Source organism: Engystomops pustulosus, chromosome 5, assembly GCF_040894005.1.
Source record: "Engystomops pustulosus chromosome 5, aEngPut4.maternal, whole genome shotgun sequence".
Taxonomy (NCBI): domain Eukaryota; kingdom Metazoa; phylum Chordata; class Amphibia; order Anura; family Leptodactylidae; genus Engystomops; species Engystomops pustulosus.
The window spans coordinates 137,373,577-137,661,934 of NC_092415.1; the positions used below are offsets into that span (position 1 = coordinate 137,373,577).

Consider the following 288,358-nt stretch of genomic DNA (forward strand, 5'->3'; position numbering starts at 1 on the left):
TAATACAAGTAGTACATGAGGTATTCTCATAATTAGAGGGCAACCTTAATAACATAGAAAAAAAAATATGTGACTCACCCCCCCAGCAGTATAGTATACAAGGGCCGGGGTTCTAGGCGTTTCTGTCACAACCCGTTTTTCTGATGTCATGTTGGTAGAAGAAAATGGTGTAGCAGCTGGAGATGACAGCAGCAACTCTCCATAGTGCTATGGGCCTTTTAAATCTGCTGCCAAGTTGGAAGGGACGTGGCCTTGCGGCACATCCGGACAGAATAATATGCTCTACTATATAACTATATTTAACCTCAGGGGTAGAAATAGGCCTAAAGCCCTCCTGAAAATGTTAATCTAATGATAAAAATAAACTTGGATCAGCAAAATACCTGCCCGCCGGCCTGCCGCGCAGACCGGTAGTCACCCATTCCCTACTTCCGGAAACGCATTGCCTAGCATTCTCATTCTAACCGCTGCTCTGCTTAGTCAATCTGACACCGGAAATAGTCATTGATCCAGTCACTCCAGAGGGTAAGAGAAGCACCCTAAGGACTTACTAGTACAGGTTCCCTTTCAGGGACAGGAAGCCACTGATGCAGGAGAGGAGAAGGCTCTTTTTATACGCGGGTTTCCTGTCCCTGGGGGGTGGTGGATCCCTCTCTCTCTGGTTGGTGCAGTCGTGGTGAAGGGGAAAAAAAGGAATTTAGGGCTCAAATTCCCTTTAATATGCCCTATATACTCTGTGCTGCCAACTGTCAGTGAACAATATCCCTGAGTGACACCATAAGCTGTGTTATTACCTCCATAGTCATCCTCCAAGCGTCACCACATTATCTGTTACCTCACTGACACTACCTCCTCCATCACGTCAGTGTCACAACCATCTCAGTGTCATGTCAGTGTCGTTACCGCCAGTGTCACCTGTAATATCAGAATCAAAAGTCCTGTGTCACAGTCACCTGTCACTCCGGTATCACCATCACCGTTTATGTCAGTGTCGATCTCAGTGTCCCCTATTACATCAGTGTCACTACCTTTGGTGTCACTGCCACCTGTAATATTAAAATGAAAAAAAATTGTGTGTCACTGTCATCTGTAATCTCAGAGTTGGGTCTCACATCACTTACACCCGTCACATCGGCATCAAAACAAGCTCAGCATTACTAGGTCACCTGTCACTTAAATGTCACAACCATCACAGTTTCAGTCTCTCACCTGTAATATCAGAATTAAAAGTCCTCAGTGCTCAGCCTCCGTGCTTTCAGAGACTTGAAAGATCCGTTATATACTACACACACATATTATACATACATACATACATACATACATACAGCTTTTAAAAAAAGGGAACACAACCAACACAATATAACTTAGTAAATCAAACTTCTTTGAAATCAAATTGTCCACTTAGGAAGCAACACTGATTGTCAATCAATTTCGCAGGCAATTAGAAAAAGGCACTCAATAAAAGAGTGCTTCTGCAGGTGGGGACCACAGACCACTTCCCACTTCTCAATACCAATGCTTTTTGGCTGACGTTTTTGAATGTTGGTGGTGCTTTCACACTTGTGGTAGCAAGATTCTATAACCGACACAAGTTGCGCAGATAGTGCAGCTCATCCAGGATGGCACATCAATGCAAGCTGTGGCAAGAAGGTTTGCCATGTCTGGTAGTGTCCAGAGCCTGGAGGTGCTACCAGAAGACCAGTCCGAGCCATATGAGGGCGACAACCCAGCAGCAGGACCGCCATCTCCAACTTTGTGGAGGAACAGGAGGAGCACTGCCAGAGCCCTGCAAAGTGACATGCAGCAGGCCACAAATGCACACAAATTGTTAGAAACCAACTCAATGAGGACCCAATGTCCAAAGATGGGGTTGTGCTCACAGCCCAACACAGAGCAGGATGCTTGGCATTTTCCAGAGAACACCCGGATTGGCAAAATTTGCCACTGGCGCCCTGTGCTCTTCACAAATAAAGATGACCAGAGTTTCTCCTAATGTAGGAAAATAGTAGATCTCACGTGGCAGGAGTGGATCAGCTATGAACTGGTCTGCTCATTCCCCACATCTGAATCCGATTGAGCACATCTGGGACATCATGTCTCACTCCATCAACCAACGTCATGTTGCACCACATACTGTCCATGAGTTGTCAGATGCTTCAGTCCAGGTCTGGAAGGAAATCCTTCAGGAGACCATCTGCAACATCAACAGGAGGGAAATCATACAGACACGTAGAGGTGACACACAATGCGGAGCCTCATTTTGACTGGTTTAAGGACATTAGATCAATGTTGGATCAGCATGTAGTATACAGAACAACAGTATTCAATGAGAATATTTAATTCATTCCGATCCAGGATGTGTTATTTGAGCTTTTCCTTATTTAGTTTTTTTACCGCAACACCCATGAAACCAAACATCAAGAGAAAAACAACACCAGGGTGGGAATATGCCAGGTGCTGTTGTGGTTTGAGAAAACATCATTTCTGGTAAGTAACTACTATTTTCCCCTTCACCACGACAGCACAACCAGAGAGATTTTCTGAGAGAAATACATCTAGGGACGGAGCACCTTCCTCACAAAAGAGGATTCTGAAGAACCCTCCAGATTCAACTGATCATGTTTATAGAAAGTGTGCGGGGTAGACCAAGAAGCAGCCTGATAGATTTTCTCAATTCTGCTCAAAATGTTGCCAGTGCCTTGGCAGAATGTAAATAACATTAAAGGGAACCTGTCACCAGGAGACCCATTTTTAGCACTCTCCCAGTCCCCACAGAGCATAGTACATACACTGCCAAAGTGTTTTTGTATTAAAAATTGGTTTTACAGAAAAAAAGATAAGTTATATTGTACCTTTCATCAGCATGTGCTGTGTGACTAGGCAGTTGCCTTTTGGGAGGGGCTGGAAAGGAGCAGTTCCCCCCCCACCCTTGGGGAACAGCTTCTCCATGTGACCTTTTCAAATATATGAAAACACCCATCACTAGGCTTAGCGATGCCCCCTGCTCCTCTACAGCCAATCCCGAGTGTGGGGAGTTATTCATATATTTGAAAAGGTCACATGTTTCCCAAGGGTGGGGGGGGGCTGCTCCTTTCCAGCCCCTCCCAATTGGCAACTGCCTAGTCACACAGCAGATGCTAATGTAAGGTACAATATAAAATTTTTTTTCCTGTAAAACCTATTTTTTATACAAAAACACTTTGGCAGTATATGTACTATGCTCTGTGGGGACTGGGGGAGTGCTAAAAATGGGTCTCCTGGTGACAGGTTCCCTTTAAGTTCTCTCTTCTAAAGTTAAGAATTACCCTTTCAATAGCCATTCCTCAAGGTGAAGATTCCTCACCTCCAAATGCCAAAGAGGCCCCCTGGATAGTATGTTTTCCACTTCTGGAAGTGCCCAGAGTTCTGTTATTAATAGGTCTCTGTGGGTTGAAAACTAAGCACAGCATGGTCAGAACAGGGCTGGGAATGAGGATCATTGGGGGGAAAAGCATACAAAAGGTGTTGACCCCAAGACAATTAATGCATCTATTTCTAGAGGTTGATCTGTTGAATTGATAGAGCAAAACCTTTCCATTTGGTGATTTTCCCTGTTGACAAAAAGGTCTGTAATTGGGCTTCCCCACAGTCTGATTATCCTGTGAAACACAGATTTGTTTAGGGACCACTCTTTTTGATGTAGGGACTTATGACTTACAAAGTCTGCCTGTATGTTGTCTTTACATCTTACGTGTACTACTGTTCATGGGGAAAGATGTCTACTGAAAATGAAAAATAGCATTAGCATAAGGTTATTAGCATGAGTTGAGGATATCAAGCAAGTCCTTGTTCATTTACATATAGCTTTTGTATTGTCCGACCTGACTGATATGCCCTTTTTTCTGAGGAGCGGCAGGGCCGCTTGCATTTCTTTTAGGAAAGCTAGAAATTCTCTGCAGTTGGAAGAGGTGTATTTAGAACTTGTCCTATGATCCCTGGAAACGTGGTCTAGAACGTATGCTTCCGACCTTTGAGAGATGGAGTCTGTGGTAATGATACTGGGGAGCCCAGGAAAGACCCTTTTCTAATTTTTTTTGTTATCAACCAATACCTCTGTGGGAATTTGAATAGCACTGTCTAAGGACTTTTGCCATCTGGCCCAAGCTAGAAGTAAAAAAAAATTTTGCAGGTTTCTTGATGAAACTGGACCCGAGGAACTGCAGGGATCGCTGCAGTCAGCAGAGCCAGAAGGGACATTGCTGTTCTGATGGATATGTAGAGGGGCCTTTTTATTTCTATTAAACTGGATATTATCTTCCTTATTTTCTCCTGAGGAAGGAATGATTTCTGGCATTGGGAATCCAGATAGATACCTATGGTAGAAACAGTTTTGTCTGGGTGGGAATCGGAGGATTTAGAAAAACCTTTTAAATCTGTTCCCTTACTGCCCAATGTGAAGGACCTACTAACTAAAAGAAAGTGTCCAGATATGGGATCAAGAACTGCTGACTTTCCCAGATGTATGCTGCCTTCTCTGAAATTATTTTGGAAAATACCCTTGGTGTATTAAAAAAAAAAAAAAAAAAGAATTTCTTTGTCGATCCGAATCTCTATTCTTATTGTTTCTTAATAGTCTGAATGAACAACTATGCTGGATCTATTGATGCCATGTAGCAGTTGGGAAATAGAAGGTTTATTGTAGATTTTAGCGTTTCCATCTTGAAACCCAGAACTTTTCAATATTTGTCAGGCTTAGAGGTTGTGGATCCTCTGGACCACTGCGGACGATGGCACAAGCCATTACCTGGGACCGGAGTCTAAGTGGCACCCGGTTTTCACCAGAGCCCGCCGCAAAGCAGGTTGGACTTGCTGCGGCGTGGTACCACCAGGCCGTTCCACAGGCGTGACTTATCCGCAGTGGCCGCCAAGGTCGAGGTACAGAAACGGCAGGCAATCTCGTAGTCGGGGACAGGCAGGAGGTCAGGACAGGCAGCACAGGATCGGAGTCAGAGTCGTAGCAACAGGTCAGGGTAGGCGTCAAAGGAGCGAAGTCAGAAACGGAACCAGGGTCACAACGGGAAATCTCAATAACAGCACAAGGCATCAAATACAGCTTTCTCTAGGGCGCAAGGCACGAAGATCCGGCATGGGTAACAGGAAGAAGCAGGGTTAAATAGATTAAGGGGGAAAGGCCAGCGCCAATTAGCGGCGCGCTGGCCCTTTAAATTTGCAGAAGCTGCCGCGCGCACGCCCTAGGTGTCGGGGACGCGCGCACACAGCCGAGGAGGACGGAGCAGCAGCAGCCGAAGCAGACGCTCCAGTAGCCGTGGCGTTTGCGGCACGCTGGCGGGGGACAGAAGGCACGGGTGAGCCTGCGACATGGGTCGCGGGACCACCCATGACAATATTTATTTAGGGTTTTCAGATTTTAAATTTCTGATGGTTCTAAAGAACCTTTTTTTTTTTTTTTGGTTACCCAAAATAGGGTTGAGCAAACCAAAAGGTTGATTTAACAGGTAAGCATTAAGTTTGAAGGCAGCTGTTACAGATTCCCGATGTTTCTTTGCCTGTTTGTCTTCAAAGGGAAGGGAAGCCCCACGGGAAATTTTTGTGATAGAACCATCTACTTTTGGAGGTGCAGCTCAGGAGGAAGTGGATTCTGTGTCAAACTGATATTTCGATTTGCCTACCCTAAGAATAAATTAGTTTTTTTCTGGACTTTTCCATTCCTTAGAGATAAAGGTAGACATGGTATCATGTATAGGGAAGATGGGTTTCCTTTTTTCTGCTAACCGCTCGAACATGAGATCCTGGATAGATTTAGGTTCTGTCTTTTCCTCAATATCCGAAGTTGTACTGACCATCTTTAATAAATGTTCAGTGTCTTCAATAGCAAACAACGGACGACCTGCAAGTTCGTCTTCTGAGATTACTAATGATCCCCTCATCTTCAAAGACAATTCTGTCTCTTCATAGTCTAATTAAACATTATTAATAGGGGCAGAGGAACAGGGACCCGGGAGGTCTGAATTTATCATAACCGGTCTTTGACTATGGGTACCCCTTGTAGATCTTTGTACTTCTTCCCTGATAATACCCTAAAGAGAATCAAGCCATGAAGAAAATTCCTAGGTTACAATTTTACCAATTGGAGGGTAATTTACGACCATAAATTTTACACGCTCATCAATGAGTTTTATGAGTAGCTTTTTTAGGTGCCTCTTCCCACTAAAACAGTATAAGGCTACATTCACATATGGTGGGGCGTATATACAGCGTATATACAGCGCACGGCACCCTATGGGAGTGGGACATGTCCTATCTTTCTCCGGAACACGGCACTGTGCGCAAAGTTTCTCTATGGAGAGGGGTGGGGGTAAGCACTCACCCCCTCATGCCACCGGCGCCGATGTGTGCCAGTTGTACTACTATGGAGGATTCTACCAATCGTGCTGAAGCAGAAAAGCAGTGAAGGTGGTGGGAGTGGGAAAATGTTGCAATTTCCTGGCTATGTGCTAGGTATTGAGACTTTTTTCATGCCTTGTATGAGAGAAAACTGGTATACAAGGTAGGAGAAATGCCCCTCAATGTGTATAGGAAATGCACTTTACTGGCAATCTCTCACCTCTCAGAAAAGGCAATCCAGTTAGACAATGCCCAAGGCCAAGACGCAACTGCTTGTAGGAGATCTCTTCAGGCAGAATGTAACACAAGAAGCACAATAATATATCCCCCAACTGACCCAAACAATGTCTACCACTTTATGGTAAGTCTCGTATCCCTGATAGCACCTGGTGCCAGTTTGTAGGCCTGAAAGCTCTAGATACATAAAGATTAATAAAATGTGTGGGCTACCTTTGGCCTCAATATTGTGCACAGCATACATCATGGTGCCTGGATCTATGAGTAAGTGCCCCCGCTTATAATGCTTGATTCGGATGGTAGATTTCCTTTAATAATATACTATCTGCATGGAATGTGGTGTATACACCAAAACAAAAGTCCTTGGTCTGTCATCAAATGCACTGCTTCTAGACCATATGGGAACTCAGATAATGGCAATGCCTATATTTTGTAATTTTGAATGATAGCTGATATTTTGGGGTCTCGGCACCAGTGCTAAATTCTTAATTAGTTGGTTCCTTGTGTCTGTTCCCTGGTGGGTGCTGCTGCTTACTGCTGGTCTCTTTCCTTCCTTTGTGGGGCTGTTTTTTGTAAAAAAAAATAAAATGTATGTTTGTATGTTTTAATAAAAATTCCCAGATTAAAAAAGGATTATTATTATTTTATAGTAATATAAAAAAACAAACAATAAAACTTACTTATTCTGCCGACAAAACGTTGAACAAGTTGGAAAATCGCCCTTGGGACAATGCAAACTCCAGGATCCATTTTCTTGAAGATTAGGTGAGCTATAATTGAAGCATCCAATGTACCAGAGATCTAAAAAAAAAAAAATAAAATTACTTATAAACCTCTTGTAATTGGAATGGAGCCGATGTACACATTTACAAATGCTAGGTATCAATGAGCCATTTATGAGCAAATGAGTAATTTGTCTAGTTAAAGTGCTTTATCCTCTTTGGACCTAGAGGCCATTTTTTTTACATTTTGAGTTTATATGACTTTTCAAAAAGCTAATGAGGTTATATATTTTATTAACTTTTATCCTGCACTGTTAAACCAGAGTAAGGGGAAATGGTACAGAGCAGGATCAGCCGAGTATAGTAATAAACAATTAACAGATGTTTACTTTCAGCAAATAATTGATATGTTTTGTGGAAGGAAAAGTTCCAATAATTCAAAAATATTTGGTATATCGCTCCTACCATGAAACAATAATACTTTGAAAACTTCTGAGTCCCTAAAAGTTGTGAAGCTAAAACGTACAAGAAAAAAAATTTGGAAGAGAAACTCCCCCTGCCTTAAGCAGTCTACAATTTAACTCGTACACATTTTCTGCCACAAATTAAATGGATTGATCAGTGTGTCAAGGACATAGAAAACGTATCAATCCATATCGGACAAGCATTTAGAATATACAATATTTGCTGTAGGGGAGTCATCTTGATAAGCGATATTCTGTTTAATGTGGAGAGGGGGATATTTGGCCATGTATTTATCTTTCTCTAGGTTTTCTTAATAACTGGGTCAGGTTTAAATCAGCAAATTTCCTAATCTCCTGTCCAACCATAATACCCAAATATTTAAAGGATTGATTAGGAGGCAGAGTTCCAATTCCCACATCCAGTTGCAAGTCACATTCCTCAACAGGAAGAAAAATGGACCAATAATTTTCTAAACCCAACAATTTACAAAATTTGTCTCCTATTCCCATAGCTGCAGGAGTCAGACAAACACAGTAGGATATCATCGGCGTATAGCAAGACTTTATTCACCTCATCAGCACATACAAATCTCTTTAAGTTAATATCACGCCTAATTGCTACCACCAGTGGTTCAATAATAAGGACAAAAAGAACAGGGGAGAGGGGACAGTCCTGCCAGGTTCCCCTAGTGAGCGAGAGGGACTTAGTGAGTTTTTGATTAATAATGAGCCAGGGTACAAAATTCTCACCAAGTCCAAAGGATTTGAAAACCTTCCAAAGGAAAGCCCGATACCGCGGTTTTAACACTAACGAAACTAAGCACCGGCACCAGCTCACCCTGAGCTGGTGCTCGGTGTTTACAGCTTACACCTACCATTTGAAATGGTAGGTTTCCTTTAAGACCGCCAATAGCTTCAAAAAGGAGGCCATGCGAGCCAGGCAGTGAATTGCCTGGAAAGGACATAACAGCTTCCTGAATATCCTTTGTGGCAAGTCCAACCTCTCCATTTGAACTCCCTCTATCTTTGGAATATGTAATTCATCCAAAAAGGCCACAATCACAAGTCTATTTCCTCTATTATAAATTCTCTCTTAGTTAAAAAATGTTATGAAGAAACAGGCTCCTGACGAATTACACATATCCCATTCTACACTCAGATTAACCGAGCATTTGTTCCTGGACCAAAAACCTTTAAATTCAATCATTAAAAAATCCATCTCTCTGAAAATACAAAGCCAGTGAGGGTTAAGAAGAAAAGTAGTATAAGCCGACCAGAGTATAAGCCAAGACAGCCAATTTTACCACCAAAAATCCGGAAAACCTATTGACTTGAGAATAAGCCTAGGGTGGGAAAGGCATTAGTCACAGCAATCCAAGCATATAGCCAGCTAGCTCAGTGCCAGCCAGCCCCTAGTATGCCCAGCATATAAAAAAATTTAACTGGGGAGGGCCTGTATTAACTCCCTGAGGAGCTGGAGCTCTGAATGGATTGTGCCTCTATATGCATTGTGGGAGGAGGGGGGAGACATCCGGGGCTTAAAGACTGCTCTGACTCTTGTCAGAGGCTTGTAAGGAGCATAGGTCCTCATGTGGGGCAGATATCGTACTGGCCTCCTTTTCCCTGCTGGATTCGCTGGGAGCGTGTCTAGTGGTGGGAACGGGCTCCATATAAGAATCAGGCGTGCGGGTATGACTCCTCCTGCTGCCAGTGCTTGCGTCCCTCAGCCGGCTCCAGTAGCCTTGGAGAGCGAGGGCCCTCATGAGGGACAAGTGTTCAGTGGCTCTGGTCCGTGCCAAATTTCTTCCCCTTCTTCCCGACATGTCAGGAGACAGGGGACAATCCTGCTGGGCGAGTGAAGGCGCCTGATCCTAACCTTTGGGTGCCATCTATGGCACCTTGTACCCAAATGCTGAATATCCTCCTGTTCTTGCCCTACCTCAGCTCTGGATCAGCTTTTTGTTCTGACAGCCGGTGTCCCCGCATGGCCAAGACAGCAAGCAGAGCATGTTTTAAACACCAATGGGTGCTCGATAGGTCATGGCTGCAATTCTTGCATCGCTCGTCTCATACCCCGAGAGGGAGGAGAGACGTGCAGCAGTCCCTCACCTGGAGCTGCTCACAGACATTCTCCGACAATGGGGTACAGAAAAGTTCCTAAACTTTCCAATATACTTTCTGTATCAATTCCTTATGGTTGTCTAGATCTCAGCCTGCGGTCCTGCTTTAGAAAGTGTATATGTTAAGATTGGTACACAAAAGACAGGGGATAGTGTGCCCTGAGCTTGCCCCAACCTCTGTCCCTTCCTATAGCCCCCCCACGCTAAACCGTGGGGCGACTACTTGAAGACTCGAGATACGCTGGATAAGTGAGGGAAGGGAAACACAAACAGACTGACAAACATAAAACACGAAAGAATCGTAAACAAGCCGGAGTCACAACGAGAGGGTACGTCAAGAGCAAAATCAGTAAGCAAAGAGTCAAAGTCAAAAACTAGCCGAGGTAACAACAATACAGATACAGATACTGAGCAATACAACCTAGTAGCAGCGAGTGGAGAAAGGGATTTTCAAACACTGGCACAGGTGACTAGTGAAGCTGCAATTTATGCAGCCAGAGCTCCACCTCCAGAACCTGATAGGAGCTGGACAGCATCTGGGAATTAACCCCTCATGGTGCAGAACAACCAGGCACCAAGCAGAGGTTCAAAGTCCCAGCCACTCCTAGACAGTGCGAGATCTTAGCAGCCGCTGCCCAGGACGAGAGGTGGAGTTTGCGCGGATATGCGCCGGGGTTCGGAGAACGCTGCTGGTACCACCAGAAGAACCAGAAGTCCCAGCAATCTCCCTAGCGAACCTGACAGTATATGTTTACTTAAAGTGGATAGAGATCTGTCCGTGGCCTTGTGATGGACATGCAGGGGCATGACGTGTTAGTATCACACGCCTCGGATTACTCTCTGTGATACCAAACTGCTTGTGCACCTGCCTGTCCATCATAAGACCATGGAAAGGTTTCTATCCACTGGAGGCAAGCATAGAAGCTTTCAATAGCAGGACAGCAAGCAGAGATCTTGAAAACCATGAGGAATAGATGCAGAAAGTATACATGAAAGTTGTATAACTTTACCTTCCACAAACCATATCAAATTATTTGCTAAATAACCCCCTTCAATTGTTTACGAATATACTCAGCTAATCCTGAAAGTAGACAACCCTTTTAAGTATTTTAAAAAAATGAAAAATAAAATTTTTATTTATTCAATTCTACCTAGAGTTTCCTGTATTTGTGTTTATGTAAAGATAGTCTTAAATTAAAAATCCCAAACTTCTCAGCATAGACCAAGAAGCTATAGATATCTGCTCAACTCTGCATGGAATCAGGTTCAAACAAAGCTAATTATCCATATCATTATTAATTAAAGTGTTGTAAACTCAGTGATAATCTCCAGCAAACACATTTTTCTCCCCCTACACCTCGACACTGTTTAACTTGGTTTTCCGCCTGATGATTAGTTTTCTATTAGTTTGGGAATGCATCTCCTAGGAGAACATCCAACCTACCAAAATGCTTCATGATCTCAAAGGATCTTGATTAACTAAAACAGGTCACAACTAGTAGACATCAATTTATAATCATTCATCATAAAGATAGAGGATTGTTGACCAATGAAAAACCACTGATCTGCATCTTATGATCATCCAATTACTATGATGTATATTTCCAATGAGAATTGTTATTGTGTAAAATGCCAATACACATACTCAGAATAAAGAGTCTAGAGCAGGGGTCAGGAACCTTTTTGGCTGAGAAAGCCATAAGCGCCACATATTTTAAAATACAATTCTGCGAGAGCCATACAATGGGGCTTATTTACTGAGGGTCCCGAGGCCACATTTTTGTCGGGGATCACGCCACCCCCCGCAGAACATCCCAATACACACGCCACCCCCCGCAGAACATCCCAATACACACGCCACCCCCCGCAGAACATCCCAATACACACGCCACCCCCCGCAGAACATCCCAATACACACGCCACCCCCCGCAGAACATCCCAATACACACGCCACCCCCCGCAGAACATCCCAATACACACGCCACCCCCCGCAGAACATCCCAATACACACGCCACCCCCCGCAGAACATCCCAATACACACGCCACCCCCCGCAGAACATCCCAATACACACGCCACCCCCCGCAGAACATCCCAATACACACGCCACCCCCCGCAGAACATCCCAATACACATTTGTTAAAGTGTCTGCGCCAGTTTTATGTGGCGGCTGCTCTGTGTCCCACAAGACTGCTAGACTGTTGTTACTGCTAAGCCGGACCATGTGCCACATTTATTACTGACGTGCACCACAATTTTGTCTTAGGTCCAAGCTATTTTGTATCTCAGCTGCTGCAGAACCTCACATTAATGTAGAAATGCAGTGGTGGGGAATGATATGAGGGGATGACGCAGAGGGGTCTGTAAGGGACACTTAGGAGCTTCATAGCTGCATACAGGACACTAAGGGGTTAGTGCAGAGTGTGAGGAGACATAATGCTATTCTCCAATAAAACATTTCTTTTATGGAGACTAATTTATTGCACAAAAATTGCTAAAGCAGGACACAAAGCAAAATGAGAAAAGGGCTTGGTCTTTGAGAAATGATGGGTTGAAAACCCCAATATTTGGGATTTTTATCAGGAATTTAAAGGGGTTGCACGCTTTACCTCATTTTTTTTAATGTGTGTGTAAAAGACTTCACATGACCCTCAATCTTTGGCCATTTTATGGTCAGGCTAATGAGGTAAAAAACAGGAGGCTTCACTTTACATGGCAAGAAAGTGGTTCAGAACTTTTAATATATGTATATTGGTAAATTACCAAATATCCTGCCGCCACACATAAAAAGAGCATGAGGTCAAGTGACCAACCCCTTTCAGTTACATTTTTACAGCAGTTTTTGCTTAACCCATTAAAAGACTGCCATATTAGCTTTACATGGTTGAGAGAAATTCTTCTGATATGTTGCATTTCTATGGTGGAGCTTCCAAAGAATACAGGAATTTAGGTCCTGCGGCTCAGCTCTGCCATCCCGGTGGCTTCAGAGGCAGGAGGCTCCCTCTGTAGTTATCACTACCCCACAGCAGAAATTGTGGCACAGGAGCAAGGGCTCCATTGGAGGAGTTTTCCATTAGGCCATGCCAAAGGCATGGTTTAGTAGCATGCCTGTCAGTAAGACAATATAAATCACAGCATTATGGAAAGTTTTAGTGTAGAAAGTTTTAAGTGAACAAGGAATTGCAAGTCAGTGTTCTAGTTGCTCAAGGAAACCAATTAGAGCTCAGTTTTCATTTTTGAAACTGTTGTGGGAAAATATCAGTTGAGCTCTGATTGGTTACATGAGTAACTGGAACAGTTTTGCTTGGACACACTATTTATAAATATCCCCATGTGTACCCGTGTGTGACAGGGCAAATACATACAGTATAATGGAAAAAATATATATTTAAAAAGCTGTCACTTTTTGGTAGTTCCAAATCAAGCTAGACAAATACAAATGAATAATAAGCATAGGCACACACCATTCCTTCCAGAAATTATAGTGCTCGAGTCTGGTACCGCCACCTTATCAATATTCAACAACTCCAACAACTTCAGACAGATAAGATCACAATTGACATTTCGGTCTTATAGACCTTCAACAGATATGGATCGCTGGTGTGTAAAAAGGAAAGAAAAAGTATATTAGAGGATAAGCCGGCCCATGGCTCTTGTAGTGTTAAAGGAATATGTGGTGCACTAACATTTCACTGACTGCACTCACTTGTGGGCATACAGAAAAAAGAAATACTGTTCAATGCAGAGGAATATGGACAACGGTCTTGTACAGGACTTTATTTATCACAAGTCAGTTTTTAGGCACTTCAGACTATTCAGACAAAAAGGGCATAAACTAAAAGGGAGCAAAGCTGTGGGATAAACCTGGTTGCCAAAAATATATCCAGATACTACAGAATTTTAGTGCAATTTTGTGGCAGAAACTAAGCCAACTAATAGAAGGCACAAAGATAATTTATATGGAAAATAAGTATTTGATATACTGATGATTCTGCATGTTTTCCCACCTACAAAGAATGGATAGGTGTATAATTTATTAGGTAGTGCCATTTTAAGCTGGTTCTATTAACCTATGCGATGTCGATTTTAAAAGGTCTGTCGGCATTCTGATTTGATACAGTAGTTTATATAAGTTTAATTCACATTACCTGCCTCCCTGCCAGCAGCGTATGACGAGTCCTCTGGGAGGGGGTAGCTGCAACCTGTTTGTGTATCCTCTCCCCTACACACATACAACTCCCTCACCCCTTCCCACTTCCTGTCATGTGCATTGAGCAGGGAAAGAGGGATGGTGTGGAGGAGAACAGCACAGGCACAGACAGGCTGCAGTTGCCCCTCCCATGGACTACCACAAGATGCTGGTAGGGAGCCAGATAATACAATTAAAAAAAAAAATATTATACATATATAGGCATTTTTTTTAAATCAGCATAGCAAAGACCATTGGAACCTGACACCAGCAATACGGGCGAGTGCACCTCCTATTATATACTTTAGTTTGCTGCACCACAATATTGAATCGTTTCTGGTGCACAGGCTATTTTCTGTCCGGTCATGGACAAATAGTGTAAAACCTTCAGTAAATAAGGTGCAAATCACTCCAGTATACTTGCATAGACAGATTCATACATCTCCCCTCATTGTACGATTTTTTTATTTCGTTGCTCATCTATCAACCAGTTTTTCTTGGAGAAGCTCCTCCTACTCTGCACTCATTAGCTATATGGATTGCACTTGATACCTGTATAAGACACCTGTCCACATAGTCACACTCCAAACTCTCCACCATGGCCAAATAGTTGTCTAAAAACACCAAAACTGTAGACCTACATAAGGCTTGGATGGGCTCCAGGACCAAGCAAGCAGCTTGGCGACAAGGAAAATACTGTAGTTACAATTATTAGAAAAATGGAAAAAGGATTAGTATAAGAACTCAGTTCTAACCATGAAGCATGGGGTGGAAACATCATACTTTGAAAGTGTTTTCTGCAAAAGGGACAGGACGACTACACTGTATTGTAGGGAGGATGAATGGGGCCATGTATTGCGTGGCTGGGTCTTCCAGCATGACAATGAGCCAAAACACACAGCAAGGGATGGCTCCATAAGATTATTTACTGAAATGGCTTAGCCAGTCTTAAGATGTAAACCTAATCAAAAATCCCTGTGGGGAGCCCAAACTCAATGCTGCCCAGCAAAAAACTTAAAGATATGGAGAAGATCTCTATGGGGATGAGGGCCAAAATCCTGCTGCAGTGTGTGCAAACTTTGTCAAGAACTACAGGGAACAGCTGACCTCTGTAAATGCAAACAAGATTTGTGTATCAAATTAACCAAATATTGATTAGTGGCCACCAATTCGGGTTTCTATGTCAGTCACTAAGAGGCCTAAGGCTGGAACAGGAGGTTTCTCCATCAGTCTAGTCTAAGTGCTGCATGGTTCTAATGACAGCTGGGCACCTGCTCTAACAGTCCAATCTTCCTGCAACCAATGCTGTGAATGCTGGATCTACATACTTCAAGACAAATGCTTCCGTGCCCCTGTTAAAAAAACAGGGGCACGGCCCAGAGAGATGGCAGCATGGGACACCGGAATGAACCGGAAAGGTAAATACAAGTTTATGTTTTTAGGAAGCCCCTGGCCACAAATGTGTCTCAGACATCCCCTACTTAACTGGAAGCCTAACTTTCCAGTTTTCACTGATTTTGTAATCATGATGTGCCTTTCCAAAGTGACTGAAACCCTCTGGTAGCAGGTTGACCAGATGAAGTCCAGAGGGGGTGACCCCATCAGACATAGCAAAAGAAGTTGGTCATTCCAAGTCTGGGATTTCTATGAAATGCTACAGAATAATGTAGAGAATCTCCATGGGTAATTGTTTCAACACTGCATCTGGAATTGATCACCAGTTCAGCACTGAACAGGGTAAGGATCTGCCTTGTTTAACCCCTTCCAGACATTTGACCTAATAGTACTGCATGGTGGATGGTGCGTTCCCCCATTAAGCATTATTATTACTTCATGCTTCTGGCACCAGCTCCAGAATGGAGCTAGTACCAGAAGCTGCGGTTGCCAGCTGTATGTTACACCTGGCCCCAGTCTGTAGCGCCGGCGATCGGTGTTTCCTCCGATCGTGGGCATTATCCCCTTAAACGGTCTTCTGCACAAATGCAAGGGTTCTGCCAGTGCCCCGGGGCAGCGCGGCTTCTTCCGCGAGCCGAGTCCTGCCTTCTGCCTTCGGTTGTAGCACACTGCTCAGAGTATTACAGAACACAGGGTAATAGGTGTGTGTTAGGTGAAGAAGAGCCTGAACAAGCAATCAGAGCGTCGCTTGTTCAAGCTAACCTGTAAAAGGAAAGAAAAGTTTAAAGCACTTTTTAATAAAAAGAAGTAAAAGTCCCCTAAATACAAACATATATATCTATATAACGCTAAGTAAAAAAAAAACCAAAAAAACAACAAAGAGACCCCTCATATTTGATATCGCTGTGTCCATAACAATCTGTACAATAACTGAGAAACATTATTAGACCCGCTCAATGAGCGCCATAAAAGTAAAACCCGAAACACTTGCCAAAAATGTAAATTTTTCATAAAATCCCATCCCTTCACAAAAATGTCCTAAAAAGTCATCAAAAAAAAGATATGTGTTCCAAACTGGAACCACTGAAAAGGACAACTCAACACAAAAAAATAGCAGCTCTGTCAACCAAAAGATATTAATGCTAAGTCTCCGTAAAAATGGCGAAAATAAATAAGATTTTCTCTACATTTGTTTTTCTTCAGTAAATTGTAAAAATATATTTTAAAAACTATATAAATGAGGTATCATTGCAATCATAGTGATCTATAGAATTAATATAATATGTTTATGATATGGTGTAGGGCCTCAAAAATATACAAGAAGAAAGAAAGTCCCATCAATAAGCTAATGACAACTAAAATGTAGTATTTGTAAAGCGCATCTCATGTCGCAGAAAATAAGCCCTTATATGTCCAAATTGCCAAAAAAGTAAAGATTGTATAGCCGTTAAAACGGGACATTGCATAATCTGCTCTGAATGGCGCTGCTTCCCTTCGATGCCCTGGCGTGTGCCCATACAGCAGGTTACCACCACATATGGGGGATTGTTATACTCGGGAGGGATTGGGTATCAATCTTTGTGGAGCGTTTTGGTATTTTATCCACTGAAAATTTGTACACATTCATTTAGCTAAAAAAAAAAAATTAAAATTTCTACATTGCACATGATTTTGTTTTATGCCCTGTAAAACAATTGAATGGTTAACAAACTTCATAAAAGTTGTTTTTCATATGTTAAGGAGTGTAGTTTCTATAATGGGGTAATTAAAGGGGTTGTCCTTTTATTTAGGCCTCTTAATGTGAGCAGGTCCATCAATAGTCAGATTTTGAGTTTATTGTGGAAAATCGTACCTAAAGTTCAACATCTTACAGTGACATCTTACAAAAAGGAGAGGAGAGGATGCATAAAAATCATGTTAACATAAAGAAGACATTTGGTTAATGTTACCCATCAAGTTATTTTGGCTGTTATGACTATGTGTGGAAAAGGTATAACATTTCAAATTTCGAAAATCGAGAATTTTTACAAATTTTCAACAAATATCAGTTTTTTTTCATAAATAAACACAAAACATACCACCAAAGTGTTCCAAAGTTATAACCACTTATAGTGACACAGAGCAAATTTCAAAAAAAGGGCCGTGTCAGGAAGGTGAAAAATGGCTTCGGCGTTAATAGCATGATAGGGATTTTTTTATGCAGGGCCCCAACAGCCCTCTTGACTTTTGTAAGGAGAGTCCTAATTAACCATTTCATGGCTGTCCTGGTACCAGGAACTTCAACACAAAACTAAGACACACGTCAGTCTCTTAGTGTATGTAAAGATCTTCTCCCGTTTAATATCTCAAAATGCATAATATATAACAGACAGAAAAGTAGGCGTGAATAGTATACTCCAACTGGTAATCAGCACATTCTGGGAAAAAAGTTAATTAATTGTGCTCAGTTCTCAGAGACCTTGTACACAGATATTGTTTATACTAATTTGTTGAGAAGAAGAAGAAGATAAGTGGCTCCAGAATCATAATATTATGCAGCATCAAGGACAGACTGGCTTCTCATTAAATGTCAAAGGGTATTAGCTGACAGGCGAGCAAACAGGTTACATAAAATGAAGTTTGAATCATGACATTAACTTGACAATGGTCAGGGAACATGGCCGCTGTATCTAAGATAGCGGACAGTAGTCAAGATGGCGTCCGAAACCAGTGCGATCTCCTTAACAGAGCATTTAGACTGACTGTCCACTCTGCAGTCACCAAACCTTTCATTAGCAGAAAGAATCAAAAAGGTTAAACTTACCTTCCTGAGGAGCATGTTGTGTGGACAGAGGAGAAATGGTCCACAGTTCATATTAGTGAAGAAAGCAAGTTTAAAGAGGTTGGTAACTTTCCCTCATGGTTTTTGTAATAAGTGTGTAAATGTAGGGGGCAGGATGTCAGGTACTTTACCAATGTACATCTATTAAAAGTTCTGCACCACTTTATTGAGATGTAAATTGAAGCCTCCTGTCTTTTAGCTCATCAGCCAGTCATTCCTCTGTACATGTGTGATAATGTTTTCACTGCTACCATCACCTCACCACACAGAGCCCCGCAGCCCGGCAGCGCATCACCGCAGAGCCCGGCAGCGCATCACCGCAGAGCCCGGCAGCGCATCACCGCAGAGCCCGGCAGCGCATCACCGCAGAGCCCGGCAGCCTAGCAGCCCTTCACCGCAGAGCCCGGCAGCCTGGCAGCCCTTCACCGCAGAGCCCCGCAGCCTGGCAGCGCATCACCACAGAGCCCCGCAGCGCATCACCACAGAGCCCCGCAGCCTGGCAGCGCATCACCACAGAGCCCGGCAGCGCATCACCACAGAGCCCGGCAGCGCATCACCACAGAGCCCGGCAGCCTGGCAGCGCTTCACCACAGAGCCCGGCAGCCTGGCAGCGCTTCACCACAGAGCCCGGCAGCCCATCACCACAGAGCCCGGCAGCCTGGCAGCGCTTCACCACAGAGCCCGGCAGCCTGGCAGCGCTTCACCACAGAGCCCGGCAGCGCTTCACCACAGAGCCCGGCAGCCTGGCAGCGCGTCACCACAGAGCCCGGCAGCCTGGCAGCGCGTCACCACAGAGCCCGGCAGCCTGGCAGCGCGTCACCACAGAGCCCCGCAGCCTGGCAGCGCGTCACCACAGAGCCCGGCAGCCTGGCAGCGCGTCACCACAGAGCCCCGCAGCCTGGCAGCGCGTCACCACAGAGCCCCGCAGCCTGGCAGCGCGTCACCACAGAGCCCCGCAGCCTGGCAGCGCGTCACCACAGAGCCCCGCAGCCTGGCAGCGCGTCACCACAGAGCCCCGCAGCCTGGCAGCGCGTCACCACAGAGCCCCGCAGCCTGGCAGCGCGTCACCACAGAGCCCCGCAGCCTGGCAGCGCGTCACCACAGAGCCCCGCAGCCTGGCAGCGCGTCACCACAGAGCCCCGCAGCCTGGCAGCGCGTCACCACAGAGCCCCGCAGCCTGGCAGCGCGTCACCACAGAGCCCCGCAGCCTGGCAGCGCGTCACCACAGAGCCCCGCAGCCTGGCAGCGCATCACCACAGAGCCCGGCAGCGCATCACCACAGAGCCCGGCAGCCTGGCAGCGCATCACCACAGAGCCCGGCAGCCTGGCAGCGCATCACCACAGAGCCCGGCAGCCTGGCAGCGCATCACCACAGAGCCCGGCAGCCTGGCAGCGCATCACCACAGAGCCCGGCAGCCTGGCAGCGCATCACCACAGAGCCCCGCAGCGCATCACCACAGAGCCCCGCAGCCTGGCAGCGCATCACCACAGAGCCCCGCAGCCTGGCAGCGCATCACCACAGAGCCCCGCAGCGCATCACCACAGAGCCCCGCAGCGCATCACCACAGAGCCCCGCAGCGCATCACCACAGAGCCCCGCAGCGCATCACCACAGAGCCCCGCAGCGCATCACCACAGAGCCCCGCAGCCTGGCAGCGCATCACCACAGAGCCCGGCAGCCTGGCAGCGCATCACCACAGAGCCCGGCAGCCTGGCAGCGCATCACCACAGAGCCCGGCAGCCTGGCAGCGCATCACCACAGAGCCCGGCAGCCTGGCAGCGCATCACCACAGAGCCCGGCAGCCTGGCAGCGCATCACCACAGAGCCCGGCAGCCTGGCAGCGCATCACCACAGAGCCCGGCAGCCTGGCAGCGCATCACCACAGAGCCCGGCAGCCTGGCAGCGCATCACCACAGAGCCCGGCAGCCTGGCAGCGCATCACCACAGAGCCCGGCAGCCTGGCAGCGCATCACCACAGAGCCCGGCAGCCTGGCAGCGCATCACCACAGAGCCCCGCAGCCTGGCAGCGCATCACCACAGAGCCCCGCAGCGCATCACCACAGAGCCCCGCAGCGCATCACCACAGAGCCCGGCAGCCTGGCAGCGCATCACCACAGAGCCCGGCAGCGCATCACCACAGAGCCCGGCAGCCTGGCAGCGCATCACCACAGAGCCCGGCAGCCTCGCAGCGCATCACCACAGAGCCCGGCAGCCTCACAGCACATCACCACAGAGCCCTGCTGATAGCAGGAGCTCCTTGTCATCAGCAGTGGAAAGCCGGCTGCCGCACACTTCATACAGAATAGCGGAGTAAGACTCACCTGTCTCAAAGCTCCACAGGGGGACACAGTGAAGTAACGGAAGCAGCAATAGTAATGCATGGGCGGCGCACGGTCTCCCGTCCCGGGATCTGTGCTGCTGGGGCGCTTCTGCCATCTCAGGACGGACCAGACACTTAGAGCATAGTGAGGACTCGGCTCACACTGAGAGGCAGGCTGCAGCAGCAGCAGGTGTAACTACAGGCAGAAGCCGCCGCCTCCTCCTCCTCCTCCTCACACCTGCAGGAGGAAGCCTCTCAGGCTCCAGCATTGATCTTCTCAAAGGAGCAACCAACCACGATGATATATGTGATAATGTTACATGTATCGGATGTGTGTGACCCATAGCGGAGCGCTGCAGGTCCAGCCTCCATTTCTATACGGCTTGTGGGAAAGTTTTGGGTCACAACGGGTCATGTATTTAGACTAAAAATGTTTAATGATTGAAAAAGATCCAGAGGAGGTGTGCTGCCCCTGGAAATAAACAGACGGGGCAGAAGTCTTTTATCACAGAGCCCAGATATAAAGCTTTTATTAACCCCTTTTCTCGCTCATTTCTCGCTCTCAACCTTCAAAATTCCATAACTTTTTCATTTTTCTGTGTACAGATCTGTGTGAGGGTTTATTTTGTGCGTAACAAATTTTACTTCTCCGTCACATTTATTTATTATTCCATGCCATGTAGTAGGAGGCTGGAAAAAAATTCCAAATGTGGTAAAATTGGAAAAAAAAATCACGTTCACATCACGTTCTTGTGGGCTCAGTTTTTACTACTTTCACCGTGTTCTCCAAATAACACCTCTACTTTATTCTTTGGTTCGGTACGATTACAGTGATACCAATTTTATGTTGGTTTTATTGTGGTTTAACACATTTTCAAAAATTAAACGAATGTGTACAAAAAAAAAAAAATTGCCACCTTCTGACACTAACAACTTTTTTCATACTTTGGGGTACGTTGCTGGGGGAGGTTTAATTTTTTTTGCAAAATGAGCCGACGTTTTCATTGCCACCATTTTGAGGTCTATACAACATTTTGGTCACTTTTTATTCCATTTTTTATGTGAAGTAAAATAGTGTAAAAGTTGTGTTTTGGACATTTGGGCGCCTGTTCCGTTATGGAGGTCACCACCGGCAATAACCATTTTTATATTTTGATAGATCGGGCTTTTTGGGACGCGGCGATGCCTATTGTGTCAGTGATTTTTTACTGTTTATTACATTTTATATCAGTTCTAGGGAAAGGGGGGTGATTTAAACTCTTAGGTTTTTAATTTTTTTTTTATTATTTATGAAACTTTTTTGAACCTTTTTTTTACAGTTTTTTGGACCCTCTAGGGTACATTAACCCTAGATGGTCTGATCGTTCTTACCATATACTGCAATACTACTGTACTGCAGTATATGGCATTTCTGAACAGTATACATTACAATGAGCCATTTCTGCTGAAACCATGCAGCCTCGGGTCTGACGACGACCTGATGCTGTCATGGCAATCAATCAACCCCCCCCCCCCCCCCAATGACGTTCGGGGGGGGGGGGGGGGACAATCGGACCCAAGATGGCTTTGCAAGCACCGACCACGGTTATTAGCGGTGGGGGTTTTCTGCAATATGCAAAAACCGCAACCTGTGTAGGAAGAGGGCTCAGCCCGTAAGACCTCTTCATACACCCCCCGCACCGTCAAGGGGTTAATGTCGGACAATCCTTTTAAAAAAGGGCTGACTTACAACTTATCTGGCAAGCTCTGTGTAGCACAGCATAATCTGTCTGCGCTATATAAATAACCCCTTCAGGAAGTAGCCAGTTTATAGCTTAACCCCTTCCCGACATTTGACGTACTATTACTGCATGGCGGGAGGTGCGTTCCCGCAATATGCAGTAATAGTACGTCAAACTTCTGGCCCCGGCTCCTGAATGGAGCCGGGGCCAGAAGCTGCGGGTGTCGGCTATATATTATAGCCGACACCCTCCTCTAACACCCGCGATCGGAGATTTCTCCGATCGCGGGTGTTAACCCCTAACACGCCGCAGTCGCGCTGACCGGGCTGCCGATCGTTGCTATGGCTTGGGGTGTGATCAGGTCCCCAGAACTGCCTGCCGGCAGTGCCTGAAGGATGGCGTAGATGGTGTCATCTTAGGGTGAAGACACACATGGCGTTTTTGGGCTGTTTTTACGAAGTGCGTTTTCAGATCGTTAAAAACGCATGCGTTAAAAATGCATCAGGTTTTTAAAAACGCATGTGTTTTTTGAAAACGCATGCGTTTTTGTCCGTTTTCCAAAATTGCGCAATGAAAAGCGGACAAAAACGCATGTGTTTTCTAAAAACGCATGCGTTTTTAAAAAACGGATGCGTTTAACGCATGCGTTTTTAACGATCTGAAAACGCACTTAGTAAAAACGGCCCAAAAACGCCATGTGTGTCTTCACCCTTAGAGGCACAGTGTCAGCCTTATGCATGTGCCGACACTGTTTATACCCTGCAATACATCAGTATTGCAGAGAATTATCATGAACAAGCAATCAGAAGCCTGAAAACGCGATGATTTCGAATTTCAAAATGGCAAATTTTTTTTAAAATTAATTTTTTCTTTTTTTTTGTAAATAAACGCAAAACTTATCAGCCAAAATTTACCACTGAAATGAAGTACGACATGTGAGGAAAAAACAGTCTCAGAATCATTTTGATAAGTAACAGTGCTCAAAAGTTATAACCGTATAAAGTGACGCCAGTCAGAATCCAAAAAATGGGGCTGAGCCTTAAGCTATAAACTGGCTGCGTCCTTAAGGGGTTAAAGTGTCTTAACTTGGGGTTTTCTCGCCTGCATTTATTTTGTCGGCGTTTTTGAGGTGCATTTTGATTGCGCGGTTTCGTTTTTGAAAACGCATGCGTTTGTGGTTTGCGTTTTGAAGAGAAGATGACTGCGTTTTTACAAATTGCATGGGACACAGCTGCCTTCAATTAACGCACATCAAGCATTGCGTTTTTAAAACAAGAGCAAACAAAAAAGTATCAATCAATGTGTTTTAAATCACAACAGAAACGCGGCAAAAAAACACCACGTGTGGCTCCAGCCTTATAGGTTTATAACTTTTGAATACTGTTACTTATCAAAGCGATTATGAGATTGTTTTTTTCTCACTTGTAAATTTTGGCTGAAAAAAATTATACATTTTCAGGCAGATAGTTTTACCACTTACATAAGTTGCTGAATAGCATTTCCCATATGTCTGCTTATATGTTCATTTAGCCTCGAGTACAGAGAACCCCACATGTGGCCGTTACTTGTTTTATGGGCACACAGCAAGACACAGAAGGGAAGGAGCACCCTGTAGCTGGCAGGATTTTAGTCATTGGCCGCTTTTGGAGCTATAAAATTTTAGCTTTTAAGTATTATGTTTTTATTGGGGTCCTATAAAGACATTTTTGTGGGATGATATGCTTTTTCCAGTGTTACCATTTTGGGGTTTGTGCCCCCTATATTTAATAATTTGTGAACATTTTTTTGAGGGCAGGAGTACAAAAGCATCAATTTTTTGGTGTTCATTGTATAGCCCAGTGATGGGCAATCTTTTGAGCTTGGTGTGTCAAAATTCACCAAAAAACCGAGCATAACTCGGGTGATGTGTCACTTGTACAAAAAAACCTAATTTTGTAATAACATGTCCAGCAGCGGCCTCCCCTTACTAATAACATGTCCAGCAGCGGCCTCCCCTTATTAATAACATGTCCAGCAGCGGCCTTCCTTGCCTAATAAAATACCCCTAGCCGCCTCCCTTTACTACTAAAATACCCCTAGCCGCCTCCCTTTACTACTAAAATACCCCTAGCGCCCTCCCTTTAAATATAATATAATAATAAACTTATATACTTACCCAGTGATGTCTTCTTCCCTGTAGCTTTACTGGCAGGTCTGACGATAATGGCAGCTCGGCTCCTCCAGGTTGCACCGCACGCCTTGGGTCACGTGACGAGCAGCGCGCACTGCAGCCTGGAGGAGCCGGAGGAGTTGCAGACGGTGGGCGGACCAATGCGGCGCCGGACAGGGAAGCAGGGGGTAGAAACACAGGGACGGGGCGGGACATTAACACGGGGCAGCACATTACACAGGGAGGGGGGCGGACCGCGGGTGCTGGGCGGCCGCGTGTCACCAAAAATGGCTACGCGTGTCAGTGCTGACACGCGTGTCATAGGTTCACCATCACTGGTATAGCCTAATAATCATGTTATCTTTCTTCTATGGGTCAATATGATTACGGGGATGCCATACATGAATATTTTTTCTTACATTTTACTGAATTTTCCAAATAAAACCCTAATGTGGGGAAAAATCATAATTTTTGCATCGCTGTATGCCAAGTGGCATAACATTTTTGCATTTTTGGCTATGGAGCTGGTTGATGGCTTGTTTTTTGTGGGACATAAAGGGGGTCATTTACTAATGGCCGATTCGCGTTTTCCCGACGCGTTACCCAAATATTTCCGATTTGTGACAATTTTCCCTGTATTGCCCCGGAATTTTGGCGCACGCGATCAGATTGTGGCGCATCGGCGCTGGCATGCACGTGACGGAAATCGTAGAGCGTGGCCGAACGAAAACCTGACGGACTCGGAAAAACCACCGCATTTAAAAAAAAAAAAAGTGTTGCGGGACTTGCACTTAACTTCACTAGGAATAGGTGAACTTCAGGGCATTCCAGCGGGCCTCGGGGAACTTCAGCGCAGCAACGCCACCTGGTGGACGTCGGAGGAACTACCTTAGTGAATCCTGGCCAGACCCGAATCCACCGCAGAGAATGCACCGCTGGATCGTGAATGGACCGGGTAAGTAAATCTGCCCCAATGTACTTTTCAACATTATGAACACAGTAGCATTCTGGAATACATATGTTTTTAGATCACTTTTTATTGCATTTTTTGTGGGATGAAATCATAAAAAATCATAATTTTTGTGGGGTTTTTAACTTTTATTTGTATTTTTTTTTTTTTAATCTACGGTGATAATCAAGCGGGTTCAATAATGATCTTTTTTAAATCCATGGGTTGTTACAGATGCATTGATACTATACACTCAGCGGCCACTTTATTAGGTACACCATGCTAGTAACGGGTTGGACCCCCTTTTGCCTTCTGAACTGCCTCAATTCTTCGTGGTATAGATTCAACAAGGTGCTGGAAGCATTCCTCAGAGATTTTGGTCCATATTGACATGATGGCATCACACAGTTGCCGCAGATTTCTCGGCTGCACATCCATGATGCGAATCTCCCGTTCCACCACATCCCAAAGATGCTCTATTGGATTGAGATCTGGTGACTGTGGAGGCCATTTGAGTACAGTGAACTCATTGTCATGTTCAAGAAACCAGTCTGAGATGATTCCAGCTTTATGACATGGCGCATTATCCTGCTGAAAGTAGCCATCAGATGTTGGGTACATTGTGGTCATAAAGGGATGGACATGGTCCGCAACAATACTCAGGTAGGCTGTGGCGTTGCAACGATGCTCAATTGGTACCAAGGGGCCCAAAGAGTGCCACGAAAATATTCCCCACAACATGACACCACCACCACAAGCCTGAACCGTTGATACAAGGCAGGATGGATCCATGCTTTCATGTTGTTGACGCCAAATTCTGACTCTACCATCCGAATGTCGCAGCAGAAATCGAGACTCATCAGACCAGGCAACGTTTTTCCAATCTTCTACTGTCCAATTTCGATGAACTTGTGCAAATTGTAGCCTCAGTTTCCTGTTCTTAGCTGAAAGGAGTGGCACCAGGTGTGGTCTTCTGCTGCTGTAGCCCATCTGCCTCAAAGTTCGACGTACTGTGCGTTCAGAGGTGCTCTTCTGCCTACCTTGGTTGTAACGGGTGGCGATTTGAGTCACTGTTGCCTTTCTATCAGCTCGAACCAGTCTGCCCATTCTCCTCTGACTTCTGGCATCAACAAGGCATTTCCGCCCACAGAACTGCCGCTCACTCTGTAAACCCTAGAGATGGTTGTGCGTGAAAATCCCAGTAGATCAGCAGTTTCTGAAATACTCAGACCAGCCCTTCTGGCACCAACAACCATGCCACGTTCAAAGGCACTCAAATCACCTTTCTTCCCCATACTGATGCTCGGTTTGAACTGCAGGAGATTGTCTAAATGCACCGAGTTGCCGCCATGTGATTTGCTGATTAGAAATTAAGTGTTAACAAGCAGTTGGACAGGTGTACCTAATAAAGTGGCCGGTGAGTGTATATTGTAATGCAAATACTTAGACAAAGCAGAAAGTCATATTTACAATACAGGTGTGATGGGCTTCTGTAACCTGTCCTTAGTGAAAATGAGGTCCCTTGTGTCAGGTTCCCTATAAAAGGTTAAACTTATTAAGGTTTATTTTCACACATTGAGGGGTGTAGTTTCTAAAATGCCATAATTTATGAGGTTTTACTGTTATTCAAGTCTCTCAAAGTAGAGCAGCTGCCTCTAAATATAGGTTTTTCTGATTTTCATAAAAATAAGAAAAATTACACCCAAAACTGTGACCCTCCTAACATCATAAAAAGCCATGCCAATATAAAGAGGATATTTGGTGAATGTTAGTTATGAAGTTGTTTGGGTGCTATGATTATCTGCCTGAAAATTTGAAAATGAAGGATATTGTTATTTCATAACTAAACAAAATATGTACCGTATATACTCCTGTATAAGCAGAGTTTTTCAGCACAAAAAATGTGCTGAAAAACATCCCTCGGCTTATACACGAGTCTGTTAAAAAAAAAATAAAAACTTATATACTCACTCTCCGGCGGCCCGATGCTCCACGCGGCTCCCTGATGTTGGCGTGGCCTGTCTTCTTTCTTCTGTCATGGATGCGGCCATGTTATCTTCCTGGCTGGCGCATACTATGACGTCAGCAGCGGCAGTGTCATAGTATGAGCCTGCTGGAAGATAACATGGCCGCATCCATGACAGAAGAAAGAAGAGGAGCCGCAGGAAAGAAAGAAGACGGGATGTGCCGACATCGGAAGGTGAGTATATAAGTTTAGAAAACAGAGGATAGATTCACAAGTCCAGCACAACGTCTTTCCGGTGGTATAAAATAAGATGTATATTTATATAAGTTTATTATTATTTTTTTGGGCGGGGGCAGGCTGTATACTACTAAAGGCTGGCTGTATACTACAGTGATTTTCAACCTTTTTTGAGCCGCGGCACACTTTTTATACTTAGAAAATCCTGGGGCACACCACCAACAAAAATAGCACAAAATGACACTAAAAGAGTCACAAGATAAACACAAAAGGGATATCCTGGCAGGAATGGTGGAAAGACACGCACGAAGCTCTTCCTCAACAGTTATCAGTTTCTCCCCGTTTTTAGTATATGGTGCTGATTATTATGTGGCTCATATACTGCAAAATAAAGGGGTACAATGAGAAGTACTATGGCCATGAGGCCAGAGTACAAGTGCCAGCTCATATACTCAGCATATGAGCTGGTACTTGTAGTACTCCAGCCTCATGACTATAGTATTTCTCATTTTACATTTCTCATTGTTATATGAAGTATACTGCTGGAGTACTAAAAGTACCAGCTCATATGCTGAGTATTCTGCCAACAGTTCATATACTCAGGCAAAAGCTCATATAGTCAGCATTATTGGTGGGCATTACCTTGGCGGTTGGCAAATGCGAGAGTCTCTCTGGTCTCAGGATGATGCGCCGGCCTCGGTGACGTCATTTTGTCGCGCGAGGTTCAAAGCTTGCGCATGTGTTATTGTACATGTCTCCTACATTGTAAGAAGCCGTGACTGCGCATCGCTGCGCATTGCCGGGAAACAAAACACAGGGGGCACCACAGTTTGGGGAACTTTCCCCGCGGCACACCCGACCGTGTGTCGCGGCACACTGGTTGAAAATCACTGGTATACTACATGAGGGCTGGCCGGCTGTATACTACTAAGGGGTGGCTGTATACTACATGGGGCTGGCCGACTATATACTAGTGGGGGCAGGCTGGCCGACTATATACTAGTGGGGGCTTGCTGGCTATATCCTGGGGGGGGGGCTGTGACCAATGCATTTCCCACCCTCGGCTTATACTCAAGTCAATAGTTTTTCCCAGTTTTTGGTGGTAAAATTAGGGATCTCTGCTTATACTCGAGTCTATACGGTAATCAAAATTTTACAACAAATTCGAAGTACAATGTGTGACGAGAAAACGATATCCAAATCCCCTGGATATGTTAAAGCATTATAGAGTTATAACCTCTTGACACAGGGCAAGAGCCCTAATATTGGTCCCACTATGGGATGTGAACAAAAGATAATCTGATAACTTGTTCAGTATATTACACTGCAGTACAGAGGCATTTTACTTTTATAGTAAAAATCAGCACAACCCCGGAACTGGTGTGAAAGTGGAAAGAACCCCAAAAAGGCAGTTTAAATGCTGCATGTGCTTTAACACCTGCAATTGAAGTTCTCACCAGTCAAGGTTGCATCCTACTGTTTCCGGTTTCAGCTCTCGTGATTAGCTGAACCACCATCATCTCTGGGCCGTGGAGTAACAAGGATTCAAGGGATGTCCTATGACATGATATCATATCCTTTACTCCTAACATTAAATATTAGGGGTCCAGATAATTCAAACTTGATGGGATTTTCTACAATGCTTTTGTTGGTGACTTTGCTGTCTGCAGTCCAATTCCACCGTGCTGTTTCTACAATGTGAAAACAGCAGCTCAGGACCTGAGAGTGCCTTAACATAGCATCTAAGGCGTTAAACTGGAGGGAATACAGCCAGGCACTTCCACAACTAATTGTCACACTTGGCAATGCCTATGAGATAATTGTGAAGGATATATGGTGTGTCACATGAAATTAATGAGAACTTGTTACACACTTACCTCACTAGCAACTCCCTCAGCTAGGGTACGAAATGACCTTTCTAGCACATCAGTGATGTGAATTCTCATTTACTTAAATTTCCTTGAAAGTCATGTGAAAATGAGCAGAAAACTGTCATGTTTTGGCAGAATAGAGTCAAGATTAGATCCTGGAGGGGGAAGCACCACTTTAAACAACTACAGTCATAGCCAAAAGTTTTGAGAATGTAAAAATTAACATTTGTATCAAAGTAAACTGTATCAGTTTTTATACTGGCAATTTTCTTATACTCCAGAATGTTCTAAAGAGCAATCAGCTTAACAGCAATTAATTACAAAGTCAATATTTGCCTAGAAAATGAACTTTTTCCGCCAAAACACATTTCAACTTTATTGCAGGCCTGCCTTTAAAGGAGCACCTAACATTGTTTCAGTGATTGCTCCATTAACACAGGTGTGGGTGTTGATGAGGACAGGGCTGGAGAAGTAACAATCACACCACTGGACACTTTAAAAGGAGGCTGGTGCTTGGCATCATTGTTTCTCTTTTGTTAACCATGGTTATCTCTAAAGAAACAAGTGCAGTCATTATTGTGTGGAAGGGGTTTCTGATCGAATCTGGAAAATTTTATTCCAAGCTAGGAAACTAAATGCTGGTTGAGACCTATGGCTCAGTTAAGTTTCCTACACTGATAAAATGAATAAAATTATCAAAAAGGCTCTATTTTTTATTTTAGAGACTATGGGGTTTGTGGCTTGATGCTGCTGGATGCCCTCAGTTCAAAATCCTTTTATTGTCTTTAGTACCAGATTTTGTGGGGGCTCCGAAGGAAAGGGTCGGATGATTATATCATTCTGAAGATGACTTTAACCCATTAAAGCTCAGCGCCGTACTAGTACTGCGCTGGCTTCTGCGACCAGCATTGGGAGTCGCGGGATGTCAGTGGCAATCTACTGCTGACATCCCTGAGTAACACCAGCAGTCGGAGTGGGCTCCAATCGTGGGTGTTTAACCCTCTAAATGTCAGCGTGACAGCGACATTTAAACAGCCCCTGGGGTCATCTTAAAGGAACAGTGTCAGCCTATGCATGTGCATAGGCTGACGTAGCTAATACCCTGCAATACATCAGTAAGTAATAAAGTAATATAAAAAAGTTATTCAATAAATAATACATTAATAAAAATGCCCCAAATCCCCTTTAACACATGCAATTACAAACAGTGAGAAAAAGGTCAAAATCATAACACAATCTCCACACAAATTATGATTTTTACCCATTTAATCCCACAAAAAATGCAATAAAAAGTGATAAGAAAAAAAACATATGTACTCCAGAATGATATTGGTGCAAAGTACAACATGTCCCGCAAAAATCAAGCCATCAACCAGCACTGTAGCCAAAAAAGTAAAAAATGTTATGCCACTTGGAAGACAAATGATAGATTTTTCCCACATTAGGGTACTATTTGGAAAATTAAGTAAAACATAAGAAAAAAATATTCAAGTATGGTATCCCCATAATCGTATCGACCCAGAATAAAGACAACTGAATTATTTGGCTATATGGCAAACACCAAAAAAAAAAAAAAAAAAAGCTTTTCTACACCTGCCCTCAAAAAAAGTTCAAACAATAGGGATACCAACCCCAAAATGGTAATACTGTAAAAAGCATGTCATCCCGCAAAAGAAAAAAAAAAATCGGCACATGGCCCCATTAACGAAAAAGCTAAGATTTTATAGCCTACAAAAAGGGGCCAATAAGAAAAGTAAAATCCTGGCAGGTGCGCGTCCCTCCTTCCCTTCTGCGCCTTGCTGTGCACCCATAAAACAAGTAACGGCCACGTGTGTGTGTGTGTGTGTGTGTGTCTCTACTCGGGAGGGATTGCGTAACAAACTTTTAGATGAGTTTTCTCTTTTTATCTTTTGGAAATGTGTACATTTTATGGCTAAATAAACATATAACTGACAAAATTTGACCATTCTAAATTTCACCTCCATTTTGATGTAATTACTATGAAGATCTCAAGGGGTTAACCATCTTCCTAAAAGTTGTGTCTGTTTGAGTGGTGCAGATTTGAAAATGGGTTGATAGAGTTTTTTTTAATGCTAAATATTTAAAATGTAATACGAATTATCCCCAAAATAGTCAATTCTGAAAAGCGATATTCGATGTGTAAGCCGCGTGACATCAAAATAAATTATCCAGACATTTCAAGATCTCATAATCACTTTGAAAAGTAACAGTGTTCAAAAGTTATAACCATATAAAGCAACGCATGTCAGAATACCAAAAAATGGGGCTGAGCCTAAAAGGGGTATTCTCGTCTGGCCATTCACATTCAATTTCATTAATCTGCCATATGTATACATTTATTCAAGTAGATGTTATTAAAAAAAAAAAATTACCCGTGTGAAGATAATTTCTCCTAAATGTAGTCTTATAGTCCCAAGACTGTGTCCTTGGATACGGCCACCTCTGTTGGAGTGATTGCACAAAGAAACTAAAGGTTTTTGTATATAAAATGTCTGGGAGTTACTGTATACGTAGAAACAATAGTAACCGCACACCATATATGGGTGGTGCTCAATGTAGGATTCTCAATTCGCATAGAGAACATGGCACACACCATCTGGATTTATTTGACTTTTTTATTTTAGTGAATATTTCACACAGTGGTGCCTTCACCGTAATAACTGAACATAAGTTATGTATTTTTATACAGATCAAAAATAGTTAACGACGTTTCGGTCATCACGACCTTTGTCAAGCATGATCTGACCTGAAATAGAAGGATATGGGATTAGGTTGAGGCTGAAACACCAACAAGAGTGAACAACTATTACATATACAATATTTACAAAATATCTAAAAAGAATGTTGCCAATAGCTCAGGTAATTAAAGATTGTAATGTATTAAGAAGGTCAGATTATTCTGTGAGGTGGGTACTGACAAATTGCTGTTTAGTATGTGTCCAAGAACCTGATGGTCATATCATAAAAGAAATCCCAATATAGCATGTAGTAAATTTTAGAGGTAATATAACAAAATTGTAATGTTAGAGGATAGAAGTAAGAAATGCAGAAGAGGTAATGGAGACAGAGAATTAAGTGGTATGGTACAGTGGGATGGTGTGGGATGGTAATACTTACAATGTCTGTTGTAGTAGGTAGGAGAGAGGTGAGGCTGCATGTGAACTGAGCCGGGTCCCAGCTTTAAATAGTATCAGCGGGTAGTCATGGCAATATGATACTAATATGATGCTTTGTGTTAGCAGATCGGAGCGACACATCACGACAACTGAAATGGTGTGTGTCGCGGTGTTCAGTTATTACGGTGAAGGCTCCACTGTGTGAAATATTCACTAAAATAAAAAGGTCAAAGAAATCCAGTTTGGTGTGTGCCATGTCCTCTATGTGGGAGCTACTGTATATCCTACAGACGTCCTGTGGTAATGATCGCTGAACCCAGGTGGTCAGGCGGACTCAATAGCGCATGTCTGGCCACTGTTGCCCAAATGTAAGATGGTCTTATCCGAGGAAGCCATCTCATTTCTAAGGGACAACACGGCTACATTTATGAGAAATTATCTTCACACAGGAACATTTTTTTTTTAATAACATCCAATTGAAGAAATGTTAACATATGGAAAATCAATTAAATTAAATGTGAATGCCAAGATGGCAATACCCCTTCAAGCTATAAATTGGCTGCGTCCTTAAGGGGTTAAAAAACAAAGACCTAAGTGATAGGAGAAATAAAAATACAAGTATAATGTATTTAATGTAATGTGAAGTGCACATTATAAGGTTGCCGCCAGACATGCCTTCCTGTCAATTTACAGAGAATTCCTTTCCTGATAATTATACAAATAAGATTCCTGATGCACCAATTTTCTCCTTTACGTTGTGGGTAGTGGCCATAACCCTGGCGCACTTTTCATAAAAAAATGGAATGCCATCTAAAATAGCAGATATAGCGTGGAAATAGAAAAAGTACTCACGGAAAGCTTAGAAAGTAATGTCCACAGGGCAGATTTTACTTATGGGGCAAACATCTTAAGGATGATGCCACACGTTAGCTTTTGATTCTGTTTTGTAAATCAGCGGTGTCTTTTATTGTGTAAATGCGAGACACCGGAAGCCGATCGCATGTGTTTGCTTAGAAATGCATATGCGATCGGCTCGCGGGCCGCCCCAGCGTGTTTTGATTCCGATACAAAACTGAATCAAAACGCTAATGTGTGGCATCACCCTTAGCTGAGAGACAGTTCACATCTCTGTAAGGTCTTCAGTCATTAACTTCAGTTTTTGTGATTCAAAGCTAGGCATGGTCCAACATACAGCACAGGTGCACATCATTCCAGCGAATCTACATGGTATAATGGAAAGACTTATCCAACCACTCCTGATTTTGTCTCAAATTAACTGGAAAATACCTGAAGACCTAATGGAGATGTGAACTGGCCCTAACAATTTCCTTTAAGTGGAAAAATTAATGAAAAACATACTGATTTCACATTAAAAAAAAAACAAACAAAATAAAAACACATTCAAGCATATCATTTATATTTTTGTTCAATAGTATTTGACAGAACAAGAAAGCCTAAGAAAATATTTTAACTGACACAAAACGGAATGTAGCCATATTTTCACAGAATATCTACTGGAAAAATGTATCAACTTGATTTACAACAACGCTGAATCCATTGAGGTTTCAATTAGTCAGGTACAGATTGGAATTCCTATTGGCATAGCAGCATGGAGGTTGATATAAATGTAAACCATCAGTGGCTCACTTCATATGTTTAGTAGGCTTTCCAGATGTATAAAATGTGTGGGCCTGGGTTAAAATTAGGTTTAACAACATAACAGAGCTTAAATGTACCAATCCACTGCTGTTCTAACAGTGCAAAGGATCTGCTCCACTTTATGTTACCTTTCTGACACAGCAGGATTTGATGGTCCTTCATGCTACTGTCCTCTTATAAGTATCATTTTGTGACGATTCACACTTTTTTAATCCAATGCCATACCTGTACTATCTTCATCACTTTCCTGGAACATCCCCAACCTTAAGGGTATGTTCAGATGGGAAATATAAGCTGTGGATTTTCACCATGGAAAAGTGTCAGCCTTCTTGTCTTTGTGAATTACTCTTTTGCTCTTATGCATAAAGAGGACCTGTCAGACGAATAATCCCTAGCCCTAACCCAGTAATAGCAGTGTTAAATCACTAGCTTTATAGGAACATACCAATAAAGCTACCATACACTGCACTACATAGCCAGCCGGACCAAGCTTACAGCAGTCTGCGTGTTCTTGAGGGGGCAGGCTGAGGCACTCTCCTCTCCTTAGCTTCTCCCCCAGTCTACCACTCTCACACCATATGCTGGCGGTGACTGCCATGCTTCCAGCTGCAATCACCGCTTCTTCGGACGCCCCCCCCCCCCTCATAAATATGCCGGATCACTGTGAGCTTGGTCCGGCGTTCGGACGGCTATGCTTCCTAGCTTTATTGGTATGTTTCCTAGCTTTATTGGTATGTTCCTATAGAGCTAGTGATTTAACACTGATATTACTGGGGTAGGGCTAGGAAGCTGTTTACTTTAGTAAGCAGCTCCTAGAGCAGTGGCGGCGAACCTATGGCACTGGTGCCAGAGGCGGCACTCGGAGCCCTCTGTGTGGGCACCCAGGCCATCATCCCAAAATGAAGTTCACCAGACAGGACTCAAAGAATCTTCCAGGAGAATCTTCCTACAATGGATAGACGAATGTGCCCTCCTCCTTTCAACTGTGTTGGTGTCCTTAGGAGGCTGAACGATTGAAAATTGTAAAAGAAAAAGGAGAAATAAATTGCTGCTTAAATTGCTGCGCTGGCACTTTGCAATAATTAAGTGGCTTTTAGTTGAAGCTTGGGCACTCCAGCTCTAAAAGGTTAGGCATCACTGTCCTAGAGGATTTAGTCGGGGTGACAGGTCCTCTTTAATTACTGTAGATCACACAGACTTTAACTTGTTACAAAAGGTACATTTTGTAAATGCTGTGGCAATATTCTACAGGATTTTTGACAAACTTGCCACGTCTATTCTGTCCCATAGACAGATGTACTGAACTCAGCGTGTCAATTCAGCTGCTTAGTGTTTGGGCCAGGAAAGCAAGCACATGCAGCCGGTTTGTTGGAACAAACTCGCTTTTGTACGAACTACCTTGTAGATGTTTTACATCATGTCAGGTAAATTATATTTTGTTCAGTAGATTAAGATTGTTATAAACAAGTGATAAAAACAACATAAAACAATCCCTTTTGAAAGAAACAGAACAATAAATGTGACATTAAAATGAAATAAAAACATCCCAAAACATGCTGCTTCAGTCAAAACATGCTTATGAAGGTGAAGAAATCCTGAACCAAGAGCACAGCATCTCAATGATAATGCAAAGTGCCACAGTAAACGTGTATTCCTTCAAGCTTGGGCCCCAGTTGTTCATTTCTTGATTTAACTATTGTATTTTTCAGATTTGAATTAGAGTAAGGTTTCATATATCTCATGTAAATCCAAGCAACAGTATGTGGGTGAGTCTTTTGCTACCTTATATTACAGAAAATTCTTTTTTTCAACTATTATATACAGTCAGCCAGAGATTCAGTCCCAAAGTCACAAATATTGAGGAATGTGCATGTCTCTGCAAAGAAAACAGTCTTTCCTTTCTCATAAAAATGAACCAAACAGTGTTACTGTTTCTTGTGGCAACTGCATTTGCCTGGTACAAAATAAATAAAAGACCAAAGTGAGAGGATAGCTGTGGGAAACTTTTTTTTCTTAAGAAACACATTTTAGGATTTTGGCAATATGGACAGTATAATGTCCAGATAGTTTTGCCACAGCATTCAAAATACTCATTAATAATTTCACAATTTTCTTCATTGCACACCATATCTTTCAAGTAAAAGAGATAAGGTAGTCCCTTCAATGAAATCTAGTTTATATGCGGCTTCCGTTTCGGTTTTTCTTCATAAGATTCACCATATTCGTTGACTCTAGTCTTATCCACAGGATAAAGCCTGGAGCAGGGAAGAAGAAAAAAGGAATGGCAATGAAGATAAATCAATGTTTTATTAGTGATCTCAATGTATATCATTCAATTAAAGAGACCACTGTAAACCCCAATACACATAAACATGTGCGTACCACAGGCAGCAAACAATGGAGGTGTGGTCTGTTGTCTGTAGTGTAGTCTCATCGCCATTGAAAAGCGTTCACACCTGATGACAGCAATAAACACTGCCCTAGCAGGCGGCTAAGTTGATCGCCATGAGCATGAACCTATACAAATGAATGTCTGTGTGTTGTATATTATGGTATGTGAAGCTTATCCTATACACATATTGCAACATATCACTTATAGCTGTAGGGCATGGTATGGAAAGCAACCCAACCCTTTGCTCTGCCGTAGCAGTATTGCAGAATTATACGCAAAAACCAGCCAATGGGTCCACAGCACATTAGTGCATCATGCTTCTGCAAAGGGGTTTAACAACAACCACCAAGAACATACAAAACCTATTCATATTATGATATATCATAATAAATTTATGATAACTCTGGGAACAAATCACCTTCTAATAACATTTTCAGTAATACTTGTAAACTTTGAATAGAAAAGAGCGTTTGAAAACATCGCTACATTCAACCATCAATTACATCGAAGCAAACCGGTCACCAGGAATATAATTTATAGCTGGTGACATGTTCCAATAGCCTATGCTATACCAGTTCCAAAAACTGCCTTTGTCAGTATTCTGGATCATTTCAGTAGTTTATAACACTTACCTTGCTCCCAGTCAACGCCTGGCAAGTTCTGTATTTGTGGGGGTTTAAGGGGGCAGCTGCAGTGTCCTGTGTGCCAGGAGGGAGGGGGGCTGGTGTGGAGTTGAGCAAGAATGCGTGAAGACACTGACATAGGCTGCATCTGCACCTCCTAGGACTCACCACATGCTGCTGGAAGGGGGCCAGGTAATGTGAAATACATTTTTATAAAGTAGTAGCAGTATTAAGAATGCTGACAAAGGAATTTCTAAAATTAACATAGCATAGGCTTTTGGAACCCTTCACCAGGTAGACATTCCTGGTGACAGGTTCACTTTAATCACCAACTTTTTCAAACATTTCCCATTTCCAGGTTCCTCATTGCCTTGGGAGATATAAGCACATTAAGATATTAACACATAAAATAATAAGAGTTATTAACACAAAATAAAGAGGGCTAAAAATACAAGTTTAAAAAAAAAATGTAAAAGTATATGGTAACTTTTTAAATTTTTAATCATCTTACCATCTTTGATACAAATAAATAAGAAAGACCACATCGTCTCTAAAACATGCTAGTCTGTGTGAAGTTGGCATGGTTATAATGAAGGCAAAGATATCATCAATAAATGTGTTAAATGCCTGTGAGGAAAAAAAAAAAAAAATAAAAGTCTTAGAAGACAAGTCCAACCCTTTGGAACTAAAACTATAATTGCACGTTCCACATTACACTTGGTTAAGTTACCAAATCATGACCAATTTTATACGCATTAAAATGTTCAAAATACAAAAGGTTAAAATACTTAAGTCCACAAGAATCCATACTCAAACCCAGCCCCACAATAGCGGCCATTCATAAAACATATGTTACTCACTTTATATGTGAATGCTTTCCATGGTAAGTGTGCAACCGATTTCATCTGCAAATTAACAAAAATAAAACAACTTGGTCTTCCAAGGTGATATGTAGTATTGTATAATATAAAGTTAGCCTTAGAGTGGCTTTACACTGAGTTCCTACTTGACAGACCGAATCCAACCCTGGCGATAGGACTCTGAGCTCCATATAGATATACGATCTACGGAGCATCTGTGCATCATACAGTTGTGCTCAGAAACTTACACACCTCCGCATTCCCTTTTTTCAGAGAATATGAATCGTAACACAAAAACTTGTGCGTGGTTAATGGTTGGGTGAAGCCATTTGTGGTTTTCTCTTTTTAAATCATTATGACAACAAAAAACCCAAATGACCCTGATCAATAGTTCACATACCCCAGTTTCTAATACCGTGTATTGCCCCCTCTACCATCAGTGACAGCTTGAAGTCTTTAGTGGTAGTTGTGGATGAGGCTCTATTTTCCCACATGGTAAAAAGCTACTTGTAAATTCCTAGCATGTCTTGCATGACCTGGGCGCTTGAGATGTTCCCAGAGTAGCTTAATGATACTGAGGTCAGGAGATTGTGATGGCCACTCCATAACCTTCACTTTGTTCTGCTGTAACCAATGGCAGGTCGGCTTGGCCTTGTGTTTTGGATCGTTGTCAAGTTGAAATATCCAGGTACATCCCGTGTTCATCTTCTTGGCTGATGACTGCAAATTTGCCTCCAGTGTTTGCTGATAACGGTAAATTTGAAGGAAAAATGAGTGCTGCAAAAGTTTCCTGTGCCTTGGTAGCTCACATTTCCACACCAACAGCGATGCATCTCTATGCTTTACAGTAAAAATGGTGTTCCATTGTTACGTTTATGGTTGTGGCCAAAAAGTTTAATTTTGGTCTTATCACTCCTAAGTACCTTGTTCCAGAAGTTTTGAGGTTTGTCTCTGTGCTGTTTGGCGTATTGTAGGAGAAGAGAAAAAAATAAGAGAAAACACAGTAGTTTGACAATAAATGGTTGCAACCAACCACTAACCAGAAATTCTGCAGGGGTAGAACTTTTGAGCACAACTGTATGTCAATATTGTCAACAAAGTCCCAACCCCAGAAGTGGGTTTGGCGTGAAACAGGACAAACTAGAGAAGCGTGAAGCCACTCTTGCATATGCACACGTATACATACACACTCACACACAATTACCTTATAATTTACAAATAATTGAGGCAACATAAAGAGGAATCCAAATGCATAAACACCTGCAAAAATAAAAACAAAATTTTTTTTACATGTCACCAAATGTAATGGAATGGAAAATATATCACTATAAAGTACTATAAATACTATTTACAGAATATATAGCTAGCAAACCAGATACAGCACAGAATCAAGATTCAAATGGAAGCATGAAGTAAAAAACATATTGGTTCTAAATGGAAGTGGAGTCTTTACTGTTAAATTTTGTAGCTTGGCTAAAGTGAACTAGTCACCACACTAACCCCTTAGGACTACAGACCGTAAATTCTGTAATATGCATGTTCCCTGGTATGTTTTAAGCACATTTCTAGGCTGCTGCATGAATGAAAAACCATCTTTTATTCTTCTGTAGGAAGCAGTCAGACAGTAAAGAAGCCCCGGCCCCTGCAAGGAGACTACCCCGCTTAGTGCAATCAATCTGCACTGCCAACTCCATGTATCTGGGAGGCAGGGCTGGGCCAGATGCATGGAGTGCTGGGCCTGACTGTCCAACTGCTTCCTACAAAAGAATAAAGGATGATTTTTCATTCATGCTGCAACCTAGAAATGTGCTAAAAATACCTCAAGGTGGCGTACATAATACAGAAGAAGCTACTGTTTGTGGGCTTGAAGGGGGGGGGGGGTTATTGTGGTGACAGGTTCCCTTTAAGAGTTTGCTTCTGTCAAACTTAGGCCTGCCTTAGTCTCTGCTGGATTTTGTGATTTGAACCTTGAACTGCTGAACTGAATTTAGCATGTTAGGCTTGGACTGGTAAGTGATGCAGAGACACAGAGAAAGTTTGTTTTGCCAAACTCAAATTGTGCACCGCCCTTAGAGTGTCCTCAGCTTTCAAACACAGTACAACACTCTGCAATGCAGTCTGTAGACGATGTCCAAATAAATATTTCTGCTGTCATGTAAAGGCACTTTTATTGCTCTGTGTTGTCTTCCTGTCCTGCTTTGTGTTATTTTCTGTATGGCACTTTGTACACAAGCATGCACACACTGCACAAAAACGCAGCACTGTAGCATGTAAACTACATACATACACAGCAGTGCCACATGCATATTATAAAGATTCCATACAAAAATATTAAATATGTGTTGCAATTTTTTTTTTTTTAGCAGGGGAGATTCTCTACCATCTCTTGGCCGTACACGCGCAGTCTAACAGCAGTTTTGACCATAAAAAGATGCAGATGCATTTGGCCCTGGAAATCTGTGTAATTATGTCTTTTGTGTGTATTTTTAGCCAAAGCAGGACTGAAAAATACATTTATATTTCAGGATTGTAGTAGTCTATGGGGCAATCTTTTGTGAGAGGTCTTCACTGGACACAGCCCATTCCCACTGCTCTGAGTCACTTCTCTAACAGGCTTCAGTTTAGATATTACTGCAGTGGGGAAGGACTGTTCTGCGCACATTGAAGAGATCTCCCAGAAGTGCACTGGATTAAGCTACAGTAATGGAATATAAACCTCCCCCCACACACAAAGGTATTGTTACCTAGATATCAAAGACTGCTAAGCAACACTGTCCATAGATCTGTACAGTCAAAACTGCTGGTAGACCCTTTTAATATTTTAAAGGATACCAGAGGTTTTTGATGGAATGAATAATGCAGGTTCCTCAAAGAAAAAATACTCTATAAGTAATTGAACCTTCAAAAAAGTGTTTTATTATTATTTTCAGGAGATAATCATGCCATTATACTGTCACTGCCTACAAGCAAGAGCGGTATAACAGAGTTGCTCTGCGTGCTTGCAGCAGTTGTAGGTTCAGACCAGTGAATCCTATATGCATATAGAGAGCAAGTTGGTAGGTACAACAGGTCTAAAGGTCATCTTCGCTCCTCTTCTTTGGTGTATAAAATGAATATTATTCTCTTCTTGTAGTTATTACACCAATTCCTCCATCCAACTAGTTAACATTTAACCATTATTTGCAGTCAATTACTATTATTTGGAAGGAAAGTACAAATGGCGGATAAACTAAATATAAAACATAACCTTTAATCAGTCATATTAAAATGTGTAGTCAAAAAAAAAGGTATAGCACTCTGAACGGTGTTGAGTGCAGGGGTTCCTATTACGCCCTATTGGGGCTAGGGTGGTCGCCTATGTGACTGCCACCCCGAATGGAACCTGTCCCCACCGTATATTTTATATTTGGTTTATCCGCCATTTGTACTTTCCTTTCACTTTGCCTGCTGGATGCGGGAGGAAACCTATGTTACCCGCCTAGTGTACTTGTGGAATTACTATTATTTAAACAACTTTCCCCTGCTCCATACACAGTTAATACCTATGCCTTATGGTCCAGTGTAGAGGACTTAAGAGGGATTGTAAAGCGCTATGGAATTTGATTGCGCTATATAAAGATTATTATCATTAATAATAACAATATTAGGGATAAGAGTAAAGATCTGTAGACAAAAGGCGAAAGGGACCTTTCTGACTGCTCAGATTACAGTCTGTGAATGATCTGCTAAAAGTTGATGAACCAATTCATACTTCATTTTGTCTTGGCCTCCTTTGCAGCTAAAGATGAAAGTGCTAAGCAACGGGGAACAGACAGCAAGTTTGATAAATTGAAGCCTTCAGGCTGCAGGAGTTAAAACATTTTTTCTTTTAAATGAAAGAGTTGGGAGTTATACTCCTACGACAGCTTACTCCATCCTGAAGTTGTTTGATCATTTATCTAGGTTTTAATCCTTTCTGTTCATATAATGGCATCCTCATTTCTCTTGCCACTAAACTTGACATATGAGACTTATGTCTGCCGAACCCACCAACTTTTAGCTGGAACAGCCAACATCTTTGTTTATCAAATCCACGCTGACATCGTTTGTAAAGTGAAAAAAGAAAATGAAAATCTCTCATCTCCCTAAATATCGCTGCCTGAGAATGTGTGCAGGCAAATGCTATAATCTGTTGCATTGGAAATCTCCCCCACTTTTTACATTCACATTGAAGATTACATGCATAGCATTTGAATCTTATGTTAGAAAATAAAATAAAGACTTCCTACCGTTCACAAAGCTGTTGATAAGCCACGAATACCAGCTGAAAAACAAAAATATAATACAGAATATATCACATAGAAATAAAAGTTTTTTTAATTGATAAAAAAATAATATTTACAAATTAAAGCAAACAATGGACACATATGAGCTTACCTTTTGTATCTTATATTAAGCAGTGAATAAACAGCTCCCCCCACACACAGAGGGTATAATAAGTATGACAGATATTTCATTGCCTTAAAATGGAAAGAAAAAAGAAAAGTTTTTTTTCGTTTAGAAAGGATTGAAAACAATTTGTTACATAATTGATGGATGTATAGGTGTCATGGGGACTTTCCTTGCAACTCTAGATTAGTACCATTGAAAATATATATCCCTTTCAGCAAGAAAATCCTAAACCAGGCCCATAAATGCAGCATGTGCATAGGGTGAATTTGTTAGAACAAACTTGCTTGTGGGCAACAGGCCTTAAAGGGGTTGTCAAGTTTGAACAAGCAAATCTTATTCTTTTTATAAATGAAAAGTAATACAATTTTCCAATGTACTTTCTGTATCAATTCCTCATGGAATGGTTATGTAACGTCACACATATTGTACCTGTGTGATACCACATGACCATGGACTGTGTTTTTTTGTCCACAGAAAGCAAAGATCTAGAAAATTGTGAGGAATTTATACAGATATATCTATATCATCCTCATGCTGCGAAGGCCATGTGCAATGATCTCTAATAGCCATCAGATGGCAGGCTATTAGAAATTATTGTAATATTGTTACTGCAGTAGTATTGCAGTATACAGCATTAGCAATCGGACCCTGCAGGGTTAAATTACCCTGGAGGGTATGAAATGATGGTGAAAAAAAAATGTAAAAAAAGTAAATCACCCCCCTTTCCTTAGCTCACATATAAAAGCAAATAAACATGTTTGGTATCGTTGCGTCAAAAATGTCCGAACTATCAAAATATAATAACAGTTTTTTTTACCCAGCGTTTAACCCCGTAATGGAAAATAGCGCTTCAAATCAAGTGCCATTTTGCTATTTTGAAAAAAAAAAAAAAATTCTTTAAAAAGTAATCAAAAGGCGGTATAGTCCTCAAAAGTTGCAAAAAATTACACCACCCGCAGCTCCGTACACTGAAATATTAAAAAGTTATTAGCGCCAGAACATGGCAAAATTATGGGGTTTTTTTTTGTGCAGGTGGTTTTAATTTTTGTAAATGTATGAAAACATTATAAAACCTATGTACATGTGGTATCTCCATGATCGTACCGACCCAAAGAATAAAGTAGACATGTCCTGTTGGGCGCTCAGTGAAAGCTGTAAAATCCAAGCCCACAAGAATATGGCACAAATGTGTTTTTTCATCATTTTCATTGCATTCAGAATTTCTTTTCCGCTTCCCAGTACACGGCATGGAATAATAAATACCATCATTATGAAGTGCAATTTGTTACAGAGAAAACAAGCCCGAACACAGCTCTTTACATGGAAAAGGAAAAAAGTTATATAGTTTTTGAAAGTGGGGAGTGAATAATGAAAAAGCAAAAACAAAAAAGGGCCCTTAAGGGGTTAATGAAAAGTTATACAATTTTCCAATTTACTAAGAATAGCATTTATTTGCTGAAACTGTAGAGCCCATTTAAGGTATTCTTTGCTCCTCCAGTGCATATAATTAAAGCGTAACTTCGATTCCATTGTAAAATTTACCAAATTGTCAAAAGCGATTCCCCTTTTACATACCTGGGTATCATACTCTTCAGTCTTCTTTTCAGATTCACTGCAGGTTCCAAACTATGAACACAAAAAATCAATAAATTCATTGTTAAAACAAAACCATCCATCTATAAGCACTGAATGAAACCTCAAGATCCTTAAATCAGAGTGACAAGCTTGTCACAAGCCTAGATACTTTAAAACCAGTCACAGTTTCAGAATAGAAGAGTAAACTATTTTTTTTTATCTTCCTAAATGCCTAAATAAACCTTTCAATACAATTCTTGTATTTTCTTCTCTGGTGTGTTTTTGGGAGGGAAAGCAGATCTAGGCTACCTGCACACCGTAGAGGCTGGGGGACAGGGAGTAACAACATAACAAAGTTAAAGTAACAACAAAGCCTCAGTTCACACCTGCATTTGAGCTTTCTGCAATACTCTACATTTAAAGAGGCATTCCTGCGAAGACAAGATTCTTAAATATACCCAGGATAACAAAATAACATATTCTCCAATTCATTGTTATTAACAAAAGTACAGGATTTTACAAATATAATTCCAAACTGTCTCTATCAGTGCTGATGTTTACAATCTTGGTTGCCCCTGGATCTGACTATAAATCTTCTGACTATGGTCGGGTTGTTATCGGGAATAACTTCTCTTTTCTGCACACTGCAATGCTCTCTGCCTCCTGCCCTTCCCTCCCTGCTTTAAAAAAAACATATCAGACACGGGCACTTCCTGCTGGCAAGCAGAAGTGTTCAGACTTACGCTACTAGTTACAGGTAAGATAAGGTCTTTATCTGGGATTGAAGCTGACTGTGTGAGTTATAGGTTAGATAGCAGAGCTGAGAGTATCATTGTGTTTTATAACCTCTCTAATCTGTCTCCTCTCTCTTTTTCTATGTGTTCTATGCTAGTAGAATGTTCAGAAGCTAAATTAAAGTCTAGATAAACCCTGAACCATTATAATCTCAGCACATTGTCAGCACACAGCACCTCATAGTGCAGAGGAATCATGAAAAGTCTGGCTGTGCTATTATAACCTTTGGTCACATGTTTAGGCTCTGCCATAATAATTTACCTTGATTATGGGTGTCAGACCTCTCCATTGGAATGTGATTTTCAAGGCTTTCTTAACCTTCCACACCTGAGAAAAGAACAAAGGCAATTAATTTGTCTTGCTTAGTAAAGTACAAGTACTACGCTTCAAGTACTACATAAGATATATACTCAGACACTTAAAAAAACTGTTAAATGAACATCGTTGATCAACAATTTACAAATTTGATCATCTTGTGCGATACTAATACAGTTCCTAAGATACAGCATTTATACAGTCAAGGTACTGTTCCACTTCAATTGAGATTGCTTCAATGTGAAGCTACAGTACTGTGACCAGACTTCATGCAGACAAATAGATAACATTTAACATATTTAATGTAATTGAAGTGCAACAGTGAGGCAGACAACATGGTCCTTTCAGCCAAGAATAATGGAAACCCTAAGAAATGCTAAAAGGTGGAGAGCCTGTGGTAGATACTATCTGGCATTCTCAGGAACACGTCCTGGAGAGGAAATCTTGCATCTGCTACAGTAAAGACATTTCTATAACCATAAAGCAATAAAGAAAATTAAACTTAAAGAGGTTTTCTGTGACCAGCATAATGATGAGCTGTTCCTAGATAGGGATATCAACATCAGGTCCAAAATGTTTTGACTGGTGACATCTGTATGATGTGACTGGGGCCTCTACTTTATCTTTGGTTATGTATCTACACATACTTTTACTTGGAAGACTATCAACATGTGGATCCTAGAAAACCATTTAGGAATGTATTATATGTCATTGAGCTGCATTTGCCATTTTTTTTTTAAAAAAGGACATATTAAATGACAGACTAATGGCAAACCATTGCTAAGATAAAAAGTGTTAAGACTAACCTCAATAACAGCTCCAATCCCAGCAGGAATCAATACCAGTAAGCTGGTTTGCTCATCCAGAAGGAAAAGGAAAATTACCACAGTACTAAAGCAACGCCACAATACTGCAAAGAAAGAGAAAATGCTTAGCTTACCTTTAAATAGAATACCAGTATTCCAAAATGTATCTCCCTTACTGTTGGTGCTTTTATCTACATCACAAAATAGTCATAAGGCTTCCTGAAGGTCATGCTTGATTTCAAGGAAGCTGCCTTACAGGGTAGCAAAAAGAGACGTGGTTTTCCTCATCTCATGCTGGAAAGGAGGACTTGGGCCCCTTTCACAATGGGTCTTTTCAGACTTGCATTTTTTTTCACGCACACACGCGCTTTTTTTTTACGTGCGTTTAAATCTCGACATGCTCTACTTTTGCGAGTCACGTGAAAAACGCACCATACAAGTCTATGGAGATGCATCAAAAACGCATTGCACTCTGAGACACTTGCAAGTGCAATGCGTTTTTCACGCATCAATTGCCATAGAAAAGATAGAGCTCAGTCCTGAGTCCATTTCACGCGCATTTTCTGCGCGTGAAAAACGCATTGAAATTGCATTGAAAACGCGCATGAAAAACTGAGTCACTGAACAAACTCTGACTGAAAACTGATTGCACTCTGATGCAAAATGTGCGTTTTTCACTGACCAAACCCTGATCGCACCCTGATCAAACTCTGACGTGATCTGCAACGCAAGTGTGGAAGGGGCCTTAATAAGCAAAGTCTCCGTAAGGAGAAATTTTACTTTCCAACCCTAGTCAAAAGCCTCTCACTAAGCCAAACTAGTTCCTTACGCTGTATTGAAGAGATGCAATAAAGTCAAAACAGTGCTGTCTACAGTTGGGAGTCTGTTCCTTCTGGAATATACTGGTTTGGTGTCAATCCCGCATCATGTCATAAGGCTTCCTGCACGTCATGCTTGATGTCAAGGGAGTTGCCTTACAAGGTAGCAAAAAGAGCCATGGTTTTCCTTATCCCATCCTGGAAAGCTAATTTGCATATTTTTCAATAATATTCAGAAGCATATTTTGGGGGACTATGAGTAAAATGATCAGCTTTTAAAAACCACAAAGAATAAACATGCAGTGATAGGCTGAGCAGAAGACAAAAGTATTAGCTCACTGCTTCAACACTGTGCTGCTTCTGCCTAGAACAGCTTTTAAATGGGTCAGTCATGAATTACATTTTTTTTCTTTTTGCTAGCAACTAGAGTTGAGAGAGGGACCTGCACCAACAGATATTTCTGACAATACGAAAGGAGGGTTTAATCGAAAACTCATACTGTAGAGTGGAAACATTATAAGTATACCTTTTCTCAGAAACTGTGTCCTAAATACAGAGAGATCTTCATTTTTATTTATATGTTGCAGAGCATTTCACTGTACCAGATGTGTCCGAAAAGACCCGGGCACCCTCTCTTGCACCATTTTACTAGCAATTTCCACCAACTCATTTAAAAATGTCCTGCTAAGTAAATGGGAGAGCACAGTAGATCTAATGGACCTGCCAAAATGTTACTGTATATACTGGCGTATAAGACTACTTTTTAACCCCTTAAAATAATGGCTACAGTGGGGGGTCGTCTTATACGCCGGATATACGGGGGCCGCACTGTGTGAGGTGTTTTTTTCCCCCGTCAGCGCGCAGAGAGCCGCTTCCTGGGACCGCCGCGCATGCGCGGCAGTCCGCCTCTCACAGTCATTAGAAGAGGCTTAGTACGCGCTGACGGGGCGGCGCGCTGTATGCTAATGCAGCCGTCCTGTCACAGTGGTCGGCGTCACAGAGCTGGGGGGTCACAGTCGGCACTTACAGAAGCATGTCGGATCTTCATTAATATAGCAGCTTACAGTTATGATCACCAGGCACTTGCTCTCTTGTTTGTTTTGCAAAGTTTTAAGCAGACTTTTTTTCATTTGGGAGAGGGGTAGTCTTATACAGTGAGTATATACCAAATTCTATATTTTTAGGGCAGAAGTTGGGGGTCGTCTTATACGCCCAGTCGTCTTATACGCCGGCATATACGGTACTTTACATATAAGCAGAATAAAGATTCCGCAGTATTCAGGTCACTTGTTTTCTTTAGAAAGGCATACTTATAATGCAGACACTTAAGCCATATGTTTCATTTTTTTTAAAAACACAGCAACTGACATTTGAGTTCATTTGAGCCTCCTCTATGAAACAGAATAGAGAGCCATTATGTAAACTAACAGACACACACACATGTTCTTTCAAGTATATATTTTCTCTATAGCTGGAGGGGAAATGCTTGGTTGGTTCTGACTACCCAAGAAGATTTTGCAGTTGGGGAATCTCCTTAACCCCTTAAGTCCCATTTTTTTGATTCTGAATGAGAAGAAAGAACAAAAAAGACAACCGAAGAGGACGGCGCCTCGTGTGATAACGTTTAAACGGTTTGTTTCCAGGTAAGAAATAGGAGGTGCTCACCTGGTAGCCACTTGGCTAATTGCAGATATAGATGTGGGGATCTCCGTTAACCTTATTGGTGAATCCTTCTTAGGGTTACCTCAGCAGCTTCCCAAGCGCTCCAAATACCGGTATCCGTTGGAACCGTAAGCACGAGAGTTGAGTAAAACGAAGAAAGTGGCGCTGTCACAGTGTAACCGGGGAGCAGGCAGAGCACCCACATCCGAGCATCACCTCCATCCTCAGCCACGTACAGTATTGGTCTGATGAAGGGTCATCCCGAAACGCGTAACCAATGTACTAATGTTTGAAACCAAATTTTAATCATTCACAATAAATTTAAACCAGCTTTTATACCAATCCGTGTTTTGGTAAAAATTCTCTGGGTTACAAGCGCACCCATCCACAGCGCCACTTTCTTCGTTTTACTCAACTCTCATTTTTTGGATTCTGACTTGCGTCTCTTTATATGGTTATAACTTTTGAACACTGTTACTTATCAAAGCGATTCTGAGATTGTTTTTCCCCCCACATGTTGTACTTCATTTTAGTGGTAAATTTTGGCAGATAAGTTTTGCGTTTATTTACAGAAAAAAAGAAAAACATGATGAATTTTTAGAAAAATTTGCCATTTTCGAAATCACTGCGTTTTCAGGCAGATAGATTTACCACCTAAATAACTTGCCGAATAACATTTCCCATATGTCTACTTCACATTTTCATAATTTTTGAAATGTTTGGATAATTTATTTTGACGTCACGCGGCTTACAAATCGAATCGCGATTTTCCGTATTTTCAGAATTTACTATTTTGGGGATAAATACTGTTTGAAATTAAATTTTCCATATTTAGCATTAAAACCACCTTATAGAACCAACCCATTTTCAAATCTGCACCCCTCAAGCTATCAGAAACAGCATTTACAAAGATTGTTAACCCCTTGAGATCTTCATAGTAATTGAATCAAAATGGCTGTGAAATTTAGAATGGTCAAATTGTGCCGGTTGTACGTTCATTTAGCCCTAAAATTTACACATTTCCAAAAGATAAAAATAGAAAACCCACCATAAAATTTGTTCTACAATTTCTCCTGAGTGCAGAGACCCCCCATATGTCACCATTACTTGTGTTATGGGTGCACAGCGAGGCGCAGAAGGGAAGGAGGGACCTGCAGCTGCCAGGATTTTAGTTTCCTCATTGGTCCCTTTTGAAGGCTATAAAATTTTCGCTTTTCCGTTATTGGGGCCATGTGATGGCATTCTTTTTGCTGGATGAGATGCTTTTTCCAGTGTTACCATTTTGGGGTTGGTATCACATATTTTTGAAAATTTAGGAACTTTTTTTGAGGTCACGAGTAGAAAAGCATCAATTCTGTACTTTTGTTTTTCCGTTTTTTTTTTCGTGTTCACCGTATAGCATAATAATCATGTTATCTTTATTCTATGGGTCGATACGATTACGCGGATACCAGACATGAATGTTTTTTCTTATGTTTTACTAAATTTGCCAAATAAAACCCTAATGTGGGGAAAAATCTATCATTTTTGCATCGCCGTCTTCCAAGTGGCATAACATTGTTACGTTTTTGGCTACAGAGCTAGTTGATGGCTTGTTTTTTGCGGGACTTGTTGTACTTTGCAGCAGTATAATTCTGGAGTACATATATTTTGTTGATCATAATTTTTGGCGGGTTTTTAAATTTTTTTTTACGGCGTTCATCATATGTGTTCAATAGTTATTTTGTTTTATTCTACGGATTGTTACTGACGCGGTGATACTATATATGTGGGGTTTGTGTTACGATTTAGACTTTTTTGAGCGTTATATGTTTCTTTATATGTTTTGGGGCTTATGGGCATTTTTAGTGATTTATAAAGTTGACCGCGGCATTTAACGGGTTAAACACCCGCGATCGGAGCCCACTCCAACCGCGGGTGTTAGCCGGGGATGTCAGCAGTAGATTACCGCTGAAATCCCGCGACCGCCAATGCCGGTTCGGCTCCTGTGCAGAGCTGAATCGGCATCGTCTCTGCGCAGTAGCTGTACTGCGCTGAGCGCTATTCGCGGGACTCAGCGCAATACAGCTACGGTGCAGAGCGCTAAGGGGTTAAAAAGGGAACCTGTCACCACATTTTTCACAAATACAGCTAGTGGCTGAGCCTGAAATCACAATATGCCTTTAAGGATGATGGGGAGGAGTATAAGTCCATGGAGGCATGCTGTGATTTTATCTGATCAGATATATGAATGGGGTATCGTCTACCAATGTTAGCAGGCTAAAGGACCTTCGATTATGTCACCCTGGTCACATGACATACTTTGCTGATGCTGAGAAGGCATGGGGAGGAGCTGCTGGATTCAGCCCGAGTAAGCCACACCCCATCTAACTCACTCTAGACCTGCTATATTCAAGGTAAAGTTGATTACATGTGGATCTGAGGAAACAATTTTTAGCTAAAAGAAGGGTATCAGTCAGTTAATAGGGTTGTATGGGAACCTGCCACTAGCTGTATTTGTGAAAAATGTGGTGACAAGTTATCTTTAAAAAGAGACACTTAAATGATATTTCCCCTTTTATTATATGTCTAGGCCCTCCTCCAGTACGTAAAAGTCAGTAGGTGGCAAGTCTTCTGGCATACAAGGCATGGAAATTAACTGGCATATGGCCTCTGCAGTTACACAAGAAATGCAGCAGAGGGAAAGTGTTTTTCCTGGAGTGTCTTTTTAGGCTCCTTATCACCTCTCTGACTAAGATGTTTCAAGGGGTTACAGTATTTTCATTGCCAAAAATTGGAGCTTTTAACATATTGTTAAAAGCGCTTTACAGGGCAAAGCCTAGATATGCCCTAGATATCTTCAAATAGTTAATGGCAACCCATTGCAGCATTTTATTACCTGAAAGCATATTCCCTTTTCAACATTAAAATTAACTGTATTAACAGGAACAGTAACCCATACCTGCTTTGGTTGACATTCCAACCATATTCTTCTTCTTTTTCCAAAAACTGATGTCATTTTTAAATGCAAGAAAATCAAATAAAAGCTGCAATGTAGAACACAAATATATAATATTAAGTAAATGCAAGCCAAAATTCTCTTAAAGCGGTTTCATTTCATTAATTGAAGGCTAGAATGGATTATTTAAAAGCAATAGGTCACCCACCAGACATCCTAAACAGACATTGGGACACATTTGCTAAGGCCCTTGCACCAGTTTTCTGGCTGACTTTGCACATTATTTTAGAAGCAAACTGCTTGCACAGGTATTTAAGAAGTGTCTGCACCACAAACGTGTGGCATGCGACCATATTGTGGCACTGCTGCACTAGACATCATGCAACACAAATTAGGGGGCATTCTGGTGCTCAGTCGGACTGTGTGCCCGATTTATCAAGCAAAGTCCGAAAGAGTTGTGTTGCCAGCCCTACGTTAAAGGTACACCACAAAAAAAAAATTGGTGCACTGCAGGGAGCAGATTCATGAAAAACGGGCACCAGAAATCAGGAATCTGGCCCACCCTGCATTATACACAGGCAAACTGCATTTAGTGCAGTTTGAACTACTCTTCGTAAATGTGCCCTGTTGTCTGTTATCAATCGGTTGTAATATTGTGTTGGGGGTAGGGGGAATGATAGCTTACAAGTACTACTACCCACATGATTCCTCATCTAATTATCATATAGTGCGAGTATGGGCCAGAGTCCCAGTCTTGCAATGGCACCCACTACAGCAAAATACTAAAATTATCTTGGAGATATCAAAATTTGTAAACAAGACTGGCTGACTTAACTATGACCAGCTTTAAAAGGTACATTGCTCCTATTAGGCTACATTCAAATGGATCTGTGCCTGGCCAGCATGCTGGAGAGGAGGCTCCACAGGGATGTATGCCACGCGGCCTTACAAACGGAGAAAGATAGGACATGTCCTTGTCCGGAGCGGTACTGTGCCACAAGTGTGCGGCACTGTATTGCTTTGCCCCTATTGCCATCTATGGGGACATATATACAGCCAGAAGCTTGCGGCCATATATACAGTAGTGTGAAGGCAGCCTTAAACTGATGAGACAAATTAATCACAGCTTTGCCCCACTTTATTTTTGGCTGCCCTGAGTTTCCTCTGTCAAGGAAAATATGGCAGTTTTTACCATACTTTTCTAAAGTAAAAAAGTAATATAATTTATTGTACTACAGGCAGTCCCCAGGTTACGTATAGGACAGGATCTGTACGTTTGTTTTTAAGTTGAATTTGTATGCAAGTCAGAAGTGTATACTTTATAATTGTAACCCCAGTCAAATATTTTTTGGTCTCTGTGACAATAGGAGCTTAATGAAAATAGGTGTTGTGTGTGGCAAATGTGAACTATTATGCCTATATTATTAAGGGAAAAAAGATCAACTTACATGAAAAGCTGCCACAAAAAAGGTGAGTGCGAGAAAATAAAGGTTGGTGTCCACAAAAATCCCTTTTACTTCATCCGCGTCTTTTTCAGAAAAACCTGTCGAATGCATAAGGATATCACATAATATATATAAACATCATAAATTTTTTTAACCGACTTAAAGAGGACCTGTCACCCAAAATTTTGGCACTAGGAGCTGCATACTAAAGTAAGCAGCACCTAGTGCTTGAACAAACGCTGCAGCAATAGAAGGATAGCGTTATTGGAAACTTGGGGTAACGTTATCTAACACTGCGGTGGGGTACAATGTAATCGTCGGACCGCCCCGCTCGCTCCATAGGGTGGCTGTGAATGCAGCACATCATGCGGCAGTCACCACCCCTAACCACGCCCCAGTGATAGATCCTTCTAACACTGCGGCGTTTGTTCAAGCACTAGGAGCTGCTTACTGTAGTAAGCAGTTCCTAGTGCCGAAATTTTGGGTGACAGGTCCTCTTTAAATCATATAGTAAAACATTAACTTTTTACAATCTGTTTTCATTTTCTCATTGTAGATCTTTACTTTGATTTTCCATCTACGACTGTGGGAGCTGTCATTTTGCCTGAGCTCTAGTAACAGCAGTTAGTGATATACTTTATAGTAGCCTTGTGGCCAAAGATAGCAATAGACTGAAGCAGACAGTTTTCCAGGCATGCTCTTGGCAGATAAGAATGTAGATAAGCTGTAATATTATTGATTTTCAATAGTGGGGTACATACTAGAGTCTTCTATAGACTAGATCCCCGTTTGTAATGTAAAGGAGAGGCAGTGCTACATAGAAAATCCATACAGAATTAGCAAGTGTCAGACTATTATTAACCCCTTAACGACTTGGCCTTTTTTAGTTTTTTCACTTCCATTTTTCACACCCCACCTTCAAAAATCTATAACTTTTTTATTTTTCCACATAAAGAGCTCTGTTATGGCTTATTTTCTGCGTAACAAATTGCACTTCGTAGTGACGGTATTTAATATTCCATGGCGCGTACTGGGAAGCGGGAAAAAAATTCCAAATGCAGTGAAAATGGTGAAAAAACACATTTGCGACGTTTTCTTGTGGGCTTGGATTTCACAGCTTTCACTCTGCGTCCCAAATGACATGTCTACTTTATTCTTTGGGTTGCTACGATCACAGGGATACCACATTTGTACAGGTTTTATAATGTTATCATACATTTAAAAAAATTAAAACCTCCTGTACAAAATTTTTTTTTTTGATTTTGCCATCTTCTGGCGCTAATAACTTTTTCATACTTTGGTGTACGAAGCTGTGGGTGGTGTCATTTTTTGCGACTATTGATGGCGTTTTCATTGCTATCATTGTTAGGACTGTGCTACCTTTTGATCACTTTTTATTAATTTTTTTATATTTTCCAAAATGGCAAAAAAATGTCATTTTTGACTTTGGACGCTATTTTCCGTTACGGGGTTAAACGCAGTGAAAAACCGTTATAATATTTTGATAGATCGGACATTTTCGGACGCGGTGATACCTAATGTGTTTATGATTTCTACTGTTTATTAATATTAATATCCGTTCTAGGGAAAGGGGGGTGATTTGAATTTTTAGGTTTTTTTAATATAATTTTTTTTTTTTAACTTTTTTTAACTTTTACTTTAACTATTTTTCAGACTCCCTAGGGTACTTTAACCCTAGGTTGTCTGATCGATCCTACCATATACTGCCATACTGCAATATGGCAGTATATGGGGATTTTACTCCTCATTCATTACAATGTGCTGATAGCACATTGTAATGAATAGGTTAAAACGAGACAGCTTCGGGCCTTCGTGAGGCCCGATGCTGTCATGGCAACGGATCACCGCTCCCCGTGACGTCATCGGGGAGCGGAGATCCGCGCCAAGATGGCGGCGCCCAGGCGGCGCCATCTTTTTGAAGCCTCCGGCAGCATTGCCGGAGGCGATCGCGGTGAAAGCACCCGCGATCGGTGCTAGCACCGATCGCGGGTGTTACCGGTAAGCCTTTGCTGCAATATGCAGCAAAGACTTACCGGCTATGGAGAGGGCTCGGCCCGCGAGCCCTCTCCATGCACCGGGACCCGGCGCGCGCCGTACTAGTACGGCGCGCGTCGGGAAGGGGTTAAAGACTGTGCATGACGGTTCTGCTCCATTCATCTCTATGGAGCCGACGGAGATCACAGAGCTTGGCACTCAGCAATTTCCGTTGGCTTCATTGAAATGTATGGATCAGAGCGGTCATGCACAGCTGTCTGCGAGGGGTCCAACTTAAAGGGGTATTCCGGGAATATGAACGTCTGACACAAAAACCCATGATGATATAAATAAATGAATACAACAATACTCAGTGTCATTAGTCACAAAACAGAGCTAAAATAATTTGATTTTATGATTTACAAAGTTTATGGCCTCTCTAAAGTAGGTGGAGTTATCACTAAGATGGCTGCCACTGGTAACTACAAGTTGCATGATCCTTTGGTTCTCAGTAACTCCTCCTACCTCTTATGCTCTGCTAACAGTGATGATATAACAGACTTGCTTGCTTTGTTACCATAGTAATGACGTGTAACTGCCATCACCACAACACTGACCATACTGGATGCACTTCAACCAACCAGCAACAGCCAAACATAGTGGTGATCACATGACCTTCCCAGGCAGGTGATGGACATGTGATGTGAACATGTGACCGGCGGCCATCTTCTGTTCTGCAACGGACTGCGCGGAGGAAATTAGCGGACAGATTAAAGGGCCAGTAGCATTTTAATTCTTCATTACAGTCTATGTCAGCAGCATTTTCTGCTAAGCGGAGCAAAATTTTAAATAACAACTAATTACATATTAGCTTATATTTTGAGTGCCCATTTGTATATGAATTATGCTGATTCCTGGAATACCCCTTTAAGTACCTGGGACCCCATCGGACCCCTCGTTCTCATGATCTCTCTGGGTCTCATCAATGACACCCCCACTGATCAGCAAATTAGGCCCTATCCTGAGGATAGGGCCTAACTTAAGTTTGTGGGACAACCTCTTTAACCCTAGGGGTAAAAGAGATAATTGCAGGATACAGAATTTATAAAACTAGATTAAAAATCAACAACAAATTACTAAATAATGTGCATAAAAGAAAAAAAAAACGGTAATACTCTGATGATACATTCATTTTACTAATATGTAAACAGTTGAGCAAGCGAAAAAAAACCCATTAATTCTCTGCAACATGGGGTTTATAAATATATGAATGACATACCAAACTGCTGTAAGGAGTACACAGCATCTTGCATATGAATCCAAAAACGAAGTTTTCCCAAAGATATTTTGTCATATGACACGGTGAGAGGAAGCTCTGTTGTGGAACGGTTTATCATCTAAAGGAAGGATACAAGTCTTTGAATTAGAAATGAGACCCAGAAAATACTGAACATGCAAGGAATGTCCAAACAGTACATCCTAGTGATCCAGTAATTCCTTTGGTACCAACTACAGTCTATAAACAAAGCATTTGCTTTGCTGATGTAGCCTGGAGGAAGCCACATGATAATGAGAGGTAAAATCATGATGGACACTTCTTGTATAGAGATGTCATGAATGTCAATGTCACACTTAAAAGTTGCTCTTCAGTTAACCTTTGTAAAAACAACTACAGAAATTGCAATAAATCACATCCATTGTTTACTTGATGTTTTTATATAGAATAAGACCCTCCCAACATATAAACTAATTAATACAGCTGCCAACTGAGCACTGAACAAGTTGCAAAGACTCCCTTTGATATGTTGTAGGGCAGGTAATTTTAAGCCCTTTTGCAATTGGATTAGTTACCCAAATCTTGCTCCTTCCTCTTGTATTCTGCAGCCTCCCCCCTGTTGTTAGCAACTCCTCATATGGCTGTTGGTAGGAACATTCCGTCTTTACTGAGGAGCAGACTGGAGGTAAAGACACCCCCCCCTTATCTCTCCTCTCTCTACACTCAGCCGTTTTCCTCACAGCGCAGTGCTCCAGCATTCATCCATGTGCTGACAGAAGCCCTAACTAATGTAATAACCACACACCTACATTTATCTCTTCCTCAGTTTCCCTTACACTTGTATGTAAACAAATAATCCACACAGACACAAGCTGCAGATCGATCACAATCCCCCTCCCCCATCACCTCACACTTCACGGCAGGAGAGGAGAGACTCTCCATGTCTTCAAGCTGTCCCCTCATGTGCTGGGCCAACGACAGAGGGCCAACGACAGAGGGCCAACGACAGAGGGCCAACGACAGAGGGCCAACGACAGAGGGCCAACGACAGAGGGCCAACGACAGAGGGCCAACGACAGAGGGCCAACGACAGAGGGATACAGGCCTATAAACAGGCCTATAAAAGTCCATAGATACATTTGGTATATATTGCAGGAGCCATCTCAGTCATTAGGTAAAAATTAGAGGCACCTAAGAAATTATATGCACTTTGTATCCCTTAAATATTAACACAAAAGGCCTGCATAAAGAAATACACTGTCACAGTGTCACACTTTTACACGCCAAAAAGGCGCTCAATAAGAATGAAATATATTGGTTGCTTGTTTAAATTGCATTTTCTACCTCTCAATCTACACCATAAAGGAATAACTAAAGCCTTATGTTCACATGGCAGAAGAGAGTAACTTACCATCAAATCCTTCACTCGATTACTTAGCTGATCAATAAATAATATAGGAAGGTAGTGTACAGATTTTCCCAACTGTATCCTACAAGGAATAACATGTACATGCAAGTCAAATACACCAGATATAATCAACATAAAAATGAAGTCAATTATATGATTATGCTCTCTAGCCTTTAAAAGCCACTGTGTCATCTGAAAACTAGGTTTTTAGAAGACCAACTATTTAAAAAAATTCTCTATTTATGGCCTCAACCTGGGAGTAGCAGGTTGATGGGGGGAGTGAGCGCTACGCCCTATACATTCAGAAAGCAGTTGTGTGGTGTCGCCACTAGATTCTGTCAAGGTGCAGCAAGACACTGGGGGACAAAGACCTCTATGGGGGCTGTGATCCGGCCACTAATTATGGTCGGATCATGGGCCCTCATACAGTTATGCATGGTTTGCTTTATAAAATGTAGAGATAGCACATTGGGTTAATAATTGCCTTGCAGTAATGGGAGAGCAGCCTAAACCACCCCAAATTTTCAGCATAACAACATATGCAAGGCTACCTCACACTATATACAAGTAATGATTTTAAAGGAAACCTACCACGTAAAATAGAAGTTGTAAGCTTCAAATACCTAGCACCAGCTTAGGGTGAGCTGGTGCCGGAGCATATTTTCGTTATTGGCATAAACCGCTGTATTGCGGTTTAACCGGTTAAGGCCCTTTCCTGTTTTTTCATGTCCATTTTTTACTCCCCACCTTCAAAAATCTATAACTTTTTTATTTTTACACGTAAAGAGCTGTGTGACGGCTTGTTTTCTGCGCAACAAATTGCACTTCATAGTGATGGTGTTAAATATTCCATGCCATGTACTCGGAAGCGGGAAAAAAAATTCCAAATGCAGTGAAAAAGGTGAAAAAACCCATTTGCGCCATTTTCTTGTGGGCTTGGATATTACGTCTTTCACTGAGCGCCCCAAATGACATGTCTACTTTATTCTTTGGGTCGGTACGATTAAGGGGATACCAAATTTGTATAGGTTTTATAATGTTTTCATACATTTACAAAAATTAACCTGCTGTACAAAAATAATTTTTTTGATTTTGCCAACTTCTGGCGCCAATAACTTTTTTATACTTTGGTGTACGGAGCTGGGGGTGGTGTCATTTTTTGAGAAATTTGATAATATTTTCAATGATATAATTTTTAGGACTGTACAACCTTTTGATCACTTTTTATAGATTTTTTTATATTTTTCAAAATAGCTAAAAAGTGCCATTTTCGACTTTGGGTGCTATTTTCTGTTACGGGGTTAAACGCATTGAAAAACCGTTATCATATTTTGATAGATCGGGCATTTTCGGATGCGTCGATACCTAATGTGTTTATGATTTTTACTGTTTATTTATATTTATGTCAGTTCTAGGGAAAGGGGGGCGATTTGAAATTTTAGTTTTTTTTAAACTTTTTTTTTATTTTTACTATTTTTCAGACTCCCTAGGGTACTTTAACCCTAGGTTGTCTGATTGATCCTATCATATACTGCCATATTACAGTATGGCAGTATATGGGGATTTTCCTCCTCATTCATTACAATGTGCTATCAGCACATTGTAATGAAGGGGTTAAAACAAAATAGCCTCGGGTCTTCGGAAGACCCGAGGCTACCATGGAGACAGATCGCCGCTCCCCGATTAAGTCATGGGGAGCGGCGATCCCAGGTAAGATGGCGGCGCCCATGCGCCGGTATCTTTTTGAGGCTGCCAACAGCTTTGCCGGCAGCCATCGCTGTGATAACACCCGCGATTGGTGCTAGCACCGATCGCAGGTGTTACCGGTAAGCCTTTGCTGCAATATGCAGCAAAGACTTACCGGCTATGGAGAGGGCTCAGCCCGTGAGCCCTCTCCATGCAGCGCGACCCGACCGCTGCCGTGAATACACGGCGGGCGGTCGCAAACTGGTTAAACACTTTTTAATCTTTACATATGAAGCAGGAAGTGCCGGAGAGCCGGTGACGTCACGCGCGCATGGTCGTGCACTTGTTGCGCCGAAGCTGCTTCACATATAAAGATTTAAAAGTGTTTAAACCGCAATACAGAGGTTTATGACAATAACGAAAATATGCTCCGGAACCAGCTCACCCTAAGCTGGTGTTCGGTATTTGAAGCTTACAACTACTATTTTACAGGGTAGGTTTCCTTTAAGTAAAGCAATAGAAAGATCTTTCTGATACCAATTATGTGTCCAGAAGCAAAACATGATACCTACATTTTCATGTATCTATGAACATCGGCAGGCAGAGAGGAACCATCAAAAATGAAATCCTCGACCATAACATTCAATGTAAGTCGTGACCTCCAATGAGAGACAGGTTCATCCAAAGCATTTGATTCTTTCTTTTCCGTATCAATTTGCTTTTAAGACAAAAACAAACAAAATAAACGGAATGGGCTTTTTATTATAGGTAGCCATTTGACGAGACCATTTTTGTGAGCATACGTTTGCATTACCTTCTATTCCAGTGGTGGCGAACCTATGGCACGGGTGCCAGAGGTGGCACTCGGAGCCCTCTCTTTGGGCACCCAGGCGATCACCCAGCACAAAGGTCAACATTCAGGACTAAGGACCTGAATCAAGGAGGTGTGGACAGAGCTTGATTATCATTGTAGCCTCTTCTCCAGAACCATGATTCATCCTGTTAAGAGGACTTTAGAGGGAAACTACAATAACAATCCAAATTTCTCCTTCTTTCTCTTGTATTGGTGTCATCAGGGCGCCAATACGGTAATTGGTAAATTGGCATGCGGCACTTTGTGAAAAATATCTGGCTTTTGCTTGTAGTTTTGGCACTCCGTGCCTAAAAGGTTCGCCATCACTGTTCTATTCCTTATTTTGGAGGAATGGATAAAAAATACAATCATAACAATTAAAGGGGTATTCCCATCTGGGCATTTACATTTCAATTCATTCATTTGCTATATGTAAACATTTCTTCAATAGGATATTATTAAAAAAAATCTTCCTGTGTAAAGATAATTTCTCATAAATGTAGTCATGTTGTCCCTTAGAAACAAGATGGCTTCCTTGGATACGACCAACTCACATTTTGGCAGCAGTGGGCACACATGTGCTATTGAGTCCTGCCTGACTACATTGCTTCACCGTTCATGACTGCAGGACGTCTGTGGGACCTGCAGTTACTCCCGGACATTTCATATACAAAAACTTTGTTTCTTTGTGCAATTCCTCTAGCAAAGGTGGTCGTATCCAGGGACACAGTCTTGTTTCCAAGGGACCATATGACTATATTTATGAGAAATTATCTTCACATAAATGTTATTAAAAAAAAATTTCCTAACTGAAGAAATGTTTATATATGGCAGATTAATGAAACTGAATGTGAATGCAGAGAGGAGAATACCCCTTTAAGGTTTTATGGATAAGAATGATGAACCGTTAACATGTACCATGGCAATAATCTGCTGGGTCTCCATTGTTTCATATGAATTGGAGATAACGGAGATCACCATCAACTTTCAAATGAAGACCATTGAAGGCTTACCTTCACCTTCATTGAAAGAAATGTAATGACAATCACAGCTCAGTTTTCATTTTCCCACAGTAGGTTAAATATTAAATTAAAAAAAAAAAGTTAACTAACCCATATACTTACCTCCAGTTTAGTGTATAATATTCACAACTACTGGAGCCCATAGTATAAACTCACAAACCCCTCTAACATGAAACTGAAGTATAAAATGTCTGCTGGTCAGCCCTTATCCTGCCTGCTAAACATATAGGGAAATTAGATATAAACTCATAGTCAGAACCAATGACACGCATTATACAGGCTGGAATACAGATCTCTATTGGAGGGAGCTCTGGAGCCTGCTATTAGGTTATATTCACATGACCGTATAGGGTAGGTATATACGGCCGACGTATATGCATCCCCCATAGATGGCAATGGGCACACCGCGCCGTGCGGATCAATACGGTGCCACACTGTACAGTCCTGTAGCCAGGAGAAAGATAGGACATGTCACGCCATACATCGCTATGGAGAGGGGCGCCCCCTTCTCCTTTCCCCGGCGCCGACGTGTACCTGCCATGCTACGGTACGGTGGGCACACATCATGTAAATGTAGCCTAAGCCGAGTTTCTTCAGGTTTCCCCATGAAATAGTCTAAAATTTAGATCCCCTAGTGATGTTTACACAATAAAGATCTTTTTTATCCCCTTACTTCACAATTTTAACCAGTTTTATTGAAGTTTTAGCTTGTATAATCAGTGCAAGATAGGGCGGGGACTCTCTAACCAGATACGTTATAATCTCTCTACCTCTGTGAGATGTTATGTGCTGACAATGAGGTTAGATTATGAGGGTACAGGTTTATATACACTTTCATTTACCTTCTGAACATTGTACTAGTATCCGACACAGAGAGAGGAGACACCAGAAATGGTGATGGTTAGAAGGAAAATAGAAGCAATGACACTTCCTTTTTAGACAGTCCTATTTATTTCATGTGCTCAACTTATTATGAATGAACATGCAGAAAGAAATACTATAAAACTGAACAGCAAGGTAAATATAAAGTGGCCAATGCCTTACCTGTGTACCCGTCTCTCCTGTTATGAGATTTATCTCCTCAGGCTTAGGAATCATGTATGTAGTTAAGGGGCTCACTATATGCACCTGTTTGCCATCATGCCAGGGTAAAACCCCAGAATGGTGTAGAAATATATAGGCATATAACGTCCCATTATTTCTGGTTTTCTTTGGAACAGTGACATTCACAGTTCTGCAATAAAACATTAGGATAAAGTCATCAACATTATAGTAGATGTCAAAGCTTACTTACTGCCAAAAAAAAATGAGGAAGTTCAGAAATGTTTTTAAACATTTATCAGAGGAAATGTAGATCTATTTACATGGCACAATAACAGTTAAAGAGGATCTTTCATAAGGTACAACTCCTTTTTAGGATGTGGACCTGATCACTGGATCGCCATGACAGTGTCAAGGGTAAATTTCAACATGCCAACATGCACACGCAAGTTTAATGGCTAGGGACTGCCACAGCCCCTTTAAAAGGAACATCACAAATGGCCTCTTAAACCACTACGAGAATATTGTCAAGCAGCATAACACCTTCAAGTTTTGTTTCTTTCATGGTCTAGTGTGGTGGCAGCAACCAGAAAATCTACTTTAAAGTGAGATGTAAATTGGTTGTATAAAGTCAAGGTGGGGAGCTCTAAATGCCTCCTCCTCTGTGATTGATATCAAGCATCAGACTTTTGGAGATCTGGTTAGTGATGTCTCTGGATGCAGGACCATTAATTACAGTGAAGGGGCTTTCTCAGGGAGAGCGGGCTCGAGTTAAAATCTCCACCTTCTTAACTTTATACCAATACCAACTTACATTTCACTTCAAAGTAGATTTTCTGGATAATGCCACCATACTGGGTCATGAAAACACATGATCTGGAAGGTTTTCAGCTGCTTGACAACATACTGGAAGTTATTAGGTTAATTTCTGTTGACAGGTTCCCTTTTAGTGTTGATAGGAAAAGGTTATTGATATCTAAATATAAAAACTTGTTGTGAATGAACATTTATGAGGAAAAGTGGATGTATATTGATTATCATTGTAACCCAAAGACAGCCTCAGTACATAACGTTTTATATATTGCTCATGCAAACTGCTTAATCTATAAACAGGCAAGTTTGTTTACTCTACAGTTCCTCATGAGAATAATTGCCAATTCAAGCACAAAGTGACTTCGCCATCTACAGTTTGGTACAACACCACACACATGTCCTATTCAAGTACATAGATCTCAGAGTCACTCACATATGGAGCCCCCCTTCACCCAATATAAATCTGGTGGATGTACATATTAATAGCCACTCGTCTGTATAACTAGTATGTTAAGTCAGCTGCAGCGGCCAATGGCTCATGGACCTTGTTTTTTCTGTATCAAATATAGATAACAAGAGGAGTAGTATCTGGAAGATACTATTACAACTTACCTTTCAAATCTTGACTCCACGTCAAAGTTATCAACATTCAGCACCAAATCCACATTATTCTCAGCGCTAATACTAGTCCTTGTAGTTGTATATACACTTAACTGGGGGGAAAAAGGAGGTGTAAAAGTTAAACTGCATATATTGTAACAATGCGGCTATATAAAAAAGCAGGCTGTTGTGATAATCAGAATGTATTTTTTATGAGGTGCATTTACTACCAGTAGCTAATGTACTCTAAATTGAGTACCCACAGGCGCTGGGTTAAGTACCATCCTAATCTTAGTGAGGCTCCAGGCTATACTCTGAATCCACACTCCCTCCATCTTAACCAGAACTTGAGTGGCTATGAATCAGTTAATCCACAAATTTATCCAAAACTGTCAGTATGTCTTCATGCTGCTGGGGTTTAGGGTCCCAAACCTTATTACCTTGCCTGCAACGCACATGCTCTGGATTCATATGTGATCCAGAGTAACTCCTCCCTGTTGCGTTTCAATTACAGTAAATTACTGAAAAACATTTACTCAGGAGCTTTTTTTTGGAATAAACAGGAGTGGTGCAAGCTTGACAGGGAAATAATGCAGCCAGCATAGAGGGGTAGATATGAGGCTGAGCCATAGGTAGGAGCATTACAGTGTTTGAAATGAGAGGGACGTAGGACAACAAAACTGGTGCTCTGAAGCCTTAATTTACTGTATATGCTCGAGCATAAAGCTGAGACTCCTAAATTTAACACAAAAAAAATGGGAAAACTTATTGACTTGAGTATAAACCTAGCATGTAGTCCCTGCGCCCCCGCCAATATATAGCCAGCAGCCCCTGCCCCCCAATGTATACCGAACCTGTAAGAAAAAAAAAAAAAAACAATAATGTGTACTCGCCGTCCAACGCGCCCCCCCCCTTCCCCGTAGGTCCTCTTCTATCGATGCTCAGGTGTTGTGTCTCTGTGCGGTCCATCGCACACACCATGACGTCAGCCGCTTGCTGACATCATAGTGTGTGCCGATGGCGGCACACACACACTAGAACAGGGGTCGGGAACCTATGGGTCGCGAGCCAGATATGGCTCTTTTGATGGCCGCATCTGGCTCGCAGCCAGGGCTCCTATCCAGGGGCATTACTACAGCCGTGGCATCTGCTACGCTGCCTGTCAAGACCAGGGGCCCTTATCTGGCTCCTGTTGTGCCCCTGGCTGTAGTAATGCCCCTGGATGTAATGGGCAGAGCAGTGCAGGGTCCGCGGGGTTAATTCTGGGGCGGCACCTCCGTCTCCCTCCTTGCAGCAGTCTCCTCCGTGTGTGTGAGGGGGAGGGGAGGAGACTGTCTGCCTGCAGCCAATCCCGGGGCTGGATGTAGCAGCGCGGGAGATTCATACAGAGGAGACCAGAGAGCTGCATACTGAGGAGACATCCAGCACCTGAGGAGAAGGAGTCAGCAGCCGGGGATCAGCCACAGATAAGTGCTCCCTCCCCCCAGTGTCTCCTCACACTCTGCACTAACCCCTTAGTGTCCTGTATGCAGCTATGAAGCTCCTAAGTGTCCCTTACAGACCCCTCTGCGTCATCCCCTCATATCATTCCCCACCACTGCATTTCTACATTAATGTGAGGTTCTGCAGCAGCTGAGATACAAAATAGCTAGGACCTAAGACAAAATTGTGGTGCACGTCAGTAATAAATGTGGCACATGGTCTGGCTTAGCAGTAACAACAGTCTAGCAGTCTTGTGGGACACAGAGCAGCCGCCACATAAAACTGGCGCAGACACTTTAACAAATGTGTATTGGGATGTTCTGCGGGGGGTGGCGTGTGTATTGGGATGTTCTGCGGGGGGTGGCGTGTGTATTGGGATGTTCTGCGGGGGGTGGCGTGTGTATTGGGATGTTCTGCGGGGGGTGGCGTGTGTATTGGGATGTTCTGCGGTGGGTGGCATGTGTATAATAATGTTCTGCGGTGGGTGGCATGTGTATAATAATGTTCTGCGGGGGATGGCGTGTGTATAATAATGTTCTGCGGGGGATGGCGTGTGTATTGGGATGTTCTGCGGGGGGTGGCATGTGTATAATAATGTTCTGCGGGGGGTGGCGTGTGTATTGGGATGTTCTGCGGGGGGTGGCGTGTGTATAATAATGTTCTGCGGGGGGTGGCGTGTGTATTATAATGTTCCGCGGGGGGTGGCGTGTGTATTATAATGTTCCGCGGGGGGTGGCGTGTGTATTATAATGTTCCGCGGGGGGTGGCGTGTGTATTATAATGTTCCGCGGGGGGTGGCGTGTGTATTATAATGTTCTGCGGGGGGTGGCGTGTGTATTATAATGTTCTGCGGGGGGTGGCGTGTGTATTATAATGTTCTGCGGGGGTGGCGTGTGTATTATAATGTTCTGCGGGGGTGGCGTGTGTATTATAATGTTCTGCGGGGGTGGCGTGTGTATTACAATGTTCTGCGGCGGGTGGCGTGATCCCCGACAAAAATGTGGCCTCGGGACCCTCAGTAAATAAGCCCCATTGTACGGCTCTCGCAGAATTGTATTTTAAAATATGTGGCGCTTATGGCTCTCTCAGCCAAAAAGGTTCCTGACCCCTGCACTAGAATGTCAGCAAGCAAAAACGGAGCATTGATGGATAGAAGGGGATCTGCCAGGGGGCATCGGAAGGCGAGTGCACATTGTTTTTTTTAATAGACATTTTTTCTGCTACAAAACTTGGTTGGACAACCCATTAAAAAAGCATTATTCCAGCTGCTTAGATTATGTAGTGCCAAATGCAATGTCCTTGTAAATACCTCTCTGTGGCGGAGCTCTTACTTCAAAATGTTTCTACTTCTCAATAACTATAGGGCAATTTAGAAAATAAATGCAAATACATTTTCCAACGTGGAATAAAGAAAACTTTACATCAAAGCCACCTTAAAGGAAACCTTCCTTTTGATTTGATGCATTATGAAGCAACCATACCCTGAGAATGCTGTAGCTACACTAACGCAGGATCATATCTTGGTTAATCCCTGTGCCGAGTGGTTTTGCTGATACAACAGATATAACATTATGATAATGAAGCTCGGCACCTTCAATGGCTGGTTCAGCGCTTGCTTCCGCGCTTCTCGCAGCAGGAGAGTTGTTCTCTGCAGGAGAAGATGATACAATCACTTTTCTCCCTGCCAGACAGAATAATCAATTGCTGCAACATCCCCCAGCTGCTGTGTATGAGTGATCCAGTTCAGGTTGATTAGTGCTTGACTAGTCATACTTGACTAACCGCTATTTGTAATTCCAAGCTCCCATGTGTAATGTGTTTATCTTGGCAGCCATGCTGTCCTAGGTTTCCCAAGATCCTGAATGTTATACGATAATTGTTATTTTCAGCAAAATTACTGAGCTCAGGGATTAACCAAGATATGATCCTGCATCAGTGTAGCTACAGCATTCTCAAGGTATGTTTGCTACATAATGCATCAAATCAAAAGGTAGATTTCCTTTAAAGGCAGCCCCCTTAACTTCAAGAATTAGTTTTTCAAGATGCCTAAAGACATGACTGTAAATTAAAGCCAGACCAATATATCTATTACATGAGGAACAGACTCCAAACTTTAATAATACAAACAACAATATAAATTTTCTGTAAAAGGAATACCACTTTAAGGTAGGGAACTGGTTTGGCTGGATGAGATGCCTTAGATACAGGGAAGAAACTGGAGGGTTCGACATTGAAGGTATACATGTAAACTTAAAGGCCATGCATTCTCTGCTGGGGATCCTGGGAAATAAATAAGCAAGTACGTTTTCGTCAATGCCTTCTACAAACCATAACTTTATTTTTCTGCTTCTATAGTTGTATGCGGTCTAAATTTCTAAAGTTCTAAATTTATTATAATTTTTTTTTTTTTTTTTTAAATAAACCTTTTTTTCTCTCAGTTCTCAGAGGAGTGGGCACCATTTTCCATTAAGGGGTTCACCGCCGGAAATAACAGTTTCTATATTTTGATAGATCGAGCATTATGAGATGTGCCAATACCCAAGATGTTTATGATTTTAACTGTCTATTACCATATACTGCAATACTACTATACTGCAGTATATGGCAATTTTAAAGAGTATTCTCAACAATGAACCACTGGCTCATTGTAATGAAACTGCAGATGCCATGCAGCCTTGCATCGAGTGAAGGCCAAGGCTGTCATGGCAACCGACCACCGCTACCTGATGACGTCCTGAGGAGTGACATCATCTTTTAAATGTTTCGCCGGCAGCATCGGAAGGGTCCACACCCCTGATTGGTGCTAGCACCTATTGCGAGTATTAGCCATGAGTTTTGCTGTAACATGCAGCAAATTCCACCTCTGTATAAAGAGGGTTCACCCCATGAGCGCTCTTCATACAGCCTCAGCATGTACAACGCAGAGCGTGAAGAGGTAAAAAACTGCATTTGGACTTTACTTGTGTTATGGTTGTCTCATATTTAAATCTGCTTGAAAACATTTAAGTGTGACAGACATCCAAAAGATTAAAGGGGTTGTCTAGCTATACATATATTTTAATACATGGCCAGAGGGCGGCCAACACTCTGTAGGAATTTTGGCCCACCCAACCTTGGAGAATAGTAATTCACCCACACTGGAAGGTTTTCGAGCATGAACCCCTTTTTTATGGTCATGCCATTTATTTATTTTTCATACTTTGTCCAACAAGGGTTATTGATCTCTTGTTTAATACACCTCTGGCATGGCATAATAGAAAGTTAGTAGAGGTAGCACTGGGGTCCTTCAATCGCAGATTCGGGGTGCCAATGGGTGACAGAATGAGTCAATCTCTGTACCCAGTTACACACTGCAGGTCCATGTTTGAGTCGTTAGTGCCTGGGTTGGGCTGTGATAGTACAGCCCTACTGCATCTCTTACAGGGGCAATGCTGTAAAAGCCGGGTGAATAAGGAAAACTCTCCTAAATGTTAGCTGTAAACTGTTGATGCTTCCTTAACATCTATAGGGCTTTTTTCAACATGCCTAGTGACATGATGTGGGAAAACACTTTCTTCTCTTACCTGCATCTCACATCTTTATTGGATCACAGCATGGTATACCTAGGATAATAGCTTTTGTACAGTGTCCCACTGGATATTTTTTTGATATTTTTTTATATACTTCTCTTACCTGTGTCTACGGTCTCTCACCCATCCAAACCAGCTCCCTAAACAAAAAGCTGCTCAATGTAAATATTTCTATAGACACAAAACATACATATAAACAATACTTAGACAAGGTATCCATACCTGAAGCTTTGGTCTCTTTGATAAGTACGGCTTGATACAATTGTCACTGTGGCTTTCACATGGTTTTGTGTAAACAATGCCATACATTACCCAGCATGTATGGACTACATATACAATAAAAACACCAACCACTAGGGTAGTGAAGGAGCTTCTGTTCAGCATCGTAGATGGCAAAAAGTGTAGCAGGAAAGCAATTTGGTATCCAAAATTGATAAAGAAAAGAAAGACCTGTAGAAGTAAAAACATAATATCAGCTGGACCACTCCTAAACCTCTTGCAGTTTATCCCCTGAAGTCCACAGAATCAGGCTTAACAACACCAATGGAGAAGAGGTTGAGGAGCTCAGACCTGCCCAACTGCTCTGCTGGGCACCATACTGCTTTATAGTGCAGATGTACTAAAAAGGCTTCATACTGACACACAGTGCATGACGGTGTGTAACCGATAGCAGAACACAATTATTGACTGTGCAGCTAGATTTATCCCGGATGCTGGATCAATCTGTTACAACTTAAAGGACATCTACCACCAGATTATCATGGTTAGTTCACATGAAAAAATAAAAAAATTCTGCCTTAGGCTGCCTGCACACGAACATACCCGGTCCGCGAAAACAGAACAATGTCCTGCTCTATCCCCCCCCCCCAGTGCGGTATGGCAAGGCGGGCAATAAGTCCATCAAAAAAATTTTTCACATGTTACCGAGGGAGCAGCCTAAGAGTTAAAGGGAACCTACCACCGTGGATCTTCCTAAAAAAGGTAGATCGGGTGGTAGGTGGATCAATAGGACGTGAGGATAGCCCTTTAAAGAGCCAATCCTCACGTCCCCGCAATTATTTAATAACTTTTATTCCCCTAATATTTAAGTTTTCTAAAGAGGCTACTGGGGCGTGAAATAGCTGGAGCTGAGGCTACACAGCTTGGCTACTCCACGCCCCAGTAGCCTCTTTGTTCCTCCTACTAGAAATCTTCGTCTGCGCACACTCGTCCGAGAAACCTGCGGTCTGTGCAGAACAGCAGATTGGCTGCTGCGCAGGTCCGGCTTAGGAAAAGCGACCGTGCAGACGCAGGCCTGCTGTTCTGCTCATGTGCAGATAGCAGGTTTCTTGGACGAGGGCGGCAAGCTACGAGGAGCTGCGTGCAAAAGATTTCTGGTAGGAGGAACAAAGAGGCTAGTGGGGCGTGGAGTAGCCGCGCTGTGTAGCTTCAGCTCCACCACGCCCCAATAGCCTCTTTAGAAAATTTACATATTAGGGGAATAAAAGTTATCAAGAAATTGCAGGGACGTGAGAATTAGCCCTTAAGAGGGCTATCCTCACATCCTATAGGTGTACCTACCACCAGATCTATAGTTAGATCTGTGGTGGTAGGTTCCTTTTAATAGCTTTTCTGATGTGCAGAGAGTGTCTGTAGCGCAGAAGGCTGCAGAGGAGTCTATGACACAGCTTGAGGTAAAGAAAGTGAAAGTTCGGGAGACTCAGACTGTGGTGGAGTAAATAATACTGGAGAAGGGAGATCTTTTAACGCAATAGTCTGTGTAGGAGACTACTGTATCCAAAAGGAGCAGCCGTATCTTTAAACAACTCTACGGAATCACAGAGAAAATCAGCAGATCCAAATAAAGTAGTGCTTTAAAAAAGTAAGGCCTCATGCACACAACCTTATGGTCATTTCTGTTCTGTATATACGACTGTATTCTGGCCGTAAATACAACACGCATTGCAACAGTATGGCAACGTTTTGCAATATTTCAATACGGTCACGTACATGGATGGCCGTATTGCCCATTGGAAAGCATGGGGCCATATTCCGTCTGTATATATTGCCGTTTTTATATCATTCTGTTTGTTTTCAAAGGGGGAATCGCATATAACAATTTGGTAAAATCACTAGCTTTACAGTTACGCTTTTATGCTGTAACTTAAAAATTGTTGTTTTTTTGCCAAACAAATGTTTTAATGAAAAAAAAAAAACAAAATAAAAGAGGTGCAGGGCATGCAAACCAAAGCCAGAATTGTGGACACGACTATGAAAAAAGTACCACACACTGGACAGATTTTACAAAGTGCACAGAATGGGACTCCTTATCATAGTGATTGCAACCCCACACTGCTGCTTTGTGGGGAAGAAGGAACTCTGAGCACCACATATCACTTCGGTTGTGAAACATCAAGAGTTTTTTAACGGGATGACTTCAGGTGCAGCTGGCTTTTGATTTGATAAAGAATAATCTTTTCCACGGAGTGGGATTTCAATTAGGATGATATTTTCCCTCTGAAAAATGGTCTCTTGGCCTTTAACCTCTTAACGACCGCCGTTTCAGGATTCTATGGCGGACATTAAGGGTACTTCTGACGCGCCGCCATAGAAAGGCGTTGCGTCAGAAGAAGATTTCGGGACATCGGGTCAGTCTGGTGCTAGTCTTGGGCTGTGATGTCACAGCCCAGACCCGGCACTAACACCCAGGGGTTAGTGCCCCCGGGTGTGTGTAACGGGGAACCGATATCTCCTGCGCTGCCCCGGGCTGTAGGCTCCTCTGCACCCAGGGTTCTGCCACCTGACAGGACCTGGCTGTATGTAACTGAGCATGAGCAGTATGCTCAGTTACTTACTCTGTACACTGCAATACAAGTGTACTGTAGTGTGAATGCTTGAACAAGCGAAAAATGTAAAAAAAAGTTAACAAGTTAACAATTGAACCTGTTCGGTGAATGACGTAAAAAAAAAAAAAAAAAAATCCCTAATATACCATTTTTAATCAAATAACCTCTCAAAATTTTTTCTAAAAAGTGATTAAAAAAAAGTTACGTGCCCTTATATGATACACCTGAAAAGAACTACTCTTTTCGCAAAAAATAAGCCCTCAAATAGACCTGTCAATAGAAAAATACAAAAGTTATGCCCCTAAAAAGTTGTTGATAGTAAAAACAATGCGATTTTCCTTTAATAATGGTTTTGCTCTGTAAAATAATTATATTCTGGTGGGCGGGGAAAAAAAAAAATTAAAATGGATAATTTTGTTTGTATCCCCCTTGAAATAGTTAATAAATTCTCATTAATGAGCTATAGATTCCCGAAATTAATTATCTATACATTGTATCTCATCCAGCAAATAATAAGCCCTCATATGTTCACATTATCAAAAAAAGTTAAAATGTATAGCCTGTACAATCTGCTCTGAATAGCGCTGCTTTGATCCTATGCCCGGCCCATACAGATCACCACATATGGGGTATCTCTACACTCTGGAAAAATTGGGCACCAAACTTTGCAGAGCATTTCATAATATTAGTCATTATAAAAGTGTCATTTTTGGCCTAAATGAATGTATTTTTCAAAAAAAGTCAAAAGTTTCTTAATCACAGTTCCATTTTGTTTTAACCCATGTGAAAAACATAAAGGGTTAATAAACTTGATAGAAGTTGTTTTAATACGTTGAGGGCTGTAGTTTATATAGTGGGGTAATTTAAGGTGTTTGACTATAATTTATGGCTTTCAAAGTCACTTGGAAGCTGAGTTATCCATCAAAATGAAAAATCACACTTAAAGTTCTAAGCATCATAACATCCTAGAAAAGGGAGAGGATGGATAAAATATCATTCCAACATAAAGCAGACATTCTGGAAATGTTAGCTATCAAGCTTTTGGGGTAGTTTTACTTCCTGTCTGAAATGCAGAACATTTCAAACTTTGAAAATGAAGAATTTTTCTGAAATTTTGCCAAATTTTCATTTTTTTTCCACAGTGAAACGCAAAACTTATCACTTAATTTTACCATTATCATGAAGTACAATGTGTCTTAAGAAAACAATCTCAAAGCATTATCTCGAAGTTATAACCAATTATCGTGAGACATGTCAGATTCGAAAAATCGAATCTGGTCACTGAGCTGAAAACAAGCGTCGGTGATAAGGGGTTAACATATCAATGCCCTGTCATATGTCAGGGAGGAACATGGTTAGAACACAGATTTAAAGGAATTGTCAGACAAAAAAAAAAAAATAATAATTGAAAGAGACCTTTGACAAATAATCACTAATGCAGCTTCCACATCATTTGCCACCTGTGATGCCACATTCAGTTAAGTGGCATGTGTGCAGCAGCTAAGAAACAACTGAATGAGACTGAGGCCGCGGTCAAACGTACCGCTAGGCGTCCGTCATAACGGGACGCTAGCACACAGGGGGAGGTCCTCGGGCCGAACGCACATGCGGTCCAGGGAAACGCATGCGATTGTTAAGCCGATCGCATGCGTTTCTCTGGAAACGCATGTACGTTCGGGCCGAGGACCACTCCCTGTGCGCTAGCGCCACGTTAGGAACGGACGCCTAGCGGTACGTGTGACCGCGGCCTGAAAGGTGCGGTCACACGTCGCGTTTACTGCATGTGTTTAAAAACGCATTGCTACAACTGAAGGGAGATTTGCCTAGCTAAACAGCTGTTAACACCTGCGTTTACAAAACGTATACGTTAACCGCAATGTTAACACATGCGTTAACAATTGCGTTTTGTAAACGCAAGCGTTAACAGCTGTTTAATTAGTTAAATCTCCCTTCAGCTGTAGCATTGCGTTTTTAAACGCATGCAGTAAACGCGACGTGTGACCGCACCCTCAGGTTACACCCAAGTGCTGAGGTCTTTCCTATTAATCACGGAGAACCCCGTTAACCCCTTTTTTTGTTTTTTCCATTTCAATTTTTCACTCCCCACCTTCAAAAATCTATAACTTTTTTATTTTTACACATATAGAGCTCTAGGATGGCTTGTTTTCTGCATAACAAATTGCACTTCATAGTGACGGTATTTAATATTCCAGGCAGTGTACTGGGAAGCGTGTAAAAAATTCCAAATGGAGTGAATATGGTTAAAAAAAACATTTGCGCTGTTTTCTTGTGGGCTTGGAATCTACAGCTTTCACTGTGCGCCACAAATGACACGTCTACTTTATTCTTTGGGTCGTTACTATTACGGGGATTCAAAATTTGTATAGGTTTTAGAATGTTTTCATACATTTACAAAAATTGAAACCTACTATACAAATTTTTTTGGGATTTTGCAATCTTCTAGTGCCAATAACTTTTTCATAATTTAGTTTACAGAGCCGTGGGTGGTGTCATTTTTTGCGACTTTTGATGGCGTTTTCATTGCTATCATTTTTAGGACTGTATGACCTTTTGATCACTTTTTATAGATTTTTTTTTTCTATTTCTCAAAATGGCAAAAAAATGCTATTTTCCGTTATGGGGTAAAACGCAGTGTAAAACCGTTATTAAATTTTGATAGATCGGGCATTAGCTGCCAGTGGGGCACTGTACTTTTTTTTTTCCATAGACTGTTTTCTGATATGCAAATTAGCTTTTGTGACTCTGGTATCTGTGACTCTTCTCTCAGGCTGGCATTGAGCCACGCCCCCATTATTGTGACTGACAGCGCTGTGTCTCTTCAAATCACTGCTCTACATCCTTGTACTTAGGGACCGTCTGCTAATATTCAACTACAGACATATAAAGCTCTATGTACAGATGGGAAATAGTGTGTAAATTTTTTTTACACTGTGCCTTGTGTTACATTCATGACATGTGACCAGAATGACATCATCGCAGGTCCTTTAGCCTCTTAACAATAGCAAACTGTACTCCATGTGTGTGATTACATGAAATCACAGCAGCATCCATGGAGGATGGAGAGGAGTAGAAGTCCATGGAGGCTCCTGTGACTTGATGTGGTCAGATACATGCATGGGGTACAGTTTGTTTTTATTAAGAGGCTAAAGGACCTGAGATAATATGATGACATGAACTGTGACCAGTAAGGAGGCATAAAGCATGGGGAGGATTAGATGGGAGGGGCCATCAGAGCAGTAACCACCCCCTCTGATGACAGGTAATATAAGATAAAAGGTGTGGATGTAAGCAAAACAATTTTTAGCTGAAAGAAGGGTGTCAGTCAGTTATTAGGGTTCTATAGGAACCTGTAACTGGCTGTTTATGTGCAAATGTGGCGACAGGCTCCCCTTAAAGGAAACCTACCATTTCAAATGGTCGGTGTAAGCTGTAAACACCGAGCACCAGCTCAGGGTGAGCTGGTGCCGGTGCTTAGTTTCGTTAATGTTAAAATCGCGGTATCGCGGTTTTAATACTTTTTAAACTTTATAGCAGAAGCTGCTTCGGCGCTGCGTGCGACCGTGCGCGCACAACGCCTGCGGCATTTCCTATGTAGGCGTGCGCACGCAGCGCCGAAGCAGTTTCTGCTATAAAGTTTAAAAAGTGTTAAAACCGCGATACCGCAGTTTTAACACTAACGAAACTAAGCACCGGCACCAGCTCACCCTGAGCTGGTGCTCGGTGTTTACAGCTTACACCGACCATTTGAAATGGTAGGTTTCCTTTAAGTACTGTTTTTACTTCCCACTTCATACATATCACAACATATGGTTATTTAGAGATAGGGAAAAGCAATATGGTTACATGTGTTACATATGAAAATGACTGCACCAGTCTGTGTAGTATTTATTACATTTAGAGATAAGTGGCGCCAGGTAAGTGATTCTCTCTCGCTGCCCGTGCCCCCGATGCTGCACAACATCATAGCTGACTCCTCGGACCTTTCACATTTCCTATGATGGGTGGTGTCGGACCAGACTGAATGCTTTCCACCTGAAGCCATGGGTAAGCAGCGGTCCCAGATGGGCAGCCATGTACATATGGCATAACATATGGTAACATCTACAAGCCATGTCCGCCCTGTCCTCCACACCGAATACATAGCAGTCCAGACCTAACTCACAGGACTTTGCGTTATGTAAAATTATTATTATGATTAAAATACATAGGCTTTGCACAAGAACCACATTTTACAGCAGTGTCGTAAGTCGTAGTCACGTCATGATGCACATATGTGAAGGAGCTCACCTATCGCCGGTATATAGCATCTCTCTCTACCCGAGAGGGGAAGCGCAAGAACCGGGAAGACAGAGAGCCGAACCCGGAAGTGACGTATGTCGCGTCATCATTTGGAAAGCACGTGATCAGTACTGGTGCGACTGCGTTGTCATAGCTGGGCGGCCATGATTGAGAAGTCCAGTCAGTAACGCGATGGCTGCTTCGCTCAACTAAATCTGCGTGCTTACATGAAAGTATATCAGAGGAAGACACACAGTTAACCCTTTCACTCTTACATATAACGAGCCGGCCTGTAACTGTCTTTTATATATGACAGGCGGTTATGGTTGCTTTTGCCGTATACACAGCCACTAGGCGGCGCCGCTTTGTATGTTCCCAATACCGAATTGAGCCTGCGCCGCGCAGTTGTGGAATTTGTTGGCGCGCTGTTTGACATGGAGTTCTCTGGGGCTCCTCTCCTGCAGGCTGTGTACTGGAAGGTGTTCAGTATCAGTGATTATGTCCACCTTCTGCACACGGACAGCGAGCACAAGGTCCCTGTACTGCAGGAAGGCGACACTGACAAGTATAAGATCTTCCTGTCGGAGCTGCTGGTTTGTATATCACACAAAGCAAAGAAACTTTCCTCCCCCATTTCCTTCCTTCAGGTAAGTCATAAGACGTGTCCTGTGAGGAGAACTTTCCAGAACACTGGCTATGTGAAGGAGGAAAGACGAACAGACGTTGTCCTTTCTTCCCTCCTATTCTCACCCTATAGTACCACCTATATAATGTGGTCCCCCTCCCACTGTATAAGGACGCTGCCCTCCATGTGGCCCCCTCCCCACTATGCAGGGATGTCAGTACAATGTGACAACAGTTACAGGTTGTAAGGTGGAGTGAGGAGCTGATGGTTCTCAGCTTCACAATTGTATACAGTTATATTTGCCTCCTGGGACAGACCTCAAAACCTGTGATTGTGCCGTTGAATTTGGAAAAACTGTGGCCCAAGTCCCTAGATCTAATCGTGAAGTACTAGTATTGCCATCCAGGAAAGTGGTTGGAAGGGCTGTACATACAGCTATGCAGAGGAGTTAACGTGTAACTGTAAAGTTATAATGATTGTACCAAATTATTATATGTGAATCCCCCTTTAAAAACGAACTGTTATGAAAGTGTTTGACAAATATCTTTCTTGTCAGAGGTGAATTGGGCGGAGACTAATGTCTTCCTGTCTATGCCCTCAGGCTGAGGCCAGTTAGCTCTCCATGATGCCTTGTGTTCTTTCTCAAAGTAATTTAGCATTAAATCCATTTAGTAAATCCACTGCACAATGCACATCAGGGCCGATTCTAGCATATTTGCTGCCTGAGGAGAATAATAAAATGCTGCCCCCCCCCCCCCCCCCCCCCCGCTCCCTGTTCAGTAATTCTGAAAACTTTACTAACAAGTAACATCCCCACAGACAGCTCCCTGACACTGTGTGACTGACTACAGGTTCTGGGAGCCATTAATGGCATCTAGTACCTTATAGATGACAATCTCTTCCATCAGGAGGACTTTGATAGGGATATTTTATGCAGGGCCCCAACAGCCCTCTTGACTTTTGTAAGGTGAGGCCTAATTAACCATTTCATGATTGTCCTGGTACCAGGAACTTCAACACAAAACTAAGACACGTCTGTCAATCTCTTAGTGTATGTAAAAATCTTCTCCCGTTTAATCATCAAAATGCATAATATATAACAGACAGAAGAGTCATCAAAGGGGCGTGAATAGTATACTCCAAACCTATTGGTCATCAGCACATTCTGGGAAAAAAGTTAATTGTGCTCAGTTCTCAGAGACCTTGTACACAGATATTGTTTATACTAATTTCCTCTGCCAGAAAGTGATAAGTGGGCTCCAGAATCCTAATATTATGCAGCATCAAGGACAGACTGGCTTCTCATTAAATGTCAAAGGGTATTAGCTGACAGGCGAGCAAACAGGTTACATAAAATGAAGTTTGAATGATGACATTAACTTGACAATGGTCAGGGAACATGGCCGCTGTATCTAAGATAGCGGACAGTAGTCAAGATGGCGTCCGAAAGCAGTGCGACCTCCTTAACAACTTTATTCCAGGTTCTCCAATCCATGAAGTATCACAGGTGAATTCACGGCCGGATATCTTCAGCTCCGTGCAGCACACCTCCACCTGACGTCCCTAAAAATACAACAGTCACTTACAGTTTGAAGGCCCCATACAAAATGAACAGCCCCCCACCCAGGTAAAAGGATTATGGCCCCATATAAAATGCACAGCACCCCCCCTCCAGATAAAAGGATTATGGGCACATATAAATGCGCAGCACCCCCCCCCTCCCAAGATAAAAGGATTATGGGCCCATATAAATAAATATATAAAGAAACCTCCCCACCCCTACACAGTTATATTAACTATGTAATCCTATATTCCCCCCTTATTTGCCACATTTAATTAGTAAGGGGACATCAGAAATAATAAAACTTATACTTACGTCCGGGCAGGGTGCTCCCACAGCGCGCGGCTCTCCTGTCAGCCGCGGCTCTGATCAGAGACACAAGCGGCGTGACGTCATCATCCGCCGCCTATGTCTCTGCTTAGAACGGAGTGACGCCAGCAGCAGGATAGGCGCTGCGTTGCTCCACTAATAAATCGCGCCTGTCTCTTAAAGAGACAGGCACGATTTATTTAGCTGGTGGGCAATTCACCCACATTAGAGCGATGAATATCTCCGACCTTTACAGGGACCCGCATTCTGCCGCCTGAAGCGAGATTTTCATCTCGCCTCATGGCCGATGCGGCCCTGATGCACATACAGGATGTATATGGTGGCAGCTTCCATCAAATGTAGGAGCAGGGAACATGTAATAAGTGAAAGAAATCCTAAGTAAACCAGTTACATGAAGTTTAAAGCCTGCGCTTTGTGAGCTCTAAGGGTTAATAGATTATCTGCACAAAGTCCTGACTATAAGGTGAGGGAAGGGAGCAGCATGAGGTGAAGAGAGACTGAGAAAGTTCTGTAAAATAACACCTGTAGGTTCTGATAGGTAACAGGGGAGATCTTGTACCTCACTATTCCGCACAGGAGACATCTGTATCCGCTGTCTTGAACGTATCGAGCTTTGCTACATACACAGAGCTCTGTCATATGACCACCTCCGTGGGCAAAAAGTAGCTGCGCCTGGTTTTTATTTTTATTTATTTTTTTTTAATGTTTAGTTATTTTTTACGGATGTTAGAAGGTAGATTTAGTTGCAAGTTATCAGATTTTCAAGAGATTTTAAAACTGCTATATTTATTTTGGAAGTTCCATATAAAGACTTATGCAGAGGTCATAATGATACTCCTCTCACCATTTTCAGCCGTGGAGGAGTAAGTAATACAAATATACCATTGACAATTGTACATACATTGTCACCTTCTGTGTCCCCTCCTCCTAGATTGTAAGCTCTTGTGACCATTGTACAAGCATGGTCACCTCCTGTGTCATCCTTCTCCTTATAGATTGTAAGCTCTTGTGTCCATTTTTTTTTTAAACATATTTTATTAGTTTTCTTTTTATCAGATATAATAAATGAAATAAGATTCATAACTGGTGTATCTTTTTCAAGACATTATGAAAACATCATACATATGTGATTCGGATACAAATTCTATATCCCGCACTTCCCACCCAGTCACAGGTGTCAGAGGCTAAGCGTCCTCTTTATTGCTCTCTCTTGAGAAAGATTGACCATCACAAAGCTCTATGTGTGTCACAGAGTATTCCTGGATGAGAGGGTGATCACAGCTCATCAGGTAATCTTGAGTTTGCTCCTGTTTCCTGCTATATCTTTCTGGAGATACCATGCCGTAGTAGTATAAGGGGAAACTATTTCCCTGATGTTATCAGCGGAGTACATTTCTGAGATAAAACCTCCCCATTTGCTAAAAAATTTCTCTGTCATGGTATCCTTACAGTACTCAACCTCGATACTTTCCAGGTGAATATAACTGCTGATGAGCTGTAACACATCCTCCAACTGTGGACTCACTGGCTGTAACCACTTGGCAAGTATGCAGCGTTTGGCTGCTAAAAGATATATATGAAGCACCAAAGGAAGGGAAGTCCATCACATCGCAGTGGAGGATTGTGTCCATTTTACATACTGTCACCTCCGGCGTCGTCCTCCTCATAGATTGTAAGCTCTTCTGCCCATTGTACAAGTAGCCACCTTCTGTTTCCCATGCATAGAATATCACTCATGTTAACTATTTTGTACTTTATTAAATACATCTTATGTCAGACTTTGGTAACCACTATCAATCAATTGAAATCCTTGGGAATAGGTGAGTCGCATAAACCTGTGAGACCACCACAGCAGGCACAGGACCACCACCGCAGATGACGATTAAAAAGTTTGGAATCAAAAGCTCCTTCACTCTCCTCTCTTTCTCTTAGATTACTTCAGACTCTCCTAAGTCTGCTAGAGCGCATGGGCAGGTGTGATTTCCTGTATATATTAGAACTTGAGAGACGGGCCAGGGGGGAGGAGGAGGAGGAGCAGAGACCCAAGAAATGTTCACATGTCCTGTCCTCCTGCCTAAACCTTGCCCGCCCTTCTTTAGTGTTATTTGATTCCCCTGCTATCCCCTATATACGCTATGACACGGGACACAGAGCAGCATCAGTGACAGTAAGTGCTGAGAGCATGTGGCTTGTGCTTCTTTTCTGTGGAGAGAAGCGGATACGTCTCTGCATGCTTAATCCTTATGTATTATAAACCCCAAAAACATCTCAAAGTATTTAAATCAACATTTGGGAAGTCTGTTAACCCTTTAATTGTTTCTCAGAAATAAAACACAAATGAGAGTGGAAATTTTTATATTTTAATTTTTTTAGAAGAATATTCTAATTTTTATTTATTAGAGGTAAAAATACACACCAGATGGTCTGGGCTATTTCTCCCGAGTACGGCAGTATCTCACAAGTGGATGTCAATGTCGGAAAGAGTTGTGCAGAAGGGAAATAGTGCAATTGGGGTTTTGACAGGCCGATATGGCTACAAATGTTTTCAGGCGCCACAACGCACTTGCAGAGCCCTTAACCCCTTAGTGACCTTACGTCGGTGACTAAGGGGCCTTAGGCTAGGCTTACGGGTTTCTCCTCCTGTGTCCTAGATTGTGTCCTCCTCCTAGATTGTAAGTTCTTGTGACCATTGTACAAGCATGGTCACCTTCTGTGTAACATTGTGTAACATAGTTAACATTGTGTTTCCAACATGTTAACTAAACGCAAAGTATATGCAATCTTGCCTCAACGTGTGATCACAGGTGGAGCCTTTTGGATTTTGTTTGGATGTGAACGCTGCCTCAGGGCGCATTCACAAGTTCCGCTAGCGCCGCGTTCATAACGCGACGCTAGCGCACAGGGGGGCGGAGTTTGGGGCGATCGCATATGCGTTTCCAGAGTTATTAATCGCATGCGTTTCCCGGGAAACGCATATGCGATCGGCCCGAGCCTCGCCCACTGTGCGCTAGCGTCGCGTTATGAACGCGACGATAGCGGAACGTGTGAACGTGCCCTCAGGGGCTCTCCGGACATGCCATAGCAGCTGAAAACTATTTTGCCCTACAAAAGCTCAATGGCTCCTTCCCTTCCATGCCCCCTGACAGTGGGTTACATCCACATGTGGGGTGTCCTCTTGCTCGGAACTGCACAATATATTCTTAGATGCATTTTCTTTTGCAGCTAAATGAATGCATTAATGATAAATATTAGTGAATTCCAGATCATGATATGTGGGTTTTTTTCTATTAAGAGAACTTCCAAAACCCCTATAGAAATAAAATGGCCCCTAAAATAATTGATTCTAAACTTTTCTTTTTTTCTTTTCTTTTTTTTTAATTTGAGAGAATGCTGTTCTATTTGCGACCTTTCTAGCGTCGTGATAAAAAAAGACACATTTTGAAGTTTGAAGATATATATGTAAGCCACTTGGAAACGCTTCAATTAGATTCATATATAATAATCTGACTGAAGCACTTCATCCTGCCCAATATCATTTCTCATGAATACATCTCCAAAATAAATCCAGTAGCTCTAGGGCTCCACACGACTAAGAAATATTCATCAAGAAAAATCCACCATTCAGACAAACTTTAGCCGTTATGCTCTTTATACCTCGGAAAAGGTCTTCAACGTTGTTTCTATACAGAGGAAATTCACACACAGTGTGATGACAGTGCCAAAGATTGATGGGTATACACATCCAAATCCATTTTTTGTGTAATATCGCTTAAAACAGGAGGACGTAGAGGCAGAGGAATAATTGTATTTATACACATCCATGGCCTCCAACTTTTGACCAAATCATTTTAAAGCTGGCTGTTGAAAATTTCCTTAATTCCTCAAGCAGATTGGGCAATGACACTTGAAGGTTGGTTTTTCTTCATTGTCGTATGTTGCAATTTTATATTAAGTCGAGCAGTGGGGACAACCTTGTCAAGTATCTTTGCGGAAATTAAAATCCTTGGACAGATGGAGAGGCGTATAGAGAGAGAATTCAGTTGAGTATCTGACCCTTGAGGCCAAACTTATGAAGGACCTCTTCCATGTACACCCTTCTAACTCCAGCAGAAGTCTTCTCAGTATCAGTTGATAACGGCATGAGAGGCATTTGGGCCAATTGGGCTCCGTAAATAAGTTTTATGATTTTATAAGTATTCTCTCCTCATCAAACATACTTGATTTTAAACACAAATTTGAACTCTAAAGTCCAATGGGGAGAGTTGTGGGGAAGAGTGTTCTAGATTATATAGTAAAAGGTAATGGACACAAAACGCAGATGTAATATTGGAAGTAATGTGTAGGTCACACTCGCTATCATAGGGACATAAGTGACAGATCAATGCATGTGCCAGTGACCTGCTCCATTTAATGTATTCGTAGAAATAACAACATTACAATACAATCAATACAACATGTTGCCAACATCAATTTGCTACATGCTCTTAAGATGTGCTCCATAACTGACCACTAAACCGCAAATCACATATTGTGCACTTTCCAAAAGATACAGGAATTGGCCTCATCAGAGCTGTTTTCTGCAAAATGCACTACTCAAAAAAATAAGGGAATGCAAATCGCATAATATAACTTTGAATCAATCACACCTCTGTGAAATCAATCGGTTATGAATGAACGCTGATTGTTAATCAATTTCTCCAACTGCTGTGCAAATGGAACAGACATGGAGCATCACAGACAGTCCAGTTGACTGATGGTTTATTCCAGATCTAGGAGACGATCCCTTTACAAGAACCTCCAATACACCGTCATGACATTTCCAGGCATTGTAGAAAGGTTGTACAGGCCAAACTGCTGAGCCTTATTTCCTTGTCTTGAGGCATTTCCACTGAAGGTGGATCAGCCTGAAATTTTATTTTGCACATTAATGTTTAGTATTTCAAATCCAGACCACGGTATCGCGGTTTAAAACACTTTTTAAACGTTGTAGCCGGCGCAGGCAGGTACGCGCTCGGCGCTTACCGTGCACGCGGCTCTCATTCACTTCCTATGTAGCCGCGTGCACGGTAAGCGCTGAGCGCGTACCTGCCTGCGCCGGCTACAACGTTTAAAAAGTGTTTTATACCGCGGTTTAAAACACTAACTAAAATAAGCTCCGGCACCAGCTCACCCTGAGCTGTTGCCCGATATTGCCATCGGAAACCTGCCACTACAAGTGGTAGGTTTCCTTTAAGGTAACTAGACCATTTTATTATTGACATTTATTGAAATTGAGGTGCCTAATCCTTAAAATGTCTTTTTTTATTTAGTTATCAACTCAAAGAGAAGTGGTAGCCCGAGTAATTCAACGTATCTGTGAAAAACAAAAGAAGAATGTTCTGGCATTTGGATATGGTCTAGTTGCTGAAAAGAGCTCATTTCGTGTTAAATTTGCACCAAATATTTGCAATTATTTTCCAAATCCATCAACTGCAACTATTAGTACCAGTGTCCTTTGGGAAACCCTACTGAGTAGGGTGGGAGATGATGTCATGATGCATTTGCTGGAGAACTGTTCACTATTCATGACGGTGCCGCCCAATTGCTTCTATCAAATTTGTGGTCAGCCTATCTATAAATTAACCACCGAGGAAACTTTACCATCACCTTGGCTAAAACAAGACTGTTCTATCTATAAAGCCAATATTTTAGCTCAACATATTGAGAGATGTTCGTTAACATTTAAAGGTTGCTCATTAAAGATGTCCACAGTCAGAATTCAACACAAGAGTGCCAGAAAAGCCCATGGTGAGATTATGGCAGAAACCAGAGAAATGCATTTTGGCAGTGCTGTTGGAGGGGCTATCACTGGAAGCAGAAAGGCAAAAAGGCCTCTTAATTTTGACCTATGTGACATCCCAGCAAAAAGGCGTAAAACAGAACTGAAACATACTGATGTTAACCTGTTTAATAGCATCACTGCAGTACAGAAGGGGATCCTGGATTCAGCAGCTAAAAACTTTACTTTAAGTGATCTTATTGAGCCTGAAACAACTATCAAATCCATTTGTACATCTGCAGACAGGACTATACCTTCTGACATTTTTGTTGATTTTGGCAAAATGTTATACTCAAATCCCATTTCAAAGGAAGGGTTTTCCAAAAGTTTCCTCATCAATATGTTGGAAAGTAACTTCCGTGGCAGTCTAAACCTAATTGAAAGGATATTTATGAATAGCAATGTGCTTGACCAAGATGCCAACCTCCAGGTTCCTTCTGAAAGCAAAAGAAAGAAAAACGTTTGCAAGCGTTATTGGCAAATGGTGCCTTATTTTCGACAAGTGATTGAAAACCACAAACTATGTCCTTACAATTCATTGCTAAAGAAACATTGTCCTATCCAACTTATTGGAAAGAATAAAAGTGAAAATGTGCATGGAAATGCAAATGAAGACCATATCAACACTTCCAAAACGAACTGTAAATCCAGAAACACCCTTGAACAATCACTGAGCAATGCAGAGATAGTTACACACCATAGTGAGCTTTGTGTGGATAAAGAGGATGAAATGCTTGTGGATGATCCATATGCTTTGCTGAAACAACATAACAGTATCTGGCAAGTCTATACATTTGTAAGGGAGTGTCTGCATATAGTGGTGCCCGAAAGTTTGTGGGGCTCTAGTCACAACAAGTGTTGCTTCCTCAGAAATGTGAAAATGTTAATAAACTCTGTCAAGTGTGATACAATTTCTCTGTCAGAACTTATGTGCAAGATGAAAGTAGAAGACTGTATGTGGGTTCGCCTAAACAAAAGTAGGTTTGTCTCTGGTTAATTATTATGGGTGAACTGTACAGACAATATAGCAGTCAGTACAGCAAAATAAAAAACTCTTGGCCTCCAAATGTATACAATGAGTGTATATGGTAGAAGTGTTCCTAACATACAAATTAAAGTATGTGTAAGGCCCCTTTCACAGGAATGTGTGATCAGATATTGGCCTCAAAAGCCTAAGGCGACACACACCGCACGTGTGTCACCGTACGGTGCTGTCCATGAAAAAGTATACAGTGTGCTTCATCTTTTCCGTATGTATGGCCAGGCACCATGCCTCTATCCAGCGCACGGCTGTATGCTCGCCCAGGCTACGGCCCGGATGAGAAACCTAAATACAGATAACTAAAATACTGTAATAATTATTTTGCATATTGATTTTAGTGACCATTTAACCCCAAAAATTTCACTAACACTAAAACAAACATTTCATATATGCATACATGTGAATGCATGAAACTTTGGAATACATCTTATCAGTGCAGATTTCTCTACATTTGGCTCTTATTATCCTGATCCACTTCTCACTCCACAAACTGTTAAATTCTGCCTCGCAAGCAACAATGCTGAAGCTTATTGAGATGTCATACCAGGGACAGATGTTATTTTGAGCCAAAGCCAGAACTAGGCAAACACAGAGGTGCAAGTATTGCAGCAACTATATAGAGGTAAGACATGAGGGAAAGATTTGAACATGGTCTGTGTGTTGGACCACACCTGGTTCTAGAACACAATGGGGGAGATTTATTATGGCTCTCCTCCAGTTTCCTGGTGGAGAAACCACATGAATCTTGCTGTCCCTGCTAGTTTTTGAAATTCTCCAACCTGTGCGCCACTATGGGCACATTGGTACAATGTGGCATTGTGTACAATTTTGCTGACCTGTAACTATCATGGCTTCTGTGGGTCTATGCAGTTGATTCTAAATTTTAGTATTTGTGGTATATGATTGTTTTTTAATTCTAGGTAAGTAGAATTTCTTTTAAATAGAAATTTGATTTAACTATTGATAAAGATAATTTTAATACTATAATTGTTGATTACAGTAGGAATAATTTGTTTCTCACTCCAAAAGTATTGAGCAAAAATTTTAATCACACCCCTAGGTGTAATCATTCACCCTCCATTGGAGAATGGAGAGGGGGAAATAATAAACAAGAATAGGCACAGTTGCACCACTTGTCTGCTGGAGCCAGTGCAGGTTGACTAAAGGGATACCAGTATGAGGCAAAGTCAGAGAAGCGGATGTGTCATCTGTACTTGGCATAGATGGTGAAATAAATTAATGGGATATTCTCATCTTGGCATTGACATTTTTAAATAATCCCATTACAGCTGGATCGAAAAGATGTCTTTCTGCATCTTCTGTGCATTACAATATAATTGCATGTTTTAATTACCTTGCACTCTGACAGAATCCTGTGGTGAGTCCCAGGTTTGTTTTTGTTTGGATGCATTTTAAAAAAAGGAACTTGCCTGTTTTTCTCACTGAAACCTCAGCTTGCGACCCCTACCTTTTGTGCTCCTGTGCAACTACTCCTTCCTGCTCCTTCACAGTGAGCAGCACAAGACAAGTTTTTTTTTTTTTTTTTTTTTCATCCAAACCAAAATAAACATGGGACTTGGAACAGTATTGTGTTGGGGTGCAAGCTAAGTAAAAACGCACAAGTATATTGTAATGCAAATGCACAGAAAAGGCAAAAAGACGGCTTTGCAATCCAGCTGTAATGGGCTTCTGCCTGCATCCTGTCTTTAGTGAAAATGAGGTCTCTGTTCTCCCTTGAAATAAAATGTACCTATGTGAAGAGTATTTCCCATAAATGTAACCTTATTGTCCCTTAGAAACATTAATTTTGGATATTAAATGTCCAGGTATTGCTTGATGTCCCACAATCGTAATGAATCCAGGTGATTAAGAAGGCTCAATAAGGTATGCAAGGTTTTTTTTTTTTTTTTCATGTCTGATCAAGGTTCTGTATCATTATTTGTCTACCATATAATATTGCCATAGCTTTGGAAAGAGAAGGGTACACAACGTTGTCATTCTGTTTTAAAAGGGGGAATTGCATATGGCAAATTGATAACATCATAACTTTGCTCAGTCAACATTCTTTAAAATTCTCATTCTTGTTATCTGATTTGCTGTTTGCTGTCATTAATAAAAGAAATTATAAAAAAAAAAGTTATAACTTCAGATTGGTTTGATATCTGTAGTACTCTGTCTCTTCTGTGATTTGCATTAGTATTAAAATACAATTGTAAAGTATAAAAACTTTTTAGCTCTGTGCTAAGCTAAATCAATCAATTCTCTAATTTACACTCATTAGATATTTGCAGCCATTTGTCAGCTAGCAGGCTAGAAGCTAGCAGTTACCTTCTCTCTCTGGCTGTCTTTGATTAGGTTGCCCTGGGAATCCATAGCTAGAGGAGAGGAGGAGGGTGGGTGGATGGTGTTGGGAGGGAACATGCACACTCCTCAGTAGCCGTAAAATATCAGTTCCAGCAGCATGTAAAAAGCACCTGCAGTGATGTCATATGCATGTGACTGATCAGGTCATCGAATTACAAACCAGGAATGGTATGTAGCAGAGCTGTATGTGCTTGAAATTTTGAATAAAGTAGAAATGTGTATGTATGCAAGTTTGAATGCACAAATAAAGACAGAGCTCAGGTTTCCCACCAGTTTTAATGACTGATATCAGATCCTGCACACAAAAAGCACAGTATATATACAGTGCAACCTCTTTGAGCAGATCTCTTAGAACAGCAAAGGGGTGGTCTGCAGATAGAAGCCAGCTTCCATAGAGTATAATGGAAAAATTTTGAAAGGTTTCAGGGTGCGTTCACACATGGGAGTAACACATCTTTTTCAAATGCATCAGAACAGATGAGATTTGCCTGATTACATAGGTATTACCACTGCATTTAACGGTATGTTAACACGTTTGTTAATGCAATATTAACACGTGTAAACACTTGCATTTTGTAAACTCAATGGGGCATATTTACTTACCTGTCCCTTGCAGTTCCACTAAGTGCATTGTGCAACCGGAATGCTTTGTGCCGTGATTCACCAAGATGGTGCGCCCGATTTCCTGCATGTGTTGCTTCCCTCCTCAGGTCTGACGGAGTTCCCCATCTTCTTCTTCCTGGTGCAACACAATTTGAATCTTAAATCTCACCCTCAGTCTGAATCAGTCAGATCGTCCGACGCCCCCCCCCCCTCTGATTTGTCGCATGAAAGTCTGCGCAGCTGTGCCAAAATAAGATTGTGTGAGACACAATCCCCTTCTAAATACCTTTCAAAGCGGCACAAATCCCAAAAACGTCGGGAAATCAGATGGAAATGCGATCTGAAGACCCTTGGTAAATAAGCCCCAATGTTACCAGCTATGTAAGCAGACAAATCTCCTCAGCTGTTCTTGTGTGTTTACACATGCATGTGTTACCTCCACGTGTGAACGCATCCCCATAGTGTGCGAGTGTGTATGTAAACATACTGTGTAGGCGTTTCATGGTGTAGTTGGATATGTTTTAATTGACCTTTTTCTTTATGATGTAGTAGTTTCCTGTATGACGCAGAGCTCCAGTTCCCGGTCTTCCCTGCCTTGCTCTGTACTAAATCTCAGTGCAAGCAGCAATACTGATTGTGTCCTTGTTGGCTGGCTGGGTTTGTGCACGTTCACGTGAATTCCTTGAGTGCTACTGGCATCATTGCCCATAGATGATGTCACAACCAGGAAGTCCTGCCCACTGCAGGAAAAGCTGAGAGGGTACTGTACAGATAGCCTCATATATCTATTAGCCCTAGATCTCGGGATAGGAAGAAGCCAGCAGCTTGATACAGGTATCACTGAAATTGTTGTCAAAGGCTCTCCAGCTGTGCTAAAACTATAACAATTGTGCTTTAATGATCTGGTCTGAGCCAGCATTACTATGCATTGTCTGGAGTCTGTATTGTCTGCCTGCAGTATTTTTTAGTTGCAATTTCTATGTTGATGTTTAATGATGCACAGTGGTATTTATAATTGCTTTGATGGTAATTTGTCCTGTGCTATTTGGTGTTTCTATACTGGTGGTTACCATTGCATTGTTACCATTGAAAGAACCATTCCTCGCCCGTTAAAAACTTTACAATTCCAGTTGTTCCTTATTTCATAGTGGCAACCTAACATGACCACTGCATCCAATTAATGATCTCCGCTGTGATTACTGCTCAGGCCAGTAATGAAATCCAGTGGTCTTGTGTGTGTGTGTATGCAATGTCATCAATGCAGCAGAATAAAAAAATGATTGCTGGGAATAGCAGGTGATTTCTTAGGCAAGTACTGATTGTTTTACTGTTTTATACTTGTGTAACTCATGATTTAGTTCACTTTTTTTCTTTAATTATAGGTAATCACTTTGTTCCTGCATCAGAACACTTGCTGCGAGAAAAAATACTTTCTAAATTGCTGTTTTGGCTAATGGATACCTATGTTATACAGTTATTGAAAGCATTTTACTATATCACAGAAACCAGCTTTCAGAAGAATAAACTGTTCTATTATAGAAAGAGCATTTGGCAACAACTTCAGAAAATTGGGATAAGGTAAGAATGCAAAAATGTCTTTTTAGTAAAGAGAATATTTTGAACATGGGCTAGGGGCTTCATCAGTGATGGCGAACCTTCTAGAGACCGAGTGCCCAAACTACAACCAAAATCCACTTATTTACCGTGAAGTGCCAACATGGCATTTTAAGCAGTAACTTATTGCTACCTATTATTCCTCATCTTTCAATCGTATGGACCCCCTGAGGCCACGAAAACAGTTGAAAGGAGGGCAAATTCAGACTTGTTGCTTCTCCCCAAGGACTCTCTATAGAAGAATGGTGGGTCCAGCAGTTTTTGTCAACGCCTTCTCGCTTTTCCTGCCGTTCCAAACAACCAATGAAATGTCGCTTTAAAACATCTCTTAAGTTGTCTGGGAGTGCAGGTGAATTTAGTCCTATTTGGTGAACTCTGTCCTGGAGCGATGGTCTGAGTGCCCGCAGAAATGGCTCTGAGTGTCACCTCTGGCACCCATGCCATAGGTTCGCCACCACTGTGTTAGATGATATTGGCCATTTTAAGAAGATTCATTGAGAAGCAGTGTTTGTTGCAGTTGGGCTGGGAAACTGTTAAAAAAATTGGTCAACTTCATTAAAGCGGAATTGTAAAATTTATAATATTTTTTTTCTATTGCTTCAATAGCTGAAAATGGATTTGGAACTTTTTTCCAATTTACATTCATTAGATTATTGAAGCTGTTTCTCTGCTCTTCCTCTCTGATCATCCTTTCTCAGGCCACTACGCACGGTATGCGATGGCTCTGAAACCAGCGCACATGGTGACGTCATCAGATCACGTGTGCCGGCTTCAGGGCCGGCGCGTACGGGAGGCCCAGGCTGAAGAAAGAAGGCAGCTGCAGGCGCTACTCCGGGGAAACCAGAAAAGGTTAGATTTTTTTTTCCCTTTCCCAGGGGGAGGGCAGTGTAGCTGGAGGGGGGTCAGTGTAGTCTGCCGGGGGAGGGGGGGGGGGGTAAGTGTAGTCCGGAGGGGGACAGCGTGTCCGCAGGGGAAGGGGGGACATTGTGGCCACAGGAGGGCGACCCACAAAGGGGTCCACTAAGGCTCTTTTTGCCCAGGGGCCCACTAAGACCTCGTGCTTCACAGGCGGGTTGCTCCCTGTGTAGGGGGGAGGTCAAAATCTCCTGCTTCCGGTCCCTCCTTTTATTAGTCCACAGACATGTAATTAAAGATACACAGAGAGATTACAGACAGCGCTATAGTAAGCATCAGTAATGATGAATCAATTAATGAACATTTCAGGTATTAGTATAGACTGTAAAGGAACATGGGGAATTTGTGTAAATGAGTGGTCAACCCCTTTAAAGTCTCCCCCCACAATGAGATTCTGTGCATCCACCTTTGGCAACATTTCTATTGGCTTAGGGAATAAATCTGTGTTGGACTGGCTCAGGGCGTATATATTAACTATGTAATGTTGGGTTCCAGAAATGTATTACTTTGAGGAATAAAAAGTGCCCATGGTTTCCAACTTAACATTTAAAACTTCATAATTAAGGCCTTTATTTAGAAACGTGAGAAGAAGCACAGCAGGCATGCACCCAGTGAATTTGAAGTGTGCACTGTGCTGAACACTTACAATGCATCGCCTGCAATAGTATGATGTCTGGTCTAAAGGAGGTACTGAAGTACTTTTTTATATTTAATGGGGGCGTTCAATCTTGCCACATTCCATGACAGAAACTTAAGGTCAGTCGTTGTGTATTGGTGTCAAATGTGAGGTCCGTATTCCTCATCTAAGTCGTAGCACAGGTGATCAGTTGGTTGAGTATACTATCGCAACCCGTCCCAGACAGCGGGAGGAAATTTAGTTTCTAACCCAGGCAAACAAGATGGGGAACCCACATAGACCTCTTACGGGGATCTGAAATAGCAACAAGAGTGATGCGCAAGTGTCGCGTACAAATAACAAACCACTCATCGGCAAGAAAAGAGCAGCATAAAGAGCAAGTTTCTTGGGACTTGGGTACCCCATATTTTCCCCCATCGTTTCTCTTGGCTTCATCCGGTATGGCCATTTTGCGGGCAGCATATTGAAGCTGGAATGCTATTCCCTGGTCATGTAGATAGATAGCAGACTTCCACAAATCCCTTCCTGTGCTGTGTTACCAGAGTGGAAAGGGAAGAATGTTCTGCGCCAGATTCCTAAAGGCCTTGAGGATTTTTTCTTTTGTTGCCGAGTTCAGACACTTGGCGATTATTGAAAAAGACCTACATAACTGCACAGAGGAAAAGGGGCTAAAAACTTAGCCAGATGTAATCATATTCTGAAGAAAAGATGCATACATATAGGTTCTCTGTGACCCACTGTTTCTCCGATGTGGCAGCGTTATCTGCTCCGGTGCCGCACTAGAAACTCATCCGGCGGAACCAGGTGTTAGCTGTACAGTGGTGGTGCCTGCGGACCTGTCGTTCCTGTCCTGTGCTGCTGTTAGCTGGCGTTCTCCTGCACCTCCAGTCCGGGGTTCAGTGAGAGACACCAGGGAATGCCCAGTAGCAGCTTTGGCCACAGCTTCCAGGTGAGGTGGGGACCTTGCTTTGCAATTAGCAAGAGGGTAGATAGGAAGCCGCCACAAGATGGCCAGCGGCATGTGGGGAGACCAGTCAGACTCTTCAGCAGACAGGACGCCAGGCTGTTGGGTGAGACTGCTCTGATGTCTCAATGCTTCCTCGGGAGGTGAGCAGGCAAAAAACTGCAGGTAAAGCAGGTCATGGGGGCTAGTGGGCACATCTGCCTGGCTAATGTAACAGCAGCAGGAAGTGCAGGAGTGGGGGAGACCTGCTCTGCTCATGGTAACGGCCTATAAAGTTAGAGAGGCTCAGGAACACCCACCATAATAAAAGTTGATTTTAGAAGGATGGAGGCAATGAATAACAAATACAAGAAAATGACCAGTTATGATGCCTGGATCTATGTGTAAGTGTCCTTGTTTTATCATGCTTCATTTTGATGGCAGATTTTTTCAAAGCTATCTGCACACATTGCGGATTCCGCATGGATTTTGGTGAGAAAAATCCAGTGTAAAGCGCCATTCATACAAACGTGTGATTTCTCCAGCTCTGTATTTCTGTGCTGTATGAATCTCTATATAGGTGATGTTTTTCATCTGTTTGTGCAGGTATGTTGATGTATCTATACTGTATCAATATAAAATACAGTGGGCTGACAAATGATGGCTGGCTGACAAAATGCACCTCCCTCTGGTTCTTGTCTACCTCGATACTGCATGTATATACAGCAGGCTATGGTGCACAGCCATATGCAGTACATATGGACCCGTATTTTATACGTTCCTATAAACTTCCATGCGGCATAAGGACGGAAATACTTGAGAAAATAGGGCCATTCAATGGATTCTACCCATATATACATATCAAAACAATTGCAACAACCTCAATATGGAGGACAAATTTTAACTGTCTACATACAATTATTGCCATTGCATAAAGTATTCCTCCATTATATATCACACCAGTTTACACTGGCACTTGAATATATATCCTACACAAAAATAGCCAGACTTCAACCACAGTTTTTATAAAAGAACATCAAAATTTAATTATGTTAAAAAATGCAACACATAAGGAAGTTTAGACACTTACACTGTACTGGAGGGACACACAACAACATCGGGGCAGTGCAAGCGGAAACATGGAAATTACAATCACAAAATCTAATACCTCATGTGGCGTCAGTACTACCTCTTTCACAACATGTCAGTAACACCAAAGGTCTTGTGCTGGTAAATCACATAGTTTTATCACAACTGGTGTTCTATACTGCAAAGAGTGGATGCTAATGCTTCCTTTGATAGAAAATAGGTAACCATCACTTATGTAGGCAACATGAGAAGCTAAGAAATCTTGGCTTAGTGCATGTCCTTTATTAGTGCATAATACCTGCACAACGCAACCGCCTGCCTCTGCCCAGATGACTGACAACCCGACACTCGTTTCAGACTTTCTTTTACATTGTAGTCTACGGGCAAGTGAAATTCTGCATCAACATGTAGTTTTCATGCATAATTCCCTCACCCGAAAAAATGAGGAGGGGGGGGACTAATTGGAAAATCTACATAAAAAATAAACGCACAAAAGCTACTCTCAGTTCTTACTAGTTCTTTTGTCTCTCAGTTACAAGCGTGGCAGGAGCAACCTGTGGCCTAATAAATTGGAATGCTGTAGGGGGCTAAAGAAGAGGGAGTGTTCAGGTTACAATCATGTCCCTCTTTCTTTTCTTTCTTCATGCTAGTGTATTCATATACGTAATGTACCTAGTGCGTGGCACTGTGTGGATATGTTTGATTTATCTAATTTGTTTGACCTATAAGAACCTATACTGTTGTACACATATGACGAAATGACACTGAATTCTGACTTTATTGTATTTGGTGTACAATCAAAATGACTTATCGCATTCTACAAACTCCTAGTTCTTGTCTGCAGGGGAACCACGAAATATCATGAACTATCCATGTATGGTATTTCTACATCTCCGAGGGCTTCCCCTGACACAAGGTCTCTAAATTTATTTAATGTTATTCAATTAATTTTTTTGGGGTCAGATGGTTTAATACACAATCTGCATTCTTTACCGTGCCATTGAAGTACAGTGCCTTTATCCACCGGACCCAGGGGTAGGGAACCTATGGCTCTGGAGGCAAATGTGGCTCTTTTGATGGATGCATCTTGCCTGCAGACAAATGTTCAATAATTATCGGTTTAGGCTGTGTGGGTCTAAGACCACACAGCATTGATCGCTGAACCTGGGTCATAGAGAAGAGTGGGAGAGCCTGTGCCCTGCTACCTATCTACTGGTGGAAATGTGCATACTGTATGGCTTTCACAGAATTACATTTTAAAATATGTGGCGTTCATATCTTTCTACAATAAGGTTCCTAACCCTGCACTAGACTACTGGTGGCTTCACTAGAGCTTCCACAGAATTACAGTTACACAAGTTTAATGCGCTGGTATATAGAGATGGATCTTCTCGGAGATCTCTCAATATATCACTACATATATTTTTAAACTAATAATTAATACAGTTATTGTTTGAAAGAAACAAGCCAGAAATCTGATGAAAACTGTTTTCGGTTATGCTTGGTATTGACTGAGGGGACGTGGGAGAACCTAAAAACAGTGTTCTGGTGAGAGGTCCCATTAAAGCTCTGCTTGCAAAATTCTGGTTGGATGGAAACACATTTGCAATTTGACTGAGCCCCGTCCCAAGCAATTGCATTGTGTTTCTAGACTCATTGTAAATGCCCCATGTGACTGCACACTGAATTCAGATACAATATTTAAAAAAAAAAAATGTATTATCAATATATTTCCTGTATTGTGATATTTCTCAAGAAATCGTATCACACTCAAAATACAAAGTGATTTTGAGATTGTGTTTTTTCTGACACGTTGTATTTTGCATTTATTTATATTAAAAAAAATTTCAGAGCTGCACTCTTCAACTTATTAGTAACAGATTTGCAAACCTTGCTAACCTTTTGATAGCTTCTTAGTAAGTAAACCAAAATGGAGGTGACATTTTACAATGGTTTAATTTTGTCAAAGCGTTCTTTCAGCCCTAAAATTTACACATTTACAAAAGATAAAGGCATTTGTTATGCCTTTTCTCCCGAGTACAGAGACACCCCACATGTGGTTGTTATTTGTATCGGCGCACAGCGAAGCGCATAAGGGAAGAAGCGGCCTGCAGCTGCCAGTTTTCTCCTGGTATATGTGCGTTTTTAGTTTCTTAAATGAAACACTTTTGTGAGCTATAAAGTCTTAATTTTTCCATTAATATGGCCATGTGAGGACACATGAGATTCATTTTCCAGTTATACTATTTTGTTGATTTAAAATGTTTTAACTTTTTGTGGAGCAGAAAAAAGCTGCAATTGACATTTTTTTTTGTGTTTACCATATACATGTACAGCGTGGATCTTTCCTGATCATAGATTGTAAGCTTTTGTCAGCCAGGACCTCATTCCTAATTTTTCATCTGACCAAGTTATTACTAATTTATTTTTTTTTTTTGTTTTTACATGTACCCATAATCTGCAAAGTGTTGCAGAATATGAAGGTCTTATTTTACAATAATTTTTGGTTGTAATTGCAGAAATTTCTTTATTTTCATCGTTATTGAGCTAACTTATATTTTTACTTTTATTTCAAAGGAAACATATGACAAATGTAAAGCTACGTTTGATGTCAACTGATGAATTAGAGAGTTTGCAGCAGCAGAAGAACATCTCTTTGGTCTCCAGATTGCGTTTCATACCGAAAACAAATGGATTACGACCAATTGTTAACATGTGTAATACTTTTGGAGCACAGCAAAGTAAAGACCTCAAGCTAAGAAAGGTAAATTTTATAATGTATAAAAAAAAATATATAATATATATATATACACACAGCCCCCTACTTAAGAACACCCGACTTACATACGACCCCTAGTTACAAACGGACCTCTGGATGTTGGTAATTTACCGTACTTTAGCCTTGGGCTATAATAAACGGCTATAACAGTTGTCAAAGTTGTCTGCAATTAAGCTTTATTATTAACCCTGGTTCTTAAGACAACCCAACATTTTTTAAATCCAGTTGTCATAGAGACCAATAGAATTTTGGCTGAAGTTACAATTAACAAATCTACAATTCCAACTTGCGTACAAATTCAACTTAAGATCTATATATTTATGTTATGTTTGTGTTATTTTATGTTTGTTCTTTTATGTTATGTTTATTATTTTTATGTTTATGTTATGGTTATGTTAAGTGTATGTTAACCCCTATGCGCACCAGGACGTTATAGTACGGGACTATAACAGAAGATACTTCCCGCACAGGGACGTTCTATAACGTCCCGCTTCTGGCACTGGCTCACGAACTAAGCTGGCAACAGAAGCCGCGGCTGTCACAGCTGACACCGTGCTCTAACACCCGCGATTGGAGTCCCGCTCGGAGTATTAACCACTTAACCGCCGCGGTCAAGCATGACCGCTTTTCAAGCAAGCAGTCAAGCAAGCCTCGTGGGCTGCAAGATGTTCTTTGCAGTCAGACCCCTTCCGGGTCTGACTGTAAACTGTCTGCGCATGCGTCTGCATGCGCAGACAGTTTACACTACTCTACAATGATTAAGTATTGTGGAGCAGTGTATTGGACTTGATCCAGCGATCAGAGCATCAATTTATTCAGTAAAATTGAATAAAATACACAAAATCCCCACATATTTGCTATCGCTGCCTCGGTGACAATCTGCATAATAAAGCAGAATAGTTATTGGACCGCCACAGTGAACCGCGTAAAAAAAAAAAAAAACAACAAAAAAAGCTCCAAAAAAAAGATAATTTTTAATTAATACCCATTAAAAATGCTCTAAAAAGTTATTAAAAATGTTATGCACTCTAAGATCACTAAAAAGAACGCTTCTCGCAAAAATAAGCCCTGAACCAGATTTGTCAGCCCAAAAATAAAAAAAGTTGTGCATATGAAAGACGGTGATGCTAAAATTAACATTTTCGGGATTAAAAATTTAAAAAATCTATATAAATGAGGTATTTTCATAATTGTTGCGACCCATAGAATAAAAATAATAATGCTATTTTTATGGTATGGTAAACGCACCCACCCCCAAAAAAAATCTTCCTAAAAATTTATGATTTTCATTTCCTCCAACAACAAAGACTTAATAAAATCTCACCAATTAGGTGAATAAAATTATGCACCAGAAAAGTAAAATGTGGCAAAAAAAATAAGCCCCTATAGGTCCACATTAAAAAAAGAAATAAAAATGATAGTCTGTACAATTTGACAATGCAAATCTGCTCTGGACGGCGCCTCCCTCCATTCTATGCCTGGCCATGTGCCCATACAGCAGGTTACCACCACATATGGGGTATCAGTGTACACGGGAGATATTGGGTATCAAACTTTGTGGAGCCTTTTTTCATTTTATTAATTTCAAATGTTTAATTTTCCATCCAAAATGAATGTATTGTCAAAAAATATTATAATTTGTAGACCGCACCTCTGTTTTGTTTTAACCCCTAAAAAACCTAAAGGGTTAAACAAACTTCTTAAAAGTGCTTTTTCATACGTTGAAGGCTGTAGTTTCCATAATGGGGTAATTTAAGAGTCTCGCTATTATTTAGGCCTCTCACAGTCAATTAAAAGTTGAGCAGGTCCATCTAAATACGGGTTTTGCTGAATTTTTCAAAATGTTTGCCAAATTTAGTTTTTTTTTTCATAACTAAACACAAAAGATTTAATCCAAATTTTTTAAACTAATTTGAAGTACAATGTGTCAAGAGAAAACGATTTCAAAATTCCCTGGATATCTCATAGCGTTCCAAAGCTATAACCATTTACAGTGACACAGGGCAGATTTGAAAAATGGGACCGCGTCCTAAAGGACAAAATATGCAATAAAATGTGATCAACAATACATATGTACTCCATAATGATACTGTTGCAAAGTACAACATGTCCCGCAAAAACCAAGCCATCAACCAGCTCTGTAGCCAAAAAAGTAAAAATATTCTGCCACTTGGAAGACGGCCATGCAAAAATGATAGATTTTTCCCCACATTAGGGTTTTATTTTATTTTATGTTATGTTTATATTATGTTTGTTCTGTTATTTTATGTTATGGTACGTTTTTGTTACGTTTTTGTTATGTTTATGTTATTTTATGTTATGTTTATATTATGTTTGTTATTCTATGTTATGTTTATGTAATTTTATGGTATCTTTATGTTATGTTGTCGTATGTTTATGGTAGGTTTATGGTATCTTTGTATCTTTATGCATATGTTATTTTATAGTATGTTTTCTATGTTATGTTTATGTTAAGTTATTGCTGTGTTTATGTTATGTTATTTTATGTTATGCTTATGGTATTTTATGTTATATTTCTGGTATGTTTATGGTATTTTATATTTGGTACGTTTATGTTATGTTTGTTATATCATGTTTATGTTGTTTGTTATTTTATGTTCACGTTATGTTTGTTATTTTATGTTCACGTTATGTTTGTTATTTTATGTTCACGTTATTCTGTTTATCTTTATGTTGTCTTATGGTTTATTTTATGTTATGTTTATGGTATGGTATTTATGGTTTGTTTTGTTTATTTTAGGTTATGTTTATGTTAGATTGTTATTTTATGTTATGGTTTTATTATGGTTATGTTTATATTATGTTTTATGTTGCTTAATGTTATTTAATTTTTTGGCGTGTTTATGGTATCTTTGTTATGTTTATGTTATGTTTATGGTATGTTTCTATTTTGTTACATTTATGCTATGTGTGTTATGTTTGTTATTTTGTTTATGGTATCTTTATGATATGTTTGTTATGTTTATGGTATTGTATGTTATGTTTGTTATTTTATGTTATTTTTATGTTGTGTATGTTTATGGTATTTTATGTTATATTCATGTTTATTTTATGTTTATGTTACGTTTATGCTGTGTTTATGTTATGTTTATGTTGTTTTTCAGGTTTACGTTATTATATGTTTATTTTTTTTATTCTCTCCTCATGTTGGTTTAGTATATTCTATCCCTTCATTTATTTAGTTTTTTTTTCCTGGTACCAGCACTCCGCCCCATTCGACCCAGGTGCTTTTAAATTAGCAGAAGACTGCATATAGGGGGCGCCTACTTCTTCTCAGCTAGTGCATGAGATTACATGGAACAGTGAGTATTCAATACCTGTTCACATGGTGCGGTATTGAATGGCGTCCGCCGCTTCTGTGGTGCGGTGCTGGTGGGGACCCGGGCCTGGAGCCATGGGGGGCTATGCCTGCCAGTATGGGTGCTGGGGGGCAACCACCAGGTCTTGGTCCCTGCCGGCGCTGTGCTGCAGCGGTGGTGGACACCATGTGATGCTGCACACAATAGCATAGGGACCCACCAAAAAGAGGTCACTGTGAAGTGGTTGGTGGGCTTATACAATTTGATCAAAATGTAACTAAGAACCTCGAGTTCGTTATATATAATGTAGCCTAGCGGCAGTAGATCATTGTATGATGTGTAGATGTGCGGTCCAGTTCTTTTTCTCTCATGTTGGTTATTATATGTTATGTTTATGGTATGGTATTTCTGGTTTGTTTATGTAATGTTTGTCATGTTTATTTTAGGTTATGTTTATGCTAGATTGTTATTTTGTGATATGGTTTTATTATGGTTATGTTAATGTTATGTTTATATTATGTTTATGTTGTTTTATGTTACGTTAATGTTCTTTTATGTAATTTTATGTTTATGGTATGTTATGTTTGTTATTTTATGATATGTTATGTTTATGTTATGCTTGCTTTGTTTATGCGATTTTACGTTTGTTACATTTATGCTATGTTTGTTATGCTTATGTTATTTTGTTTCATGTCTATGGTATGTCATGTCTATGTCACTATTGAATTGTAGAAAAAATGAAAGTTTATGTGTATTACAGCGACCACAGTGTGAATTGGGTCAAATTGGAAGCGGTTTTCCATGTGTTGGTCTCTGGGAAGATTTGGTACAGGACTCTAATTGCTGGAGTGGAGACAAATGTGATCACTGCTCCAGATCAAAGCTTCCAGTTTCTAATGAGTCTAACAATGCACCAGGTGTGCAATCCCTTAAAGAAGGGTGTGGAGCAGTCAGAAGACGCTCTCTACCTGGAGACACAGAGGCTGGACTGTGTGAGAGCCACACGTGAGTGTCACAGGGTTACTGAACGTGTGTTTCATGCTGGCAGGGAGAAGCCCTCCAGTGGCTAATGAGGGCCGCCAAGTTTTTAATTAGAGCCGGACAGGCAAGGATTTTATTTGAGGTTTTGTTTGTTACTGCTGTTTTTGCTGGAATAAATGCACAGTTTCAACTTTAATCCTGCTGCCCAAGAGAGCTTTGTCATTGCCCATCCCCACGTTTGAGCTGAACCCGTACAATTGGTGGAGGATGCGGGCAGGTTGCTAGCGGCAGTCAATCTGAAGAAATACTTCCTCATGCACCCTTATAAAGTGGCAGAGGGGAATAGTAAATATATTCATAGTGGCTTACGAGAGAAGTCCGTATTTATCCCAAACTTGCCCAATAATGATTGTATAAATACTTTCAAAAGAATTGTGACTGAAGAATTAGAACGAGTCCCCATACGGAAGAAATATAATCGCAATTTGACAAATGAAGAATTAAATGCATTAAAGGATCTCCAAAAAGATGAATCGGTTGTGGTTAAGCAAGCGGATAAAGGGGGGGGGGGGTTGTTATTATGGATAAGACCTATTATATGGAAGAGATGAACAATATATTATCAGATCAGAATACATACCATAAATTGAAGAATAACCCGACCGAAAAGTTTAAAGATGAGTTAGTGACCATCTTGAAAAAGCTAAGATGATAGGTATTATTGACAACAGTGAATATAATTTTCTAAACATAAAATTTCCAAAAATTCCCACTATTTATTTTCTGCCAAAATTGCATAAGAACAAAAGAACTCCTCCCGGCCGCCCGATAGTGGCAGGAATAGATTCAGTGTCTAGTAGAGCATCTGCGTATATTGATAAAATCCTCCAGCCATATGTATGTAATACAACAGCGTATTGGAGAGATTCAGGGACTCTCTTGGATATTATTAAAAATATTGTGGTGGACGAAAACACTATTTTATGTACTTGTGATGTTTCTTCCCTGTACACTTCTATACCGCACCAACGCGGTGTAGTTGCAGTTGCTGAATTTTTAAATAAGGATCAGAATTTTCCAGTAGAACAAAAGAATTTTGTCCTAGATCTGTTGAAATTTGTATTAGAAAGGAATTATTTTTGGTTTGAGGGTAATTTCTTCCTACAGACATCAGGAACGGCGATGGGGGCAAAATTTGCCACATGTTATGCCAATTTATACATGGCCACCTGGGAGAATAAATGCATTTTTGAAAATAATCCCTTTGAGGAGTACCTGAAGCTATATAAGAGGTATATTAACGATATTGTAATAGTGTGGGATGGCCCTCAACAGCTGCTAGAATAATTTATTAGATATATTAATATGAATGATTTTAATTTGTCTTTTACGTCTAATTTTAGCAAAACTAGTATTCAATTTTTGGACTTGGAATTGATTAAGGGAGATAATAAGATATACACTAAAACGTTTTTCAAGGAAACTGACTGTAATAGCTATATAGATTTTGAGAGTTGCCACTTTGGCCCTTGGTTAAAGAATATTCCAAAGGGCCAGTTTAAAAGAATAAAGAGAAATTGTACTAGAAAAGAGGATTATAATGCACAAGCAGCGATTTTGGAAGGAAGGTTCATAGAAAGAAACTACAATATAGAGGATATTAATGAAGCAAAAGAAGAAATAGAAAATGACACCATTACACCAGTGAATAGAGAAAAAATAATTGGAAATCAAGGTACTAAAATTAAAGATACTAAGAAAGGTGAAGGTAGAGAAGAAAAAATCACAATTCCGTTTATTACAAATTACACAAAGGATTCTTATTGGGTGAGGAAGATTATTAAAAAGAATTGGCACATTTTACAGCACGATCCGGTATTAGGGCATGGAATGGCAGAACCAAAGATTGTCCATAGAAGATTAAAGATCATTAATGACCACATTGTTCACAGTAGTATTAGGACAAATTCACAAAGCATTAGGACTGCACACACCGTTTTTTTTAATTGTTCCCGTTGTAAAGCATGCAAAAGCACGAAGAAAATTTGCACTGGAGGTGTCCATAATTTCACATCATCTGATAGTCAACAATTTTTTAATATAGAGCACTTTGCCACATGCGATTCGACGGTTGTTATCTACATGATCGTCTGCCCGTGTGGTTTAAAATATATAGGACGAACTATAAGGAAGTTAAAAACCCGGGTGAATGAGCATGTTAGAAACATTAAAAATGGAAAACTAGATCATTCTCTGTCTGCACATTATGCGAAATACCATAATAAAAATCCTGTAGGTACTTCCTTCTTTAGTATAGAAAAGGTGTCTCCCCATTGGAGAGGAGAAGATCTTATAAAAAAGATGAGCCAGAGAGAATCCTTTTGGATCTTTCAATTAAAAACGCTACTCCCACTTGGTCTGAATGCAGACTTAGAAATAAAATGTTTCTTATAGCTGAAAACATTTGAAATAACATTACAGTTGAATCAATATTACAGAAAAGATGGGTGGTAATCCCCCCACCCCTAATTGTTTCCTTGTATATTTTTGTATATTTCTTAATTTTTAATTTTCTATTGTTATTTGTGGATTTTTACCTATGTATACAAATAATCTTTTTCATGAAGCCCTCTTATCAATTTATTTCTTAGGAATTTTTGTTAGATATAATACCTCTAGTATTTTGGGTTAGTTAGATCAGAAACTGGCAGTCGGGGTTAAGTTTTTTTGTACTTACGATTCATTATCTATAAATGAGCAACAACCTGTGCACGTCGACAAGCCCTGGATGAAGCCACCGGGCTGCTAATGTCGGACGTGCAACCATTTTATTCTTAAGTCCTTTTTATCAGAAGTTTTTTTGTGAGTATACGAAATAAAAAGAAAAAGTTTTATGCAAAACCCTATTGCACCATTGTGTGTTCTTTCTCTCCTTATTGGTGAATGGACTTGAAGTGTTCCCTTTCTGGACCGTAGCGGAACCAACGTTGGAGGAGTTTGAGTTTCTGAGTCGGAAGACTGGACACTCGCACCGCATCTCCAGTGGGAGCCGCAGGATCCACGGACGCATCGAGCTTAAAAAGAACACTACACCAAGGAGTGATAACCCACAAATAAGGTTTTTTGCCTCTACTCGGGTACATATGTTTGAAAATGGAGAGGTACTGTGTCTTTTCTTATTGATTATTTTTTAATTATTTTTATCTAAATATTTACGGAGGACGTTGATGCAGAGGGACTTTTGCAATTTTTGTATTTCTACGTTTGGATATTTGGAATTTTATCCGTTTTTTTGTCTCTCTTGCCCCGTTACGCCGTTCCCTACAGCGGATTTGGTTTTCCTTGTTTTTTCTATACAGGTTGCTAGCGGCAACTGCATGACAAAAGCTATGGATGAACTTTGACATTGCGGAAATTTAAAGGGCCAGAAGTCTATGTCCTGGGTGAAAGCAGCTGCGGTGCTGCAAGGTCCAGACAAGACAATGGAGGAGCTGTTGGAGCAGCTGATACATTCTAACCTGCGACATGAGCAAGTTATGACTGATGTGCGACAAGTGCAACAAGAAGTGCAATGGCAGATCACTGTGCGGCAGCAAAGCATGGAAAGCCTGAATGCACGTCTGAGAGCAGAGAATAGTGTGCTGGCCTCTAACCTGGCTGCGATGTCTAAAGGTCCAGATACAAGGAGTAAGAGTACTGTTGCTATGGACAACCAACAGGAGCCATGTTGGGGATGTCTGCAGGTGGATCGCTGCATGAAAGGGTGTCCTGTTGCTAAGAGGCTCAGTGTTTTGTTGGAGGTGCCATATAGGAGGAGCAATACTGTTGCTACAAGCAACCAACCCCCAAAACGCATGGACACATGGGATCGATTTTCTGCAACAAAAGAATTGCTACATACAACCCAGCACCAAACCCCATGTAAAGTGAAATATCCGGGAGTTCCTGGTAAGACTGTTTGGGGCTTTAAGGGAGCTGGGAGGTACATAATTATGGACCAACCAAAGGGCTGGTGAAGTGTGCGTGTTTCCAGAAGCTTGGGCATGTTCCCATTGACTGTCCATTAATTGTTAAACCATCTGCTGGTTCTGATCAGAAGTATGATGTGGTCAGAGGGAACCAAACTCCAATACCTGTGATGACACAACAGGTGCAATGTCTAAGAAAGACATTTGAATGTACGGTGGGTGGAATCCTATTAGGGGTAAGTTTGGTTCCAGACCAAAATATTTCCAAAATCAGACCAGAACTAATACTGTTTCTGGATGTTGTTCATGAGACCCACAAGACTGTGACTTTAAACTTTGAGACTGAGTTTGGAACAGTGGAACATGAACTTGTTAAATCTAATGATATTGATGTGAAGATTGGGTTAGGCCGCGATTTCAAGTTCTGTGGGCAAATTCTGGGGGAAAATTATGTCCTTGCTAGCCCTGATGTTTATCCACAGGAGACAAATTCCCCAGAAAGTGCTGTGATCTCTCACAAAGGACATGCATCCATAGAGTCTTTATCTGATGATAAAAATGTGTGTGATGACATGCTATGTGATGCCAATGTCACCCAGTGTGCCTCTGGTGTACACCTGCAAGCTCACAGTGCAGAGTCTGTAGACTTGGTGGTAGGTGCTCTAGAGGTGGTGGAGACAGAAAATTACATTGAATTGTTGAGCATAGAGGTGTCTAAGTGCTCAACGGCGCCCCTACAGGTTGTGGCTGGCAATTGTGAAAATTCACTGTGTGAGGAAAATGTAACATTACATGATGTCAATGTTGTTGCCAATGCTAACACAGAAAATGTTATGTCTATGCCAGTATTAAGCACCAATTATGTGTTTGCTAATAGCGACCAACTCTCTCCTACACTGACTGGGAACAACGATAAGATGGGCAATTCTGTGGGGGAAGAAAATGTATTGCTAAATGTGTTTTCATATGTGACCACACAAGACAGGGAAATACATAATGGTGGGGAGATTTGTACTGACAATGTAACCCTCTACTCACATAACACACGTGCAGGTGATGGAGATGACTGACTGTGCTGTGGACTCCTCAGGTTTGACTGAACTGAATTAATCAAGCAGCAGAGATCAGTGATGCAGGTGCGTTTCCAGTTGGAAGTGACATTGAAGTGGGAGCACTTGTGGTGGATATGGCACCTGTCAGTGAGGTGGGTGCACTTAAGGTGGCTATGGCACCTATCAGTGAGGTGGGTGCACTTGTGGTGGCTATGGCACCTGTCAGTGCTGAAACGCACAGTACTGAACCAGATAAATATGGAATAACTTCCCTAGAAGTCATTATTACTGATGTTATGGAGTATGACACAGACAGACGCGATTGTGATAGAAATAGTGTGCAAGAAGACAAGATTTAACCCCTAGAAATTGTGCCCCCTGCAGGCTGTTATAATAAAAGAGAAAGTGACTGCTGTGTAGTGCTTGATCATGTGAAAGGGATGAAGGGAGCCATGGATTTGGGTTTCAGCATTGGTTCTGTGAGTTATGCTGCAGAGCAGGATGAGGGTCCTGACAGCTTTGTAGAAAGGACCTCTACCTTGAGGGAGATACACAAACTGAGAGTGCCTGAGAAGTGTAATGGGAAAGTGATCTTTGCTCACCTGATGGAACAGTCAAGTGTTAAAACAGAGGCAGATTCCTTGGTTTCCAATGTGGAGGGAAGTGTAACAGATGAAAGTGGTTACATTCCTGTGAATCTGGTGTCTACTACAATGACTTCTCTTGATTTTCAGATGGCTATAAATGCTGGGAATCGTAAGGATTACAGTACAGAGGATGGTGATGATGCATGTATGTCGCTCATGGACACTGGTTGTTCTCATACACAACAGATGTGTGAGTGATGATCAGAACACTAGGTTGCAGTTTGACACAAATACTTCAGAAGATGTTGGGCTGATTGTATTGTCCTCAGGCCATGAATCTAAGATACATGAGGAACCTATGGAGTGTGTGCATGTATACTGTGCATTTAATGTGGCACCAACTGCGCAGTCCATATTGCAAGATGACGTGTCCAAGGCTGCTTTTGGAAGCTTGAAGTGTGGTATGACTGATTCTAAAAACTTTGCCCATAAAATATATGTGTGTGCAAGATGTGGAGCCTAAGAACTGCGTTATCCAGGTAACATTATACATGGATGACATCCCATGCAAGAAACCTTATCACAAGGGGGTGAGCATGTTACAAAAGAAAGATGTCCATTTAAAATTTGTCCCTGGGGGTTGTAGTAACAGACGCCATCTTAAACGCACTGCCTTCAGGCTTCTCTGGGGTCCCGATCGGACCCCAGAGGTGCCATAGCAGCGATCGGCGCCCCCAAAAACGGCGCGCGGGGGGTAAAGACCCCCGGAAGGCATGTTAAATGCCGCGGTTTAACGGGTTAAACACCTGCGATCGGACCCACTCCGACCGCGGGTGTTACCCGGGGTAGTCAGCGGTAGATTACCGCTGACATCTGGCGACCCCCGATGCTGGTTAGGCTCCTGTGCAGAGCTGAAGCGGCATCGTCTCTGTGCAGTAGCTGTGCTGCGCTGAACGCTACTCGCGGGACTCAGCGCTGAGCGCTAAGGGGTTAAAGTTAGGTTTTTATGTTAGTTTATGGTATGTGTATGTCATGTTGTGTTAATGTTATGTTATGTTTATGGTACAATTGTGTGTTTGTTATGTTTATGTTAGTTTATGATTTTGTTTTGTTATGTTTATGTTTTTTTAATGTTATGTGTATGTTTATTGTGTTTGTTATGTTTTCTGTTTATGTTTATGTTATTTTGTTATTTTCATGTTATGTTGTGTTTATGTAATGTTTTATGTTATGTTTGTTACATTTATGCTGTGTTTATGTTGTTTGTTGTTTATGTTTGTTTACGTTTTTATATGTTACGTTCATGTTATGCGTATGTTATGTTTTCTGTTATGTTTATAGTATTTCATGTTTATGTTATGTTTTATGTTATATTTGTCATTTTATGTTATGTTAATTTGTTATGTTTATTTTCTTTTATGTTTTTGCTATGTTTACATGTTATGTTTATGGTATGTTATCTTTATTTTATGTTTATGTTAAGGTTATGGTATTTTGTTGTTTTATCTTGTGTTTATTTTTTATATACGAGATTTTATGTTTATATTATGGTTTTTATGGTATGTTTATGTTATGTTTGTTTTGTCTGTTATGTTTGTTATATCCTGTTTATGTTGTTTGTAATTTTATGTTATCTTTATATTATTTCATTGTTTATGTTAACACATAACATAAAATAACAAACAACATAAACATGATATAACAAACATAATAGACAAAACAAACATATCATAAACATACCTTAAAAACCATAGTATAAACAGAAGAGAACAAATATAAACAATAAACATAACATAAAACAACATAAGCATAACAAACATAAAATAACATAAACTAGATTATGTTTATGTTGTTTTATGTTAATGGTATGTTATGTTTATGGCATGTTAATGTTATGGTTATGGTATATTTGTGGTATTTTATGTTTATGTTATTTTATACTATGTTTATGGTATGTCTATGGTATTTTTATGGTATGATATGTTTATGGTATGTATATGGTATATTTTGTTTCTGGTATGTTTATTTTATGTTTATTTTATGTTTGTTATTGTATGTTATGTTTGCTATTTTATGTTATGCTTATTTTATGTTCAGTTTTTGTTATGTTTTGTGTTATTTTATGTTTTGTTTACTATATATAATGTTTATGTTATTTTGCGTTATGGTTAGCTTATATTTTTGGTATGTTTGTGTTACGTTTGTGTTATGTTTATACCATGTCTATGGTAATTCCATGGTTTAGTTTCTGGTATGTTTATGTTCTGTATGTTGTTTTATGTTATGTTTATGTTCTGTTTGTTACTTTATGTTATGTTCAATTTATGTTCTGTTTGTGTATATTTTTATGTTTTCTAATGTTTATGGTATGTTTAGGTTATTTTATGTTAAGTTTATGTTAGTTTAGTGTTACATTTATGTTATGTCTATGGTAGGTTTATGGTTTTTTATGTTATGTTTATGTTATTTTTTGTTTTGTTTATGATTTATTATGTTTATGTTAATTTATGTTATGTCTATGGTAAATGTTTATGGTATGTATATGGTATATTTATGGTATGTTTTTATTATTTTTTATGTTATGTCCAGTTTATGTTTATTATATGTTTATGTTATGGTTATCTTATGTTTATGTGCTATGTTTGCTATTTTATGTCATGTTTATGTTAATGGTATGGTATGTTAAAATGTCCAAAGTCATGCGTCCAAAGTCAAAAATGACATTTTTTTGCCATTTTGGAAAATATAAAAAAATTAATAAAAAGTGATCAAAAGATTGCACAGTCCTAAAAATGATAGCAATGAAAACGCCATCAAAAGTCGCAAAAAATGACACCACCCACAGCTCCGTACACCAAAGTATGAAAAAGTTATTGCCGCCAGAAGATGGCAAAATCAAAAAAAAAATTTGTACAGGAAGTTTTAATTTTTTTAAATGTATGAAAACATTATAAAACCTATACAAATTTGGTATCCCCTTAATCGTACCGACCCAAATAATAAATTAGACATGTCATTTGTGGCACACAGTGAAAGCTGTAAAATCCAAGCCCACAAGAAAGTGTCGCAAATGTGTTTTTTCACCACTTTCACAGCATTTGGAATTTTTTTCCCGCTTTCCAGTATGCGCCATGGAATATTGAATACCGTCACTACGAAGTGCAATTTGTTACGCAGAAAATAAGCCATAACAGAACTCTTTATGTGGAAAAATAAAAAAGTTATAGATTTTTGAAGGTGGGGAGTGAAAAATGGAAGTGAAAAAACTAAAAAAGGCGTTAAGGGGTTAATGGTATGGTATGTTAATGGTATGGTATGTTAATGGTATGGTATGTTAATGGTATGGTATGTTAATGGTATGGTATGTTAATGGTATGGTATGTTAATGGTATGGTAATGGTATGTTAATGGTATGTTAGTGGTATGTTATAATTTTTCATATCTTCACAGATTCAGAATTTCAACAGTCAAATTAGAAACCTCTTCAGTGTTCTGAATTATGAGAGAAGCAAGTCTTCCAACTTAATTGGTTCCTCAGTGTTTGGACTTGATGGTATCTATAGGAAATGGAAAAATTATGCGTTAAAGCTTAAAGAGTCCAATCCAGAAAATATAAATTACTTTGTAAAGGTATGCACTGTGTTTCTAATCTGAATAACCACAAATTTACTAATCTGTAATTGTATTTTGTTTTTCTCATTCCCCTAATAATCTTGTTTGCTCTCATCTGTACCCACTCCAGTTCTATTATGTCCTTTTTATGTCCAAAACTGTACACAATATTTCATGTGCGGTCTGACCAGTGATTTGTGTAAGGTCAAAACTATGTCATGATTCCACTCTAGATACATCTGGTAATTTTATGCACCTTATCATAAATTAGATTTAGTGACCAGAACCAGGAAGCTAAGTTTTACCATCCATCAAGTTTTTACAAGTAATTGACTGTTTAGAAAATAAATATAACCTTATATTTATCTACACTAAACTTCATTAGGCATTTTGCCACCCAAACCTCCATGTTCCCTTTGAAATGTACTACTATTGGCCTCTGTATGAATTACTTTACAGAGCTTAGTATCATCTGCAGACATTGAAACTTTAATGTGTAAACCTTCTACTAGGTCATTAATAAATATTAGAAAGAATGGAGCCAATACAGTCCCTTGAGGCATCGCATTGGTAGCTTTAACCCAATCCGAAAATACTGTGAAGGCTGACCCCTTGTTTTCTATTGCTAAGCCAATTTTAAAGGAAACCTACCATTTCAAATGGTCGGTGTAAGCTGTAAACACCGAGCACCAGCTCAGGGTGAGCTGGTGCCGGTGCTTAGTTTCGTTAGTGTTATAAACTGCGGTATCGCGGTTTTAACACTTTTTAAACTTTATAGCAGAAACTGCTTCGGCGCTGCGTGCGCCTACATAGGAAATGCCGCAGGCGTTGCGCGCGCACGGTCGCGCGCAGCGCCGAAGCAGCTTCTGCTATAAAGTTTAAAAAGTGTTAAAACCGCGATACCGCGGTTTATAACACTAACGAAACTAAGCACCGGCACCAGCTCACCCTGAGCTGGTGCTCGGTGTTTACAGCTTACACCTACCGTTTGAAATGGTAGGTTTCCTTTAACCCAAATACACCGGTTTCCCCCTCCTCCCAGCAGACTGATATAGCAAAGGCTTTACACTTAATGTAACTTCTTATTTATGCTACTCCCATGTTATGAAACTAGGCATCATTTAGATTTTGTATGTAAAGATAAAGAGCACAGTGCATTTTCTTGTTTAAATATCATTGAATTTGCTGCAAAACTTTTTACTTAGGGAGCACAATGAACAGTTCTTTAGCTGTTATCTCTGGGGGAATTGTTTCTAGCAGATTAAAACGTTCAATTTCCAAATGACCTTTAATTAAAATAGTTTGTATAATTTTTTTATGTTTTACATACTTGTTGCGAGAACTGGACTAAAACTTATTTCATTCATAGACTGATATAAAAGAAGCATATGACTCTATCCCTCATTCAAAACTCAAAGAAGTGATCTCAAAAGTAATGCCTCCATATATTGAAGAGGTTTATTGCATACGACGCTACGCTTTGCTGTGGATGGATACACATGGTCGGATTAGGAAATCTTTTAAGAGACATGTAAGAGTCATTTCAATACATTGATCAAAATATGGATTTACATAGGTCTTAAAGTATTTGTAAAGAAAAAAATTATACAGACAGATCTAGGTAAAAAAAGGAAAAAAGATTAAATACCAAATTTTATTACAATACATGATAAAATTGAAAAAATTGGTGCACATGGCTTGGATTTTCTCGTATTTTGTAATAAAAATGTATTTTTTTAGTTCCATCGGCTGGTTACCAGACCAGTGCTTGGGCTCTGTGCACCCCAACCTTACCTACATAAAATAGAGCCATTTATAGTGCTCAATCTGGCACTGTTAAGTAATTGTAAATTACATATCAAAGTATCTGACAAATCTGGCACTCCAAACTAATCCCATTTTTTGTAAGCTCACTTTGTACTTGGTGCATGTACAATGCTTTGCAGATCAACCCTGATAAAGCAATAGAAGGTATGTTTAGCCTTTATGTAATTGGGAAGCTGGCGCCCAAGAGCGCCATGCAAACTTGGTCGTGTTCCTCCTTAATCCCAGACCCAGATCCTCCTCTCCATGTGGGCTTCGTCCTGGCCCAACACTTCTCATTTACGTTTGCCCTGTTTCTTTGCTCCTGTTCTTCACTGTGCACCGTCTTGTGTACTTCCACTCTACTCACACACAACTAAACTCTGTGCAAAACATCACAGTTTGGTGCATACATATGGATATATGGATATGTCCATACCAGGGCCAGTTTTTGACACAGTGCGGCCCTTAGCAAAATAAGAAAGACTGCACTAACAAATTGGCCACATTAAGCTAATTTAGATGGCCCCTCTTATAAATTGTTTTTTCATAAACTTGTTTGGTTTGGGATGCAGAATCGGGTCCCCCTTCCAATACTCCAGGCTCCTTCACTAGTTCATACAGGTGCAGTACTGGAGGGAGGAGGCGTGTGGATCGCTCACCCTTTCCACTTCCTCCTCCCGGCCCTGTGCTTGCTCTGGATTCGGTCGGGGCGAGCACATGGCCGTCTGATTTTACTCTATGCTGTATCTACCATTTATGCCACGTAGTATGAATCTGAGGTGTTATACTGAGAATATATTTGGTATACCTTTGATTATCAAATAATACCACTGTGCCAGGGCCAAATATTACCACAAGTAAGTGACCACATACCAATGAAAGATACTATATAAAAAACAATATACAAAGATCAATATTAACTTTATTTAATTTTTGCCATACCATGACCATTACAGCTGTCACTTAATAACTCAAGATACAGTATTACTGGACATTTAGATAATAATTTTTCCCATTACAAGGTTTAGCACATGCAATAATAATTTTTTCAAAGAGCAGGCATTTTGAGATGTCCACATACCTTACCTGTTTATGATAATATATGCTACTGTTCTGGAGAAAGGGGGTGATATCAACTTTTATATAATACATTTTTTTTATTTTAACCCCTTACCGACATGTGACGTAATAGTACGTCACATGTCGGGTCCCGGTACATGGAGAGGGCTCGCAGGCCGAGCCCTCTCCATAGCCGGTAAGTCTTTGCTGCATATTGCAGCAAAGGCTTACCGGTAACACCCGCGATCGGTGCCGCCATCTTTCCGTGGATCGTCGCTCCCCGTGACATCATCGGGGAGCGGCGATCCATCGCCATGGTAGCTTCGGGTCTCACGAAGACCCGAAGCTACTTCGGGTTAACCTATTGATTACAATGTGCTGTCAGCACATTGTAATGTATGAGTAGTAAAATCCCCATATACTGTCATACTGTAGTATGGCAGTATATGATAGGATCGTACAGACACCCTAGGGTTAAAGTACCCTAGGGAGTCTGAAAAATAGTAAAAATAAAAAAAAAGTTAAAATAAAAAAATTCTAATAAAAAAACCTAAAAATTCAAATCGCCCCCCTATTGATATAAATAAACAGTAAAAATCATAAACACATTAGGTATTGCCGTGTCCGAAAATGCCCAATCTATCAAAATATGATAACGGTTTTTCACTGCGTCTAATCCCGTAACGGAAAATCGCGCCCAAAGTCGAAAATGCCACTTTTTTGCCATTTATAAAAAAAATTACAAATTCTATAAAAAGTGATCAAAAGGTCGTACAGTCCTAAAAATGATAACATTGTAAACATCCTCAAAATCCGCAAAAAACGACACCACCCACAGCTCCATACACCAAAGTATGAAAAAGTTCTTAGCGCCAGAAGATGGCAAAATCCCCCAAAAAAATTTTGTACAGGAGGTTTTAATTTTTTTAAATGTATGAAAACATTATAAAACCTATACAAATTTGGTATCCCTGTAATCGTACCGACCCAAAGAATAAAGTAGACATGTCATTTGGGGTGCACAGTGAAATCCGTAAAATCCAAGCCCACAAGAATACGACACAAATGCCAATAAGCCATCACACAACTCTGTACATGGAAAAATAAAAGTTACAGATTTTTGAATGTGGGGAGTGAAAAATGAAAACGCAAAATCGAAAAAGGGCCGCGGCGGAAAGAGGTTAAAAATAACTTGTGATAACTCACGGCGGAAGGCAGCTACAGCAGTTTGTGTGTGTCTATTTCTCCTCATGCATTCCTCTCCTTCACACGATCCCCCTCCATCCTCTGCCTGCTGAATGCATATGACAGAAAGTGGAGAGGGGAGGGAGTTGGATGAGAGTGGAGGTGAGGAGACTAACACAGGTACACACACAGGTAGCAGCTGCCCCTCCCCTAGGACTCATGACGTGCTGCTGGCAGTGATCCAGATAATGTGAATTAAAATCTGCATAGAATATGCTATTGGAACATGTCACCAGCTAAAAATGACATTCCTGGTGACAGGTTTGCTTTACACTCAAGGAGGTATTATGGATTATACAATATACAGTAATTCACCTGTGTTGTAGTATATTGTAAAATTACTGTAGATTAATTAGACCCTGGCCTAGCCATTTAGAAATACTATCTAAAATAACAACAACGAAGCTCCTCTCAACAGATCCCAAATTACTTTCAATGTCGGCGCAAGCCATAATAAACTGTTGCATGAGCAAAAGTCACATAGGTGTTCGAATAGTTACCATACTATGCAACTGTTAAGTACACATTAAGCACAAGTTCCCATGGGAAGTAGTACACATGGCATTCATCTTAGTTTGCAGTGTATATAGAGGGAGAAATGCATGCAAATCAAGGTACTTAGCCATAGGTAGACTCAGTCTGCATACTATGCGTGATTACTGAAGGTACACGCATACATACACACACTGTTATATACATGTTACACACAGATACACTTCTATTCAGCATAGGTCCTCTGTGAGCTGCATACATGGAGACTCAGCTAGATGTGAAGAGATAACAGACTCTGCATTGCTGCAGCTATCATCCTCTTCGGCCATTACAGCAGTGCAGGAAAGAGAGATGATGGCTCTTTAGGAGGGTGAGAAGGGAGCAACCTTGCTTACTGGTAGCAGGGAAGAGAAGGGAATCATGTGTCAGATGGATGTGGTTAGTGTAGATATGTGTCAGATGTGTAGTTAGAGGTAGTTGCACTGCACTCTCAGCCCCCACCTTTGTGCTTCTGTACATCTCCTCCCACCTGCTCCCTCACTCGCACAAAAACAGAGATCACAGTGTGGGGAGCTGAGGAGTTGTACATGAGCAGAAAGGTGGGGGATGAGAGCTGAAGAATGAATGAGCAGCACAGACAAAGACTAATATATATATATTATATATATATTTTTTTTTATATATATTTATATATATATATATAAAAAAAAAAAAATATATATTTTTTTAAACCAATGCAAAACCTGGGACTCGGCACATGATTCTGGCAGGAAGCCCTATAAGTTAAAGCACAAAATTACATTGTAATGCTCAGAGAAGGCAGAAAGGCATATTTGCACTGCAGATGAAATGGGCTCCTTTATGCAACCTTTAATGAAAATAAGATCCCTGGTGACAGGATCCCTTTAATATCGGAAGTCTTAATGCAGCCAACTTATAAGGTTCCGGTGCCTTATAAGTGAAATAGCTTTGGTGTATGCACAGCAGGTACTTTAACAGTAATTAAACCTCTAATTTATATAAAATGCCAGATTATCAGACTTTCTGGACTGGAAAGGAGTGAAAGATAAATTTAAGATGTTTTATTTATGTATAACTTTTCTTTTGTATTTGATTTTTGTTAGGTTTCAAATTTTGTTGATTTTATGCCTAATATGAAATGTTTTGTAACACATCTACAAGAAGGTAATGTGATTCATAATGCTGTCCTTGTGGAACAGGTAAGGTTTAGTTTTTCGTCTTTCTAAGAACTGTTTATCATTGTGCCTTTATTCAACCTGTTAGCGTGTCCATTATATATCTTGGATGGGCTTTAACTCATATCGGAGCTGGGCCAGCATCATAAAAAATGGAGTCAGCTGTAACTAACAGCTGACACCCTATTGTAAGCAGTCTGAGCTCTGATTGCGGGTATTTAATCTGTTAAATGCCGCAATCAGCGCTCCCAGGGCATTTAACTGGTCTGTCAGGTGTCGGCCAAGAGCTAAGCAGTCACATGTTGTTTTTTGAAATGCATCCAAACCAAAGCCTAACCCCTAGGACTACACAGAGAATTCTCTCTGGGTGCGATGTAAGTTATAACACATTATATTGTATTTCAAATGCATAGAGAAAGCAGAAAGGCATATTTGCAATGCAGGTGTAATGGCTTCTGTATTGAAAATGAGGTCCCTGGTGACAGGTTCCCTTTAACATACAAACTGGCTTGGGGTGGTTAATTGCTTTTAACTCTTACCAACACCTGAACTGTTGATCCCACTCTGCAAATTCACAGCTGGTTGAGGTACAATATAAGTAACTCTGTATAACTGGCTTTTGTAGGTAGGTAACGCAAGCACCTATGTTAGATTCCTGCTGCCAGCAAGACCCCCTGGCACCCCAGAACTGAAGTGTGAGCTGTCACTCTAAACTTGCACACTACCCACCAGGGATTGAGTAATCAGCAATTTGGAAGTGATTGGAACTGATGAAACCCATAATACAGCACATCGTTGTTAAGCCTGATTGGAGAGGGCTGAAGGTGCGGTCACACGTGGCGTTTAACGCATGCATTTAAAAACGCATTGCAACAGCTGAAGAGAGATTTACCTAATTAAACAGCTGTTAATGCCTGTGTTTACAAAACGCAAGTGTTAATGCTTGCGTTAACAAGCGTGTACGTTAACACATGCCTTTTGTAAACGCAAGTGTTTCACATAACCTTTTCTCATAAAGGTCTGGTGTATGTGCAGTTTGCCTGTGCAGAGTGCGCCAGATTTATCAAAACTGCTCGGTGTGCACCAGAATTTTGTTATACATAGAATTGTGATGCACTTCAGTAATACATGTGGCACAAACTCAGACTAAGCACTAACACGCCCCTTTAGGTGCACATTTCTTTCTTGTCGGACACAATGCAGCCATGACAGTGCAGCCATGACACAAAACTGGTGAACTTTCTAAATGCATGTGCAAGTAGTTTTACGCGTTCTTTTCAGTGCAAAGTCAGACAGAAAAATGGCAAACACTTTAACAAATGTGGGCCATTAGGTATGCCTTCATTCAAAAATGCTCAAACATTTAAAAGTATATATTCCAGACAATGATATTGGGATATCCCACATACCATGTCAGAACATAAAACATATTGGATGCAGAACATGGTACCTACTGCATTAAAGCCAGTTTCCAGATTGAATAAAATTTTTATTCCGGAAAGGGACGTTTTTAGTAAAGGTGGAGTTCACATTTGGCGTTTTTATCGCTGTTTCAATCAATCCAAGGGCTCAACCCTTGATGATAAATTTGTTGCAGCAAAAGATTAGCGTTGTTAGGCTCTGCCCTGTCAAAGCCGTCAAAAAATTAATTACCTCCATTTACTTTGCTATGTATCTGGTTAAATATCGAAATGTATTATTTTTCATCTAATCTGGAGTGCTGCTGTTTCTTTACTACCATTTACAGTAACAACAAACAAACCCGACATTATCACCTGCCCTAATGTTGACATGCCTAGAGAGAAGACCTATAATTAGCAGCTCGCAGCGTGGAGACAAGATGTCCGGTGATGCGGGCTGCTAATTATGTATGCCCCGCACCTCCTTCTCCCTTGCTGGAAGAGGGAGGTGACGTCATGCGAGAGGAGTGCATAAGAAAATTTTATCCAAATTTCTCACTCATGTCATTGGGATGTACAAAGATCTTAGGTTCAGGGACCGACTCTAAGCCAAATATGTGTTAGCCCACCCTTTCACCTTGGTGTCCATAGAAGGCAGTCCTAGGAGGCTTTCCAAGATTCCTTTTTTTTATTTTCAACAATGGCTGACCCCTCTGGTTACTAGTGTCAGGGAAATATCCCCATATCTCTCGATGTGATATGTGGTTCCAAATCATTGTATAGTACGAGCTGCTCGGTGAATCACTCTGACCTTCACATGTTTGAGAGAATTCCAATTTATTTAGGTAGCAGACAGTTTTTATAGGTTCTTGGGACAAAGGAACCTACTGACCATACCCACATTCCAATAGCCTCTGAAAGATGATCTGTGTACGCGGGGGATGGTGCTATTCACAGGGATCTTTGTTAGATACATGATAGAAGAACACATTCAAAAATGGATTCTATTCCCTCACAATTCCTCCCTTTTGTGAATAATTTCAGGTACTGCTCAGGTGGTACATTGACATATGCTAATCACACATCCAGGACTTATCTGACCACTTCACCTGCTTCCCTCCTGAGCATCCTGAACATTACATCACAACACAATTCATGTAAATCCATTGTAAAGGGTAGAATCTCTATATCCTTATACATGTCACCCTACCAACCCCTGAGTACTATTAGACATGGTATGCGGTGCACACACTGTAGTAGGAGTGGTAGGAGTAATAATGTCCATAGCAGCATCGAGCTACACAGATTCATGTTCAACAGTCTCTGGGTCCAGCACCATTCTTCTTCAGCTGTCGCTGTCTCGTTGTAGTTTCTACACGTTGATGTGTCACAGGTACTTGGGATGACCCTTCAGGTTAGTCACATCAGGACCATCTCATCACCTGGGTGCAGGTCTGTGCTCTAGCTACTTTAGGTTCTGGAACTGAAACAGATACATTTTTTTCTTAGGTGCATAACCAAGTATCTGCAGGTTTTGGACATCCCACCAATTCTCTGTGACACCTCTGGACAACCTTAGGGAAGTATATATTCATCCATGGGGCAATTCTAAAAACAACCTCAGTAGGTGAAAAGCCTTTTTAATCCCTAGAGCTCTCGTCGACTATATTACTGCCCCAATAGGGATTTTTACTTTAGTCTCTAGAATAAGTGGACTAACATATTCCTCGATCCCTGGCTCTGGTCTTTACAGTTGCTTTAGTTACAGGATAGGGTTCAGATTACCCAGAAAAGAGGTCCACACACATAAGCACATGTTCATAGCTACTTACCTTTGGTAGCTGTACTTAGCCAATCTGCAACCTCTGGAAGGGGTAAAGCGGCTTCGGAGTGTATATATGAGGGTTTTCACTACTCTCCCTACATTGTACCAAGCATATATAAACATACTTGTGTAAATGGACAGTAGCAAAAGTGAATCTAAGTGATACTCAATACTTATCCACCACGGAGCATATAGAGTCTTAGACTGGTGTCTCACCCTGTGGGTGCACTGAACCATCATAGGGTAAAGGGCCCTTGGCAGACATTGCTTGTCACCTTTTTGCCAAAGTCCACCCTCCACCCATGGGGTCCCAGTTTTACTCCAGTCTTGCTACCTGTGAAGCCTGTTTCTATATAGACAGGAGTATAGATAACCGTACTGGGCCAGCGAGGGTCACGGACTGTACTGATCCAGGCTGCTTTCCCCTAGGCTTTCTAGTAACCAGTATGGTCACTTCATGTGTTAGAACTTTAGAGGTTTTACCTCCTAGTATGGACCTTTATTGTAACACCAAGGCCTCTATCAGCTATTTCAAAGTCTCATAGTTGTTGATAAACTTACTATATGAAGTTAGAAATCATAAGCAATCCCAAAAGACTTACATTCTTACCCTCTGCCACTTTACACCCCTCCATCAGTGCCTTCACCTCCGCCTCCTGTACAGACAGGTAGGTTAGGAGTGGTTCTGCTGCTGTTACCTCATGTTGTGTGACCACTGCATATCTGATGTAGAATTAACCTCATTCCTGGTTTCTAAAGCCATCTACAAAGAACTCAAAATGCAGATTAATGATATATTCAGTTTTGACATATTAAAAGGTAACTGGTTCATTAATCATCAAGTTAATAGAAAATTTTAAATAGAATCCGTCTACCTCATGTCTCCCCCCTTTGAATCTAGCGAAAGTAGTGGAGCTGGATTCAATGTAATACATCATAAAGAGGGCACATTGTAACCAAGGTTTCTAGTTATGAAGAGGTGAACTAGAAACAGGATAGTCCAAAACTACTACAGAAGCTTTTTATACATAGGCAGCAGTAGGATACAAAACCAAGAAGGATCCAGGTTGTCATGTGACACACGATCCGCAGAGCTTCCGGCCTGTTTCCTCTCCTCTGAGGTGCTTGGCTTAAACTTAAATGAGAACAATAGAAAGTGAACAATATACTCCAGAAAAAAACCCCCACAGTTTTGGGACCAATGCCGATGTATCAATGCTGTATAATAGGGGACATACAGAATACAAATTCCTTAGATCTTATAATAAAGCTATACAGTCATGCTGGGGACACATACTGGGGGCACATACTGGTGGCACATACTTAGCAGAGGCATCACTAAAGCCAGTGACGTAGGAGGCTTCTAGGAGTGTTATAACTTCTGCCTAAAAAGCTCCTAATAATAATCACCGTCATAGCTGCTGAATAGGAGTAATAGTATGGGATCATGGGGAGGCTTTACTCCTGGTTAAAACAATAAAATTACAGATGTTGCATCGAATCAAACCCAAAATCTGCTTAGGGCCATGAGGGTTATCAGTCCTCAGTAATGAACACACATTCTCTTTGTTCCTTAACATTCCAACACTTGTTTCCCCACCCCCCCCCCTTTTGTGTTCACTGAGACAAGGGGGGAGGCAGCCCCCTCCTTCTCCCTGTGGTGTCTGTATTACTACATGTCCCAGCATACCAGGAGAACAAAGAAGGAATCTAACACACCATTTGTAACATCTAAGTTCACTCCATCATCCTACACAAATTGCAAAAACTTTTGACCACACCCTTCAAACTTTAGGTGTATTTGATAAAGTTTAACACTACATGTCTAATGTTATTAAACATACATCACAAGGTGTCTCAGGTCCAAGCCTACAATGAGCAGTGTCTACAATTGTGTGCTGGACTTTCCTCACATCTGGTAACTCTGATGAAATGCCATTAGCACTATACATGATATAGACAAAACACATATTTATATATATGCCATAATCTGCAGGACTGTATAATGGAATAAACTCTTAGAACATCTACAGTATCTGGCAAGGGTCAGCTCAGGGAATCCAATTGGGACTGCACAACCGTCCAGGAGCTCTCCCCACAGAAGACCAAAATCTGTAACAAATATGTTACTACCCGGGTTTTTGGACTTTGAAGTTCTGAGAGGTGACTCTTAGATAAGCAGGCACAGTCTCCTACATTTATTCCCTGGGTACTAAATCTTAGTTGTCTTCTAAAGTTAAAACAATACAGCTAAATACAGCTGAGCGGACTGTGGGTGCAAATCCAAAGATCTTTAGGCAATGCATTATTCTCCATACCACTGGTCTACTGCCCCCTACAGGAGAAACATCTGAAGACTACGTCTTTGTTCTGTGCAGAGCCCGCACTTTTTATAATCTAGTCTTGACCGGATATATTCCAGTGTGGGGGTTGGGTGTAGGTGCCACATTGCATGCACATGTCTCCCGCCAGTCTGTTTCTTTGTTTCCATACATCAATTCATCCACCATTTTAGGGTGGAGGCAGAACCTTTCCTGAATGTTGTCTTTGTCATTTGTCTGTCCAACGTTTTTGTCCGTCATCGTCATAACACTCATACAACACACAATTTCCTATGGCTGTTTCTTTATAATCTCCTCTGGTCACTTCCTCTGTAACTTTCTTCCACTTGCAATTTCCATCATATTATTATCATGCAACCAGCCTTTGTTCTTTTAAGAACCTTTCCATTTACCAACATACAAACAACCATCTTTTGATATACTTGTCCTTTTCCAACGTTCTCTGACATCCTTTTACAGCCTCTTTCTCTTTCATGATCCGTAGTACTGGTTTCCCTCTGAATTGCCTCTCATCCTACCTAGCAATTTTTCCCATAATTTTCTATATATCTCTAGTGCCGGCACACACTCGCAGTCACTCTTCCATAGGGCAGTTTTAACCACTTTTATTTAATTTAGTAATTTTTTTCCTAAACCGTTTGCCCGTCAAGAATTGACCACAGTCCCCTTCCTTGAAGCATGTTTGGATCCTACCACACAAAATAAATTTATAAAGTCCAACTGTCCAAACTCAGTCTACTTTGTCTCAAGCGAATTACGATCCACCAACTGCTCTTCTAGGTGACTCTTTAGGTAGGGGCGATTCTAGAATGTAATCTTTCTTAAAACCAGTACAGTATCACAATAGCGCTATCAAACACACATGTTCAAACTCACACAATACCCATATACACTACCATACATCACATGGAGTTTTCAAATAAACTAACAAGATTCTTTGGACTGGGCAATATAGGCATGCATCTCACCGGACGTGGGGCCATCCAAACAAGGAGAGACAGAGCAAATTGTAAGAAAAAGCTTCTTACCTTTTTGTGCAGCTGCATGGTCTGTCTGTCCTGAAAGGATGATCCCTGAGTTGTCCGGTAGGCGTCATGCAAACCCATGTCGCTGTTTGAGCGCCAAGTTTTGTCAGGGAAATATCCCCATGTCTCTCGATGTGATATGTGGTTCCAAATCATTGTATAGTACGAGCTGCTCGGTGAATCACTCAGACCTTCACATGTTTGAGAGAGTTCCAATTTATTTAGGTAGCAGACAGTTTTTATAGGTTCTTGGGACAAAGGAACCTACTGACCATACCCACATTCCAATAGCCTCTGAAAGATGATCTGTGTACGCGGGGGATGGTGCTATTCACAGGGATCTTTGTTAGATACATGATAGAAGAACAGATTCAAAAATGGATTCTATTCCCTCACACTGGGTGAGCTTATACAGTTAAAGAGAACGTGTCAGGCAAATTAAACCCCAAAACTAAATATATTTTCATAAATTGCCTTTAAAAAAAGCATTGCCCCTATCCCTACATTGTCCCGCTACATGCCTGTAAGGCTATGATGGAATCTTTTGTGAGTTGCTCCAACAGGTAGTGGTAACAGAATAAGTTACAGTGACCTGATCACTGCTGTTCTTTAACCCCATAGCGCAATAAGACGTACCCTTACGTCTTGCTGCGCATGGGGGAGTATGAAGAGGGCTCACGGGCTGAGCCCTCTTCATACTCACCGGGCACTTGCTTCATAATGAAGCAAACGCCCGTCGCTAACACCCGCGATCGGTGCTTGCACCGATCGTGGGTGTTAACCCTTTGGGCGCCGCCATCTTGGCTCTGATCGTCACTCCGTGTGACGTCACCGGGGAGCGGCGATCCGTTGTCATGACAGCCTTGGATCACACAAAGATCCGAGGCTGTCATGATCGAGGCTATCTATTACAATGTGCGATCTGCACATTGTAATAGATGGTATGCAAAATCCCCATATACTGCCATACTGTAGTATGGCAGTGTATGGTAGGATCAGTCAGACAACCTAGGGTTAAAGTACCCTAGGGAGTATGAAAAATAGTAAAAAATAAATAAAAAAAGTAAAAAAAAAATTATATTAAAAAACCATAAAAATTCTAATCACCCCCTTTTCCCTAGAACTGATATAAATATAAATAAACAGTAAAAATCCTAAACACATTAGGTATCGCCGCGTCTGAAAATGCCCGATCTATCAAAATATAATAACCGTTTTTCACTGCGTTTTACCCAGTAGCGGAAAATAGTGCCCGAAGTCGCAAATTGCATTTTTTAGCCATTTTGAAAAATAGAAAAAATTCAATAAAAAGTGATCAAAAGGTCGCACAGTCCTAAAAATAAAAGCGTTGAAAACGTCATCAGAAGTAGCAAAAAATGACACCACCCACAGCTCTGTACACTAAAGTATGAAAAAGTTATTAGCTCAAGAACACTGTAAAATGAAGAATTTTTTTTTCTGTACAGGAGGTTTTCATTTTTGTATGAAAACATTATAAAACCTATACAAATTTGGAATCCCTGTGATCGTATTGACCCAATGAATGAAGTAGATCTGTCATTTGGGGCGCACAGTAAAAGCTGTAAAAACCATGCCCACAAGAAATGGCGCAAATGTGTTTTTTCATCATTTTCACTGCATTTAGAATTTTTTTCCCTCTTTCCAGTACACGGCATGGAATATTTAATACCATCACTATGAAGTGCAATTTGTTACGCAGAAAATAAGACATTACACAGCTCTGTACATGGAAAAATAAAAAAGTTATAGATTTTTGAAGGTGGGGAGGGAAAAATAAAAACGCAAAAACGAAAAAGGTCCTGGTCCTTAAGGGGTTAAAGAGGACCTGTCACCAGATTTTGACCCCCCTGAGTCACGATGCCTGCTGATAAAGGGTTACAAGTCCTCCCCATATCAACTTAAATTAGCTGCCAGTGGGAACCTGTACCTTAATTATAGACTTTTTGATATGCAAATGAGCTTTTCTGACTCTTCTCTGGTGTCTCTGACTCACGCTCGCTTATTCTGACTGACAGCTCGGTGTCTCTCCAAATCAAAGCTCTGCCTCCTACAGACATGTAAACCTCTATGTACAGATGGGAAATATTGTGTCAATTTTATTACATGGGACAAAGAAAGGATACATGCCAAGTGACCAAGACAATACATTCTTTATTCATATATCAAAAAAAACACCACAACACAAGAAGAGAATAAAAACCATTAAAAATGTGTTTGTTTTCTCACTGGGCCACCACCCTCACTTGAATCACACATCATTTTCACTCTTGTGCGAGCACCTGTATAAATCCATTCAGGTGAGTATACTTTTCACTCACATGACACTTCTTGTGTTCTTCACGGGACATCCACCATGGCCACATAAACAAGTTTTTGTGTACTTACCCTTCTCATTCTTAGATTCCTTTAGATTCCTCAAATTCTTTTGGACACCCACTTATTTGATACATTCCTGAACAGCCATTCTAGAAATGGATTCATCCCATCAGTTTGCTTCGTTTACCACGGAATCCACCAGGCTCTACTTGCTCACGACCACCGTAGTCGTTCTTTTGTGGACTCTCTCCCGCTCCTGCTGGCCCTCCGTGGCTGGCCCCTCCCTTCCATGTCCTATTGTATCTCATTGGCGCACTCTGGACTCAAATATACCTTTTTATTGATACTGTATATACTATAAGTATCCATATGTATTATATTTAATCTTTGATTTGAATAATGTTCTTGAATTGTCTTGAATGTCTAGTCCGCTTTTTATATTCCGTTGATCCCTATGAGCATCATACCATGGGTGGGTATCCTACCTGGCATTGACTACTTCGCCCTCATCCATCCATTTTTCTTCACTGTAGTACAATTTAGCATTTAAATTGTTGCACATGCACTGGCACTTTATGGGCACGTAGTCCATGCAACCACTCACTTAGTTTATATTGACATCATCTAATCACACATAATGTTGTTTATCCCTAATACGCAGATTCATTCTGCATATGGTGGTTGTTTGGTTGAATGTATGATGCATGGGCCCATGATAGTATGTATGTGTTGATTGGTGGAGTGATAGATTATATGTTCTATAGTATTTTAAGTATATTACATGCTATAGGTTAGTTCACTATTTAATATTCATTTATTTATTTATTTTTTATACAATATTGTGTGTCACACTGATTTTTATATTTTTATCTTACACTATTTCCACTGTACAACCTTTCTATGTACATTTCCCCCTTGTTTGCATATATTTTCTCATGTATACTCTATACAATTTTGTACCTTTTTTTTCATACATATGATCTGCACAATTTTATAGATGCCACTTTTGTAATCTATTTATTTGCAATGTAGGGTTTTATGCCATCCCCCGTTTGTGCGTGCATTTAGTGTACCAGTTTCTGGTTTGTTTACTTTTTAGAACATGGGGACACATTTCTCTGTTGCACCACATTGAGAACACGGGGACACATTTCTCTGTTGCACCACATTGAGTGCTTGATGCTGGAAGTGAGCTAATTTAGCTCACTGCCAACACATGGGATCTTCCTTTATAAATGGACCGACCACACCATACAGATACCCCTGAGGAAGCCACAGCAGGTGGCGATACGCGTGGGGCGGTCATCCCCAGCTCCCTCTTGTGTGTATGTTTGCCGCACAGGTAATACTTGCTTATGTCTTGACTATTTATTTACTTTTGCTTGTATACTCTCATGCTCTATACAAAAAAAACCCCTTTTTTTGTGACTTTTTTGCAATCTGCTTACATTATATATTGGTACTGCATTTTCCCTAGCCCAATGTGTAATCCCTTATAGGGTAATATTGTTGTATCTTTTTGTGTTACATAAGGCTTTAGTCTCCAGGGGGAGCTGGTGGTCCCAGGATCACTAACACTATCACATGTTTGGTTTTCCTGTAGTAGATTATTCTGTGATTGTTCACATTTTTAATGGTTTTTATTCTCTTCTTGTGTTGTGGTGTTTTTTTGATATATGAATAAAGAATGTATTGTCTTGGTCACTTGGCATGTATCCTTTCTTTGTCTTGTGGTTTGAGCTATTTTTACATGCATTGACCTGTAGACTCTTCACCTGACCTCATTTTGTGCAGTGCTGGTCCCATTTTTTGTATTCTGAATTTTATTACATGGTGCCTTGTGTTACATTCATGACATGTGACCAGTGACATCATCACAAGTCCTCCAAGCTTTTAAGAATAGCAAACTGTACACCATGGGGCACATTTACTTACCCATCCCTGGCGCGTTCCCCAATGTACATTGTCCGATGAGAATGAACTTTGCCACAATTCACTATGATCGTCCAGATTGAAATGCGATCGGCCGGAACCTTAGTAAATAAGCCCCCATGTATGTGATTACATGAAATTACAACAGCCTCCATGATGGATAGAGAGGAGTAGAAGTCCATGGAGGTCGCTGGTAGCCAAAATACACATGTCACATGACATGAACTGTGACCAGTAAGGAGGCATAAGGCATGGGGAAGATTAGATGGGAGGGGCTGGCCGAGCAGGACACACCCCACTGACGCCCAGTAATATAAGATAAAAGGTGATTTATGTGGATGTGTAAGCAAAACTATTTTTTATTAGGGCCTTTATCATGTTGGTGGCTGTCCATTTTACTTCACAGATCCTTTGTAGCATAAAAAGGGACAGTGCCATAGTTTTGGACCCACATTTGTGCTTGTGGCTCTTTTTCTTGGGAGCTAAAGGATGTAAGTAAGATCGGTACATCTCACTGCTCTGGACTTCCCTTGTCTTTCCTTTAGCTTCCCTGAGGGTACGTTCACACGTTGCAGTTAAAACTGCATTGTAATCAGCTTTGAGGTGGTTTTAGGTGCAGTTTTGTCAATTGAGCAGGTGAAAGACATGAACTGAACGAGTGAATGACATTTGTGGTGCGGGTTTCCCCTTCAAAATCAAATTCACCCGTTCAGTTCATGTCTTTCACCTGTTCAATTGACAAAACTGCACCTAAAACCACCTCAAAGCTGATTGCGATGCAGTTTTAACTGCAACGTGTGAACGCACCCTCAGGAAGAGGTGCTGTAACAGCTGTAGCAATCTTTCTCTTTTATGGGTCACTTTAAAAATTACAAAGCATTCAGAAAGACAGCTTATATGCGAATTTATGGTCCTGTGTTTACTTGCTTATTTGTAACATGTATCTACTTCTATATTTGCAGAGCCTCTCATTGAATGAAAGCTCAAGTAAACTACAAGCCTTTTTCCAGCAAATTATCTTCAAACATATTCTCAGACTTAATGACCAGTAAGTCTCATTTTGTTGGCACCTCTCTTGTAATATATTGCTATGTTTTTAAAATTGACCTATAACATAGCCTTTCAAGGGAACCTGTCGCCACATTTTTCACAAATGCAGCTAGGGTGACATCATCACATGTCCTTTAGTCTCTTATATGGGTTATCAGAGATTAATGAATAACTAATGATTTTTAAAAATGATACATGTGTACTCACCTCCTCCAGCGCTGCTGATGTCCCGTGGTCCATCTGATCCGTCCCCCTGTATGTTTACAGGAGCACAGAAGCCACGCACAGGGAGCTTTCAGCCACCCGATGTGGCCAGCCACTCTCATCCCTCCCTATCTCTCAGCATTGTAGGGCGCTGGGAGATGGTGTTGGGAGCTTCTGGCGCGGATCAGAAGGACTGTGGTGTGGGACATCAGCAGCGCCGGAGGAGGTGAGTACACGTTTATTATTTTTAAAAAGCCCGCCCCAGCCCGTCACTGTTTATTAACCTTGGATAACCCCTTAAACATTAGAAAACTTTACACCAAGCATATATCTCATGAAATCACAGCATATATTATCACATGAAATCACAGCAGCCTGCTTGAGAGGAGTAGAAGCCCATGCAGCCATGCTGTGATTTTTTATGTGGTCAAATATGTGCATGGAGTACAGTTAAGAGGCTAAATGACCTGTGATAAGGTCACCCTGGTCACATGACATCCAACCACACCCATGACTTGCTCCCTAGATACCAGGCTAGTTTATAGCTCTGAGGGAAACAATTTTTAGCTAAATGAAGGGTGTCAGATAGTTACTAGGACTCTTTATTCCTAGAGGTAAAAGTTGTAAGAGCACACCATTGGTTCCATGTTGCTTTCACTAAAAAAATAATACAAACTTTAGTTTCGTGGATTATGCCGACTTAAACTCTGAACTCTGTCTGCATATCTTTTTTCACTCTTCTGCTATAATGTAGTTAAAGGGGTTGTCCGAGTTTAAAAAAAATATATATTTGTGGCCGGGAGCGGGCTGACTAAAATAATAAAGCTGTACTTACCTCCCGGTGCCCTCCCGTATCCAGCGCTGCTGTCGCTCCGGTCCGGGCGCCATGTAAACAAACATGGCCGCCGGAGCAGCGCTTCATTCAGCTTCCAGCCAGCAGTGGCCGGGTACGGCCTATCCGTCCCTATACACAGCATTGTGTATGGGGGCCGGAAGGTTGTCGTGTCCGGCCGGAAGCTGATACCGGAGGGCACCGGAAGGTAAGTACAGCTTTATTGTTTTAGTCAGCCCGCTCCCGGCCACATGTATTTTTTTATCAAAACTCGGACAACCCCTTTAATAATGTTGACAAATCGAAGTTTCTCTTTAAATGCTCCCTCTTTGTCCAGTGCCTCTTCTTTGGGACTAGCATATTATGGATAATGAATATTGCCATAAATCCATACATGCAAGTGAGGCTTTACTAAAAAAAAGCTCCTTCTCTAGAAACATATTCACCACAATTTTAACACCAGGAATCTAGAGCGGAAATCCACCTCAGACACAATATAAAGATATTGAAGTCTGAAATACTTACAGGTATCTCAGAACCAGTATTATTCAGAAGAAAGAGCAAGCATTTCCTCCTTGATCATACAGCAGAACACTTGCATCTGCTGTATAAAACCACATACACACTTGCCGTGCACAGGGAGGGCTCAGTTTCTGACACTTTCCATATACTTTTGAAAGGGAACCTGTCTTCAGCAATTGGCCTCTTAAACCACTACCAGAATATTGTCAAGCATAGTAACACCTTCTAGTTTTTGTTTCTTTCATGGCCCAGTGTGGTGACATCATATAGAAAATCAACTTTGAAGTGAGCGGTAAATTTGGTTGTATCATCATGCATCATACATCGGACTTCAGGAAATCCGGTTAGTGATGTCTCTGGATGCAGGAGCATCAGTTATAGGTATAGCAGGGTTTCTAAGGAAGAGAGATCTTGACTTTAGTGTTAAAATCTTTGCCTCTTTGACTTTTATCAAATTTACATTTCATTTCCAAGTAGATTTTCTGGATGATGTCGCCACACTGGTCATGAAAGGAATATGATTTGGAAGGTGTTCGGCTGCTTGACAACATACTGTTTGTGGTTTATTATGTAAGCTTCTATTGACCGGTTCCCTTTAAAGGGAAGCTACCACCTCCCACAACATTAATTAATTTCTTATTTTACATAAATTCGGTTTTAATGCTTCTCAAAATAAGATTCTCTGCGCCAATTTTAATGCTAGCAGGAATGCTAGAAATTATATTTCCACTTCATCCCCCATGACGGCCCACCTGGAGATGCCCTCAACCTCTGCAGGAACAGGAAGAAGAGATGTTAAAACTACCCCTCCCACATCCTCCCACCAGTGTTCTTCCTGTCACTACTACGGTCGGGTCAAGAGAGGTGTTCTCTCTCCTCCAGGAGGGGGCGAAGAAAAATACTTATGTGCCATGCCGTCCTCAGCAACGAAATCCCAGACAGGCTGGGGCTCTCGGTCAGCAACGGTCCTCCCTGCAGACTTCCACCGGTCCGTTCATCAGCTGCCACACCGCGATCCGGAGATTGAATGCACAGGCAGCTGGAAAAACTACATTTCCATTGCGTCCCCCATGACGGCCCCACTTGGAGGATGACCCCTTGACCTCTGTAGGGACAGGAAGCAGAGAAGTTAAATACCCCACCCCCGGCATCCATACTCCAGTGTCTTCCTGTCCCTACACAGGGCAGGTTGTGGAGAAGATCTCTCCTCTGATCCTTCCATCCAAGAGGGACAGTGAGAGGGGAGCATGTGTGGCGCGGGGATCATCCTCTTACCCCTCCGGTCCAGGACAGCGATCGGTGCATACGACCCTTCCCTTGTCGGCATGTGGGGCCGGTAGTTCCGGCTCTGTCCGCGACCCCGTGAGGTTAACGACACCCGGACTTCAACAAAATGGCGGCGGCGTGCCTGACACGGCCGCCAGTGACAACTTCCGGTGGCGCACCGGAAGTGAGGTAATCTGTCGCACGGTCCGGAAACAGGCGCGTGGAGCGGTAAGATTTAAAGCTGGCGGGGACGCACAATGATCTGAGGTCTAATGCTCCTGTATTCCGGCGCACCATATCCTCCACTGCGGTCTATTAAGGTATTTTCATTGTAAACTCGGCCTGAGACATTTAATATACAATGACTCAGTATTATATATGGGCTGTATATTTTTCAGGCACCACCATATTGGGCCAAAATTTTGCCTTACCTCACGATCTTGTGTGTCCAAGGCAAGTATGAACAGCAGTCCATTATATATATATATATATATATATATATATATATATATATATATATATATATATATATGACGTTTATTTGAAATATGCTAAATATATATATGTGTACACATAGGTGCCGTTTTTTACCATTGGCAACGTGGAATCTTGTGCTATGGATGCTGTGTCTATAGATCCCCCGCCTATAGCTCCTGTGAGTGGTTTCGGGGTATCTAAGTGTTACTGTGGGTCATATCCTAACATACACAAATTTATTTATGCCTAAAGTTTTAGTATTACTATTCTTAGATAGTAAAACTGTTCTCCTTCTCTGTTGGTAGGAACCGAAAGAGAAGGAGAAGCATAGAGAATCTAAAGATCCACCTCCCAAAGATGCGGGGAAAAGAAAAATTACCTCCCGTCGATGCAACATGTGCTTTTACAAATTGTCTAACGATTATAAAAAAGCAGTTTGCAAGGACTGTATTGATAGCCTCTTGAAAGAGGAAAAGTCATCCTTTATGGACGAAATGCGGACTTTTATAAAAGGGGAGGTTCAGTGTTCGTTAGCTTCATCTCTAACTAACCTAATACCTCAGGAACCTGTACAAAAAAGACAGAGAGTTGAATATCAGTCAGAGTCCGATATAGAATCACTAGAGGGTTCGGTTAAGGACTCCTTAGATCTAGATTCAATTCCATCTACATCAGCAGTAAAAATGGAATCCAAATACCTGTTTATGTCCGAGGATTTAGATCCTCTATTAAAAGCCATGAGAGACACCCTAAAGATTGGAGAGGTTGAAGAACCAACATCTATTCAGGATGAGCTCTTTGGGATCCTTAAGGCTAAAAAGAGACGCGTCTTTCCGATAAATAAGACCCTGAAGGATCTAATCCTTGAGGAATGGAGAGAACCAGAAAATAGAATTTCTATATCAAGAGAGTTTAAGAGTCGTCTATCCTTTGGGGAAGAAGAATCAAAGATCTGGAATTCCTTTCCTAAGGTAGATGTCCAGGTCACAAAAATTGCGAAAAAGACCGATCTCCCCTTTGAAGACTCTATTCAGCTCAAAGATCCCATGGACCGCAAAGCAGACAGCCTGCTGAAAAAGACATGGGAATCGTCTATGTGGAATCTTAAATCGAACATCGCCACTACGTCAGTCTCTCGTACCCTTTTTTACTGGCTATCTGAGCTAGAAAATCACATCAAGGATGGAACACCGAGAGAAATTCTCTTAGAAACAATTCCTGTACTTAAATCAGCAGCAGCCTTTGTTGCGGACGCCTCAGCGGAAGGTGTAAGGTTTAGCGCCAAAGAAGGAGCACTTTCCAATTCGGCAAGGAGAACACTGTGGCTAAGACAGTGGACAGGAGACTTCAGGTCAAAATCTAAACTGTGTGGCCTTCCATTCCAAGGGGAATACCTATTTGGACAAGAATTGGATACCATTCTTGAAAAGGCAGCCGATAGGAAGAAGGGCTTTCCGGAGGCAAAAACAACTCAGAAGAAGCAGCCCTTTCGGGACCAGAAAGAAAAGAGATTTCCCTATAGAGGGAAAGGAAAGCAGGGGAAATGGAGCTACCCGAAGGGGGGTAGAGGAAGGGGGTTCCTCCTTAGTTCCAGCAATACCACCCCATCATTTAGGAAATGACGCCAGAGTGGGGGGAAGACTCCTGAAATTTCACCAACATTGGATAAAAATTACACAGAATCCATGGATTTTATCGATGTTGGAAGAGGGATACAGGCTGGAAATTACATCTCTTCCTCCCCAAAGATTCTTCCTCACCAGACAACCGTCTCCAGAGCTTGCTCTTCAGTTATGGTCGGAAATTCAGAAGTTATTGAATCTGGATGTCATCGTTCCGGTTCCAGAATCAGAAATATGGGAAGGTCACTATTCCCCATTATTCCTAATAAAAAAAACCAACGGGACATTCAGGATGATATGCAACCTGAAAGACCTGAATCAATACATCCTATACAGAAAATTCAAAATGGAGACTGTGAACTCGGCGATCACCCAGATTCCCCCAGACTTGCAAGATGCCTATTATCACGTGCCAATACATCTAGCATCCCAAAAATTTCTCAAGGTTGCGGTCCTCAACCCAGAGGGCATCATAAGTCATTTCCAGTACAAGGCACTTCCCTTCGGAATATCCTCAGCTCCCAGGACATTCTCGAAGATTATCATCGAAATAGTTGCCTTCTTAAGAACAAAAAGGATAATCGTAATCCCATATCTGGACGATCTACTAATTGTGGCAAGATCCGAACAAGAGCTAATACATCACAGAGATTTCACAATTACCACCCTCAAACAGTTGGGTTGGATCATAAATTGGGAAAAATCAAATCTGAATCCCAGCAGGGTTATTACGTTCCTGGGGATTTCTCTAAATTCATCACTCCAGATGTCCTTCCTTCCTCAGGGAAAAGTATCAAAACTTTGTCAAGAAGTAGAATTATTTCAGAACAGAGTCAACTGTTCCATAAGAGAGGTGATGAAGTTATTAGGGCAACTGACGGCATGTATCCAAGCAGTACAGTGGAGTCAGTTTCATACCCGCAGATTACAAAGTTGGCTCCTATTAGTATGGGACAAAGATCCGACTCATCTAGATTGGAAGATAGAGATCCCTGCAAAGGTCAAAGAAGCTTTAGCCTGGTGGACACATCAAGAGAACCTACAAAAAGGGATAGCCTGGCACCCATGGCCCTTGCGGTCACTCCAGACAGATGCAAGCCGGTCTGGATGGGGGGCAAACTTCGAAGGATCCCTTCTTCAAGGGAAATGGCCTCTATCCATACAAAAACGTTCTTCCAATTACCGGGAGTTGAGAGCAGTGTGGGAAACCATGAAAGTCAGCGGAGATTTAATGAAATCCCATCATTTAAGAATATACTCAGACAATGTCACCACAGTGGCATATCTACGCCACCAGGGGGGCACAAAGAATTTGGATCTTCTTCTTCTATCAGAAAAGATCTTCAGTTGGTCAGAACAGAACATATTATCCCTATCTGCAGTCCATCTGAAAGGAGAAGAAAACACGGTAGCAGACTACCTAAGCAGGAAGACCATCAACCAGAACGAATGGTGCCTGAACAACGAGATCTTCAAACATCTAACCCTAAAATGGGGTGTTCCAAAAATAGATCTATTCGCTACCCGCACAAATGCGAAGACAAAGTTTTTCTTCTCGCTAGACAATTCAACACCTATGAGCCAACTAGATGCGTTCAGACATCCCTGGAATGCGGCACTGATGTATGCCTTCCCACCAATACCAGTAATCTCCAGAGTGATTCAGAAGATCCAAAGAGAGAAGGCAAAAGTAATCCTCGTAGTGCCCTACTGGCCAAAGAGGGTATGGTTTCCATCACTCAGGAGGCTATCTCTGGAAGAGCCTATTCACCTCCCTCCTCGTGCGGACCTACTATTCCAGGGACCACTTCTGCATCCAAATCCCCAGGCTCTCCAATTATCAGCATGGATCCTGAAAGGGAATTGCTAAAAACCAAGGGCTTGTCCCACAAGGTCATCTCCACCTTAAAGGCGAGTCGGAAACCTGTCACTCAGGCTATTTACTTCCGCATATGGAATAAGTTTGTAACATTCTGTGGACCTGAGATTCCTAACCAGAACTCTCCCAATATTTCCTGGTATTGGATTTCCTCCAAGCAGGGTTTGACAAGGGCCTGAAGACCAGCTCTTTGAAGGTCCAGATATCTGCGTTGAGTGCCTTCTTCGATAGTCCTCTAGCGGATCACCAATGGGTAAGGAGATTTATAAGAGCTACTTCCCGACTAAAACCTACCGTAAGAATAGCTGTCCCAAGTTGGGACTTATCTGTTGTCCTAAATTATCTTACCGGTCCTCCATTTGAGCCATTAGACTCAAAAAATATTAAAGAATTGACGCTCAAATTAACCTTTCTTATTGCCATAACATCAGCCAGGCGTCTAGGAGAAATCCAGGCATTATCTATCAAAGAACCATACCTGAAAGTATCTGAAGATAGAATAACACTAATGCTTGATAAAAATTTTATTCCCAAGGTGTCCTCTAGCTTCCATCTAAGCCAGGAGATTATCTTACCTACATTCTGTCGAAATCCGAAAACTCCGAAGGAAGAAGAATGGCACTCCCTTGATGTCAGAAGGATTCTTCTCTTCTACCTAGAAACAACAAGGCAATGGCGAAGGGACTCAAATATCCTTCTACAGTTTAGCGGGAAAAACAAAGGCACGAGAGCTTCAAAATCCACTATAGCGAGATGGATCAAAACTGTCATTAAAAATGCCTATGTAGCTCAAAATATGTCTATACCTGGAACAATTAGAGCTCATTCCACACGGGCCATGGCAACCTCATGGGCCGAAAAAAGGGGAGCTTCCATTAATGAAATTTGTAGGGCAGCAACATGGTCTAGTCAAATGACGTTTGTAAAACACTATAGGTTAGACCTACAGAGTACAAAAGAACTAGCATTTGGCAGAAAAGTACTTCAAGCTGTTGTCCCTCCCTGAAAAAATTAATTTGTTATGTCTCCAAGTGGGGCCGTCATGGGGGACGCAATGGAAAATGGGAATTATTCTCACCGTTAATTCGGTTTCCATTAGTCCACCATGACGGCCCATATATATTCCCACCCATGTATATTATACTGTACTTTATGGAAAAGTTGTGTGTGATTTAACATACAATAAAAAAGTTGCATCCGCTGCCGGTGTAGTTATTTGGTAGTCACTGGAGTATGGATGCCGGGGGTGGGGTATTTAACTTCTCTGCTTCCTGTCCCTACAGAGGTCAAGGGGTCATCCTCCAAGTGGGGCCGTCATGGTGGACTAATGGAAACCGAATTAACGGTGAGAATAATTCCCATTTTCCTGGCGCGCCCGAGGTCCCAATGACGGCTTCCGGTCGCGACTGGAAGTGGAGCTCTGAAGGCACTACTGGGAGCAGGAAAGGATGCTGAGGCTTCTACAGAGGGGGATGGGCTCCCCATAAAGGTATTTAAAGCGGGCGAGTCACTATGATCTGAGGTCTCCGTGTTAGTGGTGACGCCGTTCTGACTGCTCCGTGCTGCTACAGTCTTGGCTATGGTGGTTGAGGCAGACCCGATTCCCTTACGCGCACCAGTCTATGTAAGTGGGTGTCTGTGGTAGTTTTTCATTGTTATAATGAATTTTTGGGTTTTGAATATCCTATATTTGCCTTTTAGGACAAGGACCAGGCGTCTAAGGGGAAAGGCAAAGAGAATAGGGGGGGGGGGCAAACAAACCTGACAAATTTGAAAAAGCTGAAAACTTAGCAAAACTAAGAGATGTAACATGTGTTTTTACTGTATGTCTGATTCATATAAAAGCCCATATATAAAGTATGTATTGATAACTTCATACGTGAAGAAAAAACATCCTTTCTGGATGAGCTAAAATGGTTTATGGAAGAAAAGGTTGTCTCCTCTATTTCTGCGGCCACAGCTAAAGCTCTGCCAAGTAGAAGACCAAGATTGAATATAGAATCTGCAGTATTTGAAGAAGATAATGACTCTGAAACACTGTCATGCTCTGTGGTGGAAGGTGAAAAGCCTGAGGACCCTCAAGATGCCGTAAAAACCACAGATTCAAGGTTTTTCAGCTGGAGGAGCTTGACAATCTATTAAAAGCAATGAGACAAACATTGGAGAGTGAGGATGTTATACTGGCAAAATCCAAGGAGGACGAATTACTTGGAGACTTAAAACCAAAGTATCAGGGAGTATTTCCTTTAAATGACATTCTGAGGGAGCTAGTGTCAGAAGAATGGAGAGATCCAGAGAAAAGAATCCTAATCTCAAAAAAATTCAAAGAGGCTGATCTTTTGAACCAGAAGAATCGAAATTATGGGATTCCTGCCCAAAAGTGGATGTACAGGTCACTTTTGATCTTTGACCTGAAGTCAAATTTATAAGCTACACTAGCAGCTAGAACTCTACTACACTGGTTGGGTGAACTAGAAACCCATATCAGGGAACGAACACAGAGAGGAATCATACTTCAAAATTTTCCCCTCCCGAAGTCCGCTACAGCCTTCTTGGTGGCAGAAGGGATCAGTTTTTCCTATAAAGAAGGAGCATTAACAAATGCATCAAGATGGGCACTCTGGTTAAAACAATGGGGCGGTGACATCCGCTCAAAAACCTAAATGATGTAATATTCCTTTTACGGGTGAATTTGTATTTGGACCAGAGCTTGACACAATACTTGAAAGAGCTTCGGATAAGAAAAAAGGTTTTCCAGAGAACAAACCCTCAACCAGAAAGCAGCCCTTTCGTGACTTCAAGAGTTCCAAGGACACAAAGGGAAAAGGGGTCACTGGAGCTACCTGAAAGGAGGTAAAGGGGAAGGGTTTATCTTCTCCGCCCCAGCAGACCAGAATATGAATAAAAAACAGTGACACCACAGTAAGAGGAAGACTTCTAGGCTTCAGGGAAAAATGGCTAGAAATTACATCAAACACCTGGGTCTTAAATATTGTGAACCAAGGATACAAAATATAATTTACCCATCTTCCTCTGTGTCTCCTCCTTATTCCATGTCATCTGCCTCTCATCTGTCAAGAAATGTAATCTTTGTTAATTTTTCTTGCTCTTGGTGAACAGGAATAAAGGATTTATTCTTCTCTCTTCTTGGTAAAAAAGCCAAATGGGAACGCCTCAACAGGTTTATCATCTACAGAAAATTTCGAATGGAATCGGAAAAAAGGAATCGCATCCGATACAAGATTATCTTCTGAACTTCTGTATCTCAGTCAGAGATGCCATGAAGATCCTGGGACTCAGCATGCATCCCTTTGGTGTCCTCGTGCCAAGCCAACACCCAGATACTCCAAAGGTGGATCATATGGTACTGGAACAGGAAATCGTAAAGGTTAGACAAAAAAGTCAACATCCCTTCTACAGTCAAGGAGGATCTTTTATGGTGACTAGAGGAAATAAATCTAAGAAGAGGTGTGTTTTGGGAAAACAATCCATGCATCACAGTTCACAAGGACGCGAGTCAGACGGGTTGGGTAGCGGTGTTCCCTCACTTTGTTCAGGGTTCATGATCAGAAACAGTTGGCAGGAGGTCTTCAAACTACCGGGGAACAACGTGCAGTTTAGGAAACTCTAAGTTCCAACACCACTCACCTGGCCCATCATCACTATCAGACAACACCACAACAGTGTCTTATCTAAAAAGACATGAAGACACTCAATCCCCATCTCTAGCATCCCTGATTCAAGAAATATTTTCCTGGGCAGGCAAACTTGGTGGACTTCCTCAGCCGTAAAGAAATACATATAAACGAGTGGTGTCTAAATTGGGAAAGCATTCACTCTCTAACATCACTATAGGGTACTCCCCAGATAGGCCTATTCGCTACAAAGAAAAATTCCAAATGTCAGCACTACTTTTCGCTGGGTAAAGAGGAGACCAGAGAACATATGGACGCATACTTTCATTCCTGGGACAAACTCCTCTTGCCTATGCCCCCCCCCCACCCTTATTCCCCAGATTGCTAGAGAGAAAATATACCAAGACAAAGACAATCTTCATATGTCTGAAATGGCCTAAAAAGAGCTGGTATCCACTGTTGAAAATGATCCAGTGATCTTGCTGGTGCTAAGGGACCTTCTGCAGTAGGGTCCGATTCAACACCTGGAACCAGGAAGACTACAATTATCAGCATGGATCTTGAATCCGAATACCTAAGATCGCAGGGACTCTCCTCCAGTGTCATAAAAACCCTGAAGGCAACTAGGAAACCAGTCACATTTGCGATCTTACATAAAATATGGAAGAAGGTTACTTCCTTCTGTAGAGCTAAACCTCCATTTCAATCTAACCCAAATATTTACTTTCTTTAAAAAGGACTAGAATTGGGGTTATCTACCAGCACTTTGAAGGTCCAGGTTTCAGTTCTCAGCACCTTCTTTGATCAACCTCTCATCGAGCACGGGTGGGTCAAAAGATTTATCTCTGCAGCCTATAGAATAAAACCAGATTCTTAAGAAAACTCATCGATACTCAACGCTGTAGTCAAATAGCCGTTTGAACCAATGGAAATTTTGAGCATTAAGAATTTAACCTTAAAAACTACTAATTTGATGGTTATCACCTTGGCCAGGAGGTTTGGCGAGCTGAAAGCTTTATCTATTCTTATGTTAGACCTGAATTTGTTCCAAAGGTGGTCTCAGATTTCCACAAGAACCATTAAATCACACTACCATCCTTCTGTGAGAACAAGAATGGCACTCATTGGATGTAAGGCACACAGTTATAAGATACCTACAGGTGACTGAGACTTGGCATGTTGACTCTTACCTAATGATTCAATTCCAGGGAAAGAACAATGAGAGGAAGGAGTATAAGGCAACTATAGCCAGATGTCTGAAAATGGCAATATTTTCTTGGTATGTTATTCAAAAGACTCCAGTACCTTCAGGGTTGAGAGCACATTCAACTCGAGCCGTGTCTACGTCTTGGGCAGAAAAAAGAGGAGCTTTGCTGGAACAGGTCTGCAAGGCTGCAATCTGGGCTACCTCATCCACCTTCTCAAAACAATAGGGCACATTTACTTACCCGTTCCGTCCCGATCCCCGAGGTGTGTTGTCCAACGAGGATTCGGAGCTGCCGTTATTCACCAAGATCGTGCGTCGCTTCCCTGCTCAGGTCCGCCGGAGTTCACCATAGTCTTCCCGGTGCATGCAAGTACATGGCTTGCAACACAATTTTGAATGTTAAATCCCGCGCTTAGTCCAAATCTGTCGGGTTGTCCGGCGGCCACTCTCCCAATTTATGTCGGCGCAATTATGCCTAAATCTGATTGCGTGCGCCAAAAACCCCAGTTAAATGCGGCACAAAATGGAAAAAGTCGGGAAACCTGACGAAAATGCGGTCCGCGGACCCTTAGTAATTGTACCCCATTATTTGTTTAGACTTGCCACTCTCAAAGGACTTATCCTTTGGCAAAAAAGTTTTACAGGCTGTAATTCCTCCCTAAAAATGGGGACTATTCATCTTGCAAGTCTTCAGGTTGGCCATCATGGGGGAAGAAGTGGAAATAGTGAATTAGTTACTCACTGGTAATTCTGTTTCCATTAGTCCACCATGACAGCCTATATATTCTCCCCGCCCCCCCCCCCCCAAATTTTTTCTTTGTTTGCTTTGACTTCACAGGGTCAAATAATTGTATGTGATCAAAACATACTAAATAAAACTTATAACATCTTCCTCAGCTTGGTTATTTTGTAGTCACTGGCGGGAGGATGTGGGAGGGGTCCTTCTAACCTCTTCCTGTCCCTGCAGAGGTCAAGGGGAATCCTCCAGATGGGCCGTCATGGTGGACTAATGTAAACAGAATTACCGGTGAGTGAGTAATTCACTATTGCATGGCCTATCTGAGGGACCTAGTAGTTTAGAGGTTAAAAAAGCAGGTGTGAGATACTCTCTATTAAGTGATAAAACACACTTACTGTGATTAATCAGTGATCACAGAATATGAAAAGTGCTGCAACACAGACTGACCACACTGCCGGGCATGCAACTCCATGCATCATATTGATTTATGTTGGGCAGGGTTTCTGTTTCCCCGATATTCATCAGAGTCAAAACTGTAGGAGTCAGTCCATGACACAATGCTTTTCATGTTCTGTGATTATGGACTTGCCACAAAAAGTGTGTTTTAGTCCTAACACTGTAATGTTATGGTCCTGCATATGTTGTTTAACCCCTAGGCGCACCACAACGTTATACTACGTGCCCGGGGCTACATGCTTAGCGCACTGGGACGTAGTATAACGTCCTGCTTCTGGCACCGGCTCACGAACGGAGCCGGCACCAGAAGCAGCAGCTGTCAGCTGTCTATCACAGCTGACAGCCTGCGCTAACACCTTGTTAACCCCTTACACGCCGCGGCCAAGCATGACCGCGCATGTATGCGCTATGGATCGGATCCCCCGCGCCGCTTACCAGGGGATCCGTTCCACTTCTGGGCAGCTCCGAGGACTGGCATGTGCCTGATCTGCGCGAGCATGCCAGTCAGATTACTCCAGACTGCTCTACAATAAAATAGTATTGTAGAGCAGTGTATTGAACTTGAACCAGCGATCAGAACAAGAGAATCGTTACTGGACCCGCACGGTAAACGCCGGAGGAAAAAACCTGCAAAAACGGCATTTTTAATTAATACCCTATAAAAAATGATTTAAAAAATGTTATGCACTCTAAAATAAGCCCACTCAAAAGAACAACTCTTTTTGCAAAAAATAAGCCCTTAACCAGATTTGTCAGCCGAAAAATAAAAAAAGTTATGCATATGAAAAGATGGTGATGCAAAAAAATAATATACTATTTTTATGGTATGGTTAACGACCAAAAAAAACACATAAAAATTTTCCTAAAAATTGATGATTTTCATTTCCTCCACCAACAAAGAGTTAATAAAATCTCACCAATTAGCTTTGGATGCCCCAAAATTACCTACCAGAGAAGTGCATCTCATGTGGCAAAAGAAATAAGCCCCTATAGGTACACATTAAAAAAAGAAAAAAAACTATAGCCTGTACAATGTGACATAGCAAATCTGATCTGGATGGCGCCTCCTTCCCTTCTATGCCCGGCCGTGCGCCCATACATCAGGTTACCACCACATATGGGGTATCAGTGTACTCGGGAGTCGGGAGCCTTTTTTCATTTAATCCATTGTAAATGTTTAATTTTCCACTCAAAATGAGTGTATTGTGAAAAAATATTACAATTTGCAGACTGCACCTCCATTTTGTTTTAACCCCTATAAAACACACTTCTTAAAAGTGTTTTTTCATACGTTGAGGGGTGTAGTTTCCATAATGGGGTAATTTTATGAGTCTAGCTATTATTTAGGCCTCTCCGTGTCAATTAGAATTTGAGCAGGTCCATCTAAATACGTTTTTTGGTGATTTTACAAAAAATGTGAAAAATGGGTCCGCGTCCTTAAGGTCAAAAGAGGCTGAGTCCCCTAGGGGTTAAAGGTAAATAAATAACAACTAAAAATCTTCATCACTTTTCCTGAAAATATATTGCAATGAAATTGTACTCTAGCAATAAGCTAAATTAAGTTTTTCTGTTATTTATTTATTTATTTTTAGGTATTACATGCAATGCTGTGGAATACCTCAGGGATCCATGTTGTCGGCATTACTTTGTAGCTTATGCTATGGTGACATGGAAAATACATTGTTAAATGGTATACAAAAGCATGGGTAGGTAATGTGCAACAGTTAATGTTTTCTCCTTAATGGGAATCTATCACCAGGGACCTAATTTTCAATAAAGACAGGTTGCAGAAGCCTAGTACACCTACAGCCCACTCTGCCATTGGAAAAGTCCCCTGCACACCACTTGTCATGGGGGTGGCTTAAAGGGAAAAATAATCACATTGCCTGGTGAGTCGCAAGGAACTACTGGGATTATTCCTGGACTGGAAAACTGGCATATAAGCTCTGCTAAATGTCCCCCATAATTCAAGTCTGTCAGTCATTCTCCTCCTGCTATAATAATGAGAATTACATTCAAGAGAACAGCTTTCTTTTACAGCTACAGTACAGTGTTTTTAAAAATGGTTCCCATAAACATTTAGTAATATACATCCCCTACCCTTAGGTTAGAGCACAAGACATAATACTCCTTCCTCAAGTGGACAGTACCTTTTAGCTATGGCATGATTATGTTTTCTGCTATTAGTGTTGTTATCTGTTCAAAGTAAGTATCTTAGACAGATCTTAGACTTAGTTACAATGTCTCCATCTTGCCGTTCAATTTTCTTACTGCCACAACCACATATAGGTAACCATTTTTCTACCGATTTATATTCTTTTACTCAGAGCCAAGTTATCTTTTGACAGGAGGGTTTTCCCAATTGTATTACAAAATTTCCAGCCCCTTATTGGGTAAATTAGCAATTTTTCTACTCTATTCACTTCCACAAAATCAGATTCACTATGTTTATTGTAACCTATTGCTATTTCTTAAGAATCCATTTCTTTACAAAGATGTCCCTTATGAAATCGTAGCCCCATGTAGTTAGATGCATCTCCATTTGCTGCTAAGACCCACAGTTGTAAACCGAAAGGGAAAGTGACAGTGATAGTTACTGTATATACTTGTGAAAACACAAGTCAATAAAAGAAATAAACTTACATATTCACCTTCCGGCGCCCCCGATGCTTAGCTCGGCTCCTCTTCTGTCTTCTCCATGATGCTTCGGTCCCCACAGCTCCTCTTCTGTTTGCTGTAACAGCTGGCAGAGTATGCGCTCTGCTGATGCATACTACAACATCATCAGTGGCCGCATCATAGTGTGCGCCGGTTGGCAAAGAAGAGAAGAGGAGCCGAGCATCAGGACCACCCGAAGGTGAGCATGTAAGTTTATTTTTTTGGGGGACTGTCTGTATACTAAAGCGGACTGGCTACTAAAGGGTGCTGGCTAGCTGTATACTACAGGAGATAGCTGTATACTAAAGGGGGCTGGCATGCTATATACTAAAGGGGGCTGGTTGTATACTACTGGGGCGGGCAGGCTGGCTGTATACTACTGGGGCGGGCAGGCTGGCTGTATACTACTGGGGCGGGCAGGCTGGCTGTATACTACTGGGGCGGGCAGGCTGGCTGTATACTACTGGGGCGGGCAGGCTGGCTGTATACTACTGGGGCGGGCAGGCTGGCTGTATACTACTGGGGCGGGCAGGCTGGCTGTATACTACTGGGGCGGGCAGGCTGGCTGTATACTACTGGGGCGGGCAGGCTGGGCTGTATACTACTGTGGCGGGCGGGCGGCCTGGCTGGCTGTATACTACTGGGGCGGGCGGGCGGCCTGGCTGGCTGTATACTACTGGGGCGGGCGGGCGGCCTGGCTGGCTGTATACTACTGGGGCGGGCGGGCGGCCTGGCTGGCTGTATACTACTGGGGCGGGCGGGCGGCCTGGCTGGCTGTATACTACGCGGGCGGCCTGGCTGGCTGTATACTACGCGGGCGGGCGGCCTGGCTGGCTGTATACTACTGGGGCGGGCGGGCGGCCTGGCTGGCTGTATACTATTGGGGCGGGCGGGCGGGCAGGCTGGCTGTATACTATTGGGGCGGGCGGGCGTCCAGGCTGGCTGTATACTATTGGGGCGGGCGGGCGTCCAGGCTGGCTGTATACTATTGGGGCGGGCGGGCGTCCAGGCTGGCTGTATACTATTGGGGCGGGCTGGCGGGCGTCCAGGCTGGCTGTATACTATTGGGGCGGGCGGGCGGGCGGGCTGGCTGTATACTATTGGGGCGGGCGGGCGGGCGGGCAGGCTGGCTGTATACTATTGGGGCGGGCGGGCAGGCTGGCTGTATACTATTGGGGCGGGCGGGCGGGCAGGCTGGCTGTATACTATTGGGGCGGGCGGGCGGGCGGGCAGGCTGGCTGTATACTATTGGGGCGGGCGGGCGGGCGGGCAGGCTGGCTGTATACTATTGGGGCGGGCGGGCGGGCAGGCTGGCTGTATACTATTGGGGCGGGCGGGCTGGCTGGCTGTATACTATTGGGGCGGGCGGGCAGGCAGGCTGGCTGTATACTATTGGGGCGGGCGGGCGGGCAGGCAGGCAGGCTGGCTGTATACTATTGGGGCGGGCGGGCAGGCAGGCTGGCTGTATACTGGGAGGGTGAGACCAATGGATTTCCCACCCTCGGTTTATACTTGAGTCAATAGGTTTTCCCAGTATTGGTGGTAAAATTTAGGGGCCTCGGCTTATACTCCGGTCGGCTTATACTCGAGTGTATACGGTAGCTATCCTTAGCCATAGATTTCTCCATTTATTTCTTTCTCAAACCTCACCAAGCAGTTTGGATGTTCACTGTTGTTCACATAGAAGTCCAGAGGTGGGATCAGCATTAGTCAGATGTTATATACAGTAGCATATTTTTTGGATATGATGTAAATTATAACTGAGAATCCTCAGTTGTTGATTCCTTTTAATGGCTAACTAAAAAGGTCGATAACAATTAAAAACCATTTCAAATTCTATAATATTATGCAGTAAATATAACATAATTGTAATGTCTTCTTGTACATGGATATTTTTTTTTTTGCTAATTTAATTCACACTGTCTGATAATTGCAGAATTTTCATGAGACTGATTGATGATTTTTTATTGGTAACACCTCACTTGGAACAAGCAAAACTATTTTTAAGGTAAGTTTTAGCAAAAAGCCAAAATTATGAACAGTATGTTAGTGATAAAAAAATGAATTTGAATATTTATTCATAAACCCTTAGGCAGTTGACACAAATCGGAATTTCAACCATAACGATCTCATTTCATCCCGGAGCTGTTGATCTATTAACTATGTAAGACTATTATGTATGCTTTAGAAACAACAGCAAATATGTTGGAGTCTACATGTTGATTAGGTGGTAAAAATTAAAATGCGGTACATTCCAGGCATTTTGGGCCTAGTAAGAAACTACCATCATAATGGGGGCAGGGTGGAGGTGTTAATAAAGCTGAAAGTGTCATGGAACCTGGTTAAATGATTAACATTACCATTATATGTCCTACTAACAAACACAAAGTAAAAATTATATTTGAATTGTGCCAACTGAAAGAAAATGTAATGTCATGCTCTAATACTTTTTCAAGAACTCTTGCAGAAGGAATTCCAGAATATGGCTGCTCAATAAGTATCAACAAAACAGTTGTGAATTTCCCCATTGATGACATTCCAGGATGCTCATCAGTACAGCAGTTGCCAGTTCATTCTTTGTTCCGCTGGTGTGGCCTTTTGCTTGACACAAAAACTTTGGAAGTGTTCTGTGATTACTCAAGGTATCACTAAATTAATGTTTTGCAATTTTATTTTTTCCAGCTGTATTTTTATTGAAAAGAATCTTCAGAGTTATAAAAGAAACAAAGACAAACTTAACAGTGCATTACAGCCCAATAGAAATAACAAAAAGTTGTTTGAAAAGGAGTTTCATTATGGTTTGGTGTTTCACATTCTGAAAGTAACTGATCAGAAACAATATAAACTGATCATACCAACCAAAAGAATAAAGGAGACATGTCATTTGGTTCGCACAGTGAAAGCCGTAAAAACCAAGTAAAAAAAATGGCACAAACGTGTTTTTTAACCAATTTTACTGCATTTAGATTTTTTTTGCTCATTTCCCAGTACATGGCATGGAATATTAAATACATGAAGTGCATTTTGTTACACACAAAACAAGCCCTTCCTTATAGATTTTTGAATTTGGGGGAGTGAGAAATGAAAACGCTAAATCAAAAAAAAGGGCCTCAGCCTTAAGGTGTTAAGCGTGACAGTAAGGCTTCATGCGCACTTATGCCCGCACAGCTACGGGCATACATCAGATGCCATGGAGAGGAGGAGGGGTGACCCTTCCCCTCTCCATTGCAATGCATTATAAACGTCCTGTAACACAGGGAAAGATAGGACATGTCCTATCTTTTTCCTGTGCATGGAGCCACATCTCTCCGTGCTGTCATTGCCAGTCTATGGGGACACATGTATTCCTTGCCGCTGTACATAAGTCCCCCTACGGTCGTATGAATGCGACCTTAGGTGTTCTGTGGCTAATATCTTGCATTTGAGACTAAGGAGATGACTACCTTCATGCTACTTTGATGAAGGAATAGATAAGTGGGAATCTATCTATAATGAAGTCCACAACCAATGCAGAAAAGCAGTACTTTCCAATTGAGAATCAAAAATGTCGCTCCACATTGTGCCGAAAAGGAAGATCCTAAGCGTTTCAAGGTTGGCAGTCCCTCCCAAACGTAGTTTATACTGTCGTTATTAATCCATTCCATTAGATCCTGCCTTTAGGTGAAAAACACCCATCCATATAAACGAAACGGTAGACAAGCCAATCGTGGAGATCACCAAGGTTAAATAAGAAAAGTATTTACTATAGAAATAATCACCAACATCGTTTTAAAATGCACATATTATGTTAAAAACTTCCAAAGAACGCCAAAGCACCTCGCCTAAGGGCCTAACTGCGACGTGCTTTAGCATTAGTTTTTTTTCTTGACATTTTGTACATCAAGTTAGTGGGAAATTTTGGTTCATATATTTAGCATTTATTTATGAAAAAGGTGAATTTGGTAAACATTTTGAAAAAATTAGCTGTTGTTGGTCTTATTACCAAAATTAGTTACTAGCTAACATTTACCATATCTTAGCTTTGTGTTGGGGTCATTTTCTAAGTGTCCTTTTGTTTTATTAAGATGCTAGAAAGATTATAAATCAAACAGCTTTCTATGAAAATTGCAAGAAAATGTAAGAATCCATTATTTTACCCGGTTAAGGACCGTCCCTTTTTTGTTTTTTCATTTCCATTTTTCACTCCCCACCTTCAAAAATCTATAACTTTTTTTTTATTTTTACACGTAAAGAGCACTGTAATGGCTTGTTTTCTGCATAACAAATTGCACTTCACGGTGATGGCATTGAATATTCCACGCCGTGTACTGGGAAGCAGGAAAAAAATTCCAAATGCAGTGAAATGATGAAAAGACGCATTTGCGCCGTTTTCTTGTGGGCTGGGATTTTACTTCTTTCACTGCGTTCAAAACACAACCAAAATGCCACGTGTGAACCTGGCTTCCGGTACCACAAACCCTTTTACCCAGAGAAAACTGTTTATCATGGGGCAGTTTAACCTCTTGCCACTGATGGACTTTTTCCATTTTACTTTCTGTTCATCGCTCACCACTTCAAAAATCAATAACTTTTTATTTTTCCATGTACAGAGCTGTACACTCACCGGCCACTTTATTAGGTACACCATGCTAGTAACGGGTTGGACCCCCTTTTGCCTTCAGAACTGCCTCAATTCTTCGTGGCATAGATTCAACAAGGTGCTGGAAGTATTCCTCAGAGATTTTGGTCCATATTGACATGATAGAATCACACAATTGCCGCAGATTTGTCGGCTGCACATCCATGATGCGAATCTCCCGTTCCACCACATCCCAAAGATGCTCTATTGGATTGAGATCTGGTGACTGTGGAGGCCATTTGAGTACAGTGAACTCATTGTCATGTTCAAGAAACCAGTCTGAGATGATTCCAGCTTTAAGACATGGCGCATTATCCTACTGAAAGTAGCCATCAGATGTTGGGTACATTGTGGTCATAAAGGGATGGACATGGTCAGCAACAATACTCAGGTAGGCTGTGGCGTTGCAACGATGCTCAATTGGTACCAAGGGGCCCAAAGAGTGCCAAGAAAATATTCCCCACACCATGACACCACCACCACCAGCCTGAACCGTTGATACAAGGCAGGATGGATCCATGCTTTCATGTTGTTGACGCCAAATTCTGACCCTACCATCCGAATGTCACAGCAGAAATCGAGACTCATCAGGCCAGGCAACGTTTTTCCAATCTTCTACTGTCCAATTTTGATGAGCTTGTGCAAATTGTAGCCTCCGTTTCCTGTTCTTAGCTGAAAGGAGTGGCACCCGGTGTGGTCTTCTGCTGCTGTAGCCCATCTGCCTCAAAGTTCGACGTACTGTGCATTCAGAGATGCTCTTCTGCCTACCTTGGTTGTAACGGGTGTCGATTTGAGTCACCATTGCCTTTCTATCAGCTCGAACCAGTCTGCTCATTCTCCTCTGACCTCTGGCATCAACAAGGCATTTCCGCCCACAGAACTGCCGCTCACTGGATGTTTTTTCTTTTTCGGACCATTCTCTGTAAACCCTAGAAATGGTTGTGCGTGAAAATCCCAGTAGATCAGCAGTTTCTGAAATACTCAGACCAGCCCTTCTGGCACCAACAACCATGCCACGTTCAAAGGCACTCAAATCACCTTTCTTCCCCATACTGATGCTCGGTTTGAACTGCAGGAGATTGTCTTGACCATGTCTACATGCCTAAATGCACTGAGTTGCCGCCATGTGCTTGGCTGATCAGAAATTAAGTGTTAACGAGAAGTTGGACAGGTGTACCTAATAAAGTGGCCGGTGAGTGTATGAGGGCTTGTTTTCTGCATAACAAATTGTACTTCCTAGTGACGGTAATTTATATTCTATGCAGTGTACTGGGAAGTAGAAATGAAATTCAAAATGCAATAATTTGATAAGAAACCACATTTGCATTATTTTCTTGTGGGCTCTGTTTTTACATCTTTCACTGTGTGCTCCAAATGGCATCTCTAATATATTTTTCAGTTTGGTACAATCACAGGCATACCAAAGTAATATAGGTGGGATTAGGTGTTAATAGATTTAAAAAAAAAAAAAAAAAAAAAAAAAAAAAAGAAAACCTTTTTAACTGAAAAAAAAAAAATCTTCATTTTGCCATAGTCTGACTACAATAACTTTTTCATACTTAGGAGTATGGAGTTGGTTAAGATATCATTTTTTTTCCAGAACTAGCTAACATTTTCAATGCTTGGGGACTGTGCCCCCTTTTGATCACTTTTTATAAAAAATTTTATGCATTGCAGAACACGAAAAAAGTGGCGATTTGTACATTTGGGCACATTCTTCAGTTCAGAAGGTTCAACGCCATGAATATCTGTTTTTATATTTTTATAGACGCAGTGATACCTAATATTCTGTGTTTTCTTTTACTGTTTTCCACATTTTTCAATTATATATTGTTTTATATTTTTTACGGACTTTTGGGACATTTTATTGAATTTGAATTTTTATTTTTGTGGGTTTTTTTTTTTTACCTTCCTAGCATATGAACTAGTGATCACATGCATTGGCTGACAGGCAGACTGCACAGTGTTATATGTTATATGTTTACAAACACAACACCTAAGCCACAAAGAAAAATCCCTTTGACTACTATGAGTCCCTGTCTGTAGATCTTTAACTTTTTCTTTGTTAGTGTCATTGTTCATTACTAATTTTAAAGAGAATAAAGTTATTAGTTTTATGGGAAACAATAAACTGCTCCCAAGTACTTGACCAATGGGTCTTAGTGAGGCAATTTCCAGGCCTTTTTTTGTGAATTATAAATATTGATGAGGACCCAGTCAAACACTCATCCACAATTTGCCTTTAGGTCTCGGTGCACAACTATACACATAATCACACACACAGGTCTGGTATACACACATAAGGAACACACAGTGCACAACTATACACATAATCACACACACAGCTCTGCTATACACTCACCGGCCACTTTATTAGGTACACCATGCTAGTAACGGGTTGGACCCTCTTTTGCCTTCAGAACTGCCTCAATTCTTCGTGGCATATATTCAACAAGGTGCTGGAAGCATTCCTCAGAGATTTTGGTCCATATTGACATGATGGCATCACACAGTTGCCGCAGATTTGTCGACTGCACATCCATGATGCGAATCTCCCGTTCCACCACATCCCAAAGATGCTCTATTGGATTGAGATCTGGTGACTGTGGAGGCCATTTGAGTACAGTGAACTCATTGTCATGTTCAAGAAACCAGTCTGAGATGATTCCAGCTTTATGACATGGCGCATTATCCTGCTGAAAGTAGCCATCAGATGTTGGGTACATTGTGGTCATGTTGGGTACATCGTGGTCATAAAGGGATGGACATGGTCAGCAACAATACTCAGGTAGGCTGTGGCGTTGCAACGATGCTCAATTGGTACCAAGGGGCCCAAAGAGTGCCAAGAAAATATTCCCCACACCATGACACCACCACCACCAGCCTGAACCGTTGATACAAGGCAGGATGGATCCATGCTTTCATGTTGTTGACGCCAAATTCTGACCCTACCATCCGAATGGCGCAGCAGAAATCGAGACACTTCAGACCAGGCAACGTTTTTCCAATCTTTTACTGTCCAATTTCGATGAGCTTGTGCAAATTGTAGCCTCAGTTTTCTGTTCTTAGCTGAAAGGAGTGGCACCCGGTGTGGTCTTCTGCTGCTGTAGCCCATCAGCCTCAAAGTTCGACATACTGTGCGTTCAAAGATGCTCTTCTGCCTACCTTGGTTGTAACAGGTGGCAATTTGAGTCACTGTTGCCTTTCTATCAGCTCGAACCAGTCTGCCCATTCTCCTCTGACCTCTGGCATCAACAAGGCATTTCCGCCCACAGAACTGCCGCTCACTGGATGTTTTCTTTTTCGGACCATTCTCTGTAAACCCTAGAGATGGTTGTGCGTGAAAATCCCAGTAGATCAGCAGTTTCTGAAATACTCAGACCAGCCCTTCTGGCACCAACAACCATGCCACGTTCAAAGGCACTCAAATCACCTTTCTTCCCCGTACTGATGCTCGGTTTGAACTGCAGGAGATTGTCTTGACCATGTCTACATGCCTAAATGCACTGAGTTGCCGCCATGTGATTGGCTGATTAGAAATTAAGTGTTAACGAGCAGTTGGACAGGTGTACCTAATAAAGTGGCTGGTGAGTGTACACACGTAACTAGCACATTGGGTACTACTGTTCACATTAGCACACACACAGCTCTGCTATACACACATAAGGAATACGCTGGGCACTACAATACACATAAACACATGCACAACTCTGCTTTACACAAATAAGGAACAAACAAGGTACTACAGTTCACATAAACACACACACACAGCTAGTACACCTGGTACTATTGTCCACACAAACTTACACACAGCTCTGCTGTACACACATAAAGGATACACTGAGCACTACTGTACACATAATTATACACACATAAGGTACACATTGTGTACTGCTGTACACATAAACACACACATAGGCCTGCTATACGCATAAGGAAAACAGTGGTTACTACTGTACACATGAATCCACACACAGAATCCTCCCTCCCCTCCTCTTCTTCATAACCTGTCCCAGTTGCAGCATGTTGGCAGTATCGGGACCTTCAGTGGTGTAGACGCATGATTCTGACATCACTACAGGTCCTGTAGGCAGTGAGTAGGCATGTTGGGATTCCCAGGAGAGGAAGAGAGCAGTGTGGAGGCTCTGCGGTCTGGGGGGTCTGGCGCTGCTGGATCCTCCTGACATTCGGTCTATAAGACACAGGCACTTTTTAGCAAGATTTCTTCTTGCTAAAGTGTGCGTTGTATAGTCTGAAAAATAACATAAAGGCATATAACTTAATAATAAGTTGTTCCAACATCTATTCATGTTTTACAGCTTTTCCTGTACATCTGTTCGTTCGAGTTTGTCTTTTTGTCACAGTTCTAAGGCTGGAGAAAATTTAAGAAATAAACTGTTGAATGTCCTCCGACTTAAATGTCACAGCCTCTTCCTTGACCTTCAGGTAAGTTTGGTTTCCTCTATGGAAGTTTGCTCATTTCATCCAAACCAGAGGCAAATGGAAAGACCTATATGATAGAAAAAAGCCTTGATCCAGCACAACATGGGTTGGCAGTAAAATAAACTATTTTCCCATATTAAAATAGACAAAACAACATGGAAAAAGAGCCAAGCAACACAGACCGCTGTGTCTTTATCAAGGTCTGAACACATGATTGAGGCACCAGCTGATGGTAGAAGGAGTTTCTCTCCTCTATTTAAATTGTGTATGGGATTGCATTGTATTCAGGCTCCCAATGCCGCACCTTCATCGGGTTTCCTGAATATTTCCGATTTGCGGCAAATTGACCCGGGATTTTGGCGCACGCAATCAAATTGTGGCGCATCGGCGCCGGCTTTCACACCAAAGAAATCGGGGTGTGTGGAAAAACCGCGGAATTTAAAAAAATAATTTGTGTTGCAAGATCTGCACCAGGACGAAGAAGGTGAACTCCGACGGACCTCGGCACAGCAGCGACGCCTGGGCGCATGACCTTAGTGAATCCCGTCAGACCCGATCGGCATCGAACAACGCGCCGCGGGATCGCAACTGGACTGGGTAGGTAAATCTGCCCCAGTGTGTCAGAACGTGTCTGTCTGTGATGCTTGGCTGTTATTCCATGGTATTTTGTTTATTTTAATATGAGAAAATAAAGAAGAGTTAATTTTACTGCCAACCCACATCTTGCTGGATCAATGCTTTTTCTACAAGTAGTTCTACGTTTGGTCAGGCTTCAGATCAGTTCCTGTGCACCGTATGTAGAAGACTTTTGGGAAAATCGTTGTTGATCAGAGCCACATTTAGAGGAACAATCCGTGCCTTTATTGTCTTTCTGACGTAGACCTATCTTATAGGTTCTCCTGATGGAGAGGCAGTTATAACCCAAGCTCATGGTTTCTAAAGATCTCTAAAATTTCTTTTACTTTTTCTTTTAATTCTCTAGCTTAACAGCCTGCGAACCGTGCACATTAATGTCTACAAGATTTTGTTACTTCAGGCATACAGGTATGTATTATAATTTGACTTTTACCCCTTCATGAAAACCATACAGCTATATATGTCCTTATTGCATATACCCCGTACAGATGGCTTATGTATATTGCATTATACTGGCCCACTTCAAATGGCCATATAGTCTAAACTATGGCACCTAAAAACAGATTTGTCATTCTAAAGAGGAGAATCTCTCCTTTAATATCACCTCAGGATTGTATTTGTTGCTGCCACAGAACTATAGATATCCACTGTTGCAGTCAAAAATGTGATTGTTCTATTCAGCTCACCAACCCGGACTGTAATTTTAATCATGGCTATCTATACTGGTGCATTATTAAAGGGGAGATCTCGTGGGAGCATGGCGAGCCGCAGACAGTTACAAGCTAGCTAAGCTCCGCTGCGGGCAGTTATCATTCTGACTATTATCCTGATTCAGATGTAGCCTGCCGGTCTAGATTGAATCCCCTTCACCCACCTGTGTGCCTGACAGGGTACTGCATTTTGATCTATTTGGAAGATGTTCGGCTGCGATCAGTTGGAGAGAAGTTCGGCTCTCCTGCATTCCTGCTCCTGCCTTGCACCTGGTCTTTGACACTACTGCAGCCACGGCTTGTTTTTGTCACAAGACATTGCAGCACAAGACATAACCAGGTGCCATCTCGGGTTGCTCTTGTGGGGAGCAGCTACCTTGTCCTTGCTGGCAGAAAGGGTACAGCTTTGTTGTGAGGGAGAGCCATCTTCACCTGGTCCTCCCGTCATGTTGGGAGCACCACATGTAGCGAGGTGAGAAGCGGAGCTCCATGCCGGCCCCATAGGGAGCAATCATCCCTAGAGATCTCCCTAGTAATGAAGCAATAATCACTGATGACTGTCCACGCTCTTCTGCTCATCTTTCTGCAACTGACTGCTGCAGTCTCCCAGGTGCAATAGGGGAAAGGAGTTTGGTGGCCCCATTCAGGAAGGGCCAGATTATTTTATAGGCTGTACCTGTCGAACACAGTAGAATAATAGTGGGAGTGCATTCTGGCCCATAACAGAAGGAGCTGACACAATAGGGGGAATGCCCCTCTATTCTTCCTGTCCCCACCAAACAGAAGGTATATAGGTGAAGTGAAAAGGCCAGAATAGGGATCAATGGGGACCACCATAGTTGGTCCATTTTTAACCCTTTTCTGCCTGCTGTTAGGTATTGAATTCTCTGCAAGTTGTTTAGGACTAGATTATCCTTGTGCTTTGTGGCAGTGAAAGTATTACTAATACTCTGCTGCTACGTGGAAGTGCCCAGAGCATATCCAACTTATGAATGGACTCTAATTACCAACTCTTACAAATGTCAATGGTCTTCAGTGGTCTTTGTGGGCCACAATTCCAGGGTGAATAGTTTCTTAGAGCCTCTGATGGCTGCAGAATTTTGTCATATTTATGAACAAATATAACAAAACCTACAGTGAAACAATTATTCTCATAACATATTGTGCTTGGCAATATAGTAAATTTTTTTTCTATCCCTTGATTAACATGGGTCTTGTGATCAGGCTCATGTGGGAGCATCTCTTTAGTGGACTTCTCTATATTTCCAGCATGGGTGGAGGGAAGTTGGCACCTTGTTTCTGCTCATATGTATCCGCTTGCCTTTATCTTCCCATACCCCTTTAATTGTCCGCTACAGATCCCATAAAATGGTGTGACAATGTGCTATTTCAGCTATTGCTCAGCAGGTACTAATATGTCATGTCATTGGGGGCGTGGATTGTGGTTTGTGCAGCGGACCTCCGCTTTCCCACGTCCTTAAATGCTGGTGCCGAAACCATAAGTCACTACTTAATTGTTGTCCATATGTATGATCAGTCCACAGTTGTACTGTATGAGTTTGTTTGGCTGTTTATGTTGGACGTGTTTGTGGTCTTTCTTTTTTCTTTGTATTCTACACAAATGATGTGGCAGTTGTGATTTCAATCTTTCTGCTTATTTATATATTTGTTGGACACTCCCAATAAAATGAGTTAAAAAAAAGAAAGGGGGATTTCTCCTGTAATTCTATGTGCAAAGGTTAAGAAGATATAAATGTTAGAAGTGGGCACCCCTCCATCCTGTCGGCTAAAGGTAAAATGGAGAAGGAGCTACAGGGAGATAGAGTAAACATATTGTAAAAGTACATGCATACTCTGCACCTGTAGCTAATTCCTGGAAAGGTTGACGGATTGACGACCATACATTTTTTCAACATATCATGTTAAAGGTTTATTAAATTTAACTAAATCTTAAAAAACTTAATTCGGAAAATGACAAAAAAAATCATGTTTTTACCCCCCATATTTTTAATTTGTCTAATTCTATAAAGAAAAAAATGTAACAAAATTATCACGTCATTAAAAAAAAAAATAGGTAAAAATTGTTATTTGTAAAGATGCTACAAATATGTCATAATTTAACCCCTTAAGGACGCAGGGTTTTTTCGCTCATTTCTCGCTCTCCACCTTCAAAAATCCACGTTCTTGTGGGCTCAGTTTTTACGACTTGTGCACTCAAAATAACAGCTCAGCTTTATTCTTTGGTTCGGTGCGATCGCGGTGATACCAAATTTATATAGGTTTTATTGTGTTTTAATACATTTTCAAAAATTAAACGAATGTGTACAAAAAAGAAAATAAATTTTTTACCATCTTCTGAACTTTTTCATACTTTGGCGCACGGAGCTGTGTGAGGTGTCTTTTTTTGCGAAATGAGCCGACGTTTTCATTGCTACCATTTTGAGGTCTGTGCGACATATTGATCATTTTTTTATTCCATTTTTTATGTGATGTAAAAAGGTGTAAAAGTCGCATTTCGGACATTTTGGGCGCCATTTCCCGTCTCGGAGGTCACCGCCGGCCGTAACCGTTTTTATATTTTGATAGATCGGGCATTTGGGAACACGGCGATACCTAATGTGTCTGTGATTTTTACTGTTTATTATGTTTGTTTTATATCAGTTCTAGGGAAAGGGGGGTGATTAGAATTTTTAATATTTTATACATTTTTTTTTCTTTTTTAAACTTTTTTTTTTTTCTTTTTTTTTTTTTTCACTATTTTCTAGACCATCTAGGGTACATTAACCCTAGATGGTCAGATCGTTCCTACCATATACTGCAATACTTCTGTATCGCAGTATATGGCATTTCTGCACACTATACATTACAATGAGCCATAGGCTCATTGTAATCGATGTGCAGAAGCCATGTATCCTCGGGTCAAACGAAGACCCGAGGCTACCATGGCAACCAATCGCCACCCCCCCCGATGACTTTACCGGCGGCAACGGAGGGGTTAATAGCCGCGTGCAGGAGTGGGGGGGTGTCGGACAATCCGACTGATTCGGACTACATCGGGAAGAAGATGTTGGTGGACCTGCGCGGGGAAGTGACACATATCGGGCGTCCAATCTACGTGAATCGCGGCAGAGTTCCTCCTCGTCGGACATTCCGGATCAGGGATCGCCCAGGGACCGGGTAAGTAAATTTGCCCCTTTATGTCACACATAGGGGAAACACAATAGAAAAAATAATTCTGTGGGTTTGATTGTTCTTAGAACACTGTCCCTACAGTGTTTCTGTAGAACGACGCATTTGTTTTTCTATTTGCACTGGAAACTAGTGTTGTCTCGCAGTAAAGAAGCTCTCACATGACATAAAAGGAAGCACACTAGTAGAAAATTACCTTTTTACATTGGTTAAATGTTGTATATGTAAAGATATGTTCACTAATTGGTAAAACTGCTCATTTTTTTTTTTCTTGTAGGTTCCATGCATGTGTTATACAGCTTCCATTTAATCAGAGCATAAAGAATAATCCATTGTTCTTCCTGACTGTAATTTCTGATATGGCACTTTGTTTCTACATGATTTTCAAAGAAAAAAATAAAGGTAAGTTGTTTCCTACATCTTTATCCCAAGTGTTTTTTTTTTCCACAATATATTTGTAACTCTTTTATATAGTTCAAAGATTTATTGTTTTATTAGGGCAATAGGGTTGGTATGTCTTGATCACCACCAAGATGGAAGTGTTCATGTGTCCTAACAGCCTGGTGCAGTATCTAAAGAGTTACCAATCAATGCACTGACTGCCTGTCTCCTTCTGTATTCACTTTAAAATATTAACCCTTACCCACAAAGCTCTAAATAATGCTCCACCTCCCTATCTCTCTTCTCTCATCTCAGTCTATTGCCCAAACCGTTCTCTTCGATCTTCCAGTGATATTAATCTTTACCTTAATTTGAACCTCTCACGCACATCTCCAGGACTTCTCCCTACTTGCACCAACTCTCTGGAATGTATTTACTCAGTTTCTCAGACTAAAACCCACCCCACAAAGTTTCAAAAGTGCTCTTAAGACCCATCTGTTTAGGCAAGCCTATCACACTCGCTAACTGCATGAAATGTCAACTCTCCCTTTACTAATCCATCCCATGTCCTCCTCCTGTCGTTTATCCGGCAAACACCAGATATATTCCAAGCTCCAGGCTTCTTCACTTTCACCTTGGACCTTGTCAATAAGATGGAGGCTGATGGCTGGTTCAAGCAGGAGAATTTTTATTTATTAAATTATTTTTAAAATTCATTTACATTGTTCCCTTATAAAGAATGGCTGGACAATTATACAATCTCTTTTACCTCTTGTGTTACCCCCTCATCCTCATAGACTGTAAGCTCTTGCGAGCAGCGCCCTCACTTCTATTGTTCCATATGACTGTTTACTCTTTAATGTAATATTATATTTGTATATGTCCCCTATGATTTGTAAAGTGCTATGGAATTTGATGGCGCTATATAAATAAAGATTAGGCTACATTCACACACATGTATGGGGGGCGAATATATGGCCGACGTATGTACGGCCGATATACGTCCCCCATACACTTCTATGGCTCACGGCCCTGTACCGGAGAGGTACGGTGCAGCACACGTGCTGCACCGTACCACTTCGTAGCCCGGGAAAAGATAGGACATGTACTACGGTACGGCGGGCATACATCGTGTGAATGTAGCCTTACTTTTATTATAATTGCTATTACCAGCCATGTCGAACACTACAGACTCCCACCCAGTGTGAAGAAGTCTCCGGAGCCTTCTCCATAAATTCTGACAACATGATGTTATGGTGTCGGGAAGGGGCTATCCTATATTTCTCTGCATGTAACAATGTGTATTCTTCTGCAGGTTTTATTCTTGGATCCAAAGATGCCTCTGGACCATTTCCCTTTGAATCAGCTCAATGGCTTAATTGTCATGCATTTATTACAAAGTTGTCCAAGCACAAGTTAATGTACAAGACCCTACTTGTCCCTCTTCACCATTGTAAGTGGCTGGAATATGATCTATTCCCTAGATTATAGATTGTGGTATGTGAAGTTTATCCCTGTTCTATACAGGATTAAAGGAAACCTACCGAGCACCAGCTCAGGGTTCTTTCATTAGTGTCCTAAACCGCTGTATCGCGGTTTAAACACTTTTTAATCTTTACAGCCGAAGGAGCTTCGGCACACCAAGTGCGCAACTCCCCGGCATATCATATTTAGTCGCGCGCATGGTGGGCCGAGCGCGTACCACCGTGCGCCGAAGCAGCTTCGGCTATAAAGATTAAAAAGTGTTTAAACCGCGATACAGCGGTTTAGGACACTAATGAATGTAAGCTCCGGCACCAGCTCACCCTGAGCTGGTGCTCGGTATATGCATCTTACACCTACCACCTCAAGTGGTAGGTTTCCTTTTAAGGCTTGGATTGTAAGCATTTAACCCTAAAAATAGAAAATTTACTAAATATTTTCTCTACTGTAGGCAAAAGACAGCTTTCTAAAAGTCTCCCAACTGAAACACTTGGCCTTTTAAAAGAACTTACGGATATATCCCTTCACAACGATTTTTCAACAATACTGGACTAATTGAAATGATATAATATTACTCAATGCTTAAGAGCATTTAACTGTGAATGTGTAAATAAAGTTGTTGTCTGCTGAGATCTGATGATTTTGTTATATTTCCTTATGTGAAGGTCCTGGAGTACACTTATCCCCTTTCAGTTTTAACATGTTTTTTTTAATTCTCTGTTTATGGAGCCATATGAGGGCTTGTAACATTAAACATTACCTTTCTAAAAATCTCTAGTTGGAAGCCTGCCCTGAGAGGCAACACATTTGGTTGAAGGATGTTCTACACATATCACTGAGCTTTTGGTGTCACTAATAAGAATGGTATACAATGACTCCCCAGATCATCACATCAGCAATTGGCGCCACAGCAAAGGCAGTATTAAAGTTCTCACGTAATGCCCTTATTCACTACCCACATAACAATTTTGAGCAGAGAGGAATTGTACATCCTCTTGTGACAAGACTCCGAGTTTAATGCACAACACATGTAATTATTAACTAATCTGCCTGAGACGTAGCTTCTTTTTTGTCAATGAGTGTACATATAATCACACCTTCAAAAACAGCAGATGTGTATATAAGGATAATGCCTCATTCAAAAAAATCACACAGTAATTATAAACATTTGAAAATCCCCCACAACAGAAACACCACTAACATCAAAATGTGGCTACAGACTTGGCAAGTAAAATCTACCGTATGCTAGATCAATGTGCAAAACATTTTAAATATAGCAGAGAAATTGTATACATAAAAAACGTAATTGTTAAAGGGGTATTCCCATGAAGACAAGATTCTTGAATATACTGAGGATAATAATAACACATTCTGTAATTCACGTTTATTAACAAAAATAAAGCATTTCACAGATAAAATTCCAACCTGTCTCTATCAGTCCTGCTGTAACAATTTTGGTTGCTCCTGGATTCAACCGTAAATCTTCTGATTTTTATGGTTGTTCATGGCAGATCCTTCTCGTGAATTGTTTCTTCTGTCTGCAGGATACAATCTGCTCTCGGCCCCTCCCCTCGCCATTACAACCTGTAATTTGGGAAAAAATTTAGAAAAATTCTTTATTTTTAAAGTTCTAAATTCTCTACTTTCGAAGCAGATAATTATAGCACCCAAATTAATTGATGGCTTACATTTCCAAAATGTCTGCTTTATGTTGCCATGGTTTTTAAAGATTCCACATATTTTACTCGAATGTTATGAGGCTTAGAATTTGGGTTCCATTTTTCACATTTGACTGTGAGAGGCCTAGATGATAGCTAGACTCCTAAATTACCCCATTATATAAACTATACATTATGTAAACTATATGTATGCAAAAGCACTTTTAAGAAGTTTTAAACCCTTTAGGTATTTTTAGGGGTAAAAACAAAATGGAAGTGCGTTCTACCAATTGTAATATTTCTGGACAATACATTCAGTTTGTGAAGTCTTTTTTCATTTAGTCCATTGTAAATGTTTGATTTTCTGCCCAAAGTTTGTGCCAATACCCCATATGTGGTGGTAACTTGCTGTATGGGCACATAGCCGGGCATAGAATAGAAGAATTCAGCATCCAGAAAAGAATTGCATTATCAAATTGTACGGGCTGTGTGGACACATAGGGGGTTATTTTTTTGCCACACGAGATGCACTTTTCTGTTACATAATTTTGGGGCATTATTTTTATTCTTTCGGTTGCCTTTGTTATGGAGATACCTCATTTATATAGACACCCCCCCCCCTCCCAAATTTACTGAATACAAACTAATTTAGAGAAATCTTGTTCATTTTAGCATCGCCATCTTTTCAGATGCACAACTATTTATTTTTTGGGCTGGCAAATCTGGTTAAGGGTTAGGTTGGTGCCGGTGTCGGGCTGTGATATCACACCTTACACGCCACGGTCAAGCATGATGCCTCCTGCCACTGTCCTCGGATCCAGCGAGTGACCCGAGGCTTCCGGCTCCTCTTCTCGCCAGCTTCTGCCTTCCTGGCAAGACCCGGCTGTAAGTAACTGAACATGCTCAGTAACTTACACTATACACTGCAATACATCGGATGATCGCTTGTTCAAGCCAAAGGATGGAAAATGTAAAAAAAAAAACAAAAAATTTTTTTTAATAATAATTCAATAAAATAAAAATCCCATAATGCAAACAAAGTATATAAAACACAAAAAAAAAATGTACATATTTTGTATCACTGCGTCCGTATTAATCCGTACAATAAATCTAAATCAATATTGAACCAGCTCGGTGAACGATGTAAAAATTGAGCAAAGATAAGAAAAAACTATATAAATGAGGTATCACTGCAATCGTAGTGAACCAGAGACTAAAGATAAAATATTATTTTTATGTTGTGGGGGGGGGGGGGGGGGAGTGCTAAAAATCCAAAATAAAAATTAATGATTTTGTTTGTGTCCCCCTTGAAATGATTAATAAAATCTCATGAATAAGCTATAGACCCCCAAAATGAATTTATCTATTAATTGTATTGTATTGTAAATAATAAGCTTTCATATGTTCGCATTAACAAAAAAAAATAAAATTTATAGCTTGTACAATGTGACAATACAAATCTGCTGTGAATAGCGCTGCTTTGCAGAGCGGTTCATCATTTAATTTATTATGAAACTGTCAGTTTTGGCCTAAATTAATGTATTTTCCAAAAAAATTCTAAAGTTTCTAAATCGCAGGTACATATTGTTTTTACCCATGTGAAAACTTAAAGGGTTAATAGACTCAATAGAAGTTGTTTTACATACATTGAGGGGTGAACCTTTTCATTTATGGGGTTTTACTATTATTTAGGCCTTTCAAAGTCACTTGAAAGCTCCGTTATCCCTCAAAATGTGAGTTTTGGCAATTTTCATGAAAATGAGAAAAATCGCACCTAAAGTTCTGCACCTCATAACATCCTAGAAAAATGACAGGACGCATAAAATATCTTCTTAACATAAAGAAGAAATTTCGTAAATGTTAATTATCAAGCTTTTTGGGTAGTTTTTCCTGTCTGGAAAGCAGAACATTTCCAACTTGGAAAATGAAGAATTTTTACACACTTTTGCCAAATTTTCACTTTTTTTTCAGAACGAAACGCAAAACTTATCACATAAATTTTACAACTAACATGAAGTACAATGTGTCACGGGAAAACATTCTCAAAATCGCCTGGATATATTAAAGCCTTCCGAAGTTATAACCCATTATCGTGAGACAGGGCAGATTTGAAAAATCTAGTCTGGTCATTGAGCTGAAAACTAGTGTCTATGATAAGGGGTTAATATTACCTACTTTCTTTAAAGGAAATCTACCAAAGTAACATACATATACTCACCTGTCCTCTTATTCTTGATCCCGGCACTTCCCTTCGCTAGTCTTGACACTTCGCGAAAGAAACTTGTTAGCAGGCCGGGGTGTGCTACAGGCTACTAATTATGCACACTCCCTGCATGGCGTCACCTCCTCTCCAACATGGGAGAGGGAAGCATCTATCATGCAGGAGGCATGAATTCATGCCTTTCGCATGATGTCACCTCCCTCTCCCAGAACATGGATAAATTCAATTGCATGGGCCCATCCACACTAAAATAATTTACACAACCCATAAATCTAAGAACAGGTCCTATTCCTCCCCGAGTAGTTTTTTTCAGCTGTCATCAACGTGTAAGCAGACCTAACCGAAAGTAATTAGACACCTTTTTATTGGACATCAGTAGAAACAGCTGACATTATTTGTCACAAAGTGGTAGCTTTGCTTTCTAATTAAAGAGAACCTGTCAGGCAAATTTATCCCCCAAAACTAAATATATTTTCATAAACTTAGAAAGCATTGTCCCTCTACATGCCTGTAAACTTAAAGAATCAGGTACTAAAGCTGTATGCAAATGCAACCTGAGAGAGGTCCAATGAATCATTATAATATCAGCTGTCCAGCTTATTCATGAGTGGGAGGCACAGTGCTTGACTGATGATCTGTAAAATGATGTGACACTCCTGGTGCTCTATGTACTTCCTGGTTCTGGCTGCCACAGCCCCTGCAGCATGTGTGTGTGTATGAGATACTCCTATACACATGACTGACAGCCTGTATAATGATGTGACACACTCCTCGATATGTAGAGAAGAGGGGAAAAAGGGGGAGGGGAACAGAGAAAAAAGTGCTACCTAGTGCGTGGCTATCTTTGGTTGGTTTAGGGCTGCTTCTTGATGAGAAATGTACTCTCCTTTTCTACTTGTGCTATACACAGGCACAACACTGGTTTAGGCATTTAAGGTGAGCAACTGCTGCTATGTCTCCACCCTCTATCTGGGGTAACAAGGGTGTCTGACAAATGGATAGAAGGGGAGATTGCTGGTTGTAACTCCCTATGTAGGAAAAGGAGACGTCTGGATGGCGCTGATGCTCGAGAGTAAAGGTTTTCTTTTATTTGGAAGGGAGACAATGCGTTTCACAAAGAGCTTCATCAGGTCTAATAAAATACACAATTAAATGTAGTAATAAGTTTAAAAATGAGATAAAATGCTGAACAAATGACAATAAAATAAATCGATACACAAATCAATATTTAAGCTAAAAAGTAAAATTCATTAGAATAATACCATGTGATATGTATAAAACTTCTTGTATCCCTCTGAGCTGTTACATGTGCTTTATGTGCTAGGACAGTGGTGGCGAACCTATGGCACGGGTGCCAGAGGTGGCACTCGGAGCCCTTTCTGTGGGCACCCAGCACAGAATTTACCAGATAGGACTCAAGGCTTCCTCCTGCGGTCCAAGAAAGGCCAGGACGCGCCATGCTCAGTGCTATTTTAAAGAGATGGATTATCGTTGGAGCTCCTGCTTCGGGTCCCCTGATTCTTCCTCTTCAGGGGACCCTGGAGGGAAGCTACAATCCAAATGTCTCCTGCTTTCTATTGTATTGGTGTCCTCGGGACGCCAACATGATTGAAACTTGTGATACAGCAGAGATCAATAGGTTACTGCTTTAATTGTCATGTTGGCACTTTGCGACATAAAAGTGGGTTTTGGTTGTGGTTTGGGCACTCTGTATCTAAAAGGTTCGCCATCACTGTGCTAGGGGAATTAATCAATACAAAAAATGTATGAATAAAGACATGCATGACAAAGTTTATGCAAGTTTGGTGGCTACATGGTCAGTTATGAGATGAATATCTATAGGGGGCTATATACTATATACATGTTGATACATGTGTAAATAGCAATACAAATAAATAAGAACAAATACATATATACATACATATGTTCAAAGTCCATTCATAAATGAGGAAACCGATAAATAGTTATTTAAATGCTAGAAAAAGTATATACTAGTATATACTAGCTTGGTGACTGAACTGATTGTAATCTCAGGGAGGGGAAATAACTAGGATGAGTTATATAAACATATGTTACATTCCTCTGGTATCGTTACAATGTAATGCAGGTATAATACATCAATTTGTTCTTACTTGTGTGAGGATATTGGTTTTGCTGGTTCTAGTGTATAGTATGTAGAAAATAACATTGAAGAATAATCGGAGTAAAAAAAAAAAAGTTTAACAGTTACACAGTACAAACTGTGACCTGAGACTGGCTATTATATACTAAATTTTACCCTTAGTAGTTGGGGCTATTTATCCATTTTATCCCAAGCTGCTTTGTATTTGTGGTATATGTTTTCCTGTAAGGTGATGGGTTTTTCATATGCACAATTTGTGTTCACTAAGCTAATGACTTGGTTCACCCTTGGACATTGGGCATCTTTCCAGTGTCGAGTAATAACTAGTTTAGTAGCTATCACAGTGTGGGTAATGATAGTTCTGTTACTAGATGGAACTTTTTCTATCCCTATCAACAATAATGCTTTAGCAGGTGTTATGTGTTGGTTTAAAATATTGGAAAGGGTCCGAAATATTTTTTCCCCATAATGGTTTGATTACAGAGCAAGACCATAATATGTGGAGTAATGTTCCCTAATGCTCCCGCAAGTTCCTCCAGCATAAAGGTGACGTTGAGAGGTATATCTTGTTTAGGTGGGAGGGGGTGGAATACCATCTCATGCGGGTTTTGGCCAAGGCCTCTTGTTGGGATGTGCATCTGGTTAGGGTGTTTGCTGATTGGATCGCCTTCGCCCATTGTTCTTCTGAGAAGGTTGTGTGAAGGTCTTGTTCCCATTTAAGCATTTATGGTAGTTTAGAAATAGTTTTTTTGTTTTCTAAGATGTTATAAAACAGAGAGATTCCTTTATTTTATACCTAGTGAAGATTGTAATTTTTGTAAAATCTTGGGGTTAATATTAGGGTATGGGATGGGGGATGTATTTAGAAAGTTGCATATACTCATGTATTTTAAGAAATCAGCAGTTGGAAGCATACATTTTTGCATTAGGTTGTTATAGGGAGAGATTGTTAAGATTTAAGATGAACCTTTCCCATGCTTTATTGGTTGCTTGAATAGTTAATAGTTTGGAGGGTGGGGGTTTGATTTTCCATGTGTGTTTCAGGATTCTATTTCTGAGATGTATGTATTTCGGGTAACTTTTTTCTATGTTAGTCCAAATTTTGTCGGGTGAGTCCTCCCAGAATTGTGATTGGTCCAATAATGATGCGTAATAGTAGTCCCTTAAGTCGGGAAAGCCTAGGCCACCCGCATTTTTATTTTTGGATAATGTTTTAAATGCTATCCGGGGATGATTACCTTGCCAGATAAATTTATTAAACTGTGTTTTGATTTTAACAAAAAAGGAATCAGGAACCAGGATTGGTATTGTTCGAATTACGTATAGGTGTTTCGGGAGTACCATCAGTTGCGGAACGGCCAAACCAAGATAAAATAAATTTTGAGTATTTTTCCAACTCCAAGTTAGTAGAAGATATGAGGGGTAGATAATTAGCAGGGAATAATTTATCCACTGAGTTCTATTCCCAAGTATTTAATACTCTGTTTCCTCCAGTCCAAATCGTTTTTTTGTTTTAAACTCTTTAATTTGTTTTTCTGAATAACAAATGAGAATTTGTGTTTTAGTGCTATTTATTTTGTAATATGTAATTTTACTATATTGTTCTATTACCGCAAATATGTGTGTCATAGAAGATTCTAGGTTAGTAGCAAACAGAATTATATCGTCTGCAAACAATCCTATTTTATGTTCTATGCTGCGAATTGTAATTCCATGGATGTTTGTGTTGGATCTTACTGATGTTGCTAGTGGCTCTATTGCCAGAATAAATATAATGGGGGACAGCGGACATCCTTGTCTTGTTCCATTTGACAGGGTAAATTCACGGGAGCCTACTCCATTTACAAACACCGTAGTTGATGGGAATGAGTATAATGCTTTTATAGCCATGAAGATGTGGCCTTTGAGTCCATATTTTTGAAGTACTGCAAATAAGTATTCCCAATTTACCCTGTCAAACGTTTTTTCAGCGTCAACAAAAGCGGCTGGGATGTTATTCAGCTCACAATGTTGAATTAAGTTTATAGCTCTTCCAGTGGTGTCAGAGGCCTGTCTTGTGGGTATAAAACCTGCTTGGTCTGGTCTTATCAGTATTTTTAATATTGGTTTGAGCCTGATGGCTAGCAATTTTGCGTATATTTTGATGTCTTCATTCAATAAGGAAATCGGGCGAAAATTTGCAGGAGAATCCAGGGCTTTCCCTGGTTTGGGGAGTTATAATTATAGCTTCTATGAATTTCTTAGGAAATTTCCCAGTCTCTGTGGCTAGGGTGAATATTTTAAGCATATAAGGGGTTAAAATTTTTACAAATTTTTTTATAATATGCTCCTGTAAGGCCATCTGGGCCCGGGGCTTTGTTTTTTGGGAGTGTTTTAATAGTTTTACTAATTTCCTCTTCTGTTATGGGTTTGTTTAACTGTGCTAACTGTGTGTCTGTAATTTTAGGAAGGTGTAGTTTGTCCAGAAAGTTTGCAATTAAGTCTGCTGCCGGAGGATGTACTAAGTTGTTATTTGCTAGGTTGTATAACCCAGCGTAGTATTCCATAAAGCCATTAGCTATGTCTCTGGGAGACATTAATTTTTCCTTTGACTTATGATTAGAGATGAGCGAGCACTAAAATGCTCGAGTGCTCGTTACTCGAGTCGAACTTTTTCTGATGCTCAAGTGCTCGTTTCGAATAACGAACCCCATTGAAGTCAATGGGAGACTCGAGGGGACCAAGGCTCTGCACAATGAAGCTTGGCCAAACACCTGGAAACCTCAGAAAATGATGGAAACACCATGGAAATGGACAGGAAACAGCAGGGGCAGCAAGCATGGATGCCTCTGAGGCTGCCTAATCGCATCATTATAGGGCAACAGCATGGTGATGAGAGAGTGACTGAGTGAGGCGAGATAGCATCTAAAACACCCAATAATTGACCCTGACACTATAGAGGACGGCATGCGGAGGCAGCAGCGGCAGGCTAGAGTGTCATGGCGACATACCCCAAATGGACTCGGGATTCAAACCAATTTAAAAAATTCCTTTTGGCGAGGATAACGTGTAGCACTGTACGTATCAGTATTTGGCCTGGTTATGGCGGCAGAGAGGAACCAAAGGGGGTGAGCAAGAAGCGCTGAAATTATTCCCTATATGAACATAAGGTTGACGGTATTTTTAGTCAATAACACAGCATGGCGGCGACAGATTGACCAAGTTCCATAACGTATCTGGTGAAACACCCGAAAAATGAGCCTGACACAGCTCATTTGCTAAGGGGACGACATGTGGAGGCAGCTATGGAGACAATTTTTGGAGGCTGCTATGGAGACGGCGTGTGGAGGCAGCTGTAGAGAAGGCTTCTGGAGGATGCTATGGAGGCGACGTGTGGAGGCAATGGGGACGGTTATGGCACCCGAGGTGAACGTAAGGAGCTGAGAAAAGAGGAGTGAAAAGATAGATTTTAGAGGTAAAAGGTTATAGGTTTTGGCTTGAAGGTTGCTGCTGTTCAAACGATGTTAGTTGGATCTTGGGATGGAGCTGGCGGTCCACTGCCAGGCGAGCTTTCGCCTGTCCGAGCCTCTGCCTCTCGGCCCCTCCCCACCTAAAATGGGCCTGGGGACCAGAAGCGTTTACTTTGAAAAAATTATAATTTTCAAAGCAGGCGGGGTCCTTTGAATATTTCATCTAGGAATAATGGAATAGCATAGCGGTTCTATTTTTTAATTTTTTTTGGAAATGGTTACATGATTAAGAGCGACAGTATGGGGCATCCATATTGCGCTGCTATGATTGAAACTTCAGGTCTCCAGCATGGCAGCGACAGATTGGCTGAGTTCCATTATGTATCTGGTGAAACACCCTAAAATTCTGCCTGACACAGGTCGTTGCGAAGGGGACAATGTGCTGTATTTCCTCTTGGAAAGAAGGGGCAGCATGCATGGATGCCTCTGAGGCTGTTTAATCTTGGGATGGAGCTGGCGGTCCGCTGCCAGACGAGCTTTGGCCTGTCCAAGCCCCTGTCTCTCGGCTCTTCCCCACCCAAAATGGGCCTGGGGGCCAGAAGTGTTTACTTTGAAAAAATTATAATTTTCAAAGCAGGCGGGGGCTACAAACAGCACTTCTAAGAACCTTTTGTATAAGATCAAGTGTAGTACTGTTCTTATAAGTAATTGGCCTGGTTATGGCGGGGGAGGAGAACGTAAACAGATGCGCAAGAAGTGCTAAAATAAAATCGGTAAATGATAAAAGTTTGGCAGTAAATTTTGTGGATAACACAGCAGGGTGGCGACAAAGTTAACAAGTTTGATGTGGAAGCCGTTAAAACAACCCAAAATTCTGCCTGACACAGCTCGTTTGCTAAGGGGACGATGTATGGAGGCAGCTATGGAGATGACGTGTGGAGGTAGCAATAGAGACAACATGTGGAGGGAGCTATAAAGACGACGTGTGGAGGCTGCTATGGAGGCAAATTTGGATAGTGTCTGTATGTGGCAGTCCAAAAAAGTTTTCAAAACAGAGGAGCGAGTAGGTGGCCCTTCAGAAAAATTAAGTACATAGAATACTATAGCTAGAGCCAGTTGGCCCTGGCAAAGAATAGCTAGTTTCCTCTGCTTTAGTGTACAAAGAGGAGGGGAAGGAGGAGAATGAGGAGGAGGAGTGCATACATTATTCAGGCTGAGCTGCTTTCACCTGGTGGAGAATGGAAATAATGAGAAATCCATGCTTTATCCATCTTGATAAGCGTCAGCGCTGTCAGTCGACAGGCGTGTATGCCTATCAGTGATGATGTCACCACCTGCACTGAAAACCCGCTCTGACAACACGCTAGCGGCAGGGTAGGCAAGAACCTCCATTGCGTACAGCGCCAGTTCAGACCACATTTCCAGCTTTGAAACCCTGTAGTTGTAGGGAGCTGTGTGATCATTTAGGACAATGGTATGGTCAGCTTCGTACTCCATCACCATCTTTCTGTAAAGATCACCCCTACTCAGCGAGACTGGGGACAAGTGACAGTCTTGCTGGGGTGAGATAAAACTGTCAAGGCCTTGTAAAGCGTACCCCTGCCAGTGCTGGACAAGCTGCCTGCTTGCCTACTCTCCCTCGCTACTTGTCCCGCAGAAGTACGCCCTCTGCCGCTAGCGCTGTCAGAAGGGAAATACTGTTTCAGCTTGTGCACCAGGGCCTGCTGGAATTCATGCATTCTCACACTTCTTTCCTCTACAGGGATGAGAGTGGAAAGATTTTGCTTCTACCGTGGGTCCAGGAGAGTGAATCCCCAGTAATCGGTTCTGGAATAAATTCTTCGAAATTCTCTGAAATCTGCCATATGCGCCAGAGTCCCAACGCGCAAGAATTCACTCCCGTTACTGGCCTGACTCTCCATTTCCTCCTCCTCCAACTCCTCTTCTTCTGCCCATACACACTGAACAGTTAAGGACTGAGCAATGCTCCCCTCTTCTGTCTCGCCAACTTTCTCCTCCTATTCATCCTCCTCCACCTCCTCCGATATGCGCTGAGAAACAGACCGGAGGGTGCTTTGGCTATCAACAAGAGAATCTTCTTCCCCCGTCTCTTGTGACGAGCGCAAAGCTTCCGACTTCATGCTGACCAGAGAGTTTTTCAACAGGCCAAGCAGCGGGATGGTGAGGCTGATGATGGCGGCATCGCCACTGACCATCTGTGTTACTCAGCACCTGACAGATATCAGACATCCACGTCCACTCCTCATTGTAGACTTGAGGAAGCTGACTGACCTGACTACCAGTTCTGGTGGAAGTTGACATCTGGCAGTCTACAATCGCTCTGCGCTGCTGGTAAACTCTGGATAACATGGTTAATGTTGAATTCCAACTCGTGGGTACGTCGCACAACAGTCAGTTAGCGGGCAGTTGGAGGCGGTGCTGCGCAGCCCTGATAGTGGCAGCATCTGTTCTGGACTTTCTGAAATGGGCACAGATGCGGTGCACCTTTGTGAGCAAATCAGACAGATTGGGGTATGTCTTGAGGAACCGCTTAACTATGAGATTTAACACATGGGCCAGGCATGCCACATGTGTCAGTCTGCCGAGTTGCAGAGCCGCCACCAGGTTACGGCCATTGTCACACACAACCATGCCTGGCTTCAGGTTCAGCGGTGCCAGCCACAGATCGGTCTGCACCGTGATGCCCTGTAATAGCTCTTGGGCGTTGTGACTTTTATCGCCTAGGCTCAGCAGTTTTAGCAGGCTTAGCGACTGCACTGCTGCTGTGCCTAGAGCTACCGACTGATGGCGCCATGCCCACGGATGGTAATTCGGGGGAGGAGGGGTGGGAGGAGCAGGAGGCATAGTAGGCTTGAGAGACCTGGACCGAGGTAGGCCCCGCAATCCTCGGCGTCGGCAGTATATGAGCGGCCCCAGGGTCAGACTCAGTCCCAGCCTCCACCAAGTTCACCCATTGTGCCGTCAGCAGTATATAGTGGCCGTGGTTAGGTGGACCTTGTCAGAAACTGCGTTGGTCAGGGCACGGATGATGTTGTCTGACACATGCTGGTGCAGGGCTGGGACGGCATATCGGGAAAAGTAGTGGCGGCTGGGGACCGAATACCGAGGGGCGGTGCCGCCATGAATTAGCAAAAGGCCTCGGTCTCTACCAGCCTATAGGGCAGCATCTCCAGGCTGAGTAATTTGGAGATGTGGACATTGAGGGCTTGGGCGTGTGGGTGGGTGCAACTGTATTTCCTCTTGCGCTCCAGCGTCTGGGGTATAGAGAGCTGGACGCTGCGCATGGAGACATTGGTGGACGCTGTGGAGGATCGTGGAGGCGAAGGTGTGGTTTTCGCCCGGGAGGTGTTTGTGCCGGGGTCCTGGGCAGGGGGCTGACTAGCAGAGGCAACAAATGACACAGGGGAAGGAGCAGTGTTGGACCCGGCCGTAGGTGAACGGGCTTGGTGCCATTTGTCTCTTTTTTGTCTTTTTATCCCCATTTTCTTTTTGTTCATTTATCCCTATTATTATTGTTCTCATAGTTGGTACTTCACTCTCTGTACCCTCTCTGCTGCTGTAACGCTGTGAATTTCCCCTCTGTGGGACTAATAAAGGATTATATTATTATTATTATTATTATTATTATTGAGTGGGGTGTTTAGCATTCATATGCCTGCGCATACTAGTGGTGGTTAAGCTAGTAGTGGTGGCACCTCTGCTGATCCTGGTGTGGCACAGGTTTCACAGCACAGTTCGTCAGTCATCCGCTGTTTCTTTAAAGAACCTCCAGACTTCAGAAAATCTAGCCCTCACCACGGGAGCTTCACTACGTGAAACATTTGGCGTTGATGCACCAGCTCTGGCCCTGCCTCTCCGTCTGGCCCCACCACTACCTCTTCCAACCTGTTCTCGTATAGGACTCGCCTCCGTCTCAGAAGCACTGTGTTCACCCGGCCTATCAACCCACCTTGGGTCTGTCACCTCATCATCCTCCGATCCCTCAGTCTACTCCCCCCTCAGACTTCCTGCCCTGACAACAACTTCCCCACTGTCTGACAACCGTGTCTCCTCATCGTTCGACATCTCTTTACACACTTCTTCCACTACATCAAGAAGGTCATCATGACCCACAGACTGCGACTGATGGAAAACCTGGGCATCGGGAAAGGGCTCAGCAGCAACCTGACAAGTGCTTTGTGACTCTGGGAAGGGTCCAGAAAACAGTTCCTCAGAGTATGCCGCCTCAAATGGCAAATTTTCCTGGGAGGGGGCAGACTGGGGGGAAGGAGGTTGAGGAGCTGGAGGAGTGCTGATTTCGGTGACATGGGTGGACTGCGTGGAAGACTGACTGGTGGACAAATGGCTAGAAGCATTGTCCGCAATCCACAACATCACCTTTTCGCACTGTTCTGGCCTCAACAGTGCTCTACCACGAGTCCCAGTAACTTGAGACATGAAGCTAGGGAGTAAAGCTCTGCCGCGTTCCCCTACTCCTTCATCAGCAGGTGGTGTCTCACCCCGCCCAGGACCACGGCCTCTGACCCCTGCAGTAATTGGACGCCCACGCCCTCGTCCTCTACCCCTAACCCTCGGGTTTAACATTTTCAAAATTAAAGTCTATTATATAGACAAAACAGAAAAATAAACTGTAATATTTTTTGTGTTTTTTATTTATTTTTTATTTGTTTTTTTTTTTGTTTTTTTTTGTTTTTTAATAGAACAAAACGTGCAGAAGAAATCAGACAGCAACCACAGAAGATGATTGCTATGGCTAGTTTCTAACCTACACTGACAGCCTACAAAAGGATTTTGTGCTGTGACTGAGTGTGTCACTTTAACTTTTGAAAACCGCTAATGTAGCCCTAACAAGGGCTTTTGGGTTCTTGGAGAATCACTCCTGCCTAACAGTAAGGTTCTTGGAGAATCACTTCTGCCTAACAGTAAGGTTCTTGGAGAATCACTCCTGCCTAACAGTAATCTACTAGCACCCTAACGTTATCCATGACCAGCAGCAGCTCTCTCCCTAACGGCATCCAGACAGAGAATGATCCGAGCAGCGCGGTCAGCGGCTAGTCTTCCAGGGTCACCTGATCAGGCCAGCCAACCACTGCTATCGACGTGTAAGGGTACCACTTCATGCTGGGTGTACTGCAGAGTCTCCTGGCTTGTGATTGGCTCTGTTTCTGGCCGCCAAAAATCTATACGCCACGAGATGCCATTTTCTCGAGCGCGCGAAATACTCGTCCGAGCACCGAGCAGTTGCAAGTATGCTAATGCTCGAACGAGCATCAAGCTCGGACCGGTATGTTCGCTCATCTCTACTTATGATGAAATATATAAGGTATCTTGGTTTTTTGATTTCGTTGTTTTAATCGGCGGGCCAATAAAGCTCCAGCCTTCTGATCATGCGCATAGTATCTAATTTTTAGTTTCTCAAGGGATCTTGCATATTTATGTAACAGAAGATTGCGTAGGTTAGTTCTTGCTTCAGTTAAGGCATCATTAATGGACATAGAGGGTTGGATTTTATTTTGCCTTTCCAAAAATTCTATTTGGAGAGTCAAGGAGCTCCTTTCTCTATTTCTCTCTCTTCTTAGTCTGCTGCCAAGTTTGATTAGATAATCTTTTATGTACATTTTGTGCGTGATCCACACAGAGAAGGGATTTGCTAAATCGTTGTCGTTAGAGGAGAGGAATTCTCTCAAACTGGTCTGTCACAGCTGAGTTATCTGGTTTGGCTAGGTCTGAAATATTCAGTTTCCAAACATTCTCCTGCAACTCAGATTATATATCTTTGAATGTGACTTCTACTAGCGTGTGGTCAGAGCATTATATTGCCTATGTGTGATGATAACATTCTATCTAGTAGGAATCTATCTGTGATTATCATGTCAATGCGTGAGTAGGTTTTGTGTCTTGGGGAATAATAAGTGTAATCTTTCTCTGTAGTGTGGTGAATCCTCCAAATATGAAATAAGTCTTTGTCCCATAATAACGGATTTAAAGTAAAGTTTCTATGGAGGGATTTGGAGGTAGTGTCATATTCTGTGTTGCCTATGGAATTGAAATCTCCACACATAAGCAGAGCTCCCCTTTTCACCTTTTCAATTTTAGAGATGAGTTTTTTCAAGAATTTCCTTGCCTCTTATTTGGTGCGTATACATTGACAATAGTGTACTCTACATTATTGATATTACACAATATAATTATATAGCGGCTTTGGTGATCTATATAGGTGTTGATTATTGACAGCACAAGCGTGTCTTTAAATGCTACTAAAACCCCTCTTTTCTTTTTATCAAACATTGACATAATAATTTCAGGGAATCTTGCATGCGTTAATTTGGGAGGGCTTTTCCCACACACATGGGTCTCCTAGATGCAGATAATTTCCCCCTTACTTTCCATAGCTTGTTTCCATAGCATCGATCTTTTAAAAGGACTATTAAGTCCTTTAGCGTTTAGAGAAAGTAATTAAGTACTCATGGTGGAAGAATATTTTCCCTGTTGTGAGACAATGGTAAAAGATCCCAACCACTATTAATGGTTATTAGCTCCAACCTCAGGAACATGAAAAATTTTGTTAATAGATTCAGGTCAAACATAACAGTAATTGTTAGTAATTTCAAGTCAAACTTAACAGTAACTGTGTCTAACATTGTCAGATAACACAGCTAATAACAAAATAGTACTAATTTCACCTTTTTAGTACTGGTATGTAAATGAGGGAATGAAGTGTCTCTGTGGAAACGTAAGAGAACGGAGGGGGCCGCCCCGGAACCACCTTCGAACTTGCTGTTAATGTAAGACAGATCATCTTGAGATGGTATGCCATTCCGGATTCACTCTAGTTGATGTCTTGGGTCTTGTTTTGGCCAATTTGATTTTTTCTTTGGATATGCCCCATGTTTCCAGTAATTCAAAGCCTTCTTCCAGCGTTTTTATTGGTATAATGTTGTTCTGCCGTTTCATCAATATTTTTGTAGGGAAGTCCCATCTGTATTGTATTTCATGGTCTCTTAGGATAGAAGTAATGGGGCCGAAGTTCCTTCTTGCTTGAAGAGTGGCGGCAGAAAGGTCCATGTACAGTTTTATTTTGTCATATGGATCTGGTAAATCCTTGTTTGCGCTAGGAGCTGTTCTCCCACTTCTTCTATAGAGCCCTGTAATGGTTTTATCAAAGTAGAAATATCTTTCTGTAAAGAGGATCTAAGGGCTGTTAGCATGTTTTTAAGCATATTTTCAGATATATATTGGTCTGATGCTTGTAAGGTGGCGAACATGTCAGTATCTTCTGCTGATGTTTCATTAGATTGTGCAATATTGCTCTCCTCCTGCTCATATGCCTCATTATTGTGTTTTAACTTTTGTTTTGTAGGGCTTCCTGATGGGAAGTCCACATTTTCTATACTTCCCTGAGCTGAGCTATTGGAAGCTGAGGGAGATGAGCTACCCTGGTTGCTGCTGTGGGGTAGACACAGGGGGGGCATGCTGCTGTCTTCCTCATTATATAATGGGGATTGAGATGCAGGTGAGTGGAGCTGTAGCCTGCACCTGCTACTATTCCCCAGTGTGGGTTGGAGCGATGGAGATCCTCCTGTTCCTCCTGTTCTACCCGGCTAGCTGCCGAAGGTGAGGCTGTCTGATGCCCCTCTCGAGCGTGGGCGCTCCTATATACTAACAATATAATGATGTGACACTCCTGGTGCTGTCTGCCGCGCCCCCTGCAGCCTGTGTGTGAGATACAACTGCTACAGGATGCAGCCAGGGGCGGACTAGTTTGGGGGCAGTCCGGGGCTGGTTGAAAAATAAAAAAACATAAACTCACCTTTCAAACACTACCCCGCAGTTCACTACTTGATCCAGTACAACCAGCAGTTGTAGCTCCGTGCACGCCGGTGCACACAGAGCTGTCACTGCCGGCTGGACTGCAAAAAGTAGTGGAGCTGCAGGTGAGTTCATGTTTCTTATTAGTTTGTACTGGGGTGGGGAGGGGCTGGCTGTATACTGGGGAGTTGTCTGGCTATATAGAGGGGGGACTGGCTGTATACTGGTGGGGCTGGCAATATACAGTGGGGATTGCTGTATACTGTGGGGCTTGGTTGGCTATATACTACAGGGGGCTGGCTGGATATATACCGTATATACTTGAGTATAAGCCGAGACCCCTATTTTTAACACAAAAAAATGGAAAAACCTATTTACTTGAGTATAAGCCGAGGGTGGGAAATGCATTGGTCACATCCTCTCACTATATAGCCAGCCCCAGTAGTATACAGCCTGCCCAGCCCCTGCCCATAGTATACAGCCTGCCCAGCCCCTGCCCATAGTATACAGCCTGCCCAGCCCCTGCCCATTGTATACAGCCTGCCAGCCCCCTGGTGTATACAGCCTGCCCAGCCCCCTGGTGTATACAGCCTGCCCAGCCCCCTAGTTTATACAGCCTGCCCAGCCCCCTAGTTTATACAGCCTGCCATCCCCCCAGTGTATACAGCCTGCCAGCCCCCCGGTGTATACAGCCTGCCAGCCCCCCGGTGTATACAGCCTGCCAGCCCCCCGGTGTATACAGCCTGCCAGCCCCCCGGTGTATACAGCCTGCCAGCCCCTTGGTGTATACAGCCTGCCAGCCCCCCTGCCAGCCCCCGCAGTACAATTCATTTAGGAAAAAAAACAAACACTTTACTCACCTTCCGATGTCCACCCAGCAGGTCCTCTTCTATACCACAATGCTGCGGCATCGGCTCCGTGTCCCCGCGTGGTCCGTCGCAGGGATCGTGACGTCAGCCGCTCGCTGACATTATTGTGTGTGCCGAGCGGCTGACGTCACGTTTCCTGCGACGGACAGCGCAGGGACACGGAGCCGATGCCGGAGCATCGCGGTATAGAAGAGGACCTGTTGGGTGGACATCGGAAGGTGAGTAAAATGTTTGTTGTTTTTCATGACTCGAGTATAAGCCGTTGTGAAGTTTTTCAGCACATTTTTTGTGCTGAAAAACTCGGCTTATACTACAGCGGGAAGGCTGGCTGTATACTGGGGGGGGGGGGGGGCAGGTTGGCAGCCTGGCTGTATACTGGATGGGAAAAGTAGTAGTAATAGTAGTTATATTCCTGTACATAGGGGGCAGTATTATAGGAACTTTATTAATGTACCTAGGGGGCAATATTATAGTAGTTCAATTCTTGCACATAGAGGGCAGTATTATAGTAGTTATATTCTTGTACATAGGGGGCAGTATTATAGTAGTTATATTCTTGTACATAGGGGGCAGTATTATAATAGTTACATTCCTGTACATAGGGGGCAGTATTGTAGTAGTTATACTCTTGTACATAGGGAGCAGTACTATAGTAGTTATATTCTTGTACATAGGGGGCAGTATTGTAGTAGTTATACTCTTGTACATAGGGGGCAGTATTATAGTAGTTATATTCATGTACATAGGAGTCAGTATTATAGTAGTTATATTCTTGTACATAGGGGACAGTATTATAGTAGTTATATTCTTGTACTTAGGGGGCAGTATTATAGTAATTATATTCTTGTATATAGGAGGCAGTATTATAGTAGTTATATTCTTGTATATAGGAGGCAGTATTATAGTAGTTATATTCTTGTACATAGGGAGCAGTACTATAGTAGTTATATTCTTGTACATAGGGGCAGTATTGTAGTAGTTATACTCTTGTACATAGAGGGCAGTATTATAGTAGTTATATTCTTGCACATAGGAGTCAGTATTATAGTAGTTATATTCTTGTACACAGGGGGCTGTATTATAGCAGTTAAATTCTTGTACATAAAATGCAGTATTATAAGATATTTACTTAGGGGCAGTATTATAGTAGTTATCGGAGAAGGTGCTGTAGTATTTTTTTTAATGTATATTTAAGTCAGTATTAAGTTGTGTTCTTTTAAAAAAGAAGCTTTATTCCTGTATAAGGAAGGCAGTATAAGTCTCTTTCTCTGCGTTCTGCTCCTTGAATCTCTATGGAGCTGAAGGAGGTCGTGGTCTCAGTGCTCGGCAAAATAGGGCCTAACTTTAGTTTGGGAAAACCCCTTTAATAACCATAAGTCATGTGGGCATCTTTTTAATACCAGTGACTCCATGACTTGAGATCCTGCTTGAGGCACTCACATGACTCGGCTCCAGAAGCTTTATAGTAATAGGTATTACTATTCAACTATATAACTATAGGTTAACTATATTTTGTGGGTGTGTATGGTTAAGATGATCCCGCTTTGTGATCCCATATTCTGATAATTGTTAATAAATACTACAGTTCAACTCAAGTGATTGAAAGCTGAGCTGTGATTTTCTAAAAGTGATTTCCAAAAAATAAATCTGCAGCTTTCATAGTCAAATGCATGTTAAGTGAAAACTTGCTGACAGGTTCCCTTTAACTGCATTCTATAAATATGTATGTACATATTATACCGTTCACTTTCTCAGTTATGTCACTGAAAATGCATAAAACGACAAAGAAAATTTATTTTTAGAAATTGCATAGAATTTGCTGAGAAAAAGCAAGGGATTTCAGTTAATTAATGAGGATTATAAGCACAAAAGGAGTCGCCATGAGTATCGGGTTCTTCAGGGAGTCATCATCTTGCTTTGCCTAAAAGTATGGTCAGCTCTTTATTTCAAATTAAGTCCACTGCAAGTAAAGCACAAGTACAATTCAAGCCATTACATTATGCCAGCAAAAATAGTGTAAATACATATGATGTATTCCAGCAGTGTTTACCTACTTCCTAAAACTGAATTTAACAACTAATTCACGCTTATCCACAATGACCAACGATAGCATATTTTATAAGCTACTATTTACCTTAATTATATTGCTACTGTTTCATCTGTCTGCAGCATGTTTTATATTGTGTCTCATGTCTATCAAACTGCTATCATGCCATTTTCAATTTAGCCATTTTTTCCAGGAGGAAAATTGGTGGTTTCTGACCACTTTTATTTCACGGAAGGTTTGCTTGGGGAATTTATATGGATTGTCTGGAGGTTGAATACCATGGCTGCTTTTTTTTCCCCAAAACAGTTTTTCCTTGTGCTTGGTATTGCACCTATACAGGTGAGATGAAATATCGATACAAGCCATGGTGAGGTTTGGTAATGTTTTTTGGTAAAAAGCAGCACTGTTTTCCAACATACAGACAACCCTTTTAACCCCTATGCTTACATCAAAATAATAGTATGTCCGTGCGGGAAGCTACTTCCTGCAACCAGATGTACCATTGCATCGCACCCATATTCTAAGCCTCATTACATTCTAGAAAAATGAGTGGATGCTTAAAAAAAAAAAAAACAAAACAACATAAATCAGATTTTTGGGAAATAAAGGTTATGCATTAATTTGGGTGGTATGAGAGTATATTCCTGAAAAGTAGAGAATTTAGAACTTTGAAAATGGAGAATCTTTAGAATTCTTGACAAATTTCAAGCTTTTTCATAACTAAACACAAAGATATCATCCAAACTTTTAACCTAATTTGCAGTACAATGGGGGACATTTACTATGGCGTTTCCGCCAGTTTTGTGGCGCTCTCACCACATGTTCTGCTCTCAGACCTATTTATTAGCTGGCGGCGCCAGAAAAAATTACTTTTTCCGTCTGCTCCGACTCTTCTCCGAAAAGGGGCGTGGCTTTGGCGGAGTGGAAACTCAGACACAATTAATATGTGTCGCAGCCCTTTTTGGGCGCTGTAAACTGGCGGAAAGTAGACCAAAAGAAAACTTGTCTAGCAGGGACTGTTGGACACTTTTCTGGTGCTCGGGACAGATTTTGGTCCCAGGGACAGAAAATGGTCTCGGCGCCAGAAATGTCTCTGCACAGCTCTACAATATTAAATGTGTACCTTCTTTCCCAGAGCAAGTCGGTAACAAAGCCAATGCAGACACCGACACTTTAAGTAAATGTCCCCCAATGTGTCACGAGAAAACACTCTCTTAATCATCCAAAGTTCCAAGGTTATAACCACTTATAGAGACACAGGGCAGATTTGAAAAATGGGTCTGTGTCCTCGAGACCAAAATAGTCCTGAAGCGGTTAATGTAACCCATAACATTGTAACAAAATGTGAAAAACAAGAATGTCTGATTTATGTCTGTCTATGATTTGATTACATGCTTTAGTTGGGCTCACCTGAGGATGATTCTTTCTTCTGAAATCCAGTGTCAGCTGTGGAAAAAGTAAAAATTGTAATCAAATTGTGGAAATTAATTGTGATCATGTGTATGAGAGATTGTGGCTTTATTTAATTTGTATGTTTAAGGCCATCCCCTAAACAAAAACTACATTAACTTCACAAGTTGAGCTTTTTAACTGAAGGGATTTGTATTGTGTAATACATTTACTAACAGTTGCAGGGACGATTACTAGATGCTATTCAATTATTTTGTTGACTGAAAACTTGCCCTGACATGATACATATAGCATGAATATTTTCTTACAGAAGATCTGCCGTGTAATACAGTACTAGTGTAGTGGAGGGATTTTATTCAAATTCCATGCATATCTTGCATAAAAACCTGTAAAAATTAATTTCTCCTGGGGGTTTAGAATATGCAGCATGTCAATCTATTGCTGCAAATTCTTGGAGTGAAGTTTAACTTTTGCAATGCACCTTCTGGTGTGTATCATACTAGGGTCTTGACATAGCTATGTAGGTTACCAAAGCATGTAAGAACAAAACCTTAAAGAGTCTAAGTTGTCCTATGAGACAACCCACTTTACAAAACAAGACCACTTTAAAAAGGTGGAATGATGGTGATTAATTGTGTGTTCACAAGTTCTGTTTTGATGCTGTTTTTGGTGTAGTTCTCTATTTTGCAGGTACATCTTATTTAATTAATGTGTCTTAACTGTTCAATATTTAATAAATGGACCCCTTCCCACCAATGCCACTCTTTGGGGTTTTTTTGTTTCCATTCCCCTCCAATTAAAAAATTTATTTTTTATTTATCAGTATAGAAAGCTGTATTGCTTGCTTTCTGCATAACAAATTGTACTTTCTAGTGATGTTATGTAATATTCCATGTCGTGTACCAGGAAGCAACAAAATAGTTCCAAATGCGGTGAAATTGACCAAAGAATTTTTGAGAGATTTTGTTTTTACTATTTTTACTGTGCCACTGTCACCCTTTTGGCATATTCTGACGCCAATAAGTTAAAACTATGGTGCACTTGTCTAGGCTTTCTTTTTTGCAGGATGAGCTGACTTTTTCCTTGTTGCCATTTTGGGGACTGTACAACCTTTTGATCACTCTTTGGAAAAAATGTATGTGTTGTTAAATGGGGAAAAGTGGAGATTTAAAGATTTTGGAGCTAGTTTCTGTTACAGGGCTTACAGATGGGAATAATCATTTTTATATTTTGATAGAGGGGAACATTTTGGATGCCACGATGCCTACGGTGTTTATGATTTTGTTTCTGAAATATGATTTTGAGTAGACTTTTTTTTTTTTTTAAGGTCGGTTAGAAGAAAAGAATTTTTTTTACAGTTTTTCAGGCCCCAAGGGTACTTTAATCCTAGGTGGTATGACTGCACATACCATATACTGCAATATTACTGTAATGGAGTATATGGGCATGTGAACCACGGCATTACCACCCCCAGCATTGTCTTCTGTGAAACAGGAGACTGCACAGCTGCTGGTTCTCTGACTGACCAGGGCATTGTGTGGGAGCCCTTAGGTTGAGTTTATTAAATTTTAGCATAGTCACAATTATCATAAGTTTAGAAACACATTGCAAACAATACTTACATGAGTAAGTGTAAGTTCCTCCAGATAAGACTTCTAATTCAGGAAATCTATAAAAATTAAAGAGATTGTCCTCTAAATACAAGCCTAAATGATCAACTTGTCAATCATTTTCTTTGAGGTGTTTATTAAATATTAGATTTTTGACAACTCATAAGACTATGGTGGCACAATTATCTTAAACAGGTCACTGGGATCCATGCTGCGCGACAATGACTCTGCTTTGTGTGCATGACTAAAAGAAGATACAGGGGCAGATTTCTCAAAAGTGTCTCTGTGTGCTGGAGAGGAGGAGGAGGTGACCCCTCCTCCCTCCATAGGAAACAGCGGCGCAAGGCCGCATACTTGCAAAAAGATAGAGTATAGTGCACACGTGTGGCACCATAACGCCGCCATACCGCCATTGCCGTCTATGGGGATGTATATGCGGCCGCATGCACATTCCCTTGAACGGCCGTGTTCACAACTGTATTTTAGACGTAAAAATGCCCTAAACATGACCTCATTGACGTGAATGGGAAATACATATTTATTTAATCGCCATTTTTCTCACAACACCATGAACTGACCCTCAGACTGCAACATAAAAATAGAACATGTCTTATATTTTGACTTTTTGACAGTACAGTCTCTCCATAGAGGTCTCTCCATGGGAGTGAAGAAAAGTGGGCTACACACAGAGTATATAGCCTGTTTTTGTGGTGGGTTGCCCAGGAGTCATCTGGGTGCCAACCTACTGTATTTTTTGTGGATACGGCTCATTTACAGTAGCATATGGGTTAAATACGGGTGACATGCGCCCCATTTCTTCAGCCGCAAAAAGGGATTCACTAAATGTATAAGGTGCTAGACTTTTTTTCAGTGGCTAGCAAGTGTCTCCATTTGCTTCTATGAGCTAATACCGACAGCTGTGGATTGCTAAAGACTGCAAAAGATAGAGCAGGTCCTATTCTGGAGTTTGCATCTTGGTCACTCTTTTTTTTCTTTTGTATGAGGCGGTGAATATAAAATTCCTGATTCTTGGGTAAAAACAGATAAATCTAAAATAAATACATTTCTATTTATCATTAATCAGTTTATACAGTATAACTACTACATATTGGCTAAAAATAAATGTACAATTAAGCCTATGTTGCTTCTTTATGCACATAGAGATTTAGTTGAAGTGTCTGAGAGCATTGAATGTTCTAGCTTCCCATTGCAACTAATCAGAGCTCAGCTTTCATTCTCCAACAGAAGTTTTAAAAAGGAAAATTGAGCTCTCTTTGGTTGCCAAGAGGAACTAGAACAGTCTCTTGCTCTTAGACAAGACTATACTATATGGTGAATAGTGACAGATAATAATCTTCTTAAACTTACTTGATGTCTTCACCCTCCAACAGTTTCTTATAGGTGGAGATTTCAACATCAAGTGCCTGTTTTATGTCCAACAATTCCTGGTAGTTGACAATTATCTTGTGAAGTTCTACTTTTGCTGATTCAATTGCTGATTCGTAGCTGGTTATCTGTGCCTGATACTCTGCTACTCCAACGCTTGATCTTGCAACTACTTCTGCCAGGTTGCTTTCAAGTGTGTAATTCTAATAAAATGGTAAAACAGACATATTAAATAAAGACTGCTTATTTCTTCATAAAACTCTTGAGGTGGACACATGAAATACAGAACACTGCTACCCTAAATTATCAACAGTTAACAAATGGGTTGTTCAGGATTTTTTTTTTATATTTACCTTGATCCTTACCTTGATTCCAGTGCAGCATCTCCAGTCACCACTAGCCTTTCTTGATATACTGAGGCTCAGCACTGATGTCATGTTGACAGCATGCACTTACTAAAGTCTTATACAGGTCGCAGGCTGTAATGGGTGCATGTTCTTGATGCAATATCGCCACTGAGCCTCTGTATACCAACCGGCTGGGGATGATGGGAGGGGCCATGCTAGACCAGAGAAGAGAACCAAATAAGTTCTTTGTCATATTTACACCACTTGGGAACCATGAACAAAATTCCAACTCTGGACATCCCCTTAAGTACTTCCCATTTCTTCTTGTGTTCTTCATTTTAAGGGCACATTTTTGTTACCAAAGTAAGGGCCAGTTCACATCATCATCTTGACTTTATTTTTAATCCAATGAAAAGGTTTTATTGACCAATCATTTTAATAGTTTTAAGGTGTGGACTTAGTGGTTTAACCAGCCTAACTGTGCATTGTTTTTTTTTCTGTAACACTAAGACTAGTTTTTAACAGAAATTTAATTTTTTTTTTTAGAAGGAAGGGTTCCTTTTTTCTAACTTTAAAGGGGGTTTTAAACTTCACAACTTATGTGAACTTATACCTTTTAAGTATAGTTAAGTTATCTGCTCTTGACTGTGCCACTTAAGGGGTTAAACAGCCATAATATTTGTTGGAACTAACCATGACAGCAATACATGTATGCCAATCTGCATTCAACTGCTAGGAAATTGTCCAATGTGTAGTCGGAACATGTGGACTTGGGATACATACCACTGCCAGAAGGGACTGTAGTTCTGCATTTAATGTCTGTAATTCTTTCTTTGTGCTGGTAATTTCTGTTTTCACTGTGGCTACAACCTCTGACGTCTTGGCTGTTTCAGTGTTTATTTCTTCAATCTGGGGAGATAAAACATATCTTTAATTTCTGTAACATATCTTCTTGTGGAATATTATAGATACTGGAAAAAAGAAGAATTCAGACATACAATGCATACATTAATTTATTTAAATGTACACATCATGTTTTTTTAATTATATTTCGTTTATGGGTAGAGAAGTTATATTACCATATATACTCAAGTATAAGCTGACCCGAATATAACCCGAGGGTCCATAATTTTACCACAAAAACCTGGGAAAATGTATTGACCAGAGTATAAGCCTAGGGTGAAAAATGCACAGCCTTCCCCCAGTATATAGCTAGATCCCTGCCACAAGCATATAGTCAGTCAGCCTGCCCCCAGTATATAGCCGGCTGGCAGGGATCAAGAAGAGGGCAGGAAAGATGAGTACAGAGTTTATTAATTTTATATACCTGAGTGTAAGCTGAGTGGTGCCTTTTCAGAACAAGAATTGTGGTGGAAAACTCTTATACTCGAGTATATACAGTATTTTATATTTTGAGTTTGAGACAACATTATTAACCAAATGTCTCTGACATTTAGTGCCTGAAGCTGTGTTTATATTTTACAGAGTTGCTTCCACAAAGTCATTACATATATAATAAAAAAAAACACTTATATTACAGAGGGGGAGATTTATTAAGCCAAACTTTTCAGACTTCTGGTGTAAATCGCACCAGAAAATACTTTCTGCTATATTTATCAAGGCTTTTAGACCTGTTTTCAACACTTTTTTCCATTTTTACCAACTAAGGGGCATGTGAAAAGGGGGTGTGGTTTCCAGGCGTGGTCAGGCTGAAAATTCTTAGGCTTTGCACCACATTGTGGTGAACAGTTAAGAACAACTGTATGAATTTGTAAAGTAGAACACAACAGTTTTAAACTGCACTAGAATTAAACATCACAGTAATAAATGTGGAGCAGCAAAAAAACTAGTGTTGTCTGTCTTTGCACTGGTGGAGCCAGTGCCACATTGTTACATCTCCCTCTGAATACTTGTCAGAATTTTCATAGCATAGTTACCTTGGCTCTGAAGTATGTCTCTGCGTCTTCTTTGTGTTGCTGGACAGATTTTTCGTATTCTGCTCTCATTTTATTCAAAGCAGTTGTGAGATCGAAGGACTTAGCTGCATCAACTTCAATTAGGGATACAGATGTTTCGGCTGAAGTTCCAAGTTTACTCTGTAGTGAGGTCAGTTCCTGAAGGTAAAAGGACAAATTACCTTGTCAAAATCCTACTTTGCCCATATTTTTTGTACTACTATGATACCTCCTTAAATACAAATATTATCCATTAAGAATAATATTGAGAATATTTTTTTATAAGGCCTTAATATTTAATTCACCCTGATAATAACTACTTTTAAAATATTGTAAATATAACAACTATAATTAGTGTTGCTTCCAGAAAAATGACCATTATGTCTTTACCTCTTCTTGTGTCTTCTTCAAGAATTCCAGGTCATCAAGTGCTGCTGAGAATCTTTGTTCCAGTACAGAGCGCAATTCGCTAGCGGCCTCAATGTCCTGTTATTAAAAGTTAAATCAAAAGGTTTGCACTGCAAGGGTAACCTTATTGTTAAGCTATTGCACTGTGAAAGTTAGATTGAAGGCTCCTAGTATTGTATAACTGTTATTAATAATCATTTTGTCATATTGGTAGTAATTTTAATTGCATCTTCAATGTTTCGTTATATGTGATCTCAAATGATTTAAGATGACAACAGAAAATTTATATCTAAGTGTCCAGGATCCAATAGTTTATATATTTAAAAGCCCTTTAATGTACACCAGTCTGGGCTGCCATTAGCTAGCATACTTGTAGTGTACTTTACACCTGAGACTATTTAGTTTTACCACACAACTACATCAATAAGAAGAGTAAGAAATTGCAAGCCTAAGACGAATTATACTTAAAACACAAACTTAATAATTTTCTACTTAACAGTGGAAATACATTATGGCATTTTGTAAATAAGCAGCTTTTTCTAGAAATCACAAAAATTACCCGCTTCATTGCTGCAATGTCAGCATCAAGTTGAAATTTCACTCCTAATTCTAATTCATATCTAAAGAAAGAAAACACATATATTAAACATAACATCTCCAATAATGCATACTACTAAAGTGATAGCTGAAACTGTGATAATGGTTACATGCAATTCAGAATTTATTTTTTTTTTTTTTTTTTTAACTGTAAGAGGATGTTATCACGCATCAGTTAAAACGTGCGTGTTCAACAGACTTTGCCATTATTTTTTTTAAGATGTGGTAATGATGCTGCCTCTTGCTGCTCCCTACTTGCCCCGGTAAATGAATAATTACACTTCCTTAAGAACGTATTATTGTAAGGTTTATTTTTTTTAATCCATATATCAGTAACTCTAAAACAATGAATTAATAAAAAGTAATGTTTGTCTACTTACTTAGTCTTGAGCTCTTCTGCAGCCCCTCTGACATTGTCGAGTTCGATTTCATGTCGTACATTTTCCAGAGTTAGAGTTTCAACTGTGTTCCTAAGATCAGTAAGCTGAAGCTCATAGTTCACTGGGGCAGATGAATCTGGCCCAGAGGTTGCTGTGCCTCCTGTCAGTAAATTTAGCTGTGTTTGTAAAGTCTGGTTTTCAAGTTGCAACTGCTTTACTTTTTCCACATAAGCATAAAAGCGTTCATTTAATCCTGCTAACGTCTGCTTTTCTGTTGCCCTAGAAAGTAGTTGGGGTGCTACCCGTGCCCCCCCTACATTCAGAGTTGAGCTCAGGCCTCCAGAAGTCAATGAGCGGCCCAAACTGAATGCTGCACTGCCTCCCAAGCCTCCTCCTAATCCACCTCCTAATCCTCCTCCAAAACCTCCTCCTAATCCTGCACCAAATCCTCCTCCTAATCCTGCTCCTAATCCTGCACCAAATCCTCCTCCTAATCCTGCACCTAAACCACCTCCTAATCCTGCTCCAAAACCACCAGCACCCCCTAATCCCAGGCTGAGACCCCCACTGCCAAAGCCAGCTCCACCAGCACTTACACGGGCAGAACCCCCTTGGCTAAGGGAATAGCTTGATCTCTGGGATGATGAAGCTGCCCAACCAAGAGAACTAGAACCTGAGATTGACATGGTGGCACAAAAGGATGAAACAACCCAGTGTAGATTCCAAAGCCCTATTCCACTCCGAATGCTTCAGTGGCAAATATGAGCATAATCCACCTGGCTTTTATATGCTTTGCTTGTCACTTGACACTCCTGCTTTGCCTAGAGACAGCGTCCTCGTTTTTTGCAGAATAAAGAATTTTTAGCGTCTGCCTTAAAGCTGAACAAGCTTTTTCTCTAGACACGATGATTGCTTTCTAACTAGAAAAAATGATGATGTGTTTAGCCAGAGGGTCATTTTTGTCACTGAAAAAAAAAGTTCAACAAGTTTCTTATATTTCCAAATTTGTAGCAGATGAATGTAGTGTTATAGATAGTGTAGTTACCTTTAATAACTCCATTTTCATAAGAAAAATGTATTTTCATATTGATGTAGTATTATCACCAATATATTGGGTATTTCATGCATCATTCCTAAATGTGTCAAGTATCACAAAAGTATAAAACATGCAAAGGTACCTTAGCAATTTATAGATTTTCAGATGTAGGTCCAGTCTTTATGCCCACAAAAGAGGTGAAAAGAGAGGCAGTCAGAGAAAATGATCTCAAAGTGTCCTATTTCATAGGGACACAGATAAGATAATGCCATCATTCTGAAGTGCTTTATAGATTAATAACTAAGAAAATTGCTTACATTCTTTGCTACAGAAACATTGCCATGAATTTCAAAATTCACTACTATGGATCGTGTCCCATAAATATACAGTGATTTGGGGATATTGGCAGGTATTGCTGTATCTAGTAGCCCCTAGACTTATTCCAACATTCCAGAGAAATATTGCATAGGCTGCAGGAACATCCGGTACTTTGCCTTGAATTATACTAAATCAAAATATTTAATTTGACCCTAAGAATGATGATGGTGCCCCCTAAATAAACAGTGATTTGGGGATATTGGTAGGTAACATACTGGTAGGTTGTTTAGACTGGGAGGCCCATGGGGACAGGGTCCAATTTGGCATGCTTTGTGCAGTGCTGCATAATCTGTAGGCACTATATAAATAATAATTTATCATTATTATTTCTGTAACTAGTAGCCACTGGACTTATGGTAACATTTCAGTGTAGTATCACACAGGCTGTAGGTACATCCAGTACTTTACCTTGAATTGTACTGAATTGTTACCTTGATCTTTAACCCCATCAGTTTCTTCATCTTTTTGTCTATGCTGTTTCAGAGTGAGTTATTGAGTAAGTGTTAGGCTTCAACGCCAGTGGTTCTGTTATGCTTTCCATTTTAGGAGAGTATGATGGAAACAAATAACTTCAGGTGAAAGGAAAGGGGAACAGAACCTGCTGAACGCAGTTGTGCACTGAGCCTTGGAGAGCATGATATTCTGATGTATAAAAATAGGAAAGCAGAGTGGCACTCACCGGGATTAAAAGCGGTAAACTTTATTGCAGGAACATATCCAGGACAGGGGGGATGCACGCCATGGCAAGGCGACGGGCCGTTTCGCTCACAAATGCTTTTTCAAGCCTTGGACAATTCGGGGCTGACGTAATATACCTACCCGGAGCATGCGTTGCCTTGGCAGCGGTACACAACACACTTCTAGATACAATACAACATTAATATAAACAAAAAACACATCAGTAATACAAAAGAAGAGAAGAAACCAGAGTGTCATAGATCATCTAAAAGAGTATGGCAACAGAGAATTTATATTCAGAACTCCTCAATGAAATCCGATTTTTGAATGGAGACTATCTTACTAGAGCAAGAGACATATATATCTAGATCGGAAGAACCAGGGTAGATAATAATTACATAATTAGTGTGGAACGAGAGATGGGGACCAATGGGTCCAGTGTTAAGGCCTAGAGAGTAATTTTAGATTAGAAGGTCGTAATAGTTTTGATGTGTGGGACAGCGTTGGTATATACCCACACACCAAAAAGGACCCCTAAATAAGTGGCCTCTAATAAAAACACACTAAGGTCATTTCTGTCATTGAGTCCCATATTCCCCAAAACATTATATCTCAAACTCAGTCTGGCTTCCAGGCGTAACAAATTTTTGGGACGATCCCCACCTCGGGGGTCGATCTCAACCTTCTCAAGACCTGCAGATTTTAATACTTCTGGATTACCTCCATGACTCTCTCTGATATGACTGTTAAGTCAGGGGCATCCTTTACCCATATTGATAGAATTATAGTGTTCCCGGAATCTAATGAAAAGATTCCTAATAGTTTTGCCGATGTAGAAAAATCTACAGGGGCAATGAATAGTATATACTACAAAGGTGGTTTGACAGTTAATGAAGGATTTTACTTTATGATATGAGCCCCCAAACTTAATCATATCCGTTTGCATATTGTATCGACAAAAGTTACAGGACCCACATTTAAAGTTACCCGTGGGGAGACATTTCTAAATCCAATTAGAAATGGAGGTCGAGAAACGACTCGATACTAGGTGTGTTCGGATAGATGGACTTCGTCTAAAGGTAATCAAAGGTCTATGTTTTCTTATATCTGACAACTGGTTGTCTCGTTTCTAAAATCTTCCAGTTTTTGTAGATGGCATTGTGGATGGCCCGCTCATGGTGGTTTAACCCAAAGGAGAAGGTCATACGTCCATCATTCTTTTTTTTTTTTGTTGTTGTTGTCCGCTGTGTTTATCTACAGGGGTATCTCGTGCTTTGATCAGGGCCTTTATCCAATAATGGCATATGATAGCCACAATGTACTAGCCTTTGTTTTAACTCAGCCGCCTGTATTTCAAAGCTGTCGGAATTGCTATTAAGTCTTTTCAACCGAAGGAACTGGCTGAAAGGTAAGCCTTCTTTTGTATGGTGGGGGTGGAAGCTATGATAATGTAAAAGAGCATTGGTGGCAGTGGTTTTCTAAATGCAGTAGTAAGTTGATTATCCCTAACTGCTATCTGAACATCTAGGAATTCAAGGTTTTTTCCTCCAAAAATTGCAGTGAAACGCATATTCATCGAGTTGCAGTTATTCAAAAAGGACACAAAATCATGAAATTCCACTTAGGTACCTCCCCAGACTAGAAAAATGTCATCCACATAATGTGACAATGTGACAATATGTCTGACAAAAGGGTTCTCTGTGGAAAAAAATGTATCTATTCTCAAAGACAGCTAAGAAGATGTTAGCGGAAGTACAAGCCACTGGTGTGCCCATGGCTGTGCCGGTATTTTGCACAAACCATCGACCATCAAACATAAAGGCATTGGGGCTCATTTACGAAGGGTCCAAATTGCGCACTTTTGTCGGGTTTGCCGACGATTTCCGTTTTGCAGCGAATTGCCCTGGGATTTTGGCGCACGCGATCGGATTTTGGCTTTCACGTGACAGAAATGGGGGGGTGTGGCCGCCGGACAACCCGACGGATTCAGAAAAATTGCGGAATTTTGCAAGACACAAACTTACATGCACCGGGAAGAAGAAGGGCGCACGGACCTTAGTGAATCCCGGCAGACCCAAATCAGCATCGGACAACGCGCCGCGGGATCGCGACTGGACTGGGTAAGTAAATGTGCCCCATTGTGTTTTGAGAATTAGGTTCAAACCTTCACAGACAAATGTAATCATCATTTTGCTGGGTATCAATGAGGACTGACCATACGCTGTCTACTCCCTGATCCTGGGGGATCCGGATGTAGAGGCTTTCGACGTCCACCAAAGCCAAATTGTCATTCTCCTGCCAACATATAGTGTCGAGGTCTGTGAGGAATGCATTCGTATCCTTCAAGTAAGAGGGGATGGCCGTTAGTAAGGAGCGTAAAAGCCAATCAATGTATTTAGATAGAGGTTCCGTTACTGACGCTATCCCCGCTACAAGGGGGGACCCGGGGGATTCGTTAGGGTCTTGTGGACCTTGGAGAGAAAATACCATACTGGGTATCTCGGGTTGGAGGGGAGTAATCTTTCTGAGGTTTTTTTGTGTAAGTATTTTCCTTTCAACTCTGCATCTGAGAAAGGTACGTAGTTTCTCAAGATATTTTCGAGTGGGGTTACTCTCTAATCTACTGTAAGTCTTACTGTCACCCAATTGTCTCATAGCTTCCTGAATGTAATAAGTACGGGTCATAAGGACCACATTACCGCCCTTGTCCGTGGGTTTCACCACGACATCCTCCAAGGAACTGAGCCAATCAAGTGCTCTTCTTTCACCATTGGAAAGATTGTACTGGGGTGTGGGATAAATCAGTACCAGTACTTCATCCAGTACTTTCTGATGTAAGATGTCAATAGGCGAGCCCGCGGACAAGGGAGGACAAAATGTGGAAGGGGCACCTCCTTTAAAGCTTTCTACCTCCGCCAATTCTGGCAAAGTATCGAGAGAATCAGCCAGATCAAGTAGCGTGCACACATTTTGACGGTCTTCAGTATCCTGTAAGGAACTAGAGAGAAAACCTAGGGGGCCTATAATTCAAGGGGTTTCACAAATCTCATTCACAGTGGCATTAGGAATTTCATGATTTTGTGTCCTTTTTGAATAACTGCAACTCGATGAATATGTGTTTCACTGCGACTTTTGGAGGAAAATACCTTGAATTCCTAGATGTTCAGATAGCAGTTAGGGATAATCAACTTGCTACTACTGCATTTAGAAAACCCACTGCCACCAATGCTCTTTTACATTATCATAGCTTCCACCCCCAACATTCAAAAGAAGGCTTACTTTTCAGCCAGTTCCTTCGGTTGAAAAGACTTAATAGCAATGCCGACAGCTTTTAAATACAGGTGACTGATTTAAAACAAAGGCTAGTACATCGTGGCTATCCTACGCCGTTATTGGATAAAGCCCTGATCAAAGCACGAGATACCCCTGTAGATAGACACACATCTGAGATCCAAAAATAGACACAGCGGACAACAACAACAACAAAAAAAGAATGATGGACGTATGGCCTTCTCCTTTGGGTTTAACCCCCATGAGCGGGCCATCCGCAATGCCATCTACAAAAACTGGAAGATTTTAGAACGAGACGACCAGTTGTCAGATATAACAAAACATAGACCTTTGATTACCAGCAAAATTCAAATAAATGTGACAAATGTAAGTCAGTGAACGGATCTAGCAAGATTCAATTAGTCAAAAAATTTTTTACATAGCGCAAAGAACGCTATAGCTGCCCTCTTGGATATGCATGCATATTTTCAACTAAGAACTAAAGAGGATACAACAAGCTAAAGGGTAATGATGGTAAAACGTAATTTTTATTGAATACAAAAATGAATAAAATGTAATATAAAATGACATCTCACGAGAGACATAAAAGATAAAGCACGCCAAGTATACAGTCCATAAACAATATTGATCAATAAATATATTTTGATGGTATTGAAAATAACATCCTGCAATATATCATATATACCACTAGTAACATAATGCCTATATCAGCCTGTGGTTATGCCCTGTAATATGACATCATATCATGATTGGGAGTTGCAGAGTCAAACATTGTATACAGTGTAACAGGTGGACATACTACCTGGCGTGCCTATGGCCCCCAACGCGCGTTTCAACCCACCTGGTCTTTCTCGAGGGGTTATGTTATTGCACAGACTCCAGGTTTATATCTAACTGATGGCCAATAAACAGCCGGCATCAGATTAGAAGCTGACATTCACCTGTGTATACGGCGCATGGTCAGCCTGCCGGCCTCGTGTCAGCGACCGGGAGGGGCCCGTGACGTCAGAGGGTCGGAGCCCAAGTTCCACCTCACATGACTACACGGACACGCCTCCCGCACGCGGACCACGGCGCTGCAACTGACCGGGCATGCGCACCAGTTGAAGGTAAGTAAAGGGACGTGGAATGTATGGAGCCTGTATAGAAATGAGAATGGAGCAGATGCGCCAGGTAGTTATTAGCATGGTGTTACATGTGGTAGTCGTATTATGATGTGGCTCAGATGATCTAATGGCCAGGGATGGTAGGATCGGCCTGGTAAATGGTAGTAAATGAATAAGGATAAAATGGAACAATAGAAGGAATAATTAAATAATTAAATAATGAATGTGAAAGGATGACAAGTGAATGAATTGGGGGTACAGTATATTATTTATATAGTGTCGCATAATATAGAGCGATATCCAATATTATGACATAGGAGAGTTATTATGAGATGTGAGTGTGAAAAGTGATGGAGAATGTGGCTGATGAATTGAGCGATGCATTGGAAATGGTAGTAATCAATGTGAGGTGGTGATGATGCGTATGTGCAGGGTGTGTGGGTACAGAAGAGCGTGTTACATGGAATATGCCAACGGAGGTTGGGTGTATAATGATGCAAATGCAATATGTTGAGGTTTGTGGGTAAAATACACATACGAGGAAGGAGTGGTGGTGAAGGACAGTGGTGCGACGTCAAGAGATGCAAACCAATTGAAAAATACAATCAGTGCAAAAAAGTGAGTGATGCAGTGCAAGGTGCAAATGAAAAAGTGCAAAGCTCGGTGCAAAAAATTGGTGAGTATATACTTCACGTTCCTTGTTCCTTTAATGGATGTTGTTTAAAGAATAATCCTGAGTCAATTTGTTAGATGACCGTAAAGATAACTGCAAAGATAAAGGCTCATATACATGCATAAGGCTACAGATATTAGAAAACATGCAATGGTCATCTGGTAAGCAGTTTACTGTATCCGGAGTTCACCATTGGGGCACACTCTCTGCTGAAGTTACCAGAGGTATACCAATCAAGAACTAAATGTTGGTCCCCTGTACAAAGGTGCATTATATCCACGAAAATGGTCCCATATAATAAAAGAAGATAATACCTTGTGGTGTGCAAACACCAATATATAATAAAAACAATCTTGAATTATTAAAATGACAATGACAAACACAACAAATACAACAATTAAGGATGTTAGGAGGCAATGGTCACACTTGATCTAGGTGGGAGATCATATTTGGTCACAAAAAGGCAGAGAAACCAAAATTTTCGTTAAGCCCCAAGGGGTGTACAGTATTTAGTGTCCAGATCCACTTAGATTCAATTTGAAGGAGTCTCTTCTTTAATGCACCTCCCCTCATGTCAAGATTCACGTAGTCGATTCCACGGACTCGCAACATTTTTGAATTGCATGCACGATGTTGCTTAAAATGCCGAGGTATTGGCTTTAATTTATCAATCTGAGGCAACTCGGTCGATGATGCTTTCAAGATGTCATTAACATGTTCGCAGACTCGTAGTCGTAGTTCACAGGTTGTCATCCCAATATATATCTTTGGACAGGGACATTGGGCAAAGTATATTATGCCTTTTGTGTCGCATGAGATTGTGCATTTAATTTTGTATTCCTGAACCCCTCTTAAATCAGAGAAAGATGTTGCATGGTCCATATTCGGACAGGCAATACATCGGCCACATGGTTTACTGCCCCATTTTGGTTTCGGGGCCCCGAATAATAACGGTTGGGTCTTAACAGGTGGAAAGTAACTTCTGACCAAAATATCTCGAGGCTTTTTTCGGAGCCATAGCCGGATATTTGGTAAGTATTTGTTGGAGAATCGGATCAAATAGAAGTATCGGCCAATACTTTTTTAGAATACTCATCATTTCATCCCATTGATCATGGAAGGGAGTTGCCAGACGTGGAGGTTGTACGGTTCGATTACTTATTGTAGAGGATGCATGTGGATATAATAAGGATGAGCGTTCAGTATATTTGGCCCTTCTGTATGCTTTCTTACTGGACCGTTTGCTGTAGCCACGATCTATAAATCGTTGACGGAGATCAGATGCTTGTTCTTCAAATCGAGCATCGGTTGAACATATACGTTTTATCCTCAAAAATTGTCCGGTTGGAATGGCGTCCCGAACACGTTTCGGATGGGCTCTGCCCGAGATAATGGGTCGTCCATGTGGTGTTGATACATTCTTGTGGATCTTCGGTAATAAGTATAGTGTGGAGATGGTTGGATCCTTCGTTAGTAGGGCTTCTGCGAGTGTCTTCGAAATTATATTATCATCCATTGCCTCATTGATGATGTTTGCCAATTGGGAACTGTATCGCAGCAGGTTCAATTTGGTCCATCAATAGTTCTTCTAAAGTTTGTACTACTGCAGCATCCTGTGTCGTTTGGTATAAGTGATGACCGTCATCATTGGTGTTATGGAAAATCCTTTAAAAAAAAAAATGGTTGTGGGCAAACAGATGTAAGTCCTTTACTGCTTGAGTCTATTGTGTTGATCATATGGTTTGTCCATCTTTGATCTAGGCTGACGTCCAAGGCCAAACTCTCTCTTACGTTTCTGTCTCGGATTGTCTGTTCGTGATCTTGATGAGCCATCGCTCATATTACTCAATGAGGATATGGAAGACATTGAGGGAGAACGTTCAAGACGTCCGATAGGAACGTTTCTCTGCCACTTATACATTTGATTTGATGAGCGATCCCTTTGATCTCTTAGAAGTTTTCGCATTTTTAGATCATGGATGTCTTTCTCCCATTTAGTAAATAGAGATTCCATTTCTTCTGAAAATTTATTCGAGTCATCTGTGGTAGTCAAGGATTTAAGCCGACCTTGATGTGAATCTATCTCCAAGTCCAATGCATCGATGCTCTGTGTTCCTAGTAGGATCAGGAGTTCAAGGAACTTTTTGGAGGCTATATCACAAGTGGACTCCCACTGCGTCCGTATATTTTCATCCTCTATTCCAAAAGAGGGGAATACCTGTACTCGCAGACCTCTCGGGACAAGACCTTTTGCTAAGTATTGTTCCAGAAATGCTCTGTTCCACCACAGTTTCAGTCTGCGATGAAGGAGGGTTTTTATTTTGCCTTTAAGTGACATTACATCAGGTTGTGTGCCACTGCCTGCTTCACCAGTCTCATCCTGGAATGCTCGATCAAGTTTTGTTTTCCACGCGAGTTCTCTGGCTTTAAAATCCATGTTGATACACAATACAGTCTGGCGTGCCTATGGCCCCCAACACGCGTTTCAACCTGCCTGGTCTTTCTCAAGGGGTTTAGACTAAGTCCATCTATCCGAAAACACCTAGTATCGAGTCGTTTCTTGACCTCCAATAGAAATGTCTCCCCACGGGTAACTTTAAATGTCCTGTAACTTTTGTCGATACAATATGCAAACGGATATGATTAAGTTTGGGGACTCTTATCATAAAGTAAAATCCTTCATTAAAGCACACCTGTCATCAGGTCTGTGTAACTAGTCCTGTCACTACTACCTGTTGGAGCAGCTCACAAGGATCCCAGCCTTTATCTAGTCAATTCATACATTAATAATTGCAAAATCATCTTTTCTTTATTATGTAAATGAGGCTGGTCACATGATCAGAAGCAGTGATGTCACCCCTGTTACCCCTCCCCTCTCCTCCCCCTGCTCATGTCTATGTGTAATGTATAGTAAAGCATTGCTAGTATCTGTGCTTTATCTGTTGACATGCTCTCTTTCCTAATACACAGACATCAGCTACACAAGTACCTGACATGTTCTGCTATAACATGGCTGCCTAGAGCTGTTGTATCTCTCCTATACACACACTGCAGGGGGCTTGGCCACCAGCACCAGGAAGCACATGGAGGAGCCATTACACCAGTATACCCCACACCATTATACAGGCTGTCAGTCATGTGTATAGGATTATCTCATACACACACAGGCTGCAGGGGGCGTGGCCGCCAGAACCAGGAAGCACATGGAGGAGCTATTAAGCCATTATACCTCACACCATTACACAGCCTGTCTGTCAAGCACTGGGGGTGTGGCTGTGCCTCCCACTAATGAATACGCTGGACAGCTTGAATATGCTAATGACTCATTGGACATTTCACAGGTCATTTGCATACTGTTTTAGGACCTCATTTCTTAGGTTTAAAGGTATGTAGAGGGACAATGAAGGGATAGAGGCAATGCTCTCTAATGGCAATTTATGAAAATATATACTATTCATTGCCCCTGTGTATTTTTCTACATTGGCAAAACTATTAGGAATCTTTTCATTAGATTACGGGAACACTATAATTCTATCAATATGGGTAAAGGATGCCCCTGATGGAGGTAATCCAGAAGTATTAAAATTTGCAGGTCTTGAGAAGGTTGAGATCGACCCCTGAGGTAAGGATCGTCCCAAAAATTTGTTACGCCTGGAAGCCAGACTGATTTTGAGATATAATGCTTTGGGGAATATGGGACTCAATGACAGAAATGACCTTAGTGTGTTTTTATGAGAGGCCGCTTATTTAGGGGTCCTTTTTGATGTGTAGGTATATACCAGCGCTGTCCCACACATCAAAACTATTATGACCTTCTATCTAAAATAACTCTCTTGGCCTTAACACTGGACCCATTGGTCCCTGTTTCTCGTTCCACACTAATTATGTAGTTATTATCTACCCTGGTTCTCCTGATCTAGATATATATGTCTCTTGCTCTAGTAAGATAGTCTCCATTCAAAAATCGGATTTCATTGTGGAGTTCTGAATATAAATTCTCTGTTGCCATACTCTGCCATACTGTTGCCATACGATCTATGACACTATGGTATCTTCTTTTGTATTACTGATGTGCTTTTTGCTTATATGATGTTGTATTTTATCTAGAAGTGTGTTGTGTACCGCTGCCAAGGCAACGCATGCTGGGGGCAGGTATATTACGTTAGCCCCCGAGTTGTCTGAGGCTTGAGAAAGCGCTTCTGTGCGCGAAATGGCCTTGTCGTGGCGTGCATCCCCCCTGTCCTGGATATGTTCCTGCAATAAAGTTTACCGCTTTTAATCCTGGTGAGTGCCACTCTGCTTTCCTATTTTGATTTCTAAATGTGTTATGTGTTGGAGACCTCCTAGAAGATAATCTCCACTCACTTGCTCAAAAATATCTGAGAATAACTCAAAGGAATCTTTTAGAAGAGAAAACTGCCAAATTTAATATTACATATTATGTAATTGCCAAAAAACTGTGGTGGAGTTTTATTATGCTTTCTCCGCCAGAGGAGGGATACAAATCTCCCCATCTCCACCAGTTCGGAGAGTTTCCCACTATAGTTGAAATATCTGCGGATCGCATCTACTGAAGTCCTGTGTAAAATGCCAGTCTTAATAAATTCCCCACAGTGCTTTTCTTCACAAACCTACACATTCATTCCAGCTGAATTGTGATTGTGTAAACTCAATGGTTATGTGGAAGTGTTGAAAAAAAGCAATAGTCCAGTTTGGTAAAAAAATTGGCTGAATGCTTGACTGTTGCACATTTTTGGACATACACACTTATCCTGATTCAGGAGTCCACGTACTGGCGCGCACTTGGAGGAAGATGAGCTGAGATTCCATTGCTTTGTGTTTCTAGTTTATTTGGCTTGTCAGAGTTTTTGGTTCAGTAATAACACACTCCCTCTTCATATTGGGCTTCTTGACAACACTTCTTAATGAAATTCAGCACATTTCTAATGAAATAAAGGTCTATAATTATAATATACATGTCCTTTCTGCTACTCCGACGAGGATTTGGGTCTTCCGGCGATTCACTAAGGTCGTGCGCCCAATGCCCACCAGGTGTCGCTGCTGCGCCGAGGTTCGCCGGAGTTCACCAACCTATCCCCGGTGCATGTGAGTGATAGATTTTGCGACACAATTTGGTTTTTAAATTCCCCCTTTTTTTACCCCGAATCCGTCGGTATTTCCGACTGCCACGCCCCCTGATTAATGTCGCGTGAAAGCAGGCAAAATCAGATCGCCTGCGCCAAAATCCCGGCGGAATCCGTCTGGAAACCCGGCGAAAGTCAGTCCGCGGAGCCCTTAGTAAATGACCCCCACTGTGTTTGTGTTGTATCTAGTATGTAGTTGCTTTTCATGTGTATAGCGCTTCATATTTCTTATTTTTTGGTCCCCTTTGTGTGATTTGTAAAGTGACTAATAAAGACATTATTCAAGACTATAAATTAAGAATAGATTAATTGCTATTCAGTCTGTCTTGCTATTGGTGGGTATATATATATATATATATATATATATATATATATATAGAACAGCAAAAAAAAGGCAGCACTCCGAGATTTGTGGAAATCAGAAAAACATACTCATTTATTCACACGTGTGTCAAGGCTACGTTTCGGCTCCTTGCATCTGGAGCCTTTCTCAAGATGCAAGGAGCCGAAACGTAGCCATGACACATGTGTGAATAAATGAGTATGTTTTTCTGATTTCCACAAATCTCGGAGTGCTGCCTTTTTTTGCTGTTCTATGGTTTGATGGACCTTGGTTCAGGTCCTGGGAATTGCACCCGAGTTCATAACTTTTCCCGAGTGCTGCCTCACCTCTTTGTATCTATATATATATATATATATATATATATATATATATATATATATATATATATATATATATATATATATATATATATATATATATATATTCTCTAGCAGTATAACACCAGACACTCCCCTTGAGAAAGCTACTAGCGGGGTTGCACAGTGTGTGCCTGCTCATTTGGTATGGTAACTATACTTTAGGGTCTTATATCATTGCAACATGTTTTCTTAATACTTTTGGTTTCTTATTTGCATTGTGACCTGTGTTATTAGTGGCGTAACTAGGAGAGACAGGGCCCCCTAGAAGGCTACTGCATGGGGCCCCCCTTCCCCCTTCCTAAAATATACATATTAGTATACTCACACATGCAAGTTACAATCACATATAAATGCACTCATGTGCATATACACATACATACAGTGCCATATATGTTACACAGTATATGTTATTTACATATTATGCTGGACATGTGCAGTACAATATAGATATATTGGTGCACATCCTCCATTCTGTATTGTGTCAGGTCAGATGACGTGGCCCCCTGAGACTGCTATGGCTGCTAACGCTGTAGTTACGCCCCTGGTTATCCTCTGTTCCATACCCATATTCAATATACTCTTTATAGGCTTTGATTGTCTATATGCTTGTAAGTCATGCACTGTTTTTAACATTTGTTCCTATTGTTTTGCCTTTATACATTGACTTTGTGTGAAATAAATTTATAGTCTTGTACTTGTTGACTGGATATTTCTTTTTACTTGGTTCAATATATAGGTTTTGGTATATAATTATAGCGGGGGATTACTCAACATTTTATTGAATGCCCACATCCCCAGCTATTTCTTTTTTGGGTTACTCATTGGCAGTGGAGCCTTAACTTAGGATAAGCCTTTCCTATTGTATGAATTGTCAAGTTAAACTAATTATTTGATTGTAAAGTAACAGTAAAAATAGCAGAAAAAAATTTCCAATGTGTTCATGTATTTTTGTTTGAATAGAAACATGATAGATTATGGGTGACATTTTTCTAAAAATTTGGTTTGCCGAGTTGGCCAAATTTTCCGACAAAGTAAAAAATCGAATCATGGCAAATCACGTTAAAAAACAGGTATTTCTTGGCTGCAGAGAGCCTGTAAAATGTTGTGCCATGCTGAAATATGCATAAGGAGCGTGGCTTGGTTCTCAAACAATGCTGTGTTTTAGTATGGCACGCACATGACAGCCACCTCTCTTAGAATCGTTTCACTCTTCAATTCCATGGGCACTTACTTGTGACTTGACTAAGTGAAGTGGGAACACAGCCTGACAAGGTAACATCTGTGCCAGCTCGAAAGGACTGAGCTGAAGGCCAAGATCCCACTATAACATCAAAGAGTGCACTCTTTTTACACTGACATCAGATGATTCCATAGATAACGACAGAACCTGTTCTGTTAAATGCTGATACATGTAGAAACCCCATCGAAAGAGTGGAGAAGGTGTCTGCAGTAATTTTGCATTGATGTCACTGATGATTTTGCCCTTCTTTTCATCCGCCAGTGACCGCTTTTAATTGGTCAATGATCCATCAGTATTGCTAAAGCCAAAAACAAACAGGAGTTGATCCAAACAGAGATGACCAGTAAATGTGATATTTGCATGTCATCTGTGTATCCACTCCTGCTTTTGGCTATCAACCCTGAAGCTTTTCATTCTGACAGAAGATATGAAGGGGAAATCCAAACATAGTGGCAGCATTATGGAAATCACAGAGTTCCAGAGAGACAGCTTCATGTTTAGGCCGCAGAATGGCACAATGTCAAAGAGTAGAGATAGCAGCAACATAGTAGGCCACAGAGTGGTAGAATGACAAAGTGTGGAGGTGGTGGCAGCAGCATGAGGTCAGAGAGTGGCACAATGACAAATTCTGGTGGTGGCAGCAACATGGTAGGCCTCAGTGGGGCACAATGACAAAGTGTGGAGGTGGCGTCAGCAGCAGGAGGTCGGAGAGTGGCACAATCACAGTGTGTGTAGGTGGGTGGCAGCAGTAGCAGCGGCATGAGGCCAGAGAGTGGCACAATGACAAATTCTGGTGGTGGCAGCAACATGGTTGGCCACAGTGTGGCACAATGACAGTGTGGAGTGTGGAGGTGCCGACAGCATTAGCAGCAGGAGGTCAAAAAGTGGCAATATGAGTGTAGAGGTGGGTGACAATTCCAGTCCCTAGTAAAGATGGTAAGAGGCAGATGGAGCAACTGGCAGCAGAAGTGTGGCACCAGGCGGGTGGCAGCATCAGAATAGTGGCTGAGGCAGGTAGTTAGAATCCAGGCTCATTTCTCAACGTTTGGGGGAGGTGTCATGGCTGATCTAATCTGTTGCATAAGTCATTGGTGTATTGAAATCCTGGCTGATCCAAGCCGGGTTCGTCTTGACAAAGGTCAGTCTCTCCACATTATGGGTGGACAAGCGGGTTTTCCTTAGGGTAAACGATGGCCCCCGCCGCACTGAACACCTGCTCTGATGCCACAATACTGGTTGGGCAGGACAGCTTCTCTACTGCAAACTCCACAAGTTACGGCCAAACATCAAGTTTGGCTGCCCAGTAGTCCAGGGGATCCTCTACCTGGGGTGGTAGAGTGTTTTCCAAGTAGGCCACCATCTGGTGCAGGGTCTGCTCCATGTCCTGCTGCTCACTAGGTGGGTGAAGGAAGCTACTCATTAAGGACTCCAGACTTAAGCTGCTGCTGCTCCTACCCCCCCTCCCATCTCCCCACAGCAGCTGTGGCAGTAGTACGTGAGTGATGACTGCCAGGAATCCCCTGGTCAGACATGACAGAGGATGGATAATGGCACACATAGGCAGCGGCCAACTGTCTGCACAGTATTTCTTTATAGTACGGCAGTTCTCTCTCCCTCTCGGCAGCTGGGGAAAAGGCACCCTTTGTGGACTGGTAGTGAGGGTCCAAGAGGGTGGAGATCCAAAAATCATCCATATGCCAGATATTGACTATTCGGCTGTCACTAGTTATGCAAAGCAGCATTTATCGATATCTACTAAATATTTGAAATTTGGAGAATACAGAACCCCAAAAACTGACACACTTGACTTTGAGCAAAAATCATCAACTATGTAGTTTTGACACAGATTTCTTTAGCACCAAAATAGAATTGAAATCTGGGGAATACAGAACCTAAAAAATTGACACCCTGGACTTTGAGAAAAAATCACACCAGCAACTATGTTGATTTGACACGGATTTCTTGATATCAACTTTAGCAAGAAGAAAGAATTGAAAATTGAAATCAGCTACTGAGTACAAGCAGCTAGATGCTAGAGACAATATAACCTACATAGGAGTAAGGGTAACTTCCCCCCAACCTAAATCAAAACACCCTACAAACAGGGGAACTCACAGATTGTATTAAAAAAGTTTACTCTTTTATTGCATCGATATTAAAACTAAACCACACATTGACAATTATAAAATTTTTTAAAATGATCCCAAAAATAAGATGGAGCCAGGCAACCCAGCTGTAACAAACCAATATTACATTATGTTGCAGTATCAAGTGCTAGCATCTCCATTGATTGATCCAAACAGTTTCTTTCTATAGTAAAAGTTAGGCTGTGGCTGCCGTCTGCCCCTCGCCCCGACGCGCATTTCGCCTATTGCTTCCTCAGGAGGCGTGTCACTTGATACTGCAACATAATGTAATATTGGTTTGTTACAGCTGGGTTGCCTGGCTCCATCTTATTCTTGGGATCATTTTAAAATTTTTGTAATTGTCAATGTGTGGTTTTGTTTTAATATCGATGCAATAAGTTCCCCTGTTTGTAGGGTGTTTAGATGCTAGAGACAGCACATGCAGTGTGAAATGACGGGATTGCAAATGGCTGTCTGTTTTTATATGGCTGTGACATCACATAAGCCTGCCAGTCGCTGATTGCCCAACATGTCGGCACAAGTGATCAAGGGTGTTCCTTCTCTGCGCCATGTAACACGTTGATCTCACGGCCATTTTGCTAGTAAAGGGGGAAAAAAAATTAATTCCCATGAATCACCGCAAACTTCAGATTTGTTCAGAACCGAAGTTTTCCTGAATTTCTAATTGAATTCCACTTCATTAGAATCGATTTGCCCATCTCTAATTTTAATGCATCAGTTATTGTGAGTCAAAGTCAGGAGTGGTTATATAGTTCCATGCCTCATTTTAGCTGGTGCCAAATAGACTCAAGATTACACTTTATAGGTACCTCTGTGTAATATACCGTATATACCTGTGTATAAACCAACCTGTGTATAAGCCGAGGCCCCTAATTTTATCACCAAAAACTGGGAAAACCTATGGACTTGAGAGTAAGCTGAGGGTGGGAAATGCATTGGTCACACCTTCCCATTATATAGCTAGCCAGCCCCCAGTAGTATATACCCACCCAGCCCCCAGTAGTATATAGCCAGCCCCCTTTAGTATTTAGCCAACCCCCTTTTGTATATAGCCAGCCAGCCCCCTTTTGTATACAGCCTGCCATCCCCCTTTAGAAGACAGCCCCCAGTTTGCCCAGCACATAAAAAATAAACGTACCTAATCCTCTTCCGGCGCCCCGATGCTTGCTGCGGCTCTCCGAATGTCCCCACAGCTCCTCTTCTGTCTTCTCTTTTCTGTAACAGCCGGCAAAGATGCCCCCATGTGCTTTGCCGGATGGCACACACAATGACGTCATCAGCGGCAACACCGCCTGATCATAGTGTGCACTGGCCGGCAGAGCGCATGGCCACATCTCTGTTGGCTGTTACAGCAGAGAGAAGACAGAAGAGGAGCTGCAGGGACGGAAGCATCACGGAGCCGCAGCAAGCGAGGAGTATATCGGCTTATAGTTTTTTTATAAAGAAAGAAAATATTCTTTTTGCTTTTGGGATTTGTTATTTGCCTCAGTAAATCATCATATATTAAAATAAAATTCTATATATCAATTAGCTGTCAATTCCAAAATCAGAAGAGACAGCACATTTCTTTGGCTGGATAGAACAAGCTTGCTGTCAGAGACAAGAATTTGAGAACTTTAGAATTTACAACACCCTTGGGCCATTAAATATGACAGCCAGTTTAAAGATTAAAAAAAGTAGTAGAAGTTGCAAAGAGGAGAAGAATCCTAAAGGCAAGTTCAAAAAAAGGGCATATCACTTGCCCATACTTGCATTTCACTCTTGTAGAGATACAAAATCTCATAGTAATGTATAATATTATTTTTACTATTTGTTACTATTAATTATTATAGATTTTTTTTAATGTTAGAGACATTAATGTTAGGGACATTTAATGTTAGAGACATTAGCCCCTATGTCTAACTTGCTGATTGGTTTGTGTCTCATTGATGGGACCCCATGGATCATGAGAACAGGGGTCCGTTGCACAGTGCTCGGCTATATCCGTCTGCGTCTTAAAGATGAATGGAATAGCCACTGCATGCACAACCGTCTGCTCTCTTCATCTGGGGGACCCAATTCTAATGATGTGTCGGGGTCCCATCACTGAGATAATAAATGGAAATACCATATCCTATTCACATGCTGTGTTAGAAATGGCTTCAGGGCAAATTACATACTGCAAATTCTGGCAAAACTTTCAGTTCATGGTACAGTTAGTGAATGGATTCTTAAGTTTTCCTGTTAAAACTGAATGTATTAAAAGTGTCTTAAAGTCATAATAATCTTTTTTTGATATATATAGCGCCATCATTTTCCATAGGGTTTTACAAATAAAATTAGACAATACAGGGTAAAAAACATATGGTCATATGGAACAATAGCTTACAGTTAGAGATGAGTGAACACACTCGTCCGAGCTTGATGCTCGTTCGAGCATTAGCGTACTCGAAACTGCTCGTTGCTCGGACGAATATTTCGCCAGCTCGAGAAAATGGCATCTCCCGCCGTTTTGATTTTTGGCAGCCCGAAACAGAGCCAATCACAAGCCAGGAGACTCTGCACTCCACCCAGCATGACATGGTACACTTACACGTCGATAGCAGTGGTTGGCTGGCCTGATCAGGTGACCCTGGAATAGACTAGCCCCTGCCCGCGCTGCTCGCATCATTCTCTGTCTGGATGCCGTTAGGGAGAGAGCTGCTGCTGATGCCGGGATAGCGTTAGGGTGTTATATTAGCTTACTGTTAGGCAGGAGTGAGTCTACAAGAACCCAACAGTCCTTGTTAGGGCTAGAATATTTTTTTTTTCTTTGCTTGTGGCTGGGCTTGCTGGCGCTAGTAGTGCAGCTAGTACCATATTGTGACGAATTTGCAGGGAGACTTGCGAACGTTCTATCTGTTCATAATCCATCTCAAACTCCTAAGTGGGACAATTTATTAGGGGTTTGATTGAATTAGGCACAGTCTGCCGATTTTTTTTTTGACACAGGCACAGCACAAAATCCAGTTGTGTGCTGTCAGTGTAGGTTAGAAACTAGCCATACAAGAACCCAACCGGCTTTCTTAGGGCTACTAGTAGTGCAGCTAGTACCATATTGTGACGAATTTGCAGGGAGACTTGCGAACGTTCTTAAGCTCTTAGTGACACACATATCCATCTCAAACACCAATTTATTTAGGGGTTTGACTGAATTAGGCACAGTCTGCCGCTTTTTTTCAGTTTTGTTTTCAAAACTAAACGTCATCATCACAGGCACAGCACAAAATCCAGTTGTGTGCTGTCAGAGTAGGTTAGAAACTAGCCATACAAGAATCCAACAGGCCTTCTTAGGGCTACAATAGCGTTATATATATTTTTTTTTATTATTTGCTTGTGGCTGGCCTTGCTGGCACTAGTAGTGCAGCTAGAGCCATATTGTGACGAATTTGCAGGGAGACTTGCGAACGTTCTATTTAGCTCTTAGTGACACACACATGCATCTCAAACACCTAAGTGGGACAATTTATTAGGGGTTTGATTGAATTAGGCACAGACTGCCGATTTTTTTCAGTTTTTTTTTTCAAAACTAAAAGTCATCATCACAGGCACAGCACAAAATCCAGTTGTGTGCTGTCAGTGTAGGTTAGAAACCATAGCCATGGTTGCTGTGTGATTTCTTCTGATAGTTTTGTTAAAAAAAAAACCACAAAAAAACACACACAAAAAAACAAAAAAAAAAGTTTACACTTTAATTTTGAAAATGTTGAACCCAAGGACTAGGGGTAGGGGTAGGGGTAGAGGACGAGGGTGTGGGCATCCAACTACTGCAGGGGTCAGAGGCCGTGGTCCTGGGCGGGGTGAGACACCACCTGCTGATGAGGGAGCAGGGGAACGCCGCAGAGCTACACTCCCTAGGTTCATGTCTCAAGTTACTGGGACTTGTGGTAGAGCACTGTTGAGGCCAGAACAGTGCGAACAGGTGATGTCGTGGATTGCAGACAATGCTTCTAGCCATTTGTCCACCAGTCAGTCTTCCACGCAGTCCACCCATGTCACCGAAATCAGCACTCCTCCAGCTCCTCCACCTCAGCCTCCTTCCCCACAGTCTGCCCCCTCCCAGGAAAATTTGGTATTTGAACTGGCATACTCTGAGGAACTGTTTTCTGGACCCTTCCCAGAGTCACAAACCACTTGTCCGGTTGCTACTGAGCTCTTTCCCCGATGCCCAGGTTTTCCACCAGTCGTAGTCTGTGGGTGATGATGACATTGTTGACGTAGTGGAAGAAGTGTTTAAAGAGGTGTCGGACGATGAGGAGACACGGTTGTCAGACAGTGGTGAAGTTGTTGTCAGGGCAGGAAGTCCGAGGGGGGAGCAGACTGAGGGATCGGAGGATGATGAGGTGACAGACCCAAGCTGGGTTGATAGGCCGGGTGAACACAGTGCTTCTGAGACGGAGGCGAGTCCTATACCAGAACAGGTTGGAAGAGGCAGTGGTGGGGCCAGACGGAGAGGCAGGGCCAGAGCTGGTGCATCAACGCCAAATGTTTCACGTAGTGAAGCTCCCGTGGCGAGGGCTAGCTTTTCGGAAGTCTGGAGGTTCTTTAAAGAAACACCGGATGACCGACGGACTGTGGTGTGCAACCTGTGCCACACCAGGATCAGCAGGGGTTCTACCACTACCAGCTTAACCACCACCAGTATGCGCAGGCATATGAATGCTAAACACCCCACTCAATGTAACCAAGGCCGTTCACCTCCGGCCGGGCACACCACTGCTCCTTCCCCTGTGTCATCTGCTGCCTCTGCTAGTCAGCCCCCTGCCCAGGACCCTGGACCAAACACCTCCCGTGCGAAAACCACACCTTCGCCTCCACGATCCTCCATAGCATCCACCAATGTCTCCATGCGCAGCGTCCAGCTCTCTATATCCCAGACGCTGGAGCACAAGAGGAAATACAGTGCAACCCACCCACACACCCAAGCCCTCAACGTCCACATCTCCAAATTACTCAGCCTGGAGATGCTGCCCTATAGGCTGGTAGAGACCGAGGCCTTTCGCAACCTCATGGCGGCGGCCGCCACTACTTTTCCCGATGTGCCGTCCCAGCCCTGCACCAGCACGTGTCAGACAACATCATGCCCTGACCAACGCCGTTTCTGACAAGGTCCACCTGACCACGGACACGTGGACGAGTGCTGCCGGGCAGGGCCACTATATATCGCTGACGGCACATTGGGTTAACTTGGTGGAGGCTGGGACCGAGTCTGACCCTGGGCCTGGTCATATACTGCCGACGCCGAGGATTGCGGGGCCTACCTCGGTCCTGGTCTCTCAGGCCTACTATACTATACAGTCAGGCCAGTGAGGGGAGTGAATTATTGCGCATATGGCAGATTTCATGTTAGGCTGCCTATCCCGTGACTCTTGCGTTCACAGAATTTATTCCAGCACCGATTACTGGGTATTCACTCTCCTGGACCCACGGTACAAGCAAAATCTTTCCACTCTCATCCCTGGAGAGCAAAGGAGTGTGAGAATGCATGAATAACAGCAAGCGCTGGTGCACAAGCTGAAACCGTATTTCCCTTCTGACAGCGCTAGCGGCAGAGGGCGTACTTCTGCGGGACAAGTAGCGAGGGAGAGTAGGCGAGCAGGCAGCTTGTCCAGCACTGGCAGGGGTACGCTTTACACGGCTGCCTCCACATGTTGTCCCCTTATCAAACGAGCTGTGTCAGGCTCATTTTTCGGGTGTTTCACCAGATACGTTATGTGTTATCGACTAAATATACCGTCAACCTTTTGTTCACATAGGAAATCATTTCAGCGCTTCTTGCTCACCTCCTTTGGTTTCTCTCTGCCGCCTTAACCAGGCAAAATACTGATACATACAGTGCTACACGTTATCCTCGCCAAAAGGAATTTTTAAAATTGGTTTGAAGCCTGAGTCCATTTGGGGTATGTCGCCATGCCACTCTCTAGCCTGCCGCCGCTGCCTCTGCCTCTGCATGCCGTCTTCTATAGTGTCAGGGTCAATTATTGGATGTTTTAGATGCTATCTAGCCTCATTCGGTCACTCTGTCATCGCCATGCTGTTGCCCATGATTTTGGCATAATGGTGCGATTAAGCAGCCTCAGAGGCAACCATGCATGCTGCCCCTGCTGTTTCCTGTCCATTTCCGTGGTGTTTCCATCATTTTCTGAGGTTTCCAGGTGTTTGGCCAAGCTTCCCTGTGCAGACCCTTGGCCCCCTTGAAAAATGCTTGAGTCTCAATGGGGTTCGTTATTCGAGACGAGCACCCGAGCATTTTAGTGCTCGCTCATCTTTACTTACAGTCTATGACTAGAGATGGGTGAATCGATTCTAACAAAGTGGAATTCGATACGAATTTCACCAAAAAATCAATTCATCACCAAGCCGAAGTTTATGCTGATTCTCGGGAACAAAGTTTTTTTTCCCCCTTTTTTTTTCCAGCTAAATGGGCGCAAGCACAAAGTGTTACATGGGGTAGAGAACTCTGGGAAGGAGAAAGGAGCCCCCCTGATGACATCTGCAGACCTGTAAGCCAATCAGCGACCGGCAGGCTTATGTGATGTCACGCAGCCCTATAAAACCAGCCATTTTACATGTCGGCACTTCACACTGCATGTGCTGTCTGTAGCGTCTAGCTGCTGCTACTGTACTGTGCAGTAGCGATTCTTGCTGCAATCCCTGGATGTTCCTTAAGGGGGATCTATATATCGAATAGTCCAAGTAAGCAGTGGCACAGGGGCTCAGCGAGGCAGCGGCGGTAATAGTCGCTCAGTGCAGAGTGTTGGTGGTAAAATTACCACCTCTGCGGTGTGGCAGTTTTTTGTAAAGACACCAGAGGAGCCGAGCATGGGTATATGTCGTATCTGCGGGCAGAAAGTGAAGCGTGGCCAGGGAGCTAACCTTGGCACCACAGCCCTGCGCCAACACATGCAGCGTCACCATCCAATGGCCTGGGAGAAAAGGGTATCAGATGTGGTGCATCCTGCGGGCCCAGCAACAGCAGCAGCACCTAGTGGCACACAAGCTGTTTTAGCAAGTCAAGGCTAAACCGTTCTCTTGTTGAAGTTGTCGTGGACTCTGCACCCTTCAGAGAACTAATGGCTTGTGCCGAACCGAGGTGGAGAGTTCCAAGACGCAATTTTTTTTCCAAAAAGGCTGTGCCAGCCCTTCACCAATATGTACAACAGAAGGTGGGCCAGTCCTTGAGCTTATCAGTTTCTTCTAAGGTGCACGGCAGCGCGGACGTGTGGAGTTGTAACTATGGCCAGGGCCAGTACAGGTCCTTTACAGCCCACTGGGTGAAAGTGCTTCCCGCCCAGCCACACCAACAACTTACACAACAGACGGCGCTTTCTCCTCCACGTTGTCAAACTACTGCTCCTGCGCCAGTGTCCGCCTCCTCTTCCTCCTTTTCCACCACCACCCCAGCCTCCACAAGTCCTGCTCCATCATACCACATGTGCAGGGCAAAGCGGTGACACGCAGTTCTACACCTGGTTTGCCTGGGCAAACAAAGTCACACAGCTAAACTAAAAATTGGAACCATGGTGACAGACAATGGGAGGAACATGGTGTCCGTGCTGCACCGAGGAGGGATGGTCCATGCGCCCTACATGGCACACGCGTTCAATCTGGTTGTCAACAAGTTCCTGAAGTCTTACACCCATCTGCAAGATATTCTAAAAATGGCCAGGACACTGTGCATGCACTTCAGCCATTCTTACAAAGCCAAGTACACCCTCCTCGAAGTTTCTACCCGTTTGAATTCCAGCCTCCGTATGTTAGACCACCTATATGAACAGAGAAAATCCATTAATGAATTTTTGATGATGCAAGCGGACCGGAGTACTCCCCTTTGTAACTTTGATGTCAGCCACTGGCAGCTCATGCGTGAAACCTGCCATTTGCTCAGGCCCTTTGAAGAGGCCACGTTATTTGTCAGTCGGCAGGACTGCGGGATGAATAATGTCATTTCACTGCTTCATGTCCTGGAACTCATGCTGCAAAATCTGTCTGGTCAGGGCACTGGAGAAGTGGAGACTATATCACATGGCCACATAAGTCTGGTGGGGGCTGAACTGGAGGAGGAGGACATTGGAGCACAAGCAGAGTCTGGTGCAATTTGTGGTTTTTCTACTCAGGTGACAGGAGAGGAGGAGCAGGAGCATCCCGAAGAGGTAAAAGATGAGGCAGATGACCTAGAAGCACCGTGGCAGTATACTGTGGAGATTGAGGCCGGGAGTCGCTCAGAGTTACTTGCGCAGATGGCCCACAGCATCCTGCTTTGCTTAACTAGTGACAACCGAATCGTCAACATCCGTCATAGGGATTACTTTTGGCTCTTCACCCTCTTGGACCCTCGCTACCGGTCAAAAATGGGTGACTTTTTTCCAGCTGCTGAGAGGGAAAAACAACTGGCATATTACAGAGAAATACTGTGCACACAGTTGGCCACTGCCTATGTGCGCCACCGTCCATCCTCTGTCAGGTCTGACCGTGGGATTCCTGGCAGTTATCGCTCATGTACTACTGCCACGGCTGCTGTGGGGAGCTGGGGGAAGGGGGGGTAGGAGCAGTAGCAGCTCCATCAGCAGCAGCTTAAGTCTGGATTCCTTTTTGAGCAACTTCCTTCACCCGCCTAGTAAGGAGGGTAGCCGCCACCAGCAGCAGCAGGACATGGAGCAGATCCTGCAGCAGCAGGTGGTGGCGTACTTGGACAGCAGTTTACCACCTCAGGTAGAGGATCCCATGGACAACTGAGCAGCCAAATTTGATGCGTGGCCGCAACTTGCTGAGTTTGCAGTAGAGAATCTGTCCTGCCCGGCCAGTAGTGTGGCATCAGAGTGGGTGTTCAGTGCGGTGTAGGCCATTTTTACCCCAAGGAGAACCCGCTTGTCCACCCGTAATGTGGAGAGACTGACCTTTGTCAAGGTGAATCAGGCTTGGATCGGCCAGGATTTCAACTCACCAATGCCTAATGCATCAGATTAGTTCAGCCATGAGGCCTCCTCCAAATGTTGAGAATTGAGTCTGGGTTCTAACTACCTGCCTCAGCCACCATTCTGATGCTGCCACCTGCCCGATGCCACACATCTGCTGCCAGTTGCTCCATCTGTCTCTTACCATCTTTACTAGGGACTGCAATTGTCCACCACCTCCACATTGTCCACCACCTATATCATTGTGCCACCCAGTAGGCTCCTGCTGCTGCTGATGCCACCTCCACACTATATCATTGTGCCACTCTGCGGGCTTCTGCTGCTGCTGCTACTGACACCACCTCCATACTATATTATTGTGCCACTCTGCAGGCTCCTGCTGCTGCTGATGCCACCTTCACACTATATAATTGTGCCACTCTGCGGGCTCCTGCTGCTACTGATGCCACCTTCACACTATATAATTGTGCCACTCTGCAGGCTCCTGCTGCTGCTGATGCCACCTTCACACTATATCATTGTGCCACTCTGCGGGCTCCTGCTGCTGCTGCTACTGACGCCACCTCCGCATTATTACATTGTGCCACTCTGCAGGCTCCTGTGCTGCTGCTACTGACGCCACCTCCACACTATATCATTGTGCCACTCTGCGGGCTCCTGCTGCTGCTGATGCCACCTCCACACTATATGATTGTGCCACTCTGCGGGCTTCTGCTGCTGCTACTGACACCACCTCCATACTATATTATTGTGCCACTCTGTGGGCTCCTGCTGCTGCTGATGCCACCTCCACACTATATCATTGTGCCACTCTGCAGGCTCCTGCTGCTGCTGATGCCACCTTCACACTGTATCATTGTGGCACCCTGCGGGCTCCTGCTGCTACTGATGCCACCTTCACACTATATCATTGTGCCACTCTGCGGGCTCCTGCTGCTACTGATGCCACCTTCACACTATATAATTGTGCCACTCTGCAGGCTCCTCCTGCTACTGATGCCACCTTCACACTAAATCATTGTGCCACTCTGCGGGCTCCTGCTGCTACTGCTACTGACGCCACCTCCGCATTATTACATTGTGCCACTCTGTGGGCTCCTGTGCTGCTGCTACTGACGCCACCTCCACACTATATCATTGTGCCACCCAGTAGGCTCCTGCTGCTGATGCCACCTCCACACTATATCATTGTGCCACTCTGCGGGCTTCTGCTGCTACTGACACCACCTCCATACTATATTATTGTGCCACTCTGTGGGCTCCTGCTGCTACTGATGCCACCTCCACACTATATCATTGTGCCACTCTGCGGGCTCCTGCTGCTACTGATGCCACCTTCACACTATATAATTGTGCCACTCTGCAGGCTCCTGCTGCTACTGATGCCACCTTCACACTATATCATTGTGCCACTCTGCGGGCTCCTGCTGCTACTGATGCCACCTTCACACTATATCATTGTGCCACTCTGCGGGCTCTTGCTGCTGCTGCTACTGACACCACCTCCATACTATATTATTGTGCCACTCTGTGGGCTCCTGCTGCTGCTGATGCCACCTCCACACTATATCATTGTGCCACTCTGCAGGCTCCTGCTGCTGCTGATGCCACCTTCACACTATATAATTGTGCCACTCTGCGGGCTCCTGCTGCTACTGATGCCACCTTCACACTATATAATTGTGCCACTCTGCAGGCTCCTGCTGCTACTGATGCCACCTTCACACTATATCATTGTGCCACTCTGCGGGCTCCTGCTGCTGCTGCTACTGCTACTGATGCCACCTCCGCATTATTACATTGTGCCACTCTGCAGGCTCCTGTGCTGCTGCTACTGACGCCACCTCCACACTATATCATTGTGCCACTCTGCGGGCTCCTGCTGCTGCTGATGCCACCTCCACACTATATGATTGTGCCACTCTGCAGGCTTCTGCTGCTGCTGCTACTGACACCACCTCCATACTATATTATTGTGCCACTCTGTGGGCTCCTGCTGCTGCTGATGCCACCTCCACACTATATCATTGTGCCACTCTGCAGGCTCCTGCTGCTGCTGATGCCACCTTCACACTGTATCATTGTGGCACCCTGCGGGCTCCTGCTGCTACTGATGCCACCTTCACACTATATAATTGTGCCACTCTGCAGGCTCCTCCTACTACTGATGCCACCTTCACACTATATCATTGTGCCACTCTGCGGGCTCCTGCTGCTACTGCTACTAACGCCACCTCCGCATTATTACATTGTGCCACTCTGCGGGCTCCTGTGCTGCTGCTACTGATGCCACCTTCACACTATATCATTGTGCCACTCTTCGGGCTCCTGCTGCTACTGATGCCACCTTCACACTATATCATTGTGCCACTCTGCGGGCTCCTGCTGCTACTGATGCCACCTACACACTATATCATTGTGCTACTCTGCGGGCTCCTGCTGCTACTGCTACTGACGCCACCTCCACATTATATCATTGTGCCACTCTGCGGGCTCCTGTGCTGCTGCTACTGACGCCATCTCCACACTATATCATTGTGCCACCCTGCGGGCTCCTGCTGCTACTGATGTCACCTTCACACTATATCATTGTGCCACTCTGCAGGCTCCTGCTGCTACTGATGCCACCTTCACACTATATCATTGTGTCACTCTGCAGGCTCCTGCTGCTACTGATGCCACCTTCACACTATATCATTGTGCCACTCGGCGGGCTCCTGCTGCTACTGATGCCACCTTCACACTATATAATTGTGCCACTCTGCGGGCTCCTGATGCTACTGATGCCACCTTCACACTATATCATTGTGCCACTCTGCGGGCTACTGCTGCTGCTACTGATGCCACCTCCACACTATATCATTGTGGCACTTTGTGGCTTCCTGTTGCTGCTGCTGATGCCACCCTCACACTATATAATTGTGCCACTCTGCAGGCTCCTGCTGCTACTGATGCCACCTTCACACTATATCATTGTGCCACTCTGCAGGCTCCTGCTGCTACTGATGCCACCTACACACTATATAATTGTGCCACTCTGCGCGCTCCTGCTGCTACTGATGCCACCTTCACACTATATCATTGTGCCACTATGCGGGCTACTGCTGCTGCTACTGATGCCACCTCCACACTATATCATTGTGGCACTTTGTGGCTTCCTGTTGCTGCTGCTGATGCCACCTTCACACTATATCATTGTGCCGCTCGGTGGCCTACCATGTTGCCACCACCTCCACACCTCTGACCTCATGCTGCTGATACTGCTGGTGCCAACTTTGCAGTTCTTTTTTTTTGTCAAAGACCTGATATTTTCAGGAAAACTGTAATTTATAATGGATGTGGTGTCTCGATTTTGCCCAGGTCTACAATTTTGCCAGTGGTGTCTCAGTCTTGGCCATGGTGGAGAGGTTGGAGTGTGATTGATTGAGTGGACAGGTGTCTTTTATACAGGAAACAATTTCAAACAGGTACAAGTAATACAGGTAAGGAGTGCAGAGAAGGAGGAGCTTCTTAAATCCTTAAAGGGGTTTTCCATGAAAGAAAATTCTCACATCTCAATCCTCTAGTGGGGATCATTTTAAAGATCATTTTAACCCCTTACTTTATAATTTTACTCAGTTTTTTGCTGTTTTAGCTCCTATCACTCTGTAGGCTGGTCATTGTAAGATTCCAGGGTGTGGGCGGGGACTCTCTAGCAGACACATTGGGGCAGATTTATCAAGCTGTCTGAATTTCAGAATATTTCTAGTTGCCCATGGCAACCAATCAAAGCTCCCCTTTAAAATATTCATGAGCACTGGTAAAATGAAAGCTGAGCTGTGATTGGTTGCCATGGGCAACTAGAAATATTCTGACTTTCTGACAGCTTCATAAATCTGCCCCATTATGACCCATCTCATTCTGTGGGGTAACAATGTGGTTACATTATCAGGGTACAGGTGTATATACACTTTCATCTGGCTTCTGTACTAACACACTGACACATAGAGAGAGATGAGACAGATCAGAAATTCATGAGATGCATGTGCAACATCCCCCACCAAGGCCTAGCCTTTTCTTGGGGCCTGGAGGCAGCCGGGCCCAGAATACCAGAGTGGCTGGCGGTTGCAGCCTGGGCACGCTGATGTCATGATGCTTGGTATGAGGACAGGAGGGCTGTCCTAGGACCGGAGGGCTGTCTGGAGGGCTGGCAGGTCTCCAGCAGGTGGTGTGTGCAAGAAATATGGAGAGAGAGGCTGATGTATTGAATCTCCCTGGGGAAACCCCATAATGTCTGTAATATATCTCCCTGGGTGATTGAAAGGGGAATCCTGTGGTGGTACAGCCGTATCCAGGGACCAGACGGAGGCAACATAGTACAACTAGAACAACTATAGGCAAACGGCCAAAACAATATTGGAACTGATTCCGGATTACTGGAGTGATCATGGAAAGAGGTCCTCAGGAATGGTTCACCAGGCTAGTTGTAGATGCAGGCTGGGATGGAGCTGTGTCCAGTTGTGGATGCTGCAGCTATTGTCCTGGGTTTAGCTGAGTGTCCATGCTGATGGTGCACAGACACTATCTCTCTCTTCACTCTGTGACAGGATGTGCTCTCAGGTAAGAGCTTGTGCTCTAAGTTCTTTCTGGAACTGACTGACTGAGCCCCTCCCTATCCAGGGGTTTTGTTAACCTGGTCAGGTGGTAGCTCACTCTCCAATCACACTCCAGTGTACATGGTGGAGGCTCACCTGCAGAAACACTTCACCTAGGTGACACAAAAGTATATGCAGTACAAATAATACATACATTGTACCTGCCGTCTGATGGTCTTACCCTGGTGTATGGCGTCTAGGGGCTACAATGTGAACATCCCCAGTCTTCTAAGGACCCGCAGTTTACAGAGGCCATACCAATACGAAGCATCGGCTTGAGGTGTAAGCCTGCAGTCAGGATTTAACATACAAAGGATGGTCCACACAGCCAAACTTACTGGTAGCATTACCACTACAGTTGTGCAAAACATAAGAAAACTCACATTGGCTTTATCAGCCCAATGGGTAAATTACTTAAATGTTGCATAACGTTGCACACAATGGCTACTCTTGGTAGCAAGATGACAATGTCCATTTCCTGAAAAGAAAAAGCTCTAGTATAGAGAGTCCATTTCCTGCGCACAGCCCTTATCGTGGGAAAGAGTGCAATAGCAAAGGGTCTCCACTTCAGTGGAGTCCTTTGGTGGATAGTCTCTTGACTTATAATAAATAGGGGACAGAGTCTCAGGAAAGTCTCTGGCTCTGTAGGGTATATGGGTGCAGCCCAACTGGGAGTAAAGTTGGAGCAGAAACATGTATACAATGCAAAGTACCTGATAGGGGCTACAGCCCATCAGGGATTTACTCACTATCACTGTCAGCAAAAGGGGTGAGGACCTCAGGGTCTGAGAAATGTACTCTTTTTGGCTTACGACCTTTGTGCTGGGCCAGCTGATACTCCTGCAGGTATGCAGGAGTCTTCCCTCTTGTCTCCCGTTGAGACCTCCAGAGTTCCTGTTGAGAAAAAAATCAGTTTCCTAGTTGTCATCTCCTGAATCAGGCACTGGAGCTGGAGTTGCAGGTGCCTCAGATGTGATGGGGCAACAGGTTCTGGAACTGGGTCATCCTCCAAGGGCAGCAGTATCAGGGACTGCGGCAAGGATGGTGACCTCTCCAGAGTAGATCTCACTGGGGTGGAAACAATCACACAAAACTTAGGTACAGTCACAAGTTCAAGAAAATTGGGGGTGGTTGAACACAGAGGGTCTCTTGGACTGGGAGTTGGGGTTAGAGGACTTGACACAGGGCAAAGGATCGTAGGCATCTCTTCAGCTGGTTCCTGTGTACCCGGAGTGGTGGACGGTCTCCTCTTGAAATTTCGTAGACTTCAGGGGAAAGACTGTCCCTACCTAGGTATGGCTCATGCTCCCAACGCCCATCTAATTTACTGGTGGGATGGTTGTTTCACATCCACACTCATTCTCCGGGGGCAAGAGGCTCTGCACAGGCATGTCGATCAAAGTCTCTATTTTGTTTGTCTCAGGCCTCCTCTACCGGCAGATCCACAATTTCCCTGGCATCCACCAGGCACCTCTGTTGTTCCTGGACCCAATCAGTCTGAGGGTGCAGAAATTGGAAGTCGGGGCTTCCATGTCCAATGCCATATCGGCGGGGAGATGGCCATGTCTCCCGGACATTAAATAGTAGGGAGTGTGTCCATTGGATCAATGGGTAGTGTTGTTGTATAGATACAGTAGCTTCGGCAGAAGTTTCGGCCAGTCAGCCCTTTTTGCAGGGATCAGGATCCTCAGCATGTTGATGAGAGTCTGGTTCATTTTCTCGCAAAGTCCATTACCCTGCGGGTGGTAAGCTGTGGTCCTTAGCTTTTTACAGCCATAGAGGGTACACAGCTCTTGGAACACTTGAGACTCAAACACTGTTCCATGGTCCGTGAGGATTTTGTAATTTTGATTGTGTCACTGTCCCCGAGCAATGGCACAGGCCGGGTACTCCCGGCACCAGGCTTCGATGTCGAGTTTCATTTTCACACAGTAGAAGCGCTTCCTGAGGGAGGGTCCCTCCCACTGGTCAGGGAGACGGGACAGAGCATCGACGTTGTCATTGGTCTTGCCGGCCCGGTACTTGATGAAAGCCCTTCCAGGACACCTTTTACTTGGTCTGCAGGAGTGATAATTTTGTCTCCAATATTGAGCTCAAGCCACCAGGATTGCTCGTCAGGCTCACCTTCACCACTTTTATTCACCTCCAACTGTTGGGAGGCAGACAGGGAAGTTTCCACTATATCTTCAGGGTGGACGATAAAGAGAGTGGCTATGGCTTGATATCTTCTCAGATCCACTGGGGAGTCTGCCACATTTAGCAGTCTGATGGGTACTTGTCCTCGAGATACTGTGACTAGTCTGGTAGTCTTGACCTTGGATGCACATAGCGTCTAGACCTTGGACCCAGTAGTAGCGGATGCGTACAGTTTTTCCATTAGAAGCGACAATATTCAAATAGGCCTTTGGAGGCTGTGACAGGGATGCTCCTCGTCGGCATTTCTCAAAGGTAGCTCTGCGGATGGCAATCTCCTTGAACTTAAGAAAAGAAGCCTGGGTGTGTTGAAGAGACAGCATTTTCAACTGACATTTATGATGCCTATCTAGAAACCCATTAATAAATTGCTCTTGCAGGGTTTGGTCGGAATTTTCAACCTCTTTATGGTCAAGGCGGATGATAGCCTTCCATGTCTCCTGTAGGTAGAGGGCAAAGTCTATAAGAGATTCTTGGGGCTTTTGTCTTTTCCCAAAGAACTTCTGCTTCAGCTCTGAGGCAGAACATTTTTCAAAGGTAGCCTTTAAAAGGATTTGGAGCCTATTGAGGATTTGGACCACATTGTGGCATTCCGCACAGGGCCAGGACTTGACTGCCCTGAGAGCAGTTCCCTTTCTGTTCTTCTGTGAGCGCATACAGAGTGAAGGTAGCTAGCATCTTGGCTCTAAATTCGGAGAGAGTGTGCAACTATCCTTCATAGTGGGTTAACCAGGGAGCCCCAAGGTACTAGGGCATAGTCAGGGGCATAATTGTGGGGGCAATGGCTGCAGTAGAACCAGACGGGCTCCCTAGAGTGATTAGCAAGCTCCGGTACTCTGAGGACGGACCGGGAGACAGGAGCTGCTCCAACTATGTGTCCTCTTCTTTGGCTGACATGATTGGGCTGAGGCTAAGGGGTAAACAATGTCTGTTGCTATGGATGATGGCTGGTTATGGGGATGTGGTCATTTTAAGGCACAGCCACTATTTCCTGGGAGGTGAGCCAATTACACCTAGGGTTGTAAACAATCTCTACCCCCATTTAACTACTCACTCAGGATCAGCCACGATGACAGGACAGCTGCTGTGCACGATGATCTCCGTTCCCGATGTCCAACAGGGAGAAGGTGCTCAGCAGGGATCAGCGGTGCTCTCCTCTGATGGCGCTCAAGATAATGCGCACGCGTTTGGCAGGCCCAGGTGTGGCCTGCGCCAAAATCCAAGATGGTCGATTAACCTTCTTTGTTGCTGGGCTACGATTGATCCGGCTCCTCCTCCAAGGTACTTTGCAAAACACGCGCAGGGATGTGTCACCTTAAAAGAGCATTGAGAGCAGCATCTAAAGTTGTCTGGGACTACAGGAAGATTTGAGTCCTGTCTGATGGGTGCCCACAGAGAGGGCTCAGAGTGCTCCTTCTGGCATCTGTGCCATAGGTTCGCCATCACTGCTATAGTGAGTATCAGTGAAAGATGGCTGGACAATAGCTATGACTGGGTTGTTACTATAGATAGTCATAGTCTTTTTAAAAACAATTGTATAAATAAAAAAGGGGAAGGAGTTTGTTTATATGTGAAATCTAGGGGTGGAGATAAGGGGAGGGAAAAAAAATTATTAAATATTACTAGGGGTTTGTTATAAAGCTCCAAATACACTCACCGGCCACTTTATTAGGTACACCTGTCCAACTGCTCGTTAACAATTAATTTCTAATCAGCCAATCATATGGCGGCAACTCGGTGCATTTAGGCATGTAGACATGGTCAAGACAATCTCCTGCAGTTCAAACCGAGCAACAGTATGGGGAAGAAAGGTGATTTGAGTGCCCTTGAATGTGGCATGGTTGTTGGTGCCAGAAGGGCTGGTCTGAGTATTTCAGAAACTGCTGATCTACTGGGATTTTCACGCACAACCATCTCTAGGGTTTACAGAGAATGGTCCGAAAAAGAAAAAAAAACATCCAGTGAGTGGCAGTTCTGTGGGCGGAAATGCCTTGTTGATGCCAGAGGTCAGAGGAGAATGGGCAGACTGGTTCGAGCTGATAGAAAGGCAACAGTGACTCAAATCGCCACCCGTTACAACCAAGGTAGGCAGAAGAGTATCTCTGAACGCACAGTATGTCGAACTTTGAGGCAGATGGGCTACAGCAGGAGAAGACCACACCGGGTACCACTCCTTTCAGATAAGAACAGGAAACTGAGGCTACAATTTGCACAAGCTCATCGAAATTGGACAGTAGAAGATTGGAAAAACGTTGCCTGGTCTGATGAGTCTCGAATTTCTGCTGCAACATTCGGATGGTAGGGTCAGAATTTGGCGTCAACAACATGAAAGCATGGATCCATCCTGCCTTGTATCAACGGTTCAGGCTGGTGGTGGTAGTGTCATGGTGTGGGGAATATTTCCTTGGCACTCTTTGGGCCCCTTGGTTACCAATTGAGCATCGTTGCAACCTGAGTATTGTTGCTGACCATGTCCATCCCTTTATGACCACAATGTACCCAACATCTGATGGCTATTTTCAGCAGGATAATGCGCCATGTCATAAAGCTGCAATCATCTCAGACTGGTTTCTTGAACAGGACAATGAGTTCACTGTACCCAAATGGCCTCCACAGTCACCAGATCTCAATCCAATAGAGCATCTTTGGGATGTGGTGGAACAGGAGATTCGCATCATGGATGTGCAGCCGACAAATCTGCGGCAACTGTGTGATGCCATCATGTCAATATGGACCAAAATCTCTGAGGAATGCTTCCAGCACCTTGTTGAATCTATGCCACGAAGAATTGAGGCAGTTCTGAAGGCAAAAGGGGTCCAACCCTTTACTAGCATGGTGTACCTAATAAAGTGGCCGGTGAGTGTATAATGGAGGCAGTAGAGAAACTGCTTATAAGTCAAATAGATGTGGCTTTAAAGCATGGGGCAGTACTTATCATGGGGGACTTCAATTATGCCGATATTGACTGGGGGAAGAAATCTGCAGGTCCTTCAAAGATAGCAGGTTTTTGTCAACAACAAAAGACAATTACCTGTCGCAACTAGCCCTGGAACCAACAAGATGGGGGGCACTTTTGGACCTTGTCCTAATCAACAGGGCTGACAGGGTATCAAAATTACATGTTTGGGGGAACCTGAGTATTATGTTTTACTAAGAGGGGAAGTGGAGAGTCAACAAACACTAAACTTCAGGAGGGCAAATTTTCAGCAGCTAAGGGAGGAGCTTATAGGCATAAACTGGGACAATGTTCTCAAAGACAACATCACCCCAAAAAATGGGACTTTTTCACAAATATTCTAAAAAATGCCTGTGAGAAACATATACCATATGGGAAAAAGAATGAGCGGAACACGAAAAAGCCAGTGTGGCTAACTAGTACTGTAAGGAGAGCGATAAACCAGAAGGATAAGGTGTTTAAGGTGCTAAAATGCAAAGTTAGAGATGTGGTGTTACAGGATTATAGAGAGAAAAATAAATCTGTAAAAAGCAGATAAAGGCTGCAAAAGAGACTGAGTGAAATATTGCCAAGGAGAGAAATTATTTTTCAAGTATATAAGTGATAAAAAAACTTAAAACTGAGAGTGTAGGCCCTCTGAAGAATAAGCTGGGGGTCACAGTGGAAGGACATGAGGAAAGGGCCAATCTACTGAATGTCACCTTCTCTACTATCTTTACCCAGGAAAATTCCCTGGTTGTAGAATAATGTAAATTTTCTTTGGAATGTCAACAGTTTAACCCAGGAAGAGGTACAGCGCCACCTCACAACCACTAAGACAACTCACCAGGCCCAGATGGCATACATCCCCCCCGGTTTCTGCATGAACTATGTCCTGTGAATTTTTTTTCCAAAACGCGTAGGTCTGATACTAAGTTTTTTCTTTTGTGATGCAAGGCTGCAGGACTGTACACTATTTTCAAATTAAAATATTAAAGAGATGGATTTTTTATCTTAAGAACGGGTGCTGGATAAGATTTCATTTTTCGCATAATTATGCTAGGTAGTGAATGCTGCAACTGTAACAACTGTCCAAATCAAAGTTTTGGGTGTGGGGATGGAAGTATGGAGGTGCAGAGTGAGGGTGCAGCTAATTGGGTAACATGTAGAGGGCATGGTAGAAGGAAGGGTTGCAGGGAGCCTAGTCCTGATCTGGTGCACCTCAATAGGTTTGCCAGGCTGGCGGATGAGGGGGGACATCAGCTCTGGGGTAGCAATGCTGCAGCAATACATGACCTTTAGCAACCAGGGGACTGTCTTCTCCTGTAAGAAGGATAATGGGAGCATAGGCAAGTTCAGACAGGTGCTGGTAGTAGGAGATTCTATTATTAAAAGAACTGACAAGGCAATCTTTCACAAAGACCGTGCATACCGAACAGTGTGTTGTTTACCGGGTGTTCGGATTCGGCATGTTGCGGATCGGGTTGACAGATTACTGGGAGGGGCTGGTGAGGAACCAGTGGTCATGGTACACATTGGCACTAATGGCAAAGTAAGAGGTAGGTGGAAGATCCTCGAAAATGATCTAGGCCATAAGCTCAGGCTCAGACCTCAAAGGTAGTTTTCTCTGAAATACTACCTATACCACGTGCCACACCAGAAAGGCAGCGGGAGATCAGGGAGGTAAATAAGTGAGTCTTAAGTTGGTGTAGGAAGGAGGGCTTTGGGTTCATGGAGAGCTGGGCTGACTTTGCTGTCGGCTACAGGCTCTACAGTAGGGATGGGCTGCACCTCAATGGGAAGGGGGAAGCTGTTTTGGGGGAAAAATGGCTAGAGGGTTGGAGGAGGGCAACTACACTTGTACAGGGCAAACAGACAGTGTAGATAGGGTACTGGGAAGAGTCATAGTCCATATGGGAGGAAGGGGGGCTGGAATAAGATTAAAAGGAATAAGAACTAAAGGAATAGGGATAGGGAAAACCAAATAAAGTACATGTACAAATGCCAGAAGCCTCACAAACAAAATGGAGTTTTGGAAAAAACTTTTGATGTTGGAGTGCAAATATGGTATAGTGGGTATCAGCGAGACATGGCTGGACTGTAGCTATGACTGGGCATTTACTATAGATGGTTTTGGTCTTTTTTAGAAATGATTGGATAAATAAAATAGGGGGAGGGGTTTGAAATCTTGCCTCAAGCCTGTCCTGCGAGACAACATCGGTGACGCAAATGAAAATGTGGAGTCCCTATAGGTGGAGATAAGAGCAGGGAAAAAGAATAATAAAATATTACTAGGGGGTTGTTATAAGGCTCCAAATATAAAGGAAGCAGCAGAGGAAATGCTGATAAGTCATATGGATGGGGCTTCAAAGCATGGTGAAGTACTTATCATGGGGGGCTTCAATTACCCAGATATTGTCTGGGGGGCAGAAACTTGCAAGTACTTCAAGGGTAGCAGATTTTTGTCGACAACAAAAGACAATTACCTGGAGCCAACAAGGACGGGCACTGCTGGACCTTATTCTAACCAACAGACCTGACAGGGTATCAAAATTACAGGTTCGGGGGAACCTGGGTAATAGTGATCATAATATCATTGATTTTGTATTACACTTTACTAAGAGCGTAATTTTTCAACAACTAAGGGAAAACCTTATAGGCATAAACTGGGACAATCTTCTCAAAGACAAAATCCCCCTCAGAAGTGGGACTTTTTCACAAATATTCTAAAAAAGGCCTGTGAGAAACACATACCACATGGGACAAAACATTAGAGGAACAAGAAAGCCAATGTGGCTAACTAGTCTTGTAAGGAGAGCAATAAGCCAAAAAGATAAGGCGTTTAGGGTGCTAAAACAGAAGGCGTCACAGGATTATAGAGAGAAAAATAAATGCTGTAAAAAGCAGTTAAAGGCCGCAAAAATAGAGACTGAGAGAAATATTGCCACGAAGAGCAAAAATAATCCCAAATTATTTTTCAAGTATATAAATGATAAAAAACTAAAAAGAGACAGTGTGGGCCTTCTGAGGAATAACATGGGTCATCATGGTGGAAGGAGATGAGGAAAGGGGCCAATCTACTGAATGTTGCCTTCTCAACTGTCTGAACTGATGTAAATTCTCTTTGGAATGTCAACTGTTTGACCAAGGAATAGGGACAACGCCACCTGAAAACTACAGACCTGAAAGTCTAACATCTGTTAAGGGGGAAATATTTCAGGGGTTTGTTAGAGATGCTATCCTGGAGTACCTCACTGTACATAACCTTATAACCCAGCATCAGCATCGGTTTATGAGAGATCGGTCCTGTCAGACTAATCTAATTGGCTTCTATGAGGAAGTTCCAGACTGGATTTGGGTTTGGGGACACTGTGGATGTTGTACATGTGGACTTTTCAAATCTGTGTATTTCGGTAAGTTATTGGCTTAGTGATAGAAAACAGAGGATCGTCATTAATGGCACATTCTCAGATTGGGTTGACATTACCAGTGGAGTGCCACAGGGGTCAGTATGGGGCCACGTCTTTTTAATATTTTTATTAATGACCTTGTAGTGGGTTTACAGAGTCAAGTTTCAATGTTTGCAGATGATTCAAAGCTGTGTAAAGTAATTAATACTGAGGTCAATAGTTTAGCATTACAAAGGGATTTGTGGAAGCTTGAGGAGTGGGCAGGGAAATGGTGCATGAGGTTTAATGTAGACAAATGTGAAGTTATGCACTTGGACCATGGAAACAAAAAGTATAATTATGTATAACAGTCAATTACTTGGTAAAACTGGAGCTGAAAAAGACTAAAGACTGTATAAAAAAGGACATAGTAGAACTGTAATGGGTGCAGTGGAGAGCAACCATGATTATTACGGGAATGGGGTGACTAGAATACAATGACAGATTACAAAATTGGGATTATTCAGTTTAGAAAAAAGACGACTGAGGGGAGACCTCATTACAATGTACAAATACCTGAACGGACAGTACAAGGATCTCTCCAAAGATCTTTTTATACCTAAGCATGTGACCAGGACAAGAGGGCATCCACTACGCCTAGAGGAGAGGCGATTCTACCATCAACATAGACAAAGGTTCTTTACTGTAAGAGCAGTGAGACTGTGGAACTCTCTGCCGCATAAGGTTGTTATGGCGGACTCTATGTACATGTTCAAGAGAGGCTTGGATGAAAAAAATATCACAGGTTAAGGGGAAAAAAAGCATTGTGAGACACTGAAGGGGTTAACTGTGGATGGGCGGTATGTTTCCCCTAGGTTTTCCTATTATGCAAGGCCTTAGTGCTTAGGTTGTGTTGTCCAGCACCTTGGACACAGGTGGTGGGAGCAGCCTAATCAGTCTGCATAAAGTGGCTGAGAAGAGCTGAGAGTGTTGTCTCTCTGAAAGGAGGCTGGAGAGCACACAGCCTCTGTGCCTCTGTGCCTGGAGCAGCGACTTATTTTATGTACTAGTGGTGAGTTAGAGAAACTCTGTTTAGTTAGCACCCTGACGGGTAGGATTTTGTTTGTTTAATGCCTGAATGTAAAGGCTGTTTTATTTTGCTGCTGCAATAAACGCAGGCGAGACCTGTTTTGGACTGTATCTTGGTGTCACTGTCTTGAACTGCATCCCAACACCCCGCTACCTCAGACTCTACTGGACCAAATCTCCCACAGCATTTATTTAATTCTTAAAGGTTGGACTTGATGGATTTGAGTATTTTTCCAGCCTTATATACTATGATAGTATGACCCAAACAATAAACAGGATGTTCCATTTGGACCACATAGTAAAGGCTATTAAACTAATTGCAACTGCCTTTTGTCATGGGTGCAACCCAGGTCTCGGCGCACCCATGTGCCTCTCCGTGCCCCAGAAGCCTGGCCACAGCGACACTCACCTCACCTCTTTCCAGCGGCGTCTCCTGTGGTCCTGCGCACGGGTCCCAGACCCCCAGTGCCGGCTCTGTGAGATTAAAAGGGCCAGTGCTTCGCTAATTGGTGCTGCTGGACTGCCTCTTCCTTTGCTTCCTGACAGATCTTTGCGCCTATGTTCCCTTCTGAAACCCGTGCATTTCTTGTAATTCCCCGTTGTGATTCCATTTCCGTTCCTGACTTTGCTCCTTTGCTGCCTGCCCTGACCTTCCGACTTGTACCTGACTCCGATCCTGTGCCGCCTGTCCTCACCTCCAGCCTGTCCATGACTTCATCTCAGTCTAAAGATTCTGTGCCATGCCCTGGCCACCGCCTGTGGAACGACCTGTGGAATCCCGACCCACCAAGTCCAAATCGCTTTCCAGCGGGCTCTGGTAAAAAATGGGTGCCACTTACATTCCGCTCCCAGTTGTCAGCTTATGCTTACACCATCGCCATGTATTGAGCCAAGTCCTATTACTGTTTCTATATAGTAAGTATGGTACTGTTAGAATTTGTATGTTGTATTCTTGGTTCTGTAGAAATATTAGTTTTGTTAACACGTCAATGTTAGTTTTGTTCTAAAACTTTACCTATTCAACCATATTCTTTTAGTAATGAATGCAACAAACTTTGTTCTGATACAAAATTGTTTTATTAAATGTATCTAAGCAGTAAAAATCAAATCTTTAAAAAAAAATACACCTTGACATGCTTGAACCACATAGTCAAATCCAGGCAGACAATTGCAAGTTATACATATAGTCCATCAAGATTTAACTTTACATAAAACTTTTGTCCTCATGCTAACCTTGAGGTTCAGATGTTGGTTAGGAAAAACATGCATGAGTTGTATGAATTTATTTCTTGTAATTTTTCAGCCTGGAAAAGCTCAGTGATGAAGAACTTTCAGAAACCAATTTCACAGGTGATTAACAAAATGATTATCTTCCTCATGAAATTCTGAGAAGAAAAGATGACTATTTCAAATGCAATCCGTACAAAAACATATTTATTTAAGAAGTGTGTGTGTGAATTAAAAGCTAATTGATTGACAAGTTATAATATTTTATTCTAAAGTAAAGTTTTTACAACTCTTCATTCTAGTGTACACACTATGTCCTCATGCACGTGATTAGGGGACCAACTGCCCAGTTTGCGGACGGATATTGGTCTCCATTGACGCTTATGGCCTCCTAGTGAACACACGTTGTCTCACCAAACCTTGACAGTTCAGGGAAAATATAGGACATTTTTATAGAGAGGGGTAGCGTGAGCAGCATGGCTGGCTGTTAATAACCTTTGTATCATATTGTTTGTCAGAATAACTAGTAAATTCATCAATTCTTTATGCTTGAAAGTCCTCCTTTAAAAAGTTACTGTATGTTAACTTAAAACAGATTCAATGACTTACTGTCAATATTTACAACAAACAATTATCTATTTCCGCCAGACAGGCAGACCACACTCACTTCCTTCTTTTATTCTACAAACTGTACAATCTAAAGCTTCTGCTCTTAAACATTTTAAATGTGTTGTAGTTTTGTAAACAGTAAATTTCTGTTTCTTTGTAATTCAGGTCTACATTGAACTTTTACAGTATAAGCTACTGAAAAAGGAGACCCATAGGCCAGAAACATTGAGTACAGGGAAAATGGAAGAGCAGCGGAAGGCGCTGCCACTGTGGAAGCTGATTACCGGACATGTACAGTGTTACATTATATGCACGACATTCCACCTAGGCCAACGTTTCTATCGTGAGGTGCCAACCCAGAAATTTAGCCCAATGGTGCCACAATAGCACCCAACAATAAGACAAATAATACTGCCATATGATGATGCCACCTTTACAACCACATAAATAGCATCATTCTGGTAATAAAGACTATAGAAAGGCCAATGTTACCAATAGTATTGCTAATACAATGCTATACAAATATAGAGATGAATATCATATTACTGCCATTCAGTGAGGAATATTACCGCCATATACTGATTATCATTACCCCCATACAGTGACAGTAGTCCTGTGTAGATGCAGGGACTAGGGGACTGTGATAAGTTAGCTTGCTCATGGACCAAATATTGCCATCTTTACCCCCTTTTTGTTTTTGCATTTCCATTTTTTACTCCCCACCGTGAAAGAGCTCTGCGTAAAAAAATTGCACTTCATAATGATGGTATTTAACCCCTTCCCGACATTTGACGTAATAGTACTAGTGGTGGGAGGTGCGTTCCCGCAAAATGCAGTATTATTACGTCAAGCTTCTGGCGCCGGCTCCTGAAAGCTGCGGGTGTCGGCTATATGTTATAGCCGACACCTGCCTCTAACACCCGCGATCGGAGATTTCTTTGATCTGGGTTGTAAACCCTTAACACGCCACGGTCAGCACAACCGCGGCGTGTTAAGCCCATTTAAAGTTAATGGGGGGCGGGTCTGCTGCCCCGATCGCAGCCCCGGGACTGCCATCTTCATCCGGAAGCCGGGTCCCTGCCTTCTGGCTGCTGCGCATGCCCAGTGTCTTACATTACACAGTGCAATACATCTGTATTGCACTGTGTAACCTGTAAAAGAGCTTGAACAAGTGATCAGAAGATCACTTGTTCAAGCTTAGATGTCATTAACTGTAAAAAAAAAGTTAAAACAAATGTTTTTTAAAATAAAAATAAATATCGGTATGTTATCGCCGCGTCCGTATCAATCTGTACAATAAATCCTAATCATAATTGGACCCGCTCGGTGAACGTGGTAAAAAAAAAAAAAAAAAAAAACTTGCCAAAAATTTTTACTTTTTATTAAATTGCTTTACAAAAAATGTTCTAAAAAGTGATCCGAAAAAGAACAACTTGTTCAAAAAATAAGCTCACAACCAGCTCCGTCAACCAAAAAATACTATAGTTATGCCGCTATAAAAATGGCAATACTAAAACAAATGCAATTTTTTCTATTCTAGTTTTCCTTCAATAAAATTGGACAAATATAAACAAAACTATATAAATGAGGTATCACCGTAATCGTAGTGATCCGTAGAATAAAGATAATATATTATTGTTATGCTACAGTGAACACCCCCTCCCAAGAAAAATGCTAAAAATCCAAAACAAGAATTCTCTAAGGGGTGTGGGTTCAAAAATTAGGGTCACTTTTCTGATTCTTATCTGTTTTATACCACTAGGGTTCTCCAAATGCATGTCAAACATTTCTGTCAAATTTGGCTTCTAAAAGGCAAACATCCCCCTTTCCTTTTACTGTGCGCCCATACAACATTTTATATACACATGTGGGGTACTTCTACCCTCGAGAGAAATAGGTTCACACATTTTGGGGGGTTAGTACATTTTTTTATCCCTTGTGGCTATAATTAGAGATGAATATCATATTACTGCCATTCAGTGAGGAATATTACCGCCATATACTGATTATCATTACCCCCATACAGTGACAGTAGTCCTGTGTAGATGCAGGGACTAGGGGACTGTGATAAGTTAGCTTGCTCATGGACCAAATATTGCCATCTTTACCCCCTTTTTGTTTTTGCATTTCCATTTTTTACTCCCCACCGTGAAAGAGCTCTGCGTAAAAAAATTGCACTTCATAATGATGGTATTTAACCCCTTCCCGACATTTGACGTAATAGTACTAGTGGTGGGAGGTGCGTTCCCGCAAAATGCAGTATTATTACGTCAAGCTTCTGGCGCCGGCTCCTGAAAGCTGCGGGTGTCGGCTATATGTTATAGCCGACACCTGCCTCTAACACCCGCGATCGGAGATTTCTTTGATCTGGGTTGTAAACCCTTAACACGCCACGGTCAGCACAACCGCGGCGTGTTAAGCCCATTTAAAGTTAATGGGGGGCGGGTCTGCTGCCCCGATCGCAGCCCCGGGACTGCCATCTTCATCCGGAAGCCGGGTCCCTGCCTTCTGGCTGCTGCGCATGCCCAGTGTCTTACATTACACAGTGCAATACATCTGTATTGCACTGTGTAACCTGTAAAAGAGCTTGAACAAGTGATCAGAAGATCACTTGTTCAAGCTTAGATGTCATTAACTGTAAAAAAAAAGTTAAAACAAATGTTTTTTAAAATAAAAATAAATATCGGTATGTTATCGCCGCGTCCGTATCAATCTGTACAATAAATCCTAATCATAATTGGACCCGCTCGGTGAACGTGGTAAAAAAAAAAAAAAAAAAAAACTTGCCAAAAATTTTTACTTTTTATTAAATTGCTTTACAAAAAATGTTCTAAAAAGTGATCCGAAAAAGAACAACTTGTTCAAAAAATAAGCTCACAACCAGCTCCGTCAACCAAAAAATACTATAGTTATGCCGCTATAAAAATGGCAATACTAAAACAAATGCAATTTTTTCTATTCTAGTTTTCCTTCAATAAAATTGGACAAATATAAACAAAACTATATAAATGAGGTATCACCGTAATCGTAGTGATCCGTAGAATAAAGATAATATATTATTGTTATGCTACAGTGAACACCCCCTCCCAAGAAAAATGCTAAAAATCCAAAACAAGAATTCTCTAAGGGGTGTGGGTTCAAAAATTAGGGTCACTTTTCTGATTCTTATCTGTTTTATACCACTAGGGTTCTCCAAATGCATGTCAAACATTTCTGTCAAATTTGGCTTCTAAAAGGCAAACATCCCCCTTTCCTTTTACTGTGCGCCCATACAACATTTTATATACACATGTGGGGTACTTCTACCCTCGAGAGAAATAGGTTCACACATTTTGGGGGGTTAGTACATTTTTTTATCCCTTGTGGCTATAATTAGGGATAAAATGACCTTTATAAGAAAATTTTCACCTTTTTCCTATTTAAGTCCTAATTAAATCAAACACCTTTACGGACGACAAATACACATATTACACCTTGCTAAATTCTCTAAGGGGTGTGATTTCCGAAATGGTTATACTTGTTGGGGTTCCCCTCTATTTTGGTACCACTACGGCTCTCTAAATGCATCCTGACACATGTAAAGGATGTCTGTCAATTTTGGCTTCTAAAAGGCCAACGCCCCTCTTTCCCTTCTGAGCTTCACTGCGTACCCATACAACATTTTATTTGCATGTGTGCGCCAATTTTATACTCGGGAGAAATGCTAGAACACATTTTTTGGGGTTGTTTCATCTTTAATGCCTTATGGGATACAAAAATTAGCCGTAAAAGTGACTTTTTTGGGAAAATGTTCATCTTTTTCCTTTTAGGGATCTAATTGAAGCAAACACCTGTGGGGGAAAATACACATATTACACCTTGCTGAATTCTCCAAAGGGTGCACTTTCCAAAATGGTGACACTTGTTGGGGTTCCCCTCTATTTTTATACCACTAGGGCTCTTCAAATGCATCCTGACACATGTAAAGGATGATTGTCAAATCTGGCTTCTAAAAGGCCAAAGCCCCTCTTTCCCTTCTGAGCCCTACTGTGTACCCATACAACACTTTATATGCAAAAGTGGTGCAGTTCTGTGCTTAGGAGAAATAGTTTTACACATTTATGGGGGTTGTTTCATCTTTTATTCCTTGTGGCTTACAAAAATTTGGGGTAAAAGTGACTTTTTCTTTAGAACATTTTCACCTTTTTTTCCCTTTTGAGGCCTAATTGAATCAAACACCTGTTGGGGCAAATACACAAATTACATCTTGCTAAACTCTCCAAGGGGTGTACTTTCCAAAATGGTGTCTCTTGTTGGGGCTTTCCTCTGTTTTGGTACCATTATGGCTCTCCAAATGCATCCTGACACATGAAAACTTTTTCAGCAATATTTGCCCTCCAAAAACGAAACAACGCTCTTTCCATTCCAAGTGCCCCCCTGTGCCCGTACAGCATGGTACAGTGACAAAATGGGTATTGGCATGCTCCTTTTCCTTTTTAACCCATTGTGAAGGTGCAAATTTTAGTGTTCAATGAATCTATAGTAAGATAAAATTACATTTATGTAATTTCACTTTCATTTATCTTTCACCCTCATGAAACGCTCATAGGGTTAACAAAATTCCCAAAGGTTGTTTTGAATATTTTGAGAGGTGTAGTTTCTAAAATGTCATTTGTGGGGTTTTTCTGTCATGTAGGCCTTATAAAGTCACTTCTAACTAAATTGACCCTCCAAAAGTAGCTTTTGATGATTTTTGTGAAAATCTGAAAAATTGCACCTAAAGTTATAAGCCTCCTAACATCCTAAAAAAAGGAAAAGATGTTTGAAATATGATGCCAAGTTAAAGCAGACATATGGAAAATGTTAGTTATCAAGTTATTTTAGTCATATGACCAACTTTCCAAAAAGTTGAAAATATTGAAAACATATTTTTTTTTACATTTTTTGCCAAATTATCATTTATTTCATAAATAAATACTAAACATATTGATTAAATTTCTCGACCAACATGAAGTACAATGTGTCACGAAAAAACAATCTCAAAATCAACTGGATATGTTAAAGCGTTCCAAAGTTATAACCATTTAAATAGACACATGTCAGATTTTAAAAAATGGGCCATGTCAGGAAGGTGAAAAGTGGCTTCAGCATTAAGGGGTTAATATCCAATTACCTGTACTGGGAAGTGGTAAAAATTCCAAATGCAGTAAAATTGGTTAAAAAAAATGCCTTTGTGACATTTTCTTGTGGGCTTAGATTTTACAGCTTCCACTGTGCACCCCAAACGACATGTTCTGTGGGTCAGTACGATCAGAGGGATAATATATTTACATAAGTTTAATAATGTTTGTATACATTTACAAAAATGAAAACCTCCTGTCAGGGCCGGCTCCAGGTTTTAGTGGGCCCCTGGGCGACAGAGCCCTAGTGGGCCCCTTTATGGGCCGCCCTCCAGTAGTCACACTGCCCCCCCATCCCCGTGTACACATTCCTCCCCTCCCCCTGTATACACACTGCCCCCCTCCTGTATACACACTGCCCCCTCCTGTATACACATTGCCCCCCCTCCTGTATACACATTGCCCCCCCTCCTGTATACACACTGCCCCCCTCCTGTATACACACTGCCCCCCTCCTGTATACACACTGCCCCCTCCTTCTGTATACACACTGCCCCCCTCCTCCTGTATACACACTGCCCCCCATCCTGTATACACACTGCCCCCCCTGTATACACACTGCCCCCTCCTCCTGTATACACACTGCCCCCCCTCCTGTATACACACTGCCCCCCTCCTCCTGTATACACACTGCCCCCCCTCCTGTATACACACTGCCCCCCTCCTCCTGTATACACACTGCCCCCTCCTCCTGTATACACACTGCCCTCCTCCTCCTGTATACACACTGCACCCCCCTCCTCCTGTATACACACTGCCGCCCTCCTCCTGTATACACACTGCCCCCCCTCCTCCTGTATACACACTGCCCCCCCTGTATACACACTGCCCCCCTCCTCCTGTATACACACTGCCCTCCTCCTCCTGTATACACACTGCCCCCCCTCCTCCTGTATACACACTGCCGCCCTCCTCCTGTATACACACTGCCCCCCCTCCTCCTGTATACACACTGCCCCCCCTGTATACACACTGCCCCCCCTCCTGTATACACACTGCCCCCCTCCTCCTGTATACACACTGTCCCCCTCCTCCTGTATACACACTGCCCCCCTCCTCCTGTATACACACTGCCCCCCCTCCTGTATACACACTGCCCCCCTCCTCCTGTATACACACTGCCCCCCTCCTGTATACACACTGCCCCTCCTCCTGTATACACACTGACCCCCTCCTGTATACACACTGCCTCCCCTCCTGTATACACACTGCCCCCCCTCCTGTATACACACTGCCCCCCTCCTCCTGTATACACACTGACCCCCTCCCTGGCCCCTGTCATGTCTCCCCCTCACCTCACAGATGCAGCTCTCTCCGTGTTGTTACTGCTTTCCCCGGCATGTCATGTGACCATGACATCATCAAAGGTCCTTCAGCCTCTGGGGAAAGCAGTGAGTGCAAATGCTCTCATCGCGATCTGTGTCTGGAGGACACAGATCGCGATGAGAGAGGAAAGGAATCTCCCGGGCAGCGGGGCAGATGTCCTGCTGACCCGGGGAGATCCGTGGGTCCGGGTGGGCCCCTCCAGTACCCCGGGGCCCCGGCACTTGCCCGGGTTAGCCGGGTGCTGGCGCCGGGCCTGCCTCCTGTACTAAAAAAAAGTCATTTTGCCATCTTGTGGTGCTAATTTTTTTGGTGCTAACTTTTTCATACTTTGGTGTACAGAGCTGTTTGTGGTGTAATTTTTTGTGCTACCATTTTGAGGACTGTACAACCATTTGACCACTTTTCATAACATTTTATTACATGTTGCAAAATGGCAAAAAAGTGGCATTTTCAACTTTGGAGGCCATTTTCCATTACGGGGGTTTAACTCATGTGTGGTAAATACAAAGAAGGGGCATGGTGAAAGATTGGGGAATCCAATTTGGGAGGTGGTTTGTAGGGCAAAGTGGTTGTTGTGGGGTGGGGGCACAGGTGGATTTGGTATCACCCATATGAGAGCTGTCTGTGGCCTAATATACACTTGCCTCTGTCCGCAATGCTCATCACCTGCACGACCCGGCCAGTGATGCAGCATAGCACCCGGGTACATTGTGCATAGGGTGCTTTCTGTGGGGTTGTCCTGGCTTCACTGGACGCCTTCTGCAGGTGATGAGCACTTCAGATACAGGCAATGTGGCCACAGAGAGCTGTCATACAGGGGGATTTGGGACACTAAACCACAAGTATGTATAGTTGGTTTAGTGTCACCTGACAGGACCTTTGTAAGTGTGCACCTCTCTGTGTGTGAGCAGCCCCAGCAGCTCCTGACCTCTTATCTCTGTGTGTGAGCAGCCCCGGCAGCTCCTGACCTCTTATCTCTCTGTGTGAGCAGCCCCGGCAGCTCCTGACCTCTTATCTCTCTGTGTGAGCAGCCCCAGCAGCTCCTGACCTCTTATCTCTCTGTGTGAGCAGCCCCGGCAGCTCCTGACCTCTTATCTCTGTGTGTGAGCAGCCCCGGCAGCTCCTGACCTCTTATCTCTCTGTGTGAGCAGCCCCAGCAGCTCCTGACCTCTTATCCCTGTGTGTGAGCAGCCCCGGCAGCTCCTGACCTCTTATCTCTCTGTGTGAGCAGCCCCGGCAGCTCCTGACCTCTTATCTCTGTGTGTGAGCAGCCCCGGCAGCTCCTGACCTCTTATCTCTCTGTGTGAGCAGCCCCTGCAGCTCCTGACCTCTTATCTCTGTGTGTGAGCAGCCCCGGCAGCTCCTGACCTCTTATCTCTGTGTGTGAGCAGCCCCGGCAGCTCCTGACCTCTTATCTCTCTGTGTGAGCAGCCCCGGCAGCTCCTGACCTTTTATCTCTGTGTGTGAGCAGCCCCGGCAGCTCCTGACCTCTTATCTCTCTGTGTGAGCAGCCCCGGCAGCTCCTTACCTCCATCTCTCTGTGTGAGCAGCCCCGGCAGCTCCTGACCTCTTATCTCTGTGTGTGAGCAGCCCCGGCAGCTCCTAACCTCTTATCACTGTGTGTGAGCAGCCCCAGCAGCTCCTGACCTCTTAGCTCTGTGTGTGAGCAGCCCCAGCAGCTCCTAACCTCTTATCACTGTGTGTGAGCAGCCCCAGCAGCTCCTGACCTCTTATCTCTGTGTGTGAGCAGCCCCAGCAGCTCCTAACCTCTTATCACTGTGTGTGAGCAGCCCCAGCAGCTCCTGACCTCTTATCCCTGTGTCTGAGCAGCCCCGGCAGCTCCTGACTTCTTATCCCTGTGTGTGAGCAGCCCCACAGCTACTGACCTCTTGTCTCTGTTCAAACAATCATATAGAAAAAAGGAATCGTTGGCACTCACCATTGAAGATTAAAACATAATTTCTTTATTTAACGATCCTTAAAATGCATACATGCAGTCAAGGGAGAGGGGAGCATGCAGGTAGCAGAGTGAGAGGGACGAATCGTTTTGCGCTGTCTTAGCGCTTCATCTTGCCTGATTCTATGTGGCAATCCCACTCATTTATAGGTGGGTCACCACACAGGATCTTACGTCACAATAACACACCCACAACACTAAAATTAACATCATTGGTTAAAAACAATTCAAAGGGGTGGAGCCTCACTGAGCTCCACCTGTATAAGAAAGGTGTCGCTTCAGACCTGAAGGAAGACTGCACTCACGAACTCCTCCAATCAAATTCGTGCAGGGGCGGAGTCTATAAACCTTGACTAAATCGGACCTGAATGGAAACCATACACATATCTGCCAGAATGCGCCCGGCCAATCAGAAAGAACATCGGCGTAACTCCCCAGTGCGGACCTGAAGGAGAGCTTTATACAGGGAAGGAATAGAATGGGATTGCACTCATCATTTACACAGGGGATGTGGCTATTATTCCGGACTAGGAAAGGAACAATATAAATGTTGGGGCACATGTATCATCGTTTTAGCTAGGCAAATTGTAAAATTTTAGCGACTTTTGCCGTTTTTGCTCCATTTTTGTGACTTTTAACTCTGTTCTTTTTCAATTACGCCTTGTCTGCACCTTTGTGCAGTGTGCTTCATGAATCATTGTTTTCCAGATGTTCTGTGCGACTTTTGCTGTTTTTGCACAATTTTTGCGCCATTCTTGTGCAATTCTGCACCAGGTCCAGGGCAGGTGCAAAGGAATTTTTTTTCATGGACCCGATTTTAACATGTAAATTGGAATTATTTCTCATGCTTTAACTGTTTAACATTTTGCATAGTAACCTCTTTTGTCTAAATTTTTCAATTTTTTTTAATTGGTTACTTCTAAGGGTGAGGTCACACGTAGCTGTTTAACTGCGTTTTTAATGTATTTTGAAACTAATTACAACATCTGATGATAGGTGATTTGCCTTATTTCCTTACTGTTAACATTTGTGTTTACAAAACGTGATATAAACGCCACATTAACCCCTTAAGGACGCAGCCATTTTACAGCTTAAGGCTCAGTCCCATTTTTTGGATTCTGACCTGCGTCGCTTTATATGGTTATAACTTTTGAACACTGTTACTTATCAAAACGATTCTGAGATTGTTTTTTCCCCACATGTTGTACTTCATTTTAGTGGTAAATTTTGGCTGATAAGTTTTGCGTTTATTTACAAAAAAAAGAAAATATGATGAATTTTCTGAAAAATTTGCCATTTTTGAAATTTGAAATCATTGCGTTTTCAGGCAGATAGATTTACCACCTAAATAAATTGCTGAATAACATTTCCCATATGTCTACTTTACATTTTCACCATTTTTGAAATGTCTGGATAATTTATTTTGATGTCACGCGGCTTACAAATCGAATAGCGCTTTTCCGGATTTTCAGAATTGACTATTTTGGGGATAAATACAGTTTTGAATGAAAATTTACATATTTAGCATCAAAACCCCCCATATAACCAACCCAATTTCAAATCTGCACCCCTCAAGCTATCAGAAACAGATTTTACGAAGAATGTTAACCCCTTGAGATCTTCATAGTAATTACATCAAGATGGAGGCGAAATTTAGAATAGTCAAATTGTGCCGGTTATACGTTCATTTAGCCCTAAAATTTACACATTTCCAAAAGATAAAAATACAAAACCCACCATACAATTTGTTCTACAATTTCTCCCGAGTGCAGCGACCCCCCACATGTGGCCGTGACTTGTGTTATGGGCACACAGTGAGGCGCAGAAGGGAAGGAGCACCCTGCAGCTGCCAGGATTTTACTTTCCTCATTGGCCTCTTTTGAAGGCTGTAAAATTTTCGCTTTTGCGCTATTAGGGTCATGTGACGGCATTTTTTTTGCGGGATGAGATGCTTTTTCCATTGTTACCATTTTGGGGTTGGTATCACCTATTGTTGAAAATTTAGGAACTTCTTTTTGAGGGCAGGAGTAGAAAAGCATCAATTCTCTACTGGTTTTTTTACTTTTTTTTTTTTGGTGTTCACCGTATAGACTAATAATCATATTATCTTCATTCTATGGGTCGATACGATAACGGGGATACCAGACACGAATATATTTTCTTGCGTTTTACTAAATTTGTAAAATAAAACCCTATTGTGGGAAAAAATCTATCATTTTTGTATTGCCATCTTCCAAGTGGCATAACTTTGTTACGTTTTTGGCTACAGAGCTGGTTGATGGCTTGTTTTTTGCGGGACATGTTGTACTTTGCACCAGTATCATTCTAGAGTACATATGTTTTTTTGATCACTTTTTATAGCATTTTTTGTGGGATTGAATAGGTAAAAATCATAATTTTTGGAGGGTTTATAACAGATTTCTTTTACGGCGTTCATCGTGCGGGTTCAATAATTATTTATTTTTATTCTACGGGTTGTTACGGACGCGGTGATACTATATATGTGGGGTTTGTGTTATGATTTAGACTTTTTGTTTTAGTTATATGTCTCTTTATATGTTTTGGGGCTTTTGGGCATTTTTGGTGATTTATTACTTTATTTTTTTATTGAATAATTTTTTTTTTTACTTTTCACCTTTTTCCACCATGGGAAATGAACAAGCAATCATCTGATTGCTTGTTCATAATAATACCCTGCAATACTTATGTATTGCAGGGCATTATCAGTGTCAGCCTATGCACTTGCATAGGGTGGCACTCTGCCAGTAAGATGACGTCACAGACGCCATCTTACCGGCAGTTCCTGCAGGTAACACTGGGGTCCAGATCGGACCCCAGTGTTACCATAGCAACGATCGGTGCCCCCCGAAAATGATTCGTGGGGGCCGATCGTGGGGGAAAGACACCCCAGATGCAAGTTAGATGCCGCGGTCGCGATGACCGCGGCATTTAACGGGTTAATCACCCGCGATCAGAGACAACTCTGATCGCGGGTGTTACACTGGGGTGCCGGCTATCAGTCAGAGCCGGCACCCCGTGTTTCCCGATGCCGGTTCGGCTCAAATCTTGAGCTGAACCGGCATCTGCTCAGCGTCCGATATATCGGACGCTGAGCGTTAAGTCACTGAGCTCAGCGTCCGATATATCGGACGCTGAGCGTTAAGAGGTTAACATTGCGTCTACTATGGGTTTTGTCAATTATTCAAACGGTAATGTAATTAGGAAAATCAACTCTCCTCCTCACGTGGCTTGTGTCCATGTGGATTTGAGACATTTGCAACAAAAAGTCTCAAAAAGAACCCAAAAACTGAACATGTATCACAAGTAAAAAGACATGATCATGCATAAGGTCCAAAAGTCTCTAAAATGCACCTTAGAGAGACCAAACTATGATACATGTGCCCCGTTATCTTTTAAATAGGCGTAACAGGTAATGACACGTGATTAATACAATACTTATACACCGCCAAAATGTGCCGGTCTAGATGAACAAGACTTAACGTACACAGATGCAGCTGGCCAAGGTGGTGGACTAAAACATCCTGGCATAATGTTATGGCGAGTTAGCATAGACAAGGGAGCAAACTGCACGGGGGAGCTAAAGGGGATTCAACTTACTTGCAAAAAAATGCATATAAATATATATCTCTATGTGTGAGAGACATCCTGCAAAGGTTTCTTTTATCCTGCCAAAATAAACATAATAACCCTTTCCTGGGTATTATTTATGGACTAACTTTATAAAAAAAACTTCCATGTCATTTTTATTATTGAGTCCTAGTGCTCCAAGGGCTTCTGTTCTTAAAATCCACCATGTTTCTCTGCTTAACAACTTTTTTTTTGTCTATCACCCTGGTATTGATACTTATTCCAATCCAACAAAAGTTAGAACATTTGCATTCCCTTTGTGAACCCTCTTCACATGATCGATTAGTTTTGGAGCCCCTTTACCATTAGCAATGGAATTTTTGTGCTCTCTAAAGCGGGTGAATAAGGACCTTATCGTTTTACCTATATAAAAGCGTCCACACAGACAAAAAAATGAAATAGACTACAAAGCATGATCTGCAGGTGATAAAGCAGTTAAAGGAAACCTACCACTTAGAATGGCAGGGGTAAGCAGTAAGTACCGAGCATCAGCTCAGGGTGAGCTGGTGCCGGTACTTACTTTCGTTAGTGTTATTAACCGCTGTATCGCGGTTTTAACACTTTTTAAACTCTAGAGCAGAAGAGGCTTCGGCGCTGCGTGCGCACCTACATAGAAAATGCCGGAGATGTTGCGGGCGCACGGTCGCGCGCAGCGCCGAAGACTCTTCTGCTCTAGAGTTTAAAAAGTGTTAAAACCGCGATACAGCGGTTAAAAACACTAACGAAAGTAAGTACTGGCACCAGCTCACCCTGAGCTGATGCTCGGTACTTACTGCTTACCCCTGCCATTCTAAGTGGTAGGTTTCCTTTAACTCTGTGTCAAAATCCTCCTATTTGTAAATTCTTTGATTGAATCATTTGTGTGCAGTGATTACAACTACCACATTTGTAGTTACCTACCGGGATATATCGTTTTAACCAGTTTCTATCAATATCTATGGTGGGTAGTCTGCTTCGCACTAAGAGGTCCTTTATTGTATTACTACTTGTGAACGTAACAATGGGTCCCTTCTCTGCTGATTCTTTAAGTTGAGGATCAGTTTTGATAATATACCAATTTTTCTAAATAGCTGTTTTTATTTTTGGGGTCATAGCACTAAAGTCGAACACAAAATTGAACTTCTTCATTTCTGAACTTCTTTTTTTAGGGGTTAGCAATTGCTCAGGGGACATTTTTAAAGCTCAAAATTTTGCTTTTTGAAGCAAATAAAGGGGGTAACCTCGTCTAAGTAGTCTATTGGTAAATTCTTCAGCTTGTTTAAGAAACAGTGGTTCATCAATATTAATACGTCGCAGCCGAATGTACTGTCCATAAGGTACGGCTCTTTTAACATGTGGAGGATGGTAACTAGTATAATGCAAATATGAATTAGTTGCTGTACTTTCGTTAGTGTTATTAACCGCTGTATCGCGGTTTTAACACTTTTTAAACTCTAGAGCAGAAGAGGCTTCGGCGCTGCGTGCGCACGATCGTGCGCGCACCTACATAGAAAATGCCGGAGATGTTGCGGGCGCACGGTCGCGCGCAGCGCCGAAGACTCTTCTGCTCTAGAGTTTAAAAAGTGTTAAAACCGCGATACAGCGGTTAAAAACACTAACGAAAGTAAGTACTGGCACCAGCTCACCCTGAGCTGATGCTCGGTACTTACTGCTTACCCCTGCCATTCTAAGTGGTAGGTTTCCTTTAACTCTGTGTCAAAATCCTCCTATTTGTAAATTCTTTGATTGAATCATTTGTGTGCAGTGATTACAACTACCACATTTGTAGTTACCTACCGGGATATATCGTTTTAACCAGTTTCTATCAATATCTATGGTGGGTAGTCTGCTTCGCACTAAGAGGTCCTTTATTGTATTACTACTTGTGAACGTAACAATGGGTCCCTTCTCTGCTGATTCTTTAAGTTGAGGATCAGTTTTGATAATATACCAATTTTTCTAAATAGCTGTTTTTATTTTTGGGGTCATAGCACTAAAGTCGAACACAAAATTGAACTTCTTCATTTCTGAACTTCTTTTTTTAGGGGTTAGCAATTGCTCAGGGGACATTTTTAAAGCTCAAAATTTTGCTTTTTGAAGCAAATAAAGGGGGTAACCTCGTCTAAGTAGTCTATTGGTAAATTCTTCAGCTTGTTTAAGAAACAGTGGTTCATCAATATTAATACGTCGCAGCCGAATGTACTGTCCATAAGGTACGGCTCTTTTAACATGTGGAGGATGGTAACTAGTATAATGCAAATATGAATTAGTTGCTGTTGGCTTCCTAAACATAGTGGTGATCAGTTGGTTATCTTTAATCAATACTTTCACGTCCAAAAACTCTATTCTGTTTTTGCCCAATTTGTATGTAAAAAACATATTCATAACATTTTGATTGAGGTATGCAACAAATTGATGGAAATCATCACAGGAGCCTGACCATACTATAAAAATATCATCCACATATCAGTAGTAATACTGAATTAATTTTAAATAACTATTCTCTGTTGTATAGACATATCCATTTTCAAAGAAAGCCAGGAAGATATTGGCGTAGGTACAGGCTACTGGTGTGCCCATGGCCATCCCATCTAGCTGTTTAAACCATTTATCTTGAAATTTAAAGGTGTTGTTGGATAAAATAAAGTGCATAGTCTCGCAGATAAAGGAGACAACGTTGGAGTCTTTTCCTGCTTTATTTAGTATTTTATCAATTGCCTCCACCCCTATTTTGTGTGGGATCCTCGTATATAAACTTTCAATGTCAATGGTGGCAAGTAAGTTTTCTTGTCATGAACAGTTCCTAATCATTTTTTAAAAATCATTTGTATCTTTTAGATGGGATGGTATCTTAGCGACACATGCAGGATATCAGGTGCACGATCTTACTGAATCGTGGCAGAGTGCATTATAGTCGGACAATGCACTTTTGGTGAACTCCTCCGGTCGGGTAAGTGAATGTGCCCCAATGTGTTATTTTGCTATTGAATACATATAAGAAACTTGTCTTCGTGGGAATACCCCTTTAATACCTTAAAGTTATTTATGATGTATGGTGTCTCCTGGAGTTTATACTGCTGGCATACTTTTCCCTTCACTTCATTTTTCTCTACAGCTCCAGTGGTAGGTGCCAGGACCCCTAAACTGCAGGGGCGAACTGGGAAATTAAAGAGGCCCAGGAAAAAATTCTAAGAGAGGCCCTATTTTGTGGATGGAGTCAAATGAAGTAGGCAGGGTCATGTGATGTCGGTGGAATTTGCACATTGTTGGCAGACTGACTTAATTCAAACAATGTTTTGCTAGATTGCAGGGCAAATCTTTATAGCTTTTCTTTCTTGTAGCGCCGGAAGCGGCTTCAGAACTGTGTCCCCCTACAAGCAATCGCGGATATCCAAGGATGCTTTGCTGGTAAGATCGCATAATCGCCTTTGGATACCCGCAATTGTGCATGGCATCTGCTTGCTGGAGGATGCAGTGCTGAAACCACTGCCTGTGCTACAAGAAAGAAATGCTATAAAGCTTGTGGGTAACTAAGGACAAACATCCTTGGTTACCAGTGCTATCGTATGGCAGCGGCTTAATGGAGGGCAGAGTGCTGAAGCTGCTGCCTTTGTTAGTAAGAGAAACATTGTGGGCTTGCCATCACAAATGTCCTTGTGCCCTTTCATGTACAAGAATCTAACTACTATAATACTGCCCCCTATGTACAAGAATATAACTTTTATAATACTGCCCCCTATGTACAAGAATATAACTTTTATAATACTGCCCCTATGTACAAGAATATAACTACTATAATACTGCCCCCTATGTACAAGAATCTAACTACTATAATAATGCCCCCTATGTAAAGGAATATAACTACTATAATACTGCCCCCTATGTACAACAATCTAACTACTATAATACTGCCCCCTATGTACAAGAATCTAACTACTATAATACTGCCCCCTATGTACAAGAATATAAATACTATAATACTGCCCCCTATGTACAAGAATCTAACTACTATAATACTGCCCCCTATGTACAAGAATATATCTACTATAATACTGCCCCCTATGTGCAAGAATATAATTACTATAATACTGCCCCCTATGTAAAGGAATATAACTACTATAATACTGCCCCCTATGTACAAGAATATAACTACTATAATACTGCCCCCTATGTACAGGAATATAACTACTATAATACTGCCCCCTATGTACAAGAACATAAGTACCATAATACTGCCCTCTATGTACAAGAATATAACTACTATAATACTGCCTACTTATGTACATGACTAATAACTACAATAATACTGCCCCCTATGTACAAGAATATAACTACTATAATGCTGCCCCCTATGTACAAGAATATAACTACTATAATACTGCCCCCTATGTACAAGAATATAACTACTATAATACTGCCCCCTATGTACAAGAATATAACTACTATAATACTGCCTACTTATGTACATGAATATAACTACAATAATACTCCCCCCTATGTACAAGATATTTCCATGGAAAATATTAATCTACAGTAGTGTGCAGAGGAACAGTATACAAACCTGTTTAGTTACACAATATTCAACGCTATAACTTTCTTTTTTTTCCATATATATAGATGTATATAGGATTGTTAACTGTGGATCATATTGTACTTTTTAGTGGCACAATTAAATATTCCATGAAATGTGCTGGAAAGCTGAAAAAATTCCAAGTGCAGTGAAATTAACAAAAAAAAAACCCATTGGCAGCTTTTCTGTGGGTTCTGTTTTTATGTCTTTTACTGTGCGCTCCGAATGACCCCTGCCCTTTATTCCTTGGGTTGGTACGAATTTTATAGGTTTTAATAGGTTCTAGGAGATTTTAAACTATTTAAATCTTCTGTACTGAAAAAAGAATGTCCATTTTGCCAAATTCTGAGGCCAATAACTTTTCATATTTGCAAAGGTCTGCGCAAAATGTCACTTTTTGCGCAAAGCGCCAAAGTTTTGGACATATTGTGAAAGAATGGCCATTCAGACATTTGGGCGCTATTTTCCATTCTTTGATTATGTTTTGAAAGATTGGACATTTTGGGATATGGCAATACCTAACTTATTGATGATTTTTCAGTCTGTATGCAATGGGGGTCTGGCAGGCTGTATACAACGGGGGTCTGGCAGGCTGTATACAACGGGGGTCTGTCCCCTTTGGGGACAAAAAGGAAAAACCTCGCAGACGAGGCAAAAGGGGTGGCAGAAAACGACCTAGAAACGTCCATATCAGAGGAGGATTCCATAGTAGAAACCCCCAAACACAAGAGAATTAGAGGTAGTCCTAGTACAGGCAAAACCAGCAGCTTGTAAGGATGCCCAGGATACTAATCTGGTCAAGATCTTTAATCTTTCATCTCACAGGTTATCAGAATTCTTGAGAAGGGTTTGTCATATTGTCCATTTTCAAGGTCGAATGAGTTTGAACTGTTTATGGACCTCAATAGATTTATCCGAGGTCTTACTCTAAAAAGACACTTTAATATCATTGATAGTACTAAAGCCACCACTGTTCCTGAAGAGCCAGTGGAACAAGATGTTATAGCTCCAATCCATACTAGCCTTAGACCAAAGTCTCTTTTTTATCCTTCCCACCATAGAGGTAATTTTGTGGACACATTTTATACTTTAGTGTCGACGGATTTCCAGAAACTACATTTATGTACAAAGAATACAAAAAACTGCCCCGGCCGGAGAGAAAATCTAACATACAAAGAAAAGAAGAGTTTGAAGGATTTAGGCCCCTTCCACACTTGCGTTGCAGATCACATCAGAGTTTGATCAGGGTGCGATCAGAGTTTGGTCAGTGAAAAACAAGCATTTTGCATCAGAGTGCACTCAGTTTTCAGTCAGAGTTTGTTCAGTGTCTCAGTTTTTCACGCGCGTTTTCAATGCAATTTCAATGCGTTTTTCACGCGCGTTTTCTGCGCGTGAAAGGACTCATGACTGAGCTCTATCTTTTCTATGGCAATTGCTGCGTGAAAAACGCATTGCACTTGCAAGTGTCTCAGAGTGCAATGCGTTTTTGATGCATCTCCATAGACTTGTATGGTGCGTTTTTCACGCGCGTGACTTGCAAAAGTAGAGCATGTCAAGATTTAAACGTGCGTTAAAAAAACCGCGCGTGTGTGCGTGAAAAAAAATGCAAGTCTGAAAAGGCCCATTGATTACAATGGGTCAGAGTGCAATGCAAGTTCTGCGCGTCAAAAGCACGCGCAGAAAACGTGCGTGAAAAACGCAAGTGTGAAAGGGGCCTTAGCCTCTAATGAGGCTTTAGTTATTAAATCCAATATAACAATCTTAATGTGTTACACACTTGGCTCCTAGGAGTTAACAACGGCTCAGGACCGGTCCACAAACAGTCCCACAATTAAAACAAAAGAAAGAGAAAAATTACTCTGACCGGAGCTCCAACAATCTTATAATTTCTTTATGAATCCAACACGGTATATTGCTTTACGCATTGATCTTTTTCAATGAGTATTGCACGTCTCCACAGGTTTCTGACAAGAATAGGTCACCATTCAGACCAACTCCATCGCATTTCCTAATCCTCCTTCATTGCCATCTCTCTTTAAGACAATTTCACTAGAAGAAATACGCGCACGGATAGTGTAGTATATTCTTTGTAGTTTAAAATTTTATTAAAAATATACTCACAAAGCGTTTGTAAAAATGCGCATATCTAGATATAAGCAGGACGCCAGTCACACATGTCCACCCGACCCTGGGTTCTGCCTACACCTTCTTCTGGGGCGTTCAATGGTAAATGTCTTCTCTACAAGAGCTTTATTGATGACATTTTCATAATTTGGAAGGGTAGCAAGGTGGAAGCACTCGAGTTTGTAAGAGACATTAATGAGAATGAGTGGGGTCTCTAATTCACATGCGAAATTACACCTAATAATGCTGAGTTTTTGGATGTTGTTGTCTTTCATACACCTGACGGTCAGATTTAGACCAAGACCTTCTTTAAGAAGGTCGATAGCAATAGTTACCTTGACTTCTCTAGTGGTCACTTCAAGAAGTGGTTAACCAACGTCCCGTATGGACAGTATAAAAGAATAAGGCGCAACTGTACTGAAGATGGTGACTTTGTGTCCCAGAGTAAGATTTTAACAAATCGTTTTAGAGCTAAGGGGTATCCCCTACCCTTATAGCTGCAGCATAAGCAAGAGCAGGCTCTCTGAGCCAAGAGGTTTGCTTAAAACCGAGGATAGAAGCAAACACAGATGGTATGGAGTTAAGAGATGTCAATTCCATTACCACCTATTCGACTGATAGCTCAGAAATTCGCAGTATCACCAACAACATTGGGAGATCTTACTACATGATCCTTTCCTGAAGGAAATCATCCCCAAAAGACCAAAACTGACATTCAGCCGATCACGTACCATTAAAAATATTCTGGCCCCTAGTCGCCTTCGCTCCTGAGTCTGGTAAAACACACCCAAGTTTTTTTCCTAGAGTGGTAGGCAGTTATAGGTGCAAGTGTTGTATTAGTATCAGACACAGACAACTAAGCTTCAAATCCAATACAACAGGGGAATCTTTTGAGATTAAAAGTTTCATGAACTGTAGCTCGTGCTATGTGATTTATCTCATAGAGTGTACGTGTAAACTCCAGTATATTGGTAGAACCATTCAACCCCTAAGGGAACGCTTTAATAAGCACAGGTCAAATATTGAGAACGGCTTTACATAGTATATCCCTACATGCTGCTACTCACCACAATAAATGTTATAAGGACTTTAGCTTAACCCCGGTAGAACTTATAGATGCATCTACTCCACAGAGATTTAATCATCTAAAAAGAAGGGAGATGTTTTGGATTTTTAAGCTTCAATGCCTCACTCCCACTGGGTTAAATGAGAGCCTTGAAGGTGTATATTGATCAAGACCCCTTTTGCTGCTTTTCTAATTGTTTTTTTCAATTTTCTTTTGTATTAACCCCCCCCCCCTTTTTTTACCCTCTATAATTATAAATATAAGGCGATTACTGGTTAGTACTCCTATTTTAACCTTTTTATCAATTTGTATACTGGTTATCTGTTGCTAGGTTACTGGATATGCTCTTCCATGAATATTCTAATTATATCTGTGTGCGTGCTGGTTTACACATGGCGCAATGAAAGGCTGGCTTTTTGGATACACCTCTTTGATGGTGCCTCCGTTTCTGGTTTAATTTGCGCCTGTTCGCACGCATGCGCATCAACAGGTGACACTCATGGAGCATGCATGATCTTGGGGTATTTTGGGAAGCCTTCCTTGTGAGCATGATAATATGAATGGGCTGTATTGAGGTCTGGTTGATATCACAGCCCAGACCCGGCACTAACACCCGGGATCGGAAGAACTCCGATCCCGGGTGTTTAACCCCTTACACGCCTTGCTCAGCATGCTCAGTTACTTACACTATACACTGCATACAAGGTTGTTGCAGTGTAAAGGCTTGAACAAGCAATTGCATGATCGCTTGATCAAGCCAAGAAGTAGAAAGTGTAAAAAAGTAAAAAAAAAAAAAAAAGATTTAGTCATTTTAGAATATAATTAAATAAATAAATAAAATAAAAGTCCCATAATCTCCCCAGTTACACATAAAATGCAAATAAAGTATATAAAACACAAAAACGTACATATTTGGTATCACCGTGTCCGTATTAATCTGTACAATAAATCTAAATCAATATTGAACCCGCTCGGCGAACGACGTAAAAAAAAACTCCTAATATGATACAACTGAAAAGAACAACTCTTTTCGCAAAAAATAAGCCCTCAACCAGATCTGACAACAGAAAAATACAGAAGTTATGGCCCTAAAAAGTTGTCAATAGTAAAATGCGATTTTCTCCAATATTGGTTTTGCTTTGGAAAATTGAGCAAAGATAAGAAAAACTATATAAATGAGGTATCACCATAATCGTAGTGAACCAGAGAATAAAGATAAAATATTATTTTTACATTACGGTAACCGGGGAACAAAAATGCTAAAAATCCAAAATAAAAATTGATGATTTTGTTTGTGTCCCCCTTGAAATAGTTAATAAAATCTCATGAATAAGCTTTAGACTCCCAAAATGAATTATATATACATTGGGGCAGATTTACTTACCCGGTCCATTCGCGATCCTGCGGCGCGTTCTCTGCGCTGGATTCTGGTCCAACCGGGATTTATTAAGGCAGTTCCTTCGACGTCCACCAGATGGTGCTGCTGCGCTGAAGTTTCCTGGAACGCACTGGAATACACTGAGCCGGGCTGACTGAAGGTAAGTGCAATTTTCGCGACACATTTTTTTTTTTTAAATGCGGCGGTTTTTCCGAATCTGTCTGGTTTTCGTTCGGCCACGCCCCCAATCGGAAATATTCGGGTAACACGTCGGGAAAACGCGAATTGGGCCCTTAGTAAATTACCCCCATTGTATATCATCCCATAAATAATAAGCCCTCATATGTTTGCAATACCAGAAAAAATTAAAATGTATACGTTGTACAATGTGACAATACAAATCTGCTGTGAAGGGCGCCTCCATTCATTCTATGCCTGGCCGTGCGCCCATACAGCAGTTTACCACCACATATGGGGTATCGCTACACTCGGGAGGAATTGGGCATCAAATGTTGCAGTGCGTTTCATCATTTAATTTATTCTGAAACTGTCAGTTTTGGCCTAAATGAATGTATTTTCCAAAAAAATTTGAAAGTTTATAAATCGCAGGTCCATATTGTTTTAACCCATGTGAAACACTTAAAGGGTTAATAGACTTAATAGAAGTTGTTTTACATACATTGAGGGGTCACGTTTCTATAGTGGGGTAATTTATGGGGTTATTGCTATTATTTAGGCCTCTCTGTCACTTGGAAGCTGAGTTGTCCCTTAAAATGTGAGTTTTGGCAATTTTCATGAAAATGAGAAAAATCACACCTAAAGTTCTGCACCTCATAACATCCTAGAAAAATGAGAGGATGCATAAAATATCATCTCAGCATAAAGCAGACATTCCATAAATGTTAATTATCAAGCTTTTTGGGTAGTTTTACTTCCTGTCTGGAAAGCAGAACATTTCAAACTTGGAAAATGAAAAATTTTGACAAACTTTTGCCAAATGTTCACTTTTTTTCAGAACTAAACGCAAAACTTATCACTTAAATTTTGTAACTAACATGATTAAGATTAGTATTATTACTATTAATAAATAGGATAACTCAAAATCACTTTGATCATTTGTAAGTAATAATAAAAAAAAAATTACACTTTGTTGCCACTAGATGCCAGTAACTTGACATCTTCAGAAGACTGAATAGTTCAGATGAAAACAACTATAACTCCCAGTGCTGTTCGAGCAGCACAAAACATCAATATTACCACTGAATAAATTGAGCCGCAAGTTGTGCACTACATAGATGAGAGAATTTGCCAATGTTATCAGGATCATAAGATAATCTCATATGTACAAAAAGGCTGAAAACCGGCAACAACTGCAAATACTGTGGTTTAAAGAGACTGGACACAATGGAAATCCCCTGTTCACATAAAGATAAATGTGCACACCTAGAGTCAGCCGACATGGTTTTCCCTTAACCTGCCAGTTCTATAACTTCTATGATAATGACAATAACGATCCCTACATAAAAATGGTAATATAACGAAACTTGCGGAATTGACATAATAACAATACTAAATGTATTACATAGTGACAGTACCAAAACCAATCTTACTACATACACTCACCGGCCACTTTATTAGGTACACCTGTCCAACTGCTCGCTAACACTTAATTTCTAATCAGCCAATCACATGGCGGCAACTCAATGCATTTAGGCATGTAGACATGGTCAAGACAATCTCCTGCAGTTCAAACCGAGCATCAGTACGGGGAAGAAAGGTGATTTGAGTGCCTTTGAACGTGGCATGGTTGTTGGTGCCAGAAGGGCTGGTCTGAGTATTTCAGAAACTGCTGATCTACTGGGATTTTCATGCACAACCATCTCTAGGGTTTACAGAGAATGGTCCGAAAAAGAAAAAACATCCAGTGAGTGGCAGTTCTGTGGGCGGAAATGCCTTGTTGATGCCAGAGGTCAGAGGAGAATGGGCAGACTGGTTCGGGCTGATAGAAAGGCAACAGTGACTCAAATCGTCACCCGTTACAACCAAGGTAGGCAGAAGAGCATCTCTGAACACACATTACGTCGAACTTTGAGGCAGATGGGCTACAGCAGCAGAAGACCACACTGGGTGCCACTCCTTTCAGCTAAGAACAGGAAACTGAGGCTACAATTTGCACAAGCTCATCGAAATTGGACAGTAGAAGATTGGAAAAACGTTGCCTGGTCTGATGAGTCTCGATTTCTGCTGCGACATTTGGATGTTAGGGTCAGAATTTGGCGTCAACAACATGAAAGCATGGATCCATCCTGCCTTGTATCAATGGTTCAAGCTGGTGGTGGTGTCATGGTGTGGGGAATATTTTCTTGGCACTCTTTGGGCCCCTTGGTACCAATTGAGCATCATTGCAACTCCACAGCCTACCTGAGTATTGTTGCTGACCATGTCCATCCCTTTATGACCACAATGTACCCAACATCTGATGGCTACTTTCAGCAGGAAAATGTGCCATGTCATAAAGCTGGAATCATCTCAGACATCTCAGAACATGACAATGAGTTCACTGTACTCAAATGGCCTCCACAGTCACCAGATCTCAATCCAATAGAGCATCTTTGGGATGTGGTGGAACGGGAGATTCGCATCATGGATGTGCAGCCGAAAAATCTGCGGCAACTGTGTGATGCCATCATGTCAATATGGACCAAAATCTCTGAGGAATGCTTCCAGCACCTTGTTGAATCTATGCCACGAAGAATTGAGGCAGTTCTAAAGGCAAAAGGGGGTCCAACCCGTTACTAGCATGCTGTACCTAATAAAGTGGCCGGTGAGTGTAGATCCAGCATTAGAACCAAAATTACTATATAGATATATTACCATTAGAGATGAACATTGAGTCCACTTATCCCTAGTTACCAGAACCAAGATTACTACATAAATATGTTACTAATATGTTGGTAATACAGCTAAGCTAATTACATAGATATGGTACCAGAATTAAGTTCACTATATAAATATAGGACCATAAACAAGATTAGTACATAGATGCTGCACCAGAACCAAGCAGAGCGAGACAGCCTTATACTGCATCAAATTTATCACAGTGGGGCAGATTTACTTATCCGGTCCATTCGCGATCCAGCGGCGCGTTCTCTCCGCTGGATTCGGGTCGGGCCGGGATTCATCAAGGGAGTTCCTCTGCCGTCCACCAGGTGGCGCTGCTGCGCGGAAAAGCATCGGAACGCACTGGAGTTCACCGAGCCAGGCTGAGTGAAGGTAAGTGCAAGCTCCGCAACAGATTTTTTTTTTTAAATGCGGCGTTTTTTCCGAATCCGTTGGGTTTTCGTTCGGCCACTCCCCCCGATTTCCATCGTGTGCATGCCAGCGCCGATGCGCCACAATCCGTGTGTGTGTGCCAAAATCCCGGGGCTATTCAGGGGAAATCGGCGCAAATCGGAAATATTCGGGTGGCACGTCGGGAAAACGCAAATCGGGCCCTTAGTAAATGACCCCCAGTGTATATCATGTTGGATGATAAATCTGACAGTGTAAGAAAGTCTGTTTGTAGCTTCCCCTTACAGGAGAAGATAACAGTGTGTCACAGCACAGGGGAGATACTGCAGAATTGTTAATATCATGAATAATACCAGGAACTTAAATTTATAAATCTGGTTAATGTGGCACATTTACTTACCCGTTCCTTGGAGTTCACAGAAAGTGCAATTTCCAATGATAATACACTGTGCCGCGATTCACTAAGATCGTGCACCCAATATCCTGCATGTGATGCTTCCTCGCTCAGGTCCGCCGAAGTTCACCTTCTTCTTCCAGGTTCATGTAAGTGCATTGTCTTGCGACATAATGTGAATCTTAAATCCTGCACTCAGTCCAAATCAGTTGGATCATCTGATGACATGCCCCCCCCCCGATTTCTGTTTCATGAAAGCCAATGCAGCTGCGCCAAAATCTGATCACATACAACACAATCCCTAAGTTAAATACCTGTCACAGCCGTGCAAAACCCGAAAACGGCGAACAGTCCGACGAAAGTGCGATTGCAGACTCTTAGTAAATAAGCCCCAATGTCTTTGATTAGGGAATTTCTCTTTTCTTCTTGTAGATATTTTATTTTATATAAAAGTAAAAAACATAACAATACAAACAAAACATAATATACAATATGTACAATATCTTACCTGCTGGTCCAGCCACATACACACCTAGCAAAAACAATAACTTACAATACACCAAAATGAATAAACACCAAATACCACAACCCCCACCCAACCGATTATCACAACCTAAACCAATAAACAATGACAAGCCACACCCACAAATAAACAAAAATGACCATGAATATACATAAACCCACCCCACACCCTCTAATAACAAACCACCCCACACAGATCACATCCCACTCCCGTTTTTTTTTTTTTTTTTTAAATAAAAAAAAAAAAACACATAACACATAATACACATAACACTACACTGCACTAGATCCCTCGCCCGCACCCTCCCCTTCCCCCCAGACACTGGTCTAACGTCCAAAGTTTGCGTTAAGTAGTCCAGACCAGTGTCCAAGGTCAGTTCATAAGTCCCACCACCATCACCCCCCTCCCAACCTAACGCTATGTCCCAAACCCAACTATATACAATTTATACAATATATACAGTATTTACAACATAACAAAGAAAACGGAATACAAATAAAAGCTGAACAACGTAAATACAAACCACATAAAGCCCAGGTTCGGCGCCTGCAAGCCCCTACATCACTACATGCCCAGAACACAAAACAAAAATCTACTGTGCAGCATCAGCCCAACACCAGGAGCGGAGATGACAGACTAAGGGACACTAAAGGAGAATCCCCTCCAAAGGAGAGAGGCCCTCCCCGTGCCCAGCCTCTCATACTCCAGAGAGCGCACCTTCACCAGGTAACCCAGAATGTTCCTAACCACCTCATCCACCGGGAGGATTTTACGCTGCGTCGATACTAAACACCGTGCGTTCCACGTGTGGTACCTGACCACTAGGCTAACTAGGAATAACGTGCATCGGTCCCGGCCACCCAGGCCTCTGAATGCTCCATAGGCCCACTCCGCATAGGAGAGACCGGCCAACCCGGGCCAATGGATGGAAGCGCCCACCCGGTTGTACACCTCTGTGTTAAAGGGGCACTGAAGCAGGAAGTGGTCCATGCTCTCCAGCAGGCCACCGCACTCCTCCCCGGGACAACCCCTTTCCTCAGAGCTCTTACACTTTAGATTGTCCCTCACACACAGCTTTCCATGGAAGCAGCGCCAAGTCACGTCCCAAAACTTCAAGGGGATCCTGATGGAATTCAATAAACTCAAACCCACCCCCAGATCCCGACTTGGGCAATCCCTGAGGGCCAGAGGCTTCTGGAAATGGGTCAACAGAACCCTTTTGTCAAGGAGTTTCCTCGACATGGTCCTGATCTCCCACATTCCCAGACCCCACCGGTGTATCACCTTCAGAACCGGGGTAGCGTACCTGCCTGCCATGTCAGCTACTCACATGTTTCTCCTCTTCTTCATGCCTTTTTCTCTTGTGCCTTCTCTCCCCGGTGATAGGCCTAAGCAAACCGGTCACAGGTGTGTGCATTATAACATGCCACCTGCACTGCATTTTCTCAATCTCACAGGCTCATGTTGGCAGTCTGTGAGATGGATCTAGAGAAGAGATTTTCAGAAAATTCAATTCGCCGACTTCGCCGAATTTTTGAGAGAAATTTGATTCGACCTGAATCGAATCCTGTCGAATCATATTAATAAACAGGTATTTCCTGGATGCAGAGAGCCTGTAGGGTGTTGCAGAACATTGTGCCATGCTCAAATATGCACAGGGAGCATGGTTTGGTCTTCAAACAATGCTGTGTTTTAGTATGACACGTACATTACAGCTGCCACTCTTGGAATCGCTTCACTCTTCAATTCCATGGGCACTTACAGAGGCCAAATTGACCAAATAAGTGAAGTAGGAACGCATCCTGACAAAGTAACGTCTGTGCCAGCTCGAAAGCACTGAGCTGAGGGCCAAGATCCCACTATAACATCAAAGAGTGCACTCTTTTTACACTGACATCAGATGAATAATAATAATAATTCTTTATTTATATAGCGCCTACAGGTTAGGCAGCGCTGCACAAAGCATGTCAAATTGTGATCCATAGATGAAGACAGAACCTGTTCTGTTAAACACGAATACATGTAGAAACCCCCCAAAAGAGTGGAGAGGTTGTCAGCAGTAATTTTGTACTCATGTCACTGATCATTTTGCCCTTCTTTTCATCTGTCAGTGTCCGCTTTCAATTGGTCAATAATCCATCAGTATTGCTAAAACCAAAAACAAACAGGAGTTGATCCAGAATAGAAAAGACCAGTAAATGGGATATTTGCATGTCCTCTGTGTTCTGTATACACTCCTGCTTTTGGCTATCAATCCTGAAGCTTTTCATTCCTTCTTACAGATGAAATGAAAGGGAAAACCAAACATAGTGGCAACATCATAGAGTGATGGAGGGTGAAAACAGCATTATGGAAATCACCATAGAAAGGCCACAGAGTGGCACAATGACAGATTGCGGAGGTGGTGGCAGCAGCATGAGGTCAGAGAGTTGCACAATGACAAATTCTGGAGGTGGCAACAACATTGTAGGCCAGAGTGTGGCCCAATGACACAGTGTGAAGGTTGTAGCAACATGGTAGGCCACAATGTGGCACAATGAGTGTGGAGGTGGCAGCAGCATGAGGTCAGAGAGTGGCACAATGACAAATTCTGGAGCTGGCAGCAACATGGTAGGCCACAGAGTGGCACAATGACAAAGTGTGGAGGTGGCGGCAGCAGCAGCAGCAGGAGGTCAGTGAGTGGCACAATGACAAATTCTGGAGCTGGCAGCAGCATAGTAGGCCACAGAGAGGCACAATGACAAAGTGTGGAGGTGGCAGCAGCAGCTGCAGGAGGTCAGAAAGTGGAGGTGTGGAGGCGGGTGACAATTCCAGTCCCTGGTAATGATGGTGCGAGGCAGATGGAGCAACTGGCAGCAGATGTGTGGCATCAGGCAGGTAGCAGCATCAGAACAGTGGCTGAGGAATGTATTTAGAATCCAGACTCATTTCTGGGAGAGGCGTCATGGCTGATCTATTCTGATGATAAGGCATTGCTGTGTTGAAATCCTAGCCGATCCACACCCGATTCATCTTGACAAAGGTCATTCTCTCCACATTATGGGTGGACAAGCGGGTTCTCCTTGGGGTAACAATGGCCCCTGCCACACTGAACACCTGCTCTGATGCCACACTATGGGCCGGGCAGGACATCTTCTCAAAGTGTTCTCCTTTGGATGGCGTCCTTGTACTTCTGGTAGACTCTGTCATACTGCCCGGCTTCTTCACAGTGGGATCTCGCCCTTGGGAATCTAGTTGCGGAAGGGAGGGGGTGGGAGTCTGACACACTTCAAAATCCCAGAATTTCCTGAATTTGCTTCTGTGATTCAGTGCAGCGCACATGGCAGATGCTATGATTTAGAACTGCAACTACAATGGACCCCCCTCTCCCTGCTGGCCCAGGACCTGACAGATCAGATCCAGTATCTAACCTTTTGATGCTCCAATCAAAAGGAAATGGCATCAGTTCTGGTTTTATACCTCTTTACACAATCCCTGTGAGATTGAAGATATGATTGAATCATATTGTTGACTTATTCATACGCTTGTTCTTCAGATCAATGGACATCCAACACTTAGGACAAGTCTGAACAAATACAGAGACACAAGTCTAGCTCCATTCACTATTCCTGGTACCAGGAACTTCAGCTGAGCTCTTATTCAAGTTTATAGGCCAATCTAATATTGTGACCTTTTTTATGAATATGTCATGAAATCATGTGATTGATGGTGATCTGGATGGTAGTCCGGTGTGATTTATGCAAGTCTAACACCTCACTGATCACATGCAGTGCCTTGCAAAAGTTTTTGGCCTCCTTGAACTTTTTTAATTTTTTCCACATTTCAGGCTATAAACATAAATATATAAAATTGTAAATTTTTGGTGAAGAATCAACAAGCAGGACAAAATTATGAAATGGAATGAAATTTATTGCATTTTAAACTTTTGTGAAAAAAAAATAAACTGAAAATTGGGGCGTGCAATATTATTCTTTATTATTAAGTTAATACTTTGTAGTGCCACCTTTTGCTGCAATTACAACTAAAAGTCGCTTGGGGTATGTCTCTATCAGTTTTGCACATCGAGAGACTGAAATTCTTGCCCACTTTTCCTTGAAAAAAACAGCTCATTGAGGTAGAATGGAGAAGCGTATTCCTGTGACGGTCCCGTAATCCTGTGGGGGTCCCGTAATCCTGTGGCGGTCCGGTTATCCTGTGGCGTTCCGATTATCCTGTGGTCTCCCATGGTCCTGCCTTCCCGTGGTCCTGTCAACGCGGACCTACTCGCACCTGTGGAGCGACCTGGTGGCTCCTCGCTGCAGAAAGACCATCCCGCTTTGCAGCGGGCTCTGGCAAACACCAGGAGTCCACTTAGACTCCGCTCCCGGGTTGCAGCTAACATCGTTATCCCCCGCGGTGGTCCAGGGAGTCCACAGACTTTAGCCTCAGAGACTCTTTCTGCATGACAGTAAGATCTGGCCATGGACTCCGCCAAGGTCTTTTATCCTGCTAAAGCCCTGGACTGTGCCAAGGACCCAAGCCAGCAACTGAATGACCTTCCCAGCCATATTGCCCAGCAATCTCAAGAGATTGCTACGCAAAAAGAACTTCTGGACAAACTCGCTGCCACCCTTCGCTGGATGATTGCCTTCCAGCAGTAGGCTCCCGCGACTCTACCTCCTGTTGCTCCAGTCACCCCGCTATGTTTTCCGTCAGTAGAGTCTGGACCCGAAAATTTTTTGCCTGACAAATTTGCCCCTTGAACTGATGTCCTCCCAGTTCCCCACCGAACGCTCTAAGGTGGCGTTCGTCTACTGTTTGCTCTCTGGAGAGCCCCTGGCCTGGGCTACTCCTCTATGGGATAGTGGTGACCTGGACATGGTTACCCATACCAAGTTCCTGGCAAAACTCCGGTCCAAGTTTGAACCACCTCAAGTTCGGCTACCTCGCCTGTCCTGCTTGGTCCTGGTATCCCCAGTGTCTCTGCAGCCTTCACAGTTGCTCCGGCCTTCCCACAGGCCGCTCTAGTGTGCCAAGAGCTGCTCCAGTCTCTGATGTGCCAAGAGCCGCTCCAGTCTGCAGTGTGCCAAGAGCCGCTCGAGCTTCTGCAGCCTCCCAGAGCTGCCCCAGTGGTGCCCAACCTCTGCAGCTTCCCAGAGCAGCTCCAGTGGTGCCTCAGCCTCGGCCGCCTCCCAGGGCTGCTCCAGTGGCGCCTCAGCCTCAGCAGCCTCCCAGAGCTGCCCCAGTGGTGCCCAACCTCTGCAGCTTCCCAGAGCAGCTCCAGTGGCGCCTCAGCCTCCGCCGCCTCCCAGGGCTGCTCCAGTGGCGCCTCAGCCTCTGCAGGCTTCAAGAGCTGCTCCAGCGGCGCCTCAGCCTCTGCAGCCTCCCAGAGCTGCCTCAGCGGTGCCTCAGCCTCCGCAGCCTCCCACAGCTGCTTCAGCGGCGCCTCCGCTTAGGTGTTCCGTCACCGAGAAGAATTGGAGGAAGCGAAGAAAGAAGAGCGGGCTGAAGAAGAAGAGAAGGGGGACCCTAAGGGGGGGGGGCGTACTGTCATGGGTGACCCTGCGATCCATGTATCGGATCGCGGGTGCACCTGTGTTCCCCCCTGTGGCGCGGTCCGGTCCTTGTCACGGATGATCCCAAAAGCCATGTTTCAGATAGCGGGTACAACCGTGCGCTGTTGCGTGTTGCCCCGTCCCCACTTACCTCTCCAGGCGGCTACTCTCTAAGAATTTGAAGGGCCAGCGTCCTCCTTATTAGCGCTGGCATTCCTGGCTCTGCCATATAGCCTGGCAACTCCCAGCATCCTCTGCCGGATCTTCATGTCCGGCTGTTTCTTGATTGGTCTGTGGCTCCACATCATGGCTGCCGCACGCATTTAAGGTGAGCACATTTACTCTGTTGGATACCCCTGATGAAGCCTACAAGTTAGGCCATACGAGTGGGGCGGTTTTCTCTGTGCTGGACAATCACTGGTAACATCTTTTATGTACTAAGCTTTATAGCAAAGTTTTATTGTCTATGTGTTGTTTCCATCCATAAGTGTGTTACTGAAATTGTGTTGGGTCACCTCTAATGTACTGTTTGGCATTTATCCCTATATAATATTTACCATTTATACGCTTACAAGGTCTTTCCGCTCACACAATTTCAATTTTTATACCTGTTACCTTGCTTTTGTACATGGAGCACACATTTTATTGGCTTTTTCTATCATGTACACTCGTCCATGCACAGTGGGTATTTTTACCACGATTTGTGTTTTTAATTGTTTTTAATAATCTATTTTTGGTTGCTCAATAAAATTACTTGATTACTTGTACGCATCCTCTTCTTTCTTTGTTCTTTGTTCTTTATGTACCTATTTGCTTGAGATGCGGTTTTGATTTATCTCTTCACCCATTTTTTGTATACTTAATTTACCTATTCCCTAAGAAGAATGGCTTGACCATTAAATATTCTTTTACCTCGTGGTACCCCATCATCCTCATAAACCGTAAGCTCTGGCGAGCAGGGACCTCATTCCTGTTGTTCCATACAAATGTTGTGCTCTGTCATGTTATATTATATTTGTATTTGTTTCCTATGATTTGTAAAGCGCTACGTAATATGATGGCGCTATATAAATAAAGATTATTATTAAATTATTATTACCTAACAAGGGCCCCCATACCTTGTTTTTCTGGGTGTTTTTCATCCTGATTATCCATTTGTTTGATCCTAGATTCATTTATCATTTTGATTTCATGACTATTTTAGTCTATACATTGTTCTTTATTGTCTTAGGATTTATGTATTACGCTCACTTCTTCCATTGTCTCACATACTTTTTCACCTTCAGGGGAGATTGTACTTGCTTATTCACACCATGGATTTGCAGGCCAGGGAGGCACTTTGGAGTAGCCAGACTGGAGACATTTTTCAAGAAACTTCTTCCCTTAGCTCCAACACGGACTTCAATAGACTCTCCAACGATCAATCTACATAAAGCTTTTACGAAAACCTGGTGGAACATCAGATGCTTGGAGGAATACTTGAAGGTAAAAATATTCCCCAGAGGTTTAAGAGTTCAGATCTTTCCCTCTTGGGAAGTTGATGCAACAGAAAAAGAGACCTGGGAGAAAGGCTTATCGCAATGTTTCCATATTTTGACGAACATGTTACTAGACCATGATCGTAATTTGCTACACCATCAGTTGGACCTTTTCGTACAAAACTTAAGGACATTATCGATTCCTTTGAAAAGGACATCATCAAAGGGAAACAGGATAAATTTGCCCGGGATAAGGATGACTATGACAAAGATAAAATCTATAAGTGGACACATACAGGCAATAAACGAAGATTTAAACCGAGACCCAGACATTTTACATCTGGCAACTTTACTGCCTCTCAGGACTCACAATCATCCGATTATAGTGACTCCGACAATTCCCGGACTGACACAACCACAAGGGTCTAATGGCAGAAAGAGAGGCCTAAGGCATCGTGACTAGAGATGAGTGAACACACTCGCATTAGCGTACTGGTAACTGCTCGTTGCTCGGACGAATACTTCGCCAGCTCGAGAAAATGGCATCTCCCGCCGTTTTAATTTTTGGCGGCCAGAAACAGAGCCAATCACAAGCCAGGAGACTCTGCACTCCACCCAGCATGACGTGGTACCCTTACATGTCGATAGCAGTGGTTGGCTGGCCTGATCAGGTGACCCTGGAATAGACTAGCTCCTGCCCGCGCTGCTCGCATCATTCTCTGTCTGGATGCCGTTACGGAGAGATCTGCTGCTGCTGCAGGGATAGCGTTAGGGTGTTATATTAGCTTACTGTTAGGCAGGAGTGAGTCTACAAGAACCCAACAGCCCCTGTTAGGGCTAGAATAGCGTTATATATATTTTTTTTTGTGAGGAATTTGCATAGAGACTTGGGAACGTTCTATTTAGCTCTTAGTGACACACACATCTCAAACACCTAAGTGGGACAATTTATTATGGGGTTTGATTGAATTAGGCACAGTCTGACGATTTTTTTTTTTTCAAAACTTATAGTGATTTAAAATCCAGTTGTTGTGTGCTGTTAGAAACTAGGCATAACAGAACCCAACCGACTTTCCTAGGCCTACAATAGCGTTATATATTTTGTTGATTTGCTTGTGGCTGGCCTTGCTGGCACTAGTAGTGCAGCTAGTACCATATTGTGAGGAATTTGCAGAGAGACTTGGGAATGTTCTATTTAGCTCTTAGTGGCACACACATCTCAAACACCTAAGTGGGACAATTTATTAGGGGTTTGATTGAATTAGGCACAGTCTGCTGATTTTTTTTTTTTTTTTACTTTTATTTTTTTAATAACTTAAAGTCATCAGGCACAGCACAAAATCCAATTGTGTGCTGTTAGTGTAGGTTAGAAACTAGCCATAGCAATAGGATAGCATAGTTTTGTTTAAAAAAAAAAACAGTTTACACTTTAATTTTGAAAATGTTGAACCCGAGGGCTAGGGGTAGAGGACAAGGGCGTGGACGTGGGCGTCCAACTACTGCTGGGGTCAGAGGCCTTGGTCCTGGGCAGGGTGAGACACCACCTGCTGATGAGGGAGCAGGGGAACGCCGCAGAGCTACACTCCCTAGGTTCATGTCTCAAGTTACTGGGACTCGTGGTAGAGCACTGTTGAGGCCAGAACAATGCGAACAGGTGATGTCGTGGGTTGCGGACAATGCTTCTAGCCATTTTTTCACCAGTCAGTCTTCCACGCAGTCCACCCATGTCACCAAAATCCGCACTCCTCCAGCTCCTCCACCTCAGCCTCCTTCCCCCCAGTCTGCCCCCTCCCAGGAAAATTTGGTATTTGAACCGGCATACTCTGAGGAACTGTTTTCTGGACCCTTCCCAGAGTCACAAACCACTTGTCCGGTTGCTGCTGAGCTCTTTTCCGATGCCCAGGTTTTCCACCGGTCGCAGTCTGTGGGTGATGATGACATTATTGACGTAGGGGAAGAAGTGTGTAAAGAGGTGTCAGACAATGAGGAGACACGGTTGTCAGACAGTGGTGAAGTTGTTGTCAGGGCAGGAATTCCAAGGGGGGAGCAGACTGAGGGATCGGAGGATGATGAGGTGACAGACCCAAGCTGGGTTGATAGGCCGGGTGAACACAGTGCTTCTGAGACGGAGGTGAGTCCTATACCAGAACAGGTTGGAAGAGGCAGTGGTGGGGCCAGACGGAGAGGCAGGGCCAGAGCTGGTGCATCAGCGCCAAATGTTTCACGTAGTCAAGCTCCCGTGGCGAGGGCTAGATTTTCAGAAGTCTGGAGGTTCTTTAAAGAAACACCGGATGACCGACGGACTGCGGTTTGCAACCTGTCCTACACCAAGATCAGCAGGGGTTCCACCACTACTAGCTTAACTACCACCAGTATGCGCAGGCATATGAATGCTAAACACCCCACTCAATGGCACCAAGCCCGTTCACCTCCGGCCGGGTACACCACTGCTCCTTCCCCTGTGTCATCTGGTAGTCAGCCCCCTGCCCAGGACCCCGGCCCAAACACCTCCAGTGCGAAAACCCCATCTTCGCCTCCACGATCCTCCACAGCATCCACCAGCGTTCAGCTGGAGCGCAAAAGGAAGTATAGGCAATCCACCCACACGCCCAAGCCCTCAACGTTAACATCTCCAGATTACTTAGCCTGGAGATGCTGCCCTATAGGCTGGTAGAGACCGAGGCCTTTCGCAACCTCATGGCGGCAGCCGTCCCTCGGTATTCGGTCCCCAGCCGCCACTACTTTTCTAGCACGTGTCAGACAACATCTTCCATGCCCTGACCAACGCCGTTTCTGACAAGGTCCACCTGACCACGGACACGGGCAGGGCCACTATATATCGCTGACGGCACATTGGGTTAACCCATGTGTTAAACCTCATAGTTCAGCGGTTCCTCAAGACATACCCCAATCTTTCTGATTTGCTTACGAAGGTGCGCCGCATCTGTGCCCATTTCAGGAAGTCCAGCACAGATGCTGCCACTCTCAGGGCAGCGCAGTGCCGCCTCCAACTGCCTGCTCACCGACTGTTGTGCGACGTGCCCACGAGGTGGAATTCAACATTAACCATGTTATCCAGAGTTTACCAGCAGCGCAGAGCGATTGTAGACTGCCAGATGTCAACTTCCACCAGAACTGGTAGTCAGGTCAGTCAGCTTCCTCAAGTCTACAAAGAGGAGTGGACGTGGATGTCTGATATCTATCAGGTGCTGAGTAACTTTGAGGAGTCAACACAGATGGTCAGTGGCGATGCCGCCATCATCAGCCTCACCATCCTGCTGCTTGGCCTGTTGAAAAACTCTCTGGTCAGCATGAAGTCGGAAGCTTTGCGCTCGTCACAAGAAACGGGGGAAGAAGATTCCCTTGTTGATAGCCAAAGCACCCTCAGGTCTGTTTCTCAGTGCATATCGGAGGAGGTGGAGGAGGATGAGGAGGAAGAGGAGGAGAATGTTGGCGAGGGGAGCATTGTTCAGTCCTTCACTGTTCAGCGTGTATGGGCAGAAGAAGAGGAGTTGAAGGAGTTGGAGGAGGAGGAAATGGAGAGCCAGGCCAGTGAGGGGAGTGAATTCTTGCGCGTTACTCTGGCTCGTATGGCAGTTTTCATGCTAGGCTGCCTATCCCGTGACCCTCGCGTTCAAAGAATTTATTCCAGCACTGATTACTGGGTATTCACTCTCCTGGACCAAAGGTACAAGCAAAATCTTTCCACTCTCATCCCTGGAAAGGAAAGGAGTGTAAGAATGCATGAATACCAGCAGGCCCTGGTGCACAAGCTGAAACAGTATTTCCCTTCTGACAGCGCTAGCGGCAGAGGGCGTACTTCTGCGGGACAAGGAGCGAGGGAGAGTAGGCGAGCAGGCAAGGGTACGCTTTACAAGGCCTTTGCCAGTTTTATGTCACCCCAGCAAGACACTGTCACCTGTCCCCAGTCTTGGCAGAGTAGGGCTGATCCTTACAGAAAGATGGTGAGGAAGGTCGTAGCTGACCATACCATCGTCCTAAAAGATCACACAGCTCCCTACAACTACTGGGTTTCAAAGCTGGACATGTGGCATGAACTGGCGCTGTACGCCTTGGAAGTTCTTGCCTGCCCTGCCGCTAGCGTGTTGTCCGAGCGGGTTTTCAGTGCAGCTAGTGGCATCATCACCGATAAGCATACACGCCTGTCGACTGACAGGCTGACGCTTATCAAGATGAATAAAGCCTGCATTTCTCAGGATTTCCATTCTCCACCAGGTGAAGGAAGCTCAACCTGAATAATTTATGCATTCCTCCTCCTCATTTTCCTCTTTCTCCTCCTCTTTGTACACTAAAGCAGAGGAAACTGGCTATTTTTTGCCAGGGCCAACTGGCTCTAGCTATAGTACTCTATGTATTTAATTTTTCTGGAGGGCCACCTACCCGGTCCTCTGTTTTAAACAATTTTTGGGAGTGCCACATACAGGCACTGTCCAAATTAAATTGTCTCCATAGCAGCCTCCACACGTCGTCTTCTTAGCTGCCTCCACACATTGTCTCCATTGCTACCTCCACACGTCATCTCCATAGCTGCCTCAAAAAGTTGTCCATATAGCTGCCTCCATACATCGTCCCCTTATCAAACAAGCTGTGTCAGGCAGAATTTTGGGTTGTTTTCATGGCTTCCACATCAAACTTGTTAACTTTGTCGCCACCCTGCTGTGTTATCCACAAAATATACTGGCAAACTTTTATCATTTACCGATATTATTTCAGCGCTTCTTGCGCATCTGTTTACCTTACCCTCACCCGCCATAACCCAAACTTATAAGAACACTAGTACACTTGATCTTATACAAAAGTTTCTTAGAAGTGCTGTTTGGGGAGGAGCCGAGAGACAGGGGCTGGGACAGGCGAAAGCTCGCCTGGCAGCGGACCGCCAGCTCCATCCCAAGATCCAACTAACATAGTTTTAACTGCAGCACCTTTAATCTACTACTACTTTACTGCCTCCATACATCGTCCCCTTATCAAACTAACTGTGTCAGGCAGAATTTTCGGGTGTTTCACCAGATACATAATGGAACTCGGCCCATCTGTCGCCGCCATGCTGGAGACCTGAAGTTGCAATCATAGCAGCGCAATATGGATGCCCCATACTGTCGCTCTTAATCATGGAACCATTTACAAAAAAACAATTAAAAATAGAACCGTTATGTTATTCCAATATTCCTAGATGAAATATTCAAACGACCCCGCCTGCTTTGAAAATTATAATTTTTTCAAAGTAAACGCTTTTGGCCCCCAGGTCCATTTTGGGTGGGGAGGAGCAGAGCGACAGGGGCTTGGACAGGCGAAAGCTCGCCTGGCAGCGGACCGCCAGCTCCATCCCAAGATTAGGCAGCCTCAGAGGCATCCATGCATACTGCCCCTGCTGTTTCCTGTCCATTTTGCCTCCACGATCCTCCACAGCGTCTACCAATGTCTCCATGCGCAACTTTCAACTCTCTATACCCCAGATGCTGGAGCACGAGAGGATATACAGCACATCATCCCCTTATCAAACGAGCTGTGTCAGGCAGAATTTTCAGGTGTTTCACCAGATACATAATGGAACTCGGCCCATCTGTCGCCGCCATGCTGGAGACCTGAAGTTTCAATCATAGCAGCGCAATATGGATGCCACATACTGTCACTCTTAATCATGGAAGTTGTCTCCATGGCTGCCTCCACATGTCGTTCCCTTATCAAACGAGCTGTGTCAGGCTCATTTTCCGGGTGTTTCACCAGATACGTTATGGAACTTGGTCATTATGTCGCCACCATGCTGTGTTATCGACTAAATATACCGTCAACCTTTTGTTCACATAGGAAATCATTTCAGCGCTTCTTGCTCACCTCCTTTGCTTCCTCTCTGCCACCCATTGGTTTGAAGCCTGAGTCCATTTAGGGTATGTTGCCATGACACTCTCTAGCCTGCCGCTGCTGCTGCTGCCTCTGCATGCCGTCCCCTATAGTGTCAGGGTCAATTATTGGATGTTTTAGATGCTATCTAGCCTCATTCGGTCACTCTGTCATGGCCATGCTGTTGCCCATAATTTTGGCATAATGGTGCGATTAAGCAGCCTCAGAGGCATCCATGCATGCTGCCCCTGCTGTTTCCTGTCCATTTCCGTGGTGTTTACATCATTTTCTGAGGTTTCCAGGTGTTTGGCAAGCTTCCCTGTGCAGACCCTTGGTCCCCTTGAAAAATGCTCGAGTCTCCCATTGACTTCAATGGGGCTCGTTATTCGAGACGAGCACTCGAGCATCGGGAAAAGTTTATCTCGAATAACGAGCACCCGAGCATTTTAGTGCTCGCTCATCTGTAATCGTGACTGGTCCTCTAGTTACAAGCGTGACAAACCTGCTCGGGGCAAGAAAAACGACACGGGTGAGTCTGACAATTTACAAATTATTCTTCTGTCCATCTGTCTACCACTGAGATAGAAGTTCTAAAGAAGGGCCTGTCCTTTTCACCCATGAATCGAATAAACAAATTCGAATTGACTAAAGATTTATACAGTTTTTGCAGGCAAATAGCATTCAAATGATTGTATCAACAACCAAATCTGGTGGACACACTCCCGCAAGAGGACAGAAAGACGTTTTTGGATCTATTAGAGCTTCTTGAAGAAAACAACGACGCAGGTAAAAAAAAATTTCCGTACAGAACACCTTCCCAAAGCACGTGTAATTTAAAATTATTCCCCTAGTTACAAATTTTTTTCGATTGTACCATGCAGGATATCAAAAGTCTACCAACTGATAACAACAGATCACAGAATTTATCCCTAGATGAACGTAGAGTACTATATGATCTGAATAACAACAAAAATTTCCTCATAAAGGAAGCGGACAAAGGGGGGAACATTGTTATTTGGCCTATTGAAATGTATAAAAAGGAAGCCCTGAGACAAATAGGCAATTGTAACTTTTATACTGTTCTCCCCTCTGATCCTACGACCATCTTCAAAAAAAAGATTGATCGTCTACTTGCATCTGCGGCACAAGTGGGCATCATAAACAAGAGTGAACTTAAATTTCTAACAGTGGAGCATCCGATAATTCCCACCTTTTACATGCTCCCTAAGGTGCATAAATCACTTACTACACCACCGGACCACCCCATAGTCTCTAGCATAGGGAGCCTTAATGAAAAATTATGCACCTACATCAATTTTTATCTCCAACCTCTTGTTTTCAGATTGCCATCCTTTGTTCGGGACACCACGCATTTAATTCAGAGACTACAGGATGTTCGAACTTCAGAGAACCTCCTCTTGGTGACGCTAGACGTTGAAGCGCTCTACACAATAATTGAACATAAGGTAGGCTTGGAGGCGATGGCTTTCTTCCTGGATAGACAGTGGTCATGCAACAGAAGACATGATTCTTTTATCTTGGATTTACTCCACATCATCCTACACCAAAACTACTTTGTGTTTGACCATACATTCTATAGGCAGGTTTCGGGTACGGCCATGGGGGCATGTTGCGCCCCCTCCTACGTGAAACTGGTTCTAGGATGGTGGGAGGAAAGGGTTGTCTATGTATCAGACATGTTCAATCTCTATGTAGCGGGCTGGTACCGCTACATAGATGAAGTGCTCCTATTGTGGAGAGGCACAACACTTGAATGTGAACAGTTCCTTAAGAACCTTAATGACAACCCGTGGCATATACATCTCACCTCTGCTGTTGATTTTTTTGGATGTTACCATCCACCATACATACCCAGCCTTAACTACCACACTGTTCTGGAAAGAGACGGCTACTAATAATTTACTTCATTTTTCTAGTTTTCACCCTCAACACCTTAAAACGGGCGTACCAACTTTCCAATTTTTAAGAGTGAAATGCAATTGTAGCTCAGATTCGGAATTTAGAGCACATGCGCTGGATTTGACAAACAGACTCATGAACCGTGGTTATCCCAAAAAGGTAATTTCCAGAGCCTTCACATGGGCACGTGACAGCAACCGCAGTGATCTCCTCACTACAAGGGTTCGGGAGAAGGACACAAAACCACGGTTAGTGACCACATTCAATAATGAATGGCCTGATATTTACCAGATTCTCACAAAAAACTGGGGAATTCTGATGAGCGATTCACGTCTGTCCCATATAATTTCGAACAAACCACAATTAACGGCTAGACGTGCAAGGAACCTTCGTGACATCTTGACCTCCAGCCACTTCAAACAACCTGGCACCACACTCGGAAGAGGCACCTGTCTACAGGGCTCATACCCTTGTGGTAAATGCACACGGATAATCTGTACGAAACAACTGGAGGACCCCAACAGTCGGTTTTCTCACCCAATAAAGCAATATATTAATTGCAAATCTAAAGGTGTCATCTATGTTCTTTTGTGTCCTTGTCCTCTCATCTATGTAGGTCAAACCACTCAAGAAATGAGAAAAAGATTCCAACAGCATTTGTCTAACGTCAACAACGCTGCAACAACGATAGGTAAACCCCTAACATCGGTAGCTGCGCATTCCCTCCACTGTCATGGAGGGAATTCCAGAGACCTGAGAGTTATCGGTCTGGAAAAGATTCTATCTAACTCAAGGGGTGGGAACATCACCTCATTGTTATTGCAGAGGGAATCCAAATGGATTTACACTCTTGACTGTGTATCTCCTAAGGGCCTCAATGAGGCCTTATTGTTTACAGGTTTCTATAAAAAAAATCATAAATTATCTATGGCACACCCCTTCTTTCAGAGCTATATACGGCATTTCATATCTTCAGCCACCCACCTTTACTCCTTCACACTCTGGACCCCCTCGGCTTGCTTTTTATCGGGCCCTCCTAGTTTTCACGCATGCTCACATTCTCTTTTTTCCTTTTTTTTTTTTCCTCCTTATTCACACACCCTCTCCCTCACTGCCAAGCCTCAGGCTTCCTACCTTACTTCATTTTCAAGGCACATCCTCACAACTAACTGTGGCACATATTCTCACCTCTAATACATTATTATTGTATTATTATTGTAAGATTCTTAATTTTTTTCTTAATGTATTTCTTCACTTAGAATAAGACCCTGCAACATGTTCTTCCCTACGTACAGTACATTAACGCATCACACCCTCTGCAGTACTGATGATTCTGCTCCAAGATTCCTCGGTCATCGGTTTCCAGTGTTTTATACTGAAGGTTGAATGTTTGTCCTTTGCCTTTATTTCCAAGATGCTCTATATACGCATCTTGTATTTTTCATGCACGTTCCTAATTGTATCTCTAAGTCCACAAAGCTTCCTCCACTGCCGTCTCCTCAGCAGTTTTGCAAACCACACTGTGAGTTATTATGCTTGAAAGGATCAACTGTAACTTTTTAAAAATTGAAGTTTCATTATTTTTTGTGTTCTATGAGCAATACGATGAGCAGAACCTTTGCATGCTATATCAGCAGCACACTCATTATATTCATAATATACATTACCTTTCTACTCGCCTTCTTTTGCGTGCGGTGTCAGCCTTGGTGTGGCTCCGTGGACCTCAAAACCTACACCCTTTATATACATACCCTATCCACCGGCTTGAAGTTTCTTTTGTCCTTGTGTAAGTCCACCATTTATACATGAGCGTGGGGAACTTTGGTGGCATTCGCTCCCAATCTAGGATTTTGTGGGGACACCATTCGTTGTCTCTATTATCTTGTATAATGTATTTTTATTGGAGCAGCGTCATTCACTCCATGCACCTTTGCACTTTACATATTTATTCGCGTGACATTCCATGTTGGTTGGGGGTGTCCCTAACACTTCATGATTGCATTCTCTTCTGGATGCATATTTTATGCACTTTATTGATAATTTTTTTATTTTACTCGATTAGACCATGCTGTCGATTATTCTACTGTTACTTATTAGTCAAAACAACAGGAGAATCAGGAAGGGAGAGAGAAGGGAGGTGAAGGTATCAAACCTATATACCAAGTAAGTCCAGATCCATGTGGTACGTAATAAAGTGTGGGTTGGACCGGTATGGTAAGTAACACACCAAAGAGAGGCTTCCCATGAGCATACACAAAAACAAAAGGTACCCCTTTAAGGAGGGACAGGGAAAGAGGGGTAAAAGGAAGCACTATGAAAGACCAAATTGAGTCTGAATAATTGCAGTAAAAAATACTTTATTAATGACTATTTAAGACATAATGATAAAAGCAGGATGAGAATCCTCAGACAATGCTGAGGGGGAATGACAGTGCAAGGCGGCGACAACAAATGAGAAAGTCGTCACCCCGGGCAGACATAGGAGGAATTACACATGGACAAAGCATGCACATGTAATAGGTAAGGACAGAAGGTACATATAATGAAGGCAACAGGTGTAAAGTGGCACACAGCTGCTAACATGCATAAACATAGGTAATGTGCACAAACAGGTAGAGATAATACCTTACCAATGAACAAAAGGATAGATGAAGTGGACCTCCACTGTCCGGGATGGCGATATCCCCGACGCGCGTTTCGGCTCGTAACAGAGCCTTCGTCTGGGGGTGATAGTCATTAATAAAGTATTTGTTACTTATTAGTATATATTTCCTGTTTAACCCAGCGCGCACCAGTGGATAATTAGATTCCAAGATATTACCTATACATACAGGATACTTGCCTGTCTTTTCAGCACCTTAGCACTTTTTCACTACATATATGGCTTAGTCGCCGTAATTTATGTGGCGACATTTATGTACCAACATCAATGTCGCCGACCATACTTGTATTGTTTTGCTTATTTGCACAAGAATATTCCCCCCCAAAAGGAGAAAGAAAAAGAAATGAAAAGGGGGAAAAGGAAAAGAAAAAAAAAATCTAAGGGATTTTTTTTTTAAAATTGCTCCATTAGTCGGCACCACTTTGTGTCATTTGGAACGCAAGCTTTATCAACACGTCATTATGAGACGCGGCGCTCACTACTAAGTGACACATATAACTTCCTGCATAAGCATCACCTGGTATGCTGTGTGCCGGATACACCTCCCCATTTCAGATTTCACTTCCGGGTTGCCTGGTCATCACATGACATACACAGCTGTTTCTTTATTGGTCTGTGGCTCCACATCATGGCTGCCGCACGCATTTAAGGTGAGCACATTTACTCTGTTGGATACCCCTGATGAAGCCTACAAGTTAGGCGATACGCGTGGGGCGGTAACACTGGTAACATCTTTTATGTACTAAGCTTTATAGCAAAGTTTTATTGTCTATGTGTTGTTTCCATCCATAAGTGTGTTCCTGAAATTGTGTTGGGTCACCTCTAATGTACTGTTTTGCATTTATCCCTATATAATATTTACCATTTATACGCTTACAAGGTCTTTCCGCTCACACAATTTCAATTTTTATACCTGTTACCTTGCTTTTGTACATGGAGCACACATTTTATATTGGCTTTTTCTATCATGTACACTCGTCCATGCACAGTGGGTATTTTTACCACGATTTGTGTTTTTAATTGTTTTTAATATTCTATTTTTGGTTGCTCAATAAAATTACTTGTACGCATCCTCTTTGTTCTTTGTTCTTTATGTACCTATTTGCTTGAGATGCAGTTTTGAGTTATCTCTTCACCCATTTTTTGTATACTTAAGGTTGTTATCTCTCCTTGGCTCCCATGTCTAATGTCATGGTGATGCCTGGTCAGGAAATGCGTCAGATCTATAACAGAGTGGTCAAATGCCAGACCGCCACCTAACCACCCAAAAGCAGACGCCAATCGCCGTGTATCACATGAAAGAGTTTTATATAACTGACATAAAGACTATCACCAAAGGTGAGAGTGGCTAGAAAAGGAACCTCATGGGTAAGACTACTGTAAGGTTCCTGAAACTAATTGTGTGTGAAGCTGATAGCCTCTCCACTAGTATGTTATATAAGTGGAAGAAACACTGAAATTGCACGACATGCTAAACAAACTACTAGGTCAGTGTCATGTACCAAAAACCAATCACTAATAAAGATAAAACATAGAAATATTTATTGGTATACTCTAAAAACACCTAAAAGGCACTCCCAAAATGTGCCATCCTATCTCTGTAAAAATAAGACAGAGTAATCCTCCTCACTAATGCCTGAATGTCTGGCAAACATATGGACAAAGTGCAGATGGTACAGGTCAATAATACAACAATGGAAGATTAAACATGCTAGCTGAATAGAAATGTGAATATTATGGATAAATATCACCCAAGTCCATGTATGTAAGGAGGAGAAAACGTCCCCACGCGTATCGCCGCGCTCCTGCGGCTTCCTCAGGGGTAGCTGGATACCAAATGATCCTTTCTCATATATATGATTCATGTGATCTCGGCGTCTGACGTCACTTCCGGTCTGCTGTGAGGCCGGGCCTGTGCGCATGCGCGCCAGCCGCGCACACGGCATCCACACTCCTCCACCTCCATGTGGGGACACTGCATGCGTCACAGGCCACGCCCAGCCGGCACACACCCGCAAGGCTCCACCCCCTTACGGGGGCGGGCCAACACCTCCAGGTAAGTGCAGCGGTATGATAATGATGCAATCTTGCGGTATTGGTCTCGGGATCCGGTCAATTAGATATATTGTAATGGGCATAATTCTTGGGTAAGTATTTCTGATTTTCATAATTCTCCCGGGCTCTTCAGGGGGTTCCAAAGAAGGAGGAAAAGTTAAAGTGGAGATCAAGCATCACGGGCAATGTCTGTAATAGGAAGATATAGTAAAAAATATCCATCAGTATCAAGTGAAAAATGGGATAAAGTGAAAAATTGATGAGCTGGACCTAGCTGATATGTCAACATAGTGTACACCGTGATGGTGAATGTGTGTGAAGTGACAGTGTCATGTGAAATGTATATCCTACGTCCAATGTGCTATAAGTGAAATGACTAGGTGAGTGATATGTGTCAGTGTTACTGCTAGTGAAGTATGAAGTGCAGATGTGTGATGGTATGGAAAAAATGTGAATGTAGGGTGGCCATATGTGCACATGATATATAATACAAGTGTGCTGAAGAATAGGTAATGGCAAAAGTGGAGTGAGTGAAAGTAACTGCACGCTGTGTGATATGCGTATGCCGTGTGTGAAGGGAGAGAAAGGTAAAGAAGAGATGTAGTGCCATAGAGTGTGCCCCTGTGAAATGGTGCCAATACTTACCCATACTTACCTTTATCCTAAAAGCGCAAAACACACGTGAAGTGTCAAATCCCCCCCCTTCCCCCCCCACACATAAACCGTGCCCCTGTGAAATAGTGCCAATACTTACCCATACTTACCTCTATCCTAATAACGCAAAAATACATCAAGTGACATGTCACCCCCCCTCCCCCCCCACACACACACTCCCATGCATGCCCCCCCCCCAGTGAGTGCCCTGCCTCTGGAGCCGAAAGAAAAAGAGTCCCCCGTGATGGTGTATAAGATGTGGACATTACCTTTGCTTTTAAAATCCTGTGAATAGTAGTTCCTCATTCAGTCCTCGAGGGGCCATAGACTGCATGGTGTAGATCCACCTGGATTCACATTGTAATAATTTAGAAGAGACACTGCCTCCTCTAATGTTGGAAGAAATCTTGTCTAGGCCCACAATTTGTATGTCTTTGGTCTTACCTTGATGATGTTGGAGAAAGTGGTTGGCCACTGCTGTCAAGTTCTTATCATTTTGAAAATTTCTTTGTGCTGTGTTGATGGTTGAGAAGTGTTGTTGTATTCTTCTTTTAAGCTCTTGTGATGTTTGTCCTACGTAAATTTTGGGGCAAGAGCAAACAATGGCATATACCACATCTCTGGTCTTGCAGTTGATGTAGTGTTTGAGCTGGTAAACCTTACAATTTTGTGGGTCCCTGAAGGTATCTTGTGATATCATGTATTGGCATATGTTGCAATTGCCACATGCGTACGTGCCTTTGAGTCGGTGGCCTCCTGTGGATCTCCCGCCGGGTCTTGTAAAATGGCTATGGCTCAGTTGGTCTTTGAGATTCCTAGCTCTTCTAGCCGTGAGAGCTGGTTTTTCTGTAATATGTTCCGTCAGTCTAGGCTCACTCATCAAGATGTGTCAATTTTTCTTCAAAATGGTCTGTATGTCGCTCCACTGGTTATTAAACGTGGCAATTAGTCTTACCTTGTTATCAGAGATCCTTTTTCTGGGTTGTAGAATTTCGTCTCTTTTGCTGTTTTTCGCCCTCATATATGCTGGAGAGATCACTTTTTTGGGGTAACCTCTGGCCCGTAGTCGTGTTGTAAGATCCAGTGCATTTGCTTTGAAATCCCGATCATCACTACAGTTTTGTCTCAGTCTGAGGAATTGACCGACAGGTATTCCATTTTTTAGATGTTGCGGGTGAAAGCTGGTGTAGTGCAGCAGGTTGTTGGTAGCGGTCTTTTTGTGGAATAGCGTAGTCTCAATTTTGTTATTGCGTTTCAGTAACTTCAGGTCCAGGAACTCCACTTGTTCTCTAGACATCTGTGGAGTAAATTTAAGATTAAGATCGTTATTATTAAGTTCCTGTATAAATAGTAGACATTGTTCCTAAGTCCCCTTCCATAGGACAACCACATCATCTATATATCTGTACCATTTGATGATGTGGTCTCGGAAAAACTGCGATGGGTGCAGGTGCGTCTCCTCCCACCAACCCAAAAATAGGTTGCCATAGGAAGGAGCGCACCTAGCACCCATCGCAGTTCCGGACACCTGTCGATAAAATTTTCTATCGAAGACAAAGTAGTTGTGACTAAGCACAAAATAGAGTAAGTCCAATATGAAGGAATCATGTCTTCTGTCACTGTCTGTTCTTTTATTAAGAAAATATGCCACCGCAAGTGTTCCAGCATCATGTCCGATGCAGGTATAAAGGGATTCTACATCCATAGTGAGTAAAATTGTACCTTGTGTGATGTCTATTTCTTCCAACAATTCCATAAGATGCATGGAGTCCCTCACGTATGACTCTAATTGAAACACCAGCGGTCGGAGAAAGAAATCCAAAAAGGAGCATGCTTGTTCACATAAACTTCCAATTCCTGCAACGATAGGTCTCCCAGGCGGGGAGACCATCGACTTATGAATTTTAGGGACTAAGTAAAAAGTCGCTACCATCGGTTTGTCTGTTTTAAGGTACCGTACCTCTTGTTTGGTAATTATCCCATAGCTAAAGGCCGCGTCTATCAACCGGTCAAATTTATTCTTGAATATCAACGTGGGATCTGATGGGAGGTCAACATAGTTTTGTCTGTTGGAAAGTTGGCTTCTTCTACGTATGCTGGGGTAGACCAAAGAACTATGTTGCCCCCCTTGTCTGCTTCTCGTATGACCACCGTGTCCAGCATTTTCAAGTTTTTCAGGGCTTGTCGCTCCTCTTTTGAGAGGTTTTTGTATCTACATCTGTCCGTGGGTAAAAGTTGTATCTCCCTGCAGACTGAATTGAAAAAAACATTTATAGCCGGACAAAGGCTGAGAGATGGTGTGGCTTGTGATGGTAATCTGCCCGTAAACCTCCTACCTCTATTTTCTTCCCTCTCATTTTCTTGTAACAATTGCAATACCAAAAACCTACCAAAACCTGTCGGTCCTCCTCTGAGACTTGATTGATGATCATGGGTTGATGGTATAAAATTTTGAATGTAAGTTGTCTTTTTGTAACACCGACCTTTCTGCTGATGTTAAAACATGTGTGGATAGGTTAACAATCTGTAATTCCTGGGTATCGGTTTGTTGTTGACCCGTTTTTTGTCCTATTGTTAGCGGCGTCTGTACACTCGTTTCTGTTTGCTTTGTTGGGGGGAGCGGTCTAGGTTCCTGGGCTCTCTCTTTTTTGTATTTGCGATATCCCCTCCTGTGTCCTGATCGCTCGACATCGAGGAAATTGGGTTGGTGTTGATTGTCCCATGTTGTTGAGGCTGTCTATCTGCACTTTTAATAACTGTCCGTCTATTGCCTGAATGTGTCCACTTATACGCTTTTTTCTTTTCATAGTCCCTTTTGTCTCTAATGAATTTGTTTTTCTTCCCTTCTATGATTTCTTTCTCAAATTTATCTGTGATGTCCCGCAGTTTATCCTGGAACGGAGCTAAGACTGTCTGCTTATCAAATTTACTGCATGCATTTTCTAAGGTCTTAGTTCTTGTTCTAATTTCTTCTAAAAGTTTACGATCATGTTCCAACAGCATGTTGATGAGGATGGTGGAACAATGTCCCAACCCATTCTCCCATGTATTCTTAAAGGATTCATCAACTTCCCAGGCCGGGAAGATTTGTACTCTGAGTCCTCTGGGAGTGATGCCTAATTTGAGGTATTCCTCCAAGCTTTTAATGTTCCACCAAGTTCTAGTGAAGGACTTGTGTGCATCAATAATTTCCTCAGAGATTTGTTTAAACTCCATTCGATGTGTCCTCTGCAGCCGCAGAAAAGATGGATGTCACCTGGCTATTCCAAATAGCCTCCTTGGCTCCCATGTCTAATGTCATGGTGATGCCTGGTCAGGAAATGCGTCAGATCTATAACAGAGTGGTCAAATGCCAGACCGCCACCTAACCACCCAAAAGCAGACGCCAATCGCCGTGTATCACATGAAAGAGTTTTATATAACTGACATAAAGACTATCACCAAAGGTGAGAGTGGCTAGAAAAGGAACCTCATGGGTAAGACTACTGTAAGGTTCCTGAAACTAATTGTGTGTGAAGCTGATAGCCTCTCCACTAGTATGTTATATAAGCGGAAGAAACACTGAAATTGCACGACATGCTAAACAAACTACTAGGTCAGTGTCATGTACCAAAAACCAATCACTAATAAAGATAAAACATAGAAATATTTATTGGTATACTCTAAAAACACCTAAAAGGCACTCCCAAAATGTGCCATCCTATCTCTGTAAAAATAAGACAGAGTAATCCTCCTCACTAATGCCTGAATGTCTGGCAAACATATGGACAAAGTGCAGATAGTACAGGTCAATAATACAACAATGGAAGATTAAACATGCTAGCTGAATAGAAATGTGAATATTATGGATAAATATCACCCAAGTCCATGTATGTAAGGAGGAGAAAACGTCCCCACGCGTATCGCCGCGCTCCTGCGGCTTCCTCAGGGGTAGCTGGATACCAAATGATCCTTTGTCATATATGTGATTCATGTGATCTCGGCGTCTGACGTCACTTCCGGTCTGCTGTGAGGCTGGGCCTGTGCGCATGCGCGCCAGCCGCGCACACGGCATCCCCACTCCTCCACCTCCATGTGGGGACACCGCACGCGTCACGGGCCACGCCCAGCCGGCACACACCCGCAAGGCTCCACCCCCTTACGGGGGCCGGCCCACACCTCCAGGTAAGTGCAGTGGTATGATAATGATGCAATCTTGCGGTATTGGTCTCGGGATCCGGTCAATTAGATATATTGTAATGGGCATAATTCTTGGGTAAGTATTTCTGATTTTAATAATTCTCCCGGGCTCTTCAGGGGGTTCCAAAGAAGGAGGAAAAGTTAAAGTGGAGATCAAGCATTACGGGCAATGTCTGTAATAGGATGATATAGTGTGTTTAGAGTATACCAATAAATATTTCTATGTTTTATCTTTATTAGTGATTGGTTTTTGGTACATGACACTGATCTAGTAGTTTGTTTAGCATGTTGTGCAATTTCAGTGTTTCTTCCACTTATATAACATACTAGTGGAGAGGTTATCAGCTTCACATAGCATCATTATCCCCCACGGTAGTCCAGGGAGTCCACATACTTTAGCCTCAGAGACTCTTCCCGCACCCCAGTATGTGACATAGATTTTGCTTTATGTTTGGGATCATTGACTTGTTGGAAGAAAAATCTCCTTCCCAGTCTCAGATCTTTTGTAGATTTCAACAGGTTTTATTTCAGAATGGTCCTGCATTTGGCTACATCCATGTTCCTATCAGTTTTGACCATCTTCCTTGTCCCTTCAGAAGAAAAGCACGACCAAACCATGATGCTGCCACCACGATGTTTGACAGTAGGGATGGTGTGTTTAGGGCGATGAGCTGTGTTACTTTTACGTCAAACATATCGTTTGCCATTGCGGCCGAAAAGTTTGATTTTGGTTTCATCTGACCAGAGCATCTTCTTCCAAATGTTTGATGTGCCTCCCAGGTGGCTTGTGGCAAACTGCAAATGAGACTTATTGTAGATATCTTTGAGAAATGGCTTTCTTCTTCCCACTCTTACATAAAGGCCAGATTTGTGCAGTGTACTCTCCCACCTCAGCTGTATATCTTAGCAGTTCATCCAGAGTGATCATGGGCCTCTTGGCCAAATCTCTAATCAGTCTTCTCTTGTTTGAGATGAATGTTTAGAAGGACGTCCGGGTCTTGGTAGATTCGTAGTGGTCTGATACTTCTTCCATTTCAATATCATCGCTTGCACAGTGCTCCTTGGGATGTTTAAAGGGGTATTCCAGGAATAAGCATAATTCATATACAAACGGGTACTCAAAATATAAGCTAGTGTGTAATTAGTTGTTATTTAAAATTTTGCTCCCCTTAGCAGAAAATGCTGGTGACATAGTGTAATGAAGAATTAAAATGCTACAGGCCCTTTAATCAGTCCATTAATTTCCTCCGCGCGGTCCGTTGCAGAGAAGACACAAGATTGAAGATGGCCGCTGGTCACATGTGCACATCACATGTCCTGCACCTGCCTGGGCAGGTCATGTGATCACCACTATGTTTGGCTGTAGTCAGTTGGTTGCAGTGCATCCAGTATGGCCAGTGTTGTGGTGATGGCAGTTACACATCATTACTATGGTAACAGAGCAAGAAAACCTGTTACATCATCACTGGGAGCAGAGCATAAGTGGGAGGAGGAGTTACTGAGAACTAAAGGATCATGGAACTTGTAGTTTCCAGTGGCGGCCATCTTAGTGATAACTCCACTTACTTTAGAGAGGCCATACAATTTTGTAAATCATAAAATCAAACTATTTAAGCTCCGTTTTGTGACTAATGACATTGAGTATTGTTGTATTCATTTATTTATATCATCATGGGATTTTGTGACAGACGTTCATATTCCCAGAATACCCCTTTAAAGTTTGTGAAATCTTTTTGTATCCAAATCCAGCTTTAAAATTCTCCACAAGAGTATCATGGACCTGCCTGGTGATTCTCCCTGCACTTTAAACAGAACCCTGAGATTATCACAGAGCAGGTTTATTTATACGGGGACTTGATTATATTTATCATCATCAGCCATTTAGGACAACATTGGATCATTCAGAGATTCTCATTGAACTGCTGGATTGAGTTTGCTGGACTGAAAGTAAAGGGGCTGAATAATGTTGCATGTCCCTTGTCAGGCTCGAGGGTTGTGGATCATCTGGACCACTGGAGACGATGACACAAGCCACTACCTGAGACCGGAGTCTAATTGGTACCCGGTTTTCACCAGAGCCTGCCGCAAAGCGGGTTGAACTAGCTGCAGCGTGGTACCACCAGGTCGTTCCACAGTGACTTGTCTGCAGTGGTGGCCAAGGTCAAGGTACAGAGATGGCAGACACGGAGGAACACTGGTACACAGGAACAGCAGCACGGAGGAACACTGGTACACAGGAACAGCAGCACGGAGGAACACTGGTACACAGGAACACAGAGGGGCTCGGGTAGACACAGGAACACGGAGGGACTCAGGAACGCAGGAGACACAGGAATGCAGGAGACACAGGAACGCAGGAAACACTGGAATGCAGGTAAATCACAGTAGAGCTTTCTCTCAGGCTGTGAGGCACAAAGATCCGGCAGGGGGTGTAGGAAGAGGCAGGCTTAAGTAATTTTCTGAAAATGGCCAGCGCCAACTAACGGCATACAGGCCCTTTAAATTTACTGAAGGCGGCGTGGGATTGTGGCGAGGAAAGTGACTCGCCGAGGGACTGGGGCAGTGGAGCACGGGTGCGACAGTACCCCACCTCTTCGTCCTCCCCCTCTTCTTGGACTGGAGGAACCTGTGTAGAAGATTACGATCCAGGATGTTCTCCTCGGGTTCCCAAGACCTCTCCTCTGGACCGAACCCCTTCCCTCGCTTCCCTCTGACCGTCTTCATATCGAGGACCTCTTTCACTTCGAAGACATCAGAAGCATTAGCCTCAGGAGCAGGAGGAGGCACTTGCCGGGAGAATTGATTCAGGATGACAGGTTTCAGCAGGGAGACGTGGAAAGAATTTGGGATAGAAAAGATGGGAGGGACCTGCGTTTTCTGTCAGCTTGAGTTTTGGTGTGGGCAGACACCCAAAGCAGAGACTGATGAGTCTGTTCCCAGATGGATTTAATGTCTTCTACCAGCTCTTCCACAGCAGGATGTCTTCCATACACAACAAAGAAAGGAGTGCCACCGGCAGAGTCCAGGGATTTGTACAAGAACTCTGCCCAGAGTGGACCAGTCGTCCTGTCGGGTGGAGACAAAATGGCAGAGATAACAACCTAGGGTCTGATTAACCCTCTCGACTTGTCCATTAGGCTGAAAGTGATATGCTGAGGAAAAGTCCAATTTCACCTGGAGTTGGCTGAACAGAGAATGCCAGAACCGGGAGACAAACTGGACCCCCCAGTCAGATACTATATGCAGAGGGAGACCATGAAGCCGAAAGATGTGAGTGAAGAACAGGAAGGCAAGGCGAGGAGCAGATCTGCAACGGCATCAGAAGACCAGCGGGTTTGAGGCGTGATGACTTATTATGAGCACAGGAGGTGCAGGAACCCACAAAATCCCATAGGTCTTGGATCAGATATGACCACCAATAATAGCGGGAAATTAAGGCTACGGAGCGCTGCACCCCAGGATGCCCAGCTACACGGGAGCAATGTCCCCAAGTCAAAATCTTCTTCCGAAGGGCAGGTCGGACATAAGTCTTGCCAGGTGGGAGCTGCTGGAGGTTCACTGGAGCAGCCACAACCAGCCGTTCTGGAGGGATGATATGCCGAGGAGCCGGTTCTTCCCCAATAACATCAGAAGCATGGGAGAGCATCTGCCTTGATGCTCTTCTCAGCTGGCCGAAAATGGATCAAAAAATTGAAACGTGAAAAGAAAAGGGACCAGCGGGCTTGTCGTAGATTGAGACGCTGAGCAGTCTGGAGGTACAGGAGATTCTTGTGGTCAGAATATATACTGACCGGGTGATGAGCTCCTACCAGAAGACAGTGCCACTCCTCCAAGGCAAGTTTAATAGTCAGGAGTTCCCGATCTCCTATGGAGTAATTCCTCTCAGCCGCAGAGAAGGTTTTGGAAAAGAAACCACAGGTAAGCTTTCGGCCTTTGGGCTCCTGCACCTACCGATGAGGCGTCAACCTCAAGTTGGAATGGTCCCTCTAAATCTGTCCGCGTCAATATAGGAGCAGATGCAAAGGCAGATATCAGTTTTGAGAATGCTACCTCAGACGCTGGAGGCCAGAGTCTTGGATCAGCGCCTTTTCTCTTTAAGGCCACAATGGGAGATACGAGGGAAGAGAGTGAGGATTGAATTGCCGGTAATAATTTGCAAAGCCCAGGAATCTCTGGATGGCACGAAGTCCCACTGGGCGAGGCCACGGAAGCACCGCAGACAACTTAGTTGGATCCATCTGTAGGCCTTTGTCAGAGATGATGTATCCGAGAAACGGAAGGCTCTTCTGATGGAACTGGCACTTCTCAAGTTTGGCATAGAGACGAGTGCCGCTAAGAACACCTAAGAACTTGCTGTATGTGGACTTGATGAGACTACAAATCAGCAGAGAAGACCAATATGTCATCTAAGTAGTCACAGGTGTATAGCGGATCTCATTAGATATCATTAACAAATTCTTGAAATACTGCAGATGCTTTGCACAGACCAAAGGGCATGAGCAGGTACTCAAAGTGTCCCTCTCGTTTGTTAAAGGCGATCTTCCACTCATCGCCCTCCCGGATGCAGATAAGATTACATGCCCCTCGAAGGTCCAATTTAGAGAAAATTTAGCACCACGGAGGCAGTCAAAGAGTTCTGTGATCAAGGGCAGTGGGTACTGGTTCTTTACCATCACCTTACAGAGTCATCTATAGTGAATCCATCTTTTTTGGCCACAAAGAAGAAACCCCTTCTGCAGAGGGATGAACCCCTTCTGCAGATTCTTCTTGATGTAGACCGACATGGCCGCAGTTTCTGGCACGGACAGCGGGTAAACTCGACCTCGTGGAGGTGATGTGCCCGGTAGCAGTTCTATAGGGCAATCGTATGGACGGTGCATTGGTAAGGTCAACGCTTGCTTTTAAGAGAAGACATGCATATAGTCCAGGTAAGCAGCGGGAAGACCTTCCAGAGACTTGAGAGACGAAGAAGAGGACATAGTAGAGACTGGATGTAGAGCCATGAGACAGTGAGACTGGCATTCTGGACCCCAGCGATCTCCCCAGTCTGCTAGTTGAGAACAGGTGCGTGTTGCTGCAACCACAAAAGTCCCAGAAGGACGGAGGAAGTGGAGCAGGGAAGTACAAAGGACAGTCTCTCCTTATGCAAGGCACCAACTTGCAAACACAGTGGTTCAGTGCGATACTGGACTGGATCAGAGAGAACCTGACCACTGACTGAAGAGATGACCAGGGGATTCTCGAGGCGGATCACTGGGATGTGATGCTGCAAGACCAGGGCAGCATCTATAAAGTTTCCTGCAGACACTGAGTCCAAGAAGGCACACACTTGGAACTGGCTACCTGTACCAACACTGAGGAGCACAGGAATGACCAGACGTGGAATGACCAGACGTGGCTTTGCACACACCTAGGTACGCTTCCCCCAAGAACCCTAGGTGCTGGCATTTCCCGAATGTTGGGGACGAACAGGACACCTCCTAATGAAGTGCTCTGGACTAGCACAAAAAAGGCAGAGGTTTCCCTGATGTCTTCTGTTGCATTCCTGGGAAGAGAGTCTGGCTCTGTCCACCTCCATAGGCTCTTCTGCAGATGGTACGAGCGGAGACCGGATCGGCTTTTGGAAAGTAGGAGCCAGACGAGGAAGGCGTCTTGGATGGTTGCTTGAAGCGTGACTCCTTGGCATGCTCTCTAAACCCCACATCAATCCGGGTGGCCAGGGTGATTAGACCATTCAGAGTGGACGGCAGATGTCGAGCGGCCAGAGCATCCTTAACATGAGACGAGAGGCCTTTTTGGAAAGCTGCGGACAGGGCCGCATCGTTCAAGGAGAGCTCTGAGGCCAGGGTACGGAACTGAACAGGATACTCTCCCACTGAAGAGTCGCCTTGACGCAGGTTCAACAATGCAGTCTCAACAGAGGAGGCCCGTGCAGGTTCTTCGAAGACAGATCGGAACTCCACCAGAAATGCCGTGAGAGTAGCCGTGACCGGGTCGTCTCTGTCCCAAAAAGGAGTAGCCCAGGCCAGGGCTTTCCCGGAGAGAAGGCTGAGGATAAATGCCACCTTGGATCGCTCCGTGACAAATTGCGACGGCATGAGTTCTATGTGCAGAGAGCACTAGGTTATAAAGCCCCTGCACATCTTGGGATCCCCGTCATACTTGGCGGGCATTAAAAGACGTAACATGGGTTCAGCAGCAGGAAGACAAGCCGGGGAAGCAGGAGTCGCAGGGGCAGCCTCAGGATCCTGTTGCTGATGCTGGGTAGCTAGCAGCTGTTGCAGCTTGGCTGTGACTTTACAGAACTCCGGGATGAAATATCACTTGGCAGGATAGTTTTCCCATTTCCAAGTGTTGCTAAAATTTAACTTTTATTGTAATGTTTAAAATTAACCAAACTTGAGCAAATAAAGTGTGAGTTCAAAACAAAAAATCTCCATACACCGTTGGGTTTTTATCAGTGTTCCTCTAATGAGTACTTATACACTGTGTAGTTTTAAAACTACACAGGGAGAGAGCATATCCCAAGTTATCTTTCAGGCTTACCTGACCGTCTAGGCGTAACCATGCTACCCAGAGATTTTTAGGTGCAGAGATCTTGAAAGGCTGGAGTCCCAAGGAACCCGGACCATAGTTCTCTTACCCGGATCTGGGGAGTCTTTGGCCACCATCTCCTCCATTCAGCGTAAAAATTGGAACTCCTAAGTAGAGCAACCTGTGGGCTGAACTGCACAGTCTTACCAGAAACCCTGTTGTAGGTGTCAAACACCATCTGCCAAAATGCCTGTATCACTAAGCATGCTCCACTCATGCACAATGGATCCCACCTCCGCACCGCATCTACAGCAAATTTCCCAGAAAACTGGATACATCTTGTGAAGTGTCTTGGGGGCACCTGTAACAGCGTAAGAGAATCTTGTAATTCTTCTTTTGTGCACTGCAGGGCAGGGAAAGTTTGTGGGAAAATAAAAAGGCTTTTTCCAGTTCTGCTTCGGTGAGGGTAATCGTTAGCTGAGATAGCTCTGGCAGGGGTTGAGAGCCTGAGGAGAGCCTCTAGGGCAGTAGGGGACAACCCAAATCTAGAATCTGAGTCAGAGCTAACATATGACGCAAGCTGTTGGTATTCCAGCCAGGTCAGAGGTGTGTTTGGGTTGGAGGCTTGCAAGGAGTCCCAGGCAGGCAAGGCAGCTCTGATTACCACCTGTCCCATACTGGTATCTGCCTCCATCTCCCAGCAGAGGAATTGCAGAAAACACCCACCAGTAGCACCTGAGATTGGTGCTGGCTCCGATTGTGGCAGTCATAAACTAGTGATGCGTGGGCCCTTCCACATTGGCCTTGTTCGTCCCTCCCTGTGAGGTCATCCGAGAGTGATGCTCAGTTAGCATTACAGCAAGGGACAACCTATGTTTAAAGTACTGTAGGGGATCTGAAAAATAATTAAAAAAATAAAACTAAACAAATAAAATAATAATGTTAGGTACTGCCACTTCCCAAAAGTCCAGATCTATCAAAATATCATAATGGTTATTCCTGGTGTTCAACCAGGTAACTGAAAAAAAAAAGTTATTAGCGTCAGAAAATGGTAAAATGAAGATTTTTTTTTCGTACGGAAAGCTTTAATTTCTTAAAATATATCAAAACACAAGAAAACCTGTATAAATTTGGTATCTCTGTGACAGACTAAAAGAAAGTGAGAGAGAGAGAATGAAAGTGGAGAGCAAAGTGAAAGCCATTGTAACTAAGCCCCCACAAGAAAATGGTGCAGATGCGTTTTTCACATATTACACTTGAATTTTGTCCCCACTTCTCAGCATATGGCATGGATTATGAAATACTGTCACTAGGAAGAATTTGTTAGACAGAAAACAAACCCTCAAACAACTCTATACATTGAAACTTCAGTTTTATATTACAGCTGACAGCCGCCGCTAACACGCACTACCGGAGATTGCGCAGATCGTGTTTGTTACTTGTACACACCGTGGCCACGCGTGACCATGGCATGTGTAGTGATTTGGACACTCCCGCTGCGCTTACCGGAGGGGTCTGCTGGTCCAATGGCAGCCCCAGGGTCTGCCAGTGCCCCGGGGCTGCGGGATCTTCTGCTGGAGCTGAGTCCTGCCTCCTAACAGGGACCCGGCTGTAACACATTGAGCTTGCTGCGTTACATAACACAGTGTAATGCATCTGTATTACACTGTGTTAGGTAAAGAAGCGCTTGTTCAAGCCAACCTATAAAAAAGAATTTAAAACACTTAATAAAGTTTTTGTAATAAAAATAATGAATTAAATAAAGTGAAAGTCCCCTAAACAACAACATTCCCTATATACATTTAATAAAGTACAAAAAGACCTGCCCGGTAAACGCCATAAAAACGAAACCCAGTAAAATGGCAAAAATTTACATTTTTCATAAAATCCCTTAACAAAAAAAGTACAGGCGGCCCCCTACTTAAGGACACCCGACTTACAGATGACCCCTAGTTAAAGACAGACCCCTCTGCCCACTGTGACACCTGGTGAAGCTCCCTGGATGCTTTCCTTTAGTCCCAGGCTGCAATGATCAGCTGTCAAGTGTCTGTAATGAAACTTTATTGATAATCCTTGGTCCAATTACAGAAAAAAATTTGAAACTACAATTGTCACTGGAGCAAAATATTTTTTTCTCAGAATAGAGTTTCGACTTACATACAAATTCAACTTAAGAACAGACCTATGAACTATGGACCTATTTGTAAAATGCATCTTATGTCGCAAAAAATATAAAAGATAAATATTAAAAGATAAAATTGGCAAAAAAAGATTGTATAGCAGATAAAAAGTGACAATGCAAATTGCGCACCTTCCCTTCAATGCCCTGGCATGGGCCCATACTACCATAACATATGGCGTATTGTTCTTCTCGGGAGAGATTAGGTACTTTGTGGAACATTTGGTATTTTATCCACTGAGAATATGTACATTTTTCAAAAAACACATTTATCCCCTGTAAAACAATTAAAGGGTTAACAAAGGTCCCTCAATAAAATGATTTTTAATTTTTTATGAAAGTGTGAAAAATCACACCTAAAGTTCAAAGCCCAATAACCTCCTACAAAAATGAGATGATGTGTAAAAAAAACAAGTGCAACAAGTGCAGAAATTAGGTAAATGTTAGTTAGCAAGTCTTTTTTCTGTTATGACTGTGTCGATAAAGTAGTTTTTCCAAATATACACCAAATATCTGTTTTTTTCATAAATAAATGCAACCACCAAAATTTTTCAACTAACATGTACAAAAGGCAAAAAACAAGTGTCCTGAGAAAACTATTTCTAAATCACTTTGATATGTATATCAATTTTACATATATATGTCATATGTGAGAAAATGGGCCATGTCAGCAAGGTGAAAAGTGGCTTTTGCAGTAAGGGGTTAAAAACTTTAGAATTTTGGTATCCCCATGATTGTGCTGACCCAAAGAATAAAGAAGAGAAGTCATTTGGAGTGCACAGAAAACACTGCTCTGCACAGCAAAAAAACCTAAAATGGAAAAAAAGACCAAAAAATGCTGTTTGATTTGTAATGTTTTAAGTAAGATTAGAATTGGTAATACTCACTATACTGCATGATTTGGGCAGGACACATGGAGTTGGAGTATCCACAAACCTGTCAAAATGAGGTGCGGAAGCAGGGCCGGCTCCAGATTTTAGTGGGCCCCTGGGCGACAAAGCCTTAGTGGGCCCCTCCGTCGGCCGCCCTCCAGTGGCCACACTGCCCCCCTCTCCCTGCGGACACACTGACCACCCCCCCTTCCACCTGCGGACACACTGACCACCCCCCCTCCCCTGCGGACACACTGACCACCCCCCTCCCTCCCCCCTCCACTTGCGGACACACTGACTCCCTCTCCCTGAAGACATACTGAACCCCCCCTCCCCCTGCTGACACACTGACACCCCCCCTCTCCCCCTGTATACACACTGACCCCCTCCCTCCCCCCTCCCCTTGCGGACACACTGACTCCCTCCCTCCTCCCCCCCCCCCCCCGCCCCCCCGGAAAGAAAAATGAATTCACCTTTCCTAGTTAGCCTGGAGCAGCGCCTGCAGCTGTCTTCTGTCTTCGGCCTGGGCCTCCCGCTCCCGTACGCGCCGGCTCTGAATCCGGCACACGTGATCCGATGACGTCATCATGTGCACCGGCTTCAGAGCCGTCGCATACCCTGCGGAGCGCCGCATCGTGGGAAACAGGACAGGTGAGTTTTAGATTCTGCCTCTATGCTGCGCTCCCGACTAGCGCAGCATAGAGGCAGAAAAGTGATCGATCCGGATGGTGATCAATTGTACCAGTGTCTTATAGCGACACTGGTACAATTGATCCGGGGGCCCGAGTGGGCCCCTCCAGTACCCCGGGGCCCCGGCACTTGCCCGGGTTAGCCGGGTGCTGGCGCCGGGCCTGTGCGGAAGTAAGATTTAACCCTAGAAGGGATGAAAAAAAAAGTTCCCTGTGGCATACAATGCTTATATAGTGGTCAGACGCAGGTTCTGCAGA

The 288,358-nt window shown here is 42.4% G+C and overlaps 4 protein-coding genes and 1 long non-coding RNA gene across 8 annotated transcripts in view; 2 read left to right on the forward strand and 3 right to left on the reverse strand.

Annotated features, from left to right (window-relative positions):
- The window catches only part of PKD1L1 (polycystin 1 like 1, transient receptor potential channel interacting), a 315,437-nt gene extending 294,533 nt beyond the window's left edge, over nt 1-20,904 (reverse strand). The window contains exons 1-2 of the mRNA XM_072153131.1: nt 20,653-20,904; nt 7,302-7,422 (exon numbers count right to left, since the gene is read on the reverse strand). Coding sequence (XP_072009232.1) covers nt 7,302-7,422; nt 20,653-20,767 — 236 coding nt within the window. The 5' untranslated portion in view covers nt 20,768-20,904. The remainder of the gene's footprint in view (nt 1-7,301; nt 7,423-20,652) is intronic.
- A 13,173-nt stretch (nt 20,905-34,077) lies between these two features.
- CLPTM1L (CLPTM1 like) lies at nt 34,078-76,075 on the reverse strand. Its single transcript, XM_072153138.1, has 18 exons — nt 75,879-76,075; nt 68,968-69,195; nt 63,707-63,807; nt 62,285-62,474; nt 59,938-60,083; nt 57,683-57,761; nt 56,275-56,392; nt 53,004-53,098; nt 51,559-51,643; nt 46,138-46,241; nt 45,278-45,343; nt 44,222-44,272; nt 42,632-42,714; nt 42,484-42,518; nt 39,420-39,475; nt 38,216-38,260; nt 37,867-37,982; nt 34,078-36,595 (listed from the first exon to the last, which is right to left on the reverse strand). The coding sequence occupies exons 2-18, from the start codon at nt 69,127-69,129 to the stop codon at nt 36,511-36,513; spliced, it is 1,617 nt and encodes a 538-aa protein (XP_072009239.1). The 5' UTR covers nt 69,130-69,195; nt 75,879-76,075; the 3' UTR covers nt 34,078-36,510.
- TERT (telomerase reverse transcriptase) lies at nt 75,969-159,004 on the forward strand. Of its 4 annotated transcripts, XM_072153133.1 has the most exons (17): nt 75,969-76,516; nt 83,695-85,180; nt 89,595-89,790; nt 95,988-96,174; nt 109,548-109,727; nt 111,079-111,240; nt 115,436-115,531; nt 127,331-127,416; nt 141,850-141,963; nt 144,852-144,923; nt 145,008-145,079; nt 145,372-145,557; nt 151,853-151,979; nt 152,959-153,020; nt 156,789-156,913; nt 158,208-158,345; nt 158,826-159,004. In XM_072153133.1, the coding sequence occupies exons 1-17, from the start codon at nt 76,304-76,306 to the stop codon at nt 158,927-158,929; spliced, it is 3,606 nt and encodes a 1,201-aa protein (XP_072009234.1). In that variant the 5' UTR covers nt 75,969-76,303; the 3' UTR covers nt 158,930-159,004. The 4 variants fall into 4 exon arrangements, with proteins under 4 accessions (XP_072009234.1, XP_072009236.1, XP_072009237.1 ...); XM_072153135.1 differs by lacking the exon at nt 141,850-141,963; XM_072153134.1 differs by lacking the exon at nt 145,008-145,079 and having other exon boundaries at nt 75,970-76,516.
- Nucleotides 159,005-178,293: 19,289 nt separating this feature from the next.
- Nucleotides 178,294-187,407, reverse strand: LOC140133238 (thread biopolymer filament subunit gamma-like). Its single transcript, XM_072153139.1, has 9 exons — nt 186,664-187,407; nt 186,246-186,306; nt 185,669-185,764; nt 185,261-185,437; nt 184,107-184,232; nt 182,959-183,179; nt 181,603-181,649; nt 179,981-180,016; nt 178,294-178,483 (listed from the first exon to the last, which is right to left on the reverse strand). Exons 1-9 carry the CDS (start codon nt 187,347-187,349, stop codon nt 178,470-178,472), a joined length of 1,464 nt encoding a protein of 487 aa, XP_072009240.1. The 5' UTR covers nt 187,350-187,407; the 3' UTR covers nt 178,294-178,469.
- Nucleotides 187,408-260,441: 73,034 nt separating this feature from the next.
- LOC140134193 (uncharacterized) lies at nt 260,442-267,794 on the forward strand. The gene is made up of 3 exons (XR_011856110.1): nt 260,442-260,501; nt 267,018-267,142; nt 267,699-267,794. It is a non-coding gene; the product is annotated as an uncharacterized lncRNA (long non-coding RNA).
- The last annotated feature ends 20,564 nt before the right edge of the window (nt 267,795-288,358 follow it).

Bases quoted from the DNA above. Each gene is read 5' to 3' on its own strand.
- CLPTM1L (XM_072153138.1), bottom strand. From the start codon at position 69,129: ATGCTGAACAGAAGCTCCTTCACTACCCTAGTGGTTGGTGTTTTTATT. The intron at 45,344-46,137 runs GTTAGTCTTAAC...TTCTTTTCTCAG, and splicing joins GGATTGGAGCTGTTATTGAG to GTGTGGAAGGTTAAGAAAGC. The intron at 42,715-44,221 runs GTATGTAAAAGG...TTCCATTTTAAG, and splicing joins CTGAAGAGTATGATACCCAG to GCAATGAAATATCTGTCATA.
- TERT (XM_072153133.1), top strand. From the start codon at position 76,304: ATGGAGTTCTCTGGGGCTCCTCTCCTGCAGGCTGTGTACTGGAAGGTG. The intron at 96,175-109,547 runs GTAAATTTTATA...ATATCTTCACAG, and splicing joins AAGACCTCAAGCTAAGAAAG to ATTCAGAATTTCAACAGTCA. The intron at 153,021-156,788 runs GTATGTATTATA...TTTTTCTTGTAG, and splicing joins TTGTTACTTCAGGCATACAG to GTTCCATGCATGTGTTATAC.
- LOC140133238 (XM_072153139.1), bottom strand. From the start codon at position 187,349: ATGTCAATCTCAGGTTCTAGTTCTCTTGGTTGGGCAGCTTCATCATCC. The intron at 186,307-186,663 runs GTAAGTAGACAA...TTCTTTCTTTAG, and splicing joins GCAGAAGAGCTCAAGACTAA to ATATGAATTAGAATTAGGAG. The intron at 180,017-181,602 runs GTAAGTATTGTT...CTTTTTCCACAG, and splicing joins AGGAACTTACACTTACTCAT to CTGACACTGGATTTCAGAAG.